Genomic DNA, 288,358 nt, shown 5'->3' with positions numbered 1-288,358 from the left:
ACCTTCCTCTAAACCAAATTGACCACATGCAGGAGTATGGCATATTCTCCCTCTTAGATCTTTTGACATGCTCCTTTACCTTTTGACATCTATCTTTACCCACAGAAGTTCATTTCTAGTCTTAAATGGAAATGTGTATCTTAATATCCTTAACAGTTCTATCTGCTGGGCAGATATGATACATATTATGTAACACACTTTGCGATTTTGAGTGCAAAAGTTGCTTTTTTCTCTAATCGTCTACTCCCAGTGCTATCAGGATCACAGAGACTTCTGCATCAAAATCGAAAGTTTGGCTCTAAGTGGGTGCCACAGAAGTAGTTAACATCCAGCGGTGTCCCAGTTTTGGCCATAGTTTAAATATAAACTCACAGCATTCAGGGAAAAGTAAAAATTTAAGAAATTAGTCTTCTCCAAAATCACTCTAGAACTTTTAAATAACAAGGATGGTAGATTGCTACAACCTTATACTGGCTTTTTAATTTGTTACACTTAAGACTTCAGGTTGCTTCTCTGATCAGGTTGTAAATGGCTTTCATGCTCTTCTAAGCCATGAACATGAAAGCACTAGAAAGTCCAATGAATTGCTGATTGCACTTTGTACACATGCATGGTTGCAGAAGGGTGAAAGTGTGTAGATGCAGATGAAAACAGGCTGAGTCAGGCCTACCATACAGACAATTTTTCCAAGTAACAATGTAGCCAATCTTTGTGCTGTTTTGGTCATACAATAAAAAATATTTGGAGTTTATGAATTTAGCAATTTTTAGCTATTTTAACACATAAGATTACCATCTCTCTCATCTTGTGAGCCATGTCACTATTGACAATGTTTTTCCGTGCATCATGAAAAGGATCAAGAGCTGTTAAATCTGGTACTCTGGTGGCAAAAATCACTAGCTCTAGTCTAACATTTCACAAACAGTACTGTCAAGGAAGGAAAATTTGGTGAAAAGAATCATGTAGTCACAAATCCGACACTCATAAAAATACTATTTCACCAGCATAAAATTAATGTTTGTTCTATGAAGTTGCTTAATGACAAATATTAAATGTGTGCGCATTACCTCTAAATGCAATAGAACTGTATTAAGGGATTGTGTTCTGGTGATGTAACAGGTTGGAAGAGAGGGTAAAGAGCTAAAGTAAGGTAGGCCACCAGAGTGTTGTCATTTACTTCCCTTCTTCATAATTCTGCAAACTATAGAACAAGCAAGTGATTAGTCACTCCACAGCTTTGTCACTTCTGTACCGTATCTTATGTGTCATTGGAGGCACAGTAGTATATTTTCCACAAAGTGCATTAACACTACTGGGATTAAAGACAAGTTACCAACAATGTAATTCACCCTGTATCGTAACTAACATTTTTTCTGGGAAATACAAGTTTCCAATCGCAAGTGCTGTTTGCTCTTCAGTTTGCAGATTTTTTTATTCCTCAACAGCATTTCGTAACGATCTCATATGAGTGGACAAAAATAACTTCACTTAGCTCGTATTTCTATACAAGAGCTTATTCGGCTTATTGAGTGAGTAATTATTTACAGGTTTTAGAGGAGCTATTATCAACTGTCCCAAATGTAACATGCTGATAATATGCATTTAACAATACTGGTTTCATTGTCTCCACTAACAATGGCTGATACTTTTTACAAGATGAGGGCCATCAAAAGTATCTCCCCAGTCGCAGCCCTCCCAGTATCTGAAGAGACCCACAGGCTTAAATTTGCACTCTGCGACAGAAGTAGGTCACCTTTGAGCTTTTGGAACTTCAGATAATTCAACCAAGTCAAGCAACGTATTTCAGCAGGTTAGTGTTCTGAACTTTAACATGATCAGTCCATTACCATCAGACATATTCACACCCACCTTGGAAGTACACTGTGGGCGCGTGGTAAATGACTCCACTTAGTTCAGCCCACTCTGGAAGTGCCAGCAATTCCCAAATAGGAAAAGTTATGCAGTATATCAGTAACAAGTAATGGTTTCTTTTGTTGATTTTGTTTCGGAGAACGAAAACAAGTAAGGTCACTAGCACCCATGAATCTTTGGACACTAACACCAAAAAGAAGTTAAAACAGCTACATATTAAGCCCAATTGATAAAAGGAAAGAGCTAAAAACAAGGACTCCTCTGGGAGAAAGGTCCACAAAATATACTGTAGAGACAGCAGAGTTCCCAAACCAAAGTTAACTTCACTTATCATTAATCCATTACTTTGTGACTAACGTTGCGGTGCACAGATATGTTACAGAACTGCATCACCCCTAGCCTACGAGATAAATACGTGCTGGAATGTACGACGTTAATGCAGGATGGCTGCAGACCGTATTATTCTTTTCGGACCTCTTGATAAGTATGGGAGTATGGAAGTGTGATTACGCATGTCAATCACATCGCAATTACGGGCAGCATGGGGTTCACGCCTGAGCCTCAGGACGTGCGCCAGCAGCACACGTCGGGTGTTTCAAGCGTCAACTTCGCGTCTTAATATCTCGGGATGTAATGGGAATATTGGGATGCAATCAACGCCATTGTGTATGTGCTTCGTCAAGCTATGGATTGCTGCATAAAAATATAAGAGGTCCATTTAAAAAACACAAGTGTGTTAAAACACATAAGCTTTCGTTTTAGAATGTTTCCAAACATGTACATTCATGGGCCCCAGCCCTACATTGATACCTGTGAAAGTCTTTTTGCAATAGCTGTTATTGTTCCAGAAATATTTTGGGTGGACAAAATAGCTGGGACACCCTGTATAGTTATTATACTTAGGGCAAATGTTTTATTATATTCTATCCCTATAAGGAATGCCAAATAAGGAAACAGCACTTGGCACATTATCAGATCTTTCATTATGGCTACAGAAACAGGAGCCCCTACCTGGTATTAAGCTTCAGAATACGAAGCTGTACACTTTAAATTTATCAAAGAGTTGAAACTGAGCAATAATATGGAATGAAACACTTCATTTCAAATAATAAAACAAAAAATAAAATCAGAAAACAAATGGCCTGAGGTGCTGGAGTTGGTAGAGAGTTTCTTTTTTTTTTTTTCTTTTTCTTGTTTTTGTCATTAGCACCCGATCTATGACTTCGGAAAAGGTAAAAAACGAAAATGGAAACCAGTAGCAATGGGAACGACACTAAAAAAAATTGGAGAAACAAAGCAGAAGGAAAGCTTAAAAACCACTACAGAAAAGGGTTGGTTGTCTCCAAAGAGCTTCAAATGACTGCCGTCATCTCACTGGCCCTTATAAACTCGAGAACGCGACTGAGCGCGTGTCATCTGCTAAAATGGACGATATTTCAGGCGACAGCTGTAGACAGACGCGTAACGTAGTAAAATAGGGGCATTCAAGTAAAAGGGATCTTACCGTCCACAGCTGAGAGCAGTGGGGACAGAGTGAGGGAGGATCGCCGCTTAAAAGATGTTGATGGCTAAAAAGACAGTGCCCTATCCGGAGTCTAGTTAAAATTACCTCCTCCCTACGACGTGTTCGGGAGGAAGAGGTCCAAGTACAGGGAAGAGCTTTCACATCCCACAATTTATTATGGGGAAGTGTCGACCAATGTGCATGTCATAAAAGAACAACACGACGACAAAACACTCCATAGATCAGCGAAGGGAATCGTGCTAATAGCTGGCCGAAGAAGAGAGACTGCAGCCTTGGCCACTATATCGGCCGCCTCATTTCCACAGATACCAACGTGTCCTGGGATCCAGAGAAATCCACCGAGACCCCCCCCCCCCCCCCCAAAGTGGAGCAAGCGTAGGCAGTCCTGAATCCGGCGAACCAGAGGGTGGACAGGGTAGAGAGCTTGGAGACTGAGGAGAGAGCTGAGAGAATCTGAACAGATAACATACTGTATCCGCTGATGGCAACGGATGTATTGGACAGCCTGGAGAACAGTGTAAAGCTCCGCAGTATAAACCGAACACTGGTCGGGAAGCCGAAATCGATTCGGAGTGTCGTCAACAATATAAGCACTCCATACACCAAACGATGTTTTTGAGCTATCAGTGTATATAAATGCGGCACCCTTTATTTGTGCACATTGAGCAGAAAATGCCCGATGATAAACAAGTGAAGGGGTACCATCCTTGGGAAACCGACAAATATCACAGAGCAGGCAGGTCCGGGGACAGAGCCAAGGCGGTGCTGTACCCCAAGTTGTCAAGAAAGTTTTAGGAAAGCGGAAGGAAAGAGAATGGAGCAGTTGACGGAAGCGGACTCCCAGTGGTAGTAGGGAGGAAGGGCGGCCTGCATACCCTAAATCCAAGGAGGCGTCGAAAAAATGTCATGGGCCAGATCAGCAGGCATGGAAGGCAGATGGCTAGCATAACAACTTAGAAGGACAGCTCGGCGATTGGACAGCGGAGCTTCAGCTGTCTCAGCATAAAGGCTTTCCACAGGGCTGGTGTAAAAAGCTCCAGACACTAAACGTAATCCACGGTGGTGGATAGAGTCGAAACGCCGAAAAATAGACGGCTGAGCAGACGATTAAACTATGCTTCCATAGTCCAATTTCGAGTGCACTAAGGTGCGATAGAGGTGGAGGACCACTCTGTCCACTTCCCATGAGGTACCATTCAGAACACGGAGGGTATTTAGGGATCGCAGACAGCGAGCCGAAAGATAGGAAACGTGGGAGGACCAGCACAGTTTTTTGTCAAACATAAGACCCAAGAATATAGAGACATCCAAAAACGGGGGGGGTGACAGGTCCTAGATGTAAGGAAGGTGGAAGAAACTCCATATGACGCCAAAAATTAACACAAATGGTCTTACTGGGAGAAAAGCGGAAGCCTGTTTCGATGCCCCAAGAGTGTAGGCAATCGAGGCAGCTTTCAAGACGTCATCCAAGAAGGCTGGTCCGTTGAGAGCTGTAGTAGATCACAAAATCGTCCATAAAGAGGGAGCCCGAGATAATCCATAATTGGATTTATGGCAATGGCAAACAGTACAACACTTCGCACAGAGCCCCATTTTCTTGGGAGAAAGTACAGGAGAGAGTAGTGTTCACCCATACTTTAAATGTGCGATGTGACAAATTCGCGAAGAAAAAGGGGCAACCGACCGCGAAAGCCCCAAGATAACAGTGTGCGGAAGATGCCTGTCCTCCAACAGGTATCGTATGCTCTCTCCAGGTCAAAAATATTGCTACTGTTTGGCGTTTCCGGAGAAAATTGTTCATGATATAAGTGGAGAGAGCAACAAGATGGTCAACTGCAGAATGATGCTTTCAGAAACCGCATTCGGCAGGTGTTAAAGAGAGCGGCACTCCAGCCACCAAGCTAAACGGCAATTCACCATACGCTCCAAAACCTTACATACTCTACTAGTGAGAGAAATGGGGCGATAGCTAGAGGGGAGATGTTTGTCCTTTCCAGGTTTCGGAACAGGGACGACGATAGCTTCCCGCCATCGTCTGGGAAAAGTACTGTCGGTCCAAATTCGATTATAAAGGTGAAGGAGGTAACGCAGCCTATGGTATGATAAATGCAGCAACATTTGGATGTGGATACCATCCGGGCCTTGGGCAGAGGAGCCAGAAGAAGAGAGTGCATGTTGGAGTTCCCACATGGAGAAAACAGTATTGTAGCTTTTGCGATTTTGAGATGAGAAAGCAAGAGGTCGCACTTCCACTGCAAGTTTCTTCGGGAGAAATGCTGGCGAGTAATTTGAAGAGCTCGAAACCTCAGCAAAGTGCTGACCCAATGAGTTAGAAATTGCGACGGGGTCCACTAATGTATCATGCACAACTGAGCCCAGAGACCAGGGAGAAACTAGGCACGCCTGATAGCTGCCGAATCTGACTCCAAACTTCTGAAGAGGGAGTGAAGGTGTTAAATGAACTAGTAAAGAAGTCCCAGCTTGCCTTCTTGCTATCGCGGATGACGCGACGGCATAGCGCACGGAACTGCTTATAGCGGATACAGTTGGCCAAAGTAGGATGGTGTCTGAAAACGCGAAGAACACATCGCCGCTCACGTATTGCGTCACGGCATGCCTTGTTACACCAAGGAATTGGGGGGCGCCGGGGCAATTCGGAGGTGCGAGGTATTGAACATTCTGCAACTGTAAGAATAACGTCTGTAATATCAGTGACCTCATCATCGACGCTAGGAAAGTGACGGTCATCGAATGCCGCTAGAGACGAAAAAGTGTCCAATCGGCTTGGGCAAACTTCCACCGCCTCTGGCGCATATATGGCAGTTGTGGCTGCAATCTAAGAACACATGGAAAGTGGTCACTCGAGTGTGTATCAGCAAGGGCAAACCATTCGAAGCACCGAGTTAGCGGAACAGTACCGACCGAAAGGTCCAAATGAGAGAAATTTGTCGTGGAGGCAGACAAAAATGTAGGCCCCCCAGTGTTGAGGCAAACAAAATCCACTGCGTGGAAGATGTCTAGCAATAGTGAGCCACGCGGACAAGGATGTGGAGATCCCCAAAGCGGGTGGTGGGCATTGAAGTCCCCAACCACCAAATGAGGTGGGGGGGGGGGGGGGGGGGAGGAGCTGGCCCAGGAGATGAAGGAGATCAGCTCGTGCCATTGATGTGGACGATGGAATGTATACAGTACAAAGAGAGAAGGTGTATCCAGAAAGGGACAGACGGACGGCGACTGCTTGGAAGGAAGTGTTTAAGGGGATTGGGTGATAATGGAGAGAATTATGGAGAAGAATCATGAGTACTCCATGTGCTGGAGTGCCTCGAACAGAGAAGAGATCAAATCGGGCTGACTGAAAAATGAGGGAAAACAAAGCGGTCTTGGGGACGCAGCTTTGTTTCCTGAACACAGAAGATGACCGGCGAGTAGGATCATAAGAGGATTGTCAATTCAGCCCAATTCGCTCGAAAGCTGTGGATATTCCAATGGATAATGGACATAGGGTGGACAGAAAATGGAAGAATGTGACCAAGGTTGCCGTCAACGACTGCTCAGAGCTTGCGACCGACAGCGTGGAACAGCACTCAGCCGAAGATCTGTAGGTGAGGGGCAAAGATGGGGGATAGGGAAGGAAGCGGAAAAGGAAGGTATACAGCATGGAAAGGAAGGAGGGCCACATTAGCTCGGGGGCCTGTGCTCACTATGCACGTATCCACAAAATAGTTGTGCACCCCGTGGGGAGTTGAGAGAGAGAGAGAGAGAGAGAGAGAGAGAGAGAGAGAGAGAGAGAGAGAGAGAGAGAGAGAGAGAGTACTAAGGATCTAAGTATGAGGCCAAAAGCTGTATTGGTCTTAATTGGGCCTGTCTGCAACTTTATTGATCTTTGCTTTAAGTAGACATCTGTCTTTTCCTAGAGTGATACAGAATACGAATGGAGTTTCCATTGTTAAACAACACATTATAGTCTTCTGTAATTATGCAATTGTATTTCAATTCATCTGAAAGTCCTAGTGCAGACCAAGTTGCAGGGAAAGTATTTCACTGCAAGCCAATGAGCATGGCCCTCCTCCCAGGGTGTACCCAGAGAATGGATGGCCGCAGAATCATAAGCAGCAGCAGCACTGAAAGAGCCATTACCAACTGCATATTCAGCTGTAGGGAAATGACCAGCTGTTTGGAGCTTGATACATTTCTTACAAATACCATTTGCTGTAATACCATCTACTCTGATCAGGGGCTCTCCCCAAAGGTGCCATCCAGCCACAGCAAGGGCCATCTGGCACAGTGACTGTTGCCAGGAGTTCTGATGTCCCAGAATGACAAGCAACTATTTCTAGGCATACAAGGGGAGGCAACAGCTCAGGTATCAGAAGTGTGGTCCCTGTGCTGTCAGCGAGCTTGGCCAGATGGGTACTTAATAGCCCCACCACGAGGACTGGCTAAACCTGCTGGTGACCAAATGGGACAGAGGGGACTACAGCAGGAAAGAAAGATGGAAAGAGAGGAGGAGAGGTATCCACACCATATATGTTAGGGAGAGATTTCTTCCCCAAATGGCTCACATTATAAAGAGAAAATTGGGAAGTGGAGGTCAAACCCTAAAGGGGGACAAAAAATGCCAAAAAGGTAGGACTGAAAAGAAATGGCAAGGGGAACAAAAACCAGAAGGAATACAAGAGACTTGTTGGATAGTCAGGTCAGCACAAGTAACACCAAGAGAGGAGAAGGAATGAGGAAAGGGAGTGCCACTGGGTAGAAAATTCAGACCAGGAAGAAAGGGCCGCAATAGTTCCAGGACATGTGTGCACCATGCACTAAAGAACTGGGAGCCCCAGGAGCGGAGGGGCAGCAATGAAATTATATAAAGATGAGTGATATATAGTCACAGTGTAAATTTTGAATAGTGACAATGCTAGACAGGGCATTCATCTGTTAAAATACATAGATTATCTATGAAACAATGGAAAAGCCAGGATGGAATGTAACAATCTTATGACACTTGCATAGTCACACAACACCAGTCTCTGGCAGCTAAAGCCAATTTGGCTTATATTGTGAAAGTCCTTTTGTTGTGGACATCTGTGACTCAGTATCTCCGATATATGGTAAGTAGCAATATCCTTTTCATAATACTGATAGATTATACATAGGCAATGGAAAAATGGTTATAAACCTGCAACAAAAGCAGGCATAAAGGCAATGTAATTTGCACACCAAAACTGAAACCTTTGACAACTATAACTTGTTTCGAGTTACATTTAGTCTTGCAAGGCTGCCTTAAATTACTCTGACAAAACTATCACATATTCCCCTTTTGGAATGGAGGTTGTGATGACAGATCTGTCTGTAGCAAAGGCTAGGTTGGCAGTAATTATTACAAGATACTGGTGAAGACAAAATTGTGTGTTGAGTAGTTCAGCTACAGTTACTCATATAGAGATTGTCCTTAAAATTAGTTTAAATGTTTTACTAAAATCGCAAAAATCTTAAGATCAGAACTACTCTATGGTAATATTACTACCAGGATTTGGCACTATTACCACTCACTGCTACAAAACATGTCTGCCAAGAGCTCTCAGTTGGTCATTTATTACCAGTTATTAGTTTCTTGTGCTCCCATACCTCAATGGTGAAGGCTGTGACTCTTACTCCACGAAACAATGCCCCAATTCTAAACTTAAATATTGTCACACTACAGATAAACTTTATATGAGCAGCACATTTCCTTTATTTGGGCATGTAGCATTATCTTCAACTTTGATGTACCTGCAATGTCCCTATCAGCAAGGTTAAGTCCACCACAATGACCAAGACTGCGGCAGCCAATTTTAATGTTTGGAAGAGAGTTTGTGGTAAAGAAAAACCAAGTAGCTCTAAAAAACTCAGTTAACAATTTATGAAACAGTCAAATGCACTGTGCAACATAATTAAGGAAACAATGCACTGTCCTACCACCTTCCAAACTGGATGCCTAAAAGTAAGGGTATGGCAATGTAATGCTGTCTTATCAAATTATCAACTTTACAGGAAATGGAAAATTAAGTCAGTACCAGGAAGTTGCTGTAGTTATTGCTATATATTCCGAAGGCCACACTGATGTCAAGTGGGGAAAAATGGTCAAGAAATATCAGCAGGTTCAACGAACATCAGCAGCAGCATGTTTTCACATTTTTACACTACATGAATTAACTATAAATGCTAACCTGCTTATATTTTCAGTACTAAATTAATGTATAGTGTTTTCAAAACCAATGACATTTGTGGAAATATAGCACTGAACACATTTGTTAGGTTTCAATTTTCCCCATCTCACTGGAAGTCAACTTATCCCAGAATATTCTTGTTAATTTTAATATTTTTTGTGTTTCACACCAGTCGTTGATACTTACATTTCTGTCAATAGTAGTATGCTAGTTTTGCCCTGTAATATACTGAGCTTAAAGCACTTCCACTCACCTGATCAAATGCTTCACTTTCTGCAGAACCAACATAAATTATTTTCCATTCGAGATCTTCCTGGAGATCTTCTACACACTCAAATGTTATTTCAAACTGAAATGGATTCAAGAAAGCCGACGGATTGTCGAGTACAACAACATTCATCACCTGGACTTTAGCCATGTTTTCAATGCACCAATGTTCCTGTAAAGAATAAAAGCTTCCTGAGCACTTCTACAATTAAAGAACAATTTACATTCTCATAAAAAAAACACACACACACACACACACACACACACACACACACACACACACACACACACAATGTTTCCAACTACTAATGGGTGGTTGATATTTCCACTATGTTATTCGTGAAGTATCAATCCACATCACAGGAAAATGTTTCTGGCCAGCTACTGCATGGCACAGCAAATTCTGATCTTTAGGCTAGGCTGAGATTTTTGTATGTGGTTTGAAAATTGAGTAGATCTGGCAACTAACACTAACTGGAACCTAAGTAGGCAGAATGCATGTGGAATACTAAAAAGTACAAAAATAAGATTCACTGCATAAAACAGTCTTAAGAAGGAAAGGACAGCAGTTGCCTGAACAATAAATTTACAAGCCAATACAGTAGGCTTTTTTTATTAAATTCAATAAATAATGTATTTTGAAGATAATTTCATTCCGTTATCTTTACATAATCCATTGAGCCTTGAACCAATGCTCCTCTTCTGAAGGTACTATCTGAGATGCTGTTTTAAAATGCAAGCTATGAAATTAATTTTTTTGTCAAAATATGTAGGCCTAAATCCATCACACCATGAAATTGGTTTTCTGAAATTTCAAGTACTTCTTTGAAAGATATGGTGTTACACATGTCCCAAAAATTCTAGACACAAATAGGTCATTCGGGTCAAGTTGCAAAAAATGAATGCAATCTTCCAGTCATCTTTCCTAACAAGTTATTCCCACTACTACTTATATAGTATGTTTTTTTTTTTTTTCAAATACACACACCTTTTAAAAATTTACTAAAACCTTTGAGTATTAATAACCAACAGCACTTCACTGCATATGTAACGTCACTAGGTACTATTGTGGAGCAAATGACAACATATTACAATGAAAACTTTCTGCCATTATGGATAGAGCCTTAATAAGAAACCCAATTACACACATGCACCCAACAATTACAGGTTCTAGTGGGATCTTTATAGCACATGAGCACAAAATGGTACATATCTGAGCAGTGTATTGGTAGTAAATTTCAAAATTAAAATGAAGGGCATTAACAGTTCACCAACAGCCTACTAATAAATTATAAAACAAGGAGTTTAACTACTTACAACACCAATTATCCCTTTTATGAAACAATGTAATACCTTTTCAAATGCCAGCAGGTTTGTGCATTGTCCACACGTATGTTTGTCCTACACCACCTGTCCCGACAAGATGATATCCCAGTTCCTCCAGAGAATCTAGGACCTCACGTGGCACTTTCTCACAGACGTAAACGTAGCTAAAAAAGAACTTCATAGACATAAACAAGTAAATGGTTATCAACCATAAAAGTTGTCAGATAAACAATTCAGGACTTACAAGTTATTCCCAGGATCAACTTTTTTAACAGCACCAAGTTTAAGCATTAACTCCGGATCAGAATTCTCATCACCGACAATCGTTGGGCCTCTTTCCTATATAAAGGAAAAAACTCAAGATTAGTCATGCCATGGGTCATTCATTATATACAGCATGCTTTTCCACAGCAACACTCTGGCATGTAACTATCGTGGAAGGACAGGAGAAACTGGCTGAAGCAATGACAAAATACACAACGCTTGGAAAATTTCTATGCAAGTAAGTATTCACAATTCTTAAAAACCGTTCACAAGCTACAGGCATAGCGTGCACAGTATAAAAAATTGTACTGTTTACAACAGAACAGCATAGGTTTACAAGTTACTTACAGAAATAGGAAGCCACATATCAAATTGGGAAATGTCACAAATAACAAGGCAACATACAATCACTTAAGTGATAAGACATCTTTGTCTCTTTCTCGCAAGGAGACACAAAAGCATATATAGCAGAGAAACTGGCAGTGTTAAATACATATAGAACTGCTGTTTACTTATACATATTTCAAGCAAATTGCTGGACTAATTTAGAGTGATATTCCAGTAATAATACTTCCCTGCGCAAACTGCGAAGGAGTTCGTAAATTTATTACCGCTTAATTCTTAAGACAAACCGTGCACCTCACATTTAATTTAACAGTAGATATGCTCTCAAATAACATGGCAATGTCCAATACAATACTACTGTTTCCGCAAATTCTATCTAAACGATAATTGTGAACAATTCTGGAGTAATTGATTCGTAAATGTAACTGGTTTCTATCAATAAGCGCAGTGGAAGTGGAGCTGAAAATAACGGGTTTTCGCTTCCCACAAACAATTATTTTGCAATGCAACGGCGCTCATATTTTGAAAACATAATAACCGTCACGATATACGAAACTTCGTTGTCTTCATTATACTCTCACTATTTCCAATATGCACAGACTTCAAACGCAGTAAATACTCTTACCAATCGTATCTGTGTAGATACTAATACATAAGGCATACTGAACGTAAGGAGATTGCTTAAGCAACGTTGGAAGACAACATTACACACAAAATGTTTAACACGGTATTACTCTTGCCTGTTCAAAGTTCAGCAACTTCCGTCCACACGACCCCTGCAGGAACGCGGGAAACTGCCGCAGCGCGAAAAACTTGAACACATATATTCACACCCCCCACCTCAGTGATCAAGGATGACTACAATATTTATACCGATATGGATCTTCGATACTATAATTATAATTAGCCGCTGAAATTGTAAAAAAAATAGTTTATATAAATAAAACATATATCGCTCGAATACAGTTAGAGGTGTCTTTGGTGCGAAGTTTGAATCACTCATTTCAAGAGCTAAATGGTGGTGACTCATTCATTCTAGATGTCTGCATTCATGAATTGACTATTTTAGTCTTTTTATCAATTACTCAGGATCACTTAAAAATTATCACAAGCTCATGGAAAGAATCGCGCTGCTGAAATAATAATACTTATGCCCACTAAATTAGCAATGCCCACTAAATTAACAATGTATCTATATAAACTATTATGTTAATTTCAAATGAACAAATATGATCTGTGGAGAAGCAACGTAATGGGCGTGGGCTATTGTTAGGAACCTTACAGCTGCTGCGTTTAAATCTTTTGCGAAACCTATGAAAATGCCAAATTCAGAGGCCACGAACAGGTAGCAGTCCTGAGTCCTATTTATAAAACACTTGTTTGCTAGTTGTTATTCATTACAATGATTTGCAGTGACATAAACCACCACAAAATGAGTACTTAATTGTTCCTGAAGACAGCCTTCAGCTTCCAAACATGAAGTGTCTCACTGACCATCTTTACTTCCTGTGGAAGGTTGTCGAAAATCAGTGCTGCAGAATGACACTCCTTTCTGAACAGTATGCGAGCACGATGAAATTTTCGTAATTGCGAGTCGCTTATTAATACTTTTTAAGTTCTCATTAAAGAGCGCCATAATATGCTATGATTGTCTTTCTAAATTATTGCCATTATGACGATGCTAATACACTAAGATGTAAATTATTTTCTTCTTGATTCGTGAATATAGGCCCAAGATTATATATATATGACTGGATAACATGATAAGGAAGTAGGAATATATGAGGAAAAAAAGCATTGAGATTGAAAAAGACGAAATATAGATAAAAATAAGGGGAAAAAATAAACTGTGGTGGCAATAATATGTTCATAATTTGCATTCCTGACTTTGCAGCAGTGTTTATGTATTATGGACAACTCTCACAAGACAAAATGTATGATTGCTTGTTACAGTTTTTCCTCTCATAATGCCTGTTTGTAATGCACAGGAATGCAGTTCAGTATAGTAGTCGATGATAGCTGACACCGCTACATGTAAATACTCTCTATTCTCTTTAGAAGTCGGTAAAGATTCACACACAGAAATATCGGCCATCTTCTGAGGTTCTACCCACAAATATTTCCGTTAGAACCTTAAAAAGACAAAACAAATATTGGTGGAAACGTTGTAAAGCTTGAACGAAAACTTGCATTTTTAAATTTTGTTAGTAGAAAAAGTGAATAGGCCAAATTACAGTCGAATCAAAAAAGGCAGTAGTTTCTCAGATCGATGTATATATGTGTCTATTGTTATAATCTTGGGTCTATATTCACGAATCATTAAGGAAATAAATTACATCTAAGAGTAATAGCAGCATCGCAATGGTAATAATTTATAAAAAGAATCAAATCATATGAAAAAATATACGAGACCTTACATTACTTCCACAATGAAAACATAAGTCGATCTTAGAAACTACTGCCTTATTTGACTGGACTGTCATTTGGCCTATTTACTTTTTCTACTAATAAAATTTAAAAGTTGCAGGCTTTAGTTCAAGCACTACAACGTTTCCACTGTGTTTATTATAGCTTTTTAAGGATCTAACAGGTATATTAATGGGTAGAACCTCGGAAGAAGGCCGATATTTCTGTGCGTGAACCTTTACCCATTCTTAAAGAGAATAGGTAATATTTACACGTAGCAGTGACAGCTACCATCGACTACTATACTGAAAGGCATTCCTGTGCATTACAAACAGGCATTACGAGAGCAAAAGCTATAACACCATATCATATGTTTTGTCTTGTGAGAGTTGTCCACAATACATAAACACTGCTACAAAGTCAGTAATGCAAATTATGAACATATTACTGCCACCACAATGTATTTTTCCCTTATTTATATCTATATTTCGTCTTTTACAATCTCAATGTCATTCTTGCACGTATATCCCCACCTCCTTATCGAGTTATCCAGCCATTTATCTCTCTTTCTCCTTCCTGTCCGTTGTTTACTTAATCGTTTCCTTTCATTCTTTCCAAGCAAATTCAGTTCTTTGTATCGATGTCAATGAGAAAGGTAAGTCCAATCTTCGTGATATGAATTTTATGATGCTGCCTAATCTAACATCAGTTGTAGAGCTAATTTTGTACTTAAAAATATGGAGAGTAATGGAAAAGTACATTTCTGAACTAAAATTCACAATTTCTCCTATGGTAACAGGATACTATATGATTTGGATATTTTGATGTGAATTGTGTCCCAAAAATTGACGAATCTTATATATTGAACACAATGAAAATGGGAATATGCGCGATCCATTATGTTCGAGAGAACACTGGTGTACGGGAACTGAAATTTCTTACTGTGTATTAAATGATTTCCAGTTAGTTAATAATAGTTTCAGCAGGGAGTTGCATATATATGGAGGTGTGCCGGTTTATATTAATAAAGCTTTATTAAATGGTAGTACTGGATTATAACTACATAGTAAGTTGCACTTTGAAACGAGAAATATATATAGTTTAAGCATTTAGAAATTGTCATTTTATCACTTAATAGGTCACAAAATGCAGATCAACTAACGTTTTTAGAAAAACTGGAGAATTTATTTAATTTTTTAGTCAACAGATAAGAAAGTATAGTATTGTGATTGGTGGAACATAAATATTGCATTTGAAGTAACAAAAAATATAAATAATGTAAATGAAATTAAAAATCTGTTAAAAACAAGGAACTTTGATATCGTCTGTAATTACTAATGTCAGATTAGTAACCTTTGTTGTAAATTGGCTTGACACTATTGATTTTTCAGTTTTTTTGGGAAGGCTTCTGTGCTAAATGATACATTAATAATATAAGACTCTTGGAAGGCTATGTTGCTTTCACTGTATTTTATTAGGTTGTTTGGAATCCCAACATTCCTAAATTACTTTTTTAATATATCTGTAAGTCTCATACATCTAATATACTTACGGTATGGAGAAACATCATATTGTCATTCATAGGGTATTAACTCTCAAACTAGAATGAGATTTAGTTTGAATCAAGTGTTTGTGGAATATCCTGGCTATCAGCAGTGGGTCCTTAGCAGTTTTGACTTCACTTTTTACACTAAACTTGGCATTTCTTTTCCTTTTTATTACTTCCCAACATGTTTTCATTTTGTAACTATATTTTTTTTATATGTAGGGGTGATTGTCATTCGTTGTATGTAGCATAAAAATTTTCTTCTGCTTTAACTGCTGTAAATTTTTTCATATGGTTCAATGCTTCAGTTTCCCTAGTAGATTTAGTTAACATCCTGAGTATGTCTGTTACATTTCTGTTCCCTGGATTACTCTTGTGTTTGACAACCCCTAAGAAAATGGTGGGATTTCAATGCTGAGCTTTACAGGTCTGATCTTCATCGCAGAGGGGTCAAGAGGAAGGGTGAGACATAGGTAAGAGGAGGTATGACGACCCCTATCCGTCGAGTGACATGTAGACAGTGGAGTTGGGTAGAACTGTAGTGAAAGTTCATACCAATGTGAAGTCATTAATGCACCTTAAACCTCACTTGATCTTCTGAACTCTGGCCTTTCTTTAGTTTGTCTTGCTGTTTGAGGCTTGATTGAGTTACAGGCTGATGTTGCACGACACCATGCTTGCCATTATAGAAGAGGTTTGTATACCTATGAGCCAAATTTCATAGTTCCCTGTCACACTAGGAGAAAATAACGAGGTTTTAAAAGAGTGACTTCTTAACCCTTTTTTGCAATGTTATTACTAATCCTTGTGCTGTCAACATTAATTAGCCTCCTCTCTCTCTCTGTATTTATCATTGACCAATACATTATTCTCAGATTAAATATTCAAGATCAATATAACTTGGATTTCATTAACATATTCAAATTTGTGCATGCTCGTAACTACTTGGAATTATTGTTTCAGACCCATTTATAAAGCTATAGTGTCTTCATATCCATTCTCTGTTATATTAAAACACAAAAACAAATTGATCAGTTGTTGTAGTTTAACATAGTCATTTTTAAAATTAACTTTAAAAAATGCTTCTATTTACAAGGAAGGCAACTGTTCAGAGTTAGCACACAATGTATTGCAGAGATCTTGTTTGACTATTAATTTATTGATGTGCTTAGATACTACATCATCAGACATAGAATGAAATCTAAAACCAAACCACATAAAACTGGACACATAAGGCAGCTCAGTTTGAAGTGGTGTGTTTTTCATTCTATATCTTATGTTTATGTATCAAAGTGCATCAATAAATTAATTTGCGACCATGACCTTTCACAATTCATTGCATGCGAATTATATTTTTAGTTGACACTACTGAATTACGTAACCAAACTTTGTATTAATGTAAAGAATCACCAATACGGTTGTGCTAATAAAAGTACTGTTGCATTTACATGGGAATGAAGGTATAGACAATTATTCCCAGTTCATTGTCATACTTACACTCAGTGACTAATCTAAAACTATAGTAATATTATATTGAAATCAAAATACCTCTACAATATTTTTAAACATCCAGTACTGTGCACCTCAGCAAGTGCATATTGTCAATTACAACACATTTTAAACTTCTTGCATTACAGTAAATAGTAATGTGTTACTTTAACATTAGCCAGAAATTAAAAGGATTTACTACAGCCTGGGATAAGATACCTATCACAGCATGTATCAACATTTTGCCACATTAAAAAGTTTTTATTTTTGTAGATGAAGGCAAATGCTGGTTTTGTTGTAACACTAACTATTCTCATACACAAACAAACGACTCAAAACTTACACTATTGAATAAACAGAAGCAGAACAAGAGCAGATCCATCTACTGTTACTTACTGAAGCCCTTGGTAGGCTACAGGAGAAGTTCACAACACCTGTAAGCTAAAGTAGTAACTACGTGGAAATGAAGAGAGCAGTAGAACACAGGAGGTCATGGAGAGAAACTTCCTGCTTCACGCACAACACATGTCATGCTAGACAGCATAACAGTGATCGAGTAGGGTTGAACAGAAACTGTCCTGCCTATGTTGCTTACACCTCTCTCTGATGGGCTCAGTGTAGTGTTCATAAATCTAAACACATAACCATAGATTAAAATGATCTCGTATTTAATATTTAAACAAAGAGGGTCAGCTCCTCCTTTATAATGGAACAATGCCACAGTGAGGCCAATTAATTACAGATGCTTACATTCATTTTTAAAGTGTCACCTAACCAATATCGGTTTATAGTACACGCATACATCATCTGTTGTCTGTTGTTACTAATATTTGTAAAATATGAATTCACACAATTACAAAAGAAATCTTGGCTGACAGGCTCTGAAAGAAATGTGCATGTTCTGACTAGTGTCACTAAACAATCATGATGTTTTTCATTAAGCAAAAGAGCCACCAGACAAGAATATGATGCATGAAGTACCAAAACTGGGCGAACTTTAAATCTCAATTCACATGATGAGATATGCTATCATTTATATTATTATTATTATTATTATCATAAGTCAAGGTTTAATTATGTACACTCCAAGATAATGAGTGCATTTGATAATTTTTTTTATTGTTTTGTAACCAACAAATTTGATACCTGAGCAAGTGAGAATGAAGAGAGCAAAATGAGCAATAATCTTTAGGATCTCAAGCATAGTGCATGGAGAATACTGTGGCCAGTAGATGCACAGTCAGTGGGGCATGCATGTGGCGAGTGGTGGTGGTGAGGATTGTGAGCAGCCCCTGTGGAGGAAACGACAAGTACTAGAGAAGAAGTACTGTCCTAAACTGAAACCTACACTTGCACTTTTTGTATATATTAAGTGGAGCACCTACGCACCCACACTTGCACAATGGATATTCAAAAAATCTACTGTAACTGCTACTTTGGTCAGCATCTAAAAAGAATTCCGCAGAAATGCAACATAAATGACGATTTATTTTCGCCTGGCTTGTTAACAGTTTGTAACTTAACAGAGAAACGTCATGAGTGGCGAATATTTGAATAAAACCTTCACTTCTCTTCCAGCCAAGCTAAAATTTGCTTCTTTAAGCAAAACACAGCGCATTTTACACAATGTCACTTCACTAACATGCTGTGCAGATGCAATTGCGAGAGAATTGTTAATCAGTGGTTCATTAATTTTATTAAGTTAGGAGCTGAGGAAAAAGTAATGTCAATGGATTATGTAAAAGCACATCCTCAGTACAACAATAAACATGCAATATCTTAAAGTATGTTGTTCCAAAACCGACATGATTCTCGATTCACCAGCTATTGATGGCCCTTAAAATTACATTCTTTCATCTAAGAAATCTGTAGGTAGTGAAAGAACATGGTATATAATGAAGTTTTGTATAATGACCATATGGCAAAGCACCCTCCTCTTTGTGTGCTATCAATTGCGAAAATGTCATTTAGATATCTCAAACCGTTTATGAAATATAAAGAATGTTGTGGATATTTTATTCTGGCTTTATTACAGGCGGGTATGCTCCCAAAATAGTGTGCATTGGATAAAGTTTCTCGAGACTGGTAAGGACATCCATCCAATTCTAAAGAAAAATTAAATACGTTACCTAAGTTTAATTTGTAGCAACATATAGTGTAATATGCACCAAAACCATAGCGACGCCTATTTTTCATTGCAACTTTCTCGAATTTCGCATAGTGTCTTACTTTAGTGCAGGTATCGTAATAACTACAACTATTATCGACATGATGGGCACGTCATCATGAAACTGACATACAAAACAATAAGTACATCAAAAATGATTTTTTTATGGAATGATTTTTGTAAAATAGTTTGAGAAAGGCTGCAGGATGTGCACATCGATTCTGTCATCGCAGTATATACACTACATGTCACAGGTGAGTCCAGACTAAATTGATGGAGAATATCTACTCAACACAGCTCTATAGTCAGAGTTGTTTTGTTGTGGAGTTTTGCTGGTCGCTTCCACACAGAGGTCCCTCCTCCTTCCTCCCATATAATGTGGAGCACAGGATGAGGAGAGAAGAATTGTGTAATATTGGTGAGTTGATCTTTGAGCAAATACATGTGACCACCCATGTCGTGGCTGGCTGTGAGACAGGGCGCAGATGGACAGTTTATCGTGGTATGGAGATGCAGATGAGTGTGATCAGCTGTATTGTAAGTGTTGTTGGTGTGAGGCAAGACCGAACAGTTTATTGCAGAGATTGTATGGTGTGTGTTGTCAGGATGAGAATTCATAACTATGCCAGGGGGTGGCAGACCCCGTGACCTGTACTGCAGTTGTCATCTGTTGTGAGAGAGAGTTGTTTTAATAGAGAAAATTGTATGTCATGACTTGGTCACACAGCTATTGCAATCGTTCAAGAGGGAACAAATGTTGTGGAGACAGCTTCTTAGTGTAACTAGTTACCTATTAGATGTCAGCGGAACCTTGGTACGTTACTGGGACGTCAGTGGAGTAACATTCTCTTTCATATGGCGCAAATACTACAGTTTGATGTCGTTGAGGGTGTTGTCGTATCTAGTAGATGGACGCCTTGGGTAGCATCTGGGATTCACCATGTGCAATGCGGTTCGCACAACACAATGGCGAAGTGTGCATAACTATTGACATGCCTTTATTTGTATATACATCACGAGAAGAACTGTGGCTGCACTCCTTTCAAAGATATACTTTGGCTGAAGCACCTGGAAGATGCCATATTGGATCTCGTCAAGCACATATTTAGTGTGTTTTATATTGTAACCAACTTGTGATTTAAGTTCTGTAAATAAATGCTGTTCCAAAGTACTAGGTCACGCAGTCTGAGGCGCCTTGTTTCGGTCCAAGTGGCTCCCTCCCCCATCAGAGGTTCGAGTCCTTCCTCGGGCATGGGTGTGTGTGTTATCCATAGCGTAAGTTAGTTTAAGGTAGATTAAGTAGTGTGTGGGCTTAGGGACCAATGACATCAGCTGTTTGGTCCTGTAAGACCTCACCACAAAATACTAGTACATTGAGGATCTCTTAAAAAGTTACAATTTATTGATACTGATTGTGAAATAATGAGTTATCAGCATTTGCAGGTGTCAGTGGCCATATGACACAGAACAAATCCACACATTACAATGCAACACTATGGTGTATCGGATAACAAGAGTAGATGATATTCAGTTGTATGAACTGAACTGTTGGTCCATATCCTACAATCCGCAAAAATTTTAATATTCTCACCATGTTTCGGTCATTTTCTGTGACCTGTCATTGTAGTCATTTAAAAATCAAGCATGAAATAGGAAAGTGACAGTGAATACTCAAAACACATCTATTATCTGGTAAAACCAAACTACCTCTCATCGTCAGAACAAAAAAGAAACAACACTGACACATGTGAGAAAGAATTAAAAGGTGATTTAGTCTCACTGTCAGTGTAAAGTATAAAAGAGAAATTATGAACTAGTTATTTTAGGAGACTTCATTCTCAGAGAAGAATGTCTTCCAATTAAGCACATATGTGTATGAAATATATTCTAGTAATGATGCAGGCATATTTCTGCTGGTGTTTTTCATTGTTGTTTCTGTTACTTTCAAGACAAAGGGAAGAATTTTACTTTCCTGCCAATGAATTGTAATTTTTGTGCACATTACAACATTCTTCACACAACCAGCACAATTATTTAGCTTCTCCAAAAGTAAGTTTTGTAATACATATCGCTACATAAATAAGTAGGATGTAGTTGCCAGGTCCTCACATCCTAAGGAAGAAAATACACCAAACCTTGCAAGTTATGCACAAAGTAGAACACAGTTCACACAACCAGCACACATATTTAGAGCTTCTCTTTTTAAAGCTACAATGAATTAACTTTCTATATCAAAAGCATTTTCTGCATAAAGTATGTATAATTCTAAAAATGTAATGTATTAATTTAGTTAAGGAATAATGAACTCAAATACCTATAAACCACATTCTTTTTGTACTAACAGATTTGCAAACATAAATGTATTTCCCATGTAAAGCTAAAATTCATGTATTCCATGTATCAAATGCTCAGTCAGTATTTCATCTGAATAATACCATGTGCATGTATCTAAGGTATCACACAGAATATACTTAAACTACCAACATTAGGACAAACAACTTGCTGCTGAATACCATGTAGTGTACTGACTACCAGTACTCCCAGTAATAAACCAATACACACAAACACAGTAAACATACATAGGCACAAACCATTTCAGAAATAGGTAGAAATAGGCTATTACCACCCAACATGCTACATAACCTATATTACACATCCAGATACAGTATATCACTTCCCTCTACATATTGTAAATTATTTCCACCATGCACTTTGTATCACTTTTTTCTTTGACATTTGCATGTATAAATTATATTCTCACCAGATAGGCAGAAACAAATTGTATAGAACCATTTTAACAACCTTTAAACACTCAATTCGTTGTAATCTTTTAGAAACTGTATTCTTATAACATTGTAATACTGAGAACTTTTTGCTGTTGGTTTCAGAAGCATCTGATCCACCTTACATTTCAAGGCGGTGGGATACTCTGTACTGTTAATGAAATAAATAAATAAGTAAATATTCGCAATACATGCCGCTATGTAAATAATGAGTATGAAATGGGCAGAAGGTCACTTTCAAAGAAAGAAGAGACATAATAGTTCCCAGATTTGCAATGAGCGAATCAGCTGAACATATCAAGAGCATGTGCTTTAATTCGTCTGTTAGAATGGCTGCCGCAGTCATGACGATACCTTGACAACAGACATCTGTTGATGTCTTCGAGAAAACCCAGCCACAGTGCATCTCGTGATGTACATACAAATAAAGAACGTGCTCATTGCCACTTGCGTCCGAAAATGATGTAGATGTAGATGTAGAAACGCCAGTGGAACCACCTTAGATGTGTGACTTGGGACAGAAAATTGATGTCCTCCGCGCCACGAGTTGTGTCGTCCAGCAGCCACTTGTTCCCCACAGATAAGTAGGATTCTCAGCCACGTATGTAGTAGCTCTTTCGAGCAGGGTGTTTTCCCCGATAGACTGAAATATGCCATTGTAAAATCTTTGCATAAAAAGGGGAATGCATTGGATGTCAACAACTACCGCCCAATCTCTCTTCTGACAGATCTATCAAAAATTTTTGAGAAATTAATGGATTCAAGAGTAGCCTCCCATATTTGTAAAAATAAAGTACTAACAAAATGTCAGTTTGGTTTTCACAAAAAGGCTTTTCAACAGAAAATGCTATATGCTTTCACTGATCAAATATTAAATGCTCTGAATAACTGGACATCATCCATTCGTATTTTTTGTAATCTCTCAAAGGCCTTTGATCGTGTAAATCACGGAATTCTTTTAGATAAGCTACATTATTAAGATTTGAGGGGGACAGTGCACAAATGGTTCAATTCATACTCAACTGGAAGAATGCAAAAAGTTGAAATTAGTGGTTCATGTAATGTTAAAACAACAGCTGATTTGTGAAACTGGGGGGCTACCAAGTACAGGGTCCCATAGGGTTCGGTCTTAGGTCCTTTACTGTTCTTGATATACATTAATGACTTACCATTCCACATTGATGAAGATGCAAAGTTAGTTTTTTATGCTGATGATACAAGTGTAGTAATAACATCCAAAAACCAAGAATAAAGTGATGTAATTGTAAATGATGTTTTTCACAAAATTAATAAGTGGTTCTCAGCAAACGGACTTTCCTTAAATTTTGATAAAACACAGTATAGACAGTTCCATACAGTAAATGGCACAACTCCAGTAATAAATATAGACTTTGAACAGAAGTCTGTAGCTAAGCTAGAATTTTCAAAATTTTTAGGTGTGGCCATTGATGAGAGGTTAAACTGGAAGCAACACATTGATGGTCTGATGAAAAGTTTTAGTTCAGCTACGTATGTTATTAGGGTTATTGCAAATTTTGGTGATAAGAATCTCAGTAAATTAGCTTACTATGCCTACTTTCATTCACTGCTTTCGTATGGCATCATATTCTGGGGTAATTCGTCATTGAGTAGAAAAGAATCCATTGCTCAAAAACATGTGCTGGAGCCCACCCACAGTCATGCTGCAGACATCTATTTAAGGATCTAGGGATCCTCACAGTAACCTCACAGTATATATATTCACTTATGAAACTTGTTGTTAATAATCCAACCCAGTTCAAAAGTAATAGCAGTGTGCATAGCTATAACACCAGGAGAAAGGATGATCTTCACTATGCAGGGTTAAATCTGACTTTGGCACAGAAAGGGGTAAATTATGCTGCCACAAAAGTCTTCGGTCACCTACCAAACAGCATCAAAAGCCTAACAGATAGCCAACCAACATTTAAAAATAAATTAAAAGAATTTCTAGGTGACAAATCCTTCTACTCATTGGCTGAATTTTTAGATATAAATTAAGGAGAAAAAAGCCAACTTAACATTAGTGTCATGCAATATTTTGTCTAATGTAATATCTTGTACAGACCCCTTTTATTAACCTGACACGTTCCACATCGTTACGAAGTGTCATATTCATGATCTATGGAGCAAGTATTGATCTAATCTAATCTCTAATCTAACTGTAAGGAAGTGTCATCTCGTTGTGAGGTGCTGATTGGGCCATGTCGCATCGCCTTGGCGTCGTTCGGACGAAAACGTGATATCACGGCAGACAGCCACGATGGGTAGGGGACGCCTGCTTCTTCGGTGACGATCGAGTGAAGTCGTGATATCTCGCCAGCTGGGATGGTATGAAGTTCCTTCGAGATACAAAGTTCGTTCGACATACAGTTGCAACCATTGCAACCACGCCAGTGCGTTAGACAGTTCCTGTGGTTTGTGACTGGGTGAAAACTATTCATGTTCGGCCAGTGGACTGTTGCAACTAGTTTCAACTGGTCACAGGAAATTCTTCTGACTGGCGTTTAATATGCCTGCCCTAAAGAGACCAGCGCGCACATGTGCAAAGCCTTCTGTCTTCAGTTTCATAGCATTCTCTTTGAGATAAGAAGTTGCAGGTTCCCGTTAGCCTTGTAAAGGAATTTTATATTTCAAACTTATGAAAATTTAATACATCCTAGAGTAATTTTATTCCTATAAGAAATTTTAATGTAGAAATTCTTGGATATAAAAAACCTGGGGTATCAAAAGTAAAAGGATATCGTTGTCCTTTATGGTCACTATCAAAATGAATAATTTTTTCTCTTCCATACAACGATCCAATCACAGTAGCATTAACAACTGTATTCAAACAACATTAAAATACTGAGAAGTTTTTGCTGTTGGTTTCAGAAGCATCCGATCCACCTTACATTTCAAAGTGGTGGGGTACTCTGTACTGTTAATGAAATAAATATAGATGATTAGGTGTCACATACTACACTCATTACACATTAAGTTGGCTCCATTTAGATGGGAGGTGGTAGAGATAGAGACAAGAGTGCTATGCCATTACACATAAACTAATGAAACTAATCTGCATAAACAGCAGTACCACTCCCCACCAAACTGAACCAACGATAATTTTTCTTCAGAGTAGATAATTTCCAGCATTTGTAATGTTTGGGCATTTACTACATTGGTACAATTATCTGCAATGTACTGCAGCTAGCAACAAAATTTGTGTTACCAAAATCAATGTGACAAGCTGATCAAATTTTTTCATCACATGGATATAATCGAAATAAGTAAAAGAAAATAGGATATTGACAAAGGATGTGGTGTCAGGAATAATTCAGAATATCATCAATTAACATTTTGTATCACTGGTACTCCAAGAAGTGTCGACCACAGGTGGGAAGTAGAAAGGTGTGACTCAGCTTCATCCATTATAACTGATGTTTTTGGATAGCCTGCAGTTGTCATTCATTCTTTAAATATTGTAATAAAACACTACGCCATTTATGTATTTTTTCATCTTTGCACAATGCATTTCGAGGATTACCCATCGTCATGATCAAACATTTACATTATTATTTTTGTGTTGTGTTGTCTGTCTGGCGATGTAGCTGTCTTTTATTTGTGGTTATAAGACACTGTGCCTTTTGAGTTATGCAGAAAACATGACACACGCAAACCATCAATGTTGCTGTTTGTGAAATTTCACAGTGTGTGTGTGTGTGTGTGTGTGTGTGTGTGTGTGTGTGTGTAATGCGGTAGGCACAGTACTGTACCGTAACCTTAAAAAAACGACACAATACTGTGCAAATGAGGCACAACACGCATACAAATAGCACACAAAACACGTATGTAAAATTTTTTGCTAGACAATGAGAATAAATTCGCGAACGCGTACTGCTGAGTATGAATAAGGTGAGAATCCGGTGCACTGTTTCATTATTTAAACCAGAAAATTTGAGCAATGCGAGGGAAACAGAGGTGTCCACTAGCGCTACAGGCGGGCAGATAACGAAACATGCAAAATATGCTTTCAAGTAAACCCAAAGGGTTCTGATGGTCGAAACTATAACGAAGTGCAATAGAGACAGTTTGAAAACAATAACTGTCGGTTGTGGTAGCTTCACCCGACGAACATATACTGACGAGCATATCGTGATCGGTGATGGTCGACTCAATGCATGCGAATTGGGGCTTTTGCCGTCACGAGACGAGTGGAGATAACAACGAAGCAAGATGACTGTAATCGTTGACGGCCTCGGTTATATTGTCGATTGTACAAAATGGTTCGGCGGAAAATAACGCCAAGTACTATTCAGCCTTGCACAATAGTGCAGAATGCGAAGAAGTCTAACCAGTATCGTCGATAAGAGCGCGTTGTCTAACTAATTGGATAGCATGCCTCTGTCCAGCACTCTAATGACACTACGTACCTGAATTTAAATCCCGTGGAGAGTGTTGAATGCGCAGTTGTGGAGAACCAATCATTTCAATTATATGTTCCATGTCCAAAAGAGCCATCTCTTGCGCACTAATATAGGGCGGAATACTGTTATGCACTAGACGAGTGGTTGTTGTTGTTGTGGTCTTCAGTCCTCAGACTGGTTTAATGTAGCTCTCCATGCTACTCTATGTTGTGTAAGCTCCTTCATCTCCCAGTACCTACTGCAGCCTACATCCTTCTGAATCTGCTTAGTGTATCAATCTCTTGGTGTCCCTCTACGATTTTTACCCTCCACGCTGCCCTCCAATGCTAAATTTGTGATCCCTCCATGCCATGTCCTACCAGCCGATCCCTTCTTCTAGTCAAGTTGTGCCACAAACTTTTCTTCTCCCCAATCCTATTCAATACCTCCTCATTAGTTACGTGAACTATCCACCTAATCTTCAACATTTTTCTGTAGCACCACATTTCGAAAGCTTCTATTCTCTTCTTGTCCAAACTATTTATCGTCCATGTTTCACTTCCATACATGGCTACACTCCATACAAATACTTTCAGAAACAACTTCCTGACACATATATCTATATTTGATGTTAACAAATTTCTCCTCTTCAGAAACATTTCTTCAATTTCTTTGTCATCTGCAGAGCTAGTTGGCATATAAACTTATACTACTGTAGTAGGCGTGGGCTTCGTGTCTATCTTGGCCACAATAATGCGTTCACTATGCTGTTTGTAGTAGCTTACCCGCATTCCTATTTTCCTATTCATTATTAAACCTGCTCCTGCATAACCCGTATTTGACTTTGTATTTATAACCCTGTATTCGCCTGCCCAAAAGTCTTGTTCCTCCTGCCACCGAACTTCACTAATTCCTACTATATCTAACTTTAACCTATCATTTCCCTTTTTAAATTTTCTAACCTACCTGCCTGATTAAGGGATCTGACATTCCACACTCTGATCTGTAGAACGCCAGTTTTCTTTCTCCTGATAACGACGTCTTCCTGAGTAGTCCCCGCCTGGAGATCCAAATGGGGGACTATTTTACCTCCAGAATATTTACCCAAGAAGAAGCCATCATCATTTAACAATACAGTAAAGCTGTATGCCCTTGGGAAAAACAAACGAGTGGTACACTACACTTTTGTGACATTGTTTCAGGTCTGTAGTCAGTTTGATGCGTACGACATGAATATTCTTCGTCATAGCGTGGCATGGAAAACAATGATGGAGGAAAATCTCTGTCAGTTCGCGCGATAAAAAAAGTGTAGTGACGGAATGCGATAATGGCGATATTGACACTGTGCAGTAATGGCTCGGTAGTATAGTGATAATCGGTAATCTGCGTCACCAACGTAGGAACTTGGGTACGGACGGGTGCGAAACGACATGAATATATTAGAGTTCACTACTTTATTTATGCCATGTATGTACACTTTGTGGACTGCATGTTGTAACGTAACACATGTCGAGCCCAGACCAAGCGGCAGCAGTCTCGAAATCAGGAGAAAAAAAATCTCGATAAAGCAGGAAAGCAGGAGATAGCAGTTGATACGAGAAAGCCTATTCCACACTATATACTGTAATAATAGAAACACAAAACTCTCTCTGAATTAGGAAATTACTATTTCAGTGGCTTCACAAGTAATGTTCCTAAAATTATAGCTCTTTCGACTACGTTGTAATCAATACTTCAATTTAGTTACACTTTCCTACTGGATTTTATAGTTTTGAGTGTTCTTCACTTCTTTTCCCAGCTCTGGGTGCATTTATCTCCGCGTTTAACTCCACGAAAATAAAGTGTTTCAAACCTTTCTACCTTAACTGTTGTGTTAGAAATATACACCACACGCAACAACAGCGAGCTTACGCATCTTAACTGCAGCAGTGAAACGCAGTAAACCAATAACTGCTGGCAATATGCGCCGCGATAACCACCTACATTAGTTACGTCTTGAAACCCTCACTCCTATCATTTCAGTAACTCAATACAGATGAAACCAAGTGTTACATCTCGCCATCATATTACTACTGTACATATATAGGGCGAGGAAAAATTCGCACACTCAGACTTTGCAGCGCAATTCCTCGCATGCTAGTAATACAAAAACATCTTCACAAAATTTCGAATTGCGTATATTTAGAGCAGTAAATGGACGTTAAATATTGGCAATCTGACAAAACTGTAATCACGTGCAACGTAACTATCTGAATCAAGCTTTATTGTTAGTGCTGTGTAGTTGGCACAATCGATAGTGTTTTGGGTTAGCATGCAGTAGATCAAAGGTGCGTTTGTCAATCAAGGCTTATTTATTTTAATTTGCTAAATGTGGTATGCATGGTATGCTGTCTAGTATCTTAGTCGTCATACAGCGATTACGTGGGTCTTGTAGAAAACATTTGCAGTTACATACTACAAACACAGAAACGGAAATACAATCGTTTTCATTGGTGAGCTTTTATAGAAAACTTCTGTACCTCAGGCATACGAATTGTGTCTCCAGTGCATCTCCTAGATTCCAATTTATTTTGTGTGTAGCCTTCCCCAGTGGTCCCATCGACTAATACCGACTATTATTCTTGCCACATTCAGGCCCATTACCTACAGTTAGATTTGAAATCTAGTAGATGCTATGACGGGAAACAATTTGCGTCCACGACTTACAAAAGGCTTCTTTAAAAGCTGACCAATGAAAATCATTTGTACTTCTATTTCTGTCTTCATAACAAGTAAATGCAAATGTTCTGTAGGAGAGCCACTGTAATCGCTGTAAGACGATTAAGACACCAGATACCATACTAGGCAGACAACCTTTAGAAAATAAAAACAAATATCCTCGACCTAAAACTGAACCCTTGGCCTCTTAAATGCTAACCCAGAATGCCACATATTGCATCAACTGCACAGCACTGCCCTGTTTGCTAAGAGAGGCAGTTACTGTACATGTAATTACAGTGTTGCTGGGTTGCTGATCTTTAACGTCCATTTACTGTCTGAAGTATATGCAGGACGAAATTCTGTGATAGAATTTTTGTATTGTTAGTACGTGAGGAATCGCACTGGGAAGTCCGATTGCACGAATTTTTTTTCACCCTGCATAGTACTTTGACACTACAGCCTTGCAACGGTGTCAGTTGTTGTTACCCATATTTTTCGGAAAATTTGAGCTATAAAAAAAAAAGATGCCATGTGAGCAGCTTTACTTTCTTGTAAGGAAAAACGAAGAGGCTACCGCAGACTTATTTTGTCAACTTTATATAGAAATAAATGACAGACATTATATTTCCAGCTAATTTGTTACGAGTTGTTACAGTGTACAATAAAAATCTGTTTAGCTTCTCATTGTCAGGCAGAAGATGGTTATCTTTGCCCGGGAACGTATTACAAATAAAATAAACGGAGGTTTTAAATAACGTCCATGCGAGTAATAAACTCGGAGCAACTTGACTCAGCACTTGGATCCTAAAAGAGAAAATTTTCTTCTACTAGGATTCACTGAAGGAATGTACAAGGCTTAATTAGTATAATCGAGTAGCGTCCAACACTACAGCTGTTTCGTGCTAGTGAGTGGTAATGAAGTGTTCGACAGCAGATTCGTAGCTTCGAGGTAGTTCTACGCTGGCCACCACAGGCGTTGAGCTTCACGTGCAATCACGGAGCTCACTGCGTGTTACAGTGAACCGCGGCTGTCAAAGAGTTCTGCGCCTGGTCGTCAGGAGGGCTGACTTTTTATTTTTCGTATGTGTTTGTGCATTCAGCCTACGCGATTTTCATTTCTTGTTTTCTTTTTCTTTCTTAAAGTTCCTTTTTTTTGTTTGTTCTGTATTTAAGCTCTGGTTTACAATTCTGTTAGCCTTCTGTTTTCACTGAATAAAGAGTTTCCTGTCAAGCTTAATCCTTTAGTGTTGGATTAATCAGAATTATGAAATCGATTAATTTTAATTGCTCCGATGCCGACAAGTGGTTGCCTCTGACGTAATCCTCGAACTGAAGGAACTGAACAATAGCCATTTTTTCCGTTGAGCTGAGGAGATGTCTGACGAACACAACGTACCGAGACAGTTGGTCCGTTTGTCAACGTTATGGCCCGATATCCAGTCTTAATAGTTTGCGCAGGTGGCAGCAAGCTTTTGTTATGCTGGAATTACAGCTGACACCACAATTCCGCACTCGTTGCGAGCTAGTTGGTCCACGGTTTCACTGCTGAAATGCAAGACAAAATCACTTCACCCCCATCGGCGGATTCCTAGGAGCAGGTCAAGATGAAACTAATGTGGAGAGTCGCTGCTCCACAGGAAGATCGAATTCGACAAGTTCTTACGCAAGAAGATATCGCCGGTTGTAAGCCGTCACAGTGTCTGAGGCATCTGTGCAGTAACGTGGACACTCTTATTGTGTCAGACTGCCTATTGCACACAGTGTGGAGCAGCAGATTACTGCTTCAAATTAAGGAAATAGTGGCAACACAAAGCAACATACCATCGGACGCTGTGGCGTAGTTGGCAGCTATCCAGATTAGCACAGTCGCGGCGAAAGCAGCAGTGCAACAGCCACAGTTACGGTTGCGCGCGCCAATTACGACTCACTCGTAGCAACAGTAGACGTATTATCCGCACAGGTCAACGCATTGTTGTCACAATGTGGCGTTCGAAATAACGAAGGCAGAGGGTGTCATCCAGGCTCCTCGCCTGTTTTCGAGCAACACTACGTCTTTGCAAGGTGAGCAGCTTGTGTGTTGTTACCGTCGCAAATTTGGCGAGAATGCGTGAAAATGTACGTCGCCGTACTTCCACACAAATGCCGGCGGCTATCAATTGTAGATGCAACAGACTGCCCATCACCATCCAGGCGCCTGTTCATTAGCGATTAAAGGTTCTGGCCTGAAATTTCTCGAAGACGCTCATCGAACTTCAGGATCCTGGAATGGCCTTTGTTGAATTGCTGTAGGCCATCAACTGCCTTCTGTCTAACAGCTCTCAATCATTCGAGTATTGCGTCCTATTGAACCAGGTGAATATAGCTGAACTTAGGCAAACGTTGGCGATTCACATGAAATTTCTCTGCTGCAGACGTCATGGAAGTGATCATCGGTGCAGATCTCCTGGCACATTACAACCTCTTGCTGGACGTGGCAGACACCCGAATAGTGGACAATCTTACTGGTTTAACAGTCACTGGTTTTCATCACAGACCAACCATCCACAGTGCAAAGCTCATGCAGACACTTGAGGGTGAATATGCTTCACTATCAAAGCAGATTCCGAATTTGACCAGGTCACTTGGCATCTAAGGAGAATCAACGTAATATAGCATATCACATTAACCCAGCTGATGTACCACCATGTTTTGCATTGGATCGTATGCAATCGCGAAAGTTGAATTTGATGCCATGGAACGGCTTTATTAGGCCTTCAAAAAGTCCATTGCCTTGCATCTGCTACCAAAAAAAGTGGGTTCTGGGACCTGAGTAGAGATTATCATGTGTTGAGTACGAAAACAGTATTGGACCAATAGTAGTACGATAATGGCTGAATTAGTACAATTTTGATATCATATTGATGTGAAAATTAACTAAATTGATCTAATTACCATGCCCCCTTCCCCTACCCACCATCACTCCCCTCCCCCACCTATCCCATTGGAGGAACGAATTTTGGTGGGAATTTAGAATATTGATGGTAATTTCAAAAATGGCTGTGCTGACGTCCCACCCCCACCCACCCTATCAAAAATGGCAGTACCCTTTCTGTGACTCAAAGAAGAAGGAGGTTGAGTTAGTGTACTTAATTTATTTTGGTTGGAAAACTGAAGTAAATATCGATCCTAATTACATAATTAATCATAAAGGCCAGTCCTTATTACGCAATTGTGTGCGTAGCGCTACCCAAGGAATGCTTAATATCGCAATATAGCTAAAAACTGACGATACTGTACAGCTGATGTTATCCTGTTGGGCAAAAAATTCACAATACTACAAGAAACTAGAGGCAGACACACTCAAACATTACCCTTCATCTACAAGCTGGCAGGAAAAAGACTGGGATATAAGGTACTATCTTTATTCTTTTTGCTGGGAAATATGAGATGCTGGTACTGGACAGAGAAGAGTGCACAACTTGTAAGGATACAGTTGCTGACTGTCTATCGCTGTATGATATCAGAGTTCGCTACAAATGACTCCTGATGCATTGCTCGATACTCACTTTGCAACCCAGGAGCTCGAAATTCAAGGTCAGTACACACTACAGTAACTGGTGGAAAGTGCCCTACTGTTCTAATTGCATATCACAGCTGTTGTGAAAAAAAACCAGCACTCATAAACAACGGTTTATAGTGCAGCATATCTGCTGGGGAAACTCCTCATCCTAAAACACTGCAACAGGAAAGATGGGTGGCAGCTGAAAGTGCATTCTCCTTAATTTACAGCCGAGAACTACTGGAATTACATGAACTCCTACCTCCCCTCATCCTTCCCCCTCCATCGCTTGCTTCCTACATCCACCTATGGTAGGGACACAACCCTTATCAAATGGCCAGCTGCTGATGCCACCCTACTTTGCAGCACTGAGCCATTGCCCCAGCAGAAGAGTTTGCGGTCACTGACCACCCAGAAGCGACGATACAGCCATCGGTCCTTTGCCAACACAAAAGAATCATAATTGCTTAGTGACACTAGTCAGAACATGCACGTTTCTTTCTGAGCCTGTCATCCAAGATCACTTTTGTTATTATGTGAATTCATATTTTACAAATATGATTAATAACGACTGATGATGTAAGGGTGTACTATAAAATTATATTGGTTAGGTGACACATTAAAAATGAATATAAGCATACCTAATTTATAGGTCTCACTGTGGCATTGTTCCATTATAAAGCAGGCGCCGACCCTCTTCATTTAAATATTAAGTATGAGGGCATTTTAATCTATGGTTATCTACGGTTATCAGTCTGCAAGATCTGGGCAATTGCAGAGGGTGGGACTATTGGTAGTTGGAAGCTCCAACATTAGGCGCGTTATGGGGACCCTTAGGGGCTTGGCTGACAAGGAGGGTAAGAAAACTAAGGTGCACTCCGTGGGCATACCGGGTGGAGTCATTCCAGATGTGTAAAGGGTCCTTCTGGATGACATGAAGAGCACAGGGTGCAGCCAACTGCAGGTGGTTGCTCACGTTGAAACCAATGATGTGTGTTGCTTTGGATCAGAAGAGATTCTCTCTGGTTTTGAGCGGCTAACAGAAGTGGTAAAGGCTGCCAGTCTTCCTTGTAAAGATGAAAGCAGAGCTGACTATTTGCAGCATAGTCAACAGGACCGATTGGGGATCTCTGGTACAGAGTCGAGTGGAGGGTCTGAATCAGAGGCTCATACAGTTCTGCGACCATGTAGGCTGCAGATTCCTCGACTTGCGCCAAAGGGTGGCTGGCTTTTGGGTTTTGCTGAATAGGTGTCCACTATATGCAGGAGGTGGCTACATGGGTAGCAGGGGCTGTGTGGCGTGAACTGGTCTCAGGAAAACACAAGAAGGGCTTCAGTCACAAAGGGTGCAGGCTGAACACAGGAAGAACGTAGATACGGGAACCATTGGTATAACAGTTGTAAATTGTCATAGCTGTCTTGGGAAAGTCCTAGAGCTCCAGGCGCTAATAGAAAGCACTGATACTCAAATCGTTATAGGCACCGAAGGCTGGCTAAGGCTGGATATCAGCTCAGCCGAAATTTTTGCGAAGAAACTAACGATGTTCCGAAAGGATAGGATAAACATGGTTGGCGGTGGCGTGCTTTTGCTGTTAGAAGTAGTTTAACTTGTCGCGAAATTCAAGTAGATTCTTCCTGTGAGTTAGTATTGGCAGAGGTCATTGTTAGCAACCAGAATAAAATACACTCCCGGAAATTGAAATAAGAACACCGTAAATTCATTGTACCAGGAAGGGGAAACTTTATTGACACATTCCTGGGGTCAGATACATCACATGATCACACGGACAGAACCACAGGCACATAGACACAGGCAACAGAGCATGCACAATGTCGGCACTAGTACAGTGTATATCCACCTTTCGCAACAATGCAGGCTGCTATTCTCCCATGGAGACGATCGTAGAGATGCTGGATGTAGTCCTGTGGAACGGCTTGCCATGCCATTTCCACCTGGCGCCTCAGTTGGACCAGCGTTCGTGCTGGATGTGCAGACCGCGTGAGACGATGCTTCATCCAGTCCCAAACATGCTCAATGGGGGACAGATCCGGAGATCTTGCTGGCCAGGGTAGTTGACTTAGACCTTCTAGAGCACCTTGGGTGGCATGGGATACATGCGGACGTGCATTGTCCTGTTGGAACAGCAAGTTCCCTTGCCGGTCTAGGAATGGTAGAACGATGAGTTCGATGACTGTTTGGATGTACCGGGCACTATTCAGTGTCCCCTCGACGATCACCAGAGGTGTACGGCCAGTGTAGGAGATCGCTCCCCACACCATGATGCCAGGTGTTGGCCCTGTGTGCCTCTGTCGTATGCAGTCCTGATTGTGGCGCTCACCTGCACGGCGCCAAACTCGCATACGACCATCATTGGCACCAAGGCAGAAGCGACTCTCATTGCTGAAGACGACATGTCTCCATTCGTCCCTCCATTCACGCCTGTCGCGACACCACTGGAGGCGGGCTGCACGATGTTGGGGCGTGAGCGGAAGACGGCCTAACGGTGTGCAGGACCGTAGCCCAGCTTCATGGAGACGGTTGCGAATGGTCCTCGCCGATACCCCAGGAACAACAGTGTCCCTAATTTGCTGGGAAGTGGTGGTGCGGTCCCCTACGGCACTGCGTAGGATCCTACGGTCTTGGCGTGCATTCGTGCGTCGCTGCTGTCCGGTCCCAGGTCGACGGGCACCTGCACCTTCCGCCGACCACTGGAGACAACATCGATGTACTGTGGAGACCTCACGCCCCACGTGTTGAGCACTTCGGCGGTACGTCCACCCGGCCTCCCGCATGCCCACTATACGCCCTCGCTGAAAGTCCGTCAACTGCACATACGGTTCACGTCCACGCTGTCGCGGCATGCTACCAGTGTTAAAGACTGCGATGGAGCTCCGTATGCCACGGCAAACTGGCTGACACTGACGGCGGCGGTGCACAAATGTTGCGCAGCTAGCGCCATTCGACGGCCAACACCGCGGTTCCTGGTGTGTCCGCTGTGCCGTGCGTGTGATCATTGCTTGTACAGCCCTCTCGCAGTGTCCGGAGCAAGTATGGTGGGTCTGACACACCGGTGTCAATGTGTTCTTTTTTCCATTTCCAGGAGTGTAATAATTGGATCATTTCACCGACCTCCTAATTTTGATGTACAGTTGCTGAAAGGTTTAAAGAAAAGTTGAGTTTCATTTCAAACACGTACTCGATTCATATGATTATAGTTGGCGGTGACTTTTAATTTACCCTCGATATGTTGGCGACAATTAATTATGGAGGTACATATAAAATATCATCCGAAAGTGTGCTAAACACATTCTCTGAAAATTAATTCGAGCAGTTAGTTCATGAGCACACTTGAATAGTAAAACGGAGTGAAAACACACTTGACCTCTCAGTAACAAATTATCCTGAGTTAATAACCAGCATCAAAACCGATAGAGGGATTAGTGAACACAGGGTTGTCATAACGAGATTGAATATTATAATACCCAAATCCTCGAAAAATAAATGTAAAATGTGCCTATTCAGAAAAGCAGATAAAAATTCACTTGACACCTTCCTGAGAGACAATCTCCACTGATTCCAAATTAATAATATAAGTGTAGTACAGAGTAGTGGGACAACCTTCGTATCATGACATGCTGCAGTGTTGCCAAATTTATTCAAGATGGCGGCGCTGACGTCATCCAAGATGGCGGCATGTAGACTTAGCAACAGTGTATGACGTCATCCAAGATGGCGGCTTTTGGCGGGAAAATAGGTCACTTACGGTACATCCACTAACCTAAGCCTCCAGAAAAAATGGTGGTAAGTTTGAATTTTAGCGGGAAAATAGGCCAATTGGGCTACATCCACTAACCTGAGCCTCCAGAAGAAATTGGCTCCAAATTCAAATTCCAACAAGATGTGCATGCAAAACCTTTCTTTTCATTATTACTTATTATTATTTATTATTATTGGCCGACCTCCATTAGGAAATTCACTCCAAGTTCAAATTCCAGCACGATAATGGCTTCAAAACCGTACTTGTCTTTATTATTATTTATTATTATTCATTATCATTCATCATTTATTATTATTATTATTATTGGCCTACCTCCACTAGAAAATTGCGCCAAATTCTAATTCAAACACGATAATGTCTCGAAAACTGTACTTCTATTTGTTGTAATCATTTATTATTTATTCAAGATGTCCGATTTCGGTCGGAAGAAAGCAATTTGCGTTAAATCCATGACAAAAAATCTGTCACAAGTTCAAATTCCAACACCATAATCTAGCACATGTCGCTTATGTCTTTATTTCAAGCAGTACTGTCATCACTTGTTCTCCAACACTATCAGTACACATCTTCGAGATCCCAGTTCAATCGCCACGACGTCCACGCTACAACTAAATTAGTTGAAATCGTCGCCGCACCTGGCCCCGTCTCCCGGGCGCCACGGTCGCCGAGCTAAAGGCCGCATAGCCTCGCGTGCCACAGGTAATTGTCTTTGTGCAACTGAGAACGCCATACTACACTTTTGGCGCCAAAGTTTGCTCGACAGTGGAACCCGCCATGACTGTATAGCAGCACGTTTGTTCGCCACGAGAACGCTCACTAAGTTAATTGACTCTCTCTCGTGTGCGCGTTATAGCCCGAAACTCGCCGCGCCGCCGCCCCGCTGACGTCCGACCGCTTACGTCACATACCCTTGACGCCCTCTCCGTGCACACGATGGACATAGTCTTCTGTAAATATGCTAACTCCTACATCGCTCATCTAACCTATCAATTAATTAAGTACTTAATTCCATTTCAGTTTTAATTATATTAAATAATTCAAATTAGAATTTCATATACATATGCAAAGATGTTCAATTACCTACTTTCAACTACTTTTCGAGGACCAGACCGCCACCTCTTCCTAGGAACCCTCGCCGAGTTTGAATTCTGTCTGTAAAGAAATGTCACTTGCGCTTTCGCTACCAACCTAACAAAATTGCACGTAAGGAAAGGGCACTTGTACTAACCTCACCCACCCGACCACCAGTGCCTCCTAGGATCAGGCGCCAAGTGCGAAATCTGCCAGTCAACAAAGCTCACTTCTGTCTTTGCTACCAACGTAAGAAAATTGCTGAAATGAAGTCTACCACCACCACCACTTCCTAGTGGGCAGTTGGTAAAACAACTCAGCCTGTACTAGGCTGATGGAAGGAGGAAGGAGTGTATTTTATCTATTTGGGAGCAATTTATTTAGGGATGTGAAACGTCCCCTTAGAAAAACTTATGACTGACTGTGGCAAGGCCGGCCGCTGGTGGCCGAGCAGTTTAAGGCGCTTCAGTCTGGAACTGGCCGACCTCTACGGTCGCAGGTTCGAATCTGGCATGGATGTGTGTGATGTCCTTAGGTTAGTTAGGTTTAAATAGTTCTAAGTTCTAGGGGACTGATGACCTGAGATTCTAAGTCCCATAGTGCTCAGAGTCATTTGAACCAGTTTGACTGCGCTGATTAACCTCTTACGTTATTTGATTTTCAAACAGCTGAGCAAAACTGAATGTACTTAGATATTACTCTCTTTACTTATTCTGATCAACACTAAACTGACACACAATATTTTTAGTGCAACACAATCTGACTTTCAATAATCCCTACAAAAGAATGGTCCTGACTAAGAATAACCTATACCTTTCATGAATCACTAACCTCACAAAAATCTTCGTTATTCAAACTAATGCAATACAGTAAGCGCCAATACTGCCAGCTAAATAAAAGATTCTAACTACTGAAGTCACTAACTACTGATAGGCATAGTTGGCAAATGAAAAACTTTGATAAAGAACAAACAATATATTTACCTTAATATTGTTCAAAAGTCATTATATATATATATATATATATATATATATATATATATATATATATATATATATATATATATATATCAGTTCATAACCTCGAGTCTTACAAATTTACTGTCTCTGATGGACTCACTTCCAGATCATCCACTCTCAAAACTCCGCCATCTCTCTCCCCACATCCACCACTGCTGGGAGCTCACCTCCAACTGCGCAACACTACAGGCTGTTAACAGCCAACTGCCCAACACTACAATAGCGACTATTTCAACAATGCCCACCAGCCACAGACTGCACACAGCACAGCCTGTGATTTTCATACAGAGCGCTACGTGGCGCTACCAACATAAAAACCTAAACAGCCTACTTACATAGCCCCCATGCTCCCCACAAAAAAATTTAAAATTGTTTTGGGCAGTCGCCAATACAGATCTGAATAAATTTTTTATAATTACAATAACAAAGATATCCAATGCACACTCTTATTGATACACTGTTAGTCAAAAGCAAAGATTTTCTCACAGTCCATAAAGACAGTACTGATCATTGACGACAGTATTAATTACAATTTTAGGCACAAAGTCTGAGCAGTAAAAGAAAATGCACATGGAAATAATGGATTTCCATGCAGTCTTGAAGAAGTAGTGTTGTCCTTCCAACAGAAAGACAGTGCTGACTCTTGACATGCAGACTGGTAATGGGCCACAACACAGCAAACTCACAGCAGAGTCAGTCGAAGTTGAAGAATATTGGTAGGTAGGTCATCACAGAGCAGACCCACTGTAGTCCTGGTCGATAATATGGTATTGGTGGACCACTAGAGGTGCAGACCCACTGCAGTCCTTGTAGAAATAATGGTATTGGTGGTACATCAAAGATGCAGACCCACTGTAGTCCTTGTAGAGACGGCCAGCAGGCATCTATTGCGTCTGTGCAGGTGCCCAATCACCATCGAAGAGTCTTGCGGACAATATAGCAAGTCCACAACCTCCACTTGTGCACTCACAAAGTTTTTGGGGTTGTCCTTAGAACCAGCAATGCTGTTTACCAGTCCCTTGCTGAATTATTAACACATGTGCAAGCACTAATAGTCACAACTTCTCACATACTGTGCATATATTACGACCAACAGAAACGTGTGCACTGAAATGAAACTTAATTTGAAGAACTGGTGTCTATACAAATATAAATTTACAAAATAAGAATACAATTACAAAGAATACATCATTAAAGAACATAACAGTACAGATAACATTTGTAGTAACACTGGCTTTACAAAAGAATAGAAATAAACATATACATCAGTATCACAGGAATTATGACATAAGTAAATATATAAAATAATGAGAATAGTTTTCGAAACATTAATTTCACATATGAGCATTGAAACAGATCAGAATTAATAGTGCCTATAAACATCTTAACAAAGAAAATAACATATTATTACTGCAAATTATAGTTGAGGATAACAGTATTTCTCATGATAGTGAATGTAGCTTAGTACTAGAAAAATTCTACAACATAACTCTTATTAGCTAAACACATAAAGACAGGAAGGACACAAATACACAAGGTACACAGACACATAGTGGAATAACAAAAAAGGACAGGAAAGTGTTTTCAGTGTGACATTTGGTACTGCAGTCCAACCCAAAACTTCATTCCATAGATCTTTCCTCTTATTTCAACATTTGCTCTTGCAAAAAAATCCTATATAACCCTATTAAATAAATATTTCTCATTGTACAATACTCATTTTTGACCAAATCTTTTTCATATAACTTCTCAATGTATTCTTTCTTTATTCTTCATAGTTACTTATATAGACTACCCCCTCTTGAGCTAACTCAAATCTACTGAGCTCAGATATATATACTAAGGGACAAGGCAATGCAGCAACACACAACAAATTAACACAAACAGGAATGACAAAAAAAATGCAAATTGGAAAAGCAAGAAGCAGTATATCTAAATTAGCAGAGCAATTGCAACATTACAACTAATATGAGCCAATGTGCAGCAACAAGAAAAATAAATCAGTTGTAAAACTGGCTTAACAGAGTAATACAAAGTGAAATTCAGTAGCACTATGCCTGGCACACAGCATCAGCAAATGCAATAACATATACCTAAACGTGACAAAGCTCAAGCAGAAAGAATATTACAGTAAAGATAAGAAATGTCTAATACCTATGTCACATCTTAACACTAGAGTGATGCATCACCTTGACTTACCCTACGAAACAAGGTACCCCGTCATTGACAAAAATTATGTATGCAATTCCTGTGAACAGAAATGTCTTTTTGTGCTCCCTCGTTTTTTTTAAGTAGATCATAAAATTATGATTTACTGGATCTGTAGACATAATATATATATATATATATATATATATATATATATATATATATATATATATATATATATATATTAGTACATCTATTAAATTTTATTTTAACCAATGCTGCAGTGCAGCTAGAAACTAGATATTAAACAAAATAGGCATATATATAAAGCATGAAACATCATTCACTAGGGAAATGGCGTCTCCAAATGCAGTAAAAAAAACAATAAATGTAAAAATATTTTTCATTATATCATAAGGTATTTTAGTAAATATCACAAATTAAGAGCTCCACCATGTAATCATATGTTTTCAAGTTTGAGCGTGTCGTATTTGCGATGCTTTCTACAAAGAAATGTCAATGGCGAGGATAATGGGCTCTTTTTTTATCTCCACCTAATGGCTTCCTTTTTTTCCGACGATTGGCACAGCTGGGCGTCCACAACGCATTATGTCAAGGTTACTTAGCTTTCTTACCGAAATATTTATGACAGCAGTTTGCATTACAGGGACAGTCTCATAAAAAAAAATTCACAGGTCCAGAATTCGCATTACAAATGTGTAGAAACAAAATCCTATAAATATAACAGTGTCCAAAAAATTTTCCCCGGCATTGTTATACATTCACGCATTTACACACCTTTCATAATTGTTAAAGTACGATTCTTGATCACCAACATCCTTTTTCACAAATCAATGTCTCTAACCACTGCTCATTATTCCTTACCTTGTTACACATATACATATTCGTCAACATTTCTTCAATATTTCATCATAATAAATGTGTAGCATAATGAAATTCCTCATACAGCATCAGCTTATTGATCATAAACATACAACAACAGCATAATACACATTGTCATCGTAATAATAACATCGTAACACCTCAGTCAAATCTCAAAAACGTCATAGCTTTCTCCAAAAATTTAAAAACTAAAAAAAATTCTCTGCTCGTGTCATCTACTTCAAACATACTTTGAAAATCATGATCCCATAGCAAATAATCATTCAGAGCTCTCATAGTATCACAATAGTTCCGAAAAAATATGAAGAGTGCACACAGTGCAGAGAAAATAAAATTTCATAAGTGTGAAATTATCGAACTGCTTAATTGCGTTAACATGTGTCATTGACGTAGTAAAAAAAAAGTTTGTTTCTCTGTTAAATAATCAGATAGCTGATAATTCTGTGTTAGAGAAATATGGTAACGATGTGTAAAGTTGTATAAGCAAATACCATATTAGCTAGGGCTCCTTGTGCTTGTACACAAAGTAAGCGTGTAACCCCCTGAGGATTAATGTAATTATGCCGTCAGGTGTTACAGATTACAGAAATGGAATGAAATGCATCACGGAAAACCTTAGTATCTTCGTAATTCAAAAATCTTTAAACATAAATGTTTTAAGTACGAAACCAGTCACTCAAATACGTGTACTGTAGCGCTAAACTGTGCGTAATGTTGTAAGACAATCTCTGTCATTACGTAACGGTAAAAACTGTGCCAAGTTTCGTAATTATCGTCGTCTGTAAGCAAAGCTCTGTAGAAGCCAGTGTACTTACCTCGCGATAAACAAAAGTGAAATGCTATGCGTATAGATATCGTAGTTATTACGTACCTTACCGTGATCAAGAAAGTACTATAATGTAATGTATTGTTGTGCTAAGGAAAACGCTGTCTCATTGTAGCTACACTACAAAAGTTACTAATAAAACATGTTTTCCCTTCCAGAAGAATTCAGAAAAACTGTGCAGATATAAAACAGATACACCGCAAAAACAACAATGTAAATTGTGTCACACATTAGTAGCGTCGTGATGTAGTAGTGTAGCTTTCAAATAAACTAACCACTGTATCATCTGGTATCTCTCAGAAGTCACTTTAAATCCATAATGTATTTTCAAGTAAACCAAAATGGTGCTGTAAAATCTCATTAGCAGTAATGGTATATGTTCTAAGTATGGAAGCCTTATAGCCATTACGTAATCGTGCAACTAACAAGCAAGAATGTACACACACAATTACACTGTGTCGTCTGTTCACTATCACAATGCATTCGCAATTTCTGTCTAAATATGTTCCCTAGGTTCTAGACTCGACAGTTAACTTCAAAACATTGTTGCGTGATAACAGTTTCTAAGTGTGACAAAGCGTACTAGTAACGTGAAGTAAAAAATTTTATAGCAAAGACTATGTTGAAAAGCGGATTCTCAATAAACGGTTTTGCATGTGAAATGTGGTGCAATCCTTTACTCTTCCTAGTACACAGAGTCTCAACTTCAAAGCAACTATCATGTTGTATACGTCGGTAAGGAATGCTATAATTTTTGTCAAGGTTAGCGTCTATGTTATTTTTCTCTGAGCCAGCCGGCGCACGTTGCTGACTGCTGTGCGAATCATTGTCTCTTTGTTGGCGCGCGTCGTTATTGGGATTTGGAGGTCTAACTTCTATAAATTCACCTTGTCGAGTGGGCCCTGCCCTGTTTAAATCCCGCTAGTTCTGATGAAATTCAGGTCTGTCGTTTTGTCGGTAGCTTACATAGATTCTTTCTTGTCGGTCATGTGGTGGAGAATTTCTCCCGGAATCGTAACTGTGCGCTGAATTGTTGCGTCTGAAGTTATTCTGTCTTCCTCGATAATAATTGTTTTGGTTCCCATATCGTCTGTTTCTATGGTTATCTCTGTCATATTCATTACTACAGAAATGTGATCTTTCTCTGTAACTATTACGACGCTGCCAACGGTTGGCATACGGGTGGTGTCTGTTTTGGTCACGATTTGTATTGTAAGAATAACCTTGTCGTGTCCACTCATTATTTCTTTCATCGCGAAATTGTGACGGATGTGGCCTGTAATTGTTGTGTTCCTGTTTTCGCGTCCTGCGATTGTCAGTGTCGATTTCCAATTCTTGTCAGAGTCCCAGAAAAGCTTCAATGTCGTCTTTGCACGTCCTGCGAAAATAATATGTCGTAAATGTTCAGGTAATTTGATTAAGCAAATGCGGATGAGTTCGAAGGGGCTGTATGGGTTTGACAAGCTCTGATTCTTGTGCAACATGTCTTCAAAATATTTCACAAGACTGGAAAATTCAGATTGTTCGAAATGTTTCATCATTATGATGCTATGTTTTACTAGGTCTTGTGTAGCTTGAGACCAATATGCTCAGAGGAAGGCATGATAAAATTCTCCTTCACTGTGACAATCGTGAATGACCGATCGCATTCTTACAGCTGGTTCATTCTCTAAATAGCCACACATAAATTCTAATCTGTGCTCTAATGACCAGTTGGGAGGAAAACAATGAGAGAATTGATGAAACCACGCTTGTGGATGAATGTCGTAGCCGGTATTCTTAAATGTTTTGAATTTACGTGTAGTAATAAACAGCTTATAGTCAAAATCATCATGTCGGCGATTCGCACATCGGTCATTGTTACTTCTTTTCGGCGGTTCCATCTCAAATTTCGGTGTACCTTGCCAATTTCTTTCATAATTTCCGAAGTGCCCTGTGTTATTATTTTGTGGCTGTTCCGTATTTCTATGTCCCTCTTCCTGTATTAGAGCGCGAGAGTCCTCTGCAGTATGTAACTCTTGTATTACCTGTGTCAACTAATCTTGTACTTTCCGGATTTCTCTTTTGTACTCTGTATTGATTTGATTATGATTTTATTTGAATTTTCTAATTTCTTCATATTCTTCTGTGTCAGTGAAGGCTACGGGTCTTGTGTCATTCAGATCATCATCTACGTTTGTAGATAAGTTAGTCAATTGATCCGAAAGTTCGGCTACTTTCTCCGATAGTGAACTGATTTCCTCAGTGTGTTTTTCTGAACCAAGTTTCAGAGTGTCCATTAGTGTTGAAATCATATCTACTGCGTCCTTTAAGTTTTCCTGAGTTTTTGCAAGTTGCGTAATCGAGTCGGTAGATGCAACTCAGTCAATTTTAGCTTGCAAGGCATCGTGATTTTCATGAACAATAGTTTGCAGTTCTTTTATGGCTGATTCGTGATTCTGTAATGCATTTTCATGACGCTAAAAAAAGGTTGTAAATGCTCAGAAATTTGTGTTTTTACGACATTACAGACTTTTCGACATTTATATTTGATTTTAAGTAACTCTGCAGTTATATCTTCACGTGTTTGTTCAAGCGTTTGCTCCATTGAGTCTAACTTTTGAAGCTGTTGCTGTGATTGTCTCTGGTGTTGTTTCATTGTATCTAGCTTTTGAAGATTTTGTTCCATTGTGTCTAAATTATGCTGTGTTTGTCTCTGATTTTGTTTCATTTGTTGCATTAATTGCAACAATAATGTATTTGTGTCTGGAACCTGTTTCTTTATGCTTTTTGGCAGTGCATTTTCACACTGACATTTTGACAAGCAGAAAATGTGTCTTGACTCATTTGAAAAAACAGTGAGAACACAAAACCTGAATCTGCAGTATTGTGTCCTGTCATTCCCGATTCACGAAGAGACCATGAGGATAAAATCAGAGAGGTTGGAGCCCACTCAGAGGCATACCGAAAATCCTTCTTTCCACGAACGAGACTGGAATAGAAGGGAGAACCGCTAGAGGTACTCAGTGTACCCTCCACCACACACCGTCAGGTGGCTTGCGTAGTATGGATGTAGATGTAGACCTATGCGCCTGAGATAACGCTCCAAGGCACTTCGCGCGCGTGCGGTCGGCGGGAGGGGGGGTTCCAGAGCATCCACCCAAGTTCAGCTTCAGCTCGGTCGTGACAGCCGACCAGAAAGGGAAAGGGCGCTCTCCTCTGACACATGTGAAAGCCGCTTTGTTCTTCTCATGTATACCGCCAGCGTCTCAGGTCTGGACCTGCCTTCACGTCTATTGTCAGAATAGCCCATAGCTCGTTTACACACACGATTAACGTCGCCACGAAAACACTTACTATTCGCCTGCAACCGAGATGGCGATCTGTGCTGCAGGTTCATGTAATGATTGACAGCACTCTATTTTTTCAAACAATTTATTTAACCACTTACTGTATCTATCACGCTATCACAAAACACCCACCCAGATGTGCCCCAGACCATGTTGCACAGCCTACAGACACGCACCGAACTCATAATTTCAGTACACACAATAACAAACTACTACTAAATAACTCTTCGCGCTGATGTGTAGATACTCTCAGTACTAGTAAACTTTCCAAATAACGCATAGCAGAGCCTGCAGATCCGCTCGCAAAATAACTCAGCAGACGTGTGCAGGTACTCCCCACAGCAACCTGTTCACAGGATTGAGAAGTCACGCATCCGTCTGATTACAGACGGCCCACAGCCCCTGCTCGGCTTCCGCAAGCGTGAGTTGGCGCGGTCGACGAGCTGTCAAAGGACCCACAGACGTATGTCCAGGACTGCAATTCGTCACAACCCCGAGGCGCGACCACCGAACACAGGTGAAAGTCAACTTTATATCAACGCAGCATAATTCCAAAGAACAGCCTCCATACGCTAGACACATCATAGGAGCAGTACATGTCTTTACCTCCTATGACACACTGCACATTGTTCCTGACACGACATTTCACGGCCCTTTAACTAAACATAACTACGCATCCCTGCTCTCGCCTCGTCGCGTGACCAGCCAACTAAAACCTTCTCTATATTATTCTTATGATACAACATTTTTTAAAATAAGATCTAATTTACTCCTCCCATCGCACCTAACATCAGACCCATCCCACCGTTAACATACGCGAACGTCCTCAATCCGATCTTGACGCTTATATATCACCCCACAAACCATGTCCATCAAATCAATTTACCATTCTCATCCCCTCTTTTCGAATTACAAATTTAGCCTCTATCTAAACACCGATCAACTAATCTTTCTCGCACTTTCAATAATAAAATTAATTTTACACACATCCCGAAATACCAAACGCAATTAAAGAGTCAAACTTTAATACAGACCATCAAGCACATAACACACTCACACCAATATTCAAAGCCTGGTCCATATTTACCACCTCCAACTTGCATTTAGTTTTTTTACCATTACCCCAACATTTTGCCACGTGTGCATGTACAAAGACATACAGAAAACAGAGAATGTGGTCTCCGAATGTGAAGGTGGCTGGATACGCCTGGGGTACATTTACAAGCAATTTTAGAACACAGAACGATAGGTTATGTCACAGTCGCATGGATGGATCTGACATAAATTGAAAGGAAGGCGAAAACTGATTAGCGCTTATGTATAAACTAACGTAATATACAACGAAATGCAGTGAAAATGAGGATATACTTGACATCTTGGGTTGTCGGGTGTTCTGCCGGATATCAGCGTCGTACTTGCACGATATTTCGGTCACGTAGCTCGTAACCTTCATCAGGTGCGACCTGAGACTGCTCCTCGAGTGGACCTGGTCCAGTATTTATGCCTATGGCCTTCCCACCAACAGCTGCAGGTGCTTCCTCTGTGGTCCGCGCCCATTCCCTGCGACCTGCTGGAGCGTTGCTGCTCCGTTTTCCGTCCGCTGCGGTTCTAGGTGTTCACTCTGCGGTCCGCGCCCACCTAACCCGCTCCTGGGGGTTTCATCTACGGTCTGGGGTACCAAGCGTTCCGCCTGCGGTCCGCGCCCGCTCACCACGATCTGTTGGGGCGTTGCCGCTACTTTTTTTGTGCGCTGCAGCTCTGGATGTTCCCTCTGCGGTCCGCGCCCACCAGTCCCACTTCTGGGTGTTCCATCTTCGGTCTAGTGCACCTGGCAGTCCGATAGGGGAAACGAGCCCCTGAAGACGACATGTCTCCATTCGCCCCTCCATTCACGCCTGTCGCGACACCGCTGGAGGTGGGCTGCACGATGTTGGGGCGTGAGCGGAAGACGGCCTAATGGTGTGCGGGACCGTAGCCCAGCTTCATGGAGACGGTTGCGAATGGTCCTCGCCGATACCCCAGGAGCAACAGTGTCCCTAATTTGCTGGGAAGTGGCGGTGCGGTCCCCTACGGCACTGCGTAGGAACCTACGGTCTTGGCGGGCATCCGTGCGTCGCTACGGTCCGGTCCCAGGTCGACGGGCACGTGCATTTTCCGCCGACCACTGGCGACAACATCGATGTACTGTGGAGACCTCACGCCCCACGTGTTGAGCAATTCGGCGGTACGTCCACCCGGCCTCCCGCATGCCCACTATAAGCCCTCGCTGAAAGTCCGTCAACTGCACATACGGTTCACGTCCACGCTGTCGCGGCATGCTACCAGTGTTAAAGACTGCGATGGAGCTCCGTATGCCACGGCAAACTGGCTGACACTGACGGCGGCGGTGCACAAATGTTGCGCAGCTAGCGCCATTCGACGGCCAACACCGCGGTTCCTGGTGTGTCCGCTGTGCCGTGCGTGTGATCATTGCTTGTACAGCCCTCTCGCAGTGTCCGGAGCAAGTATGGTGGGTCTGACACACCGGTGTCAATGTGTTCTTTTTTCCATTTCCAGGAGTGTATATATATTCATATAGGCAGCTGCAGTTTGAGGTGTCAGACTGGTGAGCTGTTAGGAATTCTTGTATGGTTGCACTCTTGAGTTATTCGGGGAGAGTATTGTGAATTCCGTTTGTCCACACTGGAGATGGATCACATTGGTGCCTTCGTGACTTGTAAACATGATGAGCTTCTATAGCTGGTAATTTTTTTCAGTGTTTGATGGTAGAGAATAAGGATGATAGGGTGATGGGGATCTGTTGTACTTGTACCTAGTTTGGCACATACAGCATTGCGCGCATTTCCGGCGAATGGTCAAAACAAGGTCCTGTTGCAGTAACTGAGGTCGTTCTGTTTCTAGACAGGCTGCAGAAGGTAATGGATATGTCTTTCTCCAACTTAAATTGCAGAGATCAGATGGCTGAAGATAAATGCATACTCATCTATGCTTAGAAAGGGAGAATGCTTTTTTATTATTAAGTCAGTTTTGGCATGAGTGAATATGCTTTTATATATGCGAGTGTTTAAGATTTGTGAGTGAAAATTGTCAGCGAAGGGTGAATGACGTCGGATGTGCTGGCTGGGGGAGACTCTGTTTACATGTATAGTTGGAGATGCAGGGGGAAATAGAGATCTGCGCTTTTCAGGAATCCATTTGTGCACTGTATGTCATTAGACAATAGCTGGAGACCAGGTATAGAGAGAGCCCACTTCAGCATGCTGGTCCTGGAGATGCGTGGACGGCTGTTTAGATGGACAGGTATGTGGCTTTGACATGCCGCCAGTGGTATGTGGACGTTTGCATTGTAAGGTGCAATGGGGTTAGTTTGAGCATTTAGTAGTGTTTTGGTGGTTATTGGATTAAGAACTGTAATATTGAAGGTCATGTCCTCAGTGGGAACACTATGTAATTGAGTAAGTGTGTTTATGTATTTGAAGATATGTTTCGCGATTGGTGATGTTAAGTTGATGGCGCAATTTAGCTACCACTGTAAAAAATATCTGTCTCCTGCTGAAAGAAAGAAAGAAAGAAAGAAAGGTGTGACCTTTCCCCCAGACCTGATGGATAAGTTATTAGATAAGAGCAAGTGATAGTTGTTGAATGATGCCATGTGTTCAGATATAAGAGTCTCTAAACGGTGGTGCGAATCAATGTGTATGTTGAATGAAGTGTAATGCATGATGGAAGGAGTGAGACATTAGAACATCGAGGAGGAGCGAATTCGCGTTTTTCCTTGTTGTTCAATGAAATGTGATGATGATAACAGTACAAAAACCTGCATCGGCGATGTCTCCACAGCCCTTACGCACACTGGTCAGGTATTCATTATTGGGGATAGCGACTGAGGTGTGTCGCTGATAAAAGTTGTATAATGACTAGAGAAGATGAGTTTGTATGCTATCGTGAGAGGGTGCAGCTTGAGGACATAGATAATTGGATATAGATAGTGATATTCAACTGGTAGTGACAACAGCAGAAAAATGGTCTAAATCGTGCGCTGCCAGAATGTTGCAGCAGTGGTAATAACATTTAAATCAAGTTGGAGGTGGTAAATATGGGCCAGGTTTTGAATATTCGTGTGAGTGTGGTTTGTGCTTGATGGTCTGTATAATTGTTTGACTCTTAAATTGCGTTTGGTGTTTCGGGGTGTGTGTAAAATTAATTTTACTGTTGAAAGTGGGAGAAAGATTAGTTGATCGGTGTTTAGATAGAGGCTAAGTTTGTAATTCGAAAAGAGGGGATGAGAATGGTAAATTGATCGATGGACATGGTTTTCGGGGTGATATATAAGCGTCTAGATCGGGTTGAGGACGTTTGCGTATGTTGACAGTGGGACGGGTCTGATGTTAGGTGCGGTGGGAGGAATAAATTAGATCTTATTTTAAAAAATGTTGTACAGTAAGAATAATATTGAGAAGGTGTTAGATGGTTGGTCACGCGACGAGGCGAGAGCAGGGATGTGTAGTTATGTTTAGTTAAAGGGCCGTGTAATGTCGTGTCAGGAACAATGCTCAGTGCGTCATAGGAGGTAAAGACATGTGCTGTTGCTATGATGTGTCTAGCGTATGGAGGCTGTTCTTTGGAATTATGCTGCGTTGATATAAAGTTGATTTTCACCTGCGTCTGTGGGTCGCGGCTTGAGGTTGTGACGGATTGCAGTCCTGGACATACGTCTGTGGGTGCTTTGACAGCGCGTCGACCGCGCCAACTCACGCTTGCGGAAGCCGAGCAGAGGCTGTGGGCAGTCTGTCATCAGACGGATACGTGACTTCACAATCCTGTGAACAGGTTGCACACGTCTCCTGAGTTATTTTGCGAGCGGATCTGCAGGCTCTGCTATGCGTTATTTGGAAAGTTTACTAGTACTGAGAGTATCTACACATCAGTGTGAAGAATTATTTAGCAGCAGTTTGTTATTGTCAGTACTGAAATTATGAGTTGGGTGCGTGTCTGTAGGCCGTGCAACACGGTCCAGGCCACATCTGGGTGGGTGTTTTGTGATAGTGTGATAGATATAGTGTGTGGTTAAATAAATTGTTTGAAAAAATAAATAGAGTGCTGTCAATCATTACACTCCCCTGCAGCACAGATCAGAGTGATTGGTTTTCCGCCACTATCTCGGTTGCAGGCGAGTAGTAAGTGTTTTCGCGGCGGCGTTAATCGTGTGTGTAAGCGAGCTATGGGTTATTCTGACACGAGACCTGAGACGCTGGCGGTGTACATGAGAATAACAAAGCAGCTTTCACATGTGTCAGATGAGAGTGCCGTTTCTGGTTGTCTGTCACAAGGGCGCGGAAGCTGAACTTGGGTGGAGGCTCTGGAATCCCCCCTGCCTTGGAGCGTAATCTAAGGCGCATAGGTGATATGAATTTCTCCCGTGTTAGGCAGGAATGCGACTGTGAGGAGGTTATGTTTGGTGTAGGCCGAGCAGAGACTTTTGGTCGGTTTGGCAGCTGGGGGGCGGGGTATTGGGTGAGGGTGTTTGGGCGCGTCTGTTACACTATTTTGCGAGCATGTCTGTGCACTGTGCTGTGCGTTATTAGGTGAGTTTAAGAGTACAGAGCTCGTCTGCGGATATTGCGTACTGCATTATTTAAGAGCAGTTTGCTATTGTGTTGTGATATAAGGAATTGTATACGTATTTGTGGCCTGTGTCAGATAACCACAGTCAGATCAGTGCGGGTGGTTTGTGGCAAATATACTTCATGACTAAATAAAAGGGCTCGAAATAAATAGCATGCAGTCCTTCCTTTCTTCCCCGAGCAGAACATGCGCAGTCTGAAGGGTTTTTGCGCAAAAACGGCAATGTGGTCAGACCGTGAGTGAGTCAACAATAAACTGGAGAAATTTTTCTGTAGAGGAGTTAGAGGTCTGGATTGGAATGAATATCCTGATGGGTGTGGTTGTGTTGCCAAGTGTAGTGCAGTACTGGAGTTCAGAACCTGCCTTAGGTCAACCTTACATATCGAAACCTATGAGAAGCAAAAGTTTCAAAAAGATATGTGAAACTATTGACATATTCTGATGTCAGGGTGGGGGGGGGGGGGGGTCCTGTGTACTAAGTCAGATGGACCGTGGATTGAGTGGCGACTACATAGGCTGGTGGTGCTGTCTATCTCTAGTTTTTTAAATAAAGACAGATGTATGATTTTGAAAAGTTGACGATTAGGGAGCAGGGTATTTTAGATGGATTATTAATTAGAGAAATTAAGAGCTGTTCAGTTCTATGAGCGTGAATGTTTTGAATTATTTAGCTGTGATTCACATGTCTGTAGGCTGTGCAGTGATTTTTTTGACGATTTACAATTAGCAAGCGTGTGTGTAGAGCATTATACATGAGTTATGTAGGAGTAGTTTGCAGAATCTGTATGCTGTGGGGGGCATGTGCGAGGGTGTGTTCTGTGATACATATACGCCATCCCTAAATAAATTGCTCCCAAATAAATAATGTACACTCCTTCCTCCTTCCATCAGCCTAGTGCGGGCTGAGTCGTTTTACCAACCGCCCACTAGGAAGTGGTGGTGGTGGTTGACTTCGTTTTCAGCAGTTTTCTTACATTGGTAGCGAAGACGGAAGTAAGATTTGTTGACTGGCAGATTTCACACTTGGCGCCTGATCCTAGGAAGACAGTGGCGGTTGGGTGGATGAGGTTACTACAAGTGCCCTGTCTTTACGTGCAATTTTCTTAGGTTGGTAGCGAAAGCGCAAGTGACATTTCTTTACTGACAGAATTCAAACTCGGCGAGGGTTCCTAGGAAGAGGTGGCGGTCTGGTCCTCGAAAAGTAGTTGAAAGTAGGTAATTGAACATCTTTGCATACGTATATGAAATTGTAATTTGAATTATTTAATATAATTAAAATTGAAATGGAATTAAGTACTTAATTAATTGATAGGTTATATGAGCTATGTGGGAGTTAGCATATTTACAGAAGACTATGTCCATCGCGTGTACAGAGGGGGCGATCGAGAGTGCGTGTTGTAAGCTGTCGGACGTCAGCGGGGCGGCGGCGCGGCGAGTGTCCGGCTATAACGCGCACACGAGAGAGAGTCAATTAACTTAGCGACTGTTCTCGTTCGACCAAACGTGCTGTTATACAGTCATGGCGGATTCCACTGTCGAGCAAACTTTGGCGCCAAAAGTGTAGTATGGCGTTCTCAGTTGCACAAAGACACATGGTGGATGGTGAACGGTCGGCATCGACACGTTTGAACGTGTCCAGCAAAACAACTTTGGCGCCAAGTGGTCGGTGGGGTCGGTAGGTTACTATAAGTGCACTTTATTATTTGACGCGATTTTCATAGCTTAGCAATGGAAGGATAAATAAACCCGAAAGTTCGTAGGATGTGGGCTATTTCGTACATGTGGTAGATTACGGTGTTGGAATTTGAACTTGTGACAGATTTTTTGTCATGGATGTAACGCAAATGGCTTTCTTCCGACCGAAATCGGACATCTTGAATAAATAATAAATGATAACAATAAATAGAAGTACAGTTTTCGAGACATTATTGTGTTTGAACTAGAATTTGGCGCAATAGGCCAAAAATAATAATAAATGATGAATGATAATGAATAATAATAAATAATAATAACCTTCCGCTACACGCTCGATTTTTTTACCTCCACTACATGCACGTGGACTGAGAGTCTGCATTACGTTTTATACCATTTTCATGAACAATTTTGACATTACAGTTGGAAAATATAATAAATTCGGATCTGGATAACATAAATAAAACAATGAATTCGTAAACAATGTATTTCAGCATCAGTAGTGTACATAAAATATTTTAACTCATAATTTACCTGTAAACCAATAAGAACATTTATTGTACTTGTTGAAATTTATGTTCATTATGTTTTTTCACTGTTTTTCCAAATGAATATTAACCAGCACTTACCTTAAGTAAATTAGTTCGGAAACCTTTTCAGAAAACTATCGTTTACAGCCTCACTGCCAGTTCGAGTAAATCACTCATGGTAGTTGCAATTTTCACTGCACTCATTGCACGGATATGCACCGACATGTTCCAGGTATACAAATTTATTGCACACATTGCAGGAAAACCTAGTCGGTCTGTTTTTTTTCCTATCACAGAAGTTGCATCTTCCTCAAGCTGTTGTTTGTGGAGGCCTAGGAAGAGCTTCAGAAGTAAGTAATCCCAAAATTTCTTTGATACGATTCTTGATGTTCACCAGTGTACTTAGATGATTGACCTTCATTGTCATTTAATCATGGAAGAGTTCTTTGACAAGAACTTTTAGACAGTCTTTTCTGGGAATTGTTGAATCTGAATTGCTCTTGTAAATTATGTATCCATTCATTCCAGCAATATTTAGAAGAGAGGAAATAATTATAAGTGACCATCTTCTGGTAATTCTTGTCACAGAGTATGTACATTTCATCTCATCAACTTTTTCCACACCAGATTTAGTCTCGCTGTAAAATGTTATTATTTCTGGCTTGCACTTTTCCGAATCACTATCAAGACTGTCATCATCATGTAAACTAGATAGTACTAGAACAACGTTGTCTTTCTTAGGTTTATATGAAACCAGTGTCATATTTTTCCTAAATGCAAAAATGCTGGATTCCAGAGGACGATCTTTTGCTACTGTCATAAATGGAGGAATTTCACGTTTATTTTTTTGGATTTTTCCAACCATTGTCAGCTTGTCATTTTCCAACAAGTCAACTGCAAGTGGAATTGATGTGAACCAGTTATCACATGTTACATTTCTGCCAGATTTGGATATGCATTTCACCATTCTTTTGATAATAGCATGAGGTTTGTTATCACAGAGATAAGGCATATCCACTTGCTTTCCACAATATATTTATAAATGGCTGGTATAGGACATCCTTGTATCTGTATGCGCAAACATTTTTACACCATATTTTGCCGGTTTTGATGGAATGTATTGTATAAATCCACATCTGTCCCTGAATGCATTCAGCATTTCATCTACTGTAACTAGTTCTGATAAACTACAATGTTTCTTGCAGTTTTCATTGAGCTGATCTATCAAGAATCGGACAGCATCTAATTTGTCTGTTTGCTTCCGATGAGCTCTTTTTCTGACATCATCAAATCTCAGACATGTCAGCAAGAAACAGAAACGGTTTATGACCATTGAAAGTCTGAAGTGCTCCACTCCAACACCATCTGCAGCCCAGAGATCTATTAAATTTGTGTGTGATGACTGTAGCATGCCCACCAAGAAAAGGAGTCCTAAACAAGCTTTGATTTCTGTAATGTTGGTGTCTGCAGCATCTCTTTCTCTGGAATATTTAGAATGGATGGTAGCAATGTAAATATTAGTGCAGCGAACAATTTCTTCTAAAATGTCATCTGTGAAGAAAAGTTGTAAACAATCAATTGGACACTTGGCATTTTTTGCTTTGCCTATGACTCCCAGTAAATGCTGGACAATAATATGTTGAGGTCTTCCTACTCTCCTGTTTTGGATTAGAGATCGATGGCTCCGTTGCATACCGTCTTTCCCAAAATTCAAGTAAAATTTTTCGATGGAATCACTTTCGTCCAGCGACTGTTCACTATCTGAATAGTGATCACTTTCGAATATTGACTCCAGATCATTACATTCTTCATTACCAAGCTCTTCGTCGAACCACTGCAAAACCTGATCGTCATTCACCGTTCTTCTGAAAAAAAAAGTGTATAATTTATTTCACTAGTTGGTGTTGGTCAATGAAACAGCTCATAATTGTATGACAGTTTGGATAATAAATACATAAAAAAGTTTCTAAATGTAACTGTCTATGTTATTATAAAGGAAGAAACCTCCTTACCTGAAATACATCGTAAAAGAACTGATGATAGAACCACACCACACGAATGCACACACACGGACTGACAGTCCGCACCTCACACGACTATTGCTTCTGGCAATAATGACTAACTTAAATTGTTGCCATAATCTGGTACAGAAGGAGCGGAAGGTAGAAAAAGTCGCTAATGGAAATCTTGAATTTATAAGTGATTGTCGATGGAAAGATAAAACTGCAGACTCACAGTCCGTAGTGCGTGTAATGGAGGGATAAAGACTAGTACGGTTTTGCAGCCGTTATCGTGCTGTAAATTGAATTTAGAACGCATTTTCTAGTGGTGGTAGGCCAATAATAATAAGTGATAATGAATAATAATAAAGAAAAGTAAGGTTTTGCATGTATTACCTTGTTGGAATTTGAATTTGGAGCCGATTTCTTCTGGAGACTTAAGTTAGTGGACATAGCACAACTGACCTATTTTCCTGCAAAAATTCAAACTTCCCGCCATATTTTCTGGAGGCTTAGGTTGGTGGACATAGCCCAGATGACCTATTTTCCCGCGAAAAGCCGCCATCTTGGATGAGGTAATTTGCTGTTGCCAAGTCTACATGACGCCATTTTGGATGACGTCAGCGCCGCTATCTTTAATAAATTTGGCAACAATGCAGCGCGTCGTAACACGAAGGTTGTCCCACTACTGACCAGATGTGGCTTAAATTCAAAGAAATAGTATCGGCAGCAACTGAGAAGTTTATACCAAATAAACTAACAAACGACGGAGCTGACCCTGCTTGGTACACAAAACCGGTTAGAACACTGTTGCAGAAACAACGAAACAAACTTGCCAAATTTAAACAGATGCCAGATCCCCAAGTTGGCGATCCTTTACAGAAGCTCGAAACTTTATGTGGAGTTCCATGCGAGATGCCTACAACAGTTTCCACAACGAAACTTAGTCTCGAAACCTGGCAGAAAATCCAAAGAGAATCTGGTCGTATGTGAAGTACGTTAGCGGCAAGAAACAATCAATGCATTCTCTGCACGATAACAATGGAGATACTATCGAAGACAGTGCTGCCGAAGCAGATTTACTTAACACAGCCTTCAGAAATGCCTTCACAAAAGAAAACGAAGTAAATATTACAGAACTCGAATCGAGAACAGCTGCCAACATGGGTAACATAGAAGTAAATATCCTCGGAGTAGTGAAGCAACTCAAATTATTTAATAAAAGAAAGGCTTCTGGTCCAGACTGTATTCCAATTATGTTCCTTTCGGAGTATGCTGATGTGTTAGCTCTATACTTAACAATGATATAAAACCGTTCGCTCGACGAAAGATCCGTACCCAAAGACTGGAAAGTTGCATTGGTGACACCAATATTCAAGAAAGGTGGTAGGAGTAATCCACTAAATTACAGACCCATATCGTTAACGTCGATATGCAGCAGTATTTTAGAACATATATTGTGTTCGACACATTATGAATTACCTCGAAGGAAACGGTCTATTGACACTCAGTCCACAAGGGTTTAGAAAACATCGTTCCTGTTAAACACAACTAGCTCTTTACTCACATGCAGTGCTGAGTGATATTGACAAGGGATTTCAGATCGATTCCTCATTCCTGGATTTCCGGAAGGCTTCTGACACTGTACCACACAAGCAGCTAGTAGTAAAACAGAAGTGATTTCAGGCGTACCCCAAGGTAGTGTTATAGGCCCTTTGCTGTTCCTTATCTATATAAACGAGATGGGAGACAATCTGAGCAGCTGTCTTCAGTTGTTTGCAGATGACGCTGTCGTTTATCGACTAATAAAGTCATCAGAAGATATAAAATAAGGTGCAAAACGATTTAGAAAAAAAATATGTGAATGGTGGCAGTTGACCTTAAATAACGAAAAGTGGGTGGTCATCCACATGAGTACTAAAAAGAAACTTACACGATAAATCAGTCTAATTTAAAACCCGTAAATTCAACTAAATACCTAGCTATTACAATTATGAACACCTTAAATGGGAAATAACATATAGAAAATGTTGTGGGGAAGGCTAACCAAAGGCTGCGTTTTATTGGCAGTACACCTAGAAAATTTATCAGACCTACTAAGGAGACTTCCTACACTACGCTTGTTCGTCATCTTTTAGAATACTGCTGGATGGTGTGGGATCCTTACCTGATGGAATACATCGAATACATCGAAAAAGTTCGAGGAAAGGCAGCACGTTTTGTATTATCGCGAAATATGGATCAGAATGTCACAGAAATGATATGGGGTTTGGGCTGGAAATTATTAAAAGAAAGGTGTTTTTCGTTGCGACGGAATCTTCTCACGAATTTCCAATACCAACTTTCTCCTCAGAATGCAAAAATATTTTGTTGACACTGACCTACATCGGGCGGAACGATCACCACGATAAAATAAGGGAAATCAGATCTCGTATGGAAAGATATAGTGTTCATTCTTTCCGCTCGCTATACTAGATTGGAATAATAGAGAATTGTGAAGGTGGTTCAATGAAGCCTCTGCCAGGCACTTAAATGTGATTTACAGAGTATCCATGTAGATGTAGATGTAGTTTACATTTACGAGCACTACAATGAGCCCTTCAGAGAGAGGCAAGACAGGTTATGTTCAACCCTACTCGATCACTGTTATGCTGTCTAGCATGACATGTGTTGTGTGTGAAGCAGGAAGTTTCTCTCCATGTCCTCCTGTGTTCTACTGCTCTCTTCATTTCCACGTAGTTACTACTTTAGCTTACAGGTGTTGTGTACTTCTGGTATAGCCTAACAAGAGCTTCAATAAGTAGCAGTAGATGGATCTGCTCTTGTTCTGCATCTGTTTATTCAGTGGTCTACGTTTTGAGTCATATGTTTGTGTATGAGAATAGTTAGTTTTATGGCAAAAATGGCTTTTGCCTTCATCTACAAAAATAAAAACTTTGTGAGGTGGCAAAATGTTCATACACATTGTGATAGGTATCTTATTCCAGGCTGCAGTAATTCCTTTTAATCACTGACTAACGTTAAAGTAACACATTACTATTTACAGTAATGCAACATGTTTAAAATGTGTTGTAATTGAGAGTATGCACTTGCTGAGGTGCACAGGGTGATGTTGCAGGGCACCATGTTTGCCATTACAGAGAAGAGTTGTATGCACTTGTGAGCCAAATGTCATACATCCCTGTCGCACTAGGGGACTGAAAATATTGCAGAGGTATTTTGATTTCAGTATAATGTCACTATAGCTTTAGTTTAGTCACCAAGTGTAAGTATGACAATGAACTGGGAATATTTGCACATACCTTCATTCCCATGTAAATGCAACAGTACATTTATTAACACAATCGTATTGGTGACTGATTCTTTATGTTAATACAAATTTTGATTACAAAACTGAGTAGTTTAACCTAAAAAAATGGTATGCAATGAATTGTGGAAGATCATGGTCGCAAATTAATTCACAGATGCATTTTGATACATAATCATAAAACATAGAATGAAAATCAAACCACATCAATCTAAGCTGCCTTATGTATCCAGTTTCATGTGGTTTGTTTTTGTATTTCATTCTATGTCTGATACTGTATCGATCCACATCAATATTTCAATTGCCAAGCAAGATCTTCCACAATACACTGTGTGCTAACCCTGAACGGTTGCCTTCATTCTAAATAGAAGCGCTTCTCTATCTGGTGAAGAAAAGTATAACTATTCTTAGAGTTTTTAAAGTTAATTTTAAAAATGACTGTGTCAAACTACAACAATTGATCAATTTGTTCTCGTGTTTTAATATAACAGTGAAAGTACATGAAGACATTACAGCTTTATAAATGGGTCTGAAGCAATAATTCGAAGTAATTGTTAGCAGGCACAAATTTGAATATGTCAATGAAATCAAAGTTATATTTATGTTAAATATTTAATCTGAGAAGGATTGGTCAATGAAACACACACAGAGAGAAAAGGCTAATTCATGCTGACAGCAGAAGCATTCATAATAGCATTGCAAAAAACGATTAAGGAGTCACTTTTTCACAACCTCATTATTTTCCCCTAGTACGACAGGGAAGTATGAAATTTGGCTCACAGGTATATTGAATCCTCCTTTATAATAGCAAGCATGGTGCCCTGCAACACCACCCTGCAACTCGACCATGTTTCAAACAGCAAGACAAACTAAAGAAAAGCCAGAGTTCAGAAGATCAAGTGAGGTGTAAGGTATATTAATGACGTCACATCGGCATGAAATTTCACCACAGTTCTACCCAACGCCACGGTAGACATGTCACTCGATGGATAGGGGCCGCCATACCTCCTCTTACCCATGTCTCACCCTTCCTCTTGACACCTCTGCGATGGAGGTCAGACCTGCAAAGCTCAGCATTAAAACCCCGCCATTTTCTTAGGGGTTATCAAACACATGAGTAATCCAGGGAACAGATAAGTAACAGACATCCAAGGGAGGTAACTGAGTCTGCCAGGGAAACTGAAGCATTGAACCATATGTAAAGATTTACAATAGTTAAAGCAGAAAAAAATTATTATACTACATACAAAGTATGATAATCACTCATACATTAAGAAACATAGTTACAAAATGAACTCATCTTGAGAAGTAATAAAAACGAAAAGAAATGTCAACTTTATTGTGAAAAGTGAAGGCAATACTGCTAAAGACCCACTGCTGATAGTCAGGTTATCCCACAAACGCTTGATTCAAACTAAATCTCATTGTAATGTGAGTGTTAATACGCTATGAATGACAATACGATGTTTCTCCATCCCATAAGTGTATTAAATGTATGAAACTTATAGATATATTTAAAAAGTAATTTAGGAATGATGGGATTCCAGACAACCTAATAAAATACAGTGAAAGACACATACCTTTCGACTGTCTCATATCATTAATGCAGCATTTAGCACAGGAGCCGTCCAAAAAACTAAAAATCAATAATGTCAACCCAATTTACAACAAAGATAACTAATCTGACGTTAGTAATAACAGACTATATCAAAGATCCTTCTTTTTAAGAACAAATAGGTAAGTTTATGTATTAAATGCCGCCATTCTTTAAAACAAAAGACGTATGATGATTAATGGAAAAGTGGTTTTAAATAGGTCAATTCACACAGTTGTCTATAACTTTTTAAATTTGGTTATTAATTCTTCTTCTTTTTCTTTTGTTTCACCCTCTTTTGGGTACGCTGGATCAATCATTTCTTTGTGTGTTGTTCTTTTCTTTGGACCCAGTGTTTGTTCATTCTTTCTGATCTTCTTTTCCTCTCTTCTTCTGAGATGAAGGGTTTGGACTTTTGTGTAGACTTGTCTTGTAGAGTTGTTATTAATTCAGTATACAACAATGAATTAAATTGTGGCCTGTGTCAGTTCTGTTGAAGGAATTTGATGTCACTAACCACAATTAACTGCTCAGAAAGAATATTGCTGTGGGATTTGTGGAGTAGCAGATGACTCATTCATGTACCATCTGTACTGGTACAGCATACACTTTGAGTTTCGTTAACAGCATGCTGGAGAGTCTCTAGCTTCATTTTTGCACACATAAGCTATATTTTGTAACATAAATATCCTACAACAGTAATCAATGTAATATATCTTAAGAGGTAATAGAGAGCAAAGTACATGTAACCAAACCACAGCAAATGATGTTTGTTATTGGTCTATAAAAACCGACAGCATTGTGAATGTTGAGCTCTGCCTCACTGACTCTGAAGCCGATTACACCCTATATCTTCTTGGGTGTCATTCTTTATGTAAGTAATTATTATTATTGAAATAATAATGGAGTTGGTTTAAAAATGTGTCTTGTTACTGAATTAAAGTTACTCTTGCTGTCAGTACAATGGTTTTTGAATAAATGTAATTTATATCATTCCTTATAAACGGTATCGATTCGTAATTTTAAACAAGTCATTGCTGACCACCGTTTTGTTAACTTTTCTTAGTACTTCTAAGATACAGCTTGCCAAATTTTGTGAAAGAAAAGTGTGACTGTTTTTCAGGTTCAAATGGTTCAAATGGCTCTGAGCACTATGTGGCCTAACTTTGGAGGTCATCAGTCGCCTAGAGCTTAGAACTAATTAAACGTAACTAACCTAAGGACATCACACACATCCATGCCCGAGGCAGGATTTGAAACTGCATCGTAGCGGTCGCCTGGCTCCAGACTGCAACGCCCAGATCTGTACGGCCACCCCGGCTGGCCTGCTTTTCAGGTTAAATTCATTTCTCCAGTTTATCATTTTGAAAATTTCAAAACGAATAGATACCACTCATGATGACGGTAGCTATGAATATGAATATCACTGAAAGAGAATTTCAAGTAAATAAAGACTTTATTAAAACAATTAAAAGCATATACAAGCCATTGAACATTGCATTCTAGCAAAAGCTGAATGGAACATTACTTTTTATCTATTTTTGGCCATCTCAACGTGAATATCATTTAGAAAAGGGTGGGAACTACAGATGTTGCAGCATAGAAGACAAACAACAGAAGTTGTATAGAAGATACATCATCATTTGCCAGTGACACCAGTCTGTCTGTTAAAGAAATGAACAAAAGTGACTAACAGGAAAGTCTCACAGTAGAAACACCTGACATGAGCAAATGATCTTGGAATAAAAGAATGATTATGAACAGTAAAAAACAGTTTTAATAGACTTCAGTCATAAAACGAACTAACTAGGATCCAACATAATAGTAGAACTTCAACACAATAAGGTAGAACTAACGCCCATACCAACTTTTTAGAAATACAACTGAATTAACGTTTAAGATCGGAGAATCATACAAAATTGTTAAACAAAAAATAAGTCTGTATTGTTATCTTGTAAGTACATTAATAGATTCATGTGATATTGAATCAATGTTATGTGTCTACTTTCGATTCATTCATAGCATATGAAAATATATCAGTGTTTTGGGTGAGACTAGTCTGGCTAAGCTCCCATATATATTTCAAATAGAGCGACTAGAATAATGAAAGGGGCGAAACATAGAGAATCATTTTTTCAAGCAATTTGGAATAATGGCCATTTGCCTGTATTTATGAAAGTCCTTTTTCCTGAATGCACACAAGGAATTCTCTGAGTTTAACAGTCAAGTCTACAGATACAAGCAGAGACAATATTTATATAGAAAAGCAAAAGCCATGAGTAAAAATGTGCTTATTTTCAGGTAAAAATTCTGTTTGATGCATTATTTGAGGAAGTAAATAGAATATCAGAACTCCAGATACTTAAAAACGAAATAAAATTGTTCATTCATATCTGATTCTATCGTATTCACGAGTACACATATCATCAGCATCTCATGTGTCTTGTTATCATCGTTAAAGTGAAATGAAGTGCTTATGTTAAAAAATAAATGTATTTGCACAAACACAATTTGGTGCCCTTCATGTTGTGTGCAAGAATAATTTACATATAACTGTGAATTTTCTTACATGTTGTTATCTATGGCAAATGATATATATTTTGGAAGCCTTAATAAATTGGAGTAAACTAATCCTGCAGAATATGATTCCAAAGTGGTTAGCAACTTCATATTTAAAAGTGATAATGTAAACTTTTAATGAAGCGTATCCTATAAATTACAAGAATGATTGCAAGCAGAAATCCCCTACTAAAACTAAAGATCTATGGAATTGATATAAAGCCCAAATAAATAAGTATCTTGTGCAATGGTAGATCATGAAACTGTAGTGCTTATAATGAAATGTACACAACATTAAGAATGAATCATGAATGGGAAATCAATTTAGCTAACTGGAAAGCAGATTATTAACGTATTCTTAATTGACCAAACATATATAATGCAGTATGATATGTCATTAAAACAAAGAAAGCTGTCAAAAGATAACCAGTTCTATTTTGATGCCACAGGATGTATTAAACAGACATTTTCCATCATCTTCTAAGAAATCAACTTAGAGGAAGATTTGAACAAATCTGAAGCACAACTGCAAAATATGGACAATTATGCAAATGGTAGTTTTAGATGGACTAATGTAAGTCATGGACAAGTCAATGACTCAATAGAAAAATAAGTGGTATATAGTTTAAGGCAAATGAATTGCAGGTAAATGACACAAAAGTTGAAGACATGTTGTTCAGTCCAATTAAATATGTTGAAACTGGAAAAAATTCAGTAAAACTTCCCGGTTTTCATACTGAGGATACTCATACAAACTATACAAGACTCTCTTCGGTAGCATACCTGTTGCACAGGTGTAGAGGTCATATTAGTAAAATATGCATACATTGTATTTGTCCATTCACTTATGACCCTCGTAATTATTCTGTAGGGAACTTCCACTGGTGCAAAAAAATATTTAAATTCCAAAAAAATCTGTTACATTTACTACATGACTTGCACCCAAAGATACTTGCATGAATTACTGTAAGGAACTTAGTATTATGGCAGTACGAAGTTTACATTCCTAGACATTAGCCACCCATCCCAGGCGTGGACATGTGGCACTATATCTATGGCTTGATGACTTGTTTGGCAAAATTGTAATGAATCATATACTTAAAATTTCCTTGTTAATCAGTCTACCTATTAGTGAAAATTATATCAAGGTATCTTCAGTAATTTTTGAGATTAGCCTTCAGCTATGAACAGAAAAATGTTATATGGGGTTTTAATCTGTAATATTTATTGACACAGTTGTTTGGTCTATTCGAAGAAAAATATCAATTTAATCTTCAGGTGGTAGTACGTCAACATGGCGCAAGACATGCACACACAATTGTTGTGGTGAACCACTGGCATGGACCACACACGTCTGAATGTTGAGTTCATGAAGATAAGCAATTAATTCTACATTAACTGTCAATTAAATTAATATTACACCATAAGGAAGTTAATTATAGCCTATTTCATATTATTTATTGAAGGGTCCCTCATTCCAAAGCATTTCTCGAAAAACAAAACAGGAAAGTAACTTAATGGCTTGTTTCTGTGTGCTTCAGATGTAGGTTTACATACCAATTTAAGATGTTTGGATAAATATAAAGTGAAGAATTTAGGTTGTTTTCTTTACACATATATTTAGTTGTGCCACATCTACTCAGGGAATTAAAGGTTCTATCTTTTTTTTTTCTTTTCATAACCTGTGAAATCCAAGTAGTGCATACACAATCTTAGGCCTAATTTTTTGGGTATACAAGTTTTGAGTTTTAACATTATTTTAAGGATATTAAGTTACTTTAGTAACAGTATATACATATATTAGTGTTACACATAACTTTAGTGACTCTTATGATCTATAATTAATAGAATATTACTGTTATTGTCTAGCTAATTTTGTAAAAATGTTGTAAACAACCACAAGCTGCCATAGAGAAGTTAGTTCTGGTATTCTCTGCAGCTGTTACGGAAGATCGTTACACTGGATGGGACGGGTGAATGTAGTGCCATGGGAATTGGGGAAATAAAGGAGTCTCTTCCATGGTATTATTGAGTATGTTCAAGGGATAGGATAATAGCTGAACAGGACAGGAAGATTAACGCTCTTAATGCTGAACTGGATAGTGCTAGGGAGGAATTGATGAGATTAAGAGGGGAGAAGGATGAAGAAAGAAGAGACATGGTAGCAAGGACCAGATTTACCTTGCTACTTCAGTTAACTAAGGAAGATGCTCAGGTAAAGGTAAGTGTAGTTAACTCTCAACATACAAAAGTAGGAGGGCAGTTCTGTTGTTAGGTAGTAACCATGAAAGAGATCTTGCAGAAAAAAATTAGGTGAAATGTACCATGTCACAAGTTTTTTCAGGCCCAGTGTCGAATGATAGAGAATGTAGGATTAATGTGCACAGCAAGGTCATGTTGTTATAGTGGGTGGAGCAGGAAACAATATTGATATGGATCAGAGCTACAATATTGAGTGTGACCTGGTAAAAATAGCATCTGCAACGAGCATTACAAATATTGGCTTGGTTCCTTCTTTCATGCAGTATGATTGGCCCCAATTGAACAGCTCTTTCAGGAGGGTCATAAAAACCAGTGAAAATAATTTTAATATCTCACAAGATTCTCATAAAATAACAGCGAAAAGTAATGTTACTATATTGCATAAGTATATAAGGGGATTAAAAAGCAAAGTAGATGAGCTTGTTTGTTTAGAAGATTTAAAACCTGAGAGTGGAATGTATGTACATGCCTGTCTGAACATCATGTAGTCACAGATATGGAAAAGGTAAAAATGTAGGTGGATATAAACTTTCAGAACATGATAGTAGACACACTACAGAGAGAATAGGAGCTGCCATAATGTTGAAATTTATCATAGTGTGAAAAATTTTAAAACCAAAAAATTTTGTGTAGAGCAATATACAGAAACATGCATGTGAACTTAAACTAAATAATGGTACTTCTATAATTATAGCTGTGTATATATAGACAGAGGGAAGCAAATTATTGTTTTTGGGGATTTCAATGTAGATTTTCGGAAAGTGTCCAATGGAAACCTTGACCTTGAAGTATTACTTGGTTCTTTCAATTCTATGTGAGCTATTCATTATCCTACTTATGCTGTACAGGAATGCAGCACACTGGTAGATAATGTTTTTATACATCAAGGTAAATATAATCAAATAAAAAATTTTTCTTTTAAGAATGGTCCATCTAGTCATTATGCACAGCTAATTACAGTATATGGCATACAGTAATGTAAAACAGTCCCCCAAAATAATGTATTCAATTAATGATTTAACAACTGCAGATTTTAGGATACTTTTCAATAGGAACTTGATGCTGATTTAAAATTTAACCTATTTCACGATATCCCTAAGAAAACAGTGAAACATAGTTGTAAGAGACCATCTGAAACACCAACGTCCACTAAAGGGATAAAAATATCTTGTAAACAAAAAAGGGAAATGTATCTTATAGCTAGAAGAAGCAATGCTGCAGAAACAGTCAAACATTAAAGAAACCACTGCACTATATTAAGAAAAGTTATTAAAAAGTCCAGAAGTTATATCTAATATTAACACAACTGATAATAAAATGAAAACAATTCAGAAAATTATTACAAGGGAAACAGGCCTACGAAGAGCACAGCTCGGGTTACACTAGCAAGTTATAGCAGCAACTTACTTGCGCGGAGGAATTTGCCCCGCGATTTGCGAGTGTAAACATATCGCCAGTTAGACTTGCGACCGTACCAATTTATTGCGGAAGTGACCTGCAGCACGTTTTCCGCTACCAGTGTGAGCACCACGCAAGAAGTATCTGCAAGTAACTTGCAGCTTTTAGGATGTATTTCTATTTCCTGCAAGTAGGAAGCGCAAGTTACAGTAGGTATTTCGTCTTCATAACACTCATATTTTACTTAATGTGGTGACTTAATTTTATGCAAACATCTTACGTATTATATGCAAACAAGTTTCAGAAATGGAGGAGAAACGGGAATGGATGAAGCAAGATACAGAACATTTTCTTGAAGCCGTGTAGAGCTACCCCGAAATACGGAATAGAGTGAAGAAGATGAGCTCATTAAATGAAATCTCGTCGATATTCGACACATCTGTGAAAGAAGTACAGAGAAATTGCATAAGTTGATGAAGACACAACCCCTTTGCCACCTGTCCACCACCTTCTTGGTTTTGGAACCTAGAGAAAGACGATGTGTAATTATTACATGTTCTAGTTAAGAAGCTTGTCACTTTCCATTTTATGAGCATTAGAAAAACATTTTTATAAGCATATCATTCTGCAAAACGCAGTTTATTTCAATAAAAATTTAATTTCATTGTTGTGTTTTCGCATACCTACAAATAATTTTCCCTTTTCAAAACGTCAAAAGTGGCTCCAAATATCGTGCTGACGGGAATATGAAACAAGTACATTAGGGACTTGTATGAGTCCCCTACAAAGAAAAGATTTCAAAATTCAATTTTTTTGGTTGTATGTTTCACATAAATAGATGAAATGCTTATTTTATTCGTAGCTCACCTGTATCTATAAATAGTAGAGTGACTAGCAAACGTTCCTTTGCTGAAATAGCATTACGGATATGACGGGCGCTATTAACGTCAACAAATACTCCAGATCGTTTGAGGACATTCTGCAAAAGTTTTTAAAAGTATCCATGCTCTCGATACTAAGTCCTTGCAAAAGATTATTATAGGCACCGTTATGCGATCTTCTTATTATCCACTCTCTAACCCAAATACTTCTCTTTTTCTTTTTCACGTTTTTCGTTACAATTACAAGTGCTGCAGCATATATCACCCGTCTACTTGTCATTTTATACTTCGGCTGACACTCGTAGTGGTACTGAAAGCATATGTAAACAGTATCAGCAAGTTGTTGACGCAAGTTTCTTGCCAAAGTACTTGCGGAAGAATCTTGCTTAATTCTTGCGCTGCTGTGTAAACACAGCTGCAAGCGGCTCGCAGTAACTTGCAGCAATAACTTCTGCAAGCAACTTGCTAGTGTAAACCCAGAATTAGTTAATTATTGAAAATATATTAATGTAGCCTGTAAAGTCTAATGTATGAACATAAATTAGTTTTATAATTATACGTGTACGTTAACTTTGATGACACCGATTGCATGTAAACGCTCAAAGATGAATAAATCTGTTCTATTCTGTAGTTGTATAGGATGAGATATGAGGATGCTAATAAATTTGAACTGCAGGAAAAGTTATATTTAAGCAACTGTGACCTGTCAGAACCCTGCCTAACTCTAAGAATAAAATGAGATCAGATAGAAGCTTTCTTTTCTGATGTCTTTACAGTGTTTACATTTCCAAGTTGGTTACCACAAATTATGGTGAAAACGTGCATGTCAAGTTTTTAACGCCGATGGAAGTTTGGCGTCAGGTGTACCAAACTGTTTTGTTATGACAACGCAAGCATGTTTGGCAACACTGACTAGTCGTCACGCGTGTGTTTATTTGATTGACATTGCTGTCAGAAGCAAAAACTGTTTGGGTCATAGTACAGGACTGGAAAACATACCGTTTGATACATTGTTGGTGAATTAAATATGGTAAGAGTAGTCATACAAAACAATGTCTCTACAATGTACTGTGTCGGGTGATTGTTAACTACATACATGATAAATTACAATTGTTAAAGTATACACGGTGTTGTGGATTTTAGGAAAAAGGCGAAAAAAGTAAAGAAAGATTTGGAAGGGGGTAAACCATTACCAAAAAATATTATTCGTCAGAAAAGACGACTTAATGTTGGGACAAACTTTGTATTTGATGTTATGTATATATTCCTTCATCCAAGAATCACCTCGTAATGATAAAGTGTATGGTTTGTCATCACAAAAAATGAAAAGAAATAGCGCCAGTGTGCGTACTCTCAGAATGCATATAAATTTTTGTAAAGTACCAAACGTAATGTGTCCATGCTTGTATGTCACCTTAGGTAGTTGCCTGAGCTCTTCGAGTCCATTCTGTCGAGTGTGCACAGTGAGGTGCTTATAAAACGTCCATTTATTGTTAATTCCATTCGCGAAAAAAAAAAGAAACCGCTAGTGTTGTTGTGTGTGTGTTTTAGATGGCGCAAATGAGTGCGTTTCCGGAGGAATGGATGTAAGACTACATGTAATTTATTTGAGTTTCCGTATCATATAATATGATGGTTAAACACAAAATAAACTATTCGTTTATAACTATGTGTTACAGTTTTTATACCGTTTCAGGACCAAAATGAACATCCAAAGCCATGGGAGAAACCTTGGACGCCTGACGATTTACGACGGAATAGTACATGCTGGTCGTTAGCAGGTGACGCAGGTCTACTCAAATATCTACAAGAATTCTCGCAGGTACTTTGAATCTGTAAATAATACAGCAAGGTACATTCCTAAACGAAAATGTTGCATAAGATTTGAGTAAAAATCTAGTGTGCCCATTGCTATTATTGTGCTTTTCCCTATGCCTAAGGTTTGCATGTTAGCAGTACCAATAACAAAGTATGGTAGGTCTTAATGTTTTTGATGATTACTTTATATGTAGAAGATTGCACAGTATAATTGTTGTATGTTTACCTGTAGTGTTGTAGTTGTTTCATTTTTGTGATGTGGATATCATGAATGTATTCAAGGTTTAATTGAGCAATACCAGTTACTTACTCTGTATAAGATTACAAATTTTTTTCATGATGTACTGCTACTGAGCTTTGGAGTTACTGAGTGGGGTAGGGGTTTTCTCATTTGTCATGTAACCAGCAGCTATGTGGTCCTGGATATGTGTCTTCTAGAGTATTTATTTCTAAGATTCTGTCAACCATCTCAATTAAAGCTACTTGGGGAACAGCTGAGTCAATGAGTCAAACATGCATATCCCGTAATCCAAAGACTGCAGATGAAACAGGAAAAAAAAAAAAAGATTTTTGATAGTGAATCCAGATAAATAACAACATACAACAAAAGTAGCTGAATGAATGTGAAAAACTCTGTGTAGGATAAGTGTATGCCCTCAAGCTTTTCAGTTTGGATTTGGAACAAATGGGATTTGCCTCTCGGATTTTTCTATGTTGGTAAAATGTTGTTGACAATGGAACATGCAGACTAGTGCACACCTTCTGTATGGGTTCAACTGGAAAGTGTTTCTTTGCTTAATGTTTGGTGCAACAGTAGACCTACTGCAGTTGCAGTTGAATGAGTGTGTCGATATTGTTATCCACTAATTCCTTAACAAAGCATAGGCCATGTGCAGAGATTTCAAGATTATGGTTCTGAACAATACCTTGCATGAAGTTGAGGAACAGATATTTCAGATAATTCTGATTGTTGTTTTGTGTGCCAAGAATATTCTTTGTATTACTTAGTATTGCTTCAAAATATAATACCAGTGGACATAATATGATAAAATGTGGAAAGTTAATCAGCTTTCCCATTTCAATGTCAGTGACAGGTGATATATTTGTATAGTGAAGACAGCAGCATTCAGTTTCAGAATAGTTTGGTACTCCCAACAAAACATTTCTTCGTATGCCTGAAGAATTAAAAAGGTTTGAAATATGAGTATCTCAACCATCATCATTACCAACTTTTGAATATAGGCCTTCTCAGTACAGAAACTCAACATGACATTCAATCAACAAGTCATTGGAAGTCCCCTGCAGAAATATTGAGCCGTGCTGCATCTATAGCCGTCCGTAATTGTGACTGTAGTTGGTGCAGGATTTTGTGCACGAATTGTCCCCCATAAATGTTTGATGGGATTCATGTTGGGAGATCTGGGTGGCCAAATCATTCACTCAAACTATCCAGAATGTTCTTCAAACCAATTCGGAATGGTTGTGGGCCAATGACATGGCACTTTGTCATTCATACTATTATGGAGCCACCACCTGCTTGGTCAGTGCCGACGACTTGGTCCGTGACTTCGTTGGTCTCTACCACACTTGAACCATACACTGAACTAAAATTGGGACTCATCTGACCCGGCCACAGTTCTCCAGTCATCTAGGGTCCCACTGATACTGCCATGAGCCCAGGAGAGGCATTGAAGGCAATGCCATGCTGTTAGCAAAGGCACTTCTGTCATTTTGCTGCCATGGCCCATTAACACCAGATTTCACCACACTGTCCTAATGGATACATTTGTCATACGTCTCACATTGATTTCTGCGGTTATTTCATGCAGTGAAGGCCATTGGGCCGTATATTGTCCTTGATGAGAGGTAATGTCTGAAATTTAGTATTCTTGGCGCACTCATGGTACTATGGGTCTCAGAATATTGAATTCCCTAACAATCTCCAAAATGGAATGTCCCATGGGTCTAACTCCACCTACCATTCCAGGTTCAAATTCTGTTAATTCCTGTCATGCAGTCTTAATCACGCTGGAAACCCTTTCACACAAATCTGCCAAATGCAAATTACTGCTCCACCAATGCACTGCTCTTTTATACTTGGTGTACATGATAGTACTGCAATCTGTATATGCTCGTATCATGATTGAATCACTTTTGTTACCTCAATGTATATTTGCTGGTCTTGAGATTTATACATCCGTGGTGCTCCTGTGTGTTTTCAGAAGTTATGAAGAACATAATACAACCCATCACATTAAACCAATGTTTTTATCAATGAGGCAACTATTTTTGGCACTACGTAACCACAGATATCTCATCTGTGTCCAGTAAGGTGACCATTATATCTTTCATGCTTCCACAGCAAACCCACAAGAACAATAATTTTTAATAGATTTATTTGAAATAACACCTTCAGTAATTTGGACTTTTATATTGGAACAAATGATGCCCTCTGCTCACAAATACCCGGTCAAAAATTAAACAAGAAACTATTAACCCCACTTTACGTAAATCGACCAGAAATACCACAGAATTGGTAATGCCATCTTCAACTAACCAATATAGGTAAACTGAACTCTATGGTACCAACTACAAAGTAGTGTTAATAAACTGTTGTTGTTGTTGTTGTTGTTGTTGTGGTCTTCAGTCATGAGACTGGTTTGATGCAGCTCTCCATGCTACTCTATCCTGTGCAAGCTTCTTCATCTCCCATTACCTACTGCAACCTACATCCTTCTGAATCTGCTTAGTGTAGTCATCTCTTGGTCTCCCTCTACGATTTTTACTCTCCACGCTGCCCTCCAATATTAAATTGGTGATACCTTGATGCCTCAGAACATGTCCTACCAACCGATCCCTTCTTCTTGTCAAGCTGTGCCACAAACTTCTCTTCTCCGCAATCCTACTCAATACTTCCTCATTAGTTATGTGATCTACCCATCTAATCTTCAGCTTTCTTCTGTAGCACCACATTTCGAAAGCTTCTATTCTCTTCTTGTCCAAAGCATTTATCGTCCACGTTTCACTTCCATACATGGCTACACTCCATACAAATACTTTCAGAAACGACTTCCTGACACTTAAATCTATACTTGATGTTAACAAATTTCTCTTCTTCAGAAATGCTTTTCTTGCCATAGCCAGTCTTCATTTTATATCCTCTCTACTTCGACCATCATCAGTTATTTTGCTCCCCAAATAGCAAAACTCCTTTACTACTTTAAGTGTCTCATTTCCTAATCTAATTCCCTCAGCAGCACCCGACTTAATTCGACTACATTCCATTATCCTCGTTTTGCTTTTGTTGATGTTCATCTTATATCCTTCTTTCAAGACACTACCCATTCCATTCAACTGCTCTTCCAAGTCCTTTGCTGTCTCTGACAGAATTATGATGTGATCGGCGAACCTCAACATTTTGATTTCTTCTCCATGGATATTAATACCTACTCCGAATTTTTCTTTTGTTTCCTTCACTGCTTGCTCAATATACAGATTGAATAACATCGGGGAGAGACTACAACCCTGTTTCACTCCCTTCCCAACCACTGCTTCCCTTTCATGTCCCTCGACTATAATAACTGCCATCTGGTTTCTATACAAATTGTAAATAACCGTTCGCTCCCTGTATTTTACCCCTGCCGCCTTCAAAAATTGAAAGAGAGTATTCCAGTCAACATTGTCAAAAGCTTTCTCTAAGTCTATAAATGCTAGAAACGTAGGTTTGCCCTTCGTTAAACTAGCTTCTAAGATAAGTTGTAGGGTCAGTATTGCCTCACGTGTTCCAACATTTCTACGAAATCCAAACTGATCTTCCCTGAGGTCGGCTTCTACTAGTTTTTCCATTTGTCTGTAAAGAATTCACGTTAGTATTTTGCAGCTGTGACTTATTAAACTGATAGTTCGTAATTTTCACATCTGTCAACACCTGCTTTCTTTGGGATTGGAATTATTATATTGATCTTGAAGTCTGAGGGAATTTCTCCTGTCTCATACATCTTGCTCACCAGATGCCACAGTTTTGTCAGGACTGGCTCTCCCAAGGCCGTCAGTAGTTCCAATGGAATGTTGTCTACTCCGGGGGCCTTGTTTCGATTCAGGTCTTTCAGTTCTCTGTCAAACTCTTCACGCAGTATCGTATTTCCCATTTCATCTTCATCTACATCCTCTTCCATTTCCATAATATTGTCCTCAAGTACATCGCCCTTGTATAGGCCCTCTATATACTCCTTCCATCTTTCTGCTTTCCCTTCTGTTTGCTGCTTATGTGGAACATTTATGCAAGTTGCGTTCCAAAATTATCGGAACAGAATACTTAGCTCACATGAGTGTTTTGATCATCCAAAAAGCTTTTATTATTAGTGTACACCATTTTATAGTATTAGGTTACATTTATTTTGTCAATAATATACACATAGAGTCATTAAAATATGATAAGTACATACTGTTCTTATTCATTCATGTTCAAAGATTTTCTGTAAACCATAACGTTTCTTCTGGCCTAAGACTAGACATAAGTGCTCAGCTTAACTTGTACCCAGGCCATATTGACCTAGTGCAAGTGCTTATGTTACTTTTTGTCACACAAGAACGTAAGGGGTAATGTTACCTGTCAAACCACCATAATTGTGCAGAAAACAAATCACAGTTCGTTTATCTTCCATCACCCCGTTCGACGCATAGCTATTATAAAATCAAATCCATAAGAAATTACCCCACAAAACAGTCTGTTACCAGTAACACAATCAAAAGTTTTCCTGGTATTGATATCAACAATAGTATGTGCCACCATGAACAACACACTTGATGCAAAGCATATTCGTCCTGCATACTACATTTCAAATACAGCATCCATACGTGACGCTGCATGATTCATCATAAGTATGAGGCATGTCCAGGAAGTAAGTACATTGTCATCACAATGGGCTATGATTTTTTGTTTTTTGAGGTTTGCCAAAATTGAGTGGTAGAGGGAGATCCCTTGCGCAGAGTGTGCATTGCAGGAACACGCTAGTACTTAGACTTGTGTTGTAGTGTCAAGTTGCCTGGAAGATGTTGGTAAGCAATCCCACCAAGTGCAATCCATGCACTGTTATCCGCTTCCTACTCAAGGAAGGAATAATACCTACCAAAGTTGTTTCTCGAATCAAAATGGTTTACAGCAGAGGTATTATGAACAGGACAACTGTGTTTATGTGGTGTAGGGAATTTAGTGGAGGTAGAACAAATGTTTATGACAAACAGAGAAGTGGTAGACATTCTATTTTAGCTGATGAGATGGTGTAAAAAAATCGAGGAAACTGTTTGTGAAAACTGTGGATGAAATTTCTGCAATGTTTCTGTCACTGCTGAGGCCTCTCTTATAAAAAATACTCAGAGAAATGCTGGGATACAGGAAACTGTGTGCAAAATTGGTCCCAAAATAGCTGACAGAGCAACACAAGTAAAATCAGATCACTAGCAGTCACAAGCTTCTTGAGCCACTTGAATTGAAAGATGAGGATTTTCTGAGCTTTATCGTGGCTTGAGATGAAACATGGGTTGCTCATTACACACCTGAGGCAAAAGACGTGGCACCGATTTCCTATATGCCAAAAAAAGTCAGAACCACAATTTTAGGGAAAAAAAATTGTGGACTCATTGTTTTAAGACATTTTGGTAGAATTTCTGCCATGAGAGAGACCACTAATGCACAACGGTATTGTGAGATCCTAAAAATCGGAGAAGGAGCATTCAAATCAAAAAGAAAAGAATGCTAACAAGATGAGTTTCCTTGATTCGTGGCAATGCCCGACCTCATACATCCTTAGCCACAAAGTGCTTTTGGACTCGTTTGGTTGAGTTGTTTTGAACGATCCACTGTACTCTTCTGACTGAGTGCTTTGGCTTATCATGTTTTCACCTCCCACAAGGCACACGAGTGGAATTAAATTTTGAACCTACAAGCTGGTGCAGAAAGAGATTATGAAGTGTGAGAAGGAACTGGCAAGTGAGTTCTTTGAGGAGGGCATAAAGAAGTTTCTGACGCAGCTCGCCACATGCATTGAACTACATGGTGAGAATGTGGAAAAACATTCAACAAGTGCATCAACAATATGTTGAATCCTGCCTTGATGCCAAATATGTGGGGTCTAGGAAGCCTGCCTTCTCGGATCACTGTAAAACACTCAAACAAATCGTATTAATGAGTTTTATTATGAAATGAGCAATGACAATAATTAACTCTGACAATAATACAGAAGTGTCACAAAGAGTGACATGCAAATAAGAAATGTCTTCAGTATATACAATTACTAATATAAGTGAAGTAATGCAGTTGAGTCTTCTATTCAGGTTCCTATATACATAAAAAGTACCTTGTATGTTGAAGTGGACACCTTGTACTAAATATTCCAGGTGACTCAAGTTTACATCTGTGTGTACAGAGGGGTCCAGAAAAATGTAGCCGCTCTGATAGTCAATAGTAATGGAACAAAATGACATACCTTACAATTCTTGTGTGGGGGGACGTATATTTTTCGCATTCAAAGTGACCCCCATTAGCAGTCAAGCAACACTGATGCCACTAAATTGTTGACTGAACTATGGGTGTCAGTGTGCCAGTGTGATAGCTGCAAAGGGTGCCTCGATGGTTTGTCATAGCTGTTTCAGAGTAGCTGACTTCTGATTGTTGAGGTCCCCCATAGGTAGAAGTCAAGACATATGGGGTCTAGAGACTGTAATGGGTACTCAAAAGCTCCTCTGCAACCTCTCCCATCATTCAGGTAGATTTTCATCCACGTAAGCTCTGGCTTCTGTGGTAGTGAGGCGGACTGCTATCTTGTTGTAGATAAAATCTTTCATTTCGAAACACTTCTTGGATGCCAGGAAAAATCAATGTTTTCAGCGTATGAAGATACAACTCACCAGTTACAGTACTTTCAAAGAAGATTAAAATGTTTGTCCACATGAACGTGAGGATTTTCAGGCACCTGGAATGTCTGTCCATGTGATTACTCTGCTATTCACAATAAAGTGCCTGGCATAGGATTCATTGAACCACTTTCAAGCTTTCTCTCTACTGTTCCACACTTGAACGGCGCTTGGTAAAAATGAGAACTTAAATTTTACTGTGCAAGCTCTGATTTCTCTTTAATTGTGATGATGATTTGTCACACAGGTGTGGCGGTGTACAGTACTGTTTAGTTTGAATTGTGCCTATTCAGTCCAGATAACCATCCCTGCAAACTGTTCATCCTCGTGAAGCATGTCTTCAAACCATTTACAGTGCAAGCAGAGCGGAGGTTGTGTTGCATTAACAAAGTCATATATTCTACAGTGATGGTATCAATAAATTGGTGTCTTAGGAGAAATGTATTCATTACCAGGTTCACTATATTGAGAAATAAATATGTGGACCTGAAGAATAAAGATGTAGAATGTTAATAAAGTTTGTTTTATTTAAAAAGCTATAAGAGGTTTAACAAAAAAATTTGAAGGCATTACTTTTCTGCACACTTTTGTATTTTCCGAAAGAATAAAACAATGACATTTGGCTTTGTACCCCTGTCAGATAAAGGCAAATAGTAAGTTATAATACTTGGATTCATTTACTTTCTCTGTGTTTCTGAGTTCCTCTGAAAAATTAGAGTACAGCACAGAATTACTCTCGAATATTGGCAGAGGGTGCTATGAGACAATGTAATATCACATCATATAACCAACAGTAAGTTTTTTTAACCTTTTTAAGTGAAACAAACAAGTTTCTCTGCTGTGTTTTTCTTGAAGAAATTTAACTTTTCCTGTTGACTGAATTGCTCGAATGCTCTTGCGAGCTTGTCTCCCACTAGTAAAGAACTTGGGCATTGAGCATTCAAAGCTAGGTCATTCTATCTAAAAAAAAATGTTCTTGTATGAGGTTCATTCTATGGGCAGTGTGGATTTGGCCAACCTGTTTCCTTCCATAAAGTTTATGTATAAGGCAGGATAGGGAGATGAGAATAAAAGCTTCAGTGTGTCACCCCTGCAACATTAATGGTGGGACATAGAAGAAAGTGTGGGTCTGATGTCATCACAATACTAGCGGAGGAACCCAATGAGAATACTGGGACTGTTTCATTAACATCCTCATATGCTCTGCACATTGAGAGTATGTGTTTATTGATGCAATTGCAGTTGACAGGAGGGGGGGGGGGGGTCAAAAATAACCTTGTTAATGATTTCATAACTGTTAAGAGCACAAAATATTCAATGAATCAGCAGAATTATTGAAACATTCAGTAACATTTGAACAACTGATTACAATTTCAGGCAAAATGTTTCAATGACTGGAAAGGAAATTATTTTCATTTCATTAACTGAACAGAAAATGGGAATAAGTAGGTATGGCTAGAAACAGTTACAGAAAGATGGCTTCTGAAGGTGGCAAACTTTCATTTAACATTTCGAAATGGGTTTGAAATATGTTTGTGTCTAGTAAGAGATGTGATGCAAAATATAGTGTGATCATGTTATAAAGCAAGTAAATTAAAATTGTTATTTTTATCATATAGCAAAGTACAATTTTAAGAGCTTTTAAAAAAATGAATAAATTCTTGAAGTTGAATGACAGTAGGTAAGTGAGTATGAAACAGGATCATTTGTGCAAAAATAGAGGTGTGCTTGTGTACCGGTGCGACGAATGGCTGTTGCTAGCGAGCTACTTGTGTGGCACCTGCTGTGTTCCTGTTGTATAAGGCTTTCTCAGGTAAGCAGGCCTGAGTTGACATTTACCTCGTTAGCTGCTTGTGTGTATCCAATGGAGCCTAATTCAAGAAAAAATGCAGCTGACAATTAGGAGAGTACAGTCGGGCAGCGTGTACACCCAACCGTGAAGGAGAGTCTAGTTGGCCAGTCCACCTAGAATAGTAGCAAAACTAACTACCTGAATAGCAGTAACAGATCAAATAAAGTGGGAAGCAGTGTGTTTATTACTATCAGAAGAGATGGAATACTCGAGATAAAATTTGCCATTCGACACACAAAAAGCCTGTGAAGGAATTGCAGAACACTGAAATCAATCATTAAACCTGAATAGCAGTAACAGATCAAATAAAGTGGGAAGCAGTGTGTTTATTACTATCAGAAGAGATGGAATACTCGAGATAAAATTTGCCATTCGACACACAAAAAGCCTGTGAAGGAATTGCAGAACACTGAAATCAATCATTAAACTGCAAAAATGGAACACTTCTCATTGAGACAGTTAGAGCAGATCAAGAAAGCTCTCAGTTTCCAACAATTGGAGAGTATTCTGTAACTGAGATGCTACTCACCATACTTATAGTGAAGGAATCATCATCTATAGATACCAATGATTACATTTGAAGTGCGAGGCCGAGCACACACAGTGTGGCTCAGAGAATGCACCTTCTTTCCTGAAGAGGAGAGAGAGAGAGAGAGAGATCCATGAAATTAAAATCAGTCAGCATGTGCTATATAACAGGGCAAAGAAAATAAAGCAAAAAGAGAACCTGAAACCCAGAATATCAGCACTCAGGCCATCTGACAACATCTCACTTGTATTGACTGATAACGTTCAAGACTATGCACCAAATGGCGACATGGATATTGATGTCTGCCTTTATGAATCCATTGTAGCTGGCTCTTGGCCAGATATCAGTCAGTGGCTAAAGGAGTCACAAATACATAAGCTGGTACGATCTCCATCCGACCCTGGAGCAGAAGTAGAATGTTCCATCCAAGACTAAAGACCACACTGGAAGAGAAACAAAAAACCAAAAATGAAAACTTACTTGGCCACCCCAACTCCCTGCCTAAACCTGACCTAAACAAGACTATGAATGTCTACAATGCAACCCACACTCAGGCAGTGCAAGAACAACAGTTTCAAATTATGACACTGCTGCAGTTTAAATGTGATGGCTGTTTCTGCCATATAGCTGACTTGCCAACTATTTGCAACTTAACCTGACTGTGATTGTTGAACAACAGCAAAAAGATTTCCCAGAGGATTACCACCATATCAGAATCTACAACTTACACCACTATATCCATGCAAATACAGACAGAGCATGCAGCAGGGTATGTACATTAATATGCTCAGATGTACTTGGTGAACAGTTGTTCTTGAACAATAACCTAGATGCAAATGTTGTATATTCTCAATACTTATCAAGGTAACAATCTGCAGTATTTATCACCCACCAGACAAAGAGCTCTCAGTGCAAAACTTCATTGACCTAGAAGACCAGCTACCACCACAAATCCAGAATGACACTAAATTTATATTATGGGCTGCAGAAGAGATGATTCCTACCTTTTCACATCCCATCCCCCCCCTTCCAAGAAACTTGTGTCTTGGTGATCAGAAGTTGTTACAGCTGCTATCAAGGAACACAGACGGGCACTTCAGCGACACAAAAGTTGTCCTCCTTGACGTCAGTGAGCATTATACATCCCTGGTAAGTCCCAGACTCCCATTAGATCACACGCCTCCTGTGGGACACTGTCTTATCGTAGGCACCTTTAGTGCATGGTCGGAGAGTTCACGAGACTCAGTAATCTTGAGGTCTATGCTGGCAGTAGCATACCATAAGCCAGACAGGCCCAGGCAAATTGACCTGTATTCCAGAACTTGGGAAGGGTGGGCCATTTTTTCCCAGGGAGTCCTGCCCTCAATGGTTGGGTACAGGTACAACAAACTTGGGTTTTCTGAGCTGGGCACTGGCCAGCACTGCTGGACCTCTTGTACTCTAAACTCTGAGCATACTTTAGGTACCATCTATAGACGTGGTGGTGGAACATTGTGTGTTTCAGAGAACGGGGGAGTTGGCTTCACCACATGAGCTACAAAGAAGATGCACATCTGAATTAAAAAGAAAACCTTAACCTTAAGGTGTGCTACGTGATGATGGGGTTACTACTCCTCTGCATCCAGTTTGAAATGAGCCTCAGCAGATGACACATATCAGTGAAGAGTCCCACAGAGATCAGTACTGAACATCACACTCTTCATCACAGTCAGTGGGCTGACATACACTGTGGTCTCTGTGGCCCCATCTGCACCCTACACTGCAGTGTCACATCAATGTACGCTGCTAAATGCCAACTCCAGAAAGCCATCCGAAAGGTACAAGACTGGGTCCAGAAACATATCTTCAAATTTTCTTCATTAAAAATTTGAGTTATTGGTTTCTGCAGGCTCAAAACATCTCATCCTCAGCTTGAGCTATATCTAAATAATCAGTTTCTAGAACTAGCTGAACTGCACCATTTTCTCAGTCTTCTCTATGGAAGCAAACGGTAAATAAACTGCATGATGATGATCAGCACACTGTGGTTCCACAATAGCACCTGATGGGGAATAGATCATACAGTTATCTTATGATTTTACATGTTACTTATCCTGTCACGCTTGGATGATTGGTGTATTGTATATGGATAATCAGAACTTTCAGTATTATATGTACTCAACACTGTCCACCATAGAAATATGAAGCTCGTGACAGGTGCTTTTCACATGAAACCCATCAACAGTTTTGTAGAAGAGGATGGAGTCACAGCATAAAGAATCTGGTGACAATTACTTGCAATTCATGCAGTGACAGTTCTCCAAATGTATAGTCATGGATGTCACTCATTTGTTTTTTAATCATTTTCAGGAATGATTCGTTACAAACTAATCCAGAGCAGGCCAATGAGCTTGAATGTTATTGGAAACTCTGAGTCATACTCAAACTACTTCAGCTGGAATGTGCAAGAAGATCCCATCCTGCTATATCTGGTCTGTGTTATGCCTAGACCTGTCTCACATATCAAAGGAGAACACTGTTCCAACTACATTCTGACAGCTGTTCCCTTCAGTTGTCAACGATTACTCGGAAACTATCTGCACTCATGGTTCCAGAATCAGTGATGAAGTGGTTTTTGCTGTTGTTTAGTTATGACACTTAACAAAGATCTCTACAGAACTCAAGTAATATGGTCTACTGCTAAACTTAAAGCAGTTACACACGGAATACACTTGCACACAACAGACAGGACCAGCTACCAGAACCTCATGATGCATCGATGTTTTTCTCATTTGGATGTCAAGCTATATGGGCTTTGCAGAGAATGAACTGGCTGATTAAAAGTCAAGCAAGAAAAAAAAAACAACTAAAGAAATGCATGACCTTGGAACACCTGTGACTGACGTATGATTTTAACTATGACACCTAATTCTAGAAGAATGGGAAGAAGAATAGCAAACCATAACATCATCTGACTAATTAAGACCAATTAAGCGAACTACAGGTACTCAGAAAAAATCTGTCTTGCTATGCAGACTATGCGTTGGTGAAACCAGGTGTATCCATGATTTTATTCCCAATAGAATGGATCCACACCAATGTGAGTGTGATGCCCCCCTGACAGTTGTCCTTACGATTGTGGGATGCACTGTTCTGACCAACATGCAGAGTGTACTTAAGTTTGACACTTCCCATATACGTCCTACTCACAGGTGATGAAGTAGCCATCAATTGAACCCTGCATTTTGTAAGAGTACTAGCCTTTTCCCCATGGCTTCGCCTGCCCATGAATTTGATACATATATTGCACATATTTCCTTCTGCCCCATCGTTCTGTGCATATTGAGAAAATGGTGCAATGCTGATGGCTATCGTTCTGATTTTGTAGCGCTCAGGGGCTCAGAATTTGTATACTGAGTATGAGCTTGGCGAACCAAGAATTCTGATCTGGGGGATGCTAAGTGTCACTAGTCATCTGTTACGGTAACCTCTTTGCATGATTCATTGACTACTGTATGTCACAGTGGTGGAATAGTGTGTGCCACAGGGAATGGGAATCTTGGCTTGCCTGTCTGGCTCATGAGGATGGTAAAAACCTCTATAAAATAACCCTCGATCTCAAGGTGTGCTGCATGCTGATGAGGTGCAAGGCTTTCAAGGTGGAACAGCTGAGAGCGGAAAACCATGCAGTTGAAGCTGAGCTAAACAGTCCCTTGAACTACAGCAAAGGGGTCAGGCAGAGATCTATTAGATATTTCCAAAGAGGAACTGAAAGCTGAGTGGTCCCAAGAGCGGATTTTTGACATGCAAATTATAATGAAAATGGCAGATGGTGATCTGGTCAAGTCATACTCGTTAATACTTACCTATAAAGCATGAAACTCCCAAAGCATGTAAAGGGAGATTTCTTTCACTGAAGTATGCGGCCTTATGTCCCCAACCAGTGTGCTGTTTTAAATGTCAGTATTACAGGTACAACACTCTTGGGTGTAAAGACGAAGCCACTTGTGACAAATATGGTGAAGGCCACTGACGAAGAAGTTGGCTGTTCATGTGCTCCAGAGTGTGTCAGTTGCTCTGGGGATCACACAGTCTGTAGTAGAGCTGTGGAAACTCCCTTGAAGAATGAAAAGAACGACATGTACTCCATATGGTGAGACCAAAAAGATCCGTAAGACCATACATCTGATCACATTCACTACATCTTTCACTTCAGCCCTTAAAAAGCCAATGCTTCGGCACACAAACGTAGGTTGCTAGTGTCAGGACTGCTACCTGCCTTTGTTAGTGCAGTTTTAAAGCTGCAGTTGTTTCAGAGCCCATATTTCTCTTGAGAACATGAAATAAAGTCGCAGTTCTCAGCACCTTCAAAGCCAGACCAGCTGGCAAACAATCCAGGAGTGCCTCTACCATTGTTGCATTAGTTCCTACAAAGCCATTCCAGGCCTGAAAGCAAATAAGAAGCTTCCACCACAGGCGAAAACAAGCAATAAGCTGCCTGATCAGGTTGATGTCATTTGATGTGACAGTTCTACTGCTTTTGCTTCAGAGCCAATGGAATGTGAAACCTGCCCTTGTGCAACCATCTCGCCTCAAGATTGAATCTCCACCCATTGCAGGCCCCACATCCTGACACAGAGATAGGTTGAAAGTCCATTCCCTGTGATAAAATGGCTCCCATACTGCAGTGGGACACTAATGGCTTCACGACTCATGAGAAGAAACTGATACTCCTAGCACAGGCCCACCACCTGTGCTTGTTTTTACAGGAAACACACATTAAAGCCACTGAAATCTCCGTGCTTTGGGGAAGCTGTCGAAGTTCATGTGGGTCAAAAGTTCACTACTGCTCACTGTATTTACCTCCACAGGATGCGATAGATTCTTTAGTCTCTCATCTTGTAGAACAACTCCTCCACCCATTTCTACTACTGGGTGATTTCGATACCCATAATATATTATTGGGCTCAAACTCAGCTAGCCTTAGGATTTGAGTTTTGGAGAGTCTTACGATGTGTCAGGAGCTGTGCATCCTCAACATAGGCAATCCTACTCACCTTTCAGCTGCTACTGGGCCATACTCAGCTATCCGCCTCTCTTTCTGCACTCCAGCTTTTGCAGACTCTGCTCATTGAGAAGCAGCTGATGATCTTGGCTCCAGTGGCCACTTCCCGCTTTGGAACCACCTACTGAATGGAGCATTACTGAAGAGAAAGGTGCTGCCATCCGTGGTCAGCAGAGCTAACTGGATGCTGGTCACCGAGTTGACTGTGTTTGAAGAACAAATCAATGTCCAGGAAGGGGTGGACCACACAACATGAGTGATTCACCATGCGCCGACTTATCTCCGAGTCCTCAGGTCACCTTAGGAGGCAACTTGTACCTTAGTGGACTATTAGTGCTGCTTATCAATCCGGATAAAGCGTGTTGCTCTAAAACGGTTTAAATTCCACCCAATAGCAGACATACACGCAGTCTTTCAAGTTGTGAGAGATTGATTCATATTAAGGATAGCAAGAGAAAGGTGGTGATAGGTGTTTTTGGAATCTGTCAGCCATTCCACTTGTTACATAAAAGTATGGGAAGATGTTAGATTTCTAGCATACACAATCATGTACCCATACCAGCAATGCTGAAACAAGGGCGTCTCCAGACAATACCCGGGAACATTGCCCAGACGATGACAGAGCATTTTGCAATGACTACTGCCACTGTCAGCCTGGGCCCAGCATTTCTGCCACTACTGTGTGTCGAGAGAGAGGGACCAGTTGGGTCTGAGATAGAATTCTGTCTTATAAGTGCACCTTCTCCATGTAGGAGCTGGATTCAGCACTGTCTGAGGCTCATGATACTGCACCCGGTCATGAGCAAAACCGGTACAGCTCACTTCGACATTTGTCTTAAGCACAAAAGGAAGTCCTCCTCGAATGTTTTAGTTTGATATGGCAGACAGGCTGCTTTTCCAACTCGTGGAGAGCTACATTTTGATACCTCTGCTCAAACAAGGTAAAGATAGAATATTCACCTCTGTGAGCTTTGTAGGAAAGACCCTGGAACAAATGGTTAACCATCATCTAGTCAGGATGTTGGAGACTTGGCAAACACTTAATCGCTCTCATTGTGTATTCAGGAGATTTTGATCTATTGTCCACAACCCAAACCTCCTAAAGGCAACTATCTAGCTGCCTTTTATAAGTCATCACTTTCTTGGTATATTCTTTGACATCAGTAAGGTGTACAACACTATTTGGAGACAGTATTCCTGGGTAGCTCTACCAGTGGGGCTTTTGTGGCTCCTGATCTGCATGTGGTCCTTCCTATTTAAACACTTATTTTGGCTCTTAGTTGGTGACATGTTATCAGACCATTTTGAGCAGGAGAATGTTGTTCCTCAGGGCAGTATTTCAATTGTTACCCTTTTTGTCATAGCCATAAATGATATCGCGTCTACAGTAAGGAGTTCTGTACACTGCTCCTTATTTGTTGACTATTTTGTGGTTTTCTGTTCCTCCTCCACACCTGCAACAGCGACTCTCTTAAGTAGCAACTTGCAGCGCAGTGGGCCGTTAAGACGCGTTTTCAGTTTTCTGCCAGCAAGTGTGTATGTGTGTTCTTTCACTTTAATCATTTTTGTCATAGGTGCAATTTATCTGATTTGTGTGTGAGGGACACGATTCTCCGCTTTAAAGAGACTGTGAGGTTTCTGGGTCTCATTTTTGATAGCAAACACTCATGGTTACCACACCTGAGAGACCTGAAAGCCAGGATCCAGAAGGCACTGAACATCTTAAAAGTGCATTAGCCATAAGTCTTAGGAAACAGACAAGGTATGTCTGCTTCAGTTTTATAAGGCTTTCATGCAATTGTGGGTAGATTGTGGGTGCAACAGTGGATGGATCCGTGAGGCCTTCTGTTTGAAGATCATTGATGATGCTGTCTACCATGAGGGAATTAGACTGGCTAGCCCCATACCCAGGCTCTTTGCTGAGGCTGGGAACTGCCACTCACAATCTGTCTGACTCTAAAACCCCTTTTCTCAAATCATCAATGAACAGCAAGGCCGTTTGAGATACACATGCAGTGTGTGCTGGAGTCCCTTGGTGTGGGGCAAGTACAGCCACAGTTCTAGAGTTTTATTGCTTTCCCCCTTGGCTGCAACAGTACAATAAAGGAGAGATTGCATTCCTGCGTGTTTTACATACATTATTTTATGACATATTAGGCAACCACCACAACTCTAATTGTGTTTACAAACGTGTGTAAACTAGGGGATTCCATTGATTGCTCTGTTGTTTTCCCTTATCTTGACGTCAAGATTTGAATGCCTCAAGTCTTCGACATGGAATTATACTTGATCTTGTGGGTTTTGGAGCAGATAAGATGTGTTTTGAGTGCTAAATTTCTTGTCTGTTCCAATTCCATTACTGCTCTCCACTCTCTGCTCAGCAGATAAAGTAGTCCAGAGTATCAAGGACACCCTCCTCCACCTACAAAGCCTAGGGAACGGCTGCTGGGTGCCAGGCCATGTGGATATACCAAGGAATGAAAGGGAAGATACAGCAGTGAAGGAGGTGTGTTGTGATCCTCATTTAGTTCAGTGTACTGTCCCCCCTACACACTGTTGCCTCGCTGTTGATATACAGACACAAACATAGATGGGAAGAATAATTTCTGGATGTGACAAGTAATAGCCTGTGTCTAGTGACGTCCAAAATGCAGCCATGATGTACCTCCTTCCAGCTAAATAGGTGGAATGAGGGCCTCCTTACACGTCGTCTTCGCATAGTCCATAGTCCTGTGATGCACAGCTTCATGCTCTGGCGAGAGAACCCTCCAATGTGTGGTGCTTGTGGTATACATATCACTCACTATCTGCCTTATTTTACTGGACACTGTTTTTATTTTCAGACCACAGGGCACCAGCTCAGCTGCTGACAGAGTTGCCCTCTGCTTTAGTTAATGATGAAACAAATGTGGTATAACTTTTAAAATTTTGTGAGTTGTTAAAGTTTGTGAATTGTTCGACTTGCTCCATAAATTTTTTGGGGTAACATTTTTAATGTTGGAGTGGCTGACTCATCCATGTTTGTGGTAAGTGATCAGCCAGCAAGGTATTCCTGTGAATCCATTGTAGTTCTCTTCTTGTCGTCCTAGTCATATTTAACTATTTTAGAACATCTTAACACTTTTAACACTTTCTTCCATTATGTGACGTAGTGTGGTTGTGCAGGTGATCATGGGTGATATTGGGTGAGAGTGAACATGATTTTATCTTGGATAGCTTTTTATTTCTTTTTTCACATTTTCTCCATTTTAACCACATTTGTTTCTACTAATTTTGTAAGAGTGCTGATGACTTCATTATTGAGTCACACACACACACACACACACACACACACACACACACACACACACACAAAACTTTGTAGCACTTAGCAGTTGAAAGCTGTCCACAGCATTCTCAATTGTGAGGACTTTTCGTAAGCTGTATTGACTACTGGGGTTTAGTGTCACCATGGTATATGTATCCATGGTCTATTTAATGTTGTACCACATGTCCGTTCACCTCTTCCAGCCCCTTCTCTCTTTCCATCTCCCCCTCCACCATCTCCGGGTCTATGTCTTTCTGCTCACCTCTGTGTGTGTGTGTGTGTGTGTGTGTGTGTGTGTGTCTGTCTTCCCTATTTATGTCCACTTCACCCCCCCCCCCCCCCTCACTATCCATCTCCTCCATATCCTTTCCTTCTCTCCCCCGCTCCCTCCCCCACCCCTCCTTCCCCACCACTCCCCCCACCCCACTCAGCAATGTCCATTCGAATGTGCGTAGCTTACATGTCAGGCGTTAAAAACACGTTTTTTACCTGTAGCATGGGTCCTATGTTGGCTAGGACGTTCCAACTCCTGAGATGCTGGTTCTCGTATTGCTAGCAGTATATATTTTAGTTGAAATCGGTCCAGTGGTGTCATTTTTAAAAAGCTATTGGAAACCCTTTTGCAATGATTATATCAGTGATGGGCATGGAATGTGATCCCCCTCGCCACAGTTTCAGTCCAAAGTGGTGACCCGCGAGGTCTCTCTTCTTCTCCCCCTCTCCTTCCCTCTCCCCTTAATGTATACAGACCCTCCCCATCCTCCGCGGGTCCTGGGATTAGAATAGGCCCGAGGTATTCCTGCCTGTCGTAAGAGTCGACTAAAAGGAGTTTCACATGTTTTGGTCATTATGTGATGGTCCCCTGTAGGGTTTGACCTCCATTCTTCAAAATTTTCCCGAAGAGTGAGCCAGTTGGGGAAGGGTGCCTTACATGGTGCACCGTGTATATCGTGCATTGAGATCTTTAACCCACTTTCTCGTCGTCGCATTGCAGTCCCACCCATTCTCCATCTCTTGGGTGAGTACACTTTCCTGCGTGCGTCTTCCACCATGTACTATGCAGTGTTGCTTTCTGTGTCAACGATGAGCATGGACTTCTTTGCAACAGATATCCAGCACGTTAGCCAGTCCTTTGTGGTGGGACCGCCATGTACCCTGTTGGTTGTAGCCCCCTGACCACACAGGGATTGCTCTGCTGATGCGTGCACCATTAACTGCCCATGTCTGCCAAGGAGTTGATGCCCATCCCCCTGGGGCATCGGGACTGCGGCAATGGCCATCCTGCCAGGTGGCCTTTGCTGCCGCTGGGTGGTGCCCATGGGGATGGCCCCTGCTCGGAGTGGGTTGCATCAGGGAAGCTGACACACGATGAAGTGTAGTCCATTATCTCTTGCTGGTGGTGAAACACCAGCAGTCTCTAAGCGATCACAAGCTCAATTCAACTCACAGAAGTGCAACCCCTACTCATTTCCCTCCCTGGCCACACCATGGGAGGAATGTCAAGCTAAGGGTGACAGCGGATCTTATTCGCCCCAGTACATTGTATGTTTGAGAGCTGATGGGGACTCTTTCATGACGATGAAGCCTCAGTTTTTTGTTGAGCATTTAGAGGGCAAGTTTGGGGAGGTGTAAGGCTTGTCCAAAATGAGATCTGGGTCAGTCTTGATCAAAACAGCATCCTCTGTCCAGTCACAGGAGTTACTCACCGTGGCAAGCTGGGGGATGTTTCTGTAACCTTCATTCCCCATAAGAGCTTAAATATGGTCCAGGGTATCATATTTTACAGGGACCATCTTTTGCAGTCTGACGATGAGCTGTGTGCCAATTTCGAGCGACGCGGTATGTATTTCGTCCAGCATCTCCACCAGGGTCCGAGGGATAATCAGGTTGCCACCAATGCCTTCATCTTGGCCTCTGAGGGTGATACATTGCCCGAGAAGGTCAACGTGATGATCTACTGCTGTGATGTAAAGCCCTATATCCCTCCCACGATGCGGCGCTGTAAGTTTCACTTCTCCCATCTCTCCACTGGAGGGCACATAACGACCTGTGTGGTTGCGACCACTTCCCAATCTTCCTGTCACAGCCCCAGCGTCAGGCCTGTGGACGCCTGCCAAGATGGACTTATGCAATCCCTCACTCTTTAGGGTGCCTGAGGTGTAAGGCAGTCCCTTGGTGGTCGCCGTAAGTTGCTGAAGCAATTAAGGAGTGTTGGCAAGATCTACAGAGGCATAAGTGGCACCCTGGAGCACATCACCTTTAAACGACTCCATGCTCGTGTTTGCTACCTTATCAAATGACAGAAGCAAGAGTGTTGGGAGAGATACATCTCGACAATTGGGTGCCATACGTCACCTTCCCAAGTCTGGGCAAAAATCAAACGTCTTTTTGGGTACCAGGCCCCAACAGGTGTTGGCCTCACCAACGTTCTTTGTATGCTGCTGGAAAGTACGGTATGTCAGCATGTATGTAAAACTGTGTAATGCAGTGGTGCACCACCTTTATAGCTCTGATCATATGTGAGTTTAGATTAAAGAAGATCAGGGAATGAAAAAAACAAGCCTTAAAAAATCCTTGCTGTGAAGCAAACCAAAACAGTAACCATGATAAAAGCAGTTTGCTCATAGGAGCATATCATTGCAGATATGTGAAATCCAAATCTACTCCTGGGTCATGTTCATTACTGTGTTGCTCAATCCTGTACATTGTAACATTATTATATCTTTGGCATGTTGTCCATAGAGTGATAGAGACATTCCTGCTTACACCTGTTCCACTCTTCCACTGCAGCCCACCTGAAATCTTTCCTGAGTGAAGACGGTTTCCATGTTGACACATTGTGGGCTTAAATTGCTCTAAAACATGCTTGATTGGGTTCATACCAGCAGGTACTGCAAACCATTCCATTTGACTGGCTCCCACCTTGTGCAAGGAGGTGTTCTGCTTGCCCAAGACTTTTTACCTGGCCACCTCTACACTATCATCAGGTGCCAGGTAAATCCTTCACTTGTCAGTGAAGAGGGTCAGATGCCTTGGATCCAAGCTGCATGCAAGTGTTCCCTCACCTACCTTACTCACACGACAGGAAAGTGAAAGTTTATAATGTTGGCTAGTGACAAAATGGATAATGTGGGATGGTTGCAGCTCTCTGGCTTGATACAGCCCCCTAGTGGCCTTCTAGAAGGGAGCACGCTCTCTTTGGGTTAGCTACAATCCACAATTTTGTAGGTAGCAAACATCTGTTGAAAGCAGGCAATCACCGCAAGACAAATCTTCAGTCTTGTCTGCAAGGCAGATCTTCAATGTTGTGTGTCTCAGGATAGTGTTCAGATGTTTGAATGACTCTTCTGTGGTGTATTATGTGACTCTATGCGTGGTCTAAGACTGAAACAACCCTTCAAGATATGTTGACAGACAGAGCTTTCTGCACAAGCCACATAGTCCCATTCGTAATTAGAGGCACAGTGTGCTGTACTGGACTGAACTAGGACTGGCTCTGTTGCACTTGTGGTTGTTTCCTGTGGTCAAAAAGTAATGCAAAAGAGTTTATGATTAAAATACCTCAAATTGTGAGGGAGGGTTGTAAATTTTGAGTAGTCTTTATCTCACTATCACACTTTAATTCACCCATCAGTCATTTCTCTATGATGAGGTGTGGTATCCTAAGTGTCAGTCTTATATTTTAAATTTTCTTCTTTGACTGCAGTGCTCTCTGTTACTTGAGACATCAGTGCTCTGTCGCCAAGGCTGCTATGGTGAAGTTTGAACACTTATGAACAGCCATGTTGAGAGGCATCAGTCTATCCATTGATTTTGAAGTGTGTGAATTTCTGATTAAAAATTGGTGCCATTTATATTTGTTAGATTCCAGAGATGGATTGGGAGGAAGAACAGAAGTTAAATTTTGCATGAGAGCTGATTTTTCAGTGACAGATATATTTGATTTGATTCAGAAGGCATAAAACAAGTGAACGTTGAGTGGGAAAACTGTTTTTGAGTGGCATAGGTGCTTTTGTGAGGCTGGGAGACATTGAGGGATGACAGAGGTTGTGATAAGCCAGCAACTTGGACTAATGAGAATATCCCATCTGTAACTAAATTGATTTTAGAAGATTGGAAAATGATGTCTCAGATGATAAAAGAAATATTAAAAATCCCTAGAATAGTGGTTTTGTACCTCCTGCATAAAGGTTCCTAATGTGCAGCATTTATGCTACATGCTCTGACATCCGTAGCAGATAATCGAGTTGAGTCATCTCAAAATTTTGCTATCCATGATTGAACATGGTAATAACGTTTGTGATTTTGTAACAGAACTTGATGTTTTGCACTCGATCCTGAAAGGAAATTTGAGTTTTTAATTGTTTGGTGAAGAACATTCAAAAAAATTTAATGCTGTGTCTGAAATCAAATGTGGAGAGTATTATATTTGTATTTGCAATAGTAGCAGCATCATTCATAAATCACTCATGTCTCACACTGTTGTTGCTTTTCCCCTCTGCTGCACTAGAGTTCTGGGTCAATTGACAGCAGTGAATTAGCAGTTTATTAGTAAGAGGCAGATGTCTGTGTTGCACCCTCATCACAAAACTGAGTATGGATTCAAAGAATTCAAGATTGGGCTCTGTTGATAAGACAGATCAACTCCAAAATATTTCGTTGAGGTCATGAAGAGACTGGAAGCCTGTGCTGTGCAATGTATCTCATCAAATGAATCCAATTTTGATAAGTAAACAGTTAAAACTCATATGGAATTAATTTTGAAACTGTTATTACAATAGTCTGAGAATTTATGGATCACATTTTATATGAGCACAGAGGCACAGTGCCAACCCTATTAAGGCAGATCACATGTTCAGGAATATTGAGATAAGTAGTTTTTGTAGTGATTAGCACATAGAAGCATGTGCTTGTGGATTAACCCTGAAAAACCTTGCTTTTAATTGTATCTGTATAAAGATCCACACGGGGAAATTTAAAGCACTTCAGTGTAGATTTTCTGAGGTATTCTGAAAGGGAAAATGATCTGGAAACCTTATTTGGATCCTACAGTTTGACCTCGATAGTTAACTTTGCAACACTGGTTGATAAAGACATTAGGATCCTAATTGACAACGTTTTCTTTGGTGAACCTTAAAGCATGAAAATAATTGGTTACCCAGTGACAAATGCTCTCTTTGGTCATGATGTTTTTGGTTAAGCCAAATAACATAGCGCCTTACAGTATTGGTACTCATCAATGGAAACAAGTTAGAGTAACTGACGATCCAGGACAAATGTTTTTAAGATTAGTATATAATATGATAAATTCATTTCATTATTTGAAAATAGCTTTCTGCACAAGCTAATCAGAAAGGAGCATATACAGCCATGTAAGAAAATCATGGGTTAACAGAAAGGCTGAAGTATCTTGAGAAAGGAAAAGGGAAATGTATCTGTTGTCAGGAACAAATAGAGATCCTGCAGAAGCTGCACACTACGAAACTACTCAAAATTACAAATAAATATTTCTAAAAATCAAGGAATATGCACATGATGTCAGAAATCACTACTTTCGACAACAGACTTAATGGCAGTATGGAAGGTAGTGAAATGAAAAACAGGACAACTAACCACCTAACATGATAAATTGACTATCAAACTGAATGGAAGGCCTATAAATGATAAGTCACATGTATCAAATATATTTAATAACAATTTCTTAAATACAGTGAAAAGTATAGGGACAAGCAGTTCAAGAGAAAAATGAACAGCAATCTGTTGAAAAAGCAAGTCGCATAAAATTAAGTCATATCCATATATCACCAGTTTCTCCTTCAGAAGTAAAGAAAACTCTATATTCTCTCAAAAATAAAAGCTCATCTGAATCTGATTCAATAGAACACTGACTTTGTTCTCATATTGTGAGCCCTTTCTTATCTGAAATATGTAATTTTTGACAAAATAATTTAATTGGATAGATAAAAAATCTACTCACCAAGTGGCAACAGAATACACATATAAAAGAAGGTTACAATTAGGCAAACCTTCGAAGCCAGTGGCTCCTTCTTGATGCAGGATGATTGAAGGGGATGGAAGAGGTGTGAAGGAAAAGGACTGGAGAGGTCTAGGAGAGGGGGAAGATTTCGGCAAAGTTACCCAGAACCGTGGATCAGATCAGACTTACCGCGTGAGATGAGATGAGATGAGATGAGATGAGATGAGATGAGATGAGAAAGAAAGACTGGTTGTTGGTGACTCCATTGGATGAGATTTGAAAACCTGAGGGTTTAAAGGTGGAAGACAAGGTAATATGCAAGACAGAGATTACTGCTTAAACATTGTGTATGACTTAATGAGAGTTATAAGCTAAGTGCATTGTACATAACAGAGGTGGGAGGAGGACAGTGAAAAATAGACAGGTGAGACAATGGAAGATGTGGAAAACGAAAACAGACTGAAGAGAAGAGTAGTTACTGCAAAAAAATGCTTATTCCTTTCTTCACTCCGTTTTGGTTTTAGACATCTTTCTTGTCTTACCCATCTATTTTTCACCACCCTACTCCTACATCTGTTATGCAAAATGCACTTAGCTTTTCACTCTTATTAACTCATCCACAATGTTTTAGCAGTAGTCTCTATCTTGCATATTACTCTGTCTTCAACCTTTAAACTATCTGGTTTTCAAATCTCGTACAACGCAGTCCCCAACAATCTGTCTTTCCTTCGCATCCTGAGCAGTAACTCTCCCCTGATCTACAGTTCTGGGTGACTTTCCCGACATCTGCTCTTTTTGCTAGACCTCTCCAGTCCTTTTCCTTCACTCTCTTCCTTCTCCTTCACCACTTCTGACTGAAGAAGGAGCCACTGGCTTTGTAAGCTTGCCTAATTGTAGCCTTTTTTTATGTGTGTGTTCTGCCACTGCTCGGTGAGTAGATTTTTTTATCTATCCTATTAAATTATTTTGTATGAAATATGTAATGAGTCACTAACTCGAGGCATTTTTCTTGAGAGACTGAATACCTTCTTTAAGAAAGATGATACGAGAGATTTCAATAACTACCAACCTGTTTCACTACTGACATCATTTTGCAAATTTTTTGAGAAGGTTGTGCATTCGAGAATCGTGTCGCACTTACAGAGCGATAAGTGTCTGGGACTCCTACTAGATAGAACTAATGGAGCATATTGAATGTATACAGAGAAGGGCAAAATGTATGGTCACAAGTTTGTTTAATCCATAGGAGAGTTGTAACATGCCCGGGAAGTAAGGGGGTAGATACGCAGTACTAATAAAAGCTAGCCTTTAGCACTTGAGAATGTACCACACTCCCTAGACGCAGGAACAGGGCTGAATATTTAACAACAGTGGGCCTAAACCCCCATTCTTGGACCTTCCCATGGCGGTTGATCTGCTGCTCTCTGCAGTGCCTGCTATGTTGTGCCCTGTAATAACTATTGTCTAGCAGTGAGAGGAGCCACTCACACCAACAATACCAAGTTTATCTGTTAAACACTCACTCAGGGTGGGGCTACACTGTTCACAATTAACCATATTCCACAATGGACATGATCAGTATTTGTACTCCAGATATGTGTCCGTTGTGACGTATAAGGTTGCTGTCTAAATGATAGCTTCCAATGCAAAAACATGGTACATAGAACACAAAATAATCACTGTTCAGTGGACATTTTATCAGTGAACAATTGGCACAGTTCTTCCAACAGTACTAAATAATTCAGTAGCTTGCACGGGACCGAATCATGACACAGATGGTCCATAAAATTTTGGGTACAATATACAAACGAGAAAGTACGTGCACTCATGATAGTCAGCCAGTCAAAACAATGTGGTTTTTTTCACTTAGAACTTGCAGTTGGGATCATGCCAGTCCATATTTTCTGTAACCGTCACGATGCAGTTGATCACTTTTCTCCCTACTCGACACACGAAACCTACATAAAACCGAGAAACGTCACCTTTTCGATAAACATTGATACTATGTTGTGAAACTTTTTTGGCAAACATTTTCAGTTACTTCACCATAACTTGTAAGATACACGCTGCAGCCACAGCATCAACACAACACTCCACCCACACTCCACTATGCCACAACTACCTACTGTTGCTCAGCACTCGTCAGAGTGTGTGACAGTCAGTGGTACAATTCTACACTTAGACAACTTCCGCACAGAAAAGTTTTCGAATTCTAAAAGGGAATTGCGAAAAACAAACAAAAAAAGAAAACCCTCTGGTAGTGGTGATTGTGGGGGGGAGGGGGAGGGGGTGGGGGTGGGGGTTTGGATTGGTATTGGGATTGGGATTGGGATTGGGATTGGGATTGGGATTGGGATTGGCGAACACCCCGTCACACAGATTGTGTCTCAATCGACTGATTACCGCAAAGCCATACTGTGACATGCAAACGAATGTCAAGATATGTAATATTAAAGTACATACAAAGAAATTGTACACACTTAAAAACGTACTTACAGTGCAGCGCGCTGCAGAAAAGCATAATTATAATTACAAGATAAAGAAAAATACAAAATCACTTAAGTTCCTGTAAAAGGAGGTATAGATGCATAAATGCTACATAAACACAGTGATATTAAATACACCCCTGACACTGTAAGAACAAGATTATTTTTCACGTACATGTGTGTTGCCGACACAAAAAAACTTTTTACTCAGAGGACTGCACTCCTAGGGTGTTCATTACACATAGAAGTGGAGAAAGGGTTGATCTGTTGCAGCACTGCCAGCTCTCAGCCACACATTACATGACCAGTGACACAGCAGTATTGCACTTGAACAACCAGACATCAGATCTTCACCCTCGTGTTGCGGTAATGGTGTACATGAAACAAATGCAACAGTACCTTTTCAGTGTTGATCAATTCTTACCCTACGCATTGTGTCTTAAGGTTATATCTACCCGTAGTAGCCCTTAAAATTTGCTTAACTAGCTTTAAAAGTAATACATAAATTGAAGTAATGTCTACAAAACTTTTTAGCCTGCGCACACTGCAGATACTGTGCCCACTGAAAAACGTCAATATTCGTGTCAATACAGTCAGTCATTCTTCCCGTGCTTCATATGTGAATGGAGCAGGAAGAAACCCTGTTACAGTGGGATGTTCCCTCCACCATGCACCTTGGGGTGGTTTGCAAATTATGGATGTAGATGTAGATGAAATAATATCCTCAGCAAATCACAGTTTGGATTTCAGAATAATTGTTCAACTGAGAATGCTGTTTACAGGTTCACTCACCAAATTTTACAAGCATTATATAACAAAATAGCACTGGTTGGTAATTTCTGTGACGTATCTAAGGCATTTGAGAAGCCTTTTTTTTAAAGTTGACATATGCAGCAAGTACAGGTTTTCATAAAATGAGTTTTTGTTTTCACCCACATATATATGTTTGAGCATTTGAATTTTTACATGACTCCTAGATCTCATTGACATTAATAAAGCTTTTTAATGAAATATATTAAAATGTAATTTTTACGATAGATTAAGGTGTGACTTTTCAATTTTTTTTTCAAAAGCCAATAAATGATTATAATTATTGCTGGTGTCAGTTAGCTGCCTTCTTAAATTCCATGTATTGTTTTCCACAACTAACTTTTTTATGTGATTTAGTGTTTATTATATACCTACATTGTTGTGAAATGCATATTTTTGCATATATATTATTATATATAGCATTTTTCTTTTAAAGTTTTTCACTTTATTGAGAATACAAAAAATAATAATAGAAACACAGTGGCATAATAAAATAATAACATTGATAACTGTCTTAATGTAATTGTGTAGCTTTTATTATTATTATTATTATTATTATTATCAGTACTTCAAGAAGTACGAAATGAATAATACAAAAGTTTTGTGTGTTACAATCACATTATTACTATCAAGTTTTCCCTCCTACATCTACAAATTATTTGTCTAGGTCATCTTTGTAAAACACCTTTGCATTATCTGCAATTTCCGAATACTTTAATAAGGCAGACAAATCTTTCTTCTTTTGTTTGTTTTGGTAAAAGGGTGGATGTTAATACTGTTGGATGGCATGATTTCTTTCGTCTCAGAATGTCAACTTGTACTGTATCTTTGACTGTCCCCACCTTCTTGTTGCCCAAAGGTGGTTTATTAATGTTTGGAGAACGTTAGTAACTTCGGTGGCCAATCACATTTTCACAGCACTTGCACGCTCAGATAGTGACGCACTGCAGCGAATGACAGAGGCAGTTGAATTTAAATAACTAGTTCTGTTAATAATAAAAACACTTATCTTTTTTGTTGTATATTGATGGCTCCTTGTGCATTTCCCTTTGGTTTATCTTTCTACTCTTTCTACAGGGTGAGCCATAAATGAGGAAAAATATGTCGAGGACCGCATGCTGCTATGCGTAACACATGATGCACCATTGTTAATTTTGTTCTCCTCGGTGTACTGTGTACGTAAAACAAAATCACCTGTTAACCATTGAACGAGATACCAATGAGCCTCACGATCTCGACATGTCATTCACCCATAGATACAACATGCGACACACCAATGAGCTGATGTGTATCTGCCATCATTTGAAAGATAAGAGAAAGACAAATCCCATTGTAATGTATGTGAAATTGTATCAGAACTTGTGAATCACACATTGCTGGTGGTAACGGAGTGTACAGTCTCATGTTAGGGAAAGTGTGTCCTATAAGTGGAAAGAGTGGTCATTGGTGGAAGTAAAACCACGGCGTGTGTGACGTGTTTAGAACACCTCTGCACTGCTCACTCGGCCCGATACTCGCCATGTCGACAGCTGCTAACGACTGCGTCGCAGTGTTACTACAGTACCATGGCAAGTTTCACAAACGAGGGACACGCCGACATCCAACTCACCTACGGGCTTGCAGATGGAAAAGCTGAAGTTGCAAGGCAACTATACCATGAGGTTTCCTAGCCGGCGCTTTCCATCAGCAGAAACGTTTTACTCTGTGGACAGGCGCTTGAGGGAGTATGGTGCATGTGTAGTGCCTCCAGGATTTAGTGGTCATAAGTGACGGTCGATGTACAGTGCGGATGACAAAGAAAAAGTGTTACGAACTGTTGTGGAGGACCGAACAGAAAGAACCAGGTCTCTCGCCGCTGCATTTGGAATGCCACAATCTACTGTTATGCGAGTACTCCATAGAAACCATTACCATCCCTTTTGAATCCAAAGGTACAGGCATGATTGCCAGAATACTACCAGAGGAGGCTGGACTACTGTAACTTTATCCTACGGCGTCAGACCCACGACCAGCATTTTTCACGAACAATACTGTTCACCGACAAAGCCTATTTCACAAAGGAGGGTATAGTGAATACGCATAATGGGCACGAGGGGGTGGAAGAAAACCCCCACAGCACAGTGACACGAGGGTACCCACAATGATGCGGTGTCAATATCTGGTGTGGTATTATTGATCACCATTTCATAGGGCCACATGTGCTATCACAAAGGCTTACAGGAGAGCAGTATCTGTGTTTCCTGGATGCTACAGTACCAGAATTGTTGGAAGACATTAATTTGGCCTCTCATATGAACCTGTGGTACATGGATAATGGTGCCCCCGCTCACTTCAGCGGCACAGAGCGACGTCACCTGGACAGTGCCTTCCCTTCGAATTGGATCAGTCGTGGAGGCCCTGTAGCATGGCCAGCAAGATCTCCAGACCTGAATCCAGTGCATTTCTTTTCGTGGGGCCATCTGAAATCTGTGATTTATGAAGGAGAGGTGGTTGATGTCGACATTCTTCAACACAGAATATATATACTGTGATATTATGCAAAGAGATACTGACATGTTGGATCATGTTCAGCAATCCTTCCTTCGAAGTGTTCAACTTTGCCACCCACATTGTGGGCGTCATTTCGAACATTACTTATAAACCGCCACTGCAGCATCTGGTCACGTGTTTCTATGTTAGTTTCGATTTGTACAGATGTGTTGTTTGTTTGTATTAACTGCCACATATCTTTGTAGTTGTATTTTGTATTCTGCATCTATATACTCATGTCTTAAAACTAAGTCTGGGACAAAAAACGAAATTATAAAACATGCATGTTCGATAGTCCAGCCCCTCATCACGTTTCTTTCCCTATGCCAACTAGCCACGATATATAATACCGGCCAGTGTAACTGGTACGAGATAGATGTGGGCGCTGTCATTGCTCGCAGTGTCACCCAAACCGTCGCTTGACGCCACATGCCTCGCCTTCTCGGGAGTGGTTAGACTACCTACAACACTCGCATGTTGTGCCCTGCTGCTGATCTGTCCCCTTGGCCAATGTCGGCGCACAGTAACACCCGAAAGTCCACTTCATATTTCCAGACTTTTACCATTCACTTGCATTGTCATTTATTCACATAGGAACATGCGGAAAATGAACTTGTTTGTAGATCAGTGTGTGACAGTTTGCACGACGTATTTTTCCTCATTTATGACTCACCCTGTATAATCATCTACACAATGATTGGGTTGGTGTTTCAATAATAATATGAATTTTGGAGTACTTTCTGCAGAATTACACATATATTTTCAGTCATTTCACTTCATAATACAAATCAATAAAACACACATAACTCATTCTCCATCCTCGCACTTCAAGCTCCCCCAACCAACTGCACAAAAGAACAAAGATTTACCTCTAACAACTTGTAGCAAAGAAATTGCTATTCTATATTTATATATATTATGCAAAACAATCTTTGGAACATAATTTCATAAATGAAATAAAGTCAATTGTCCGTCTTTTGTGAGAAGTCCATAATAATCATTGTAATTACATTAAGTACAATTAAACATTTTTGCATAGCTATGTAGTAGTGGATCTTTGGTTTTTTATCTTTTTGGCGCGCACTTCAATGATCCAAGATCAGTTAGTACATTCTTCTCATCATTATCAGTTTTATTACAATCTCCAAAGGATGTATCACTTACTGATGCCTGTTCATTTTGAATGATAGCTTGGATAGTAGTACTTTGTGTGCACTATCTTTTAGATTTTTAACAGTCCAGGCTGTGTTTAGAACTCTGAGAGTATCATGCTCTTCTAAAGTATCGTAATATTCTTTAGGAGACAAGTGGTAGGTGTCTTTGATGAAGGATGGGAGACTGCATGTAATGGGTTGAAGGTGTTGATCTATGTAGGCAGAGATACGTTCTGTGGGGGCTTGGTAACCAGCTACAATGGGGCAGCCGGGATGATTGAGTTTGTGAATTTTAGGAAGAAGGTAGAAGGTAGGGGTGCGGGGTGTCTGTGGGGTCAGGAGGTTGATGGAGTCAGGTGAAAGGTTTTGTAGGGGGCCTAAGGTTCTGAGGATTCCTTGAAGCTCCGCCTGGACATGAGGAATGGGATTACCTTGGCAAACTTTGTATGTAGTGTTGTCTGAAAGCTGACGCAGTCCCTCAGCCACATACTCACGACGATCAAGTACCACGGTCATGGAACCCTTGTCTGCCCGAAGAATGACGATGCGTCCCACAACTACCCTCCCGACCTGGTACAGAAGCAAATTACCAGAGCCACTTCCTCATCCCCTCAAACCCAGAACTTCCCCCTGAAGAACCCCAAAAGTACCCCACTTGTGACCGGATACTTTCCAGGACTCAGACTCTGAATGTGGCTCCCCAGCAGGGATACGACTGACTCAAATCCTGCCCTGAAATGAGATCCATCCTTCGTGAAATCCTCCCCACTCCACCAAGAGTGTCTTTCCATCGTCCACCTAACCTTCGTAACCTCTTGGTTCATCCCTATGAAATCCCCAAACCACCTTCCCTACCCTCTGGCTCCTACCCTTGTAACCGCCCCCGGTGTAAAACCTGTCCCATGTACCCTTCCCACCACCACCTACTCCTGTCCTGTAACCCGGAAGGTGGACATGATCAAAGGCAGAGCCACGTGTGAAAGCACCTACGTGATTTACCAACTGACCTGCCTACACTGTGAAGCTTTCTATGTGGGAGTGACGAGCAACAAACTGTCCATTTGCATGAATGGACACAGGCAGACAGTGTTTGTTGGTAATGAGGATCACCCTGTGGCTAAACATGCCTTGGTGCAAGGCCAGCACATCTTGGTACAGTGTTACACCGTCTGGGTTTTCTGGATACTTCCCACTCACGCCAACCTGTCAGAACTCCGGAGATGGGAACTTGCCCTTCAGTATATCCTCTCTTCTCGTTATTCACCAGGCCTCAACCTCCGCTAATTTCAAGTTGCCGCCGCTCATACCTCACCTGTCATTCAACAACATCTTTGCCTCTGCACTTCCGCCTTGACTGACATCTGTTCCCAAACTCTTTGCCTTTACAAATGTCCGCTCCCAGGATTGGAATGACTCCGTACCCTCTCCCTTAAAACCCACATCCTTTCGTCTTTCCCTCTCCTTCCCTCTTTCCCGATGAAGCAACCGTTGGTAGCGAAAACGTGAATTTTGTGTGTATGTTTGTGTGTCTATCAACATGCCAGCGCTTTCGTTTGGTAAGTCACATCATCTTTGTTTTTAGGAAAATTTTATTGAGTATGAGATCTAAATACAAATAACTTCTCTTACACTTCCCATTCCATGATGACTCTCTCTGCCCTTACATATACATTTTTATATCATTTTTAATGGCTATAGTTACTTTCTTTTGATCCTTTCCTGTTCTCTCATTTCCGCTGACAACTTTTCACCTTCATGGAACTAGTTTGCTAGGTAGGGTAACTTATCCTTTGACATGCCAGACATTCCTCGGAAACTGGTAGGATGAACAGACACTGCTTCACTATTCCTTTTCCTAATTGAAACTTCACTGTCACAGTTTTGTTCCTTATTGTATCCGTGGTGTCAGCTATTCTGCACTGAGCTGAAGAAATATTAAGAAATTTTAACAGAAACTTATTTTGATCCATTTTATTTAATGCTGTTAAGTGATGGTGAAAGTGCGAAGTATCTTAATAGCAGAGTGCAGCAGCTTTATATTCTTTCATTCCTTTAGCTTTTGAAGCTGAAACCTCAAGGCCATGATTGCATTCAATGATAGGTTCCTCTTTACACTTTTTACTTTGCATTTCAGATCAATGTAAGCTCTTCTTGAATCTGCGTTTTCTCCCATCGGAACCTGCTTTGACATGTATGCCATTTTCAGAATCATAAGAATCATCATCCATGCTGCTCCCACTTGCACTACTTCTTTGTAGCTGTACACATGAGTGCCAAGTGAATACTTGTCTAACAGTAAGCCGCAGATATTCCGACAACAATGAAATCTGATAGCAACGCTATTCCCACCAGTAAATACTGTTACAATAATGAGTAATACCACTTAAAGCAACCAGTATACACCATTATTATTAATTGCTTGCTGAGGAAAGAGCACCAAGATTCAAGAGAGTAATTACATTGCATTAGTTGGCTTTTGCTCTAAGTGTAAGAATGCATAAATTGTGTTTTGCTAAAACTTTGTAACTGTGTTGATACACCCAGCAGTAATCAGCCTTTGCAACCCCGTAATATCTTATGCTACCCTTGGTTATTTATGTATTTATTTGTTTGTTTATTTGCTTCTTTCGAAAAAAATTGACAATCTGCAATTTGCACTTTAGTAAAATGGGGTCATCAAATGCAGAGTAATAGAAGACAATAGTGTTTCAAAGGTCTTTGTAGGTGAAATAGAGGCGTCATTATGTCTTACTTCAATACCTAATGATACTGTTTTTTGTTGAACAACACTTTTAAAATCTAAAATTTTTTATGAGATGAACATGAAGACAGTTAAAATTGTTTTACTTTAAGTAGCTGTTGAATTTTTGGTTTGATACTAATTAAAGTACATCTGAGGCCACTCTCCATGTTTTCTCCTGAGCTCTCTTTGCCTGTACAGCCTAAATCTGTTGCCCTCCACTCCTCCTCCTGGTTGGGAACTACTGTCCTAGATAAAATGAAGTTTCATGGGATTGATGGGATAGCCAGTCAATGGATAATTTCATATTTAACCAAAAGAATCTAGAAAGTTGTACTTAGTAATTCAGTAAATATAATCCGGGACATAATTCTTTCTGAGGAGGAATCACACATGGCATACCCTAAAGCTCAATCTTAGGTCTGCTATTGTCCCTCATATACACTCCTGGAAGTGGAAAAAAGAACACATTGACACCGGTGTGTCAGACCCACCATACTTGCTCCGGACACTGCGAGAGGGCTGTACAAGCAATGATCACACGCACGCCACAGCGGACACACCAGGAACCGTGGTGTTGGCCGTCGAATGGCGCTAGCTGCGTAGCAGTTGTGCACCGCCGCTGTCAGTGTCAGCCAGTTTGCCGTGGCATACGGAGCTCCATCGCAGTCTTTAACACTGGTAGCATGCCGCGACAGCGTGGACGTGAACCATATGTGCAGTTGACGGACTTCGAGCGAGGGCGTATAGTGGGCATGCGGGAGGCCGGGTGGACGTACCGCCGACTTGCTCAACCCGTGGGGCATGAGGTCTCCACAGTACATTGATGTTGTCGCCAGTGGTCGGCAGAAGGTGCACGTGCCCGTCGACCTGGGACCGGACCGCAGCGTCGCACGGATGCACGCCAAGACCGTAGGATCCTACGCAGTGCCGTAGGGGACCACACCGCCACTTCCCAGCAAATTAGGGACACTGTTGCTCCTGGGGTATCGGCGAGGACCATTCGCAACCGTCTCCATGAAGCTGGGCTACGGTCCCGCACACTGTTAGGCCGTCTTCCGCTCACGCCCCAACATCGTGCAGCCCGCCTCCAGTGGTGTCGCGACAGGCGTGAATGGAGGGACGAATGGAGACGTGTCGTCTTCAGCGATGAGAGTCGCTTCTGCCTTGGTGCCAATGATGGTCGTATGCGTGTTTGGCGCTGTGCAGGTGAGCGCCACAATCAGGACTGCATACGACCGAGGCACACAGGACCAACACCCGGCGATCTCCTAACTGGCCGTACACCTCTGGTGATCGTCGAGGGGACACTGAATAGTGCATGGTACATCCAAACCGTCATCGAACCCATCGTTCTACCATTCCTAGACCGGCAAGGGAACTTGCTGTTCCTACAGGACAATGCACGTCCGTATGTATCCCGTGCCACCCAACGTGCTCTAGAAGGTGTAAGTAAACTACCCTGGCCAGCAAGATCTCCGGATCTGTCCCCCATTGAGCATGTTTGGGACTGGATGAAGCATCGTCTCACGCGGTCTGCACGTCCAGCACGAACGCTGGTCCAACTGAGGCGTCAGGTGGAAATGGCATGGCAAGCCGTTCCACAGGACTACATCCAGTATCTCTACGATCGTCTCCATGGGAGAATAGCAGCCTGCATTGCTGCGAAAGGTGGATATACACTGTACTAGTGCCGACATTGTGCATGCTCTGTTGCCTGTGTCTATGTGCCGGTGGTTCTGTCAGTGTGGTCATGTGATGTATCTGACCCCAGGAATGTGTCAATAAAGTTTCCCCTTCCTGGGACAATGAATTCACGGTGTTCTTATTTCAATTTCCAGGAGTGTATAATAGCTTTTATTAACAAATACTTTCATTTACATATTTCTCCATTACTATGTTGCCTATTGGTAACTGATCACTGATAGGGATAAGTACAAATTATTGGCATGGGTGTCCACCCCTGGCAGCTGAGTGGTCAGCATGGTGGAATGTTATGCCTTACGGCCCGGGTTCGATTCCTGTCTGGGTCGGAGATTTTCTCCACTCAGGGACTGGGTGTTGTGTTGTCCTTATCATCATCATTTCATCCCCATCGACACGCAAGTCGCCGAAGTGGTGTCAACTTGAAAGACTTGCACCAGGCGAATGGTCTACCCGACTGGTGGCCCTAGCCACACGGCATTTCCATTTCGATTGGCATGGGTAAACTGCTACTAGTATAATCAACAAAATAATTTAAGAATTTTTTAAAGTTTTTCGAAGACTGCCTGGCAGAATAACAGTTGTGAGTCATGAGCAAATGAAAAGTGTGTTAAAGAAAATATAAGTTGAGAGTTCAGTATAAGAATTCCTGAACACCTGAACAGGGGTTTGCAAGAGGTTCAAGAACTTAACCCACATATTGTTCTGACTGCTTATTTCTGAGCCAAAAGTACTGTTTGTGAATGGGAACTGTTATCCTGAAATATAATGTCATGTGTTATAATGCCATGTGTTACAACTGAATGAAAATAAGCAAAACAGACTAGTTTTCGTGTTTAACTAACACTTATTGCCGATACTATTCTAATAATAAAGGTAGCAACATTCAGTTTGTGAATAAGATCCTGATAATGAGGCTTTTCATGACAGCTGACAATCTATTTGAACATGTAGGAATTTGGATTTTTCGGGCTCACTAATCATATGCCCATTCTGTGTGATCATAATGTTGGTTTTAGCTGAATAATTGTGAGTTAGAAACCACAAAAACTGAGACTTACTATGATTTAGCATCAATTTGTTTTCTACAAGCCATGAACTTATAACTGATGTCTTGAACTGTGTGCATGCACGTGTGTGGTGTGCGGTGTGCACACGCACCAGCGCTCACACACACACACACACACACACACACACACACACACACACACACACACACACGCGCGCGCGCGCGCTTACCGTGTATGACTGGTCAGGATTTTTTAAATATTTGTCTCAGGGGAATGTATTTGTGTTGTTCTCATTTGTGAAGTAATTCGTCTACATTTTCGATCATTTTTTCTTTACTCGTTTTCTCTCTTTTTGGTTACAGTGGGCAAAAGTGCTGTTCAATTTTAATCTGCAATAGGAATACTAATTTTTTTTAAATTGTTTAATGACAGTAACAGTGGACTCATTTATTTCACATTACAGGCTGGAGAATTTTCTGCTACACATAAAGGAAAACACATATAGGAGAGCTATTGCTTCACCAAACATATGAGATTTTTTAAAACCAAAGAGGAAATTGTGATCTGGAGTGTGGTGCTAAACAGGCTACATTTTCGAACCCTACTGCTAGACACAATCTTAAGTTCAAGGCATCACACCACACATCTGAACTGGTTAAAAAGTTTCATCGCCCAAATTTTTCATCTGCTAAACCAAAACGGAGACAATTATATTTGATAATGTATTTTGTTCTTTGTAAAACATAGTTTTGTAACAGTAAAAATGGATACCTCAAACAGAACTGAAGTAAACTTGTTGGGATCGTGAGATATTTAAGTCTGTAGGAGGGTATTTCTATTCAAGTTACACTGTTAAATGTAGGTGAAGTGTCGAGTGAAACGCTTCAAATTTTGACGCGCCATTTTTTTTGCAGTGTGTGAAAGAATACAAACATGATGAAAAATTGGTTTCTTGTACAGCTGCTAACACAGTAGTAATTAAGAGTGAAAAGAAAGAGGAATGAAAATGTGTTCAGAGAAGTTCAAAGTGGTTTTGAAAGACCTATTTAGGAACTGATTGTTCAGCCCATATTGTGCACAAACCACTAATGAAAAAAATTCATGTCTGGTGAAAAGTGCAACTGAATGATTGAAGTTTAATGTTTTCAGTGAACTGTTAAGACTTATAAGTAATTTCAGAACTAAGTCCTGGGTTGGCAATATGTCCTGGGTCGTGTCCAAAAAAAATATGGTTACCCCTTTGGCATCCCTACTTAACCAAGCTCCAGTCAAATGCCACCTCACATCTGTTTTATTACTGTGAGGAATGCTTTATTACTGTGAGGAATGACCTGTTACTGTCTCTTTTTAAAGTATGAGAGGATCCAATTGTGAGTTGCTAATCTTATTGTATAATGGCCCAACTATTGCCTTTAATATTTTGTGTGTGTGTGTGTGTGTGTGTGTGTGTGTGTGTCATGATCATTTGCCCTAATTAAATCATAGAATACACATAGTGTTGCCAACTTTCTGTATAATTCTGTATAGTTGGTCGTAACTTGTGCAGACACTGATGGCATAAAAATAGGTCTAGGATTGCGTACTTTATCCCTTTCTCCTTTTTTATACAGCAGTTTCACTACAGAGTGTTTTAAATGTTCGGTAAACTGATCATTTCTGAAGAAATGATTACAAATAAAATGTGGCTAAGTACAGGGCTAACATATGGAGCACAGTGCTTTGGTATCTTGCTAGCTACCCCATAGTATCCATGAGAATCCTTAGTTAGTCTTCAGTGATTTAATTACTGACTGGATCTCACCCTGTTAATATCACAGAGGTGTATTTCAGATAGCAATCTTGGAAAGTTATTTTCCAAGAGTATTATAAGATTCCCTGTGGAAAGTAAGATTTTATTTAATTCACCTGCTCTATTCAGAAAGTGGAACATACATGTATCTGACTTGTCAATAACAAAAACATTTTCCATTGACAAGTTTGTGCCAACCATATAGACTCACTCATTTCATCAAACAATTCATTGTTGAAGTGAGATCAGTGCAAGAGTGGTTGGGAAGCACTCCTGTCAGTGTAACCTGACCATATTACAACAGCAGATATATAATTAAAGCCTACATTCCCCAGCTTATCATAGCTTTAGTTGTCAGTATCATGTTGGTTTATAATGGCACTAGATATTATGGAGTTTGGAACAAAGAAGCCATTTGACTGTGATTTTTATCTCTTCAAGTCTCTCTCAAATTCTAGAACAGTCATCCAATGTGTAAAAAACACTTGCAGAACAGTCATCCAATGTGTAAAAAACACTTGCTGTTGTTTCACAAGGGAAAGTATCCAGGTGATGAACTAACATTCTGACAGGCCGTAGGCTGAAACATCCTAAGTTTTATAGCTGACAGTGTGTACCTAGTTAATGCAGCATCATTTTTCTAGGTCTACTGCATGTGAGAATCTAGGAAATGAGACACTCTTAGGGAACTAGCTGTTGAAGCTAATGAAAGAGTGACTGCAGTTAAGATACAATGAGTTATTATCAGTGAAATTTATCACTGACCTATGTCACACTTCTTTGTGTGTTCCTGTTCAAGGTGATTGTGGCTTTGTTCATTGGTACTGATTTGAGTCCTTTTCCTTCAGTCGTAACGTTGGTCTTTGGCCATTGACTAAGTGTCATTCGTGGTTTCCCTTACCTTATAAATGACAGTCTGTATAGTACTTCAGAATTATTTATCTTCCTATCTCTTCCCAAGTGTATTCTATATCTTGACAAAATAATTACAGGTCTAAAAAGCTCGACAGCTGATACACTTTTTCCTTTAGTTTTTTTCTGAAGGCCCCACTTCAGTTGCTCCTATTTTGACATGTTGGAAGTAGGTCTTTCAGGTAAATTGTATGCATTATGTTAGCTAAAAATTATTCCATTCCATTGTGGCAGGTCACTACAGCAACCAATTTCAAATTATTCAAGAATAAAAATTATCTTGGTTGCAAAATTATTTAATGTCAATGATGTGTTTAACCCTTCTGGGGCATCATCAGATTGTGTAAAAGTAGCTGGATGTGTCTCATCCATCATGAACCCATATAAAATGGAAAATGGACACAACAGTAACTGGGTATGTAACCCATCCCCCATTGAAACATTTAAAATTGAAGTTGGGCTGTGAACACACCAGCTAACTCCACCGTACCAGTACAAAATAGGACTACACTTACAAAAATGTGGTATGAGCTGCATACACTGCCTTGCACTTTATGTGTTTTTATGACGTATGGGCTACATATCCAGCTACTGTTGCATCTATTTTCCATTTTATATGGCTTCGTGACAGATAGTTTGCATATTCATTTGCTTTTACACAATCTGATGACACCTGAGAAGGGTGAAATGCATCATTGATGTTAAACAGTTTTGCAACCAAGAATGTTTTATTCTGGATTATTTTAAGTATTTTCTCTATCTCAGTACCACCTGCTATAAATGCAATATTATGGTCTTGCAGAACCTGGTAGCCAAAACACACACCACTCAGAAAATGCTGGATGAACTTGTTGAAGACTTAAATACAACATCATCTGCTGTTAACAATGTAACAAATTCCTTCCTTTCACTGGCAAACACGCAGTTTGTTGAGAACAGAGTAGATGATGATGATGAAGAGACGAAAGTTACAGCTGACTCAACAGTTCCCTTGCAGAAGGTTAGTATTATTTTTCTTTAATTTTGGTATTGTTAACTTAAATATGTTTTATTCTTATGTATGTAACAAAACCTTTGTAATCAGGGCTTGCAAGCTTTAAAGATACCTACACAGTGAAGCAACTGGACTGTTAAGGAGCTTTAAACTCTAGGGCTCCAAACTTAAGATCCATTTTCGACATTATCTGAGAGAGAGGGCTAGTGTACACTTACTAAGATAGGAACAACTGGAACAGTGCTGACACAGACGTAAATGGGAGAGGAGGGGGCAACAAAATGGTATTCTACCATGAAGTTTTACCAATTTATAAGAATTTTCAGGAGAAGGAGACAGATAGGAAGAGGTAAAGGGAATGTTGAAAAGTAAAGAAAGAGGAAGCTCAGTAAATTTTATCAACAGTTCTAGCGGTTATTTTTGTGAACGTTTAAGTGTGGTGCTGTGTTTTGTTCTTGTGAGTGTGTTCTTGACATAGTCACTATAGCTAGAATATTATTTCTTTGGTGGATTCAAATTAAAGAAACATAAGCTGATACTGTGGCTGTAGACAGTGGCAACTGATCTTTCTTTCCAGCTGCCCCCTTACTCCCTCACTACACTATACAATGGGCTCCTTTGTTCCTTCTGCCATTCCATTTATCAGATACAGTGATGCATTGTATGTAGTCTTTGATATGTATCAATGCCATTACGGCATTTTCTGATGTCTTATACTGACCTATGTAGTCTTCATCTTGATCTTTTATTATTTATTTCATTTTCATTGTGAGATAATTAATGTCCTATTCCAGTCTGTTCTCTGATCTATATGCTGATTTTAGCGTTGTCTCTTGTAGAAATTCCGGTAATGTATCTCTCTGTGTTGTTGGCTGACTAGCTCCAGGTTTTCACAATAAAAATGAATTTTTCAATGCTGTAAGTCTAAACTGGTAGTGCACACTGGTTGTACACTTTTGTTTCAGACATTTTTAAAGTTTAATGTGAGTTTCTCCTGGCACATAAAATGTTGAAATAACTTATGGGGATGCAGCCAGGTGGCATATTTGGCAACCGTCAATTAAATGACAGGTGCACACCCTGTCATTTTCAAGGCATAAATGCTGCATTTGTGCCTTTAAAATGACAGGACATGCACTTGTTGTCATATCAGTGGTTGTCAGAGGTGTCACCTTGCTGCATTTCTGTAAGTTAATTGAACATTTGAAATTTGGTTCTGAAATAATTTAGCAAAAGATCTGAACTCTTTTTAACATCTGTTTATTCCTATTGCTGTGTATAAAGTTGTCTTCGTCCACTGCCAAAGAAGTTTAACCCATTGCAGTTGTGGGGGATACACATGACATACCAGAGTGTCACTGACAGACTTCCAGAGGCTGTCAAGTGATACCTTCTGAGTAGTTTGGTATAAGGGACACACAGTCTCCAGCAGCTTGTTATGGAGTTAATGCTTGCTTGATCTTTTTTTTCTCCAATTTGCACTGCCTCTGTATTGCACTGAAAATGCACATATTGTCAGTACATGGTGTCTATCTTGTTTGGAGACAAAATTTTTCCATTCACTCACTATGCTTCATACTGACAACAGTAATGCTCATTATATTGGTAATTCTCAAGTTTGCATTCAGTATGGCTTGATTTGTTGTAGGTTTATTTTTCTGGCAGTGTTGATTATATGTGAACAATGATAGACAGCAGTATGGATAGAATTACTGATGAAGGGCTAGCTAGCTTCACTGAATGCAATGGAAGAATGGCATGGTGATGCTAAACTGAGCTATTCCTGGAACAGTGGCAGCCACATCACAGTACTTTTGCATCTGAGGGTTGTTGCATTCCTCTTTGTTTTGTGTTGTAAGCTTTGTCAATTCCATATTACCTGCTCCTTCATTTTCAAAGAAAAAAAGACAACTGAGATAACAAATCTATTGAATCATTATTACTCTGTACTGGATACCATGAATCTCTTATAACAAAGTTCTCACAAGTTACTCCTCAACAACTTCTGAATGTCTGTTGTGGATTTCTGGTTCACCTTGTATATGCTTCAGGCACATTTTCTCAGCATTTGGCCAATATTTTCAAATTCATTTTTGCAATATGTAGCTAGAGTCAACCCAAACAAATACTGCTCATCACATCTTTCATGCGACATCCAGTGTCAATGGCAAGCATCGACCCCTTTCTACCCCTCTGTTCCAAACAGAATGTTTTTTAAACTGAAAATTTATGTTCTGCTTCAGTAGAGTGGTCCCAAATTAGTTTAGTGTGTATTCATTTTATTAATATGTATTAACAGAGATAGTAAAATACAAATAATAAGCAGTACTCCAGAAGCAGCTGAGTAGTGCTGCTGCATGGTGGCAGCCATGAGCATGAGCCAGGGTGGTGCAGTCATTGCTGGATTACTAGTTATTTTTCTTGTCTTCCTGCTCATGTTAATCCATATCTATAAAATTAATAGGTACTAGACTAATTTGGGATCACTCTTTCAAATGGGTAACTCACATTTTGCTTTTAAAAACAGTTTTGTTTACAACAGGAAACAGATTGACAGTTTTCTTCGTAACTGGGCGGCAGATGTGATGAGCAGTCTATGTCTGAGCTGACTCCAGCTGCACAGTACAAAAACAAGTTCTTCCATTCATTGTTGAAGATTATTCCCACTAAAAGATAAACACTGCAAATAAATCATCATAGGAACATTGGTTGAATCATTGCCTTGTTTCCAGATGGTGTTGGTACAGATTTTGTTCATACTGAGTCAAAAGCTTTGTCAGAATCATAAAGCATGATATCCTCATCAAGTTGATTGGGCTGCACACTGGCTTATGATGTAAGGGCATGAATCGAACGAAAAATTAATTCACACATCAGATTATCGACTGGTTGTGTGGTGTACTTGGCCAGTCTTTGCCTGGTTTTTAGTTGCTTTACCACACATGCTAATATGCAAATACCATTTGATTCCCCATCTCTCCCACTTCTGAAACAAAACAGCCATGTAGTTAAAATGTGAATACATGCAGAACAAAGTTTGTGATTGACAGACCAATGGCGGAAGACTTTCTTCCCATAAAGTGAGTGACAATTGTGATGAGCAGGGTACCTGCCCACAGAAATAAAATTAAAATAATTGTTGAATCATGGTTTTGCAATTTCACATCATTTGTGTAATACCACAGGCTGGAAAAATTTCAAGAAGGTGGATGTACATCATTAAGCACATGAAGGTGATTTGAATACGTCTTCAATCTTTGTCATTTAACATTTTCCTCTTTTTTTCTGCTGTACAGACTCCATCTAAAGCTGAAGTTGAAGCTGAAACAGTTGATATGGTGCGTGAGGCACTTACTATTGGTATGGGCATCATGGATACTATGTTTGAGACCATTGAGGTTCCAGCAGTAAGCGACAGTGAAGAAGATGAGAGTTCAGCAAGGTGAACTACTTTCTTAAATGCGCATTACTTCATTAAAGGCAACAGAAACCATGAAAGCATTATTCTTAAAATTGTTTAATAATAATCGTATATACATTTATCAAATAATTGCTACAGAAATCAGACTAGTCTTTAGATTTATTACTTTTATGCTATCATATTGTTTTAAATGTGTAATTGCAGACGGCAACTTGTTTTAATCAGAAAAACAGCCAGAGTTGTAAATTTCACTTTTCTTTACTTGATGACTAGTTTTGGGTCAGGATCCTTTTTCAAATCATTTTGCAGGGCAGAAAACCAAAATTGCAATGAAGTAAAACACGGCTATTGCCAAATTATTAAATGCATGTCAGTAATGCGAAAATATTGTTTCAAGATATACGTACCAGTCCCAGTATGTAAGAAACATGTCATGATAACAAACATATACGTATACAAAGTGCGCTGTACGTGGTGATGATGTGCTTTACTGTTTGATGAGTTTAAGTATTTTCTGTGTTTGGTAGAAGTTTTAAAAATATTAATTTATTGATGATTTGTGGTGTTGTTGTATTAATTGCTGTATTTTTGACGATTGGAGAATGTTTTAATAAATAAAAAAGATATTTAATATATCCTGTAGGACTGTAGCTTCCAGAGGGTTTTGAGGTTTCCATACAGCAGTGAGAGAAGTAGACTGCCAGTTACTTGTATGCTCTGTTACTGCTTGTTTGCACTTTATTCTATGTATATGTTTGTTATCTTGACATGGTTGTTATATTTTGGGAAATACCATTTTGAATATCTGGTACATCTATACTGTCTGTTTTTTTGATGTGCAATTAATAATCTGATAACAGTTTTATGGTACATGATTGTAATTTTGCTTTTCTTTCCTGTAGAATGATTTTTTTAATGAGTCCCAACCCGAAACTAGTCATGAAGTAAATGGAAGTGAAATTTGCAACTTTGGCTGTTCTCTGTTGTGTGATAAAATTATTGGAACATTTTCTTTTCTTTTTATAGTTCTTGGAGGTGATGAAATTTTGTATTGAAGTACCAAAGATTTATTAATTTCATTACCTTCTGAGAAGCATTTATTTTTTGATACCATAGAGCATTACTCTGTTCGCTATTTACTCATTGTTTTCAACAAATCAGTGTGTCCTTGGATACGGACAATCAGTATAATATGTTTTTGTGACTCAAATCAGGTGGGCAGACATAAAGAACTAAAAATACCTAACAAAATAATTTTATCCGAGATACCTCATTCTCAATTTACCTGAGGAAAATGAATATTTTTATTGCTCTTTATTGTATTGGTGAGATTACAAAAAGTAGTTATGGTTAAAACTGCCACCAACCACATAAGGGTGGCCCTGAGAAAGCTGTTAAAGTCAGATACTTCTGGAACCATTTAAAGTACTGTAATTTTGTTTTCTCCGAGATGAAATGTAAAAATGTCTTCATTAACAACATATAGTCTCTCTTGTAACCTTGCTGGACAGCTAAATGGGAGTTCAGGAATATCAATATGCATGACATTGTCGTCCATGCCCTATGAGGGAAGCCCCTGATACAGCCACTTGGCCCCATAAATTTCTGTAGTGGGCCAGTATAAGGCAGCCTGCTGGCTTGCTTTCTCTCAGTTTTTGCTTTGTTAGGTGCTATTATCTGACACTGCTTCCACGAGTGGACTATGACTGCCACTGCTGTTTACCTGTAATGGATTGAGCTTTGTTTGGATAGCAATTGCTGTGTGTTCCAATTTACTCGATGACTAGAGTGATGGGCCTGTTAACTGCATTTCACGAACTGGCATATTTCCATATAGTGCTTCTACTTGATGATCTCATAAGTATAACCACCGTAAAACAAAGTAGCTGTGCTTCGACTTAGATAGCTTTCAGTCAGGTACTATTATTGTTTGGTTTTGTTTGCTAATGGAGAGTACAATCTGTGGTTACAGAATACTAATTTTGTATTCAGTAAATTGTTGTTTACCTTAAAGTGAGGGACACCATAGTCTAATTGCAGAGAAATCAATGGCAACTTTAACTTTCAAATAGAACCTTGGTATAGTACTAAACTGGCTATCTTACGTGGAAGTTTGTGTTACCATGTGGAACTGTTACATCCAGCTGACGGGGCACTCAAAACTTGATGTAGCCATCTGGATCCTCCGCTCCACAACCAGCTTTCTGAACTGCGAAGATAGCAGTTAGCCTTAGAACACATTCTCCACTCCCACAATTACCCTGGCCTCAACCTGTGGTAACATACTGTCTCCACACCCTCCACACAACAGTTTCCACCCTCCTCTGTCCTATCATCTCCTCTCCACTCTCATCTCCCACAGTCTTTCTTTGCCATCCTCTGCCAACACATCCGTCCATCTTTATCCGCTCCTCTCCTTTTCGCTCCCTTTTTTGCCCACCTCCCAATTCCACAACTTTCCAATGCTGCGACTGTTGGCTGCACACTCAACCAAGACAGTATTTGTCTGTCTCCCCACATGTACACTATTACCCCCCCCCCCCTCCCCGCCCCCTCTGACCTGAGATGCTGGAGTTGGTGGTCATGTGCGTATGAGATGCTTCTGTGTATGAATGGTGTGGTTGCCTCCTTTGCTAATGCAGGTGTATACGGCCCGGGACATCCGGGAAAAACCCGGGAATTTTTTCATCCAGTACAAATCCAGGTAAAACCCGGGAATTTTTTAGAATTCCGGGATTTTTCATTGTTTTAGATTTCAGTTAAAGTTTTATAGGTTTGACGTGTAAAATCTGATACGCTGACAAAGAACTTTCGTCTACTAATGCTGAATAATCCTGCAGCAATGAAACATAAATCAGAGAGTAACACCAAAATAAAAGTTTAGTTGCATAGAAAATGGGTAATTTACACAATGCACAGACCAGTTTGCCGACACCGAAAAGTGTCAAAGGCTTTAGGTCGAAGATTATGCAGTATGTCCATGACAGCTAACGTGCATTCGATGTGCGTGACGTCTCAATTGTTTACATTCCTAACAGATCACCAGAAAATATTATGAATAGTGGCTTGAGACGCATTACTTTCAAAGTAAATTTCCACGCAAGATGATGTATGTTATTGTGAGAATGTGCAGTGAATTTCTTAAATCATAGGGCGTTATAACTCTCATTCAAAACATATCACTTTGAGGATCAGCCATTTTAGAAATGTCAGGCCCAGAAGATAAGTAATTTATGCCACTATTTAAAATTTTACTGCCACTATTTAAAATTTTACTGCCACATTTGTATTTGATATGACTTAACGTGTAACATACACTAAAAAAAGACCGAGCTTCAAGTTAGTTTTCATATTTAATGTTGTTCTTTCATAGTTAAAAAAATTATGCAATCAATGGCAAAAAGTGTACTTGACCTTCAAAAAAATGTGCATAATGTGTTACTGAGCAATGTCACAAGTCTCTTCATGCCAGAACATTTCGACTTTTCTACGCAACTGATAATCATTTTGGCACGATTTTAATTGCCAAATTAGAGCCTGTTAGTAGGCCTACGGACTTCCCATCAATGTACTACTAATAATAGTGGATTCCAATAGACGATGCAATTCTCGTTCGTACATACACATCTAGTTACGAGTTAACTGGTGTAGAAACACATTTTGCTGAGTTGAGCGAGCTCGGCCTACCTTCGTAACGTACGCGCCGCGGCGTGTCTTTCTCGTAGGCCTCATGCTCTGAATAACTGCCGTCATTCGCTAGCGAGGTCACGCGACATGAGCTACGACTGGCTGACAAAAGTGCATAGCTCCACGCAATCTCTATTTTATAGTTTCGGAAGCTACCGTGCTGTAATTTGTGGAATTTGTGTATATACTTTCGCAATGCGAAAATAAACTCTGTGTATATTGTCTTGCATCAAACAACTTCCCAAACGAATTGTTTTCCTGGATTTTGTTTCCTAAAGTCCTGGGACGTCCTCCGCCGGTATAAGACCTTTATGATTCTAAGGACTGATAGGTTTTACAGCTCTGAGGGAATGTATACTGTTACTTAACACAGATGTATTTTCACCCGCTTTATACGTAATTTCATCCAGGAGAAATTGTGTTTTTAACCGGGAAAAATCCGGGAATATTTTTTTCTTGTCCACATAGACACCCTGTAATGAAGGCTGAGGACGAAAGCTTTATGTAAGTGTCTTTTAATTGTTAATTGTGCCTGCTTGCAACTTAATGTGTCTCCTTTACAGTAAGTAGTGTTATAATTTGTTGTTAGAATACTGCACAGACATAGCCAGCACTTGGTGCCTCTACCCTTTAGTGTATAACTTGACTTGCTCCACTTACCTGCTGGCTCTGCATCATCTTGGGATTTTTACAGAACATAGTATGTGTGTGTGAATGAATGCTTGAATTTCTTCTTTGAGCTTACTACGGCAGAGAAAAAAGTCCAGATTATGACAAATAAGGTGAACGTGCAGGTAAACTGATAACGCCTTCACATCCTACAAAGTGACTGGGAAAGAGCTGAATGAGTGCTTTCCTAGCCACAAGTGAATGGTTAGCTAGTACCACACACATATTTGCATTTTAAACAGTTTCTTTTTTAAGAAATCGGCTAGCACTGTTGTGAGAAATAGTGCACATGCTACCTGCTCAGTGAAATAAGGATCTACTATATATTCTTGAGTAATCCAACACCAGTCACTCACATTGTGCTGCCTTTGATGTACAATGTATGTAGGCCCATGCACATCTCACCCAACTCAAATAAGGCATCCAGTTTTTCATGGTTTGTAATTCATGTTTAGTTTTAGTCACTCTACACTTTAAGTGTAGTGTGTTTTCATTTGCATAGCATTCTAGTGCTTATCCAATAACATCTTTTTGAACTGTCATTCTTGTTGCTGTATGAAGATACCTTGGTAGATACAACTTTACTATTATCTGTGCATTCCTTTTTCATTTGCCACAAAGAAGTAGATAATTTAATTTCTCTCACTCTATGAAATACCTCTTTTAAGAAGTAACGAGCACTTTAGGCATACTACAGAACAGGAGGATACACAACCTCTTTGCACCTTCATACTAGTATTGCAGTGGTGCAACTTGCTGTTTTCTTCTTACCAGATGCAGCATGTTTCATTATTTGGGTAAACATTACAAACTTCCACAGAAGCCAGCAGGCAGTCCTGTACTCTGAACACATAAATGAGTCCTAAGTTCTAAATATTGTACTTCTTCTGGAACTACTTACCAGAATGTAGAGAGTGTAATGTAGTTACAATGGTCTTGTTGAGGTCTGTGATACTAGCAACAGAAATACTATACTTATATTTGAAAATCAAAATTGGTAAGAATATGTGTAGTTAATGTATCTATGAAAAGAGAGAAATTGTTGTTTATTGAGGATGTCCTTACAATTCATCTACATGAAAATGGAATTGTGATATCGCAAAGTATTCTATAAATATATGAAGTGAATAACTTGGCTTGTATTATCTCAAGTCATGTTGACTCTTCTTTGGTTAAATATTGTTTTGCAAGTTTAATGTATGTACCATGATTACTGCTTGCATGACAGTATACTACTGATTGTTCTATCTGAGTAATATTCATGGACTCTTAATCTTTCTGTTCTTTGAAATGTATACACTGTATTGATTGTAAACGACACTTGAAAAATTTTTGCTGGACTAGATACTTAATTCAGAGTAGAACATTCAGATTTCGGCAACCACCCCATGGTTGTGGAAAAGCTAATCTCACGTTGTATCCACTCTTGTGAAAATGGTAGTATTACAGCATAATTTGAAAGTGTCTGTGCTGTATGGGAGAAGACTCTAGCAAGACGAAGCTCGGTCTACGAGGCGTGCGCATGTAGTGTACTTGAGCTGCACATCATCACTAGAAGCATTGTCTCCAGACTTGAATGCCAGTTCAGCACGCAGTATTAATGTGTTACATGTAATCATCACAACTCTACAAAAAATAGATTATTTCAGTTTTGATTTTTTTTTTTTTTTTTTTTTTTTTTTTTTTTTTTTTTTTGTATACTAGAAACCAATTGCAGTGTAAAAGCTTTCATAATCCAAAGTAGGTGATACATTTCTTCAGGTTTCAGATTTCAAACTTCCATTTAGAACATGGAAGATTTGTAAAATAGTAGAGAATCATATGTTAGTTTGGTCTTCTAGTGATAGAAGAAGGCCTGCCTTGTGCCCTCTGTGGAGACAAAAGTAAATCTTGTATTCCATCATGTGTTCCACAGCATGGGGCGTATTATACTGCGGCCAGTAAATCCTTATGCAAACCGCCCATTGCCATTTCTCATCGGTTCACGTGAATTTTATGAAGATGATCGAGTGGGGCTGGCTGATGTGTTCAGTGATGAAGAAGAAAGTGGTGTTCCTGGTGCTACTGAAATACCATCTAGTGAGAGTGCCAGTGATGTTGAGGCTGATTACGCCATATCTGACAGGATGAAACGACGAAGGGTATGTAAATGAATGTTACTGTCAATTATGAACAAATTAAATTAACATATTTTACCTTACTGCATGTGTTATTGTGGGCTTATAAATACTCGCCTTCAGATATCAACATCCATATTAACATATGTAGGTGGTAAGGTGAAAGAGACAGGTAAAAAGGTGATCTTTCAGCATCTTACCTTTTTATATTTCATTTTCCCCTGTTTTGTTATGTTCTTCCCACTTCTGTTTGCCATTTCTTTTTATAATGTGTTTTATGTGTACTCTTTGATATATAAGTTTAGTTTTCATTTTTGATCTACCACGCACTAGCAACTCTTTAATATTGTGTGATGCTTATTCCAAAACGAAGGGCCATTTTAAATGTTGACAAGTCAATATAAAGTTGCATGAATGCAATAATATTGATTGCTTGTGAAGTCACTGATTTCATACAGTAGTTGTATGATTGTTGGCGAAAGCAAATGAAAAAGGCTTCAAAAATTTGTGTGTGCTGTGATTCAGTTTTTGTGTTTGAAAGGATCTAAAGGTGCTCAAATTCATCAAGAGTTGTGCCTAGTTCATGGGCCTACACTAATGAGTAAAAGAACACTCCTGTCAACTGGTTTAGTTTTCAGGCTGAGAATTATGCAGAGGGGTAGAGGCAGCTAGCGCAACATTATGAAAAGTGCTTAGACTGAACAGTGATTAGGTTTGTGAATTAGATTTGTAGAAAACTAAAACTGACAAAAGTTTAGTAAGAAGATTTTTTTTAAAATAAGGAACCCTTACCTTTTAAATAAACTTTTTAATCATTTGTTAGTTCTGTCTTATATAACTATTCAAAAAAGCAGATAAAAATTTGTTTGATACCTTCCTGGGAGCAGCCTCCATTCCTTTCAAATTAACAACATAATTTTAGACCAGATGCGACTCGAATTCAAAGAAATAATAATGACAGCAATTGAAAGATTTATACCAAATAAATTAACAAATGATGGAGCTGATCCACCTTGGCACACAAAATGGGTAAGAAACAACGAAAAAGTATGCCAGTTTTAAACAAATTCAAAATCCCCGAGATTGGCGATCCTTACACAAGCTCGAAAGTTAGCACTCACTTCAATATGAAATGCTTATAATAGTTTCCACAATGAAACTGTCTTGAAACACGGCAGAAAATCCAGAGAGACTCTGGTCATATGTAAAGTACGTTATCAGAAAGACACACTAAATGACTTCTCTGTGCAATAGCAGTGGAAACACTATTGATGACAGTATTGCAAAAGCAGAGTTATTAAACCCAGCACTTTGGAGTTCCTTCACCAAACAAGACAAAGTTAATATTCCAGAATTTGAATCAATAACAACTCTCAACTTCAGCAACTTAGAAGTAGATAACCTCAGAGTAGTGAAGCAACTTAAATCACTCAATAAAAGCAAGTCTTCCAGTCCAGACTGTATTCCGGTTATGTTCCTTTCAGAGTACGCTATTGCAATAGCTCCATACTTCACAATCATATACAACCACCCGCTCGACAAAAGATCCGTGTCCAAAGACTAGAAATTTGCAGAAGGCACATCATTATTCAAAATAGACAATAGGAGTAATCCACTAAAATACAGTTCCATATTATTAATTGTGTTCAAACATTATGAATTACATTGAAGAGAATGGTCTATTGATACACAAATAGCATGAATTTAGAAAACCTCACTCTTATGAAATACAACTAGCTCTTCACTCACATGAAATGTTGAATACTATTGGCTAGAGATTTCAAATTTATTCTGTATTTCTAGATTTTGACACTGTACCTCACAAGCATGCTTGTGGAATATCATCTGAGTTATGTGACTGGTGTTTTGATTTCCTGTCACATTTTGTAGTAATTGATGCAATGTCATTGAGTACAACAGAAGCGATTTCTGGCTTTCCCCATGGTAGTGTAATAGACCCTCTGCTGTTCGTTATTTACATAAACAATTTAGGAGACGATCTGAATAGAATAGTTGTCATAGGTTGTTTGCAGTTGATGCTTTTATTTATCATCGAGAAAAATCAGAAGATCAAAACAAATAGCAAAATGATTTAGGAAAGATATCAGTCTTGGCAAAAATTGGCAGTTGACCTTAAAAAATGAAAAGTGTGAGGTCATCCACATGAGTGCTGAAAGGAATCTGTTTAACTTTGGTTACATGATAAATCAATCATATCTAAAGGTCATAAATGAAACTAATACCTAAGAATTACAATTATTAACAACTTAAATTGGAGAGAATACACAAAAATGTTGTGGGGGAAGGCAATCAAAGACTGTGATTTATTGGTAGAACGCTTAGTAGATGCAACAGATCTACTGAAGAGACATTATGCTTGTCTGTCCTCTTTTGAGTACTGCTTCACGGTAGGATTAATGGAGTACATCGAGAAAGTTCAAACTAGAGTAGCAGGTTTTGTATTATTGAGAAACAGGGAAGAGTGTCATGGACATGATACAGGATTAGGGATGGACATCTTTAAAATAAAGGTGTTTCTTGTTGCGGCGGGATCTTCTCATAAAACTTCAGTCACCAACCATTTCCTCTGAATGCAAAAATATTTTGTTGACATCAGCCTACAAAGGGAGAAATGATCATAATAATAAAATAAGGGAAACTAGAGTTTGTACGGAAAGGTAGATGTATTTGTTTTATCTGCGTGCTGTTTGAGAGTGGGAGAATAGAGAATCATCGTGAAGGTTTTTCGCTGAACCATCTGCCAGGCACTTAAGTAGATGTAGCTTGCACTTTCAGTCTCTCCTAAGGTTTGGGTTTGGGTTGACTTTCCTTGCACTGGACATTTCTCCATTAGCTGCCCAATTTACTTATGCAGAACTTTTTTAATATATAATTGTGGGCTTTCAATTAAAATATGTTACTGTAACAGCTTCACTGGCTGAATGCTGAATTAACTTTTAAGACATAGTAACCTTGGACATGAAATGTGAATGAAATAATCATATTAAAAGCATAAAGCATGGTGAGTAGGCACTCCTCTAATGTTGAAGTGGGAGAAAATATGAATTTAAGCATTGTTCACTTCTTGTAGATTTTGTTGTGGAATTGTTTTCAGTGACTATTTTGGTTTGAATTTATTGCTGTCCCTCCTCTCACCTAACACAAATTTAAAAATTTGAATAGAATTTCTAAAGAATTGTGAAATATTTGCAAAATTTGACCTTACATAGTGCCAAACATGAAGCAGGCATCATTGTTTGTATTATAAAAGTAGACTACTGTGTTAAGTTTGAGAGTCTATAATTTATAACACCAAAAATAAATTTCAAAAATAACTTGCAATGTGTGAATGATGATCTGAATTAATTTCAAATTCTGTGGGTGCTGGAATTTTTATCACTACTTCTACTTTTGTTGGGACAGACTGCAGAGAAACACAAAGTATCTTATGAATCACAGAAGATGCTGTACTTCTTCTCTTATGTTATATTTATCCAGAATTGTGGCAATATTGCTTGGTATTTTGTGGATATTTCTAATATAGATATGTCCTGGAGACAAGTGACATTTATGTTAGCTGGTTTTCTATTTTTGTACTTATCATATTTCCCTTCTTTATTGTAATGAGTCTTTTTCTGCCATAGCTTAGATTTCATAATCTTTCTACCTGTACTTATACCACCATCAGTACCTCCCCCTTCTATTCATGCCTGGTAATGCTGGTGTGCATCTGTATCTACAATTATATTTGTTACTCTTTTCTTGAATAATTTGTTGTTATGATCTGTTTTTCTTTCCCCTCCAGTTCGAATAGATAGGAATGATGCAGTATTATGAAGGTATAACTAGAAAAACGTAAAATATATGCCACATTTTGTAATTGTGATACAAATAATCCATTTCAATATCATATGATTAAAACAACATTACACCTAAAAAATTGACTTCATTGGCACTTTCGTGCAAAGACCTTGGTTACATCTGGTAAATTTAGAATGATGTAGATATTTGTCCATAAAAAATTTTAAGTACTGAAGAATTCTTTGAATAAGGGTAAAATGACATTGAGCTTCAGTGTTTCAGTAAGGAAGAATATTTGCATGTAATTTAACATGTCTTCTCATGTGTGTCACTAAAGGGAAAAATTTGTCCTTAAGTCTTGTATGGATCGTCCTCTTGTTCTACATCATGGTTAAAAATAGAAGCTACATGGATAAAATGGTAATGAATATATTTGAGTGAAAATGAAAGGAAAAGAGAGAATTCATGTTTCAGTAGCATCTTTGTTTGTGTCTATCATCTCTGTTGCAGACTCTGAATCTCTGAGGTGACATAATTAACTTCTCTATCCTCATCCCTCTGATTCCAGATACCTAGTGTCAGTGGAAGTGAAAATTCTGAGCCTGAAAGTGAACAGCTGAACCCACCTATGAGCCATCACCCAAAGCAGCAGCATGTGGCACCTCCACCATCAAACATGTTTGGGGAAGAGAATTCTCATAAAGTACCAGATGAGCAGCCTCCTACAGGTGTGGTGAGTGGAATGATTAGTGTTGAATTTAAACTGATAATATTTATTTGAAAAGCAAGCCTCATGCCTCTACTTATCATTTTATAATGTTGACTGAAGTCCCATGAGATTTAGGGACAGAGGTGGTAAGGGAAAACTTAGATGTCATAATCTTACAGTATAAAAGAGTCAGGAAATGGATTTAATTGAATTGTTCGAAAAGTGTGACAAATGTCATAACCTTACAGTATAGCAACAGTCAGGAAATGGATTTAATTAAATTGTTCAAAAACACTATCACTTTAATAAAAGATATATCTCATTGACTAAATGTAAAAGTGTTTGGTTTTTTGGTTCTTTGTTTCCCTAAAAATGTAGTGTAGTATGCCCTCTTTGCAGTTATATTTCTTGTTACACTCTATTGCTATTGTAACCTGGATAAATTTCAAAAGCAAATTGCCCCAGGTAATGTAATTCTGTGTGATAGAAGCTGTGAAGTTTCATCAGAGTTGGTGTCTGCTTACAGCCTTCAAGAACAGACATAAGTTGATATATAATAGCACATTTATGTGCTTTGTACATGGTATGTTTACTATTACTTTCTGTTTAAGGTAGATGGTTGAATCTTACTCTCTCAAATTTGTGTTCCTCCTCACCATAATCAGCACACCATTAAGTTAATGAAATTAATTGCAAGCTTTCGCAGCTGTCTGCAAAGATATTTTCCTCTGTCGCTTTCCAGGCAACTATGTGCACTACTTTGAAATGGGACATGTTTGTACCTTATTTGAATGCCACTACTTTTTGATACCCACTGTTCAACTATTCTTCATCTTTTTCAAGTCATTAGACTTTCAAGAGTGCTCCTTGCAGTACCAGATTAATTACAACAGTATGCAACTGTAAATATGCCCTTTACTTAGCATATGATCCAGTGTCTATCATCTATAAACAACAAGAAAATGACCTGTATATTACCTTTGTGTAAGTGGTGTCTGTAATTATGTTGATCATGAAAGTCTCTGTAGGTAAATCTTTAACTGGGATTCCAGTTGTATTTAGTGTGAACCAGTTATTGCGGATGTTGTTCATTATATTCTGATTTGCATTGACCACAGCTGACTTAAACTGTGAAACATTACTGTAAACCACATGATGGATCCATGTAGAATTGTTCCAAGTTCAGCTAAAGGAACCCCATAGTCATGCCAAACCAGCATACTCACTGCTGCCCATGAAAAGCTAGCAGTTACAAATAATGAAGCACCAGATGAAAAAGATATACAAATTTCTTGTGAGATATTGATAAGATTTCAGCTTGCTTTAAAAGTACAGAAATGTAGAATTGTACACATCATAAGACACTCAAAAGTCGTGTCCTGTGATTACAATATCAGTCACATTTGGAATTGGACACCTACAAATACCTGAGTGTAGCAGTTTGTATGGATATAAAATGTAATTACCACATAGGGTCAAATGTAGGTAAAAGTGTGGGTGACAAACTTCAGTTCATTAGCAGGGTACTGGAAAAATGCAGTTGGTCTACAAAGGAGACTGCTTGCAAAACATTTGTACATCCCATTTTAGAACAGTATTCCAGTATTGCATAACCATGTCTGCCTCCATGGCTGAGCAATCAACATGGTTCAATGCCATTTGGAGGACCCATGTTTGATGCCTAGTACTGCCAGAGATTTTTTCTTGGTGGCAAGACTGGAATGAGGTACACTCAGCTTCATGATGCCAGTTGAGAAGCTACTTGACTGAGTAGTAGCGAATCCAAGTCACAAAAATGGCTTACAGTCAGGAGAGCGGTGTGCTGACTTCACCCTCCTCCACATCACATCCATTATGCTACTGGCAGAGGGTGACATGGTGGTTGGTCAGTGCTGATGGGCCTGTGGATTGAGTTAATTTCAGAACCATACCTTATAGGACTAACAGGGGATACTAAATATATTGGATGAAGGGCAGCACAAATGTCGATATATTTATTTGACTCGTGGAGGAGAGTCACAGAAATGCTGAAAAACCTGAATTCACAGACATCAGCTCACTGTGTATTGCTCCCGTAGAGACCACAGGAACAAGATTAGACTAATTACTGCCTGCACAGAGGAATTTTAACAGTCGTTCATCTTGTGCTCCATATGCGATTGGATGGAAAGAAACTGTAACGTGGTAGTGTGCTAAACATCATCTGCCACGCACTTCATTGTGGTTTACAGAATGTGTGTATAGATTCTCATTAGCTTAAAAATTAGTGCCAGTTGAAACTTGATGCTATCCCCTGCTTAAGTTATGTAACAGCTCCTGAGATGCAGACCACTACATGCTCTAGCACCTCTATAGTGCCCGCATCCTATTGCAACTAGATTACAGGAATCTGGCCTGTAGTTAGGGTGTTCTGATTGACATTGCAGCTCCTGGACTGTGTGCACCATTGTGACAGGTATCTTTTGGATTAGCCCTGTGGGCAGCCTCCCGACATATGTCTCCCTTACAAATCAGATGCTACTGATTACTAATGAATTATACAGTACATGTTTGCAGCTAACCTGGGCACCTGACTCACTGTACCCCTTTCTGTAGTGGGAAGTTTCACTTCACTCAAAGGTGACACTACGTTTGGTGTCCTAATAGCAGTTTGTCTGAAGTGTCTTCGGCCAGACATCAACTTTCCACTATTTAATCTCTTGGCAGATCATTTTACAACCCCCTGCCACTGCCTCCCTCTCCAATAGTGCATACCTCAACCATATCCATGTGGACCTACTATTTGGTCCAAATAAATAGTAGGTCGCTGCACATTTCGGTATTTGTTCCTCTCAGTTCTTGATGAGTTTTCTGGTTCAAAAGTCATCTACACTGATGGTATGAGGGTAGAGGATCACATCACCAAGCCTTCACATATTCCATGGGTCAAGGACAAAATGTCATACCATATGGAGGCTCTGTTTTTATGACAGAATTACGAGCTATTCTTCAACCCCTTTGTTATATTTACAATGAAACTTAAGAGAATTTCCTAATCGGCAGTGTGTCTCTAAGTAGTCTCCAGGCTGTAAATCAATGTTATTCTTAGAGCCCGTTGGTTTTGACCATACACAATCATCTTTCTGACCTACATGGCACTAAGAGCTTCATTGTATTCCTCTGGATATTGTGTCTGATTGGGATTCTGGGGAACAAACTTGTTGATGTATTAGCATAGGAAGAAACCTTGGAGGTGGGCATACTGTGATCTGACCAGGAGTCAACATTACATCTTCAGCAGTTGTTTGGGGCCTGGAACAGAATAGCACACAGTGGCCACTGTGGACAAGCTCTGAACAATAAAAGGCTTCATGATTGCAAGGTGAAATTCCCTTCACCCTTCCTGAGGAAAATTTACTATACTTCTCTGGACCCATATTAGCCACACCTGGCAGGCTCATAGTAACATCCTCAGGTGAAAGAATGCACTCCATTGTGATATTCCTGTGTCAGTGAGTTCTCAAGTATGCAGACATATTCCCTCAGAAGTTGCATGGAATAGAGATATTGTGCTAGTGCAGTCAAAAAGTTTGAATTTTTACTTCTGTAGTGTTGTCAGTATAACTGTGTCGTTTTTTATTTGGGTGGTGAAACCCAGAGAAACAGATGAAGTTGTCGTGCTCATCTCTCAAATATTTAGAATGGAGCAAGGCTAAATGTGTAGTAAAACCAGTTACAGGTGGTGACCCAAATGTGGGTTCCCAATGCAGGTAGCAGAATTCTGACAATAAAGCCACACTCGGTATGGTACACATCTGTAACAGTCAAAGTGTTGGGAAAGTATGGCCTCATTGTGTCATTTTTTAGTTCCTTTAAACTCTTTTAATCAATCAACTCTGACTGTTACTTAACTACAGAGATAAATAGGGGATTCAGAATGTCACTTTTGACAGTTTTATGAATTATACTAACTGTGAGTTCTAAGTAACTACAGTAGCTGGAAGAGATGTCATATGTTGTACAGAGAGTTGTGTGTGTGTTTTCTACCTTCGTAAATATATTCATGTATCTTGACAACTTGTGTAACTGTTCTCTTGCAACAGTCATGATTGTATAGAAAGCACAGAAGCTGAAATCGTTATAGGTACAGAAAGCTGGCTAAAGCCTGAAATAAGTAGGGTTTTGGAGCATATACTGTATTCAAACATTATGAATCACCTCGAAGGGAATGATCTATTGATTCGTAATCACCATGGTTTCAGAAAACATCATTCTTATGCAACACAGCTAGCTCTTTATTCACACAAAGTAATGGCCGCTATCGACAGGGGATCTCAAGCTGATTCCATGTTTCTAGATTTCCGGAAAGCTTTCGACACCTTTCCTCACAAGTGACTTCTAATCAAGCTGCGGGCCTATGGGGTATCGTCTCAGTTGTGTGACTGGATTCGTGATTTCCTGTCAGGAAGGTCGCAGTTCATAGTAATAGATGGCAAATCATCGAGTAAAACTGAAGTGATATCAGTTGTTCCCCAGGGAAGTGTCCTGGGACCTCTGCTGTTCCTGATCTATATAAATGACCTGGGTGACAATCTGAGCAGTTCTCTTAGGTTGTTCGCAGATGATGCTGTAATTTACTGTCTAGTAAGGTCATCCGAAGACCAGTATCAGTTGCAAAGCGATGTAGAAAAGATTGTTGTATGGTGTGGCAGGTGGCAGTTGACGCTAAATAATGAAAAGTGTGAGGTGATCCACATGAGTTCTAAAAGAAATCCGTTGGAATTCGATTACTCTATAAACAGTACAATTGTCAAGGCTGTCAATTCAACTAAGTACCTGGGTGTTAAAATTACGTACAACTTCAGTTGGAAAGACCACATAGATAATATTGTGGGGAAGGCGAGCCAAAGGTTGTGTTTCATTGGCAGGACACTTAAAAGATGCAACAGGTCCACTAAAGAGACAGCTTACACTACACTCGTTTGTCCTCTGTTAGAATATTGCTGCACGGTGTGGGATCCTTACCAGGAGGGATTGACAGAGGACATCGAAAGGGTGCAAAAAAGGGCAGCTTGTTTTGTATTATCACGTAATAGGGGAGAGAGTGTGGCAGATATGATACACGAGTTGGGATGGAAGTCATTAAAGCAAAGGCGTTTTTCGTCACGGCGAGATCTATTTAAGAAATTTCAGTCACCAACTTTCTCTTCTGAATGCAAAAATATTTTGTTGAGCCCAACATACATAGGTAGGAATGATCATAAAAATAAAATAAGGGAAATCAGAGCTCGAACAGAAAGGTTTAGGTGTTCGTTTTTCCTGCGCACTGTTCGGGAGTGGAATGGTAGAGAGATAGTATGATTGTGGTTCGATGAACCCTCTGCCAAGCACTTAAATGTGAATTGTAGAGTAATCATGTAGATGTAGATATCATTAATCATAATACATCAAAATAATGCAACTTACTGATTTTCTATTTTGAAAGTTACTTGAGCGAAAGTGTAGATAAAAAAACTGGCAAAAATATCTTCATGAGGCTTTTTTTTCCTTCAATGAATTTTATTACTAGTTGAAGATGTTGAGCTGTTCTTCATCCTTTTGTTCTCATAAGGCATGTAGATATAATGGTTGATTCAATTTTGGTTTTGGCCTTGCATTATTACATTAACTGTGACTTGAAACATGGACATAAATGAGGACACTTGATAATACTTGATATCTTGTTGCAGGGTAGACTACCAAACAACTTTGCTGCAGAACTTGCAGCTAGGCTGGGTGTCGTTCCAGAGACTGAGCAGCAGACAGCACCACAAAAGGCAACTTTGATCCAAGAACAGCAGAAAGGTGTTGGTTAGCATACATTACTTTTTTAGTTTTTAACATAGTTATATAAGTAGATGCTGACAACTGTTTAAGTAAACGGAATTTGGTTCATCCATAAAAGGTTTCGAAATGGTGTCAGAGTTTAATGTAATACACATGTTATTCAAATTGGTTCACTCTAGAAAGGGCCTAATCTCACTGCCTGCATCTATAACCTTCATGAAGTTGTGCACCCAACCCGGATTATTCAAAAGGGTCAACGTAATAGAGACCTTAAAAAGCCCAGTCTGAGCACAGCTTTGGTGAACCTATAATTCCTGAGCTGAGGGCTAATTTATTGCAGCAGTCCTCCAATACTGTGAACCCTAAGTACTCTTTAGCAATGACTGTGAGTGTGGTAGTGTAATACTTTGATTCCTGGAGAAATGGGATGACGATTTGGCTGTCTGGATTGCAAGGATGGTACAAAATTCTGTAAAAAAGTATATCTCTGATGCCGTGAGTGGTTGTTAAAAGTGAAGTCATTTGGGGGGGGGGGGGGGGGGGGGGAGGGAGTATCTGGGGTTGCTGTTGCATCTTAATTATGTTCATCTCTCTCTATGTCTGTCCAGTGTGGGTTTAGATGCTGTGTTTGACCTTTTTGTCAACAAGGCATTACTCCAAAATCTTCCTTCATTTCAAAGCAAACTATAGCTCACAACAAAGAAATAGAAAAAATTTCACACTTGTACCAAAATATGTTCTTAATAATGAAAAGAGAAGCAAAATGTGTAAAGTTGACACCACTGTATATTCAAAAAGCTCCATAGGCAATAACAAGCAAAGTGTTGCCACAAAAAGGCTTTGAAGTGAAACGTCAATGAAGGTCTTTTCAGTGTTGAGTAAGGTTGTAATCTTCGAAGGGTACAACAAACGTAATTTCAGTAAAAGTGGTGATGTGGCCTGTTGCAATTTCTTCTGTGTGATAGCTTTGGTTCATCACGATACACAGGTGTGATAAAATACCTCACATCTTTTGGGGTACATTATGGAGACTGTAAATCCCCAGGAAGAGACTGAAATACGGTTTATGGGTCAGGAGAATACCAATATGTCTTTTGAAACCACAGTAGGATCTTACTTGTCCAGCTCACTGTTAATGGTATTGAATTTAGAATCTGTAAAATCATAAGAGTGCTTTGGCTATATGTAACTTCACACTTATTGGACTTGACCAAGAACTGGTTTTCAGTAAAGAATCTTTAAATAATTTGCAACTTAAATTTTACAGTTACCACATTGTTGGAATAGATAATTTTAGAATATTAAAAGCACACACATCACATGAAAAGCCATTCTTCCGTTGTGTGATATGTCACTGCATTTCTTTTTTGCCTCCTTTTCCTGTTTTGCTGTGGCATTGGCGTATTATCCGGGTTTTTGCAATTTTAGCAACCGTTTGTGACCAGTGCCCTTCCTGATGCCCTCCTTCCACCCCTACCCAGTGGAATCTGCATACCCCATCTGTGTTTTGAGAATACCTCATGTTTAAGCGTGAGAACATTTTCTAAATATTTCTATAGTGTTTATGGGGTGGGACGTAAGTACCATCTCATCAGCCCTCATTGTTAATCCCTAAGACAGATTCAATTTTTGTCAAGCTCACTTCTCTGAATCCTGGAAGTAGCACATTAACATGCTCATATATTTGGGTAGACCATACATCATTGCATTCGACACGTCAACAGGGCATTAAGTACTTATGAAAAGTATTCTCTGCAACCTACTTTACAGTGATTTTCTGAGTACATGTGTAGATGCTATTACTGTTCAGCATTTTATTTGGTTGAAATTACCAACCAGTTGCCTGAATAGATGAAAAAGCACTAATGTTTGTAGCTATTTCACTGAATGGTGTAACTACTTTAAACTTTTCCTCAACTTCTCCTACTTTCCCACAACTATTTTGTCTCCATCCTCTTGAGGTTACTGAATCTAAAATAGTATATATCTCACAGACTTTTAGAAGTACAAACATTTTGTGCACTTGGAACAGAGGTGCTCAATATATATTTCTGCAATCTATAGTTATGCCATTTAGACATTTAGGACCATTCATTTATTTATCTATCCACTGTGACCTGTAGATTTGATCAATAAGGGGAACCTTCAGCAGAGTGTAAAGGATCAGGGTATACATTACAAAAGACAAGAAAACCATAGACTTGAGCTGCATATGGTACTAATAATAAACTGTTACCGTAATGCTTAATGCTATTCATACATATGTCAGCTAAATTCCACGAAGGAAATTAGAAAGAAAGCTGCTACTTTGGGAAAAACGATTTGTGGTTCTTTAGGTACACTAAGTAACTACTGTTTACCTCCTACTGATACCTTGATAATTACTTGATTATATTAGTATTTCTCAAAGGAAATAGTTACGTAAATCAGTAATACATTCCTACTTATGCTGCAGCTTTACAACGAACACAGGCACTTTCTGTGAAGCTAACAGAGCTTTTAAATTCCTGAATGTAGATATTAGGGATATTTGTAGAAAGAGAGCATGGCTGTTTAGCTGAGTGGTAATGTGATTGCCTACCATGCAGTGGATCTGAGTGGATCGGGTTCCGCTGGATAGGTCAGGAGTCCACTACACGCAACAAGCGGCTACACGGGTAGCAGCGGTTGTGTGGCGTGGGCTGGGCTTTTTTTTTAGGTTAGATGGCATCGGACAAGTACAGAAAGGGCAACAGCCTCAACGGGTGCGGGGCAAAGTCAGGACATGCGGGGACCAAGCAGCAATCGGTATTGTAATTGTAAACTGTCGAAGCTGCGTTGGTAAAGTACCGGAACTTCAAGTGCTGATAGAAAGCACTGAAGCTGAAATCGTTATAGGTACAGAAAGCTGGCTGAAGCCAGAGATAAATTCTGCCGAAATTTTTACAAAGGTACAGACGGTGTTTAGAAAGGATAGATTGCATGCAACCGGTGGTGGAGTGTTCGTCGCTGTTAGTAATAGTTTATCCTGTAGTGAAGTTGAAGTGGATAGTTCTTGTGAATTATTATGGGTGGAGGTTACACTCAACAATCAAACTAGGTTAATAATTGGCTCCTTTTACCGACCTCCCGACTCAGCAGCATTAGTGGCAGAACAACTGAAAGAAAATTTGGAATACATTTCACATAAATTTTCTCAGCATGTTATAGTCTTAGGTGGAGATTTCAATTTACCAGATATAGACTGGGACACTAAGATGTTTCGGACGGATGGTAGGGACAGAGCATCGAGTGACATTATACTGAGTGCACTATCTGAAAATTACCTCGAGCAATTAAACAGAGAACCGACTCGTGGAGATAACATCTTGGACCTACTGATAACAAACAGACCCGAAGTTTTCAACTCTGTATGTGCAGAACAGGGAATCAGTGATCATAAGGCCGTTGCAGCATCCCTGAATATAGAAGTTAATAGGAAAATAAAAAAAGGGAGGAAGGTTTATCTGTTTAGCAAGAGTAATAGAAGGCAGATTTCAGACTACCCAACAGATCAAAACGAAAATTTCTGTTCCGACACTTACAATGTTGAGTGTTTATGGAAAAAGTTCAAGGCAATCGTAAAATGCGTTTTAGACAGATACGTGCCGAGTAAAACTGTGAGGGACGGGAAAAACCCACCGTGGTACAACAACAAAGTTAGGAAACTACTGCGAAAGCAAAGAGAGCTTTACTGCAAGTTTAAACGCAGCCAAAACCTCTCAGGCAAACAGAAGCTAAACGATGTCAAAGTTAGCGGAAGGATGGCTATGCGTGAAGCGTTCAGTGAATTCGAAAGTAAAATTCTATGTACCGACTTGACAGAAAATCCTAGGAAGTTCTGGTCTTACGTTAAATCAGTAAGTGGCTCGAAACATGATGTCCAGACACTCCGGGATGATGATGGCATTGAAACAGAGGATGACACGTGTAAAGTTGAAATACTAAACTCCTTTTTCCAAAGCTGTTTCACAGATGAAGACCACACTGCAGTTCCTTCTCTAAATCCTCGCACAAACGAAAAAATGGCTGACATCGAAATAAGTGTCCAAGGAATAGAAAAGCAACTGGAATCACTCAACAGAGGAAAGTCCACTGGACCTGACGGGATACCAATTAGATTCTACACAGAGTACGCAAAAGAACTTGCCCCCTTCTAACAGCCGTGTAGCACAAGTCTCTAGAGGAACGGAAGGTTCCAAATGATTGGAAAAGAGCACAGGTAGTCCCAGTCTTCAAGAAGGGTCGTCGAGCAGATGCGCAAAACTATAGACCTATATCTCTGACGTCGATCTGTTGTAGAATTTTAGAACATGTTTTTTGCTCGCGTATCATGTCGTTTTTGGAAACCCAGAATCTACTCTGTAGGAATCAACATGGATTCTGGAAACAGCGATCGTGTGAGACCCAACTCGCTTTATTTGTTCATGAGACCCAGAAAATATTAGATACAGGCTCCCAGGTAGATGCTATTTTTCTTGACTTCCGGAAGGTGTTCCATACAGTTCCGCACTGTCGCCTGATAAACAAAGTAAGAGTCTACGGAATATCAGACCAGCTGTGTGGCTGGATTGAAGAGTTTTTAACAAACAGAACACAGCATGTTGTTATCAGTGGAGAGACGTCTAAAGACGTTAAAGTAACCTCTGGTGTGCCACAGGGCAGTGTTATGGGACCACTGCTTTTCACAATATATAATATAAATGACCTAGTAGATAGTGTCGGAAGTTCCATGCGGCTTTTTGCGGATGATGCTGTAGTATACAGAGAAGTTGCAGCATTAGAAAATTGTAGCGAAATGCAGGAAGATCTGCAGCAGATAGGCACTTTGTGCAAGGAGTGGCAACTCACCCTTAACATAGACAAATGTGATGTATTGTGAATACATAGAAAGAAGGATCCTGTATTGTATGATTATATGATAGCGGAACAAACACTGGTAGCAGTTACTTCTGTAAAATATCTGGGAGTATGCGTGCGGAACAATTAGAAGTGGAATGATCATATAAAATTAATTGTTGGTAAGGGATTGGGAGATTCATTGGGAGAGTCCTTAGAAAATGTAGTCCATCAACAAAGGAGGTGGCTTACAAAACACTCGTTCGACCTATAGTTGAGTATTGCTCATCAGTGTGGGATCCGTACCAGATCGGGTTGACGGAGGAGAAAGAGAAAATCCAAAGAAGAGCGGCGCGTTTCGTCACAGGGTTATTTGGTAACGGTGATAGCGTTACGGAGATGTTTAACAAACTCAAGTGGCAAACTCTGCAAGAGAGGCGCTCTGCATCGCAGTGTAGCTTGCTCGCCAGGTTTCGAGAGGGTGCGTTTCTGGATGAGGTATTGAATATATTGCTTCCCCCTACTTATACCTCCCGAGGAGATCACGAATGTAAAATTAGAGAGATTAGAGCGCGCTCTGATGCTTTCAGACAGTCGTTCTTCCCGCGAACCATACGAGACTGGAACAGGAAAGAGAGGTAAAGACAGTGGCACATAAAGTGCCCTCTGCCACACACCGTTGGGTGGCTTGCGGAGTATAAATGTAGATGTAGATGTAGATGTAGATTCTCGGCCGTGTGAAGATTTTCTCCACTCATGGACTGGGTGTTGTGTTGTCCTCCTCATTCTCTCATCATCATTACCGACAGGCAAGTCACCAATTTGGCGTCACCTGAAATAAGACTTGCAACCCTGTGGCTGAACTCCACTGTTTGGGGCCTCCTGGCCAAAAATGCCACATGATAATTTTTTTTGTAGAAGAAGAGGGAAATCAGATATGTTTTTAATTTTCTTTTGAATTGATAGGGATTCCAAAATTAAAGCTTTATCTTATATAGAAGCTTGCTGAATACATTTGTAGCAGAGTATCCAAGTCTCTTCTTTACTGTAGACAAGGAGGCAAAACCTATCATCATATGCGAACTCCTGTTGCCAGTTGGCAGTTGATGGTTGGAGTGCTGACACATTATCTGCATATCCAGTTATGCTGATAACTGATGTGATATGTATAGGGATCATATCATCCCGTACCACAACAACAGCCTGGAGATGGTGCAATGAAGCATTGAAACTGGTTGCAGCAAAATAAAATAAAAATCATAAGGACAGCTGTAGATGTTTTATTTTGTCACAACAGACTTTTATTGTCTGGGGCTCTTATAATCCTACTGGATATATCAGTGGATCACTAAATATAGTTATGCACGTCTGGTGAGGTTGCCAGGTGCAGCAGAATATATCTGCCAGCTCCGGGTCACATGACAAAAGTACACATGGCAGATTTAAGAGCTGCTGCAGTCTCGCTTGTCAACCAGCCAACGTTTACTGCAGGCCATCTGATTTATCTATTGAGGACAACCCTGTGCTACATGGTTTTCTCCTCAACTGTGATTCGGAATTCGTTGTTACCTAGTGATGAAACATGGCTAGTTCATGGATTTATCTGTCAGCCTAATGCAGGACTGTCTTTATGTACCATTCAACCAATCATTGTGTTTTCAGTGAACGAACTGAATTCACATAGGTGCACTGAGAGCATGGTTTGTATCCCAGTTTTCCAGTAGAACCTGTGAACAGTGTCCTCTAGCTCTGGTGTGTGCATTCTTCAAGAAACATTCAGAATACTGTATTGCCCACAAGGTATACATCTCCAGATGTCTTTCGTTTTGTATATTTCCAGAAGAGTCCGGGACTATTACTTTCTGTGATTTAATTGTAAGTAAGTTGTGCTTAATAAAATTGGTGTTGTTGAAGAAGTAGACTCATAACAGCAACAAATACTGTCAAGCAGTGAATATATTGGAGAGTGATAGTTAGAATGAGCCACTATTTATTACTTGAATAGACCCTGAATTGGCAGCATGATACTGAGTGCTCCCTGTTCCAGTCCTCTCACCAAGGAATACTCCCTGAAAGTACTGGGAAATGAAACTGCACCATAGTCAGACATGCTGAACGCTTTGCTACGGAGATGAGTCAGCAAATATTAGTCTTTTGATAGTCTAGATTAGATTAGATTAGATTAATTTTCGTTCCATAGATCCATGTTGAGGAGATCCTCGTGGATGTGGAACATGTCACCTTTTTTAAATTTTTTTTAAGCTGAAATAACAATACTAGTAGTATAAATATATACAACATATCATTTGTTTCTATTAAAAAATTCGTCAATGGAGTAGAAGGAGTTGGCCACTAGTAAGTCTTTCAGGCTCCTTTTAAACTGATCTCTATTTGTAACTAAATTTTTTATGTTTGCTGGCAAATTATTGAAGATGAGTGTTACTGAGTAGTGCACCCCTTTTTGAACTAAAGTAAGTGCTTTTAAGTCCTTGTGCAGATCATTTTTGGTCCTGATATTGTATGTATGAACTGAGCTGTTTGTTGGGAAAAGAGATATATTATTTAGGACAAATTTCATTAAGGAGTAAATATACTGCGAGGCAGTAGTTAGTATACCCAGTTCTTTGAAGAGGTTTCTACAAGACGTCCGTGAGTTTACTCCACAAATAATACATATTACACGCTTTTGGACTCTGAAAACTTTTGTTTGACTTGAAGAGTTACCATATGACATTATGGAATGAAAGTATGCAAAGTATGCAAGCTTTTTCACTTTTATGTTGCCTATGTCTGCTAACACTCGAATTGCAAATACAGATTTGTTAAGGCGTTTCTGCAGTTCTGTGGTGTGCTTCTCCCAACTGAATTTATTATCAAGTTGTAATCCCAGGAATTTAAGACTGTCAACCTCTTCTATCTGCTCTTCTTCGTACTTTATGCATATGCTGGGTGGAAAGCTCTTACAGGTTCTGAATTGCATATAGTGAGTCTTTTCGAACTTTAATGTCAGTGAGTCGGCTTTAAACCATTTATTAATATCCATGAAAATATCATTAGCAGATCTTTCTAGAACTACACTCAACATACTATTTATTGCAATACTTGTGTCATCTGCAAACAAAATGAACTCTGCTTCTGGCAGTGTAACTGATGAGAGATCATTAATGTACACAAGAAAAAGCAATGGCCCTAAGATGGATCCTTCTGGGACACCACATGTAATTTCTTCCCATTCTGATGATGACTGATGACTTAATTCACTAGTCCCTTGCACTGACACCCTTTGTTTCCTGTTAGCGAGGTATGACTTGAACCATTTTGCAGCACTGCCCGTCACACCATAGAATTCTAATTTATTTAAAAGGATGTTGTGGTTTACACAATCGAATGCCTTTGACAAATCACAGAAAATACCTGCTGCTTGTTACTTGTTATTTAATGAATTAAGTACATTTTCACTGTATGTGTAAATAGCCTTTTCGATATCAGAACCCTTCAGAAATCCAAACTGTGTTCTTGATAATATGTTATTTGTGGTCAGATGGTTGAGAAGCTGCCTGTAGATTACTTTTTCTAAAATTTTTGAGAATGCTGGCGAAAGTGAAATTGGTCTGTAGTTTGATGGCATCTCTTTATCCCCTTTCTTGAATAGAGGCTTAACATCTGCATATTTCAGCCAGTCAGGAAATGTCCCAGTTATAATTGACTGGTTACACAAGTAACTTAGAATTGTACTAAACTCACAAGAACATGCCTTAATTAACTTTGTTGATATTTCATCGTAACCACTAGAATGCTTTGTTTTTAAAGATTTTATTATGGAAGTTATTTCTTTTGGTGATGTGAGTGACATATTCATGTCCCTAAAGCTATCTGTAAAGGCTAGTTTCAGATATTCGAGGGCATTATTTACTGATCCTGACAATCCCATTCTATCAGTAACGGATATAAAGTACTTGTTAAATAGATTTGCCACACTATGCCCATCGGATACTAATGTGTCATCTACCCTTAGTGCTATTTGCTCCTGTTCCTTTCTGGTGCTACCAGTCTCCTCTTTCACTATATCCCATATTGTTTTTATTTTGTTCCCTGACATTGCTATCTTCTTCTCGTAGTGTATTTGTTTAGATGCCTGAATTACTTTTTTAAATATTTTACAGTATTCCTTGTATTTAGCTAAATCATCAGCATTGGAGCTATTCTTGGTCGAGAGATACATTTTCCTTTTTGTCTTACAGGAAATCTTTATTCCTTGGGTGATCCATGGTTTTATTATAGACTTCTGTTTAATTTGAGTAACTTTTAGAGGAAAACAGTTTTCAAACATGGTACTGACATTGTTCATGAGTGTGTTATATTTTTCATTCATGTCATGAGCACAATAAACATCTTTCCAGTTCATATCTTTGAGCAGTTTTCTAAAACACTCCTTTAATGGCATTGGAACACTATTTATGTAGGTTAAGAACAAGAGTGAGCCCAATACTCATGCTTGTGGGACCCACATGCTGTAGTCTCCTATCTAACATATGACTACAGTCTGTCTGTGAGACTCTCTGCTTTCTGTTATGAAGGTAATACTTCACTCATGCAAAGGGGAGGATATTAGTGCCATAAGGATGTCATACCATGATGTACCAACTCACTGATTTGCTCATGCTGCTTCTCTGTGAGAAACGTAACTGTATTTTTAAAAATGAGAATGGTTTATCTTGTTCCTGGCCAAATAGTTTAAAATTCTAAGACATGTGAAGTTAATATTAATTTACACCTCTTTTTAGCTAGTGGTAGTTCCCTCTCATCATGGGTCTCCGTGACCAACCCCTCATTCTTGACAATTCCCAACTCTCTCCTCCTCGAGGAAGGGACTGATAGTTCTACAAGCTAGGATTCCGTTATCACTTTTATTTTTATATGTGTCTTTCAAGAGTACTAAACATTTTGCTTCCTGTAGTTAATGATGACCAGAAATTTTGTCTCTTAATTTATTATGTGTAAAGAATAAAGAGTTTTCTTCTCACTGTGGCCAATCATAGTTCACTCATGTTTACTTGTAAGGAGTGCTGCACTATCCTTGAAGTCAAGATAGACGGAGAACCCTTCAGAAGTTTCATTTCCTTCATTTTTGTCAAAAAATTGGGAAAATTTTTAGATTATTGGAGTCCTTCACACAGTGCTGTTTGTTGGTTATTCAGTTTTTCTTTTGCTGTTGTGTGACACTATTAATTCAGCTAAAATTGTGATCCGTACTAAAATAATATTAGTTTTACTTTCCAGGTAATATGTTCCTTCCCCCGCTTGAAGATAGTGACGATGATGATAATGAAAATGATGTGCTGTTTGGAAAGAATGCGAAATATTCTGCTGGGAGCGGCCTTTTTGATGATTTAGGTGACTGGAACCAAAAGAGCACTGAACCTGAATCGTTATGGGATGAACCTGAAAGTAAGAAAAATCAAAAAACAAATGCGGGCAAGTACCTTATCAGTCTGTAAATTATCTAGTATCTTTTGTTACCTAATGAAAATAAGAAAAACCCAGAGCAGTTTTATTAATTTAGTCAACTGTGGAAGGACAGCATGGAGCTTTGTTTAGTGGATAATAACACTGATAGTCTAGTTTTTGATTGATGGAAAAATGGATTTTTTTTTTTTTTTTGCAGTGCAGAGCTGAAATGAAGTGACTTTTGAATTTTAAAGTAAGATAAAAATACAGCGAAAGGAAGGAATAACTTCTACAGATGATACAGCATGTTTTTCCCTTCCCTTAGTCATTGGTTCTTAGCCCAGCCTGCTGAAACTTGCTTACGTTACTGAATATTGTTTAATTTACACTCGGTAAATCATACCAATACCCTGTGCAGTATTTCAATATCAGTTTGTAAGGACCCTTTGATTTGGCTGTGTGCCATGTTTTTAACGGCTTAAAAAATTTGCCATTGAAAATTAACACCACTCCGTAACTCAGATACAAAATACAAGCGTAGTATTCATTATTAAATTTTTTTCCCCATGTATGCTATTAATATCATAGCTCTCTTGTAAATTGTCTGTTCTGGGGGTATATATTAAGGTGAAGACTGGGTAGTTATGTCTCATAAGTACTTCCAGTCCTGCAAATTGATATGGAAGTGGAGGGCAAGTAATTAAAACTGTGAGGAAGATTTTACATCACAGAATACGTATAGTATGTCTGTTGTATGGGGTCATAATTTTAAGTTTTATCATGTCTGCTAACAAACTGTGAGGATCAGCTGAAAAATAATGCCTCTGAATTTATGTGAAAACTCTTAAAGCTTTTTAAATAAAACATATATTATTAATATTTTACATCTTTATTCTTAGTGTCTACATTTTTACAGCCCTCTGCCGATAGAGGGCTTCGAATTGTAGCGTCTGATGTGGAGCTGTGTAATATAACTACTTTGGTGTGTGAGAAACAGTGTGCTGTAATGGAGTTTTGAATTCGAAGAGTTTGTCCATGCATGGAGCACCCTCTCCTTCAGCATGACAATACCAGACCACACACGAGCATTGCGACATCTGCAACAATTGCGTTGGGTTCTCTGTCATCAGTCGTCCTCCATACAGTCCCAATTTGGCTCCATCCAGTTTTCGTCTGTTTTCAAAACTTAAGGAAACCTTCGAGGACTTCACTTTGATAGTGATGAAGCAGTGCAAGCAGAATTGAAGTTGTGGCTCTGTCAACAAAGTCAAACATTTGAAAGTGATGGTATCAACAACCTGGTCTCTTGGGAATAATGTGTTTATCGCCAGTGTGACTATGTTGAGAAATAAATAAGTAGACACAAAGAATAAAACCTGTAGAGTGTTAATAACTTATTTAAGAAAGATTTAAGAGGATATGAAATTTAATGTGGATAACCCTCTCCCCTACCCACCATTTATGCCTAATGCTCATGGATGGTTTTATACCATCACTACATGACAGTGGGACAGAATTTCTCTGTAATCAACTCGTGAGTTGTGTGCATGATTGGTGTCTGGACATGACAAATGTCAGCTTTATACTAAGATAAAGGTGCTCCAACAATGAGTAATTATGCCCGTTCATAACTGAGTTTATGGGCATTCTGTACCATAAATGACCTTCTTCATTAATTCATTATTTTTTGTGTATCTACAGAATCGGGTTTTAAACCAACTGCTAAGGGAGAGGAAGCTACTTTTGCACAAAGTAAAGCAGATGATTTATTTGGTAATGATTTAGAAGAAGACCTTTTCTCAACTAAAGCAGCACCCACAGTGAATAAGCCATCAGTGTAAGTACATAACTTTTTCTTGTATTTAAATCATTAACAATTTTATGTTGACTGGAAACTTTGTGTTTGTAAGTCAATCCATATATCTTCCTTGCACATTGCTGTCATTGTTTATTTCAATTTCATTGGTTAATAAGTGTGCTGTAATCAGAGTGAATTTTTCACTCTGCAGCAGAATGTACGCCAATTTGAAACTTCCTGGCAGATTAAAAGTGTGTGCCATACAGGGATTCAAACATAGGAGCTGTTTCAAATTCTGACTTTTGAGTCACAATCAGGAATACTATATTAATCTGCCAGGAAGTTTCATTTATGTTGTAAGATGACTTATTTCATGAGAAGTGTTCTCATACGATCTTTGTGAACTCAAATTGGAGTTCCTGGAGGGAAGATAATATTCCTTTTGTGAAACACTATTGAGAAAATTTAGAGAACTGGCATTTGCAGCAGACCACAGATTGATTATACTGACACCTACATATATTTCACATATGGACAACAAAGACAAGATGGGAGAAACTGGAGCTTGTACAAAGGCATATAGACAGTCTTTTCCTGTCACCTTATTTTCGATTGGAACAGAAAGGAAATGACTACTAAGGCATGAAGTACCCTCCGCCATGCTCAGTATGGTGGCTTGTGGAGTATTTATGTAGACGTAGATGTAGACCCACTAGTTCTTGCAGTGCCACAAGAGCGTGATTAACAGCAGTGAATGTGTGTATTATAAACATTTTTCACACCAGTTACATTCGCATGAATGTGAAGTTTCTTGTTTATTCCTTTTCCAAACAATATATCAGTTTTATTTATAAGCTCAACCATGATATAAATACCTGGAGGGAATAAAATACCCTCACCTGGTCCTTCTCAACTCAACAATCCACTATCTTCTATGTCAGTCTCCGCCTATCAGATGGCTCTTGATCAAAAAGTCAGTATAAATTTGAAAACTGAATAAATCACGGAATAATGTAGATAGAGAGGTACAAATTGACAGACATGCTTGGAATGACATGGGGTTTTATTAGGGGAAAAAAAAAATAAATAAAAAAAAATAAAAAAATAAAAATACAAAATTTCAAAAAATGTCCGACAGATGGCGCTTCATCTGATCAGAATAGCAATAACTAGCATAACAAAGTAAGAAAAAGCAAAGATGATGATGTTTACAGGAAATGCTCAATATGTCCACCATCATTTCTCAACAATAGTTGTAGTCGAGGAGTAATATTGTGAACAGCACTGTAAAGCATGTCCGGAGTTATGGTGAGGCATTCGTGTTAGATGTTGCCTTTCAGCATCCTTAGAGATGTCGGTCGATCACGATACACTTGCGACTTCAGGTAACCCCAAAGCCAATAATCGCACGGACTGAGGTCTGGGGACCCAGGAGGTCAAGCATGACGAAAGTGGCGACTGAGCACACGATCATCATCAAACGACGCGCACAAGAGATCTGTCATGTGTCTAGCAATATGGGGTGGAGCGCCATCCTGCATAACATCGTATGTTCCAGGAGGTGTTTTATCAGCCAGGCTGGGGATGACGCGATTCTGTAACATATCGGCGTACCTCTCACCCGTCACGGTAGCAGTTAGAAAACCAGAAGCACACATTTCCTCAAAGAAAAAATGCCCGATAATGGTAGATGTGGTAAATCCAACCCATACCATGACTTTTTCGTCGTGCAGTGGAGTTTTCACGACAGTTCTAGGATTTTCGGTAGCCAAAATTCTGCACTTGTGGGCGGTGACAGACCCTCGGAGCATGAAATGAGCTTCGTTGGTCCACAACACATTACTCAACCAATCGTCGTCTTCCGTCATCTTTGGAAACGCCCACACCGCAAATGTCCTTCGCTTCACTAAATCGCCAGGTAACAGTTCATGATGCCGATGGATTTTCTACGGATAGCATCGGAGGGTACACCTAAGTGCCAACCAAACAGTAGTTTATGGAACGCTGGTGCGACGTGTGACTGCATGAGTGCTGACTTCCCCGTGCATAGACAAACCCGCTACAGTCTCCATTTTTTCCTGAACTGTCTCAGCAGCATTACGCCTTGTGCTCGGTCGGCCACTATGGGGTCTATCGTCTAAACAACCCATGGGTTCGAACTTTGAAATCATTCTCGCCACAGCTGCATTTGTCAACGGACCTTTACCCATTCAAATCCTCTTCCTATGGCGATAGGATCGTAACGCCTTTTCAGGTAATGTCAACATGCTGCGACTGTTGGTGCATCTGATTCTCTCTCAGTGCAGTTCCCTTTATACATGATTATCATGTGCAGTCAATGACGTTTTGCTGTCCAGCGCAATCTATCGGACATTTTGTAAACTTTGTTCTTTTTTCTGGTTCTATTAAAACCCCATATCATTCCAAGCATCTGTGTCAATTTTTACCTCTCTATATACATTATTCAGTGGTTTATTTAAGTTTTCAAATTTATACTGACTTTTTGAGCACCCGGTACATCTACATCGAATATGCCAGCCAATAACAGTACTTCCACTTAGGCAACTGTCACCCATTCCACGTCAAAAAATGTCTTTCTTTACAGCCTCTCCAACCCTGGATGCTGTATGTGCAGTGGAAAGCAGGAGCTGTTGCAGTATATCAATAATCTTCCTAAAGCCTTTATTAACAGACAGTATCCTATCCAGCTCATCTATAAACAGATCTCCTGTGCCGTCTCCTCCTCTGACACCAGTAAACTTGTTATCTAGCGACCAAGCAGGACTCCATTGATCACCCAGTATCATCCTGGCCTTGAAAAGCTCACCCACATCTGTTGCCAGGACTTTGACTACTTCTTGTTGTGCATTGAGATGAGGAATATCCTACCATAATCGTTGTGGTTGACACAGGTGTAATAACAGTCCCATGCGCTCGTCCACCCATCCTACTGCAGTCCAGTCGCAGGAATTTCCTATCTTATAAAAGACAGGGCCATGCATGAAAGCAGCCATGTTATTATATCAGATATGATGTGATTACTGTGCAGCATCCTATGTGGGCGTGACAAGTAACTAACTGCCTACTCGCATGAGTGGTCACTGCCAAACTTGATGATGCAATTGACAAAATTGCTGAACACCACAATAGAAATTACTTCAACAGCTGCTACCCTACGAGAGCCATTTGGATGTTTCCTTCCTGCGCTAGTTTTACTTAACTGCGCAGACAGAGATTCTCTCTCCAGCGTATCCTGTACTCTCGCAATGCCTCTTCCATGAACGTCTCCTAACCCCTTCTCTCTCTCTCTCTCTCTCTCTCTCTCTCTCTCTCTCTCTCTTTCTCTCCCTCTCCCCCCCCCTTCTCCCCTCCCCTTCCCTCATCTACCATCTCCTCCCCTCATCTACCCTCTCCTCCCCGCACCTCCCCTCTCCTCCCCTCATCTACCCCCTACTCCCCTCATCTACCCTACCTTCCCCTCAAAACATGACTCCTCCCTCCCCCTCACGTCTGCACCTGCCACTCCCTCACGTCCGTGTCTGCCCCCGCCCCTTCCCTCATGCCCACGTCTGCGCCCGTCCCTCTGGAATGGGGACAGGTTAGTGCATTTCTGACCAAATCTCGAGGTGCTGTTGTTAATGGCACAAACCTTTCCATTCTGGAAAGCTATAAGATTCTCTCAGAAACCACCTAGATTTATTAAGTGTTTATTTCAACAGCAAATTTTTGTTGAAATTTCAGATGCGTGTGTAAGGAGTTGGAATTTAATTTCAGATTTTTTGTGAATTCTGCCAGTATTTTTCTGTAAGCTAAGTGAGAAGGTAATACATCCACCATGTTCCCAATTTGATTAATCTGTAAGGTAGAGCTGCTTGTAATCTGTTACTCATTAGTTTCTCAAAGCAGTGACTTCCTTGTGCGAATGGATGGCATCACTTTTGCTTGGACTAGCTAAACTATTAGATCTGTATATTGCCTCAGTCTGAAATTCCATTAAAGACAACCTCATTACGTTCCTGAATTAATACTTGCGTTGGCCTCATCCAGTCATATATATGATTTTCAGGGCTGTGTGTTTCTTTAGGTAAGCTGTGAGGTGTAATGAAAGCCATAGTTAGTGTGATTGATTTGCTTTTACAGTGCAGTTCTGTGTGTCTTATATTCCAGTGCCATAACAGACTACTTTTCCCCCACACTTGCTGTTTATATATGTGTGACAGTTTTATGTTGTGACAGTCCTATTGTTCATGATTATTGTCTCTAGTGAGCACAAATTGACTTGTCTGCAGTACAGTGGTTTTTTTACCTTTCTCAAATGGAACTTAATAAATGTTATTATGGATAAATAATTTCAATGACCATGGCATTGTATCCTACTTACATCCTGTTGTTACCGACTAGCTGTTTTCTCAATACTGGCTCATGTCTACAATCTGATGCAATGTCCCATCCTATTGCTGTGCTCTAAATCTCAGTTTGATGTTTTACAAGTATTGCTGTTTGCAAGTGCTCACTAAACTGTACTCCCTGCTCATAGGTACCAAACAGCAATTCTTTTTCTTTTCTTGGATTTGAATACTTGTCGAAAGTGTGTGTAATTTTTTGATGTCCACATCTTACTTCTTCTTCTTTCTTTTTCTTTTCTTTTTTTTTTCTCAAGGGATTGTTCCATATTGCATATACTTACCAATAGTTGTATCCCAAATTGTAAATGCACTGGAAAGTGTTTTATCATCTAATAATATTGATGAATTACTGTAATCAGCATCAGTGTTCCATTCCACTTGAACAGCTATTACTGCAAGTAGCTGAGTGTCCTTTACATTCAGGATGAGAACTGCTATTTTTTCCAAAAATGTTTCTTAACTGAACCAAAGAGCAGGAAAAGACATTATGTGGGAGTGGGATCTTCCTACTTGATGTTAGAGACCCCTTCCTCACAGCATTCTCCATCTATTGTGTGGTTGATGAACATAGTGTAAGGCATCAGTATGAACACCATAAGGACAGATCCAAAGGTTGAAAAATTGTAGATGTGCGTAGGAGAGCAGATAAGCAAAATCCTACATACTTTCCTTGGGAATGAAAGAAGTGAAAGTTTGGGAATAATGTTGAAAAACATATTCAAGATGTACATTAAAGAATGCTGGTTGATTTATCACTTGATAATGTTTAAACTATAGCAATGAATGTACCTACCTTGTTTTTTAATTATGAAGTTTCCCTCTTGCAGTGCAAATATGCCAGCTGGAGGTCAGAAATCAGTGCCAGTAGTTGACACTCGGAATGTGCAGCCTAAAGTTGAGAAAAGTGCTCCACTACTTTCTGAAACTTCAGGGCTCTTTGATGATCTGTGGGATGCATCAGGTAAAAGAAAAAAGAACTTCACTTTAAGTGTACATTAAACATAAGCATTTCTCTATTGTAACACAAATTACTTTGAAAATATGTTTTCTCTACATCATAACTGTTCTGAAAATTGTAATCAGCGTAATGCAGTGAAGGCTGTATGCCACCATCTGATAGATGAATCCCATCTGAAGTTAGTTGTGCTAGTGTATGTCACACTTGTTTCCATCTATATTCAAAATTTTATTTCAGGACTAGTCATGAATAATACAAGGGACCTGAAAATATGGCATCTATTTTTGTCAAAATTTGCATCTATTTTGTGGAAATGTGCATTTTCTAATGTAATAAATTAAAATATTGTCACAATACATGAGTACAAAGCCATAGTGCTCTGAAACTGACTCTCAGAGCGAGAGAGAGAGAGAGAGAGAGAGAGAGAGAGAGAGAGAGAGAGAGAGAGATGGTAGTTGGGCAGCTTTTAACAGGAATGTTTGCTTTTGCAAAAACTTCAGCAGTTTTTTTTTTCTCAAATGGTTTTCATTTGTTTCCATCTTTTGCCTGTGATTGTAGGTCCCTTTTGATATTTCAATGATCGTCACTGAATTCCTTGATGAAACAGGATTAGTCCCATCACTCATTAAAGAAGGGAAAAAAAACCAGCTGCGCACAGCACAAGGCATTCGGTAGCAGTGCAATTGCTTGCTTGTGGGAGTGTCGTAGTCCAGGTAATTCAGGCCTCATCTGACTGGTATTTAATGCAACCACAGTTTAAAACACCCACCACCTAAAACTAAGTGTCCGCATTTTAGCAACTTTTGAACTTTGCTAAGAGACAAATGTGTTTCTTTACTCAAAGATACTAGGTCCCACGACTGACTTCTGTGTTGTGTTACACAGGGTGTATCTTATACAGACCATTCTACCTCTCACAGTTGTGATGGAACCATAGAATCAAGTGCACTGGTAAGTCAATATGTTTGTGCAGTTTTTATTTTGCAGGCTTGGTCTTACATAAGTTGTCCTTTCAAATTGGGCTTTGCCAGATGATGTGCAATAACCGAAAAGTGGTTACATTTTGATGTTTATATGCAGAAAATAAGACTGCTTCACAGGGATAAAATTTATTGTGAAATAGCATCTGTTAGGTAGTTTCACATTTTCAAATTTTGCGGAAGAAATCACATCTATATTTGCATTTATTGCAATATGTGACTTTTTCAAGTCTATAGATATGACAGTGTCTTTCTTGAAACTTTCTGGCAGGTTAAAACTATGCGCCAGACCGAGACTCGAACTCGGGACCTTTGCTACCCAAGCACGACTCGTGACCCGTCCTCACAGCTCAGATGGTAGAGCACTTGCCCACAAAAGGCAAAGGTCCTGAGTTCGAGTTTCAGTCCGGCACACAGTTTTAATCTGCAAGGAAGTTTCATATGAGCGCACGCTCTGCTGCAGAGTGAAAATTTCATTCTGGAAACATCCCCCAGGCTTTGGCTAAGCTATGTCTCCATAATATCCTTTCTTCCAGGATTGCTAGTTCTGCGAGATCTGCAGGAGAGCTTCTGTGAAGTTTGGATGGTAGGAGACGAGGTACTGGCGGAAGTAAAGCTGTGAGGATGGGTCGTGAGTCATGCTTGGGTATCTCAGATGGCAGAGCACTTGCCCACGAATGGCAAAGGTCCTGAGTTCGAGTCTCGGTCCGGCACACAGTTTTAATATTCCAAGAAGTTTCATATCAGTGCGCACTCCAGTCCAGATTGAAAATTTTGTTCTAGAGTCTTTCTTGTCAGAAGTGAGCCCTTAAACATTGTCTATTTAAGGGTAGTTAAACTTTTTTAAAGTAGGTCCATAAAGTAATTAAGTGTTCAATCCTTAAACTCCCATTGGGTTGGAAATATTCCAAACAAAGTTGAAAAATCCTTCTGTATTCACAAAATAGTTAAATGTCTTATACTGTAGTGTTTTCTCTTCTACCGGTTTGGCTAGGGTAGTTTTCTTGGGGACAGTTAATATTAGAGGTCAATCAAGTTTGGTATTTCAGGAATTCTTTAACATCTCATTCATCAGTTCAGCAAATATCTATAAAGATGTGTTGTTAAAGCTTTTCCAAAAATTGTATACAGGGTGAAAAGTATTTAAACCGACACACTCTGGGAGGTTTTAGGGGACATCAAAACTAATATTTTTCCCTATGAGGAGTATTTAAACCGTTAGAGGAAGATTTCTCTGGTGGCAAAGTAATTAAAGCAACAAACACTTTTCCATTTTTTATGACCAAGTGACAACACATTAACACAACCCAATTTCAATTACAGTAGATTTTCAAAAACGCCTCCATTGACATGTAAACAAAGGTTACACGGGCAGATCATGTTCTGTCTGACATGGGCAAAAACCCCAGGAGTATCCTGAGTTGTTCCTGCTGCTGCTGCTACTATCCGGGCAACCAGATTCTCTTCCGATGCAGCAGGAGTTGCTCAAACAAAGTTGCGCATCTCTCCCCACACAAAAAAGCCCAGAGGGGACATATCTGGGGATCGAGCAGGCCATGGTACGGGGCCACATCTGCCGGTCCATGTTCCTGGGAACTGTCGGTCCAGGAATCGATGCACAGAATGCCTGAAATGTGCCGGTGCCCCATCATGTTAGAACCACATGCATTGTCTTGTAGGGAGTGGGACGTCTTTCAGTAATTCTGGCAATGCTCTGGCAAGGAAATTGTAATAGTGCCTGCCATTTAATGGCCTAGGTAGCAGATAAGGCCCAATTAAACAGTCCCCAACAACACCGACACACACATTAACGAAGAACCGCACTTGATGAGTGCTAGTAACTGTGGCATGTGGGTTATCCTTACTCCAAACATGTGAATTGTGCATGTTGAAGACTCCATCATGCCTGAATGTTGCTTCATCGGTAAGCAGCACAGAGGATGGAAATGTAGGATGCATTTCACACTGTTCCAGATACCAATGCGAAAACTGTGCTGTGGGTGGATAATCATCTGGTTCCAGGTTGTGGACATAATGCAAGTGAAATGGACGTAAGAATTGCTCTCGAAGAACTGTTCTTACATTTGTCTGATTCGTCCCTATGTTACGTGCCATTTCACGAGTGCTGATTGAAGGATCCTGCTCCACATGCTGCAAGACTGCTTCTTCAAATTGCGGTGTTCTTATGGTGCGACGATGTCCCTGTCCAGGTAATTTGCTAAATGACCCGGTCTCACGCAGATGTTGGTACACAGCAGCAAAGGTCATATGCTGCGTGATACGGCAATTAGGATATTGGTGTTGATAAACCCGCTGTGCAGCTCGTCTGTTTTGGTTCGCTTCGTAGTACGCACCAACCATATCAGTGTACTCACTCTAGGTGTACCACTCCATTAGTAAATAGAGACAGTGCACTACTACACTGGTGGACAGCAGTTGCCTGCAACTGAAGAGCCTAATATGGCCTCCACCGGTTTAAATAATCCTCATAGGAAAAAATGACATTAGGGAAAAATATTTGTTTTGATGTCCCCCTACAACCTCCCACAGTTTGTCGGTTTAAATACTTTTCACCCTTATGTTGCTGGGGCTCTCAAAAGTAGTCTCTGATATTGTCCATGTAACATTTTAATATTGCGACAGACCATAGCCTGAAGATGATGAATAAGCACCCCACTTAAATGATTATAGGTTTCAGTGCAAAAACTGTAGAAATTTCTGTGATCCTTGGCAAGACATAATAAATTTTCTGTAATGTGGATTGTTGTTATTCATTCAGGTAGACAATTGCTTAGTTGTTGTTATTATCACCTCGAATGAAGTGACACAGTGGTTAACATACTGGAGTCATATTTGGGAGGACGACTGTTTAAATCTGTTTGTGGTCATCCAGCTTAAGTTGTCTGGGATTTTCTGAAGTTGCTCAAGGCAATGCTGAGATGGTTCCTTTGAGAGGTCACAGATGATTTCTTTTCCCATCCTTCTCTAACCTGCTCTGTCTCTAGTGACCTCACTGTTGAAGGGACACTGAATACTAATCTTCCATTTTTTATTCTCACATAGAATGCTGCACAGTAATTGCAGCATAGCTGGTAAATAAAATGGTTACTTTTACACATGGACCTTAATTTTATAAGATTGAAAATGTCCATGCAGTTTGTTTTCTCAAGGTCTGTGTGACAAAATAAGAATTGTTTGGTCACTGGTCAACAGCAGTGACCCATATTTTGATGCTATTGTTAAAGGTGGTGTAGGAAATGCGTTGTTGGACTAGCCCTCGGCGAACCTCGCCGCCCCCGGCCGCCTTTCCTCATATTTTCGCTCGGTGCAAGAGTGTAGTGTTTGTGACATCACACTCAGTCTTTGTGACAGTGACACGTGCTTGAATAAACCCACATGTTGCTCACCAGTCTTTGGTGACTTCAAGCTTGGTTTTCATAGCACCAGCCTCACACCATCTTTTCTTCCATTCTGCCCTCCCACTTGGGTGGGATATGTTTGGGTATGTGTTCTGAATTTTCAGTAGTCTGAGGTCCAAACAGTCCGTCCACTGTTTTTTCTTCCTTTTTTCCTTTTTCATTCTCCTATCCTCCTCGTGCATTGGTGTTTGAGGTTCCTCTGTTTCTTTTCCCTCCCTTTGTGCTCCTGAAGGCCAGTCCACATGTCTGGTGCATAACAGGTGACTGGGTAATGCATAATTTGTGGTTTAACAGGCAAGGTTTACATTGTACTGCCTAGTACAAGCCAGGCCCAGGGAAGGCTGATTGGCTGAGCTGTTACCTTCCCAAATCGTCCATTGGTCCCCCTGAGGAGTTCAGGAGGTGTGACCTGAGATGTCAACAATCGCCTAAGGGGAGTGAGCTCCTCTCTGGGGTGGCCCTAAGTTAGGAGTAGTATGCCATTGAAGGTGCTTGCAATCATGGTGCATCATCTCACAAATGAGCCAGTCATATTCATCTCAGTCTACGTCTACAAAATGTACAGCATGAGGTTAATAATTCCAACACTGTCCTGGGTGCACTCTGTTCTTTGTGGTTTCATCTGCTGAAGATGGTCAGTCCTTTGCTTTGGTTAATCTATATATTATTCAGAAACGTTCTGATGCAATTGCAGGGCCTATGAAATCCTACTCACTCTTATGCAATAGTACTTTGGTTTTGAAGACTAATTGTGATTCACAGGCATAACTACTGCTTGTAGCTTGGTTTCTCCATGGCTATCCTGTTCGCATGGAGGCCCATCGAACACTGAATTCTCTGCATGGTTTTATGTGCACAAGGCTGCTCGATGGTATTGCTGAGAGAGAAATCTAGACTTACCTCTCTGATCAGGGCATCACTGCAGTCCATCGGGTGGTGAAAAAGGTTGATGCATCCTTAGTGCGTGCATGCACTCTCTTTTGTACATTTGGTTGAGTAGTGCTACCATCAAAGATCATAGCAGGCTATGAAGCCATCAAGGTCCGACTGCACATTGCAAACCCTGTGCACTACTACTAATGTCAACATTTCAGCCACACTCAAATGTTGTGTTGAAACCCAGCCCATGTGTTACTAGTGATAGGGATGCTCACAAGGGCGATTTCCCACCTGCTTCGCTCCACTGTATCAGTTGCAGTGGTAACCATGTAGGCTTGTACCAAGAAGGTCTTGTCTATCTCAATGAGTGGGCCATCCAGGAGACCTGGGTGAAGAAAAAAGTGCCTTACCCTGTCGCTCACAAGTTTTTGGCTAATTAAAAGCCCTGCGTTCTACCATTTGGCACTTACAGTATCATTCTTGCTACACAAAGGACATGGCCACACAAACTTGCAACCCCAAATTGGACACCGTGGCTCTAAAATCACCTTGTATCAGTGTAGCATCCTCATCTTCGTTTCCTCCTTCAGCCATCCAACAAGCCACCAAATTTTCACCTCTAGCTGCAAAATCACCTGCTACACAACAGGCAGGAATACTCCAGCAAAGCCTTTTTAGATCCCTCCGGCCAGCAAACATTTGAGTCTTCCTCTGCCAACTGCAAAGGCTCCCAGAAATCAAACAAAAGCAAACAGTCTTCTCCTTTGCCGACTCAGAGATCCTCGTCAACAGTTCTGCTGTGTGATAGCCTCATCTGGATGACTTCCGTTTCGCTGGTGTGCACCACACACCATTTTTTTTGTCATGGAATCTGCAGACTGACTGAGGAAGAATGCCAACACCTCTAGATCTTATGGAGCAGGATCCTCCAGTCTCTATGCCCTCTAGCAATGAGTCTTTGAAGGCTCTCACACGGCAGCTGCTGAGATGACAACTTTTCATTTTTTCCATCCTCCCTTTCGCCCATCATGACTCTCCTCGAATTGAATGGTCACAGCATTAGATCCAACAAGAAGGAATTACGGCTGCTCTTGGAATCATCGATTTGTTTTCTGCTCCCAGGAAACAAAATTGCTTCCTTGTGACTGCTTTGACCTCTCGCATTTCTTTCCGGTCCGCTGTGACCTTCTCCCTAAGGATGGTGTTCCATCACATGGGGGAGTCATGCTGCTCTTGTGGGATGATGTTCATAGTCAAATCATATCGCTGAAAATCCGGCTGCAAGCTCTTGTGGACTGCATTTTTCTTCCTCACTTCGCCTTTTCTCTTTGTACCATCTACATTCCTCTGTCATTCAGTGTCACCAGGGCAGACTTTCTCCAGCTTATTGGGCAATTCCCTTTTTGCTGCTCAGTGACTTTAATTTGCACCATCCCCTTTGGGGCTCTCACACAACCTGTCAGAGAGGTGTATCCTCTTGGCTGACCTTTTCAATAAACTCTCCTTGTCATCGGCCTTAACACTGAAGCACCCAGATTCCATTCACACCTACTCCAATTTGGGTCTCTTGTTCTGCATTGCCCATCTTGCCTATTGTCTCGAGTGGTCCGTTCTCTCTGACACATGCTTGAGCAACCATTTCCCATGTGCTGTCTTTTTGCTGACTCATACCCCACTTACTTGTAAATCCAATTGGCAACTTTCTAAGGCCAAATGGAGTCTTTACCCCTACAGAGCGACCTTCAGCGAAAAAAATTTCTCCAATTGTGATGACCAGGTAGAATACCTTACAACCATTATCCTTACCACTGCAGAACATTTCATTCCTCACACTTCACCATTACCGTGTGGTGTTCCTGTCCGTTGGTGGACTGAGGCGTGTGCGAAGACATGCTCTCCGCATTTTTAACTGTTGCCCTATAATGGTGAACTGCATTCGTTATAAGCAGATGTGTGAGCATTGTTGTTGCATTCTTAGGGATAGCAAAAATGCTAGCTACATTTCATTTAGTAGTTCTTTTACAGTTCCATTCCTCCTTGCATCGTTGGATCAATCTTTGAGGCTCTCTGGAACCAAGCTTCATTCCCCACTTTGCGGCTTGACTATAGCAGATGATGTCATCTCCAACACCTTGGGTCAGTATTTGGCAGAGATTTCGAACTCCAACCTCTATCACCCTGCCTTCCTCCATTGGATACAAGTGGAGCAGGCTCGAGTGATAGCCTTCTCCTCTCAGAATTGCAAATGCTACAATGCTGCCTTTACTAAGCGTGAGCTAGATCACACTCTGACGTCATCCCGATCTTCTGCCCCAGGGCTGTACGATGTTCACGTTCTGATGTTGCAGCCCCTTTCCCTTGTGGGCAAGCACTTTGTCCTTCCTATGTACAATCGCACCTGGGTGGATGTCTTATTTCCCAGATGCTGGCATGAAGCCACTGTCATACCCATACCTAAGCCTGGTAAAGACAAACACCTTCCTTGTAAATACCGCCCCATTTCTCTCACAAGCTGTGTTTGCAAGGTGATGGAATGTATGAGTCTCGCCCGGCTGTTACGGTGGCTCAGGTCTCACAATCTACACTCCTGGAAATTGAAATAAGAACACCGTGAATTCATTGTCCCAGGAAGGGGAAACTTTATTGACACATTCCTGGGGTCAAATACATCACATGATCACACTGACAGAACCACAGGCACATAGACACAGGCAACAGAGCATGCACAATGTCGGCACTAGTACAGTGTATATCCACCTTTCCCAGCAATGCAGGCTGCTATTCTCCCATGGAGACGATCGTAGAGATGCTGGATGTAGTCCTGTGAAACGGCTTGCCATGCCATTTCCAGCTGGCACCTCAGTTGGACCAGCGTTCGTGCTGGACGTGCAGACCGCGTGAGACGACGCTTCATCCAGTCCCAAACATGCTCAATGGGGGACAGATCCGGAGATCTTGCTGGCCAGGGTAGTTGACTTACACCTTCGAGAGCACGTTGGGTGGCACGGAATACATGCGGACATGCATTGTCCTGTTGGAACAGCAAGTTCCCTTGCCGGTCTAGGAATGGTAGAATGATGGGTTCGATGACGGTTTGGATGTACCGTGCACTATTCAGTGTCCCCTCGACGATCACCAGAGGTGTACGGCCAGTGTAGGAGATCGCTCCCCACACCATGATGCCGGGTGTTGGCCCTGTGTGCCTCGGTCGTATGCAGTCCTGATTGTGGCGCTCACCTGCACGGCGCCAAACACGCATACGACCATCATTGGCACCAAGGCAGAAGCGACTCTCATTGCTGAAGACGACATGTCTCCATTCGTCCCTCCATTCACGCCTGTCGCGACACCACTGGAGGCGGGCTGCACGATGTTGGGGCGTGAGAGGAAGACGGCCTAACGGTGTGCGGGACCGTAGCCCAGCTTCATGGAGACGGTTGCGAATGGTCCTCGCCGATACCCCAGGAGCAACAGTGTCCCTAATTTGCTGGGAAGTGGCAGTGCGGTCCCCTACGGCACTGCGTAGGATCCTACGGTCTTGGCGTGCATCCGTGCGTCGCTGCGGTCCGGTCCCACGTCGGCGGGCACGTGCACCTTCCGCCGACCACTGGCGACAACATCGATGTACTGTGGAGACCTCACGCCCCACGTGTTGAGCAATTCGGCGGTACGTCCACCCGGCCTCCCGCATGCCCACTATACGCCCTCGCTCAAAGTCCGTCAACTGCACATACAGTTCACGTCCACGCTGTCGCGGCATGCTACCAGTGTTAAAGACTGCGATGGAGCTCCGTATGCCACGGCAAACTGGCTGACACTGACGGCGGCGGTGCACAAATGCTGCACAGCTAGCGCCATTCGACGGCCAACACCGCGATTCCTGGTGTGTCTGCTGTGCCGTGCGTGTTATCATTGCTTGTACAGCCCTCTCGCAGTGTCCGGAGCAAGTATGGTGGGTCAGACACACCGGTGTCAATGTGTTCTTTTTTCCATTTCCAGGAGTGTATTAACCACTGCACAACTGTTCTATAGTAGACCATCTCGTTACTTTGTCAACCCATGGCGTGAACTGTTTTCTGCAGGAATTCCAGACTATGGCTGTGTTTTTTGATTTGGAGAAATCCTATGAAACCTGCTGGAGGACTGGTATTCTACATATTCTCTACATTTCCCTCAGGAATTTTGAAAAGATACAGGTTTCAAGGTATTTGTGGGTTTGCCTTGTCGGTCACACCCTATTATGGCCCATCTGCCGCCAAGTATTTCTGGCTCCCTTTTTGTTGATTATTTTGTGATCTTTTGCGGTTCACTGTAGACTTGTCTCCTTGAGCTGTATCTTCAGCAATAACTTGATCATCTTTACACACGAGCATTGACAAAATCCTTTGTATGATTTGCTGGTTGTGCAATGGGTTAATTCGATGTGTTTCTACATCTTGGTCTTTGTTGCTCTTCCATTCGCTGAAACTATGAAATTCTTGGGACTCATGTGCGATAGGAAACTTTCTTGGTCCTCTGATGTGTCATCAATAGCTGTCCGCTGTACATTGTCAGTGTTTTCCTCTGTTTGTACTGATCTCTTGTCTGTTCAAAACTAGACTATTAGTGTTCTGTTTATGCATCTACAAATCCATCTATCATATGCTGTCTAAATACAATCCTCTATCGTGGCATCCGTTTGGCCACTGGTACCTTAGAATCTCTGTGGAGAAGCTGCTGAACTACCATTGTGATACTGATGTAATGTTCTCCTCAGTGGATACGATGCCTGGCCACCCATCTCATGCCTCCTTTGTCTGCCAGTATGGGGCACATCCGTCTTCTCTGTTGGCTCCTGGAGTGAGCTTTCAGGTATTGCTCCAGCAGATTAACTTCACACTGCCTGCTACTTTCCTGTTACGAAAAATGTTTCTTTCATTCCATGATGAGAGGTTAGTGGCAATGTTGAGTACATTCTTTGGTTCTCAGGCCCAATTGATTACTGGTTATAGGAAGAAAGAGCTTGTGGAGTTCCTGAAACTCACTGTTATTTTGGTACACCTGAAGCTTATGGGAGGAGTGGGTGAGGCTGATGAGTACTGTGATTGCTATGGTTTTACAGTATGATTGCACAGGAGGTGGAAAAAATTATTCTTCTGACTGATTGAAGTTGCTGTAGGTAACAATTATATTCTTCACTCAGTAGGCAAGAACTTATGTGGAGAGCAACTGCAGACCCATCTTTCCTATAGAAAAAAAATCTAAACAGACAGCTAGTGTGCCAGATGAGAAATACAAATTCAAAGAAGAGAAGAAGACCATCATTGTCTGTATTCAAGGAGAGACTAAATGACAAGGTGCATTTTATAGTGCAAAATTTTAAAAAAAAGAAAAAAAATCAGCAAAGGATTGCATGGTTTCTAACAAATGCAAGGAAAAAGGAGGAAGAAGAGAAACTATATTCTGCTGCACAACACGCAAGAGGAATCGTGGACTTCCTCCAGGAGAATATTTTAAGAAGTACCATACAGAAAAAAGGTATAAACAGTCATAAACAAAAATACCTTATGTAGTTTCAAAAGTTAGTGTAAAAGAAAATAGTTGTCAAGTGCCCTGCTATTGCATTTTATTTAAAAGAGAGAGAGAGAGAGAGAGAGAGAGAGAGAGAGAGAGAGAGAGAGAGAGAGAGAGAATGCAGTGAGTAGAAAAATTGGACTGGAAAGTTTTATGCCACATGAGCTTCTTAGCTCTGATCTTTTTCCTGCATGTGTCAACACCTCGCTGTGTGAAGCATTCCTGAGCCCAAGGGTGATATTGTAGGGCACCACACTTTTGGACTATTACAGAGGAATTTTATAGGCACTTTTGCACAAACTTCAAACTTCTATTTTGCAGTGAGAGACAGTTACAGCATTTGGAAAAAATAACTGTTTAATTTGTTTCTCGGTGTAATTAGCCATCCCACATCTTCCACATATTATTTCTGTATAACTTTTTGCTATTCATAATTTTGGGTAAATGTTTGAAAGAAATTTTCATCTGTTGAAGGTGAGCTTCAATGCAATTGAGCATTATATACAAATGAAAACAAATATTTAAGAGAAAAAAAAATGTAAGTCTTGATTAACTAATTACATTGAACTTGATGGAGATTGTGGAAATAAATAAAGGTTCCACAACTAATGAAATGTTATGGGCTATTATGCCCATGCTTTCTCATTAAAACGAAACATTTCGTCATCATCTGCAGAGGATATTTTCAAGTGGGATCATACCATTGAGTGTTAAATTCTCACCCTGACTCGCCACTGATTGCAACAAAATTCCATTTATGCACGCTTTTATGGAATTTTAATACAGTCAGTAGCAAGCCAGGGTGTGAATTGATACTCGAGAAGCTACGCTTTCCCTTGAAAATGTTCTCTGCAGATGGAGAGAAAAGTTGGGTTTTTATTTGAAATCCATTCGACCACAGTGTAATAGGTCAGAACATTTTATTAATTGTGATATTTCCGACCATGAAAGTTTACAATTTACAGATAAAGGCTTTTTGTGAATAAAATTTATAATTTTTAATGGAATTTATCAATCCTCCTTCATATTACAAATCTTAATTTGTAATTAGTATTAATGCCCAATAATTGGAAACACACCATTTTACTTATTGATTATACTTTTTTGTCCAGTCATGTGAGAAACAGATAAGACTACTCAAATTACTAAACAGCTTTTTGAAATGGCATTGTACACCTGACTGTGGCCCCCTTTCACTCTGCCTCCAGTGCATCCGTACCTTCAAGACACAGATGCAGCAGGACGTGCAGACAATGTTTACCAATGCAGCCTTACACATCTCCTGCACAACATATTGGCCGACACCTGTGTGATTTTGTCAGACACATAGGGGGGGTGCGTAGGTTTATCAGTTGCTTGATGTTGCAGCCAGGCCCATCTATCTCATTTGTCATCACAGTCAGCTCCTTCCACAAACACAGATACAAATGCCACCACCATCCTGTTGCCGTCTCCAGCACCTGTCTCAGGTACCAGACTCACCACCAGCCATGACTCTCATCTTTACCCCATGTCCCAGTACGACCCCTGCCCACACTCAACAGTTCGTAGCTGACAGGAGGATGGTGTGCGAGCTTGTGGAGGCAGAAATGCTTCCTCCACTCCCACCTTTGCTCATCCCTATTTTATCTGTGTAGTCTGCTGCCTCTGGCATGCTGTCTGTCACTTTCATCACCCCTGCAGACCTCGGATGGTCTTCTTGGATTGGCTACCCAAGCCCATCGTTCTGGGATCCATTGCAGAGTGTTCTGCTATTCCAATCTCATACCCTCTCCTCACCCCTAGACATAAACCCTCACACTGGTGTGGCCAGTGGGCTGTTGGTGCGGGCTTATATACACTAGCTGCTGTCTGGATATCACTGATACTCATGCAAGGTGTGAACGACCCGGTACAACCGGGAGATTCGGGGAAAAATGTGGGAATTTTTTCATCTGGGAGAAAACGGGAAAACATGGGAGTTTTTCATTGTTTTAGGCTTCAGTTAAATTTTTGTAATTATGACTGGGGAGAACCGATACTCTAACAAAGAATATTACTGTATCTGTCTTCTGCAGAATAATACTGCAGCACTAAAACATGAATGAGAGAGAAAAAAAAAAAAAAACGAAAATAAAACATGAATTGCAAAGGAAATGTACCATACACAACAAAACAATGCAGTGCTTATACAGGTGCAAGCATGTGCCAACAGCAAAATGTGTCATAGGCTTTAGGAAGACTATGCAATGCTACATGAGAAAAAATTGCCTCTGATGAGCATGATGTCACAACTGTTTCCATTAGATTCATTTCAACACTTAGAAGTGGGCTCATGCACAGTTAAGTCGCATATGTTTAGTACCTTCTCCTGCTTCTGGCAACAGAAATGTAGCTGTTGGCTGAGTAAGCAGCTGCAGCGAGCAGCAGCTAGATGTTGCTGGGAAAAATTCTACTGATGCGCCCAAGCTGCCAGATTCATGCATGCTCAGCTTCCTGGAAGTAGGAGTAGGGGGGAGGGGGGGAGGGTTTGTGCAAACTGAGGTATCTGTCACTGGTAGCAAGCATCCAGTGCATGTTCATCTATCGATTATTCATATGATTTTGAAACGCATCCCTGTTGGTTTCTGAACATTTTTGAACACACTAAAAGTTTCTTCCTGAATGAATCATAAGTTGATTTTTGAGTGATGCATGGTGTATGCGATGTCTTTGTAAGGGGAATTCTCGTTGCATCTAGAAATAAACTTTCCTGCAGACGAAAGGGGATGGGGCTATACTAGCTGAGTGTAGTAAAGCAAGTGGATGAATGCCAATTGCTGTCTGATTATGTGGTTGATTAGGTTTGTGAAAGATCAGTGTTGTTATAATTACTAGCGAAATCCATAGATTCAGACTAACAGAGTGGAAATAAATGACTAACAGGAATAACAGGTAAGAAAGATTACGTATTATCTTTTCTGAAAGTAATGCGGAAAATGCGTCGCACGAACATGTAACAATGCCTAACCGGAGAATAATTGCGGGATAACCAAACCGGTGATTCTGGCAGGGTTAGTGAAGTTACTAACGAATAAGTTTTGGCAATGCCAAGAGTAGTTACAGAATTACTGATGACAAGATTGTTTGCTAGAACAAGGAAGGAAAAGAAGTGGGGAAATCACACAAATTATGGAAGAAAATGACGATTCCAAAATTATATAAATATTTCGTACTACTACTTTTCGATCTCATGCTTACTAGAGCGTATGAATGAAATGTGAAACTATTTCCTAACATAAAACTTTTTGCTTGTAGTTGGCCTAATAGGTATTTGATATTGGTTTTTTGTGAATTACGTTCTGTTGTGTTACAAAAATGACCATTTGTGCAAAAAGTCTTGTTTATTTGGTGTCTGTTATAATTGCTGCAATATTAGAGAGGTCTATTTTGTTTTATCTAGTAGACAGTGACAGAATAGACGTAATCAGATTGAGAAACCATATCAGTTTTGGGTACTATTTGTACTAACAGCTTTTTTAGCATTAGACAGTGACATTTCCATTTTTTTGTATCAAAACATTTGACGAACTTTGATGAGGCTATAGACTCTTTCGCAGAAAGGAAAGCATGCCATGTAAAGCTGTAGCAAGATTGAAGAGAAAAAAATGCTAGGAGCTAAGGATTGAAGAAATGTGTATTGTCTTGCTTGTCTCCTGTCTTTACTGGTTTTATGTGTCCTACATATAATTTTATGTAACACATACAGCAAGTTATTAGCTAATAGGCAGTAAAGAGAGCAATTTTTCTGAAGAGTTATTGTTCTCCCGATTACAAATAATCCCATCCAATATTAATTGTGAGTTTTCTTTTTTATTTCTTAAAGAGAGGGGTAGGATGTCAGGCCAGCTGAGCAGGAGAGGCACCACAGGACATATGAATTTCGACTATCCTGAATATAGTTTGATGGCATCCATTACAAAATATACACATTTCAATTCCACAGAGCGACATACAGTAATGTGCATTAGCAGAATGCTATGTGAAGAGGCATGGCACTGCACTTTGGAACACTTAAGACCAAATAATATGTCTTACGTTTCCGCGAGCACACGTTTTATGTATCAGACTCTTCAGAAAGATATGCGCTACAAAATGAACATATTATTGAAAATTTGATTTTTTTTATTAAAAAGAGGGGGAGGGGGGGGGGGGGGCAGGCTTAATATCAGGCGGAGGCCTACTTCATTGGGAATCTGCTGGACATACGAATGTGCACTTTAAGTACGCACTTTAAATGTTCACATTTTAGTGTTGTTCTCGAAATTCCGATGCTTGTGGAGTATCCTTTGATGCCTTGTTTCTTTTATGACATAATGTAAGATCTTTTAATGTTTTACACGTATGAACATATGGGCTTCCTACATCATCGTAGCTGCGCAAGTGTGGTGGCCCCTTTTACCTGGCACTATCCGGCAACTGCTGAAATGAAACTATTTCTAATACACTCCTGGAAATTGAAATAAGAACACCGTGAATTCATTGTCCTAGGAAGGGGAAACTTTATTGACACATTCCTTGGGTCAGATACATCACATGATCACACTGACAGAACCACAGGCACATAGACACAGGCAACAGAGCATGCACAATGTCGGCACTAGTACAGTGTATATCCACCTTTCCCAGCAATGCAGGCTGCTATTCTCCCATGGAGACGATCGTAGAGATGCTGGATGTTGTCCTGTGGAACGGCTTGCCATGCCATTTCCACCTGGCGCCTCAGTTGGACCAGCGTTCGTGCTGGACGTGCAGACCGCGTGAGACGACGCTTCATCCAGTCCCAAACATGCTCAATGGGGGACAGATCCGGAGATCTTGGTGGCCAGGGTAGTTGATTTACACCTTCTAGAGCACGTTGGGTGGCATGGGATACATGCGGACGTGCATTGTCCTGTTGGAACAGCAAGTTCCCTTGCCGGTCTAGGAATAGTAGAACGATGGGTTCGATGACGGTTTGGATGTACCGTGCACTATTCAGTGTCCCCTCGACGATCACCAGAGGTGTACGGCCAGTGTAGGAGATCACTCCCCACACCATGATGCCGGGTGTTGGCCCTGTGTGCCTCGGTCGTATGCAGTCCTGATTGTGGCGCTCACCTGCACGGCGCCAAACACGCATACGACCATCATTGGCACCAAGGCAGAAGCGACTCTCATCGCTGAAGACGACACGTCTCCATTCGTCCCTCCATTCACGCCTGTCGCGACACCACTGGAGGCTTGCTGCACGATGTTGGGGCGTGAGCGGAAGACGGCCTAACGGTGTATGGGACCGTAACCCAGCTTCATGGAGACGGTTGCGAATGGTCCTCGCCGATACCCCAGGAGCAACAGTGTCCCTAATTTGCTGGGAAGTGGCGGTGCGGTCCCCTACGGCACTGCATAGGATCTTACGGTCTTGGCGTGCATCTGTGCGTCGCTGCAGTCCGGTCCCAGGTCGACGGGCACGTGCACCTTCCGCCGACCACTGGCGACAACGTCGATGTGCTGTGGAGACCTCACGCCCCACGTGTTGAGCAATTCGTCCACCCGGCCTCCCGCATGCCCAAAGTCCGTCAACTGCACATACGGTTCACGTCCACGCTGTCGCGGCATGCTACCAGTGTTAAAGACTGCGATGGAGCTCCTTATGCCACGGCAAACTGGCTGACACTGACGGCGGCGGTTTGCAAATGCTGCGCAGCTAGCGCCATTCAACGGCCAACACCGCAGTTCCTGGTGTGTCCTCTGTGCTGTGCGTGTGATCATTGCTTGTACAGCCCTCTCGCAGTGTCCGGAGCAAGTATGGTGGGTCTGACACACCAGTGTCAGTGTGTTCTTTTTTCCATTTCCAGGAGTGTAGGCCGCGGGAAAATATTGTGAATCGTGGTTTGAAAAGCTTTACTTTCAAAGTAAATTTCCTGTGACGCAAGTTGAACTATGTGCAAGAATGTATGATGAATTTCTTAAACCACAGAGCATTTGACTCTCATTTAAAAATCAACTCTGATGACAAGCCATTTAGAAGAATTTTGAGCCCAGAAGATGAGATATTTATGCCGTCGTTAGAAATTTTACTGGTACACTTGTGTTGTGTATCTTAAAATGTAACTTGCAAAAAAATATAAACATTGTGTGAAAGCTTAGCCTCTCTTGGGAGATATGATACTGTGTGAAGAGTTTGACAGAGCACTGAAAGACCTGAGTCGAAACAAGGCCCCAGGAGAAGACAACATTCCATTAGAACTATTGACGGCCTTGGGAGAGCCAGTCCTGACAAAACTCTACCATCTGGTGAGCAAGATGTATGAGACAGGCGAAATACCCTCAGACTTCAAGAAAAATATAATAATTCCAATCCCAAAGAAAGCAGGTGCTGACAGATGTGAAAATTACTGAACAGTCAGTTTAATAAGTCACGGATGCAACTTGCAGAGGATAGAGTAGCATGGAGAGCTGCATCAAACCAGTCTCAGGACTGAAGACCACAATAACAACAACAGTATCTCACGATATGGAACATCAGTTTTTTTGTAAATGTAATGTGTTTATCAATTTTTTGTGTGGGTACATGCTGACAAATTGTGAAATTTTGTTAACAAATTGAGTTCTATACCCTTTGCAGCATGCATGTCACAGAATCATAATTATCTTCGGCATTTCTTTAATATCTACCTTTTCATTCTCATAACATTATGTACAAAAATTAAAACCAATTTAGGAAGTAGAAGGGTTCTTTTTTAATTTAGTTAAAAAATAAAATAAACTTACTATAAATTTAGCATATAAACATTATTAAGTTTAAGTGCATTGTAGTGAAAATCTTTAGTGCAGATTATTATTACTGTTTTTAAAAATAATTTGCCAATGTATGGTAGAATTTAAAACACTTTGACATGCACAGTGTGACTGTTTCTTTTATTGAGCGCTTTCCACTGAGTAGTTTTGTTTTTCCTATGCTGATTTTGTACACTCTTTTATTACAGAAGAAAATTTGTCAAATACTCCTTTGTCTTGATTATATCTTTTTGCTTTATGTAGGATGAAAGCATTTTTAGCGGTCATAAAAAAAGTTGCCTCCATCATGTCAGATTCGTTAAGCAGAAAGGTGGAAGGAGTATATAGAGGGTCTATACAAGGGTGCTGTACTTGAGGAAAATCTTATGGAAATGGAAGAGGATGTAGATGAAGATGAAATGGGAGATATGATACTGCGTGAAGAACTTCTCAGAGCACTGAAAGATCTAAGACGAAACAAGGTCTTGGGAGTACACAACATTCCATTAGAACTCCTGACAGTCTTGGAAGAGCCATTCCGGACAAAAACTCTACCATCTGGTGAGCAAGATGTATGAGACAGGCAAAACCCTCAGAATTCAAGAAGAGTATAATAATTCCAATCCCAAAGAAAGCAGGTGTTGACAGATGTGAAAACTACCGAACTATCAGTTTAATAAGACACAGCTGCAAAATACTATGCAAATTCTTTACAGACGAATCGAAAAACTGGTAGAAGCCAACCAATAAGACACAGCTGCAAAATACTAATGTGAATTCTTTGCAGACGAATGGAAAAACTGGTAGAAGCTGACCTCGGGGAAGATCAGTTTGGATTCCGTAGAAATGTTGGAACACATGAGGCAATACTGACCTTACGACTTATTTTAGAAGAAAGATTAAGGAAAGGCAAACCTATGTTTCTAGCATTTGTAGACTTAGAGAAAGCTTTTGACAGTGTTGACTAGAATACTCTCTTTCAAATTCTAAAGGTGGCAGGGGTAAAATACAGAGAGGGAAAGGCTATTTACAATTTGTACATAAACCAGATTTCAGTTCTAAGAGTCGTGGGGCAAGAAAGGGAAGCAGTGGTTGGGAAGGGAGTGAGACAGGGTTGTAGCCTCTCCCCAATGTTATTCAACCTGTATATTGAGCCAGCAGTAAAGGGAACGAAAGAAAAATTCAGAGTAGGTATTAAAATCCATGGAGATGAAATAAATATTTTGAGGTTCGTCTATGACATTGTAATTCTGTCAGAGACAGCAAAGAACTTGGAAGAGCAATTGAATGGAATAGACAGTGTCTTGAAAGGAGGATATAAGATGAACATCAACAAAAGCAAAATGAGGATAACGGAATGTAGTCGAATTAAGTCGGTTGACGCTGAGGGAATTAGATTAGGAAATGAGACACTTAAAGTAGTGAAGGAGTTTTGCTATTTGGGGAGCAAAATAATTAATGATGGTTAAAGTAGAGAGGATATAAAATGTAGACTGGCAATGGCAAAGAAAGTGTTTCTGCAGAAGAGAAATTTCTTAACATCGAGTATTGATTTAAGTGTTATAGAGTCATTTCTGAAAGTATTTGTATGTAGTGTAGCCATGTATGGAGGTGAAACGTGGACGATAAATAGTTTGGACAAGAAGAGAATAGAAGCTTTCAAAATGTGGTGCTATAGAAGAATGCTGAAGATTAGATGAGTAGATCACGTAACTAATGAGGAGGTGTTGAATAGGATTGGGGAGACGAGAAGTTCGTGGCACAACTTGACCAGAAGAAGGGATCGGTTGGTAGGACATGTTCTGAGGCATCAAGGGATAACAAATTTAGCATTGGAGGGCAGTGTGGAGGGTAAAAATCGTAGAGGGAGATAAAGAGATGATTACACTAAGCAGATTCAGAAGGATGTAGGTTGCAGTAAGTACTGGGAGATGAAGCAGCTTGCACAGGATAGAGTAGCATGGAGAGCTGCATCAAACCAGTCTCAGGACTGAAGACCACAACAACAACATCTTGAAATGGTGGTAGGATATGAAATGACCATTACATCTGCACCAGTCCTATTGAGATCATACCCTAGAATGGTATCAGATATTATTTTTATAGGTATCCGTATTTTGCTGTGAAGCTCTACGTGTGTTTTTTGTCATCTGCATATTTGTATTCCAGCTTCAAATAAAATTTAAAACAGAAGTTCTACTTTTTTTTGCAGAGTAAGCACAAATTACACATTGTCATTTATTTGGATATATTTTATTGTTGTGTGTCATCTTGTTATATTTCCACTGGCTTGATATTTGCAGGACAAATTTTGTTTTATATCTTGTTTCGGTGTGCACCTCAATTTGTGGTGAATAATCTCCTGTCTCCAACTGAGCGATGTGATGCAGTGATTAGCACACTAGACTCTCTCTCAGGACGATGATGTTTCAAATCCCTGTCTGACCATACAGATTTAGATTTTCTGTGATTTCCCCAGGCAAATGCAGAGGTGGTTCCTTTGAAAAAGGCATGGCTGATTTTCTCCCCCATTCTTTTGTCATCTCAACTTGTGCTCCGTCTCTAATGGCCAACCTACCAACAGGACATCAAACTCTTGATCTTCCTTCCTTCCTTCCCATATTCTGATGCACAATTTCAGTCTTCAGAATAGAGAATGAAGTCATTTTCACATACACCAGTAGATAATTAAGCACATTTATGGATTCATAATTCTCAAGCAGTATCTATTTTATATTATATAGTGAACAGACACTGAAACCCGTTTCAGAGTGAATCAAGTAGATGTTTGATTGAAGGTGACCTTAACAGAAAGACTTGCTGCCACCATTACATACGATGTTGAGTTCGTTTATGATAAACTAATGCCACAAAATCCTTTAAGACTTTATAATTTGCTTTTATTGAGTTTTTTGACATTGACTTACAAATCACCACTTTGCTGACACTTGTTTTAGATTTTGACTATAACTCAACTTCGAACACGGTGCAAAGTACTGTTCCAAAGGAGGCTGGTCTCTTTGCACCAGCTGATGAAAAGAAGAATGTCAAAGAAAATGCTATTGCTAAAGAATCCATTGCGCAGGTGGCACCTGTAAAGGTACGTTATCGAGAAAAAAGATGACTTGGTAGCAATTTTTTTCTTTAACGTTCTGAAAAAAAAAAAAGATATAAAGAGTGTTCTGTCCTGCAACATGACACTAAGTAGATGTCACAGTTAGCGTTCTGATAGTTTTATTATTTTTTAAAAGTTTTCATGTGATATTTTTATTTTTATAAGTTGAAGATAGGAACATACCATACAGAAAAATGTGCTCACCAAGAAAATTTCTGGTTAATATTATACACTGTTTTTTTAAAAAAAACTGTTAAATTAAATCTCTTTTGTGTGTGGTATTGGTTTACTTTATTTTTGTTATAACTTTTGACACAGTACACATTAAAAACAGAAATTGTGCCCTGTACTCATGAACCTATGATTATTAACATGCAGTTTGTAATCAGCTCCTCTTGTCAATGTGTACATTAATTACCAAAAACACTCCAGCACACTGGAACAGTTGCTAGAAAGACGTAAAACTGAGAGATCATTGGCAAGTTGGGATACAAATAAGCAACTGAAAGATCTATATAGGCACATACTAGTAATTTTATTTTATTTATTTATTTTTATGAAATCATCTTTCACAAATATGAGAACTTTCATGTATCATAATCTTAACCAAAAATGTGAGTAATCTGGTAATGTGTTCCTTTGGTACTGCTATCGGTGTTGCTTCTATCTTTCATTTCTGTAGAATGCAACGAGATAGTGATGGATCTTGTTTTAAAACATATTAATCATTTTGAAGGCTATAGTGATTGATTGTTTTAAAAATAATTTATTGCAGCATCTCACCAATTTCAAGCAAAACTACCATTTTCATCTGGCTTCAGCATTTATGAAATACATACTGTGGTTCAATCCCATCACTGTGAAAACTTGACAATGTGGTTTCCCCAGTGGTAGGATTGAACCACAGCATGTATTTTATGATTTGCGGATGGCCATTGTCAGCCAAAATTGGTAATTACGTTCGGCAATAAACAAGTTTCAGTGACTGATCAGTTGCTGAGTTACTGTATGCCATTTGTGTCTAACAGTGGTGTGACTAATGAAGAGGCCTGCTGAGTGATATTGGTGTATATTGTATTGTGAAGAAAGATTAAGCATTATGGGCTTTGTGTGGGAAATGTTTCTTTGTTTTGAGCATAGTACTGGCAGTGTGTTGATGGAAGGCTGTGTGAGTATAAGTCTTTCTCTGTGCAGTTTTACTAAGTGATTATTGCTGTTGGAGGTATCAGCAGTGTGCAGCAGCCAGAATGAAAAGAAAGTATTCAGTACAGTCCCATCACACATGCTACTTTAATTCTATTATAATCCTACGGAATGTATGCTGGACATAATTATTACCATAATTGCTATCCAAGCTAAAATGGGAGCCCATCAAAAAGTTGTTCACAACTGTGCACATGAAAATGCCAATTTATAAAGTTACCTCTTATTAAACTATCAACAAATCAGTACTCCTAATTCTACATATGACAGATGCTGTTAAGCTGTGAAGCATTTGGTACTGCACTTGTAATGTTCCGCTGTAATGTTAATAGTCAAAAAGATGCTGTGTTTTTAGTTCGTAAGCAGCGTGCAGACGAATACCACATTTATGGAACACTGCTCAATTGTGATTGATTCAGTTCTTTACCAGTTTTAAAATGTGTGTCATGTTTGAGACATCATGTCTTATATAAGCAATAGTGCTATCTTATGAAGATAATGCTTCATGCTCGTATATATTCTAGGATAAAGATTAATGGCCATTTGACGCAGATGTCGTATTCTAAATGATGTGACATCTGTAAAGACAAACCTTCAGTAAAGCAAAATTAGATAAAATAGAAAGTATACTGGCATTTACAAAATATTGTGATGCTTGCCTTGTTGTGTGAGTCCAGCATTTAACAAGACAACCATAAATCCCATTCACAAAGCAGCCAGAAAGTCATTGTTCATCAGTGTTCCTTTTTTGAAGCTTACCAAATTTCACAACTTTCTGAAACCAGGGACTGTTTGAAACATGGACTAAGTTCCTCATTCCTTTAAAACTGCTGTGACTCTGAGTGTGTATCAGGATGTCAGATGCCATTGGGGGGAGGGGGGAGTGAAAGGGTATCTGGCTTTTTTCTGCTTTGCCTGAAATGTCATTGGGTGCACCCCATGTTAATTGTGCAGGGAGTATAAAGGAGCATGACAACTGATGGGAAACACAAATGGTGAATGCCTTGTCAAAATAAAAAATAAAATAATAAAAAATGTAAGGGTGTAAAAGAATCACCAGCTAACTTGGAGGAAGTAAGAAAGTTTAATGAGCACCAGTAGCTTCCACAACTGGCAGAAACGTAAACTACTCAACAAAAGTTTTTCACTCCTCGCAGATATATGAAAATTTGTGGATGTACGTTCAAGGGGAGTGGGGAATTAAAAAAATAAGGCATATGAAACTGAAGAAATAATTGAACAATGCACTAAAATCAAAACATTAACAAAAATTAAAGGTGGTCTTTTCGAAAGTGCTCATCTGTGAAATCAAAATCTGATGCTAGGTAACTTACAGTACCTTCCAGCTACACTGCATTGCAATGTGCTTCTATCCTTATTGACATACAGGGTGTTTCAAAAAGAACTTTACAAATTTAAATATTCAAATAAATTTATTGAAAGAAGATACAGAGCTGGGTTTAGTTTCATTTTGTAGGGAAACACATCAAGATTTTTTACCTTAAATTAAAGATGTTGTATGTGGATTCCATTGGTTATCCTGCATACATCTCATCGGAAGTCAATTTCTTGCCAGACTCACTGTAGGTGTAACTTGCACAGTGGTGGCATAAATTCTTGCTCTGAGTTCAGGTAGAGAAGCTGGCACATGAGGGACAAACGTGATATCCTTGATAAATCCCCATTTAAAAAAAATAGAGTGGTATCAAGTCTGGGGAACGTAGGGGCCACAAAATTGGCACATCATGGGCAATCCGTTGACTTGGAAAGCGGTCACTGAGAAAATCCCTCACATCAGCCAGGTAATGGGGTGGTGCACCATCTTGTATGAAGTAAACATTTCATTCTTGGTCATCTTCATCGATCTGTGATATCAAAAAATTGTTGTAATATATCTAGGTACACTATCTGATGGTTCTCACCTTTATTTATAATTAGAATGACAGAACAATACATTGTTTTCATTTAAGTGAAGAAAATAACCTAAATTCCATAAATTCTCTGTTTCACTTTAAACTTAGTCATCCCATTGTACAGAATTCTTTTATATTTAAAATTATCAATTCATTTTTTTTCCATTCCCACAATTCTGTCTAAATGTCCATCAGAATCCAAAGTTCAAAAACATATATATTCAGTAATAATCAAGAGACAACTAATATTACAATAAATTTATTTTCTCAAACAACCATTTCAGTATAAATTTCATGAATAAGTGGATGATCTGCAAAGCTTCCATCGAACTGCCAATACTTCTCTTGGAACTCTTACATACAAAGAAAAGGGAAAGGAAAATTTCAGTTGACTTCCTATCCCATCCCTTACTCTTATTTAAGGTAACTTTTTTTTTTTTGCATTGTCATCATCTTTATAATATTCCAGGACATTTATTCAGAACTTGTTCCCATTTGTGTTTAAATTCACTGTAGGAAAGAAAGAAAGAATAAGTTGTACTTGCTATACTTGTTATACCATGTTACGGAAGATGCAAATTGATTGTGTGGAGATGCTTGCATTTCTCTGGTCAACACATCCCTCTTAGCAGCTTCCAAAGAAAAAGGCAACACATAGTTCTGCTCTTGGGATAGCAATGACAGTGTAACTGGTGACATTGACAAAGGGTGATGACAGTGAGGCAAATCTTCAGTGTTTTGCATTGTTGCCTAACTATGCGTGACAATGATGTGGAAAGGACAGCATGCTACTCATCAGATGTGAACAGCAGTCTAATAGCTTGGGGTGGGTAATGGGTGTAAGAATTATGATTAGGCATGGATTGGGTAAGGAAGGAAAGGAATAGCAGTTTAGGCATGATGGAAGATGCTTGTGCTGCTGGGGAAGCGTGAAGAGATGATGTAAGGAAGGGATAGGGTTGTTAGGTGCAGCATTTGGAGGATGAATTGGTTTTGTGTGTGTGTGTGGGGGGGGGGGGGAGGAGGGGGGGAGCACTTGATAGAAGCAGAGAGCTGCAAAGGATACACATAAGTGTGTTGGTGAGGTAAAAGATTTGTGTAGCATTTGAGAGGGAGCAGCAAGGTGGAAAGGCAGATGGTTGACAGGGCATAGTGTGCTTTGGGACTGAGGGTGGGGGAGGGAAAAGGAAAGGGGGGATTACAGGAATAATGTGTTGTAGGGAGAATTCTAGGAAAAACTGGTGTTGGTGGAAAGAGACTGTGAAACAATCATTAAAGTGAAGCACACCATGTTGCATGGAATGTTCAGCAACTGTATGGTTCATATGTATCTTGGCCACAGTTTGGCGGTGTCCATTCATGAGAACAGACAGCTTGTTACTTTCCATGCCCACATATGGCTGACTCAACAACTTTTCTATGTTGTGAGAAGCAGTCTGTCTTTTCCAGAATATTGTCATATCATCCTGGACTTTCCATTGTTTGATTTAGGCCAACTTTGTAAGAGCTTGAAGTGCATCATAGATTTAAACAGAATTGTCTCGGTATGAGTGTAAAGCTGATTTAGAAGAAATGATTGGGGAGAATTTTGATAACTGCACTACAGTTTTTTCTGAAAATGTGAGAATGAAGTGGAGGACATAAGAAGGATTATGGCTTTTAAAATTATGGGGAATTAACTGGACATGTGCAGATTGTAAGTTACCAAACTTCCATGACTATTCTATAACATTCAAAGTCTGAATATGTCTTTTAAAAACACTTTTGGTATAAACTGTTGTTGATATCAAACTTAATAAAAGCTTGGTATCATAATGGGAGAACTAACAAGATCATGTTCAAAAGACACGCAGCAGTTTCTCCAGTAGATGTTTCCTGGGGATGTTGGGTAATGGAATCCTCCTTGGATGCTAGTTAAAATGTGTCAACAAAACTGATTCCTCCCTCCCTCCCTAATGTGCTTAACACATATTTGTCTAATATGTAGTATCTTGTATGTAATGGAACACAGTTGGCGACAGTATTATGCAAAATTTAGATTGCTACTCATCATATAGAGGAGACATTCTGTTGCACACAGACACAAGGCAAAGATTGATATTCGGGCAAGCTTTTGGCCATAACACCTAGTTATGGAATAGAAGAACGGAAGAAAGAGAGAACATGAACATGCACATGCACATGCACATGCACATACTCATGCATGACCATTGTGTCTGGCCGCTGTAGCTGGACTGCAGGTATTACAACTGCACCAGATGGGCAGTGTAGCCACAGTGGTCGGAGACATTGCTTGTGTGTGTGTGTGTGTGTGTGTGTGTGTGTGTGTGTGTGTGTGTGTGTGTGTTTTCTAGTTCAGAAGGAGGCTTTTTCACCAAAAGCTTATCTGTAGAGCAGTCTTTCGTTGTGTCTGTCTATGACACAACATCTCCTCTATATGGTAAGTGGGAATCTTATCTTTTTTAGTAATATTGTCATTATTTATTCCACACTGGACTTTCCATTGTTTGGTGGAACAAAGTTGTGTTGTCTGAAACTAGTGCTACGAAATCGCCGGTGTCGAAGCAGTTGAAGCAGGTAAACTGTTGTCTCGGAGACAGTGAGTATTCCCCTAAGCAGGAATTTTTTGTGCCGATTGTGGGTTAGTCTGGTCATTCTTTCTGTATTCTTGTATGCTCATATTATACGGGGTGTTCAAAAAGTCTTTCCGCAGTGCCGTATGATTGTTAGCCACGCATGCTGTAGTGAATATACCGAAATGAAGCTCGGTGAAATACAAGTTATTAATTTATTGAATATTCATTTTTACTTACAAATTTTCACATTAAATGTTGAAAGTGTCCCCCCTGTTGTTGAATACACAATTCAGCTCATCTAATCATTTTTTACAAACACAAGCTGTAACATTTCTTCTGGAACAGAAGCAGTGAAAGTGGATATTGCAGTTTTCAATTCATTGATGGATTTTGGATGGTTTTTATAGACAGTTGCTTTCGCTGCACCCCAGAAGAAAAAATCAGGTGGTGTTAGGTCAGGCAAAGTCCCTGTGAAATTATGCAAGCAGTGAAACTGAAATGTAAATTGTATGCACGGTTGCACCATCTCGCTGAAAAAACTGTTAAGTATTTCACTTAACACGCGTTCTCCTATGAATGGGCACAGAATATCACTGCAGTATTGTTGTGCATTTATTGTTTTGTTGAAAAATATGGGATCCATAATCCGACGTCCAGAAATTGCAATCCAAATTCCTATTTTCGTAGAATGAAGTGGTTCCTCACGAATACACAATGGATTTGCAGTATTCTACATACGAGAATTTTGCAAGTTTATGTACCCGGTTAAATGAAACCATGCCTCATCAGTGAAAAACGTTTCATTACGAATATCTCTTCCATTTTGTTGTACGAAATTTTTGAGCCATTGACAATAATGCAGTCTCTTCCCATGATCAGTATCTTTTAGGTTTTGCACGAGTCACTTTATATGGGAAAAGTTCTAATTTTTTCTGTACAGCTGTGTGGGCCGTTCCAACACTAACATTGATTTCATGGGCGAGTTTTCTTACTGACTTGGTTGGACTCGTGCACATTTTATCGGAAATATCAAGTAGTTTATCCTAAGACAAAACGCTAGGACAACCACTTCTCACTGCATCTTTCACTGAACCCGTACTTTGAAATTTGTTAATCAAATCTCGCACAGTATCGTGATGTGGGAGTGTTGCCTCTGATAAAAGTGAATTAAATGTTTGACGAACTGAAACTGTGTATTTACTGCCAGCTTTAAACACTTGTTCGATTAAAAACACACGTTCTTCAGTGGTTAGCATTTTAACAGTGACAAAAACGAAACAAACGAACAAAGGAACTAAACTTAAATGTTCATGTTGAGACTTAACGACACTCACCGACGCTACTACTGATGCTGGCTGAGATAAATGAAGCAGTGGAATGTTCGGAGAATCCACTTGAAGGGAAGTAACCCAGGCAGGCGAACAATCATATGGCACTGCGGAAAGACTTTTTGAACACCCCGTATTACTTTATCGTGGTCCAGAATAATGTACTATTTTGTTTAATCTTAAATTTATATGGATGCTGTTATCTACATCTACATCTACATCTACATGACTACTCTGCAATTCACATTTAAGTGCTTGGCAGAGGGTTCATCGAACCACAATCATACTATCTCTCTACTATTCCACTCCCGAACAGCGAGCGGGAAAAACGAACACCTAAACCTTTCTGTTCGAGCTCTGATTTCTCTTATTTTATTTTGATGATCATTCCTACCTATGTAGGTTGGGCTCAACAAAATATTTTCGCATTCGGAAGAGAAAGTTGGTGACTGAAATTTCGTAAAAAGCTCTCGCCGCGACGAAAAACGTCTATGCTGTAATGACTTCCATCCCAACTCGTGTATCATATCTGCCACACTCTCTCCTCTATAACGCGATAATACAAAACGAGCTGCCCTTCTTTGCACCCTCTCGATGTCCTCCGTCAATCCCACCTGGTAAGGATCCCACACCGCGCAGCAATATTCTAACAGAGGACGAACGAGTGTAGTGTATGCTGTCTCTTTAGTGGACTTGTTGCATCTTCTAAGTGTCCTGCCAATGAAACGCAACCTTTGGCTCGCCTTCCCGACAATATTATCTATGTGGTCCTTCCAACTGAAGTTGTTCGTAATTTTAACACCCAGGTACTTAGTTGAATTGACAGCCTTGAGAATTGTACTATTTATCGAGTAATCGAATTCCAACGGAGTTCTTTTGGAACTCATGTGGATCATCTCACACTTTTCGTTATTTAGCGTCAACTGCCACCTGACACACCATACACCAATCTTTTCTAAATCGCTTTGCAGCTGATACTGGTCTTCGGATGACCTTACTAGACGGTAAATTACAGCATCATCTGCGAACAGTCTAAGAGAACTGCTCAGATTGTCACCCAGGTCATTTATATAGATCAGGAACAGTAGAGGTCCCAGGACGCTTCCCTGGGGAACACCTGATATCACTTCAGTTTTACTCGATGATTTGCCGTCTATTACTACGAACTGCGACCTTCCTGACAGGAAATCACGAATCCAGTCGCACAACTGAGACGATACCCCATAGCTCTGCAGCTTGATTAGAAGTCGCTTGTGAGGAACGGTGTCAAAAGCTTTCCGGAAATCTAGAAATACGGAATCAACTTGAGATCCCCTGTCGATAGCGGCCATTACTTCGTGCGAATAAAGAGCTAGCTGCGTTGCACAAGAGCGATGTTTTCTGAAGCCATGCTGATTACGTGTCAATAGATCGTTCTCTTCGAGGTGATTCATAATGTTTGAATACAGTATATGCTCCAAAACCCTACTGCAAACCGACGTCAATGATATAGGTCTGTAGTTAAATGGATTACTCCTACTACCGTTCTTGAACACTGGTGCGACCTGCGCAATTTTCCAATCTGTAGGTACAGATCTATCGGTGAGCGAGCGGTTGTATATGAGTGCTACGTAGGGAGCTATAGTATCAGCGTAATCTGAAAGGAACCTAATCGGTATACAATCTGGACCTGAAGACTTGCCCGTATCAAGCGATTTGAGTTGCTTCGCAACCCCTAAGGTATCTACTTCTAAGAAACTCATGCTAGCAGATGTTCGTGTTTCAAATTCTGGAATATTCCATTCGTCTTCCCTGGTGAAGGAATTTCGGAAAACTGCGTTCAATAACTCCGCTTTAGCGGCACAGTCGTCGATAACAGTACCATCGGTACTGCGCAGCGTAGGTCTTGACTGCGTCTTGCCGCTTGTGTACTTTACATACGACCAGAATTTCTTCGGATTTTCTACCAAATTTCGAGACAATGTTTCGTTGTGGAACCTATTAAAGGCATCTCGCATCGAAGTACGTGCCAAATTTCGCGCGTCTGTAAATTTTAGCCCATCTTCAGGATTTCGCGTTCTTCTGAACTTCGCATGCTTTTTCCGTTGCCTCTGCAACAGCGTTCGGACCTTTTTTGTGTACCACGGGGGATCCGTTCCATCTCTTACCAATTTATGAGGTATGAATATCTCAATTGCTGTTGCTACTATATCTTTGAATTTGAGCCACATCTCGTCTACATTCGCATAGTCAGTTCGGAAGGAATGGAAATTGTCTTTTAGGAAGGCTTCTAGTGGCACATTATCCGCTTTTTTAAATAAAATTATTTTGCGTTTGTTTCTGATGGATTTGGAAGAAATGGTATTGAGCCTAGCTACAATGGCCTTGTGATCACTAATCCCTGTATCAGTCATGATGCTCTCTATCAGCTCTGGATTGTTTGTGGCCAAGAGGTCAAGTGTGTTTTCGCAACCATTTACAATTCGCGTGGGTTCGTGGACTAACTGCTCGAAATAATTTTCGGAGAATGCATTTAGGACAATCTCGGAAGACGTTTTCTGCCTACCACCGGTTTTGAACAAGTATTTTTGCCAACATACCGAGGGTAGGTTGAAGTCCCCACCAACTATAACCGTATGAGTGGGGTATTTATTTGTTACGAGACTCAAACTTTCTCTGAACTGTTCCGCAACTGTATCATCGGAGTCTGGGGGTCGGTAGATTTGTGTATTCATGTACTATTTTGCTTAATCTTAAATTTGTATGGATTCTGTTATCTAGATTTGTGTATTACACAGTTCAATAGTCTAGAATTATTACATGCAGTTTGTTTGGTCTCTTAGTTAGAATTAAACATAATGCTCCAATTTTTTATTCTCAGAAACCTGTTGGTGGTGTCTCAGTGCTGGGAAATATGAGTGTAACTGCCTCACAGCTTATAAGCAGATTGCCATCAAATGTTAAAGAATCTGGGAACAATGACACAGTTACTAAAAAAATAACAGAAAATAAACCAGAGACAAACCATATCACCCACCCAAGAGAGAGATCAGAGTGAGTATTATATAGAAATGAACCCTGTCTTTTTTGTCTATCTCTTTTTATTCTCTACACACCTATAAATGTGGTATCAGATTGTCAATATGCTGTGAGAGGTGAATGATATGTAAATAAAAGAATACCTGAAAATATTGGAATTCAGTGGAAAATACTGAACGAGAAACTAATTGCAGCATAATGATACAATTAATATTATCCAACACAGCTACTGGAAACAGATGTTTGTTATGTTTTCACCAACTATTGCAACTGGTGTTTTAATGTGTAGTTATAACTTATTAATATTAACAAGAAATCACAACAGCTGTTGTGTTACACATTTATTATATCCTGACTGATTTCATTCAAAAGATTATCATAAGGTTACAATGCCAACAACGTTCTAAACAAATCCCCCAGAGTTGTGCCAATATCGTGATGTAAGAAATGTGGTTAACTTATATAGGTAATGTTACAGGTGAATTCTGGAACATAACAATCATATAAACACTCTGTCAACCACCTGGTAGAAGCACGGTATGCATGAATGCAGGCAACTTGGCTTCTTCGATCAAAATACTTGACTGAAATCAATCTTCATCTTAGTTGTTTGAGAATGGCTCTCAAAAAGCTTATCATTTGTGCAGCAGCCTGTAGTGTAATGTTGGCAGTGAGGACATTGATTGAATGATAGAAAGAGAAACAAAAGAAATTGTGGGTAGTGAGAAGAGAAGCTTGAAGCTTAGTTAGCAACAGTGCAAGGACATGAAAGGAATATGAAAATTATTTCAGAATGCACACACACACACACACACACACACACACACACACACACACACACACACACCCACACACACCCACACACTTTTCACTCTGTGCTTTATGAAACAAGCCACTATTATTTGAAAGCAACGTGTTCAATTAAGAAATGACAATTCTACTAAATATTATCTCATAGGATTGCTAAGAATTTTAGTGTCAGGTGAAAGATATTTACTGATAATCGAATAATGTGTTTATATCCCATAAAACGCCTATGCAAGAAAATTACTTTAGTGAGGAAATTTATAGTAGTTGTGAACCTATGCAGGAGAAACACGAAGTATTGATGGTATCTGACATTTGTTCAGGAAAAAGCTGTGCCCCAATTAAAAAGCTGCACTCTTTCCCCAAAATTTGGACTTGAAATATTAGGGTCTCTCTTAACAGTGTAACTTAACAAATGTTTCAAATTAATGACGATGTAAATAAAACAGAAAGAAACTTCCACATGGGAAAAATATATTAAAAACAAAGATTCCAAGACTTACCAAGCGGGAAAGCGCCGGCAGACAGGCACATGAACAAAACACACAAACACACACACAGAATTACGAGCTTTCGCAACTGGCAGTTGCTTCGTCAGGAAGGAAGGAAGGAGAGGGAAAAATGAAAGGATGTGGGTTTTAAGGGAGAGGGTAAGGAGTCATTCCAATCCCGGGAGCGGAAAGACTTCCCTTACGGGAAAAAAAGGACAGGTGTACACTCGCACACACACACACACATATCCATCCGCACATACACATACATGTGCGGATGGATATGTGTGTGTGTGTGTGTGTGCGAGTGTACACCTGTCCTTTTTTTCCCCTAAGGGAAGTCTTTCCGCTCCCGGGATTGGAATGACTCCTTACCCTCTCCCTTAAAACCCACATCCTTTCATTTTTCCCTCTCCTTCCTTCCTTCCTGACGAAGCAACTGCCAGTTGCGAAAGCTCGTAATTCTGTGTGTGTGTTTGTGTGTTTTGTTCATGTGCCTGTCTGCCGGCGCTTTCCCGCTTGGTAAGTCTTGGAATCTTTGTTTTTAACAAATGTTTCTGTTGATATGATGTCTGCAACTGTTGTTTGCATTATTCATGGTTGATAAGATCTGTTTACAGTTGTATAAATTTTATTTTCTAAAGAAATGAGAGCACAACTATGTTTCATGAAAACAATTCAATCTTCAGTTGCATTAGGAAAATTGTAACTATATATGATGACTATACAAATCACCAAACTCTTAGAAAACCAAAAGAACTTGTAGTAACATAAAGAGGATAACACAGTATGTACATAATATTCATATGAGTCAACTAAAATGGGTTAGTTTAGTGATTCTCTTGTGCATGGCATGTAAGCAAAAATTCATATCATAAATTCCAAGGCTGCACAGAAAACAACTTGCAGAATTGGGCCTACATAATAGTTCACTATGTTTAAAAGAGCATAACCACTCCAAATGAAATAAATAAATAAATAAAATAAAATAAACTAATAGTGGCTGAACATCCCACAAATCCAATACACAGCATCAGTGTGTACATGATATGTCCCATTTATATGCCTACAGATAAAGGCTCCACCACTGTTGTTTTGAAATGCAAGGATTATCTGACAGTAGGATCCCACCAGCTGTCAGATACACCCACCTACAAACGTTGGCACAGAAATCCAGCAGGATCTTAAGTTACTACTCAAATCCTTAGGCCCAGCCCCGAACGTTTCCCCAGAGTCCATCTCTCTGCTCACTCCTACACTCTACACGCTTCCCAAAGTCCCTAAACCCAACTGCCCAGGTGCCCCATTGTGGCCAGCTACTGTGCCCCCACTGAGAGAATCTCTGCTCTCGCGACATCTTCCCAGTTTGGATTGAGAGTGAGGACACCCTATCCACATTCCTCCAGAACCTCAACAACTTCTCCCACATTTGCTTCACCTGGTCCTTCTCAACCCAACAAGCCACCTTCCGTGATGTGACCTCCACCTCAAAGATGGCTACACCAGTACCTCTGTCCATATCAAACCGAATAAATACCAGCAATACCTCAACATCTACAGCTGCCACCTGTTTCATGCCAAGAAGTCCCTTCCATATAGACTAGCTACCTATGATCGTTGCATTTGCATGACGAGCGGTCCCTCTGGAAACATACCGAGGGTCTCACTGAAGCCTTGTTTCAAAAACAAATCTCCCATGCCTTATCTTTCCAGTCTCCCATCACCTCTCAAAGTCCCACCGTCCGGACACAGAGGAGCATTCCTCTCGTAACTCGGTATCACTCAGGACAGGAGCAACTTAATACATTCCCTGCCATCGTTTCTGCTACCTCTCATCATGCCCTGAAATGAGAATTGTCCTGCCCACTGTCCTTCTCACCCCTCCCACAGTGAGAATTGTCCTGCCCACTGTCCTCCTCGCCCCTCCCACAGTGGTATTCCGCCATCCACCGAATCTACACAATATACTCATCCATTCCTACACAACCACTGCTCCTAACCCCTTACCTCATGGCTCATATCCCTGTAATAGACCTAGATGCAAGACCTGTCCTATACGTCTTTCCACCAATACCTACACCAGTCCCGTCACAAACATCACCTAGCCTATCAAAGGCAGGGCTACCTGTGAAACCAGTCATGGTATCGAAAAGCTAAGCTGCAACCACTGTAGTGCATTTTATGTGGGCATGACAACCAACAAGCTGTCTGTCTGCATGAATGCCCATCGACAAACTGTGGCCAAGGAAGAAGTGGACCACCCTGTTGCTGAGCACGCTGCCAAACATGACATCATTTATTTAAATGACTGCTTCACGGCCTGTGCCATATGTATCCTTTCCACCAACACCAGATTTTCTGAATTGTGCAGAGGGGAAATTTCCCTGCAATGCATTCTACGTTCCTGTAACCCTCCAGGCCTCAACGTTTGTTAGTCATTGCCCTGTCCCACGCAGCCCATCCTCTGTCCCCATTCCAGCATGACACAGCCCTCATTCCTCCATCACACCCAATATTTCTACTTACGTCCTTTTCCGCTGTCGCCCCTCTTTACACCTCTACACTGCCCTCCGTCTAACCTCTCGACTGCACATAGCTGCCCTGCTCTCTTTCCACCTCGGTCCTGCATGCTCCCCGACAGCATGTCACTGTCCGCCACCCCACCCTGCTATCCCTTTTTCTCCCCACCCCAGCCTCCTCCTTACTCCCAACCAGTCACCACTCCCATCATGCACAGGTGCTGCTGCTGACAGTGTAACCTCGGTTGCCTGAGACTGCAGTCGTGTGTATGAGTTGCGTTTGCATGAGTGTGTATGTGTGTGTTTGTCATCTGGTTTTGTTGAAGGCCTTACTGGCCGAAAGCTATATTTGTGACTGTCTTTTTGTTGTACCTCCGTTTTACAGCAAGTAGCAGCTTTCCTTTTCACAATATTGTAAATTGATACGTGTCCATTGAGTGACATACCAAACCCACACTGATATTCAAATGCCAGGTGATGTGCTGTGTTGCTATTACACAAGCAAGTGCACTGCGGGCGTGATCTCACGGTGAAACTATCGCTGCTGTCGTCATGTCTAAAATATCATGAATTAGCACTGCTACCATCGTGCTAACTTCTTCCATGTATGAAAGACACTATCATTGTGGATAATAACATCTGTAGTATATGGATTGGAACATCGACAGGTGTAACCAAAATTATACCTCATAGAGAGGTATTAATTTACCAAAAGCTCAGAATGGGTACAATTTAGTGACAGTTTTTGTGTATGCCGTCACATGGTGGTACCTGAATTTTTGAGATGAATTTTGAAAAATAAAAAATGTAACAGTGCATAACTGTGTTGATTGAATGTGATTGTAAGGCAAAAGCTTCCTGAATGTACAAGAGAATATATTGCTTGATTCTTTCAAAGTGCACTGTTTTAGTTGACAACTCCAACTTATTGCATACTATCTCATCTTTCTGTAAGTATTCTCTTAGTATCTTCTACAAGTTAAACTTCTTCTCAAAGAGTCAAGTACTGGTTAAGGTACGTAGAGTAGAAAGGTAGACCATTCCAGATAGTGCACTCATTATTGGCCAGCATCATGCTTTTTGTCATCAGGCAGCCAGCTTGGCAGCCGCCTCAGCATCAAGATGTGACAGTAACTAAATTTTCAACCTCTTCCTCCTATTTAATTCAGAGCATTCCACTGATAGGATGAATTAGTATGTGGTGTAATCAAGAGAATAAGATCAATCAATAATAGCAATGCTTGGGAAGCTTGTCATCATACAGAACTAACTATTGATATCAGTCATTTATCCTTGTGGTTTAAGCACATAACTCCCATGAACACTTTACAAATTTGTGTACTTCCTTATACCAACCACAGTCAACAAATAAAATGAGAATAATCTGCAAACATACATTATAATACTAGGCAGAAAAGTTCACTCCATGTTATAGGCCGTGATGTAGTTGAGAACAAATTCCTTTTGAAACTTCCTAGCACACAATAATGACATGCCAGACCGGACCACGAACCTGTGACCTATGCTTTTGTCAGACAAACACAGTTGCCAACCTGCCCTCACAGCTTTATTTCCACTAGTACCTTATATCCTGTCTTGAAAATTTCACAGAAGAGTCTTAAATAACTTGTGGAACTAGATCTTCTGGAAAAAAGGATATTGCAGAGACCTAGCTTGCGACAGCTTAGGGGATTGTTTATAGAATGAATTTTCATTTCACTGTAGAATGTGTGCTGATTTTAAACTTTCTGGCTGATTACAACTGTGTGCAAGATTGAGACTCCAACTTGGGACATTGGCCTTTCACAGCAAGTACTCTGCTGAACGAGCTGTCCACATACAACTCACATCCCTGTCTCACAGCTTTACTCCTGCCAACACCTCATCTGTGTGCTAAACTAGGAATATGAACATGTGTTCTTTGTCTAAACCATGTTTCCACTGTATTCTTTCTTTCAGGAGTGTTAGTCTGATAAAGATATGCAAGGAAACTTCTGTGGAGCTTAGAAGGCAAGAGGTGAGATATTGATGGAAGTAAAGCTGTGAGGACTGTTAGTGCGTCATGTTGGATAACTCAATTAGTGGAGGACTTCCCACTGAAAGACAGAGGTCCTAGATTCAAGTCCCAGTATGACACTCAAGACATTTCAAATCGTCCCTCACTGCGGTGCAGAGTGAAAATTCATTCTGGAAATGTGTGGTGGTCTTTAGTCTTGAGACTAATTTGATGCAGCTCTCCATGCTACTCTATCCTGTGCAAGCTTCATCATCTCCCAGTATGTACTGCAGCCTACATCCTTCTGAATCTGCTTAGTGTATTCATCTCTTGGTCTCCCTCTATGGTTTTTACCCTCCACAGTGCCCTCCAATACTAAACTGGTGATCCGTTGATGCCTCAGAACATGTCCTACCAGCCAATCCCTTCTTCTAGTCAAGTTGTGCCACAAACTCCTCTTCTCCCCAATCCTATTCAGTACCTCCTCATTAGTTACGTGGTCTACCCTTCTAATCCTCAGCATTCTTCTGTAGTACCACATTTCAAAAGCTTCTATTTTGTTCTTGTCCAAACTATTTATCATCCATGTTTCACTTCCATACATGGCTACACTCCATACAAATACTTTCAGAAAAGACTTCCTCACACTTAAATCTAACTCGATGTTAACAAATTTCTCTTCTTCAAAAACGCTTTCCTTCACATTGTCATTCTACATTTTATATCCTCTCTACTTTGACCATTATCAGTTATTTTGTTCCCCAAATAGCAGAAGACCTTTACTACTTTAAGTGTCTCATTTCCTAATCTAATTCCCTCAGCATCACCCGACTTAATTCGACTACATTCCGTTATCCTCATTTTGCTTTTGTTGATGTTCATCTTATATCCTCCTTTCAAGACACTGTCCATTCCATTCAACTGCTCTTCCAAGTTCTTTGCAGTCTCTGACAGAATTACAATGTCATAGATGAACCTCAAAATATTTATTTCATCTCCATGGATTTTAATACCTACTCTGAATTTTTCTTTAATTTCCTTTACTGCTTGCTCAATATACAGATTGAATAACATTGGGAAGAGGCTACAACCCTGTCCCACTCCCTTCCCAACCCCTGCTTCCCTTTCATGTCCCTCGACTCTTATACCTGCCATCTGGTTTATGTACAAATTGTAAATAGTCTTTCGCTCCCTGTGTTTTACCCCTGCCACCTTCAGAATTTGAAAGAGAGTATTCCAGTCAACATTGTCGAAAGCTTTCTCTAAGTCTACAAATGCTAGAAATGTAGGTTTGCCTTTTCTTAATCTAGTTTCTAAGGTTAAGTCATACGATCAATATTGCCTCACATGTTCCAACATTTCATCGGAATCCAAACTGATGTTCTCTGAGGTCAGTTTCTACTTGTTTTTCCATATGACTAAACAGAATTCATGTCTGTATTTTGCAGCTGTGACTTACTAAACTGATAGTTCACTAAATTTCACACCTGTCAACACCTGCTTTCTTTTTGATTGGAATTATTATATTCTTCTTGAAGTCTGAGGATATTTCGCCTGTCTCATACATTTTGCTCTACTCCCGGCGCCTTGTTTCGACTTAGGTCTTTCAGTGCTCTATCAAACTCTTCACGCAATATCATATCGCACATTTCATCTTCATCTACATCCACTTCCATTTCTGTAACATTGACCTCAAGTAAATCACCCTTGTATATACCCTCTGTGTACTCTTTCCACCTTTCTGCTTTCCCTTCTTTGCTTAGAACTGGGTTTCCATCAGAGCTCTTGATATTCATACAAGGTGTTCTCTTTTTTCCAAAGGTCTCTCTAATTTTTCTGTAGGCAGTATCTATCTTATCCCTAGTGAGATAAGCCTCTACAGCCTTACATTTGTCCTCTAGCCATCCCTGCTGAACCTTTTTCACTTCCTGTCAATCTCATTTTTGAGACGTTTGTATTCCTTTTTGCCTGCTTCATTTACTGCATTTTATATTTTCTCCTTTTGTCAATTAAATTCAATATTTCTTCTGTCACTCAAGGATTTCTACTAGCCCCCGTCTTTTTACCTACTTGATACTCTGGTGCCTTCACTACTTCATCCCTCAAAGCTACCCATTCTTCTTCTGCTGTATTTCTTTCCCCCATTCTTGTCAATTGTTCACTTATGCTCTCCCTGAAACTCTCTACAACCTCTGGTTTAGTCAGTTTGTCCTGGTCCAATCTCCTTAAATTCCCACCTTTTTGCAGTTTCTTCAGTTTTAATCTAAAGTTCATAACCAATAGATTGTGGTCAGAGTCCACATCTGCCCCTGGAAATGTCTTACAATTTAAAACCTGGTTCCTAAATCTCTGTCTTACCATTATATAATCTATCTGAAGCCTGTCAGTATCTATAGGCTTCTTATACGTATACAACCTTTTTTTATGATTCGTGAACCAAGTATTAGCTATGATTAATGTGTGCTCTGTGCAAAATTCCACCAGGCGGCTTGCTCTTTCATTCCTTACCCCCATTCCGTATTCACCTACTACTTTTCCTTCTCTTCCTTTTCCTACTATCGAATTCCAGTCATCCATGACTATTAAATTTTTGCCTCCCTTCACTATCTGAATAATTTTTTAAATCTCATCATACATTTCATCAATTTCTTCATCATCTGCAGAGCTAGTTGTCATATAAACTTGTACTACTGTAGTTGGCATGGGCTTTGTGTCTATTTTGGCCACATGGCCACAATAATGCATTCACTAAGGTGTTTGTCGTAGCTTACCTACACTTCTATTTTTTTATTATTTGTTATTAAACCTACTCCTGCATTACCCCTATTTGATTTTGGATTTATAGCGCTGAGTTCACCTGACGAAAAGTCTTGTTCCTCCTGCCACCAAACTTCACTAGTTCCCACTATATCCAGCTTTTAACCTATCCATTTCCCTTTTTAAATTTTCTAACCTACCTGCCCGATTAATAGATCTGACATTCCATGCTCCGATCCGTAGAATGCCAGTTTTCTTTCTATTCTGGAAATAGCCAGGGTTTTTTGTCCATAAAACCAGCACAGTATGACATGCTTAGATGCACTAAACCACCTGAAATTTTGTTTTTTGAAACAATTTTCAGCAGTTATGCAGTGTCTGCACAGAGATGTCTTGCTTTGCTTCCTCACCTCAGTTTGTATGCTTGAAGCCTCCCTATTGCGAAAGTCTGAATTATATTTAACATAGTTAGAGGATAACACTTTTGTTTCATGTTGAGTGGAGATAACATAGACAGCACTAACACATGTAGATATTTTTCTCCTTGGGCACCAGTAGCAATGTAAACAATGCTGTAGTTGTTTTAAGAGTAAAATGTTATATGTTAAAGAGATAGTATTCTCAAAAGTAGTAAAAAAAATTTGTGAGGAAAGCAATTATGATGTTCAAGGAAAAGATAACACTGACCTATAAAATGCAAGCGGTTTTCTGTTTGGTTATGCTCATGTAGATTAGCCCACTGTAGATAACAAGATACATTTTTCAATGGCTGAAGATAATATGCAATGGAAATTGGAACTCAGTATTATGCAAATGAAAGAGGAGTTTCTTTAACTGCAGGTGTGGTGCATACAGAGATAAGGCAGTAGTGAAGTTACAGTAGAATCTCTGTTGGTGACTAACCTGCATCAATCAATGTGCTAGGGACTTTCTGCAGGTGTGGTTGTAAATTTACAATGAAAATGAGCGAGATTTTGAGGTGGTAGGTAGTTCGTAAGACTTCTGTGGTAGATATTGGTGATTTTGATATTGCGTATGTCTAGTTTATGCACATTTGTTTGAATGGTTGTTACAAGGATTTATGTGAAAAAAACTTCCATTCAGAAAATGGAAAGAAGGCCTTTCTTGTAACATATAATTCTTTCTACAGAGCATATGGGATAAAGGCTGTGCAAAAGATACGGAAGAGCTGGTATATGGTGCAACTCTTTTCAAAAATGGCACCCCTTCTGATGGTGTCAGATATGCTTGTTGTTTTTCACAGACTTTTATGTGAGCAGTAACACCAACTGACAGTTTTTCTGAATAAGTGTTCACTTCCAAACTGTATCCAAGATTACAGTTAAACTCCTGGTTGCAGAGCACTTGAAGTTGGTTCACAACCTATGCCACGTGTCCAGTACAAGCGTATCTGAATTTCTCCTTAAAATACATCTTTTGACCCCTTGATCCTCCTGATGTCAGTCTCTGCCAGCCCATGTTTCTGTGCACCAACTGCCTGTTTCACTAAATCTGCTCCCATTTCCTCCTCTCTGCAGTCTCCCACTTTGTATCATTTCTCTCTCCTGTCTCTCTTCTACCTCCCCTTTACACCCGACTCCTGTACTTCAGATGCCCCTCACCTGTGCACTGGTGCTACATTCCTTTCCTGTTCCCTTGCTACCTTCCACTCTTCACCTCTTACCCATTCCAACGACACATAATCCCATTCAAGCTACAACACAAGACACTGTAGTTGGACAAAACAACGTATCTCTTCTGTCTCTGTCTCCTCTCTTCCCCCTCTGACTGTAAATATGTTTTTACATAAACTTTTGCACCAATTTCAGTGAAATTTGGCACAAAAAAAACTTTTGAGTGTTGGCATGGTGGGGTATATAGTTACCTGGCCCAAACAGGAACAGAGATACAAGAAGAACCTGTTTATTCGGCCTCTGCACTATAGGCTGCCCTGCAGGACAGACATGTTGTGTGGGAACAGCATGGGCCTGTTTTATCTGAGGTGGTATTGACCTGTTTTATCAACATATTTTGTAGGGGCTATATTTTCAGACAGTCACAGCTAAAGGAAGGTTGAGGAAGGCAAGAGGTTGTGGTTTGGGGGAGAGTGGACAGGAGGTGGTGGGAAGGGTGAGAGGGGGAGGGGGAGGGGCAAAAGGGAATGTACAGAGAAAGGTATGCAAAAGAGGATGGACAGGGAGAAGGGTGGTAAGGAGTTAATGAGTGGGGAGGGGGCAGAAGGGTATAGAAAGGGAGACGGGGGGGGGGGGGGAGGAGCAGATGGACAGTGAGGGGTGGGGAGGAGGAGGAGGAGGAGAAGGGCAGATAGGGAGTGAGGAGGAGATGGATAGAGAGAAAAATGGGAGGAGGAGTAGATGGACAGAAAGAGGAGGGAAGATCACAGGGGGCAGGGGAGGAGGAGGTGACGGACAAGGAGAGGATGGAGGAGGGGCTGGACAGAGAGAGAATGGAAGAGATGATTGGGGGGAGGGGGAGAGAGGGGGGGGGGGGGAAGGATACATGTTGTGCAGGTAATTTTGTCATGCCTCATAGGAGCTACAGGTGTGGATGGGTATGGCTGAGGAGAGAGTGGGGGGAAGGTGATGTACAAAGAGAAGTGGCGGAGGAAATGGGGAATGCGGAGGGACAGGTGGACAGATTGAAGTGGGAGAACGAGGGGAGAAGGGGTCATTGAGAGAGGGGAGGAGGAGGTGTGTACAGTATATGTGTCGATTTCATATGTGAACAAAGCTGTGGGAAAGAGGCTAGAACTTCAATAATTTTTGTTTGTTGCTGAGTTAAATTTTATTTTGATACTTACATTTTCTTTTTCAGTTCACCTGTCAATCATCCAAGTGTGTCAAAATTAATCCAGCAGAAGAAACCACAGTCTTTATTTGATGATGATAACGATTCAGATGAAGACAATTTGCTTTTCTCTTCTGCCAGTTCAACTGGATCAAGATCTCGCCGAAGCATTGATGTACTGTCATCTGAAAAGAAAATAGACTATTCCTCAGAAGAACCACCTAAAAAGACTAGCCTCTTTGGTAATGGTAGTAGCACACTGATTCCTCCTCCTGATGATACAAACACTGATTTATTCAGTGTGAAGACCAGTGGTTTAACATTGGGAGCTAGTGATGGTCAAAATTCTTCAGTTTCACATGAAAATGTGCCTACTGGTGGTTTGTTTGATGACTGGGAGGATGATATCCAAAGCACTGAGTCCAAAAAAGGTGATTCTCCAGCATTAATCCCTGTGGATCAGTCAGATAATAAAGGTATGTCAAAAGAAATAAATCATGGTTCCAAAAGTGACAGTCACAACAAGGGATCCTCATTGTTTGATAAAGAATCGGATAATACCTCCATTTTCTCTGGGGATGTAACCGATAATTTTGTAATTTCTGGTAATGCTCCAAAAAATGACATATTTTCTGAAATTGGAAATGATGTGAAACCCTATGTTACTCAAAGGCAAAATAGCAAAGTGAACTTATTTTCTGGTGATGATTTTGATGAGGAAGTTGATATATTTGGTGAGAAACTGAGATCAGATAAGTCAGAGAGTGTGATAAGTGAGAAAGTAACATCATTGCCAGATAATAAAACAGACCCAGTTCTTTTCATGGCAGCAGAACCACCAGTTTTCCCAGATGACTCCACTGATAGTATCTTTTCAGTTCCAGTTGATGGAACACCAAGTAAAGAAAAATCAGTAGTAAAGGCCACTACTGAAACAGAAAATACAGAAGCTGCACCAGCCACAAGCAGAAATACATATGACACTAAGAAACCAGCAATAACTAAAAAACCTGTTGTTTCAGTGGGTAAGCCACAAACAGCAACACGTCCTGTAGATAAGGATGTAGAGGAAAGTACATCAGAAATTTCAGTACAGTCAGCTGCAGGTGTTAGTCAGCTAACACCAGATGTGAATGGAATGCATAATCATAAAAAGCAGACAGAGATAGGGAAAGAACATGTAGATAGTGAGATATATTCAAAGAAGTCTGACAAAAAAGATGAGGTAATAGCATCAGTCACCAAACCAAAACCACCGAAGACACTAGACATAAGAAAAACTACTGCTCTGCAACAAGACAGCTCAACGGGAGAAGACACCTTTGGAGAGAGTTCACCTGGTATAGGTGAGGAGTCATTTGGTGACTCCCAAAAGACAGAACGTCTCTCTTCAACAGCTTTTGGAGAGTTGTTGAAAGGTTACTCTCCACCTGATGATAAAATAGATGGATTGGTATTCAGCAGGGAGAAACAGCTGAGTGAAACTAAAAGAGAACCAGCAGAAGAGGCTGTTACATCACCCAAATCTGGTGAGATAATTGACTATGTTGAATCTACTTCTTAATAACTCTTACATAAGTGACAATGCTTGCCATGTTGCTATTCCTTTAAACATCTTGCAGAATTATTGCTCTCTCTTGGCTTTTGTTTCTAACTGTATGGAGTAATTTATGCTGTTGTAACTTTTGTTTTCAGTTACGGAATTAGGACCCTGACAAGACATAATTAACAATTAATAATAGTGTGCATTAAGCATTGTTTGATTTATTGTTCTTCATCAGTAATGGTGGGGGAGTTTTGTTTGTAAACCACTTTCATGATAATCTAGTGTTTGTCAATGCATAAGGAGGAGAGCCAATTTCCAGATTGGTGACGTACAATGAAAAATAGTGTTCCCTTCACATTTATATGGTTGGCATCGTCAAACTGTCAACTGACAATAAATTCGTACTGATGTGCATACCCAAATAATGGACAAAAACTGTGTGCTATATTGGGATTGACACTTGTGTGCCTTACATTATTGGCTGCAGTCAGCATCTGACATCCATACAGGTGGTCTCAGTTTGAGCACCACAGGTCTTTAATAGGTATGTGCTGTTGGGGTTAGTATATCCTTGTCGTCTTTTGACGTTATCCAGGCAGCATTAGTGGTTCCACAGTTAATCATGGGCTCAGATCCTTGGTGCAAGTTTACTGATTGCTTCATAAAGAAAAATCATTGTTAGAGGTTCAAGTAATTGCTGGAAAAATTATCACAGAACTAAGATTTGAGCCCCAGACCATAGAATTTGCAGTCTCAAATTTACCTACACTACCTCTAATATAATGCAGAATTGGACCACTAGATGGCATGAGACCGGCCAGTATAAAAGGATGTGGGGAATATTGTGTTGTCAGTAGAAAGCAGTAACAGCTGCGAGTTCCAACAACACACTGGCTTGACTGTATACAGGGAGTTAAAAGAATGGGGTACTGTGGCCAGGCTGCTCCTCATAAGTAACATATTTCTGTACCCAATTGTAAGGTATGCTTGAGGTGATGTAAAGAGCAGTGTAACTGGATGGTGGATGACTGGAGACAAGTAATGAACCCTTTGGCAATGTAATGAAAAAGATTGGGTTTGAGGGATGCCTGGGAGAATTAACAAGTGCCATCTACATAGGGCAAGCAGTGAAGTACGGAGGACGAGGTGGTGTTAGACCATGGGAGTGCTTTTCATGGTTATGGTGGTGGTCGTCTTATTACGCTGAGGAAAACATTAAATGTGGAAGAATATGAACACAGCATTTTGACTTCTTACAATAGAGGAATAGTTTGGATATAATGATTGTTTTTGTTAGCATGACAATGCACCCTTTCATGAGGCAGCATCTGTGAGGTAATGGTTTGTGGACTGTAACATTCCTGAAAAGGGCTGGCCTGCCCAGAGCCCCAACCTGAGTCCATGGAGACAACTTTGAGAGAAATTCCACTCCAGACCCCAGTGTCAAACACCACAACCTTCTCTGTTTCAGTTCCTGAGGAAGAATGGGCTGTCATTCTTCTAGACATTCAGACACTTCATTGACATTGTTCCCAGCAGAGTTCAAACTGGACACATGCCATATTAATGACGATTAATAGGTGTTCGGATACTACACACACACACACACACACACACACACACACACACACACACACACACACACACACACACACGACCCCAGTGTCTGGCTGCTGAGGCAATTCTATCTTCAGCAGCCACAGACTGTGGTCGTGCGTGTGCGTGTGCGTGTGCGTGTGCGTGTGCGTGTGCGTGTGCGTGTGCGTGTGCGCGTGCGCGTGCGCGCGTGCGCGTGCGCGTGCGCGTGCGCGTGCGCGTGCGCGTGCGCGTGCGCGTGCGCGTGCGCGTGTTTTGCCTATTTCTGATGAAGTCCTTTATAATGGTCTTTTTGTTGTGCCTGTCTGCAACTACTGTTTTCTTAATATTGTCATATTCTATCCTGAATATTCCATTGAGTAGTAGAAAAATAGTTAAACAATATTAAATCATCTGAAAAAATGATTATTTGCATCCAATGGAGAGGTAGTCAATGCTTGATAAATATTTTTGTAAGTTTAGCAGTTAGATGTTCTGGAGTTCTCAAACCCGTGTTGGGCCATTCTGATTTAGGTTTTCTGTGATTTTCCTAAATTGCTTCAAGCAAATACCAAGATGGTTCCTTTGAAAGGGAACAGCTGACTTCCTTTCTCTTCCTTCCCTAATCCAATGGGACTGATTACCTCGCTGTTTATCTTTGTCCCCCCACCCCCCCCCTCCCCTCCGAGTCAACCACCCAACTGTCTGCTTGAGTTACTGGTAATTTAAATTAAATTCAGTTACCGGAATATGATACTTTTTTTTCCTCTGCTACTTTTTAATATTCTTTGAATGTATGTGCCAATATTTATTTGCAGGTGAGAAGCTTCCAGGAAAAATTCAGCGTCCAAACCTTAATATTGATCCACTCGCTCTGTTACCTGGAGCAAAACCACCTCGCAAAGGTTTTCAGTCTGAGGAAGGTATTGGATTTGACCAGCCAGCAGCTGACATAACTGCACCACTCCATAGTGCTGGAAAGGTAATACACAGTGCCTAATAAATTTTACTGATGTGTTATGATAAGGAAAAATCTTGGATGGCATATAAAGAAGACTGCAAATGTGGTTAAGCTTTTAGATTTGTTCACCTTCAGAGCTAAGTGACACACACACACACACACACACACACACAGTGACAGTGCTACATTTTCTGGGTGGCTACATTGCACCAATGCCACAGCATGTCTGCTTTCAGGGGTTGTGCTGTTGTAAGTTGGTGAGAGGAGGAAAGAGGGAGGGAAGGTGTGGAGGCAAGGATGAGTTATGGCTGAGAAGGAGAAGTGGCAAGGGGACATGATAGCAATGTGGCATCAGTATCGGGATAGAACAGAGGGAGAGGGAAAATGTTGAAAAGAGTGTGTGAGTGTAAATGTTGTCGTGGAGGTTGGTAAGGCGACAGAGCTGCATATGGATATTAATGTGAAACAGTGACAGGAGGATTGTGCGCTCAGTGAATGTGTCCTTACGTTACATGCTTCCATGTCGTGGGAGTTCATGTAAGTGCTCGTGTTTTTTATGTGTGTTCAGTCATTTCCCACAGAACGGATTTTCCACAGATTGTGCAATGGCTTTTAACTGTGGCGTTGAAGGCCCATTCAGTAGGGAGTAGAATTTGCCCTTCTGACTTACATGATAGTGTGGCATTGACATCACCCTTTTCACACTATGGCTGCTCAGGGAAAACATTGTATAGTGACACTTCTGGAGTGCTAGGTATGCTTTGTTGGTTTTGCATATGACATCTCTTCTAGTCTGTCTGTCCCACTATTACTGCTTTGCAGATCAATGACTGTTCCACCTTGGCTTGGATTTTAAAGATTTGAACTTAAGAACACTGGCAGTTAGGATCACAGATGCTATTTTATTTGTCCATTTTTCATCCTGCAACCAACAAAGATTCATAGAAAGCACGCTATACTGTGCTGCATGAGGTACTAAAACTTTTCTCTCTGTAGTTCTAGACCACTTTTCTGTTTCTGATGCAGGTGCGTGACTTCATTTTTGGAATCAGGTTCTCTAGTCTTCTATTCAGATTTGAATCAAATCATTGGATCTGTATAACAGTGTAATGTTTTTTCTTGACAACACAGCATTCCACCTCACAACAAAGTACTATGAATGCAGCCTCTAGACACTTCTTAAAACAGGAAATTTTATTATTTCAACAGCTGGTATTCATCCATCGTATATTGTGTACCTGGCATTGATAACCAGCTAGACTCCATGTGAAAGACTAAAAATACAAAAATTAATAATATCACATGCAAATATTACATGTACGTGTACACAACCCATATTTGTAACTGTGCAGGTGTGCTTTCTGCTATCCTCAAAATTTTGTGTTTTTATTATCTAGCCATACTCTCTGTCTGGCTGTCTGTTAACTCATCACCCCTTGTTAAAAAGTTACTAATTTTTATTTGCCAAAAGAAATTATTTTGATGTTCTACACTGTGATTTTGCTTGGAAGGAGAGTGTTATTTCCACAGAACGGTGTGGCTTCAAAACCAGTTCAAAGTCCAAAACGACGCCTCCTATTTATCCTCATTCATCACCTACCAAAGAAGATGAAAATAGACATTCACTAAAGAACAACAAGGAATGAGGAGATGACTCGATCATTGCCAAAATGTGTAAGAACACCAGAAACAGTGCTATTAATAAACGGACTAAGGCAGTCCTTAACATCTTGGAAACAGAACAACTTGGATGTGGCTATTCCCCTCCCCCCTCCCCCCTCGCCACTGATCCACCCACTTCTTCTTAACCCAGGTGGCAGAGTGGACATAAACAATTAACTAGAAATAAATAACTATGTACTGTTTCTTTTTTTTATGGCCTAGAACATTCTCTTCAAAGCACTACAGAGTATGACAGAAAAATGATTGGACTCACAGTTGGATGAAAACCAAAGAGGCTTCATGAAGAAAGAAATTTGATGTGTCTCATGGAACATGAATTTTAAATGTATTTTCTCACATGTGTGAACATATAAGTAAGAAAGTTGTAGTTCAGAAAGACATAGGAATCCACTGACTGAACAATTCTTCTCAAAATTATGAAAACTTGGCTTGGATGACAAAATAAGGACTGTTACCTAACGAAACTCTTACACACACTTTCAAACTCAAATTTATGGTAGATATTTCAGATGCTTTTGAAATTGGGATGAGTTTCAGGCAAGGAGCTGGTCTCATATTTCTACTTTTCTACTGTATACCCATGAAAATTATCTCCTAGAGGCAAAGGTGTTGGAAATGTGATCAGGCTAGTATTAGAAACATGAATTTGAGTTAACTGCATAGCTTTTGCAGCTGACCTCACACTTTTTTCTGATTCATTACACACAGTTTCAATACAAATCAACAAACTAAATACACAAGCATCAATGGTGGGACTTCAGGTCTCCTTCAGGAAACATGAATGTATAACAAACGTCATGTATATGCCTAAGAGTACTTCAGGCACAAGAAAGTTAGATCAAATGCACAGAGAAATTTAGAAGTACCTATGACAGTTGACAGGATCCAACATGCATAATAGATCAAGAAATTGAAAATTGTGTATCTACTAACTATAAATATTTAAAGGAAGAAATCACCCTTGCTAAAGTAGCAGCAGCCAGTTAATATTTCTCTCACCTGTGTCTAATATACTAGTTATAACTGTTCCATACCTATCTTCCATAGACTCCTTTCTCCTCTCTGCCTCCCCCCCCCCCTTTTTTTCTGGCCTGCTCATCACATTCAGCAGTTTGTCTACATAACATAGTAACCTAAAAATGGAAACCCCAGGTTGGAATATCAACAATATTAGGAAAGTGATAGATTTTTTTTCTCACCGGAAAGATGACGTATTGAATTGCAGACAGGCATAACAAAAAGACTGTTACACATTACAGCTTTTGGCCAAAGCCTTCTTCACCAAAGAACACTTGTCAGCTCCGACCAAGTTGCGACTCACGTGAATAGCAGTCTGGTGTGATGCAGCGTAGGAGGAGGGATTAGTAGAGACTGCCAGGTACAGCGTTGGGAGGTGGGGCGTGGGAGGGTGGGGGGTGGAGGGGAGGATTGGAAAAGGAGAGCAGCAGGGGAGGAGAAGGGGCTGGCGAGTACATTGGCAGAGAGCGATACATCCTCAACACCTTCCCATCTATCCACTTCACATGGCCCTCCTCAACCCAGTGTGCCACCTTCTGAGACATTGACCTCCTCTCCTCTGATGACCTCATCCATACTTCTGTCCACATCAAATCCACCAACCACCAACAGGACCTATATTTTGACAGGTGCTATCCCTTCCACATCAAAAAATCCCTCCCCTACAGCCTTGCCACTTGTAAACAGTGTATCTGCAGTTCAAAGAACTCCCTTTCCCAGTATGCTGAAGATTTACCAAGGCCTTCACGGATAGGCTTTATCCCCTGGGCCTAGCCTTCAAACAAAATTCCCGTGCCATTTTCCCCACACACGTCCAATCCTCCCATCTTCTCCAAGAGCCAGCTACAAAAGAGTGCCCCCTTCATCACCCAATACACCCCGGAATGGGTGTCACGACTTTACCTATCATCATGTCCTGAAATGAGGGACATTTTACCCCAATTCCACTGCATTCTACTGCATCCCTATGCCACTCCCAATCCCAACCCTTTGCCATAGGTATCATATTCCTGTAGAAGACACAAGTGCAACACCTACCCAATACAGCCATCTAGCACTTCCTCTTCCATTGTTGACACAGGCATATTGTACTCAATCAAAGGCTGGGTCACCTCTGAACACTAACAGTTTTTTATGAACTGCACAGATGGGAGTTATCCTTACAAGACATTCTTTGCTCCTAAAATTATCCCAGCCTCATCCTATGATAAGCTGCTGTTCCACACCCCCACCCAACAGTTTCTGCTGCTTCATCCAGAACCTACGTCCCGTTTCACATTTCCTCATCCTTTTTGTGTGCCACTCTCTGCCTATGTACATGCCTGCTCTTTCCCATCACCTGCTCCCCTCCTTTTCCATGGCCCATTTTTTTTTCTCCACCCCTTCCCCCCCGTCCATTCCTATGCTCCATCTCCTTACACTGCACCTGACAGTCTCTATCCTCTGTATACCCCACCCATACACTGTTATCTATTCCGCCACCTTCTCTGCCCCACTCCAGATTGCTGTTTGCGTGGCAGTTGCATTCTGATCAGAGCTGGTGGTGGTATAGCTGCCATGTATGCATGAGGTGTACTTGCTTGTGTGAATGTGTGTGTGTTTTCTTTGCTGAAGCTGGCCAAAAGCTACCATGTGTAAAAGTCTTTTCATTTTCCTTATCTGCAACTCCTCTTTAAAGTGAGTAGCAATCTATCCTGTTCCTTATATTGTTGATGTAGTACTCTGTGCCATTACTCACTTGTAAAACATATTTGGCTTATACATTGCTATACTTTTAATCTCTTTGAAATTCATCTACATTTATACTCCGCAAGCCACCCAACAGTGTGTGGTGGAGGGCACTTTACGTGCCACTGTCATTACCTCCCTTTCCTGTTCCAGTCGCGTATGGTTCACGGGAAGAACGACTGTCTGAAAGCCTCCGTGCGCGCTGTAATCTCTCTAATTTTACATTCGTGGTCTCCACGGGAGGTATAAGTAGGGGGAAGCAATATATTCGATACCTCATCCAAACAAGCACCCTCTCGAAACCTGGCAAGCAAGCTACACCACGATGCAGAGTGCCTCTCTTGCAGAGTTTGCCACTTGAGTTTGTTAAACATCTCCGTAACGCTATCACAGTTACCAAATAACCCTGTGAAGAAACGCGCCACTCTTCTTTGGATCTTCTGTATCTCCTCCATCAACCCGATCTGGTACGGATCCCACACTGATGAGCAGTACTCAAGTATAGGTCGAACGAGTGTTTTGTAAGCCACCTCCTTTGCTGATGGACTACATTTTCTAAGGACTCTCCCAATGAATCTCAACCTGGTACCTGCCTTACCAGCAATTAATTTTATATGATCATTCGATTCAAATCGTTCCGTACGCATACTCCCAGATATTTTACAGAAGTAACTGCTACCAGTGTTTGTTCCGCTATCATATAATCATACAATAAAGGATCCTTCTTTCTATGTATTCGCAATACATTACATTTGTCTATGTTAAGGGTCAGTTGCCACTCCTTGCACCAAGTGCCTATCCGCTGCAGATCTTCCTGCATTTCGCTAAAATTTTCTAATGCTGCAACTTCTCTGTATACTACAGCATCATCCGCGAAAAGCCGCATGGAACTCCCGACACTATCTACTAGGTCATTTATATATATTGTGAAAAGCAATGGTCCCATAACACTCCCCTGTGGCACCCCAGAGGTTACTTTAACGTCTGTAGACGTCTCTCCACTGATAACAACATGCTGTGTTCTGTTTGCTAAAAACTCTTCAATCCAGCCACACAGCTGGTCTGATATTCCGTAGGCTCATACTTTGTTTATCAGGCGACAGTGCGGAACTGTATCGAACGTCTTCCGGAAGTCAAGGAAAATAGCATCTATCTGGGAGCCAATGTCTAATATTTTCTGGGTCTCATGAACAAATAAAGCGAGTTGGGTCTCACACGATCGCTGTTTCCGGAATCCAAGCTGATTCCTACAGAGTAGATTCCGGGTTTCCATAAACGACATGATACTCAAGCAAAAAACATGTTCTAAAACTCTACAACAGATCAACGTCAGAGATATAGGTCTATAGTTTTGCGCATCTGCTCGATGACCCTTCTTGAAGATTGGGACTACCTGTGCTCTTTTCCAATCATTTGGAACCTTCCGTTCCTCTAGAGACTTGTGCTACACGGCTGTTAGAAGGGGGGCAAGTTCTTTTGCGTACTCTGTGTAGAATCTAATTGGTATCCCGTCAGTTCCAGTGGACTTTCCTCTGTTGAGTGATTCCACTTGCTTTTCTATTCCTTGGACACTTATTTCGATGTCAGCCATTTTTACGTTCGTGAGTTGATTTAGAGGAGGAACTGCAGTGCCGTCTTCCACTGTGAAACAGCTTTGGAAAAAGGTGTTTAGTATATCAGCTTTATGCATGTCATCCTCTGTTTCAGTGCCATCATCATCCCAGAGTGTCTGGAAATGCTGTTTCGAGCCACTTACTGATTTAACGTAAGACCAGAACTTCCTAGGATTTTCTGTGAAGTCGGTACATAGAATTTGACTTTCAAATTCACTGAACGCTTCATGCATAGCCCTCCTTCCGCTAACTTTGACATCGTTTAGTTTCTGTTTGTCTGAGAGGTTTTGGCTGCGTTTAAACTTGCAGTGAAGCTCTCTTTGCTTTCGTAGTAATTACCTAACTTTGTTGTTGAAACACGGTGGGTTTTTCCCGTCCCTCACAGTTTCACTTGGCACTTACCTGCCTAAAACGCATTTTACAATTGCCTTGAACTTTTTTCATAAACACTCAACATTGTCAGTGTCGGAACAGAAATTTTCGTTTTGATCTGTTAGGTAGTCTGAAATCTGCCGTTTATTACTCTTGCTAAACAGATAAACCTTCCTTCCTTTTTTTATATTCCTATTTACTTCCATATTCAAGGATGCTGCAACGGCCTTATGATCACTGATTCCCTGTTCTGCACATACAGAGTTGAAAAGTTCGGGTCTGTTTGTTATCAGTAGGTCCAAGATGTTATCTCCACGAGTCGGTTCTCAGTTTAATAGCTCGAGGTAATTTTCGGATAGTGCACCCAGTATAAAGTCACTCGATGCTCTGTCCCTAGCATCTGTCCTAAACATCTGAGTGTCCCAGTTTATATCTGGTAAACTGAAATCTCCACTTATGGCTATAACATGCTGAGAAAATTTATGTGAAATGTATTCCAAATTTTCTCTCAGTGGTTCTGCCATTAATGCTGCTGAGTCGGGAGGTCAGTAAAAGGAGCCAATTATTAACCTAGCTCGGTTGTTGAGTGTAACCTCCACCCATAATAATTCACAAGAACTATCCACTTCAACTTCACTACAGGATAAACTATTACTAACAGTGACGAACACTCCACCACTGGTTGCATACAATCTATCCTTTCTAAACACCGTCTGTACCTTAGTAAAAATTTCGGCAGAATTTATCTCTGGCTTCAGCCAGCTTTCTGTACCTATAACGATTTCAGCTTCGGTGCTTTCTATCAGCGCTTGAAGTTCCGGTACTTTACCAACGCAGCTTCGACAGTTTACAGTTACAATACCGATTGCTGCTTGGTCCCCGCATGTCCTGACATTGCCCCGCACCCGTTGAGGCTGTTGCCCTTTCTGTACTTTCCCAAGGCTATCTAACCTAAAAAACCACCCAGCCCACGCCACACAACCCCTGCTACCCGTGTAGCCACTTGTTGCGTGTAGTGGATGGTACCAGGGAAAGAGGGCAAAAGGTTATATCTAACTTGTACAGAAAACAGGTAGCAGATATTTGAGTTGGGGGCCATGGAAGGAAGCAGTAGTTGAAGAGGGAGTGAGACAATGTTGTAGCATATCCCCAGTGTTATTCAATGCGTACATTGCTCATAATAAAGGAAACCTAGGAAAAATTTGGAGAAGGAATTAAAGATAGAGAGAGAGAGAGAGAGAGAGAGAGAGAGAGAGAGAGAGAGAGAGAGAGAGAGAGAGACTTTGAGGTTTGCTGATGACATTGTAATTCTGTCAGAGACAGCAAAGTAGTTTGAAGAGAATGCACATTGACTTATAGGAGGATATAAGATGAACATTAAAAGAAGTAAAACAAGGGTAATGGAATGTCATAGAATTAAATCAGGTGGTGCAGAGGAAATTAGTATGAAATGAAATGCTTAAAGTAGACAAGTTTTGCTATTTGAGCTGTAAAATAACTAATGATGGCCAAAGTAGAGAGGACCTAAAATGTAGACTGACAATGTAAAGAAAAGTGTTTCCAAAGAAGAGAAATTTGCTAATATTGAATCTAGATTTAAGTATTATGGACTCTTTTTCAAAAGATATTTGTCTGGAGTGTAGCTTTGTATGGAAGGGAAACTTGGCTTATAAACAGTTCAGACAAGAAGTGAACAGAAGGTTCTGAAATATGCTGTTACAGAAGAATGCTGAAAATTAGATGGGTAGATCATGTAACTAATGAGGAAATAATAAATAGACTTGGGCAGGGAAGAAAATTCCGTCATAACTTGACTAAAAGAAGGGATCAGTTGGTAGGACACATTCTGAAACCTCAAGGGATCAACAATTTAGTACTGGAGGGAATTTTGTTGACAAAAATTTTAGATAGAGACCCAAGAGGTCAGTACAGTAACCAGGTCCAAAAGATGTAATTTGCAGTAGTTATTCAGAGGTGAAGAGGCTTGCACAGGATAGGGTAGAGTGGAGAGCTGCATCAAACCAGTTTTCATACTGAAGACGATGACAACAATAACAATTGTTTCTTTCAGGTGATGGCTTCGGAAGCTGAACGCCAGTTCATAACGAGCTATTAAATAAATATTATTGTACAACGTTAATACTTTTTATTCAAATTTTTAATATGTCTGCGTTTCTCCAAGTACAGAAGCAATATTCCATAAATATAATCAGTATCTATAAGTGTCAAGAAAATGGCCAGAAAATGACACAACCGCAAATTATATGCATGTAGAAAAGACCATAAACACCACTTGTGGAAAGAAGATTGAATTCTGTGGGCATATTGCATGTATGAGTCCTGGAAGGTTGGCAGGTGGGATCTTATGCTACTTTCTCAACAAGAAAATGAAAGCGGCATGCCTCATTGAGATAGGAAACGAATGGGCATAAGATAGTAGATTTTGCAATACATTCAGTGTGTTATTTAATTTTTACTTTAACACTCCTCACACAGCATCGTGGGTCCTACGAAAACCTAAAATGAAAAATATTAAAAAGTGTACTGAAGTGAAGGAAGAACAGCATAGAAAAAAATGTGAGGATACTAGGCTGAAGTTAAAGTTGAGGTGCAATTAAAATAGAAAGTGCTGTTGAAATAGCATGGTCCACAAATGGTCAAAATGATGATGACAAGGATTTTGATTCTTGTGGTCATTTTCAAATGAGTAGCTCATCTGAAGCTAATAAGATAATCTTTTGAATACTTAAAACATCAGAGGCCACTTTTTGACATCTATACTCCACAACGAACTGTATAGTTTTTGTTAAAATTTTCTTAAGGTACTGCTTTCATTTCCAACGATATTTGCTCCCAAATTAAGTGACATAGTAGAAAGTTTTCAAACCAGTTGCACAACTGTTCTGATATTCCACAAGTGCAATATTTATTTATCAAAACATGGTGTGGAACCAAGTGTAACACATGGTCATTGAGCTGCTGCATGTTTTTGTTACTTACCCTGCAGCAAAGTAAACAGCAAATTTGGCAGCTGGTGAACATGCAGCATAATGTTTATTTTTGCTTGTATAATGTTTATCACTTTTCAAAATTCTAAGGGAACCTGGAGGTCATCAGGATTGAGAAATCTGAATGAAACGTTGATAAAGAATAAACCATCATTAATATGAAGGGAAGAAAATAGTTGATTAGTGCTGAAGCCATGAAATCAAATTTTCTGTTCATAAAAAATAAGAATTATATGACAGTCAAACAATGGAAAATCCAGGATGGAATGTATCAATATTGGAGAAGGAAAGTTGCTACTCACCATATAGCGGAGATGCTGAGTCGCAATAGGCACAACAAAAAGATTCACACAATTATAGCTTTCGGCGATTAAGGCCTTTGTCAACAATCGAAGCACATACACACACACATGCTCGTGTGCACGCGCGCGTGACACCCCCCCCCCCCCTCCCCCCCCCACACACACACACATAAACCCAAACGTAAGAATTATACGACATATTTTTAACAATATGCCCATCCAAAATATTGTTTTGGCATCTGCAGCTAAACAGACATACCTTTGTTCCAGATGACTATTAAATATATAACAAACAAAACAGTGATTGCAACGGAGCTTTTGTAATTGTGTCAATAATCTGGTGTTATTCGTTGTATATTTTTCTGTCTCAGTTCTCCTTATATCTACTGGAAGGTCATCTGGTCATGGAGCCTTTCCAGTGTTCACCATTTCTCATGCTACGAATGGCAGCTTTGATTGCCTCTATTGTGATACGTTAAACTGGTCCACTTGGGTTGTTGTCTTTTGGTATTGGTGGGTGAGAGAATTCATTATTGTATATTTCACTGACATGTTCCCACCATCGTCCTAGAATCATCTTGCTGAATGAGGAGGAATTGTTAAAGATGTGAAGACAGATCAGAAGCTCAAAAACATTGAGCCAAGTAGGTTTTGTAGTGATCAGCATACAGAAGTGTGTGCTTGTGAATTAATGCTGAAAAATAGTTCACTTTTAATTGTGTTTGTAGATCCCCACTGGGAAATTGTGAACTTTTCATGAGAAATGTGGATTCCTTACTGTGCTATCTGTCTGGCAGTAGCAAGCAGTTAATAGACTGTGGTGACTTCAGTTTAGATTTTCTCAGGAAAACGTACAAATTTGACAATGACTACTGACATTGCATCTTTTGTAGGTAGGCTAACTCAACATAAGATTTTAGGATTTCTACCAGTTAGTGGCTATGACCTGTCAGTGTTCTATTGTTGCATGAAGCAATACGGAACGATTTATTTTGGACTTATTTCTTTAGCCAACCTTGCCCTCTTCCCTGCATTGGCCGGATGAGATCATCATGCGTCACCTATGGGATGGTGCTCTAGCATTTTCCAATAGTTTAACGTTTGCCGCTAACTCATGAATTGTGATTACAATTGAGTGGTGGGCCTGTTGCCAGGTCCTGTTGTTGGGAATTTTATACTTTCTGCCAGGTGCAAGTTAGGCTGTCCATAATATAGAATCAGGTGCCTTTTGTAGTTGGTCATCTGGAGTACAGATGCTATGGTTTTGCCTCTTCTGCCACCAATGCCATGGTGATGTCCACCTTCTGTGCTGCAGGTCCTGTTGAGGCCTTCACTGTAACCCTGGAAAAGTGCCCTATGATAGGATGTTACCACCTGGAGCCATATGAGCCCCAGCTTTTAATGAGCTTTTTACTTTGCCCATCCTCCTTGCTCCTCATTTGTGAGATGAGACCTGAGGCTTATGACTAGTGTGGCAGACTCTGTATTTTAACTAATGTATTGCAATAAAGTTTTCAAAATATTTCTGCCTTTTTTGTAATTATTTTAATAAAGGTGACAGCTATACTTTGCAGTGGGTATCATTCATTGCTAAACACTGCCTTTTTTCCCCAATGGTTTTTAAGTGCTTTTAGGAACATTTTGTGTTGCTGAATGCGAATATGGCCTCAGCTTTGCTAAATTGGCTCCTGTTTTGTGGCAATTAAAATTTATCAAAGAATATAAACATACAGCAATGTAATATCTGAGTAGGCATATCCTGAGCATGAGTCACGTGATTACTGTCTCAGATAACACCAAAATGAGACATTAAGAACTGTAGTTAACTAATTATGTAGCATTACTTCATGACAGACAAACTGTATGCCTATATCCAGTGAGACTGTGGAGTTACTCCATCATGAAATGATATTTTCTTCTGTATTGCTCTTCAGGGCAATCAATTTGGAGGCACCAACAGTAGTCGGCCATGATAGGCGTCTCCCACCTGCCTTGGTATCTGCCTTCCACCATCTTAATTTCTTGGTGGAACCTCTCCCCATTCTCCTCACTGTAATTGCCTACATTATGCGGATATATAGACAAGTGTCTGTGAATGAAATGCAGTTTGGTACCCATATTAAAATCCAACTTCTTAAAGGCTGTCAACACGTTCTACACAATTTCTTTGTAATTGTCTGCCTTATGATTATCTAAGAAGTTTTTCACGACTAAGATATAACTTCACCAGTCCAATGGTTCTAATCATTCGAGAAATTTGTCACTTTGAGATTATTGATGAGTTTACAAATCTGGGACCCATCAAATATTTCTGCTTTCAATTGTTAAATACTTAATTTATTTTTTTGGGGGGGGGGGGGGGGGAGAGGGGAGGGGGGGGGGGAAATCTACGTATGTACGAGGGTAATCCCAAAAGTAAGGTCTTCTATTTCTTTTTATAAGTACAGATCTCTGTTTTTGCGGCAGTTGGTCACATTGTTATGAAGAGTGCTTCATGCGCTGTGTGTGAACAAGTGCACGCCACACTGAGGTGCTCAATCTTGGCTTGGCAGCCGTTGAGAATGGAGCTTCCGTTGGATGTTAAGGCCAAGTGAAAATTGCGCGCAGTTATTAAGTTTTTGAATGCAAAGGGCACTGCACTGATTGAAATCCATCGCCAGTTGATGGAAGTGTATGGCGAGTCGTGCATGGATGTCAAAAATGTTCGTAAGTGGTGTAGAGAGTTTGCAGCTGGTTGGACCAAAATTGATGACGAAGAAAGGAGTGGGAGACCATCAGTTTCTAGGAGACAATGTTGAAGGTTGAGCAAAGCATGCGTGAAGATCGGCAGATCACCCTGGATGATCTCTGCATGTTGGTTCCTGAAGTTTCCCGAAGCACCACTCATGAATTTTAATGGAGACTTTGAGCTACTGAAATGTGTGCACAAGATGGAGGAGGACTACATCCAGCAACAGTTTGATGCTTCCCACACAATTCTTCACTGCCTTGCAGCCAAACAGGACAACTTTCTGGACTCAATTGTCATGGTTGATGAAACTGGAGCATACCACTTTACACTTGAGACCAAGCAACAGTCACACCAGAGGCAGCATCCTTCTTAAAGTCGTGGAGCTGGCGGCAAGATGGTATGACATGGGCATACAAAAACTGACACAGCATCTACAAAAATGCATCAACAGAAATGGTTATTATGTCAAAAAATAACTAAATGTTCAAGCTGTAAACTGATGTAAACCATTGTAGAAATAAACAGGTCTATGTACTTATAAAAATGTAGGAGACCTTACTTTTGGGAGTACCCTCGTACTTGAAGCTGTTGCCTTCTTTATATAGGACCCTAACAAACTACTTAGTCAGTCCTAGCTTTATATGGAATGGAGGCAGAATTATTTTCTGTCTCTTAAGCAATGGCTTCTGAATGATATTGGCCACACCTACAGTAAGACTTTCCCTTAAAGACCATGCCACTTTTCTTCAATGATCTTGGTTTGCTCTGCTGTTCCGTAAGCATACAAAACAAGTGTACTTTGTATACCCAGATTGCTGCCCAAGCAAGGTGTTTACCATCTTCAGATCACAACAATTAGACCATTTATGTTCATGATAGCATAATTTCTGCAATGTGATTTTGATAGTTTCATATTCCTATTTCAGCTTTGTTGAGTGCCCAATGGGAGTGGATGCAAAGATGTTACCATTGTGAAGCAAGACATATTTCAGTCTTCTGGTGCAGTTGCCTTTTGGTTGATTTTCCTGAATTAGTAGACTGGGAATGTTATTGCACTATACAAATTCTTCATCTTGGCTGAGTATTGCAGAGGACCTGCTTCACTTGTACAGTATACTGAAATTTTCGCTTCTGGACTAAGACAATTGATTTCCTTTAGCCTGGATGCCAGAAGTTTTACTCCATTCTGATCTCGTACCAGGTCATTTAGTTTCTCTTGAGTTAACAATTTAGGTGTAAAAATTTCTTCTTCATATTATCTTCTACTGCTGATACTGCTTTTGCACTCCAAATCCTGTATTCCTTCAGGTTCTGACGTTACAAATTCAGGTAGTTTAGTAAACGCTGGTATAGGAACTTCTTTAATGTGTGCCACAGGTCTTCTGGCTGATTGCAAATTTGGAAGCTCCCATTTACATTTTTGGAATAAATTGAAACCATTTACATCTGCAACACAAAAATAATATTTGTCATGGTGATTTTTTTGGCTCTCGCCAGACCATCGGTACATCAAAATTGAAACATTCTCTTTTTTCCTTTTTCCACTGTTGAAGGCACTGTACACAGTGTTTAGAAACAGTGTGAGGAACCCAAGTACTATCTTGGTCTCCAAACTGTATTCAAACATATGCAAGATGTGCCTTCTTTACAAAGTCTGTGATGTTCTGTATCTGTTTCTATAGGCAGTATTCACCACAAATATAACTAATACATCGGGATTGTTGATGCATCCTCTTCATGAAGAACTCATATTTTTCTGATACAGATCTAATAAAGAATGAGATTTTCACTCTGCAGCGGAGTGTGCGCTGATATGAAATTTCCTGGCAGATTAAAACTGTGTGCCCGACCGAGACTCGAACTCGGGACCTTTGCCTTTCACGGGCAAGTGCTCTGAGCTACGGAAGCACGACTCACGCTCGGTACTCACAGCTTTACTTCTGCCAGTATCTTGTCTCCTACCTTCCAAAATTTACAGAATCTCTCCTGTGAACCATGCAGAACTGGCACTCCTGAAAGAAAGGATATTGTGGAGACATGACTTAGCCACAGCCTGGGGGATGTTTCCAGAATGAGATTTTCATGATGAAATGGGAGATACGATACTGCGTGTAGAGTTTGACAGAGCACTGAAAGACCCGAGTCGAAACAAACCCGGAGTAGACAACATTCCATTGGAACTACTGACGGCCTTGGGAGAGCCAGTCCTGACAAAACTCTACCATCTGGTGAGCAAGATTTATGAGACAGGCAAAATACCCTCAAACTTCAAGAAAAATATAATAATTCCAATCCCAAAGAAAGCAGGTGTTGACAGATGTGAAAATTACCGAACAATCAGTTTAATAAACCACAGCTGCAAAATCCTAACGCGAATTCTTTACAGACGAATGGAAAGACTAGTAGAAGCCAACCTCGGGGAAGATCAGTTTGGATTCCGTAGAAATGTTGGAACACACGAGGCAATACTGACCCTACGACTTACATTAGAAGCTACATTAAGGAAGGGCAAACCAACGTTTCTAGCATTTGTAGACTTGGAGAAAACTTTTGACAATGTTGACTGGAATACTCTCTTTCAAATTCTGAAGGTGGCAGGGGTAAAATACAGGGAGCGAAAGGATATTTACAATTTGTACAGAAACCAGATGGCAGTTATTATAGTCGAGGGACATGAAAGGGAAGCAGTGGTTGGGAAATGAGTGAGACAGGATTGTAGTCTCTCCCCGATGTTATTCAGTCTGTATATTGAGCAAGCAGTAAAGGAAACAAAAGAAAAATTTGGAGTTGGTATTAAAATCCATGGAGAAGAAATAAAAACTTTGAGGTTCGCCGATGACATTGTAATTGTCAGAGACAGCAAAGGACTTGGAAGAGCAGTAGAACGGAATGGATAGTGTCTTGAAAGGAGGATATAAAATGAACATCAACAAAAGCAAAACGAGGATAATGGAATGTAGTCGAATTAAGTCGGGTGATGCTGAGGGAATTAGATCAGGAAATGAGACACTTCAAGTAGTAAAGGTCTTTTGCTATTTGGGGAGCAAAATAACTGATGATGGTCGAAGTAGAGAGGATATAAAATGTAGACTGGCAATGGCAAGGAAAGCGTTTCTGAAGAAGAGAAATTTGTTAACATCGAGTATAGATTTAAGTGTGAGGAAGTCATTTCTGAAAGTATTTGTATGGAGTGTAGACATATATGGAAGTGAAACATGGACGATAAATAGTTTGGACAAGAAGAGAATAGAAGCTTTCGAAATGTGGTGCTACCGAAGAATGCTGAAGATTAAATGGGTAGATCACATAACTAATGAGGAAGTATTGAATAGGATTGGGGAGAAGAGAAGTTTGTGGCACAACTTGACCAGAAGAAGGGATTGGTTGGTAGCACATGTCCTGAGGCATCAAGGGATCACCAATTCGGTATTGGAGGGCAGCGTACAGGGTAAAAATCATAGAGACCAAGAGATGACTACACTAAGTAGATTCAGAAGGATGTGGGTTGCAGTGGGTACTGGGAGATGAAGAAGCTTGCACAGGATAGAGTAGCATGGAGAGCTGCATCAAACCAGTCTCAGGACTGAAGACCACAACAACAACAACAACAACAACAACAACAACTGAAATTGCATTTAGCTTTGTATTTCCTCATGAATATGTAGTAGGTTATGTCAATTTGATAATTAGTTGAAGCTCTATTTATACATATTTCAGGATCACAGATGTCTCCTTTATATAAAGTAGGCCTGATATTTATGGGTCACCAAAGTAAGATAACTATTTTGTGAATTATATAGAAAATTATATATGTAGAGGACCCCCCCCCCCCCCCCCCCATGAACAATAGTCCTTGCCATTGGTGGGTAGGTTTGCGTGCCTCAGTTATACAGATAGCTGTACCATGGGTGCAACCCCAATGGAGTGGTATCTCCTGAGACGCCAGACAAATGTGTGGTTCCTGAAGAGGGGGAGCAGCCTTCTCAGTAGTTGCAGGGGCAACAGTCTGGATGATTGACTGAACTGGCCTTGTAACATTAACCAAAACAGCCTTGCTGTGCTGGTACTGCGAACGGCTGAAAGCAAGAGGAAACTACAGCCATAATTTTTCCCAAGGGCATGCAGCTTTACTGTATGGTTAGATGATAATGGTATCCTTTTGGGTGAAATACTCCAGAGGTAAAATACTCAGGAGGATGTTGTTATCAGGAGGAACAAAACTGGCGTTCTACAGATCAGAGCCTAGAAAGTCAGATCTCTTAATCGCACAGGTAGGGTAGAAAATTTAAAAAGGGAAATGGATAGTTTAAAGTTACATATAGTGGGAATTAGTGACATTCGAACAAGACTCCTGGCCAGGTGAACAAAGGGTTATAATTACAAAATCAAATAGGGATAATGCAGGAGGAGATTTAACAATGAATAAAAATAGGAGCGGGGGTTAGCTACTTTGAACAGCACAGTGAATCCATTATTGTAGCCAATATAGATACGAAGCCCACATGTACCACAGTAGTAAAAGTTTATATGCCAAATATCTCTGCAGGTGATGAAGAGACTGAAGAAATCTATGATGTGATAAAAGAAATTATTTGGATAGTGAAGGAAGATGAAAATATAATAGTCATGAGGGACTGGAATTTGATAGTAGGAAAAGGAAGAGAAGGAAAAGCAGTAGGTGAATACAGAATGAGGGTAAGGAATGAAAGAGGAAGCCGCCTGGTGGAATTTTGCACAGAGCACACATTAATCATAGCTAATACTTGGTTCATGAATCATAAAAGAAGGTTGTATACGTGTAAGAAGCCTGTAGATACTGACAGGTTTCAGATAGATCATATAATGGTAAGACAGAGATTTAGGAACCAGGTTTTAAATTGTAAGACATTTCCAGGGGCAGATGTGAACTCTGACCACAATCTATTGGTTATGAACTTTAGATTAAAACTGAAGAAACTGCAAAAAGGTGGGAATTTAAGGAGAATGGACCAGGACAAACTGACTAAACCAGAGGTTGTAGAGAGTTTCAGGGAGAGCATAAGTGAACAATTGACAAGAATGGGGGAAAGAAATACAGCAGAAGAAGAATGGGTAGCTTTGAGGGATGAAGTAGTGAAGGCAGCAGAGGATCAAGTAGGTAAAAAGACGAGGGCTAGTAGAAATCCTTGAGTGACAGAAGAAATATTGAATTTAATTGACGAAAGGAGAAAATATAAAAATGCAGTAAATGAAGCAGGCAAAAAGGAATACAAACGTCTAAAAACTGAGATTGACGGGAAGTGAAAAAGGCTCAGCAGGGATGGCTAGAGGACAAATGTAAGGCTGTAGAGGCTTATCTCACTAGGGGTAACATAGATACTGCCTACAGGGACATTAAAGAGACATTGGGAGAAAAGAGAACCACTTGTATGAATATCAAGAACTCAGATGGAAACCCAGTTCTAAACAAAGAAGGGAAAGCAGAATGGTGGAAGGAGTATATAGAGGGTCTATACAAGGGCGATGTACTTGAGGACAATATTATGGAAATGGAAGAGGATGTAGATGAAGATGAAATGGGAGATATGATACTGGGTGAAGAGTTTGACACAGCACTGAAATACCTAAGTTGAAACAAGGCCCTGGGAGTCAACAACATTCCATTAGAACTAAATAATTCCAATCCCAAAGAAAGCGGGTGTTAACAGATGTGAAATGTACCGAACTATCAGTTTAATAAGTCACGGCTGCAAAATACAGGCACGAATTCTGTACAGACGAATGGGGAAACTGGTAGTGGCCGACCTCGGGCAACATTAGTTTGGATTCCGTTGAAATTATGGAACATGCGAGACAATATTGACCCTATGACTTAACCATAGAAGATAGATTAAGGAAAGGCAAACCTACGTTTCTAGTGTTTGTAGACTTAGAGAAAGCTTTTGACATTATTGTCTGAAATACTCTCTTTCAAATTCTGAAGAAGGTGGCAGTGGTCAAATACATGGAGTGAAAGGCTATTTACAGTTTGTACAGAAACCAGATGGCAGTTATTATAGTCGAGGGACATGAAAGGGAAGCAGTGGTTGGGAAATGAGTGAGACAGGATTGTAATCTCTCCCCGATGTTATTCAGTCTGTATATTGAGCAAGCAATAAAGGAAACAAAAGAAAAATTTGGAGTTGGTATTAAAATCCATGGAGAAGAAATAAAAACTTTGAGGTTCGCCGATGACATCGTAATTGTCATAGACAGCAAAGGACTTGGAAGAGCAGTAGAACGGAATGGATAGTGTCTTGAAAGGAGGATATAAAATGAACATCAACAAAAGCAAAAAGAGGATAATGGAATGTAGTCGAATTAAGTCGGGTGATGCTGAGGGAATTAGATTAGGAAATGAGACACTTAAGGTAGTAAAGGAGTTTTGCTATTTAGGAAGTAAAATAACTGATGATGGTCGAAGTAGAGAGGATATAAAATGTAGACTGGCAATGGCAAGGAAAGTGTTTCCGAAAAAGAGAAATTTGTTAACATCAAATATAGATTTAAGTGTCAGGAAGTCGTTTCTGAAAGTATTTGTATGGAGTGTAGCCATGTATGGAAGTGAAACATGGCACGATAAATAGTTTAGACAAGAAGAGAATAGAAATGTGGTGCTACAGAAGAATGCTGAAGATTAGATAGGTAGATCACATAACTAATGAGGAGGTACTGAATAGAATTGGGGAGAAGAGGAACTTGTGGCACAACTTGATTAGAAGAAGGGATCGCTTGGTAGGACATGTTCTGAGGCATCAAGGGATCACCAAATTGGTATTGGAGGGAAGCATAGAGGGTAAAAGTCGTAGAGGGAGAGCAATGTTTTTGTTCGACATTAATAACTGCTACTTTTGATCAACCATTGACTGTTATCTCAGTGAGATTATCTTGTATTCTGAATGCGTGTGCATCAGCTAGCAATAAATAAGTTGCCAGCAATTATGTCCAACCAATCTTTCTGGTATGTTTACTGATACTTTGCACATTATGATTCTACAGTTAACTAATACTAACTTCACATTTTCCTTACGTGGCAAACACAGATTATTCCCCCCCCCCCCCCCCCCCCCCCCCCCCCCCCCCCTCCCTATATTCCCCTCCTCCAAAGCCATCGCAGATTATACACTTTTGCCAAATGGCGTACTACACGTCACTGCTTTTTGGTCCTTATGAGAAGCTTTTCCAAGATAAAATCTCTTGTATGCTTTCACTTGTACTTGGCTGGCTAAATGACTGCTTCTTCAGTTTCATACCTTTTCCAGAACTGCTAGCGCCCTCTCCCCTACACACACGCACACGCACACACACACGCTATTTTATGAAATCTATAAATGTAGTTATATCATTCTGTCAATGTCATATCTCATGGGAAACTGAAGCCACATTTCTCTAGCTAAATATAATAACCGTGTTCTTTTTTCCTTCACCTTTCCGCACATTTTGGGTGGTTGTGCTTATTGGCAAGCAGTTTGACTGACCCTGTAGCGTAAATGCCCATATTTCATTAGTGTTGCTTTTATTAATATGATAAGAGGCTATTTCCATTATCTGCAAGTAGATATTCACTGTTGGATAGAGGTTACCTTCAAACTTTTCCCTACATTGCAGTCTTTGGCTACATGAGTTCATATTGCCTTTCACACTTTTTAATCTTAATGTCATCTCTCCACCTTCCATGAGGTGTCGTAATCTTTCTCTTTTCTTACCTTATCTCTGGGAATATAACAAAACTTCATTGGTCTACCTACCATTCATATGTCAGGTTTGTAAATAATGATGGTAGTTAATTGATGTGCCTTGACATTTAATCTTATGTGTCAGTTATTTGAATAAACTCTCATCTAGAAGAAATAGTGTTGCATGTGATTTCTCATGTTAATTGCAGGAACGAGTGAAGATCCAAGTTAAACGCAGACCACAGAGTCGGCATGCCAGACATGAGGCTTTACGTGCCTCAGCTATAATAAGTCAAGATAATATGGCAGAGGAGACTGTACCGTCACCAGCATCAGCAATTCAGCTGCCAGACAAACACAATGTGCAGGCAGCATCAGTGGAACCAAAGAGCAAGAATATTGAAGCAGATCAATATGAGGCACCAATGAAAACGTCTGCAACGCCAAATCCTCCAGCAGCTGGTAGCAGCCTCCTGTCTCCTTCCACAGATGAGGAAGATATGTTTGGAGTTCCCAGTGACTTGCCATCTGACTACAGCGACGGAAATGATCTGTTTAGAGCAGCACCAATACTTTCACCTACAGAAGTGCCACAATTTTCTCAAAAGGCTGGTTTGCCAGTGGAGTCAGTTGTTAGTGATTCTTCTCAGTCCACAAGTGGGCCTCTGGCTGACCTTTTCATTTCCAGTTCAGTAGACAGAGAAGAAAGTTTTTTCCCATCCTCTACTCCAAAGAGTGTTTCTGGAAAGAGCACACTTACTGAAAATCATGACACACATAGTGAAATAATACAATCCACAGTAGTTGACACTGGAGAAAATGACTTGTTTCAAGCGACTAATGCAGAAACTCCTCCTAAGACGTTATTCCCAGATGCACAAAAGGGAACTGCTGCTGAGAAAGATGTGGGAAAGAGTATGAAAATTAATAAATTAGAAGATTTATTCAGCAGTGTGGAAGAGGATTTGTTCCCTTCAGCCAAATCGGATAACTGTTCGGATGCTGTCCAAACTGATTTGTTTGGAAACAACAGTGTCCCAGTACTATCGTCAGATGGTGGACTCTTTTCAAGTTCCTTATGGACGTCAGAGGAAACAGGAAGAATGTCATCAACAGTAAAAATTACAGAAAATGTGAGGAAAGATCGTATAGGCACACAATTAACCACAGAGGGTGATTCAATCAATGATTCTCAGAGTGATCACATTGCGGTATCGAGTGAGAAGATAAGTTCAGAAAAAAGCATAGACTCGGTTCCAAAAATTCCTACTGGGGGGTTGTCAGTGTTAAATGATGATGGAAGTGATCATTTGTTTTCTGCGAGTAATAAAAAAGATGCTAGGATGTCCCATAAACACTCTAATGGTAAAGTGAAAGAGAAAAGTATCAAAAACAGAACAGGTGAAAATTCTAGTTTATTTGGTGATGATAGTCCAGAAACTGATGACCTTTTCTCATCAATGCCTCATTCTTTGGAGAAGAAGACTGTCAGTTCAAAGACCACTGCATCTGTTACTGAGAGTAAAGGCAGTGGAACGAAGCAGGCTTTGTCTAAAGGAAGCAAGTCATTGTTTGAAGACGATGAGGAAGAAGATCTTTTTGGAAGGACAACAGCTAAACCAACTGTTTCTTCCTCTTCAAGGGTACTGCCATCGCTAGATCCACTCGGGAGAGGTAAGTCTGTATGTTCATTGCATACTTTTATTGTGAATGAAAACACATGCGACACTGGTGTAATATTCAACAATATTTATTATTTATTTTACAAACTGGTTTTCAGCTTTTCCAGGTACAAAGATAAAGGTGTGGCATTGAAATGTTTGTAGGATCAGAGACTTTATAGTTGATCTACAGAGTATCTCTGTTTCTGAAGATGAAGATGACAGTTGTCAATGTTTGATATAGGAGTGGTTCATGTAATGTTAATACAACAGCTGATTCCTCAAACTGGGGGGCTATCAAGTATGGGGTCCCACAGGGTTCGGTCTTAGATCCTTTACTGTTCTTGATATACATTAATGACTTACCATTCCATATTGATGAGGATGCAAAGTTAGTTCTTTTTGCTGATGATACAAGTATAGTAATAACATCCAAAAACCAAGAACTAAGTGATGTAATTGTAAATGATGTTTTTCACAAAATTATTAAGTGATTCTCAGCAAACGGACTCTCTTTAAATTTTGATAAAACACAGTATATACAGTTCCGTACAGTAAATGGCACAACTCCAGTAATAAATATAGACTTTGAACAGAAGTCTGTAGGTAAGGTAGAATTTTCAAAATATTTAGGTGTGTCCATTGATGAGAGCTTAAACTGGAAGCAACACATTGATGGTCTGCTGAAACGTCTGAGTTCGGCTACGTATGCTATTAGGGTTATTGCAAATTTTGGTGATAAGAATCTCAGTAAATTAGCTTACTGTGCCTACTTTCATTCACTGCTTTCGTATGGCATCATATTCTGGGGTAATTCATCGTTGAGTAGAAAAGTATTCATTGCTCAAAAACGTGTAATCAGAATAATTGCTGGAGCCCACCCACGGTCATCTTGCAGACATCTATTTAAGGATCTAGGGATCCTCACAGTAACCTCACAGTATATATATTCACTTATGAAATTTGTTGTTAATAATCCAGCCCAGTTCAAAAGTAATAGCAGTGTGCATAGCTATAACACCAGGAGAAAGGATGATCTTCACTATACAGGGTTAAATCTGACTTTGGCACAGAAGGGGGTAAATTATGCTGCCACAAAAGTCTTTGGTCACCTACCGAACAGCATCGAAAGCCTGACAGATAGTCAACCAACATTTAAAAATAAATTAAAAGAATTTCTAGATGACAACTCCTTCTACTCATTGGCTGAATTTTTAGATATAAATTAAGGGAGGGAAAAAAAAAACTAACTTAAGCATTAGTGTCATGCAATATTTTGTGTAATGTAATATCTTGTACAGACATCTTTCATTAATTAACCTGACACGTTCCACATCATTACGAAGTGTCGTATTCATGATCTATGGAACAAGTATTAATCTAATCTAATCTACTAAAACGAAAGGGATTATTTCAGTGAAAATGCAATGTAAGATTACCCTGTTCTTAACACACCACCTCAAGACTGCAATAAATAGTGCACAAACCCATGTTTAGGAAAAGTCTCTCGTAATGTTGCCAGAAAGCTTAAATCCAGGAACTTCAAAACATATTTCTGCACACAGCACTGATGGGCAATTTTGTGCAATAGTGAAGAGTGCACTTCAGCACCAGAAAGGAGTGGAATATACAACATCATTTGTACTTGCAACAAATTCTATACAGGTCAGTCTGCCAGGACAATGTGCACCTGCCTGAAGGAAAACTGTAGAAGTTGGAAACTGTAGAAAAAGAGACTATCTATTTTCACAAGCCACCTGGTTAAAGAAGACCATAGTAATGAGGTGCAACATGAGCTCTTGTGCCTCATCCATAAAGGAAGGAACATAAACTACCTTGAAATAATGGAAACTAATAAACATATACCCATTTGTCAAAGATTGGTAATGAATGACCAGACACAGCTCCCTTACTTGCCGCCTCTAGCTGCAGATACTACTTGTAACCCCATCCAGACCATGTTGTAAATGACCCTTTGTATTCACATTCCCCATTTTTATTTCCATTATTTCAGTTCCTATAATTTCACTCACCCTGCTGAATTATTTTTGTTTTATTTGTACAGTCGCAGCTGCTTTCCTTGCCTACATACTAGCATATCTTATGTGTTTGTGATATAGGACCTATTGTTGTTCAGTGCATGTTCTTTTCAGAAAAAATTATTTTAATTTGTTATGTATTTCAATATTTAATGTGTCACATTTTATCTAAGTTAAATAACCTTACATTTCATTTTTTCAGAATTAATTTCTCTTGTTTTAGTCCCAAACCAAACATTGACAGTTGTCATCTTTGGAAACCGAGATATTCAGTTGATCCACTAGTTTAAAATCTTTGAGCTTAACAAAAATTTTAGTGTGCATTTTTATCTTTGGACCTAATGATGGTGTAACAGTCAAAAACCAGTTTGTAAAATAAATAATATATATTGTAAAATATTACACATGTGTCGTGTTTTTTTTTCATTCATAATGTGTAAAACATTTCACCAAGAATAGACAGAAGAAACACAATTTCATGTTTAGACAAACATTTCATATTTATGTCTTCTTGTTTATTAGCAAATTTATGTTTCATTCTACCAAATTTATTATACCTTATTTCGTATTGTTTATGAATATATATTTCCTTTCAGTTATAATAGAAGGAATTGAGTTTGGTGCCCATAATAATAGCCACTCGTCTGAATTTTGGTGTACATTGACTTCTGTTACTTTTGGCTTAGCTTTTGTCTGCCTGTAGCTCCTTATTACTCTACTATTGAAAGCTCTGTACCATATTCTTCATCTGCTGTAACATACACCCATCTTTGTGGAAAAACAACATTGGCTGCGACATCATCATTGTAAAACTTTTTTTCAATTTATATCTTTGTGAAAACTGTTATTTCCATTTATTAGTCAATGTTAACATCTGCACCAATCCCACAGTACTTGCAAACTGTTCAGCGGCTCACTTTGCTGAAGTGTCTGCTTGCAGTAATTATCATCCTCATTTCCTGACTTCGAAACACCTTACTGAGTGCCACCTGCTGTCTTTCCATGCACACTGCTTTCTATGATACAATGCCCCTTTAGTGAATAGGAACTTCGCATTGCTTTGGCAGTGTGTCGAGGTATGGCTCTGGACGTGACAAATGCCACAACTGAATGCTCAGATGTCTTCTTGCAAACAGCCTGAAAAATATCCTATTTATTGTTAACTGTATATGGCAGAAGAAATAAGAATTTCCCTCTCAATGGTGGGAAGGTATTATTATTCCCGTCCTGCAACTGAGAAAAGACCCACATATTTTAACTAAATACTGGCCAACCTTATTGACGAAAGGGCTGTATAAACCATTCAAATAAATATATGAATGTGAAGGTGGTTCTTTCAAATGTGTCTGAAGGAACAGTTAGCATTGGTGACTTGCTTCTTGAAAATTGAAATTACAATGAAATCCGGACCATTAGCCGATTACATGCATTGATAAATATCAACATGGACAGTTGAAAATGTGTTCCCTGACTGGGGCTCGAACCCATGATCTCCTGGTTACATGGCATGCACTCTATCTGACTGAGCCACTGTGGACACAGATGGTAATTTGACTGCAGGGACATCTCTGGCATACCCTCCTATGGGACCACACTTCCAACTTACTGTCCACACACTACGTTTGTAGTGCCCCTGCCCACTATAATCATCATTCACTGCAGTCAACCTACCTATTCACGTAAGAGTTAAGAGTAATGTGAGTGTACCTACAATGAAGAAGATCATTGGCTGGTAAGCCTTATCTGTATGAAGATGGTATCTGTTCTTTCAGACATGCCAGAAAGAACAGATACCATCTTCATATAGATAGTGGCCAGTGATCACTTCACATTAAGCAAAGAAGAGAAAAAAAATCATAAATAGGCAATTTATCTCTTACATTTCTTTTTCACTTTTTTTATTTTAGTGTTTCCCATGATTATTAAAACTATAACAAACATACAATGGTTAATATTCACATCTAAGCTGTTGGAAGGCTCCATAGTGCTTGTATTATGTATTCACTAGTTTCTGGGTTCTTCTTGGACTTCTCATATTTGGTACATAATTGTAAATGTTTTGGAGATGAGCAATAGTGGCATGGTTGAAAATAGAGTTATTCGTTATTGGCAGCATGCACCATAATTCCTGTTATCACTTCCCTATGTGAATAAAATTATGGTTTTCTATATGTGAACTTATTTGGACTCCGTATTACAGGAAGGAAAATAAACAGCTTCTCGGTGGTATGTTTTGATTTCCAGCCACATTCTATTTTTGCGCATAATCTTTTGGCAACTAGAAATCACCTTCAGTTGCTGCATATAGTGGTTTTCCTTGTGCTCACTGTAAGATTGTGAAGCATTGTTGATGATGTATCTATGTTGTTGTTGTGGTCTTCAGTCCTGAGACTGGTTTGATGCAGCTCTCCATGCTACTCTATCCTGTGCAAGCTTCTTCATCTCCCAGTACCTACTGCAGCCTACATCCTTCTGAATCTGCTTAGTGTATTCATCTCTTGGTCTCCCTCTACAATTCTTACCCTCCACTATATTGGTGATCCCTTGATGTCTCGGAACATGTCCTACCAACCGATCCCTTCTTCTAGTCAAGTTGAGCCACAAACTCCACTTCTCCTGAATTCTATTCAATACCTCCTCATTAGTTATGTGATCTACCCATCTAATCTTCAGCATTCTTCTGTAGCACCACATTTTGAAAGCTTCTATTCTCTTCTTGTCCAGTCTATTTATAGTCCATGTTTCACTTCCATACATGGCTACACTCCATACAAATACTTTCAGAAATGACTTCCTCACCCTTAAATCTATACTCGATGTTAACAAATTTCTCTTCTACAGAAACACTTTCCTTGCCATTGTCAGTTTACATTTTATATCCTCTCTACTTTGACCATCATCAGTTATTTTGCTCCCAAAACAGCAAAACTCCTCTACTACTTTAAGTGTCTCATTTCCTAATCTAATTCCCTCAGCATCACCTGACTACATTCCATTATCCTTGTTTTGCTTTTGTTGATGTTCATCTTATATCCTCCTTTCAAGACACTGTCCATTCCGCTCAACTGCTCTTCCTAGTCCTTTGCTGTCTCTGACAGAATTACAATGTCATCGGCAAACCTCAAAGTTTTTATTTCTTCTCCATGGATTTTAATACCTACTCCGAATTTTTCTTTTGTTTCCTTTACTGCTTGCTCAATATTCAGATTGAATATCATCGGGGAGAGGCTACAACACTGTCTCACTCCCTTCCCAACCACTGCCTTCCTTTCATGTCCCTCGACTCCCTCGCTTTTATAACTACCTTCTGGTATCTGTACAAATTGTAAATAGCCATTCGCTCCCTGTATTTTACCCCTGCCACCTTCAGAATTTGAGAGTATTACAGTTAACATTGTTAAAAGCTTTCTCTATGTCAACAAATGCTAGAAACGTTGGTTTGCCTTTCCTTGATCTATCTTCTAGATAAGTCGTAGGGTCAGTATTGCCTTACGTATTCCAGTATTTCTAGGGAATCCAAACTGATATTCGCTGAGGTCGGCTTCTACCAGTTTTTCCATTCGTCATAAAGAATTCACGTTAATATTTTGCAGCCATCACTTATTAAGATGATAGTTCGGTAATTTTCACTTCTGTCAACACCTGCTTTCTTTGCGATTGGAATTATTATATTCTTCTTGAAGTCTGAGGGTATTTCGCTGTCTCGTACATCTTGCTCACCAGATGGCAGAGTTTTGTCAGGACTGGCTCTTGCAAGGCTGTCAGTAGTTCTAATGGAATGTTGTCTACTGTTGGAGCCTTGTTTCGACTTAGGTCTTTCAGTGCTGTGTCAAACTCTTCACGCAGTATCACATCTCCCATTTCATCTTCATCTACATCCTCTTCCATTTCCATAATATTGTCCTCAAGTACATTACCCTTCTATAGACCCTGTATATACTGCTTCCACCTTTCTGCTTTCCCTTCTTTGCTTAGAACTGGGATTCCATCTGAGCTCTTGATATTCATGCAAGTGGTTCTCTTTTCTCCAAAGGTCTCTTTAATTTTGCTGTAGGCAGTATCTATCTTACCCCTAGTGAGATAAGCCTCTATATCCATACATTTGTCCTCTAGCCATCCCTGCTTAGCCATTTTGCACTTCCTGTCAATCTCATTTTTGAGACGTTTTTTATTCCTTTTTGCCTGCTTCCTTTACCGCATTTTTATATTTTCTCCTTTCATCAGTTAAATTCAATATTTCTTCTGTTACCTAAGGATTTCTACTAGCCCTCATCTTTTTACCTACTTGATCCTCTGCTGCCTTCACAGTTTCTTCCCTCAAAGCTACCCATTCTTCTTCTACCGTATTTCTTTCCCCCATTTCTGTCAATCGTTCCCTAATGTTTTCCCTGAAAGCCTGTACAACATCTGGTTTAGTCAGTTTATCCTGGTCCCATCTCCTTAAATTCCCACCTTTTTGCAGTTTCTTCAGTTTTAATCTACAGTTCATAACCAATAGATTGTGGTCAGAGTCCAAACTTACCCCTGGAAATGTCTTACAATTTTAAACCTGGTTCCTGAATCTCTGTCTTACCATTATATAATCCATCTTATACCTTCTAGTATCTCCAGGCTTCTTCCATGTGTACAACCCTCTTTCATGATTCTTGAACCAAGTGTTAGCTATGATTAAGTTATACTCTGTGCATAATTCTACCACGCAGCTTCCTCTTTCATTTCTTACCCCCAATCCATATTCACGTTACATTTACTTCTCTTCCTTTCCCTACTGTCGAATTCCAGTCACCCATGACTATTAAATTTTCATCTCCTTTCACTATCTGAATAATTTATTTTATCTCATCATACGTTTCATCAATTTCTTTGTTATTTGCACAGATAGTTGGCATATAAACTTGTACCACTGTAGTAGGCATGGGTTTTGTGTCTGTCTTGGTGACAATAATGCGTTCACTATGCTGTTTGTAGTACCTTACCCGTACTCTCCTCCCCCCTCCCCCTTTTTACCCCTTCTTCTTTTCTTCTTCTTCTTCCCCTGTTTCAAATCTACCCCTGTATTACCCCTATTTGATTTTGTATTTCATCTGACCAAAAGTCTTCTTCCTCCTGCCACCGAACTTCACTAATTCCCACTATATCTACCTTTAACCTATTCATTTCCCTTTTTAAATTTTCTGACCTACCTGCCCGATTAAGAGAGTTGACATTCCATGCTCCAATCAATAGATTGCCAGTTTTCTTTCTCCTGATTACTATGTCCTCGTGAGCAGTCCCCGCCCGGAGGTCCGAATGGGGGACTATTTTACCTCTGGAATATTTTACCCAAGAGGATGCCATCATCATTTAACCATACAGTAAAGCTGCATGCCCTCAGGAAAAAGTACAGCTGTAGTTTCCCCTTGCTTTCAGCCGTTCGCAGTACCAGCACAGCAAGGCTGTTTTGGTTAGTGTTACAAGGCCAGATCTGTCAACCATCCAGACTATTGCCCCTGCAACTACTGAAAAGGCTGTTGCCCCTCTTGAGGAACCACACATTTGTCTGGCCTCTCAACAAGCTATCTGTATCACTGAGGCACGCAAGCCTCCCCACCAACGGCAAGGTCCTTGGTTCATGGTGAGGGATATATCTATAGTTATAGTTAATTCACTGCTTGGGGCGGAAGTATGGGATGGTATGTGACAAGACCAGCATTGTGGCATTGTTTGAAAGTATTTTTTAACAGTAAAATTATGGGCTCAGTCCAAAAAAAGGAAATCAGGAAACCTTATAAACAGGGATGGAAGTCTCAGTTGAAATAAGATTTTTGATTTAACATTTATTATATTAAGAGCTGATTGGTCATCTTATCAGTCAGATTTGGTAACAGCCTGGTAATGCGAATTGTATAGAACAGTTAAAGTATATAAAAGCAAATGCACATCGTAGGGCATTTTGGATGTTGTATTCAAAGCGTTCTGTAACGAAGAGTCAGACACTAACTACACATTACAGTTTTAAATGAAGTCCAGTCAATGAGTACACAAATACCATCTCTTGCAGTACATCAGGGACACAAATACACACATCAAAAAAAGTTTTTTCATCACACCGGTTCCCAGAACTCTTGAAGATAAATGTTGACTATGGATATTGTATCACAGACATAGTTCTTTTGACTGTTAGGAGATGTCACTTAACCTGCCCAAAGATGTCAACAACCATGTATGAGCAGCACCTATTAGACAGAGGGGGTTCGACAGCTGATCAGTTCCAGTCATTCCACCAGGAAGAAGTTATATAGCTCCTGTTGTCTGCAGTTCAACCATGCCTAGACTTTCAATACCGCGGTTCGATCACGTCCACATTGTTAATGTGTGCCAGGAAGGGCTCTCGACAAAAGAAGTGTCCAGACGTCTCGGACTGAACCAAAGCGATGCTGTTAAGACATGGAGGAGATACAGAGAGACAGGAACTGTCTATGACATGCCTCGCTCAGGCTGCCCAAGGGCTACTACTGCAGTGGATGACCACTACTTATGGATTATGGCTCAGAGGAACCCTGAAAGCAATTTCCACCATGTTGAATAATGCTTATTTTGCAGCCACAGGACATCTTGATAAGACTCAAACTGTAGGCAATAGGCTGCATGGTGCACAACTCCACTCTCGATGTCTATGGCGAGGTCCATCTTTGCAACCACGACACCATTCAGCGCGGTACAGATGGGCCCAGCAACATCCTGAATGTTCCGCTCAGGATTGGCATCACGTTTTCTTCAACGGTGAGTGTCACAAATGTCTTCAAACAGACGATCGTCGGAGATGTGTTTGGGGCAATCCGGTCAGGTTGAACACATTAGATACACTGTCCAGCGAGTGTAGCAAGGTGGAGGTTCCTTGCTATTTTGGAGTGGCATTATGTGGGGGCCGACGTTTGCCGCTGGTGGTCATGGATGGTGCTGTAACGGCTGTATGATACGTGAATGACATCCTCCGACCGATACTGCAGCCATAATGGTAGCATATTGGTGAGGCAATTCGCGCTCCTATCATGCACATTTTGTGATTGACTTTCTTCAGGATAACGACATCGCTCAACTAAAGTGGCTAGCATGTTCTCCAGACATGAACCCTATCAAACATGCCTGGGATAGACTGAAAAGGGCTGTTTATGGACAACGTGACGCACCAACCACTCTGAGGGATCTACGCCAAATCGCCATTGAGGAGTGAGACAATCTGGACCAACAGTGGCTTGATGAACTTGTGAGTAGTATGCCACGACGAATACAGGCATGCATCAGTGCAAGAGGACATTCTACTGAATATTAGAGGTATTGGTGTGTGCAGTTATCTGGATCTTTACCTCTGAATGTCTCACTGTACGGTGGTACAACATGCAGTGTGTGGTTTTCATGAACAATAAAAAGGGCGGATTTGATGTTTATATTGATCTCTGTTCCAGTTTTCTGTACAGGTTCCAGAACTTTCGGAACCGAGGTGATTCAAAACTGTTTTTGATGTGTGTGTATTAGTTGACAGAACACTGTCTGTGAACATCAGATTTTCATCTAGAGTGGAAACCCAAAATCATATGCTCAGTCAGTTATGCCAAAAAAACAAAGAAAAAGTAAAAGTTAATGGTCCGTGTTACTTATCGTTATCGGTCACTTATGAGATTAAATATAGATAGTACTGTCTGTAGCTTCAGATACTGGTGTTATTGTTATTATCATTATTAACATTATAATACCATATCACAAAAAACAATAGATGAGATCAGAGATGATATTAAATGCCTTTACTTGACACTGAATAGCTTGACACTGAATAGAACTTTCAGTACTTTTGTAACTTGTTAATGAAAAAGTAGGATCTACACCAGAAGACACAGTTCTGATGCCAAATCGTTCACTTGTGTATACCTGAGGCAGTAAACTAAATGCTCGATATTTTAGGAAATGATAATCTGGGAGATTGGTTGTATTGTCTTAGTCTTTTGGTTCATTTTGGGTTTCACTTTAATTACATTTATTCCTTGCATTTTTTTTCTGCTCAAGAAACAATTGTAGTCTTTACTTTATTAAAGTTTGTGAAACGGGGGATGGTACATGTGATTGCTTACAGGAAACTCTGTTCCGTGATGCTGATACTCTTGTGTTGAAGGCTGTAACTTCCACTGGAAAGACAAAACTTACTTACAGCATGCGAAGTGGTAGGGTTGCTGTGCTGTTTGAATAAATCATTTACTATGCCCAGTGTGAAATAATCAGTAGCAGTAAAATGTAATCTTAATAAGAGGCACACATTTACCTATCAAGGTGCAAAACAATCACACCATCTTTAAAAAACTAAACATTGGATAAAACATATCAACAACCCCAACATATGTGGTGGAAAGATATCACTCCATCCCTCCGCAGTGTTGGGGGCTAGAATTTACCCGCGCTCCATCCTTGCCTTTCGTAAAAGGTGAGTAACAGGAGTCTTTTTATTTGGTTGTGTTTTTATCGTGCCCATACGTTGGACTTCCAAATGATTTTGCACCTTTACCTTTTTTTTATAATGCTTTTTTTTGGCTTTTTAAGTTCTGGTCCCCATTACAGGTTTGACCTTCACTTTCCCAATTTCACAGAAGTGCGGGCCATTTGGGGAAGGACGTCTTAATGAGGTGCATTAACTCTCCACCATTCACTGTTATCTTTCGCACCTACCAATCAAGTGGATGAAGCACAACCTGTCTGTCATGGTGGGGTTGTCATGCACCCTCCCAGTGGTAGCCCCCTAACAATGCAGGGATTGCAATGCTGTTGCCTGAGCTGTAACATCCCTTTGTTAGCTAAAGAGCAGGTGCCTATCAACATCAGGATACCTGGGCTTCAGGCAACTGGTACGGTACTACGTGGCTTTTGCTTTGTCGGGGTGGTGTCCAGGAGGAGAGCCTGTGATTGGAATGAGTGCTATGAGGGTGGTTGATACAAATATGGTTCAAATGGCTCTGAGCACTATGGGACTTAACTTATGAGGTCATCAGTCCCCTAGAACTTAGAAATAATTAAACCTAACTAATGTAAGGACATCACACACATCCATGCCCGAGGCAGGATTCGAACCTGCGACCATAGAGGTCATGCGGTTTTACTGTAGTGCCTAGAACCGCTCGGCCACTCTGGCCAGCTGCGGTTGATACACATTGAAATGGATCAAACTTAATGGTGCTGACATGGCTGTCTCAACACTCAGGAACAGTGATTTTAATGCGGAGGCTTACAATCCTATGGCATTTCCATCCGTCATGTGGCAAGGATGCCAATGAGGGTGCTTGTCCACCTCCATCCCCTTGTTGTATCAACTTTATGGGCTGCTTTCTCTAGAGATTGCCATATTTTCAAAGATGAACGGCTTATTCAGGAAATCAGAGTGAAGGAAAAGATGTGTACATTTGCTGCTTGTAAATTATTCGTCAATCGAAAGCCCACTGTTCCTCCAGCAAGTAAATATAGCACTGTCCTTGCATCTGCTCAGCCTACTAAGGAGGCAGCCACGTTGAGTTGTGATCTCACCTTTAGTGTCACGGTCGTCAGATCGGCCAGTGCAAAGATCGCCCACTATCACCTGCTCATTCTATGGCTCACCCTTCATTGGCTCCTGCTAAATCACAAGCCCCAAAATCAGACATCCGAACTTCCAAAAAAGAGTCTACTCGCGAAGAATTTTTACGTACCCGATTACACAACCACCAGTTCCTCCCTCATCTCAACGCTCTGTTTCCAAGAAGGCTCATAAGAAACCAAGTTCCTCTCCTTGTCCGCTATGGAGAGTGTCGTCTACAGTGCAACCTGGTGGTAACCGCCCTCGACCGTCTTCCGTGTCACCAAGGCACACTGCTGCTGGCCGATCAACCGGCCGATCACTGGTGGCTGGAGCTGTCTCCGAACAACCTATGGATCAGGATCTTCTGCCTTTGGCTGAATGCCGTTCCACACTGTCAGTCGCCGGCTCTCAGCTGTCTTTGAGTTGAGGGTAACTTTGGTCACATTCAACCCTTTTCTGTCCACCCTATGTCAATTATCCATTGGAGTATCTGTCGCATTAGAGCCAATCAGGATGAATTGTCGATCCTCTTACGATCCTACTCGCCAGTCATCTTCTGTCTTCTGGAAACAAAGCTGCGTCCCCATGATCGTTTTGTTTTCCCTCATTTCCTGTCAGTCCAGTTTGATCTCCCCTCTGTTGATGGCACTCCAGGACATGGGGGACTTACGATTCTTCTCCTTGATACTGTCCATTATTACCCAATCCCCTTAAACAGTTCCTTCTAAGCTGTTGCTGTTGGTCTTTCCCTTTGTGGATACACCATCTCTCTTTGTACCGTTTACATTCTATCGTTCATAACGTTAGCAAGAGCAGATCTCCGTCATCTCCTTGGTCAGCTCCAGCCCCCCTATTTGCTGGTTGGGGACTTCAATGTCCACCACCTGCTTTGGGGATATCCGCGTCCTTGTCTGCGAGGCTCTCTATTGATTGACCTCTTCCACCAAGTTGATCTTCTTTGCCACAACACTGGGGAACCTACGTTTTTCTCTGCCTCCATGACAAATTTCTCTCATTTGGACCTTTCGCTGATACACACTTGAGTGACTATTTTCCATGTGTCCTTCGATTGCAGCCACAACTGCCATCTATGCACCCAAGATGCTATAAGTTTGCCCAAGCCGATTGGACACTTTTTTTGTCTCTAGCGACATTCGATGACCATCAATTTCCTAGCATCAACGATCAGGTCACTCATGTTACATAAGTTATTCTTACAGCTGCGGAATGTTTAATACCTTGCGCCTGCTATTTGTCCCGGTGCCCCCCAGTTCCTTGGTGGAACGAGGCATGCCATGACACAGTACGCGAGCGGAGACGTGCTCTTCGCGTTTTCTGCCACCATGCTACTTCGGCCAACTGTATCCGCTATAAGCAGTTACATGCTCGATGCAGTCCCTTCATCCATGATAGCAAGAAGGCAAGCTGGAACTTCTTTACTAGCTCTTTTAACACCTTTACTCCCTCCTCAGAATTTTGAAGTCAAATTCGATGGTTATCTGGCGCACCTAGTTTCTCCCCAATGTCTATGCTCACTGTCGTGCATGATACCTTACTGGACCCAGTCGCAATTTCTAATTCATTGGGTCAACACTTTGCTGAGATTTCTAGCTCTTCAAATTACTTGCCAGCCTTTCTCCCAAAGGAACGTGCAGCAGAAGTGTGACCTCTTGCTTTCTCCTCTCAAAATAGCAAAAGCTATAATACTGTTTTCTCCATGCGGGCACTCTATAACATGCACTCTCTTCTTCTGACTTTTCCGCCCCAGGACCGGGTGGCGTCCACGTCCAAGTGATGCTGCGTTTATCATACCATAGTCTGCATTCTGTCCTTCACTTTATAATTGAATTTGGATCGACAGTACTTTACCCAGGAGATGGTGGGAAGCTATCGTCGTTCCTATTCTGAAACCTGGAAAGGACCAACATTTCCCCTCTAGCTATCGCCCTATTTCTTTCACGAGTAGTGTATGTAAGGTTCTGGAGTGCATGGTGAATTGCCATTTAGCCTGGTGGCTGGATTCCCGAAGCCTTTTAACACCTGCCCAGTGCTGTTACCAAAAGCATTGTTATGCAGTTGACCGTCTTGTTGCTCTCTCCACTTATAACATTAACAATTTTCTCAGGTAACGCCAAACGGTAGCAATATTTTTTGATCTAGAGAGAGCGTATGATACCTGATGGAGGACAGGCATCCTCCGCACACTGTTCCCTTGCGGCTTTTGAAGTCTGCTACCCCTTTTTATTCATGAATGTATGGCAGAGCGCACATTTAAAGTGCAGGTGAACACTACTTTCTACCGTACATTCTCCCAAGAAAACGGGGTGCCCCAGGGCTCTGTGCGAAGTGCTGTACTGTTTTCCATCACCATAAATCTGATTATGAATTGTCTCCTTCCCGATGTCTCGGGCTCCCTCTTTGTGGACGATTTTGCGATCTACTACAGCTCTGAGCGGGACAGCCTTCTTGAACGACGTCTTCAAGGATATCTCGATCGCCTCCACTCATGGAACATCGAAACCGGCTTCCGCTTTTCTCCCAGTAAGACCGTTTGTGTCAGTTTTTGGCATCGTACGGAGTTTCTTCTGCCTTCCCTTCATCTAGGCCCTGTCGACCTTCCATTTGCGGACGTCACTAAGTTCTTGGGATATATGTTTGACAGAAAACTGTGCTGGACCTCCCACGCTTCCTATCTTTCGGCTTGCTGTCTGTGATCCATCAACACCCTCCATGTTCTGAATGGTACCTCCTGGGGAGTGGACCAAATGGTCCTTCTCCACCTTTATCGCGCCTTAGTGCACTCGAAATTGGACTATGGAAGCATAGTTTACTCCTCTGCTCGGCCGTCTACTGTTCGGTGTCTTGACTGTCCACCACTGTGGATTGTGTTTAGCGTGTGGAGCATTTTACACCAGCCCTGTGGAAAGCCTTTATGCTGAGACAGCTGAACCTCCGTTGTCCAATTTGCGAGCTGTCCTTCTGAGTTGTTAAGCTAGCCTCCTTTGGACGCCTCCTTGTATTTATGGTATGCAGGCCGCCTTTTTCTCTCTAATGCCCCTGGGAGTCCACTTCTGTCAACTGCTACATTCTCTTTCTTTCCACTTTCCTAAAACTATCTTGACAACTGGGGGCACAGCACCATTTTGGCTCCGCCCCCGGACCTGCCTGCTCCGTGACCTTTGTCAGCTTTCCAAGGATGGTACTCCTTCTCTCGTTTATCACCGGGAATTCGCTGCTCTTTGTGCACAAATGAAGGATGCCACATTTATTTACACTGACAGCTCAAAAACATTGTTTGATGTTGGGAGTGTGTATATTGTTGGTAACACTCCTCATAGATTTCGGCTACGTGACCAGTGTTCAGTTTTTACTGCGGTGCTTTACGCTGTTCTTCAGACTGTCCAATACCTCCGTCGCCATTAGCGTATACAGTATATTATATGCTCAGATTCGCTCAGCTCTCTCCTCAGATAAAGGGCTGCATATGTGAAGTCCACTGTGTTCGCTGGGTTCAGAAAGGATCCTAAGTTAATTCAGTGGACACTGGTGCTTTTTTATTGGCCTTAAACAGCAACATTTTGCTTGAGAAGGTTAAAGTCATGGTTTATAGGTCTTATGTCAGGTCTTATTTTCCTCCTCCAATGAGATGTTTTAGGTGCCAGAGGTTCAGCCACATGTCCTTCTGTTGTTCTAATGAGGCTGTGTTTTGGGCATGTGGATGGACGTTCCGTGAGGGCAGGCCTTGTGATCAACCCCCTCAGTGTGTCAGTTGTCCAGAACCCCACACTCCTTGTTCACAGTAGTGTTCATTGTTTAAGAGGTAGAAGAAAATTCAAGAGTATAAAACACTTGACAGCTTGTCTTGTCAAGATGTAAAGAAAAAGTTTGAAAGCCTTCATCTGAAAGATATGGACTCAAATTTTGAGACTGTTGGGTCACAGTCCACAATGCGCACCATGAGATTTTGCACTACAGCCCCGATAGTATTTCAGTGCCAGCCCTACATTTGGGTGAGGGAATACCAGCTCCAATGCCCTCTACCCCTGTAGCACCAATGGTTCCCACACCATTGGTGCAGCCAGAGATGCCTAGTCATGTTCTGGCATTGTCTGGGATTAGGACACCTGTCAGGGTGCCCCACTCTCAAGACAAAGACCAGCAACAACAGGCTGTAGACTGAAGAAAAGTACAGTTCTCATTGCTCTAGAAGATAAAATGGGGAAATCTTCACAGAAATTGGAGTCTCACAAGGGTAAGAAGGATAAGCAGAAAGACAAACTACTTTCTGAGGCTTCAGATGTTCTCCTCCCTGCCCCAGCAAAGGTTGAGTCTATGCACCTTGACAATGTATAACACGATCAGGTGGACTGTGACTTGGTAGTGAAGTAACCACACCCATATTTTCCATTTGCTACTTTCTCATACCTCACTCTGATGTTCCTTCAGTGGAACTGTAATGGCTACTATTGCCATCTTACCATCACAAATATTCATCTACTGCAATTTAAGCTGTGCTCTGAGGATTCTGCCTAACTACTTCTTTGAGAGATACAGAAAAAAACTTTCTGTTGATAAATATTGTATGTGACTGCTTTGATTTCCTTGTAGCTATGTGTGTGTGTGTGCATATTAATTAAACTACTTCGCACTACTTAACAGTGATGTCTCTGTCATTTACTTACTACTTATTCTGTAATTGGCAGAGCACTCCAGGAAGCATGATTTATGGCAGCACGTACTCTGCTCTGAAAAACTAAAAACCCGAGTATAACAATCATGTTAATGTCAAGAGGGATTCCGATGGGATTTATGCCCCATACACTGATATTTTCTGTGGGCAAGTGCCCCTTAACACTGAACTAGAAGCTGTTGCTGTTAATGACTACCTGTCAGTACAGACGACAATCTGTAATGTTTATCTACCCCCAGACAGATCTTTCAGTTATCATGAGCTATTAGAGTTAGTGGAACAGGTGTCCCCCCCCCCCCCCCTCCACTCATAATTCTCTATGGGGGCAGTGACATTGTCTCATAGAGGCTGGATACTAGAACACCTTCTTTCAGAACTGGATGTCTGCCCGCTCATTTCAGTGCAGCTCATGGAATATACTCAGCTATTGATCTCACAATTTGCAGCATGAGTTTCTTATCCCTCATTCAGTTGTGTGTTCATAGCGATCGCTGTGACAATGGCCATTTCTCTCCCTCTCCACTCAAAGACATCTGGAACACCTCCATGTTGCTTGCTTCAGAAACCTGACTGGCACACTTTATCTTTGCAGCCACTCCTGCAACAGATATCGATGAAGTGTTACAAGATAATGTTGATACTCTTACTCATGGTGCAGCAGGCACAATCCCCTACTCCTCTGCCTCATCCCAATGGCCGCCAGTGCCATGGTAGTCTGAAGATATAGCCACAGGTATCGGGCAATGCAGCAGGGTGCTTCAATGGCACAAGCGCCACCTGTCAGTGGATTATTTAATAGCACTCAAGAGGCTCCAGGTGAAAGAGCGATTTTTAATGGAAAAAAGGTAGCAGGATTGTTAGGAGCAATAAGAGTCATCTATGCGAACCTAAACCCCATCTCCCCCTGTGGGTCCAGCGATTCAAATAGGCCCAAGGTATTCCTGCCTGTCATAAGAGGCAACTAAAAGGAGTCTCTCACATTTTGGCCTTATGTGATGGTCCCCTGTAGGGTTTGACTCCCATTCTTCAAAATTTTCCCGAAGTGTGAGCCAATTGTGGAAAAACGCCGTACATGGTGCATTGTGTCCATTGTGCATTGAGATCTTTAGCCCACTTTCTCGTTGTCATTGCAGTCCCGCCCATACTCCATCTCTTGGGCGAGAACACCTTCCTGGGTGCGTTTTCTACCAAGCACTATGCAGTGTCGCTTTCTGCATTGACGATGACCATGGACTTCTTTGCACCTGATATTGAACACGGTAGCCAGTCTGTTGTGGTGGGGTCGCCATGTACCCTGTTGGTTGTAGTCCCCTGACCACACAAAGATTGCTCTGCTGATGCCTGCACCGTTAACTCCCAACATATGCCCTGGGGCATCGGGACTCCCAGCAGTGGCCATCCTGCCAGGTGGCTTTTGCTGTGGCTAGGTGGTTCCCATGGGGAGGGCCCCTGATCGAAGTGGGTGGCATCAGGGCGGATGACACACGATGAAGTGTAGTCCATCATCTCTTGCTGGTGGTGAAACACCAGCAGTCTCTAAGCGATCACGAGCTCAATTCAGCTCACAGAAGTACAACCCCTAATCATTCCCCTCTCTGGCCCCACCATGGGAGAAATGTCAGGCTAAAGATGGCAGTGGAGTTTTTTGGCCCTGGTACATTGTACGTTTGAGAGCTGATGGGGAAGCTTTCATGACAACGAAGCCTCAGTTTTTTGATGAGCATTTAAAGTACAAATTTGGGGAGGTGGAGGGCTTGTCCAAAATGAGATCTTGGTCAGTCTTGATCAAAACACCATACTGTGCCCAGTCACGGGTGCTACTCACTTGTGACAAGCTGGGGGTTGTTTCTGTCACCATGATGCCCCATAAGACCTTAAATATAGTCCAGGGTATCATATTTCACAGGGACCTTCTTTTGCAGTCTGACGATGAGCTGCGCGCCAATTTAGAGCGGCGAGGTGTACATTTCGTCAGGCATGCCCACCAGAGTCCGAGGAATAATCAGGTTGCCACCAGTGCCTTCATCTTGGCCTTTGAGGGTGATACATTGCCTGAGAAAGTCAAGGTGATGGTTTACTGCTGTGATGTAAAGCCCTATATCACTCCCACAATGCGGTGCTTTAAGTGCTGGAAGTTCGACCATATGTCTTCCCAGTGTACTTCCAGCATCACATGTCGAGATAACGGACGCTCATCACATCTCAATACTCCATGTGGCCGCTCCCATCTGTATCAACTGCGGAGAGCACCATTTGCCTTGCCTGCCAGACTGCAGGCTTCTCCAGAAAGAAAGGACAATCATGGAGCACAAAACCCTGGACCGACTGACCTACACTGAGGCCAAGAGAAAATTTGAACACCTGCATCCTGTGCGTATGACATCGTCTTATGCCGCCACTGCAACAGTTATGGCACCATCAGCTCTGCCAACCCAAGTCACCTCTCACAGCCGGAAGACTACACCTGCCCCCTTGATGGTGGGGGGCGTTTCCCTCTCTGTTGCTCCTGCACCACCCACTTCGGGAACAACACCCCCCTCCCCAACCATCGAAGACATGAGTCCCCACTTCTAAGCCGGAGGAGCATAAGTCTTCTTTGGCTTCTCTCGTTAGAAGGGTCCTTTGGGTCACTAACTTCCCATGTTTCTCCTAGTGGGAAAAATGACACCCACCAGTGGCTGGAGAGCCCAAAAGCAGCTGGTCATAGGGCTTCATGCTCATCCTCAGTCCCGGAGACTGAACCAGTGAAGTCCTCCCAGTCTCACGATGACGTCATCCTCCAGTGGAATAGTGATGGTTTTTTCCACTGTTTGGCTCAGCTACGGTAACTGTTAAGCTTAACATCTGCTATCTGTGTTGCCCTCCAGGAAACCTGGTTCTGGGCAATGCGGACCCATGCTCTCTGTGGCCATAAGGGATATTACAGGAACTGTAGCGCCTATAATCAAATGTCATGTGGAGTTTGTGTTATGTCCTAAACTTAGTCTGTACTGACACTGTGCCCCTTGAAACCCCTCTTGAAGCTGTGGCTGTCAGAATAGGGACGACGCAGGAAATAGCTGTCTCCAATGTATATCTTTCTCCAGATGGTGCAGTACCTCTGAATGTATTAGCTGCACCGATTGATCAACTCCCTAAACCTTTTTTACTTTTGAGAGATTTTAATACCCATAACCCCTTGTGGGGTGGCACTTCGTGTACTGGCTGAGGAAGAGGTGTCGAAACTTTACTGTCTCAGTTTGACCTCTGCCTCTTAAACACTGGGGCTGCCAAGCATTTCACTGTGGCTCATGGTAGTTACTCGGCCATTGATTTATCAATTCACAACCCAGGACTTCTCCCATCTATCCACTGGAGAGCACATGACGACCTGTGTGGTAGTGACCACTTCCCCATCTTTCTGTCACTGCCCCAACGCCAGGCCCATGGACACCTGCCCAGATAGGCTTTAAACAAGGCCAACTGGGAAACTTTCATCTCTGATGTCACTGTTGAATCTCCTACACACGGTAACATCGATGTGATGGTTGGGCAGGTGGCTACAGCAATTATTGAGTGTTCCGATACTGATCACTGCTGCTGAGGAAGATTCCCCGCATTCGCAGATAAAGGCGACGTCGCGCCGCTGTTTACAAAGGCATTGACAATTTACAAATAGACAGTCAAACTAACATTGGTGCTCAAGTATTTTTACAAGGACCGTCCGTCTTTTGTGGTTGCTTAGTGAACTTCTTGCAAATACAAAACGCGATCCCTCACTCTTTAGGGTGCCTGAGGTGTAAGGTAATCCCTTGGTTGTCGCTGGAAGTTGCTAAAGCAATTAAGGAGTGTCGGCGAGCTCTACAGCGGCATAAGTGGCACCCTTCTCTGGAGAACCTCATCGCCTTTAAACGACTCCATGCTCGTGTTCGCTACCTTATCAAATGACAGAAGCAGGAGTGTTGGGAGAGATACGCCTTGACTATTATGTGTCATATGTGACCTTCCCACGTCTGGGCAAAGATAACACGTCTTTTTGGGTACCAGACCCTGACAGGTGTTCCTGGTGTTACCATAAATGGCATGTTATCTAGCGATGCAAGTGCGATTGCCAAGCACTTCGCACGAGCCCTTGCGTTGGAGAATTACCCCCAGCTTTTCACATTCTCAAACAGCAGCTGGAAGGGAACGCCCTCTGATTCACTACATGCCACAGTGAATCCTATAACGCCCAATTTACAGAGTGGGAGCTCCTCAGTGTCCTTTCACATGCCCCGACACAGCTCCTGAGCCTGATAGGATCCACAGCCAGATGATTAAAAATCTCTCATCTGACTACAACCGACACCACCTTGTTATTTTCAACCGGATATGGTGTGATGACATTTTTCCATTGGAATGGCGAGAGAGCATCATCATTCCGGTGCTCAAACCCGGTAAAAACCCACTTAATGCAGATAGCTATCAGCCCATCAGGCTCACCAATGTTCTTTGTAAACTGCTGGAATGTAGGGTGTTGTTGGTTGGGTTGGGTCCTGGAATCACATGGCGTACTGCCTCCATGTCAGGGTGGCTTCTGCCAATGTCGCTCTACCACTGATAATATTGTGTCCCTCGAGTCTGCCATCCGAAGAGCCTTTTCCAGATGGCAATACGTGGTTGCCGTCTTTTCTGACTTACGTAAAGCATACGACACGACCTGGTGACATCATATCCTTGCCACATTGTATGAGTGGGGTCTCCGGGACCTGCTCCTATTTTACTTTCCATGTCCAAGTTGGTGCCTCCTATAGTTCCATACATATCCAGGAGAATGGAGACATGCAGGGGTCTGTATTGAGTGCCTCTCTATTTTTAGTGGCCATTAATGGTCTAGCAGCAGCTGTCGGACCATCTGTCTCACCTTCTCTGTATGCAGACGACTTCTGCATTTCGTATTGCTGCTCCAGTACTGGTGTTGCTGAGCGTCGCCTACAGGGAGCCATCCACAAGGTGCAGTAATGGGCTCTAGCCCACGGCTTCCAGTTTTCAGCCGCAGTCGTGTGTCATGCACTTCTGTCGGTGTCGAACCGTTCATCCAGACCCAGAACTTGACCTTCATGATGATCCACTCATTGTAGTGGAGACATATCGATTCTTAGGACTGGTTTTCGACACTCAATTGACTTGGCTTCCTCATCTCCCACATCGGCAGCCCAGGTCGGGGCTGACTATTGATGTTTGCACGCTGTCACTTCTCTCCTTTCAGTCCATGGTGTACACCACGGCCGCAGCTTCCTGAACCTTTCACGTGGCCCTAAGGACTCCGTTAACCCTGCGGCTCTCCACTGTCACTTCCTCTCTATTTTTGATGTGTTCTGGGGCTCTGAAGTGATTTACGTCGACAGCTCAATGGCTGATGGTCACGTAGGCTTTGCATATGTTTATGGAGGACATATTGGACAGCACTCCTTGCCAGATGGCTGCAGTGTTTCACTGCAGAGCTGGTAGCCATATCTCGCGCTCTTGAGCACATCTGCTCATGCCCTGGCGCATCATCTCTGCTGTGTACTGACTCACTGCACAGCCTACAAGCTATTGACCAGTGCTACCCTTGCCGTAGTCTGGTAGCATCCATCCAGGAGCCCATCTATGCCCTGGAACAGTCCCGTCGTTCAGTAGTGTTTGTGTGGACTCCTAGGCACATTAGAATCACAGGCAACAAACTTGCCGACAGGCTGGCTAAACAGGTGATGCGGAAACTGTTTCTGGAGATGGGGATCTCCGAAGCTGACCTGCGTTCTGTCTTACACTGCAGGGTTTTCAGAACAGAATGGCATAACAGTAAGCACAACAAGCAGCGTACCATTAAGCAGATGACGAATGTGTGGTAGTCTTCCATGTGGTCCTCTCGCAGGGAATCAGTTGTCCTCTGCCGGCTCCGCGTTGGCCATACGTGGTTAATGCATGGTCACCTAGTCTGTCGTGGGGACCCACCTCTGTGTTGCTGTGACTCCGAAATGACAGTTGTCAAACTCTTGCCGGACTGCCCACTTTTAGCCACTCTTCTGTGTACTTTTAACTTTCCCAGCTCCCTACCTTTGGTGTTGGGCGACAATGCCTCAGCAGCAGTTTTAGTTACAGTTTTATCCGTGAGAGTGGGTTTTATACTTCTATGTAGGTTTTAGCGCATGTCCTTTGTCCCTCTGTGTCCTCCATCGTAGTGCTTTTAGGGTGGAAGTTTTAATGTGTTGCAGAGTGGCTGGCTTCCCATTTTTATTCTCATGGTTGGCCAGCCACTATAATCTGCTTTCTTGTTTTACTCTATTCTGTTTCTAGCATCTCAGTTGTTTTCTTGTCCTCTTTTGTTCCTTTTAGGGTTTGTTGCCTTTCTTCGTTCTTGTGGTTTTTCCTTTCTTTCCATTTTGTGTTACATATCTCGTCCATTTTATTGTCACACTTGTGGCATTGTTTTATTAGGAACAGGGGACTGATGGCCTCGTAGTTTGCCCCCCCCCCCCCCCCTCTTTTAAACCAACCTAAACCCCATCATCCCAAGTGTAGGCTAAATTCAAACACATTTGCAGCCATCTGCCGCCCATGAGGTGCTTGACATACTTGTAAACAGTAAAATCTGCACTGATCCTGCAGTACTTGCCAACTGTTTTGCGGCTCACTTCGCTGAAGTGTCGACTTATAGTAATTACATCCTCATTTTATGACCCAGATACACTTTACTGAGTGCCGCCTGCTATCCTTCCGTGCACATGGTTTTCTTTTACACAGTGCCCCTTTTACTGAATGGAAGCTCTGCATTGCTTTGGCAGTGTGTCGAGATACAGCCCCTGGAACCGACAAAATACACAACAAAATTCTCAAACGTCTTCGTGCCAACAGCATGAAACATATCGTCGAAATTGTTAATCGTATGTGGCAGAAAGAATAATTTCCCTCTCAATGGTGGGAAGGTATTATTATTCCTGTCCTGCAACTGGGAAAGGCCTCACATAATTTAACGAACTACCAACCAATCTTTCTGACAAATGGGCTGTGTAAGCTACTCAAATGAGCGGTCAGCTGCTGTCTTTGTTGATGCCTTGAAGTGGAGAGCATATACCATGATTCCAAAGTGGCTTTTAGGCTTTCTGGTCCACCACAGATCACCGGGTTTATCTGAAATCTGCAGTACACAATGCTTTTGTTCTTTGCCAATATCTAATTGTTGTGTTCTTTGACCTGCATACAATACCACCGGGAGACATCATGTTCAGTCTACACAGAGTGAAAGAGGTTTGTGGGGTAGTTTACCCATTTTTATCCAGAATTTCTTATTTCTCACACTATTTCAGATCCAGATAGATTCGACTCTCAGCAACCAATGTGTGTTGGAAACAGGAGTACCTCTGGGATTGGTTCAGAGCATAATGTTGTTCGCTGTTGCCATCAGTGGTGTCATAAATACAGCGGCCCCCACAGTCTGTCACTGTATGTGGATGATCTTTGCCTGTAGTATACATCTGTATCACTGTGCACCACTGAGCGCAAGTTTCAGGGGACTGTCTTGAGAGTACATGACTGGACTTTGAATCATGGCTATCAATTTTCTCACGCAAAATCACAAGTTGTGCTTTTTTGCCGACTCCAGACTGTGCATCCCCATCCAGAAATATATCTTGGTGACCATTTACTTGAAATCATTGAAACGTTTCAATTCTTACGTATTTCATTTGACAAGAAGCTAACTTGGCTGCCACGTGTCCGCCAGCTCAAGGCAGCTTGTATTAAGAAACTAAATTCTCGCCATTTTCTTAGTAACTGTTTGTGGGGGAGTGGAATGCAGTTCTTCTGAGGTGTTACAATGGAATGGATGTGTTGCCTGTGAGTCTGCAGCACGATCTGTACTGAACTTGCTGAACCCTGTTCGCCACACTGGCATGCACTTGGCAACTGAGGACTTCAGTATGGTGTCCTACCACTGCAGGTTAGATGACAGCAGCTTTTGGCTAATTATACTGTCACTGTCTGCCAGATACATACTCATCCATGTCACTGAATTCTGTTCCACAACCAACTGTCCAACTGTTCAAACTGTTTGTGTACCACTGAAAACTGGGTAGTTATGCTGGGATCTGACTTGATACGTTATTGAAGGACCTTCAACACCTCCCCTCCCCCGGTCATGTGATATGGATTTACTTTTTTTGTCAGCCCAAGAAGGATGCTGATCTTACCCAACACCAGTTTTGTTCAATCACCCACAATTATTCTAACTCAGTACTCTTCTACACAGGAGAATTGAAAGTCAACAACAGATTTGGTTACGCTTTTGCGCATGTAAGGGGACACGAGAAGGACTCTGTACTGAGTGCCTGCAGTGTATACACTGCAGAGTTGGTTGCCATATCTCAGGCTTTGTGGTACATCAGATCCCTTAACATGATGAACTTTCTGGTCTAGTGACTTCATGAGCTGCTTAAAAGGCATATTCTTGTACTATCTCAAAAATGGGTTGGTCACCAACATCCAGGACCTATTGGTTGACCACTGCAGCTCCAGAAAGACATGACCTTCATCTGGACACTGAGCCACATAGGCATTCTAGGAAATGAACTAGCTGACAGTCTCGCTAAAGATGCCACTGGAGGGGATCATCTTGATGTCGGAATACTGGGCCTGGAATACCAGGTCGAGACTTAAGATTACAACTTTGACTCAATGTTTTGAGGCACTGAGATTTGGAATGGCAGACTAATATGACCCAAAGCAAGTTACAAGTGATTAAGGGGTCTGCTAAGGTGCGGCGTACATCTTTCCAGGCCTCTCAGAAAGATACCATTGTGTTATTCCAACTATGCATTGTCTACATGAGACTCACCCACAAGTTTCTTCTGAGTTGGGAGGCTCTTCCTCACTGCAGTTGTGGTAGTCTACTGATGATAGTACATGTTCTTGTTGAGTGCACCATACTGGCCGATCTGAGGCACGCTCTCAGCTTGCGTCCCTCTCTCCCTCAGATGCTTGTGGATAATGAGACAGCCACTACCAGCCATTACTACAGGAAACATGAGGAGAAACTGAAACTCTTTATCAGTGATAAGAGCCTTGGGTATGTATCTTCAGAAGATACATTTTATCGTTTCTGCCACACCTTGGTTAATAATTCAGTGCTGGCCAGGGTGGCCGAGCGGTTCTAGGCGGTACAGTCTGGAACCGTGCGACCGCTGTGGTCGCAGGTTCGAATCCTGCCTCGGGCATGGATATGTGTGATGTCCTTAGGTTAGTTAGGTTTAAGTAGTTCTAAGTTCTAGGGGACTGATGACCTCAGAAGTTAAGTCCCATAGTGCTCAGAGCCATTTGAACCAGCGAATAATTCAGTCTGCTGAAAAAGGATGGCCACAGTAGTGATAGTGCTAGAAAAAGAGTCGCAAATCCTATACACAATGCATACCACCCCTTGCCTTCTCCGCCTTGCCACCAGCCAACAAGGGGTTTTATCAGTTCATGTGCATTGCAATGTAAACATATGTTCCCTGTATCGGTGCCCATACAGCATTGCAGCAGGATTATTAACCACTGTAGATTCTCAGCACACACTTCAGCCCTCATGTGCACTGCTTGGTGGGAAATGGTTGATTTAACCTCCGGCAACCAATTCCATTGGGAGTTTTTCTGCCAGGCAGTGGATTACCTCAAAGTAAGGAGTATTCCAGATAGGTCAACACTGTCACTTCTTCCATTACTCTGTAGTACCAGTGTTGATATTTAAAATGTTAGTATTCTCCTTTGTACTACTCCTCATCATCACCTTCATCATTGCTCTGTTTATCTTTAAACCATATTCCATGCTAAATCTGTTATCCTTTACTTTCAACATACCAATTTTTCTGGTCTTTCTTTGAAATGTCCTTGGCCAGTGGCTGGCATGGAGCATAGGAATTTTAGGCGACATTCTCATGCTCTTTCCTGTTCTGACACCTCTCACTTGTTCGTGGCCAGTTCTCTAGTGTCTTACACTTTGGATTCTGTAGAGAGAACTACTGGGTTCCTCTGTTTTCCTGAGGCACCAAGGAGGTTGCAGCTTAACAGAAGGCCTGTTTGTTCATAATGGGAAGGCCTTCAAGTCTCCCAGTTCAATCGCCTTGTGTCCTTGGAACTCTGCAGCATCCCTCAGCTGCCAGTCAGTCTTCCAACAAGACACCACTTTCAGAGCAAAGCACAAACCTTGAAAACCATACATGTGGCTTTCAGAAATGTCTTACTGTTTTGTCCCCAGGTCCCACTGTGAAATATTACAAAACGTACAAGAAGTAGCCATACGATTTTAATTATCACCACAAAAAATAAAGTTTTGTGATTAAATTTTTGTTTGTTTTCAGGTGCATGTCTGCAGCTGTGGTACACATTCAAATCCCCACACCATAGTACTGTAGCATGATGCTAGAGTAGCCAAAAGAAAATGAGATAGTGCATCACCACTTACAGTGTTTCTTCCTCTTGAACATTCTTCCACGAGCTAGTTCAGTCAGTTTAGGGGAAAGGCAGTGAATTCGTAGCTCCATATACAAATGTGATTTCAATTCTGATCTATTCTTATAACTGATTTGTAAAGAATACAGTCCTCTTTTTCTATTAATGTGAACATATTTTCTTCATAAAAACTACATACTGCTCAATGGAGCTAACTGAATTTTTTACAATGTCTCTGAAGAGAACTGAGGACAATTAAGAGATCCTTAATGTTAATTGGGGAACTCATTAATAAAGCTAACAAAGAGTGGGGATGGACTCCTGACTGAAAATGGAAGGAAAAAGGTCCTGTGAACATTTGTTCGGAAATGGTTGTCACGCGCGTTTGTGTGTTTGTGTGTGTGTGTGTGTGTGTGTGTGTGTGTGTGTGTGTGTGTGTGGGTGTGCACGTGCGCCCAGGCACTTGAGTGTGATTTGCAGAATGCCAAGTACATTTAGACGTGGTTGCTACTCCTGCCACTGGAAAGAAGTGGACATCATGAGATTTAAAAACCAAGACATGGCCCACAGCTCACAGACCATTGGTCTATAAACCTAACAGAATACCACTTGTTACAACGTATTTTAACAAGATATGTTGTATGGAAGGCAGCATGTACCACCTCAGCTTATCTTGGGATCTATTCTTTACTTTTTATAAGAGTGGGATATGTGTGATGTGTTGTAAAACTGTCAGGCACAGGATATTTGAGTGTATTTACAGAGTGTTTTCGCTTCACATTCTACCAATGTTCACATAGTTGTGCACATCTGTTAAAGAGCTATGTTAAATATTTTATGAGATTACATGTGTACACATGTAGGTGGGTAAGGCACATCAAATTTCATATGTTTTGATAGTGAGAAAGTTTTGATAGGTGGTCCATTTGGAATTTTTTTAGACAAATTTATTTTAAATTAGCTTTGTACGGTATGATAACTATGCTGTTGGACATCCTTAATTAAAATAATAATCTTACATGGTGAATGTTTTTAATAAGCAGAGTTTTATACGGCTGTTTATAATCTGAGAACAAATGAACATTACATGTACCAAAGATATGTTGATACGTAATCATTGTAGAAGGCCATGTTTATTAAATGGATAGTTGCATTATGCCAGAAGCAGAATTAGTGCCAGGGAAGACCCAATTAAGTCATTTTGAGATTAACTACTAAATATCAGAATTACTTACAAATTGGTCTCTGTAAAGACAGCATATTTAATTTCATTCAAGATTGTAAACCTTAATAAATCATGTGAACAAAGGGATTGATGCCAGTTTACTAAATAGGAGAGGCTCTGATCAATTGACAGCGAGTCAGTCGAAACAGTTGCTGTGGGTGTTTGTCGACACACCGATGAAGCACTTTGTCCGAGAGCTAAGCATTTTTCTTTGTTTTTCCGTAGCAGCATAATACCCTGCAGCTGATCTGTTTGATGAGCTGTGATCTCTGCTCTTGATATGTATTACTTTTCATCCTGAAATTTCCATTACCCCAAATAGTGCAATTTTACTTAATAGCTGCTCATATTTCTGCTAGAAAGGATCAATGTGTTTGTTCTCTCTGGTTTTCTGGCATTATTACTTTAATTTAGGTAAGATAATTTGCTGTCTTGTGTTTAGAAAGTGCAAAATTCAAATTACCCTCTCAGCATCTTGATTGTGATGTCTACAGTTTCCCTGATTTGCTTCAGCTAAATAAATGAAGTGTTTTTCTGAAAACGACAGCCATTCCATGACCCATCTTTGTCCTCTTGAGTTAAAGCTCTGTTATCTAATATCCTGACTGTCAGTCAGCTATGAAACTCATATCTTCTCTGGGTTCTCTTCTTTTTTATTTTATTGTGATAAAACAAGTTGCCGCCGCTCATACTTCAGCTGTCATTCAACAACATCTTTGCTTCTGTACTTCCGCCTCGACTGACATCTCTGCCCAAACTCTTTGCCTTTACATATGTCTGTTTGTGTCTGTATATGTGTGGATGGATATGTGTGTGTGTGCGTGAGTGTATACCTGTCCCTTTTTCCCCCTAAGGTAAGTCTTTCTGCTCCCGGGATTGGAATGACTCCTTACCCTCTCTTTCCTGATGAAGCAACCGTGGGTTGTGAAAGCTTGAAATTTGTGTGTGTGTTTGTGTTTGTTATTGTCTCTATCAACATACCAATGCTTTTGTTTGGTAAGTTACAGCATCTTTGTTTTTAGATATATTTTTCCCACGTTTACCTCTATTATATTCATATATAATGTTACATTTTTATATGCAATTAATTTGCCCTTAAATGAATTTCCATGGAATTACTGTGATGTATTGTTATTTCTCAGATGAACTTTTTGGCACGACGAGTTTAGTTCCAAATAAGACGCAAAGAATGCCAGCAGAAGCTTCTGGTGGAAGGAAGAAGGAAAAAACTGTAGTATTCGATGATCCACTAATGGCACTTTCTAAGTCTGGGGATACATCACCTTAGGAAAAAGGAATGTGAGTGTACTCATACTACAAATTTATTTTAAGGCTTTTTTTTAAAAAAATTCAGCAAGCAGTCCTCCACAACTGTTAAATAATCAAAGGAGTTCATGTTATAAATACAATAGGTGTTTTATTTGTAAACAGGTGTCCTCAACCACAGAAATCATCACTTGGGTGAAAATGATAATGATAGCAGAAATAATCATGCAGTGTTGAATTAGTTATTGTAAGGTCAGATACGCATAAAAATGCGTACTAACATTTGTAATCAAACACAAGTTCAGATTTTTGTTCACATCATCAATTTATGCTACATTGCAAAATGTAAAATGCCAAATGTTTTCGTCATCAGCACGTTGCAGTTCTTTTCAAAATATTAATAAGTGGTAGGATATAGTTTATAACAGTAAATAAGAAGCTTCAAACAAGTTACATGAAATCTGATTCAGTCTTAATAATGTTATTTCTTCACCATACTGACACATTCTGTTATTTTGAAATTTTGTGTTCGTCCGTAATGAACTATAGTTAAGAATGTTTACAGCATTTTACATGGCGGCAGCAACAACCTTTCCCCTACCCTACCATCTCTGTCCCATCCCTTTTCACCTCATGAAGTTTAAGCCTTCCTGATTTGAGGTGGCTTGTGTGCATCATTAAAGATGGTGCACTTCGACGATACACACAGCTGTATTGGAGATGGACATACATTGGAACGATATTTATGGAGAAGCCAGACCAACATATGGTTCCTGTAGATGGGCAGCAGCTTTTTCATAGGAATTCACTCTGCAGCAGAGTCTGCATTTATTTGAAACTGGCAGATTAAAACTCTGTTCTAAACTGGGGATCAAACCTGGGAATTTTACCTTTTGTGGATAAGTGATCCACTGACTGAGCTATTGAAGCACAACTCAAACCAGCTTTACTTCTGCCAGTTGTTATGTTGTTGCATTAATTTGAGGTGTAAGCGAATTTGAGGTGTAAGCGGTGCTGATAGACAATAAAAGCAGGTTGAAAGCTGTGAGCTATCTGAGGAAGTTAACCTTGCATTGCTGCGCAACTGTTTCACCAGGTACCCAGTCTAGCTTACCAAATTCCCAACCAGACTAACATTAATTATAATCTTTTAATAGTCATACGGCAACTGGTGATTATATATTAAAAACAATGATTCCAAGACTTACCAAGCGGGAAAGCTCCGGTAGACAGGCACAATAAAATAAAACACACACACACACACACACACACACACACACACACACACACACACACACACACACACACACACACACACACAAAATTTCGAGCTTTCGCAACCGGCGGTTGCTTCGTCAGGAAAGAGGGAAGGAGAAGGAAAGATGAAAGGATGTGGGTTTTAAGGGAGAGGGTAAGGAGTCATTCCACTCTCAGAAGCGGAAAGACTTACCTTAGGGGGAAAAAAGGATAGGTATATACTCGCGCGTGCACATGCATGCACGCACGCACGCGCACACACACACACACACACACACACACACACACACACACACACACACACATCCATCCATACGTATACAGACACAAGCAGACATATTTAAAGGCAAAGAGTTCGCGCAGACATCTGCTTGTGTCTGTGTATGTATGTATGGATGGATGTGTGTGTGTGTGTGTGTGTGTGTGTGTGTGTGTGTGTGTGTGTGTGTGTGTGTGTGTGTGCGCGCGCGCGCGTGTATATACCTATCCTTTTTTCCCTTTAAGGTAAGTCTTTCCGCTCCCGGGAGTGGAATGACTCCTTACCCTCTCCCTTAAAACCCACATCCTTTCATCTTTCCTTTTCCTTCCCTCTTTCCAGACGAAGCAGCCGCCGGTTGCGAAAGCTCGAAATTCTGTGTCTGTTATAATAAAATTGTGCCTATCTACCGGCACTTTCACGCTTGGTAAGTCATATATATATCACTGGTTGTCGTATGACTGTTAAAAGATTATGATTAATGTTAGTCTGGTTGGGAATTTGGTAACCTAGACTGGATACCTGGTGAAACAGTTGCGCAGCAATGCAAGGTTAACTTCCTCAGATAGCTCACAGCTTTTAACCCACTTTTATTGTCTATCAGCACCGCTTACACCTCAAATTAGTGCAACAACATTACACATGGTGACCCTGTTCTGTGATTCCACTAGACTCTGGAATCTCTGAAATGTTAGATTTCGAGCATTGTATAATCTTAATTTTTTTCCCTGCAGCGCTAAAAAACTTCTGCATTGTTTCTGTGCAGACTTTCAAATGATTCACGGCATTGTTGAGTGGCGTTGTGTTGTTTGTCTTGTTGTTTTGTTTTCTATATTTGTGTGTTTTGTGTGTGTGTGTGTGTGTGTGTGTGTGTGTGTGTGTGTGTGTGTGTGTGTGTGTGTTTTTCTCGCTTGTAAATTGCTCTGTTCGATCAAAGATAAAAATTTGTTTTGCGTGTGAAAAAGAGCGTACCAGGTTGGGTACCTTTCGTATAACTGTCATAATTTTTGGGGGATACGTTTATTGCGATTAATGTGTTGCGTACCGGGTACAGTAGAGCGAAACATTCCATGTGGGAAAAATATATCTAAAAACAAAGATGATGTGACTTACCATACAAAAGTGCTGGCAGGTCGATAGACACACAAACAAACACAAACATACACACAAAATTACGAGCTTTCGCAACCGGCGGTTGCTTCGTCAGGAAAGAGGGAAAGAGAAGGAAAAGATTAAAGGATGTGGGTTTTAAAGGAGAGGGTAAGGAGCCATTCCAATCCGGGGAGCGGAAAGACTTACCTTAGGGGGAAAAAAGAACAGGTATATACTTGCGCGCGCGCACCCACACACACACACACACACACACACACACACACACACACACACACACACACACACACACACATATCCATCCATACATATACAGACACAAGCAGACATATTTAAAGGCAAAGAGTTTGGGCAGATATGTCAGTCGAGGCGGAAGTGCAGAGGCAAAGATGATGTTGAATGACAGGTGAGGTATTAGTGGCGGCAACTTGAAATTAGTGGAGATTGAGGCCTGGTGGATAACGAGAAGAGAGGATACATTGAAGGGCAAGTTCCCATCTCCGGAGTTCGGATAGGTTGGTGTTGGTGGGAAGTATCCAGATAACCCGGATGGTGTAATACTGTGCCAAGATGTGCTGGCCGTGCACCAAAGCATGTTTAGCCACAGGGTGATCCTCATTACCAACAAACACTGTCTGCCTGTGTCCATTCATGCGAATGGACAGTTTGCTGCTGGTCATTCCCACATAGAAAACGTCGCAGTGTAAGCAGGTCAGTTGGTAAATCACGTGGGTGCTTTCACACGTGGCTCTGCCTTTGATCGTGTACACCTTCCGGGTTACAGGACTGGAGTAGGTGGTGGTGGGAGGGTGCATAGGACAGGTTTTACACCGGGGGCGATTACAAGGGTAGGAGCCAGAGGGTAGGTAAGGTGGTTTGGGGATTTCATAGGGATGAACCAAGAGGTTACGAAGGTTAGGTGGACGGCGGAAAGACACTCTTGGTGGAGTGGGGAGGATTTCATGAAGGATGGATCTCATTTCGGGGCAGGATTTTAGGAAGTCGTATCCCTGCTGGAGAGCCACATTTAGAGTCTGATCCAGTCCCGGGAAGTATCCTGTCACAAGTGGGTCACTTTTGGGGTTCTTCTGTAAGAGGTTCTGGGTTTGAGAGGATGAGGAAGTGGCTCTGGTTATTTGCTTCTGTACCAGGTCGGGAGGGTAGTTGCGGGATGCGAAAGCTGTTTTCAGGTATTTTGGTGTAATGGTTCAGGGATTCAGGACTGGAGCAGATTTGTTTGCCACGAAGGCCTAGGCTGTAGGGAAGGGACCGTTTGATATGGAATGGGTGGCAGCTGTCAGCCCCACTCCCAGATTCAACCAAACTGCCCTCGTCAAATATTTACTGTCCTACACTCGTAGTCTCTGCTGGAAATATCACTTTGCCACGATGAAAAGTAATCCTGATCCCACTCCTAATGATCCAACTCCCGAAGACACTATCCAAATTGAACCCTGCCTGGAACAGGTCCGTCCTCCATCACAGCGGGACACACCTCCTCTTCCTCAAAATCACCCTCTCCAAACCTTCCAGGAGTTTCTCACTTCCAGCCTTGCCTCTCAATCTTTCTTGAAAAACCTTAATCCTACTCCCAACATCACGACAGCCGAAGCCCAGGCTATCTGAAAGCTGACCAGTCCATCATCATTCTTCCGGCTGACAAAGGTTCCACGACCGTGGTACTTGATCATCGGGAGTTTGTGCCTGGGGGACTGCGTCAGCTTTCAGACAACTCTACATACAGAGTTTGCCAAGGTAATCCCATTCCTGATGTCCAGGCGGAGCTTCAAGGAATCCTCAGAACCTTAGGCCCCCTACAAAACCTTTCACCTGACTCCATCAAACTCCTGACCCCGCCAACACCTCGCACTCCTACCTTCTACCTACTTCCTAAAATTCACAAACCTAAACATCCCGGCTGCCCCATTGTAGCTGGTTACCAAGCCCCCACAGAACGTATCTCTGCCTACGTAGATCAACACCTTCAACCCATTACATGCAGTCTCCCATCCTTCATCAAAGACACCAACCACTTTCTCGACTGCCTGGAGTCCTTACCCAGTCTGTTACCCCCGGAAACCATCCTTGTAGCCATTGATGGCACTTCCCTATACACAAATATCCCACACATCCAGGGCCTCGCTGCAATGGAGCACTTCCTTTCACGCAGATCACCATCCAATCTACCTAAAACCTCTTTCATCATCACCTTAGCCAGCTTCATCCTGACCCACAACTTCACTTTGAAGGCCAGACATACCAACAATTAAAGGGAACAGCCATGGGTACCAGGATGGCCCCCTCGTATGCCAACCTATTTATTGGTCGCTTAGAGGAAGCCTTCTTGGTTACCCAAGCCTGCCAACCCAAAGTTTGGTACAGATTTATTGATGACATCTTCATGATCTGGACTCACAGTGAAGAAGAGCTCCAGAATATCCTCTCCAACCTTAACTCCTTTGGTTCCATCAGATTCACCTGGTCCTACTCCAAATCCCATGCCACTTTCCTTGACGTTGACCTCCATCTGTCCAATGGCCAGCTTCACACATCCGTCCACATCAAACCCACAAACAATCAACAGTACCTCCATTATGACAGCTGCCACCCATTCCGTATCAAATGGTCCCTTCCCTACAGCCTAGGTCTTCGTGGAAAACGAATCTGCTCCAGTCCTGAATCCTGAATCATTACGCCAAAAACCTGAAAACAGCTTTCGCATCCCGCAACTACCCTCCCGACCTGGTACAGAAGCAAATAACCAGAGCCCCTTCCTCATCCCCTCAAACCCAGAACCTCTCACAGAAGAACCCCAAAAGTGCCCCACTTGTGACCGGATACTTCCCGGGACTGGATCAGACTCTGCATGTGGCTCTCGAGCAGGGTTACGACTTCCTAAAATCCTGCCCCGAAATGAGATCAATCCTTCATGAAATCCTCCCCACTCCACCAAGAGTGTCTTTCCACCGTCCACCTAACCTTCGTAACCTCTTGGTTCATCCCTATGAAATCCCCAAACCACCTTACCTACCTTCTGACTCCTACCCTTGTAATCGCCCCCGGTGTAAAACCTGTCCTATGCACCCTCCAACCACCACCTACTCCAGTCCTGTAACCTGGAAGGTGTACACGATCAAAGGCAGAGCCACGTGTGAAAGCACCCACGTGATTTACCAACTGACCTGCCTACACTGTGACACTTTCTATGTGGGAATGACCAGCAACAAACTATCCATCCGCATGAATGGACACAGGCAGACAGTGTTTGTTGGTAATGAGGATCAGGCTGTGGCTAAACATGCCTTGGTGCACGGCCAGCACATCTTGGCACAGTGTTACAGAGTCCGGGTTATCTGGATACTTCCCACTAACACCAACCTGTCAAAACCCCAGAGATGGGAACTTGCCCTTCAGTATATGATCTCTTCTCGTTATCCACCAGGCCTCAATCTCCGCTAATTTCAAGTTGGCGCCACTCATACCTCACTTGTCATTCAGCATCATCTTTGCCTCTGCACTTCCGCCTCGACTGACATCTCTGCCCAAACTCTTTGCCTTTAAATATGTCTGCTTGTGTCTGTATATGTATGGATGTGTGTGTGTGTGTGTGTGTGTGTGTGTGTGTGTGTGCAAGTATATACTTATTCTTTTTTCCCCCTAAGGTAAGTCTTTCCGCTCCCCGGATTGGAATGGCTCCTTACCCTCTCCCTTAAAACCCACATCCTTTAATCTTTTCCTTCTCTTTCCCTCTTTCCTGACGAAGCAACCGCCGGTTGCGAAAGCTCGTAATTTTGTGTGTATGTTTGTGCTTGTTTGTGTGTGTATCGACCTGCCAGCACTTTTGTATGGTAAGTCACATCATCTTTGTTTTTAGATATATTTTTCCCACATGGAATGTTTCACTCTACTATACCCGGTACGCAACACATTAATCACAATAAATGTATCCCCCAAAAATTATGACAGTTATACGAAAGGTACCCAACCTGGTACGCTCTTTTTCACACGCAAAACAAATTTTTATCTTTGATCGAACAGAGCAATTTACAAAGAGCAATTTACAAGCAAGAAAAACACACACACACACACACACACACACACACACACACACAATTTCGAGCTTTCGCAACCGGCGGCTGCTTCGTCTGGAAAGAGGGAAGGAAAAGGTAAGATGAAAGGATGTGGGTTTTAAGGGAGAGGGTAAGGAGTCATTCCACTCCTGGGAGCGGAAAGACTTACATCTTTCCTTTTCGTTCCCTCTTTCCTGACGAAGCAGCCGCCGGTTGCGAAAGCTCGAAATTCTGTGTGTGTGTTTTATTTATTTATTTATTTATTGTGCCTATCTACCGGCACTTTTCCGCTTGGTAAGTCTTGGAATCTTTGTTTTTAATATATTTTTTCCATGTGGAAGTTTCTTTCTATTTTATATATAAAGAAGTAACTCATTTTATATTTGGAAATTTATTTTAACATTGATCATTGAAATTTCAGCATATTAAACTTGATTCATAACTAAACTGGTCCCTTATTTAGGATTGTGAAAATGTGAGATTGTAAGCTTATGGAACACATCAAATATGGAGCCAAGATTTGGAAACTGCGTACAACACTGTATTCATAAAATAGCACATGAAGAACGTTCAAACATATGCAAGAGGAAATTAACTACAACCAACCGATTCAATTTTCACCCAAAGAAGTTACGTTCGTAGCGCAATCCTGTCCGTCATGTAATTACCGCACACTAGTATACTAAATTCATACTAACTCTGTGTGAAATCTTCCCAAAAAGAATAGCTGAGGGCTACTTTGATGATTACACCACATGCTTCACGTGGTCAACTTGGTTTATACAAAGAGTGTAACTCCACAATAATTTTGATAATTAAAATAAATTAGATCGAAAAGCAATTTACAAAAGAAAAACCTCCAACTGGTTACTATCGTCTTACTATTAACCTGGTGGGTCAAACAATGGTATAAGCACGTGGTACTGGTCTCACAAAGTACACCCCACGTGGGTTGAACATAAAGAAAAGTTGCTATATTGAAAAATATTGTTAAGACGAGACGTTATAATCTCATGCACATTCGCATTTAAGATTGATGATCTTAGTTAGAGTTACTGATCAACACGTGGTTCCACTTTACTCACAAAGTAGTGACAAAGCAACTACTGGAAGATATTCTGAAGTTCACACTCGAAATACACTGTGTGTCAATTTAAGATAACATTAGATATTTTAGAGCTAAACCTGAAATAAAGGTGATTAAATTTTCAGTTAGGCTGAACTTAAGAAATCCATTGTCCTACGGACTTAGCAGACACGCGCTTAGCCAGAGATCTTACCACTTCAGACGCTCGCCACGGACAGACTGACCTGCGCTCCTACCGAGCGTGCTTTCCAAATACAAACGTAAGTGACCAGAGAGGCAGCTTCCTACACCAACATGACAAGGGACGGACAGGAACATACTAAGAATGGAAAACCTCTCTGCTTCTAGAAAGCATAGCTACCTGTTGCGACGTTGGTCCTACTGTTCTCTAGCAGACAGGCTTGCCTGCTACCCTCAAGCATGCAACTATAAATACATTTGCTCATTCATCCTCTCACACAGAAGGGAAGGGGGATGACAGTATCTTATCATATACAGTATATAAAAGAAAGTGGATGTAGGTTCCGTATGAGACTGTGTGACATGAATTACATATAAACTGTGTTTTAAAGTGTAGTAATGTGACAGATCGTTCTTGTTTATGTATAAAAGTAACACGTTTCACTGCTCAGTATTCTCCCAGTTAGTCAGAAACACCACAGTAAATTTAGAACAGGAATTTATGCCGTAAATGACAACAGTTTTAAGAAATTAGCATGAAAGGAATCCAACAGAGCAGGCTTCTCACACCCAACTTAAACCAAAAATGTATAGAAAAGGCAAAAGGTCACCAGCTACTTGCTAAAACACAATAATTTTACACATCTTTATAATCTACCAATTTCAAAGAGAAAAAAAAAATCTGTGACACCTATTTAAAGATAGTGTAGACCTAATTCGGTCAGCAAGTAAAAACAGTGGTTCCATTAATATGAAAACAATTTCTGGTTGTTACCCTTATGGAGTTCACCAGTATTTGCTCATTGCAAGAGCCAACCGATCACAGGAAAATTTATGACTGTTTATTAACAAGTAAAATTTATGAAAATAGCAAAGGTGCCACAGCAATTAAAAAAAATCAAAATAACATCAGTATTATAAAGCAGAACATTACAATGCACAGTCTGAGAAAAAAATGAAAAGAGAAAGAAACATGTTTTACAAAGTGGTTATCGAAAAAAAAATCTATATTTTATAAAACTAATAATTTGTAGAATTAAAATAACTTTGTGGCACTAATTTAATCACTCTACTATATTTCAGTTAGTTAGCAAACAATTAATTATGTGATTGTTACCCTTAAGGGGTTCCTCACTATAAATGTGCCCCATGCAAAGGCTAATCGATCACAGTCCAATGAGAATGAATAGGTGTCTGACTGATAAACGAAGCAATGCCACAGGAATGAATTTACAAAACAAAATATCACAAATCTAATACATCATACAAGAACAAACATTGATCAATAAAACAGCTCTGAAAGCACAAAAAAAGCAATAAATAGAACACCTGCAAAATACAAGAGTCAGTCTAATAAACACCAATAAATCGAACCCCTGCAAAACACACGAGTCAAAGTTTCTCTGACAGAACACACATATATGCATTGGACTAAGAACCGTATAATCACTGTTCACTGGCACACTCAGTAGTTCCACTGTTCTGAGGCACAAAATAAGGCGGGGGGGGGGATCGTCGTCGCCGCAGCTGTCAGCAGGTTTTTCTTTTTTCCATTTGTTGCATGCAATCCCGCCGTCTCTGCCTTCTCATGAAGTTTCTCTTGGTAGCCCGTGTCACATACATCTCGATTTGGTTCCATGTTGGTGTTGTCAAATTCGTGCGGTATCCTCGTTTGACACGCCAGGTTGATATTCCTGGGCAAGGATGACACTTAATGGCTCTTCTTTGTGCCACCCTTAGCTACCACAGAACATCGAACTATGATTTACTGTTGCTTGACAGTGGGCATCTGCCAGAAAAAGTTGATAGGCGTCGTTGACGTCTGCCAGTTTCTCTGGACAGTATGTGTCAAAAGGCTCCATAACTCAAATGTATGTACCATATAATTTTGCTTACGAGTTCCTCCACAATCACCAACACCCATCTGGAGTCGTCTGGGGCTCATTTCTTGAATAGTATTCTATTGCGCACTAAGTAGTACTGGCATATTCCTACATTCTCCTTGTCCTCCCACTTCTTCTTTATATCTTTCAATACTGCGTCCTTATCCTGTTCATCCACTATACTCCCTAAAGAGGTGGTAACAAAGTTCTTGAACGCAACATTCTGTAAGTATAGGATGCTAAAATTATTTTCACCGAGTTCCCCTTCTTCCGTGTGAACCAAACCTACAGGAATGCGCGATAAAGCGTCAGCAATTACATTTTTCTCTCCCGGAATGCATTCTACAGTGAAATTATATTCCTGTAGGTATAGTGCTCAGCGTCCTAGTCTCCCATGCCTGATTTTTGTGCTCATAAGAAATTGGAGTGCACGATGGTCAGTGTAAACCCTGGTGGTCCTCCCAAATAAGAAACCCTATGCACTCATTTTCCATGTCGCTCATTTGTTCCAATTGGGCGCCTTTGCGCTGATTGTTTGTCATTGCCGGTTTTGTTCATTTACATTTGCTGTCTAGGGTTAGCCGGCCGAATTTCAACATCTTGAGGTGTTCCGCCTACAGTCCTATTCCCACCGTGTTCACCATAGTGTTGATTCTGGTTGCCGTAACTGTTGCGTTCACGATCCTGTCCACGTCCTCGATCATTTCCGTTGTTCCACCTGTGTTCGCGACTGTTAATCCAGTTTCTATACGGCCGGCCCTGATTATTGTTCCATTCGCGCCGCGACGACCAGTCACGCCGTTGGTTAGTACTACGGCCACGACTGCGATTGCGCTGCTGTGCCCCGTAATAACTTTGTGCCTGATTAGGCGGGCATTCTGCTGTATTATATTCCAACTCTTGGAGAAGTGTCTTAAACGTTTCCACGTCCTCTTTGCATCGTCCTGTAAGAATGACGTGACGCAAGTGCATAGGAAATTTGGTGATGCATATCCTAATTAGTTCCGCTGGCCCGTATGGGTCGTATAAAAATTGATTTGCCTGCAGCATGTGGTCGAATAGGGGTGCTGGACTGCCGAAACCAGACTGGTTCAAATTTGGCAGCATAATTATGCCATGCTTGACCCTATCTTGTGCCGCTTCCGACCAAGAGCCGGATAGAAAGGCTTGTCGAAACTCCCGAGTGGAGTTGCAGTGACACGCTGCCGACCTCATGCGAATCGCCGGTTCGCCTTCCAAATAGCCACGCATATGTTCTATCTTATGTGAACTTGCCCAGTCGGGGGAAAGACAGAACTCAAATTGCTCGAGCCATGCTCGTGGATGTATTCCTTTTTGCGATTTTCGAAATATCTCAAACTTTCTCATCATAAGGAAATGTTTGAAATGAAATCCCGCATTTCCTCCCGGCGAGGCCCTTGAATGTTTATATTTTTTTCATGTCTGTCCCTCAAAATACACTACTGGAAATTGAAATAAGAACACCGTGAATTCATTGTCCCAGGAAGGGGAAACTTTATTGACACATTCCTGGGGTCAGGTACCTCACATGATCACACTGACAGAACCACAGGCACATAGACACAGGCAACAGAGCATGCACAATGTCGGCACTAGTACAGTGTATATCCACCTTTAGCAGCAATGCAGGCTGCTATTCTCCCATGGAGACGATCGTAGAGATGCTGGATGTAGTCCTGTGGAACTGCTTGCCATGCCATTTCCACCTGACGCCTCAGTTGGACCAGCGTTCGTGCTGGACGTGCAGACCACGTGAGACGACGCTTCATCCAGTCCCAAACATGCTCAATGGGGAACAGATCCGGAGATCTTGCTGGCCAGGGTAGTTGACTTACACCTTCTAGAGCACGTTGGGTGGCACGGGATACATGCGGACGTGCATTGTCCTGTTGGAACAGCAAGTTCCCTTGCCGGTCTAGGAATGGTAGAACGATGGGTTCGATGACGGTTTGGATGTACCGTGCACTATTCAGTGTCCCCTCGACGATCACCAGAGGTGTACGGCCAGTGTAGGAGATCGATCCCCACACCATGATGCCGGGTGTTGGCCCTGTGTGCCTCGGTCCTATGCAGTCCTGATTGTGGCGCTCACCTGCACGGCGCCAAACACGCATACGATCATCATTGGCACCAAGGCAGAAGCGACTCTCATCGCTGAAGACGACACGTCTCCATTCGTCCCTCCATTCACGCCTGTCGTGACACCACTGGAGGCGGGCTGCACGATGTTGGGGCGTGAGCGGAAGACGGCCTAACTGTGTGCGGGACCATAGCCCAGCTTCATGGAGACGGTTGCGAATGGTCCTCGCCGATACCCCAGGAGCAACAGTGTCCCTAATTTGCTGGGAAGTGGTGATGCGGTCCCCTACGGCACTGCATAGGATCCTTCGGTCTTGGCGTGCATCCGTGCGTCGCTGCGGTCCGGTCCCAGGTCGACGGGCATGTGCACCTTCCGCCGACCACTGGCGACAACATCGATGTACTGTGGAGACCTCACGCCCCACGTGTTGAGCAATTCGGCAGTACGTCCACCCGGCCTCCCGCATGCCCACTATACGCCCTCGCTCAAAGTCCGTCAACTGCACATACGGTTCATGTCCACGCTGTCGCGGCATGCTACCAGTGTTAAAGACTGCGATGGAGCTCCGTATGCCACGGCAAACTGGCTGACACTGACGGTGGCGGTGCACAAATGCTGCTCAGCTAGCGCCATTCGACGGCCAACACCACGGTTCCTGGTGTGTCCGGAGCAAGTATGGTGGGTCTGACACACTGGTGTCAATGTGTTCTTTTTTCCCTTTCCAGGAGTGTACATTCTTCCCTGTCATCAAAATCTTCCTCGTGGCCGGAGTCCCTCTCTGCACTGTTCCTACAGCTATTTTTAGTGCTATTGGCGAGTTCAGGATCACACCCTATGCGGCTTTTCACATGCGCCACGCGTTCTTGTAATTCGCCTGTTACAGTTTTGTGCTGCCTGTTCACTTTGAACTGTCCCCTCTGAAATCTAAGATGCGAACACACTTCTTCGGTCTCTGCGACCGCTACAGATGTGATATTGTTATCGCTCTCTGTCACCTTCATTGTGCCTACGATGTCTGTTAATGCCGCAATCTTATCATGTATTTGTCTGTTGTCCTCCGCCACAGTCTGCTTCAATTGTTGTACTTGCTGTTCGAGTGCGTGAATCGCTTGACTGTTGTCCGCTACTGTGTTGCTAACGGAAGCGGGACAATGTGTTTCCTCCTCCTGGATCCTGGAGAGAGCATGCTGGTATTCCCTTTGGCATTCTTCTCTCAGTGCTTGGAAATTCCTAAGTAGCTGTTCTTCGCTCTGTTTCAATTCCGCATCGCGACTCCACTTTCCCTGTTCTAAGGCGTGCAGACGGTCATCGATTTGTTCAAATGTATGGCCTAATTCTTTCATAATATCACTTTTTATTTCACTTGCCAGATTGTTTATTCTTTGTGAGATATCATCGGACACTCTCTGCATCGACTTGTCGACTTTATTTATCTGCTGGATTAGTTTTTCGTCTATTTGTTCGCCTAGCTCGCGGATTGATTTTTCATATTTCTGCGTCATCTGTTCGCCTAGCTCTCGATTTGATTTTTCAGATTTCTCTGTTTTTTTTTATTTTGTTGCAATAAGGCTTTCATGAGTTCTGCCAAATGAATTCGGTTAGTAGGAGGCAAATTAATTTCTGGCTATGCTGTGAGCCCGTTCGTCCTGTTTTGCATTTTGTCTGAAGTATCCCCCATTGCATTTTCGTAACCGTCCGACGCGTTAATATTGGAAATCAAATTATCCCCTTCGTCCATGTTGCATAATTGTTGGACCGCCTACTTTTAGCTTGGTTACATGTCTGCATTCGCTCAATTAATACCCGGTACGCAACACATTAATCACAATAAATGTATCCCCCAAAAATTACGACAGTTATACGAAAGGTACCCAACCTGGTATGCACTTTTTCACACGCAAAACAAATTTTTATCTTTGATCAAAAAAGAGCAATTTACAAGTGAGAAAAACAAACACACACACACACACACACACACACACATATATATATATATATATATATATATATATATATATATATATATAACACACAAATATAGAAAGCAAAACAACAAGACAAACAACACAACACCGCTCAACAACGCCGTGAATCATTTGAAAGTCTGCTCAGAAACAACGCAGAAGTTGTTTGAGCGCTGCAGGGAAAAAAATGAAGATTATACAATGCTCGCAATCTAACGTTTCAGAGATTCCAGAGTTAGTGGAATCACAGAACAGGGTCGCCATGTGTAATGTTGTTGCATTCATTTGAGGTGTAAGCGGTGCTGATAGACAATAAAAGCGGGCTAAAAGCTGTGAGCTATCTGAGGAAGTTAACCTTGCATTACTGCGCAACTGTTTCACCAGGTATCTAGTCTAGCTTACAAAATTCCCAACCAGACTAACATTAATTATAATCTTTTAACAGTCATACGACAACCAGTGATATATATATGCTGCTCGATAGGCACAAGGAATAAAACAAACAAACACACACACAGAATTTCTAGCTTTTGCAACCGATGGTTGCTTCTTCAGGAAAGAGGGAAGGAGAGGGAAAGACGAAAGGATGTGGGTTTTAAGGGAGAGGGTAAGGAGTCATTCCAATCCCGGGAGCGGAAAAACTTCCCTTAGGGGGAAAAAAGGACAGGTGTACACTCGCGCACACACACACATATCCATCCGCACATACACAGACACAAGCAGCTTGTGTCTGTGTATGTGCGGATGGATATTGTTTTCAAATAGTCATCGCCACAGATCTTTGTTATTATCATTCTCCTTCTCATGTCCTCTAAAAGCTGTACAATCTCTTCCTGAGGAAGGACTGTGCACAACGAACTAGCCATTTCGTCAGGGACACATATAGTTGCTGCCCTGTGTTATTACTAGGGCTTTGTCTTAAAATACTGTTGTAGACTGAAATTGGCATGGATAATATTGTAAATGGTTAAAAGGCCTATCCTTAAGTAGACGTGGAATCATGTTTTGTTTTAAATCACTAAAAAACAGTCTTGGACTCGGGTGGTAAAGGCACATAATCTATAAGGATTCATTGCTTCTATCAGCTTGTACCACTTGTGTTCTGTCCCTTCACTTTGTGTTACAGGCCAACACCAAAGATTCCTCTCACAGGTGTTCTTGGTTCTCTGTGATGTATAAAAGGGCCACTGTTAATGTCTGTAGTCAGTTGTGGCAAAATTTTGTGAACAGCTCTCTCACTTGTTCAGACGGAGCACTGAAACATTGTGTCAAGATGATTGTATGATCCAAGTGCACACACAACAGGATGTTATTATTAAAATCAAAGTGTTCCATTCATTTTTCCTACTTCTAATTTCATGTGTTTTTCCTATTTGCTGTTACTGCGACTCAGTAGCTCAGTGGATACATGTAAGACTTCATTTTCAAAGGTCTGATTTTCAAATGTCAGTCAGTTCTAGAAATTTTTGTGTAACTTGTCAATTCTTTCACACCTGGCTATGACTTCTCTATGTGAAAAATACAGAGTTGCACCATGATGCAGAGTCCCAGTCAGACTGTAGCTGTAAGTGACTGGATGAGTCAGTTTGAAAGTCAGCAGAATGAAAGGGCATACCACCGTCTCCATTTGCAGGATCCAAGTCTAGTAACGCCAGTCTTCAAACAAATATTTGGATTGAAGATAATTTTACCTCTCCCCCCTTTTTTTTTATTGAATTGTTGTTTTAGCTGAAGATATTAAACTGGTGTGTTCTCTGGATGTTTTATGCACCTTATGCAGCATTTAGCCAAATTTAGAGCAGCTACCATTTGCTACACCATTTGCAAATGCTGTTTAAGTTGCTGTACATTTCCTTACAATCGTCCAGTGACAATAATTTCCTGTAAACAGTGAAAAAATCAGCAAAAACGAGAAAATACTGCTTGTAAAACATTTCTCTTGAATCCACTGTTCTTTCAAAGACTGAATCAACTGATCAGATACTCATCAAGTACTTGTTACCCAGCTGGAAGTTCTTTGTTTCTGGAAGCTAAGTTTTCACACTTCCGTGGTACACAATGTACCCTCTGCCATGTATCATAATGTGGCTTACGAAGAATAGATGCCGATAATGATAATAGGAAAGACTAGTTTGGAAAGCTACATCAAACCATTCTTTGCACTGAAAACAACAACAACAACAACTGCTATTACTACTACTACTACTACTACTACTACTACTACTAGTGATTCAATGAGCAAATTTTCCAAAGCAGGGGTAATAACTAAAGGTTGGGGTAAAATATTGGTTAATGCTTTAAAATATGCAGATAGATGTACAGTTAGTGCCATTACTTGATGTACAAAGGCCGTTCAAAAAGTTTTGCACAGTTGCCTCTAATTTTTTTTATTTTTTTGCAGGAGGGGAATGAAATTTTTTGTGAACACACTTGGAACATTTAGCTATACACTGTGCTGACTCAATGTAGCCTACATCAGCTGTGACACATCGGGCCCACTGTTCTTTCCATGATGTAAATGCCCTTTGGTAAAATTCTGGGGATTGACTTTTACACCATCACTTGACACAAGAAATAAGGTCTTTCTCACTATGAAAGGTTTCACTGCACGGGTGGGCCTTCAGATGACCAAAGAGGTAAAAATCAGACAGAGCCAAGTCCGGACTGTAGGGAGGATGAGGAACAATTTTCCAACCCATTTTCCTGATTTTCTCCTGCATCATAAGGGCCGTATGGGGTTTGGCATTGTCATGGTGTAGTCTGATGAGCTGACCCTGAAGCTGTGCGTCTTTATGGCACATTGTAGCTTGTCCAATGACAAACAGTAACGGTCCCGGCTAATTGTGGAGCCAGGTTCCAAAAAGTCAATGAACATGACACCACTCTGATCACAGAAGAAGGAGGCCATCATGTTTCAGCCTGCTGTTCTTGAAAGTCTTGGTTTCTTCTTCTGATCAGAACCCAGATGACACCACTCCATGGATTGGGTTTTTCTCTCAGGTTCGGACAAAACCAACCATATTTCATCCTGGGTAATGACGCCATCAAAACACTGTTTCCATTCCTCAGTAAAGGTCTTCATGAGACCCTTGCACACATCATTCCTCATTGTTTTCATTTCTCTTTTCAATAATCTAGGCACCCAACTTGCACAGATTTTTCTGTACCCTAGTAACTGTACCAGTGATACCACACTACCCAATGACAAAAAGCAAGCTGTCATGTCATCACACGTCTGTCATTTTGGATAATTTGATCAATTGTCCCCTTTATTCACATCACTCACTGCCGTCGATCGTCTACCGCATTGTGGATTGTCCAGTAGAGAGAAATCACCTTCTTTAAACCTCTGCAACCACCACTGGATACTGCTGTGATCTGCTATGTCCTCCCCATAAACAGGGAGCAACTTCCTGTGAATCGATGTGGCAGAGTCATTGCTGATCTTGAAGAGGAACTCCATCACCGACTGTTGACGCAACCTGACATATACTTTCCGGTCCATTATGGCTCAACTGTAAATAAAAGAAAATACTTTTATATACCAACTTATAGCTAAATGTTCTAAGTATGTTCACAGAAAATTTCATTCTCCTCCTGCAAAAAATAAAAGAAATAGAGATGACTGTGCAAAACTTTTTGAAAACCCTTTGCACATATAGTTTCAAGCTGACAGAAATGTTTTCCATAGATAAGTCTAATTCCCAAAAGACCGATGCCACTAAGACTGTAAACCCTGCCCATGAAAGTCTGCATTGTATGGCTCTGCAATGTTTTTCTTTTTAAGTTTTCCATAGTGAACATAAAGCAAAATTTCCTCAAAACCATGTGAGAATTAGTGGATCTGTATGTTTATATTCATGAGATCTCATATACTTTGCAAATAAGGCATACGTAGTTTGTATGCTGACCCCACCCAATACATTTTTTTGTAGTCTGGAAACATTAGCAGTCCTGTAACATTTCATTATGTGTCACTCAATGTTATTTTTGTTTGTGTTGAACATTCACCATCCAGAATAATGTATCAGTTCTTACAGCTCAAAAATGCTTTGAGTCTGTCATATTTGTGGATGAAATCCATATGGTTGTATGTTGGTTAACAATCAACAGTGTGATCTAGTGTCGAACGCCTTTCAGAAATCCAGGAAGATTGTTTCCCTGTTCACTTGCAACTACCATTTAAACATGTGTGAAATTAAACACGGGTATTTAATGAAAACCTTTTGCTTAGTCAGTCCATATAATAGCTTAACCCTTACAACCTCCCTGATTATGCAAATAAGTGATGTTTTTTGGCTCAGTGAACTTTGTCCTTGAATCCCACGAGTGCACATAGTTCATGAAGTCTAATTCGAGGTGGTCTGGAGCTACTTCTTTGGACTCACAACATACTCAAGCCACAAATTACTTCAGAAGTTGGAGTAGGTTGAAGTTAGAATGAAATAGAACTTATGTTCCAACATTCTCAGTTTCCCGAGTACCCAAAGCACCACTTGTTACCCTTGTGAAATATGGCTATTATTATTATTATTTCTTTCTTATCTCAGACGTTATGTCTGGTCAGAAGTAGAAAGTGACGCGGACCTTGATAAAGCGTGACTTCCTTTTAACTGTACGGTATATGTTATATTGCATTTGGGAGCTTTCGGGTAATTGAACATGTATCAATAATTACGGATTTCTGTAGTTGTATATAGAAGTTTGGATGTAGCTGTATTGCATTGATGTACTGGTGGATATTGTGTGGTATGACTCCTGTAGTTGATAGTGTAATTGCTATAATGTCAACTTTATCCTGATGCCACATATCCTTGACTTCCTCAGGCAGTTGGATGTATTTTTCAATTTTTTCTCCTGTTTTCTTTTGTATCTTTGTTGTATTGGGTATGGATATTTCGATTAGTTGTGTTAATTTCTTCTATTTATTGGTGAGTATGATGTCAGGTTTGTTATGTGGTGTTGTTTTATCTGTTATAATGGTTCTGTTCCAGTATAATTTGTATTCATCATTCTCCAGTACATTTTGTGGTGCATACTTGTATGTGGGAACGTGTTGTTTTATAAGTTTATGTTGTAAGGCAAGCTGTTAATGTATTCTTTTTGCTACATTGTCATGTCTTCTGGGGTATTCTGTATTTGCTAGTATTGTACATCCACTTGTGATATGATCTACTGTTTCTATTTGTTTTTTTGCAAAGTCTGCATTTATCTGTTGTGGTATTGGGATCTTTAATAATATGCTTGCTGTAATATCTGGTGTTTATTGTTTGATACTGTATTGCAATCATGAATCCTTCCGTCTCACTGTATATATTGCCTTTTCTTAGCCATGTGTTGGATGCGTCTTGATCAATGTGTGGCTGTGTTAGATGATACGGGTGCTTGCCATGTAGTGTTTTCTTTTTCCAATTTACTTTCTTCGTATCTGTTGATGTTATGTGATCTAAAGGGTTGTAGAAGTGGTTATGAAATTGCAGTGGTGTAGCCGATGTATTTATATGAGTGATTGCTTTGTGTATTTTGCCAGTTTGTGCTCATTCTAGAAAGAATTTTCTTAAATTGTCTACCTGTCCATAATGTAGGTTTTTTATGTCGATAAATCCCCTTCCTCCTTCCTTTCTGCTTAATGTGAATCTTTCTGTTGCTGAATGTATGTGATGTATTCTATATTTGTGGCATTGTGATCGTGTAAGTGTATTGAGTGCTTCTAAGTCTGTGTTACTCCATTTCACTACTCCAAATGAGTAGGTCAGTATTGGTATAGCATAAGTATTTATAGCTTTTGTTTTGTTTCTTGCTGTCAATTCTGTTTTCAGTATTTTTGTTAGTCTTTGTCTATATTTTTCTTTTAGTTCTTCTTTAATATTTGTATTATCTATTCCTATTTTTGGTCTGTATCCTAGATATTTATAGGCATCTGTTCTTTCCATCGCTTCTATGCAGTCACTGTGGTTATCCAGTATGTAATCTTCTTGTTTAGTGTGTTTTCCCTTGACTATGCTTTTTTTTTTTTTTACATTTGTCTGTTCCGAAAGCCATATTTATATCATTGCTGAATACTTCTGTTATCTTTAGTAATTGGTTGAGTTGTTGATTTGTTGCTGCCAGTAGTTTTAGAGCATTCATGTATAGCAAATGTGTGATTTTGTGTGGGTATGTTCCAGTAATATTGTTCCATAATTTGTATTACTTAGCATGTTGGATAGTGGGTTCAGAGCAAGGCAGAACCAGAAAGGACTTAATGAGTCTCCTTGGTATATTCCACGCTTAATCTGTATTGGCTGTGATGTGATATTATTTGAATTTGTTTGGATATTAAGTGTGGTTTTCCAATTTTTCATTACTATGTTTAGGAACTGTATCAATTTAGGATCTACTTTGTATATTTCCAATATTTGTAGTAACCATGAGTGGGGTACACTATCAAAAGCTTTTCTGTAATCAATGTATGCGTATTGTAGCGACCTTTGTTTAGTTTTAGCTTGATATGTCACCTCTTTGAACAGGATAGAGTAGCATGGAGAGCTGCATCAAACCAGTCTCAGGACTGAAGACAACAACAACATGTCACCTCTCCATCTATTATCAGTTGCCCTTTACATCCTCGTGCTCCTTTGCAACAGCCTTTTTGTTCTTCATTTATAATTTTCTTCTGTGTTGTATGTGTCATTAATTTCTGTGTAATGACTGAAGTTAATATTTTGTATATTGTTGGTAGGCATGTTATGGGGCGGTATTTAGCTGGGTTTGCTGTGTCTGCTTGATCTTTAGGTTTCATATAAGTTATTCCATGTGTAAGTGTATCAGGGAATGTGTAGGGGTCTGCAATGTAACTGTTAAATAATTTAATGATGATGTAAATAAAATAGAAAGAAACTTCCACATGGGAAAAATATATTGAAAACAAAGATTCCAAGACTTACCAAGCGGGAAAGTGCCGGTAGATAGGCACAATGAATGAAACACACAAACACACACACACAGAATTTGAGCTTTCGCAACCGGCAGCTGCTTCGTCAGGAAAGAGGGAAGGAAAAGGAAAGATGAGAGGATGTGGGTTTTAAGGAAGAGGGTAAGGAGTCATTCCAATCCCGGGAGCGGAAAGACTTACCTTAGGGGGGAAAAAGGATAGGTATATACTCGCGCGCGTGCGCACCCGCACACATATCCATCCATACATACACAGACACAAGCAGACATGTCTGCTTGTGTCTGTGTATGTATGGATGGATATGTGTGTGTGTGTGTGTGTGTGTGTGTGTGTGTGTGTGTGTGTGTGTGTGTGTGTGTGTGTGTGGGCGCGCGCGCGCGCGAGTATATACCTATCCTTTTTTCCCTCTAAGGTAAGTCTTTCCGTTCCCGGGATTGGAGTGACTCCTTACCCTCTCCCTTAAAACCCACATCCTTTCATCTTTCCTTTTCCTTCCCTCTTTCCTGACGAAGCAGCTGCCGGTTGTGAAAGCTCAAATTCTGTGTGTGTGTTTGTGTGTTTTATTCATTGTGCCTATCTACCGGCGCTTTCCCGCTTGGTAAGTCTTGGAATCTTTGTTTTTAATATGTTAAATAATTTAGTTAGATGTGAATGTGTTGAGGTGAACTTCTTTAGCCAGAAATTTGCTATTTTATCTTTTCCAGGGGCTTTCCAATTGTGAGTAGACTTAATTGCTTTGGTGACTTCATGTTGCAAAATTATCACTTCAGGCATTTGTGGTATCATCTTGTATGTGTCTGTTTCTGCTTCTATCCACCGTGCATGCCTGTTATGTTGTACCGGGTTTGACCATATGTTGCTCCAGAAGTGTTCCAAGTCTGTTATGTTTGATGTATTGTCTATTTTAATGTGTGTGTTATCTATTTTCTGGTAAAATTTCTTTTGGTTTGTGTTGAATGTTTGGTTTTGTTTCCTTCTATTTTCACTTTTTTTGTATCTTCTAAGTCATTTGGCCAATGCTTGTAATTTCTGCTTCTTTTCATCTAATTGCTCTATCGCTTCTTATTGTGAGATTTTACCTAACCTTTTTCGTTTTTTTTCTGACATTTGATGTCTTATAAATTGTGTTAGCTGTCCAATGTCTTTCCTCAGTTTTTCTATTCTGATCTGTAGCCTGTGTTGCCACACTGGTTTTGTGGGTTTCTTCTGTGTGTTGATTGGTTCTGATCTCTGCCTAGTGTGTATATTTAGTGTAGTGAGTGCTCCTATATAAACCAGTAGTTGTAACTCTTCCATAGTTGTGTTTTCATTTATTTTGTTGTGTATGATTGTGTTGATAGTTTTTATTGTTGTTTCGACTTGTGGGTTATTTGGCGGTCTATGCAAGAATGGTCTAATGTCTGTATTTGTGTCTTTGTATTCCATATATGTCAGCTGAAATTTTTCTTCTGTATCTAACATGTGTGTCACTTCGTGTTCTATTTGTACTTGTTCTGGTGGCAGTCTTAAGATTTCATTTTGTTTGCTCTGGGATGTTTGAGTTCATTACTGTATTTTCTTCTTCTTCTTCTGATTGCACATTATTTTGTTCCAGTATTTGTTGTATTTGTTGTTTGATGTTTTCTAATTCTGACTGGGGTATCCTGTTATTTTTTATTATTACATGGATCTGATCAGCTAGTCGTTGTTCTGTTAAAAACTTTAATTCTGTGTATCTGATAATAAATGTTGTGTATACATGTGATCTGTATCCAGCTGTGTTGGTTCCTAGGTTTGTTGCTTGGTAATAACAGAACATGAGGTGTCGATTAACTTCATCTGACCATCTCATCCTCTGTCTTTGTTTTCCTTCTAGGGTCGTTACAGGAAGCATATCCTGCAAAACACCTCTATTTGGATTTAAATCATTTGCCAGTTGGCTATCAGTGTCTTTACCATTGTGGGCGGGCATACGGTTCAAGTGTCGTCCCCAACCATGATGACGCTTGTCCGAGGCTTCTTTAGTTGTGTTCTGAACCAACTAATCACACTAAAAGGGGGGTTAGCCCTATTAGTGGTTTGTTCTTTTCGTCGCCTTTTACGACTGGCAGAACATACCGGAGGCCTATTCTTTTCCCCACGGGGATTATTATTATTATTATTATTATTATTATTATTATTATTATTATTATTATTAAAATTAAAGTCCATACCTCATTTCAAGTATTTTTTCATCCACCTGGTCTTCAAAACTATTTACCAGTTCATATTCTTACCCTTTACAAAGACCACTAACCTCTGTCCATGATTTTGGTTTGCTGATTAAAACAAACCTAGTACCGTTTTCACATTTTTCTTCAACATTCAGCAAATGCAGCAGACAACTTGAAAAGACCTATGCCATTGGCATTTCTTGATATACTTGTGTTTTTAGCTTTTTTTAGAACATTATCCTTTCGTTGATTATTCAAACTTTTTCTCGTGGTAACCTTCCCCTTGGCAGTCCCCTCCCAGAGATCCGAATGGGGGACTATTCCGGAATCTTTTGCCAATGGAGAGATCATCATGACACTTCTTCAACTACAGGCCACATGTCCTGTGGATACACGTTCCCTGTCTTTAATGCAGTGGTTTCCATTGCCTTCTGCATCCTCATGTCGTTGATCATTGCTGATTCTTCCGCCTTCAGGGGCAATTTCCTACCCCTAGGACAAGAGAGTGCCCTGAATCTCTATCCGCTCCTCCGCCCTCTTTGACAAGGCCGTTGGCAAAATGCGGCTGACTTCTTATGCCTGAGTCTTCGGCCGCCAATGCTGATTATTTATCAAAATTTAGGCAGTGGCGGGGATCGAACCCGGGACCGAAGACGTTTTGATTATGAATCAAAGAGGCTACCCCTAGACCACGGGTACCTTTTTTTTTTTTTTTATACATCTTTAAATTTTGATGATGTAATAGCATATTGTGCAATTTTCGGATGTTTTCATTTTTGGTTGCAGTTCTGGGATACAATTTATGTAAATCATATCAATGAGAAGTGTCACATCTGAATTCATCTGCCCAGTTTCAAGTGGTTGAAAGTGAAGGAACATATTCCTTGTAAATGATCTGCAGCAGGAGTTACGCGTGTTGGCATATCTTTCATGGTTGTACATGAGACTGTGTATTGAGATCTATTACCTATATTTTGTTGTTTTATTTGTAGAAGACAATCCCATCATACATTCTAAAATCGTAACTCCCATGGATTTTGCTTATACTTATCGTGTGGTCAGTTTTTCCAAGGTTACAGATCCATGGTTTCATTATATGTAGGAGGGGATTTAAAATTTATAAATGTGTGATGTTTGTTTATTATGGTTCAGTGCAAAACAAAGACATATTACTCCACTTCCGCTTGATTAGTTAGTGTTGCAATTATACTACTCTATGTAATAGAATTGAATGATCAGAAGCACTCTGCTAATGAATGTACACAACAGCTCACCTTCAGCTAATGTGGATTCTTTATTGTGATGGCTTGTGGATTAAATGAATATTTCTGCAATTGAATGGATCAAAATAGTATTCTTGTATAAGCATTTTAATCAACCATTATTAATAAATGTATTAGAATATAATGATTTGGCTGAAACAAATTACCTGTATTGAGAAATTTCCTCCTAGTATTCTAACTATGATACTCCTATTATGTCAAAAGGCGTTTCAAAGAAAGTTGTGCAGTGCTCTCATATCATGTTTTGCAGGATTAGTTCGTGGGAGTTATCCCCTGCAGAACCTATATGTCACTGTGAATAAGAGATGGTGCAGACTTCCAATACATAATAGTAATGTTAGGTGTCACTTGTAAAAGAGAAACCAAATACTAAAACTTGAAACATATGAAGGAAACTGATAAATCAGATACAAATAAAAAGATCAATATGCAAAGAGATGTATAATTTCAATGTGCTGTATGTAGTAGTGAAATTTGTTTGTTATCTTACATCAGAATAACCATTTACTGCATAAAAATTTAAGTGATGGAGAAAGAGCCTTGAGTCTGAAGCAGTCGATTAGGAACATACTAAGTGGTTGCAAGCAATCTTTGTTATGAAAGGAATGGACAGTTTAGTAGGGGGATGGAAAAGAAAGGTAGTTTGAAAACTAGTTAAGTCTTTGTAGCATTACATGTCTGTAAGCCACACATCAGTCCGATATTCAGTTAACAGCCTTGAACAACACATTCAAGTTTTAGAATCCTTCTTCGTAAATTGATAACTGGAAACTACAAGCAGTTGCATGCAACTGTTCTAATTTATTAAAATTTTACTAACTGTTGCCTTACTTATGATAATGTTATGCTGAAAATCTTAATGTTTTTCTTCCCATGATTTAATGAATGTCCTGTTTTTTGTCTAGGTGAACGTGTTGCCATCGGCAGTGGAAGCAGATGCTGTGCAAAAGTAGTTGCCTTATAAACAGTCATTTAACTGAACAGATGTTAATGATTTGTAGCTTTTTCACAATTCTTCCATGGTCAATGATTCTGTGACATGTTGTTGCCAAGTTGTCTGTGTTTGGTGCTAAAATTGTACTATATATTTGTGTATGCATTGAACCATTTGCTAAGCAGTTGTTGTAACCCGTGGATGATTAGATAAGCTAGAGTGCTGAGATGATGCTGAAATACTCATGCATCCTGTTTTTTTAGATTTCTCTAAAAGAAAGGAAAACATAACAACATTTTTTATGTTGTTCCCATAAAATTGTGCCTAAAATTTTGCTAAATTTGATCATTACTTGAGACACGAAGGAAGTTAATGTCCATATTTGTATTTGCTGGACTGGTGGAAAATGGTTTATTATTATTGTTATTTTTATTATTCTTGTTGTTGTTGTTCTTGTTGTTGTACTATGAGTTATAGTTGAAGTCAGTCTGTGTGTCAAAGGAAAGTAATTAGTTGTTTATGTAACCGTAGAAAGTGAGAAAAATGTGTCAAACACTTTAGAGTCAACCATTATTTGAAATTATGACTGGAATGTGAAACAGTGGTCAGTATATGATATATCATGAAAATATATATCTAGATGTTATGGATTTAGTTAATTACTGACAGTATTGAGTGTTATTGTTAGCAAATTACTATTAATACCATTGTCATCCTGAAGCATAAGTACAATATACCTTTATGTTCAGATTCATCTGTCTTGTATACGGTGAAGAACAATATTTGCTTAGTATTCAAAAGACACTATAACCATCTTTAAAAATATCTATCTAATTATAAAGTTTGAAGTGACTATAAGTTATATTTAAATCTGAGCTGCAGTAAGAATTGTTATTGTGGTCACACAAAGAAATGTATCTTAAGAATTGTTCTCCTTAGAAGTGTGAATTGGTGATTCCATATGTATTACTTTGTCAGGTTTGTTTCTTGTTGCTAACTTTTTAGATTCTTTTCTTTTTGTTGATTTTTATTTGCTGTGTTATTTCATAGGATTGCATTTTCAATATTATGGCCAGTTATTTTTTTAGGTTAGTATTTGCATGTTGAGAAACTTAATATTAGTACTACCTTCCATACAGAAGAGTTCATCTTTGTGTTTTATTTATTCTGTAACTAATACCATCTCATTTATTTTATTTTATTTTATGTAAAACTTATATGAGCTGTTACATCAGCATCCACTATACCTTGTGAATTGTCAGTAGATATATTGGCTCTTGTCATTTTCACCTTGTTTCTTCGATTAAACACCTGCTCAAAAATTAAATACTTGCTCAAAAACATCTTTCAATCACTATCACACAACTCATAGGTTTGATAATGTGGGATCTGTTTCACAAATGCTAAAACTTTGAGGGTAGCTCTATGTTTATTTTGTCTGATTAATTCAGTTCAGTATCTGTTCTGTCATTTCTTATTTACATCTCACCTTTAGTTGTTGTTGTTATGGTATGTTTTCTTTCAGAATATCTTGAGCATGTCCTGATCATATTTTGTGGGCATTTTTTCCTTCAGATGATTACAGATTATTCCTACAATTTCTTTTATTTTCAGTTATTTACCTATGTAGGTAGGTTTGATACCAAGGTTCTGAAGAAGAATAGCTCCATTGTTTCGATCAGGCTATTGCTGGCAGTAGTATTATTGTGACAGGAGGATATTATTGCACCTCCCAAGAATATGTATGTAGCTGGTGACCATCTTTTGTTGCTAGTTTCTGTGTGACCCAGGACCTTAAAGATACAATAACTTTAAAAGATAGTTATGATATCATAATTTCAAAAACATACTTATGTTTCCATGATGAAGCCAATGGTCCTCAACTGCAACAATCCTGCTGTAGAATGTAAAGTTGTTATATCACTCTTGAAAGAATTAATCCGTCGCAGTCTACAAATTATCTAACATCACAGAAAAGGTCTGATTGTCACTGGGAGAATATACACTTCAGGCCATCAGTGTTGCCTAAAAACTTTGATATTTTATGAACTATGCCCACTCAGTCATAGGTAACTGAGACATGTGAATTATCCTTTGATTTTGTTAATTGGAAGCTGCAGTCCTAAATAAGTTTTAAGTTTATTTCCTAGCTCTGTACTAGGGATAAACATTGAATTTTCTCCCATTGATTTCACCAATATTTAAGTTGTAATTACAGGAGATCATCTTGAAAACATGTGGCATAGTCACTCAGATATGTGCTTTATCTGCAGCATACGAAGTGTTGCTTTTGTTAGATTGAGTTACAATTGTTTGTTTAATTAATTATTGGATTTTTTTCGTTTTTGTGTAATTCTTTACAGGTTATCAGCTCACAGACATAATCATGTTCTCGCATTTGTTTTTATATCTTCATAAAAAAATTCTTGTGCTTTTAAGCAGTAATGATTAATATATTGGTTTTCAGATGTTGGTATTTTGCATTAAAAGATGTTCTGATTTGTGTTGAAATCTGTAGCAACATAAAACGTGTTGCAACTACTTCTTTTCACTCCTGCACATTGTCAAGACTAGTCCCCCCCCCCCCCTCCCCCCTCCAAATCTGCAAATTGAACGAGTAAGCTACTTGACTAGCCTTGAGGAGGATTGGGGTTTAAATCTCTGTCTGGCTATACAAACTTTGGCTGTTTTTATTTTCCATACATTGCCAGAGCCAAATCTCTGGATGGCTAAGTTGGGGAAAAAAAGAGCCATTGAATTTTCTTCCCTAACAATAACTCTTTCAAACTTGACATCTGACTCTAGTGATGCCACCATAGGAAAGATATTAAACTGCAATCTTCTTTCATTTCTTCTTTATCTAGATCCTTCTATTCTCTTAGTGTGATTGCCTTGAGTTATTGATTTGTCTGTATTTGCAGCATATTGTTATTGAATTATCATGAGGATGTGTTCACTGTTAACTGCATGAAAATAAAAATGAAGAACGTAACTGGCCTGGTAGTTGCAGTGAAGTAAATAAAACTGAGAACCAAAGATTTTTTGATTTATAGATAGATAGATAGATAGATAGATAGAGAGAGAGAGAGAGAGAGAGAGAGAGAGAGAGAGAGAGAGGACATTTATCCCCTACCCTACAACCTAATAGATATACCTTGCATTTACTATGTTTTACAGAGATATTCTGTCACATCTATGTAAAAGTTAACGGGGTCTTTTTGTGATTTCCTTTAAATTGTATTTGTAGTTCAGTGTTATTTTGCAGAATGGGAAGTGTCAGTCTGTGCTGGTGTATGAATAAGTACCTGTTCCAATTTTTATATGGAAGTTCGAGGATTGGTGTATCCCTCACGATGTTACAGACCCATAAATAACTGCTGTACCTATGTAAATATATGTATATTGTAATAATGATGTACATAAATAATTGTGAAAAATTTTTTACGAAGTAAAGTGTTTATATCATCAGTTAGTTTATTGCAGTTGGATCTAAGGTGTTTTATGTGTTTGTAATACAAATTTTTTTGATTATTATGTTGGACATTGTTTGACAGGAATTCATGTTGGAGAGTGGATGCTTTAATAGGCACAGATGAGGTAAAATGCTCTGCATACTTCCAGATAATATCTTTTTTTTCACTATATAAAATTAAAAAACAGTGAAATTTTGCTCAGCATCCACTGTATTAATGTCCTCAAGATGCAGCCACTTATATGGGTGAAAATAATCTTGAGTGGTCTCTTGCTGGGTGTGTATGACTCCATGAAGCAGTTCCTCAGCTTTAGAGTTTTTGCGGTATGTAGTGCCACTAGTTGTCCTAAGTATTTTTATGCACTTTCTGACCTTTGTAGGATTTCTGTCACAAGATATAACATAAATCATCAAAATAAAAACCATAATTATGATACAATTTCTACTTAAATTGTAATGTTGATTTTAGGAATTCAGTTGTGTGTTTGGTTTCTACTATAACTCTTTCTTCAGCTGGCTTATTTCCGTTGACTAGTTCATTTCTTTCCCAAAGACTTGTTTCCGGAGATCATTTATTTATTGTCTCAAATTTTGTTTAATATCTGTTGATATCATTTCTTCTCCTCCCCATTACTGCTTTATTATTATATCTTGTATGGTTTTCCTGCATTTACAGCACTTACACAAATTATGGCATCAGTATCCATATCATGTTGTACTATAACATATCCCTGCCATATTGTTTTGGCTTTACACACAAGATTCAGTCTGTAGCTCGTGGCCTAGTGGTTAGCACTTCTACCTCTGGAACACAGGTTCCCGGGTTCGATTTCTGGCTGGGTTGGGGATTTTGTCTGCCTGGGGACTGGGTGTTCGCATTGTCCTCATCATTCCATCATTATTCATGGAAGTGGCGAGATTAGACTGTGTTCAGTCTGAGAATACATACGGACAGCGACACAGATGACTGCGCAGTTGAATGTGCCCCACAAACCAGTCATCATCATCATTAACACAAGATTAATTTTCTGTGAGCAGTATTGTGTGTGTCCATCTTTCACAGCATCAGAAACTACTCAACATGTGAAGGACATTGTATGAATTTCATTGAGTCCCATAATCCTTTGTGTGGAATTTGTTGCCCAGCGTACTTTGTTGCCCAGCGTACTTTGTGGATAGATTTATTTTTCTGTATACATGTATTTTCCTAATGTGGCTTACTTGGCAGTCCTGTTAGAGGCATTTAATAGTATCTATTCTGTAGTACATATGTTGGAATTAATGGATTTTCAATGTTGCTTTCTCTACAGAATGTTTTATTTCCTTCCTTCTGACCTCAGCTGGCTGAAATATTGGGTCATGTAGAGAAATAGGTGTGTTTCAGCCTCCTGAAGTTTTAAGATTGTGTATTTCGTATTATGAGATGCTTCATATTATATGTTCACATTTTCTGTAGCCACATCTGATAGATTATAGGAGGTGTGTCAGACTACTGTGGATGAAGAAAGCAGGAGATGGAATTTCCTACGCCCTATGCCATACTGCTACAGGGAATAGTAAAATAGTGTAGTTAACTAATGACTTAATATGCTAGTATCAATAAACTAGAAATTACTGCTGACACTGTTGGGAATTTTTCTCCTCTTGGCTGAGGTTTTTGATGATGTGGACCGTGATAGACAAAAGTTTAAAAAACTGATGTAACAGGTGCAAAAGATATATGGCTTAAATCTTATCTTAATAAATCAATTTCATGTTGATCACATAACATTAAGCAACCAGAATTTGAAACAGTCTCGGTGCATCGTGATGTTTCAGTTTTGGTCCTCTGATTTTTTTGATACAGTTTTAGAAGACGCAAACATTGTCCTTTTTTGCAGATAATGCAAGCACAGGAATAAAAATTAGTACACATCCCCCTATAAAAAGGCGAGTAATGAAATATTTAAAAATGTCTAATCATGGTTCAAGACAAATGAAATATTAAATGTTTAGGATTGCAGGCAGATCATAAGTTTAGTTGGAAATTCCATTGCCTAGAATTAACAAAGTATTGTAGTTCATTTATATTTTTGGGGCACATGATCACTGTTATTTGTGATTTAAAAATAAAGTAAATGACTTATGGGCAAGCCTGTAGTAAGCAAATAAGGGAAGGATGATAGGTGGAAGAAATATGGAGTTGGACTATACAAGGGGAATGAACTTGAAGACTAAGTTGTCAAAAGAGAAGACAAAATAGATGAAGATGAGATGGGAGATACAATACTGTGAGAAGAGTTCGACGGAACACAAAGACTTTAGTTGAAACAAGGCACCTGGAGTAGACAACATTGGGACAGCCAGCCATAACAAACTGTTTCACTTGGTGTGCAAAATATATGAGGGGGGGCAGTCAATAAATTCAGACATTTAGCTAACAGTTGAGGTGAGTTGTATCGTGGATACTGTCATTCTCAGAACAGGAAATTTTACTTTTAACACCCATAGTCAGCTTCTGGAGTTAGTGTTGATAAGTATATTGTTCTCTGTATTTGTTCACTGCAGAAATCCTGTTGTCATTACTTCTGGCATTTCTGTATCATTTTTGCAATTCATGGAGGGCAACTTTTTTGAAATGGAAAAAAAAAAAAAAAATCAGACACCACTTAATTGATAACTTTTCCATTTATTCAGTTCAGCTTACTGCCCATAAAAAAACTGTATCGAACAGCGTTCTTTGAGTGAATAACATTAACAGCTATCAGCAGTTCTGTGATCACTTATATAAAGCATCAGTAACACAGTCAATTTAAGGTATTATTACAATGGAGAAAACTTGCACAAAATTATTAGTACATTACAGCACATTCAATGGGAACTGTAAACACATTCTTCATATATAATTTTGTAAAATTCAGAGGTTTGCAATGTTAAATTTTGTAAAATATTAACTGTGAATAATTAGTTCTTAAAAAACTCTACTAAAACACAGTTATTTTTATCACTAACATTTACGCACATTTTCGGCCAAGCATTACATTCTTTAGTTCAACATGTTACTTTGTATGTTATGTTTATAATACTAAACAGTCTCGATATTTCTATACCAATATTTTGGAACTTTAAGAAGAATTATTTCACGTTAAAATAACTGTATTACAATATTGGGTCGATTTTTCTTTACATTTAAAATTTTTGTTTCAGCTAATTATAAAAATCACGAAAACATTATTAGGAATTACTAAAACTTGTGATTTTGTTGTTAACAAGGTGTGTTTAGTACCAGTAGCTATATGATATGCAATGATTTCATACATATTAAATACTGACTGATAAAATGTGAAATGTTGCCATAAGGTAGTACAATATTCAATACTGCGTATTGAGTAATACATAAAGCTGTGTATCATATATTCCGATATGAGATTCAAGGATGCTATATTACACACAACAAGAACTCTCCATTGAACACAAAAAGGAAGAAAAAGTGTATTCAAATTGTGTTAACACAGGCTTAACTGAGCCAGCACAGGTCTTGATTTGTTACAGGCAGTCCTGTAAAACATAACTCTTTACAATTTTTTTTACAAACAAAGCTAATTGTGTAACTCTGTGTGATATGTAACACACTGAAATGGAAACGAAAATTTTAATGAGTCTTCATCTGTTTTCATATCTCTTAGTATGTTCATCTTGATCTTCTCCGCTTGAATTTTTGCGAAAGTCAATAGAAGATATTCTTATCCCCTGATACAATGTGTGTGACAAAACAGTAAACATCAGTTGGATAGATAATGTGATAAACCTATTGGTAATCAGATATGTGCTCAGAATCAAAATTGCTATGTGTATTACTAGACATAAACACAGTGTGAGCACAGCGAGTGGAGCGTAACAATCAGGAAATTTTATTTTTGTTAAAATGTCTTCTCATTAGTATTAGTGTAATGTAGTTACATGATTACTTAATGTAAAATTGGTCAAGTGCAAGTAGGACATGCACACTCAGGGTTCCATACAAACTTAACTGTACGTAACTTATGCATTCCAGGAATTGAGAATCTCAATGATGTGAGTCCCGGGAATTCAGAGTTCATATCAAAATCTCTACACTAGTTCATGAGACTAACACAGACATAAAAAAAGGAAACAAGCAAAGGACTTAACTGTGTACATGTAGAGAGGGAAGATTTAATAAATTATTTTTATTTACTTACTAAAACATGACTACAACTTAACGTTTTATGTTTGCATGCTTTCTGATGGATGATGCATGGAGTGTAAGTTATAATGGCAAAACTATATTTTTTATGCGATGTAAGTACAAGGTAACAATTTTTTACTCTTTTCCTTCACTTGTACCATGAAGCCTTGCTTCTTGCCAAATTTGATGAATCTAGATCAACAAGAAGTACTCTAAGTGTTTTGATGAATGTATTCGTGAGTGTCAAAATATATGACATGATTGCATTTACTTGGACACTTAAATTTTCCACACTACCAAGGAACCGCTGACCTTAATATGTGACTTTAATTGCAACTTGATATGACAGATGGACAACAAAGCGATACTATAAGGGTTACAAATACATTTGTGTCAACTTTAAGTGATGTATGTTAGAAAGTGGCAATTTTGGTAAATGTACTATATTATTCAAGAGATATAAGCATGTTGCAGTTTTAGTTCTTTGAATACTTTATAACTGCAATTATAACATACATGTGAGAATGTGAACAGAGATTCAAACAAGAGAACATCAATAGCAGTAAATAAATACGAGGCAAAAGGAATAAACAGGAGTCAGTGATAACACTGCAGCTTATAATGGACTTGCTTATTTATCACACTTCTTACCTCCACCCAGAGTTCTAATGGTATATCCTACTGAAATCAATGTGGTGTCTAGGATGCATGATGATGGGCAGAGGGATAGGTGGTTCTGCCAAAACTGCTGTAGATTCATTAGGCATTTTGTCTGGCATCTATTGCGGCTTGTCTGTTTTGTGGGTACTAGCATAAGAGGTGCAGAAACTGCTTCAACGTGATCGATGGAAATCACACTTGAAGTATCAGTAACATCCACCCTAAATGTATTATCATCTCTGTTAAGGACTGTATATGATCCATCCTATGTTGGCCACAGAGGCTTGTGCACATCATCATATCTAACAAAACCTTGTTATATTTCCAAGGTCAATGAAAATTAAATTGCAGTGAGTGTGCTGCTTTCTCAGTGCAACTAGACATAGTTGGCAAACGTGTGAGTGCAATTTTTGAGCAAACTCTGTTGCCTCAGTCAGCGCATTAGGGATATTGCCGAACATTTCTAAGGGCAATCAAATTGACGACAGTAAACGAGTTCTGTTGCAGTTGCAGTAAGATCTTCCCTGTTAGAAGCACAGAGACCCAGTAGGGCAATCGTCAGTTTCTGTCCACTGTTGTGACTCACGAAATGAGTTCAATGCCAAACTAAGTCACTTACTGTCAGATGATAATCTGTAATTTGAATACGCTGCATGCGTAACCAAACAGTGTGTGACCTGTTGTTACAGGATTCCCAAAACAACTGATCCATCCTGAAAGACTGGTTGTGACAGTTTAAGTTGTGGTGTTGACCATAGGAACAGGTCCAGGCTAATGGGTGTAGCGGTCAGTTGCAGTTAACCAACAGGTGTGTCCTTCAGATAGCGATAACAGTCCAACAATATCTGTGTGCACATATTCAAATCATTGGTTGGATGGGGGGAAAATAATAATAAGCCAGTTGGTGCACTAACTTGCCAGGTGATACTGTGCTGATAGGATGCAGCACAAAACCTTTGCACTCGCTGTCCATATATGGACACACAACAAATCGCTCAACCAGCTTTGTCGTACTCTGGAGCTGGACAAATCATGCAGTGATGAGATTTCCTACTGATGAAATTTTGCTGTCAAACGGGTGTGAATTTGATGTAGGAACACCACAGTACAACACTACATCTGAACAAGGTACTGCAGGTCGCTATCAAGTTGCTATGCCAAACATATGATTGATAGTTAACTTTGCCCATAATTGCATCTACACGGGAAATGGCATCTGCTGGCTAATTCTTTTCCCCATCAACACCGATGACATGTGTAGTGAACTTCACTATGTAGTCCAAATATGCAGTGAATTCTTTGTCTGGTCTGTGACAAAATGCTCAGATAAGTGGCTGGTGATCACTGACTAGCTTAAGCAATTGGTCTTCAAGCATATGAGGAATTTCTTTATTTAAGCACCATCTGCATATAACTAGCAACTGTGTGTTGACCACATCTGCTTCATTGTCCGATCCTACCCAGACATTTTGCTCACAGGATGAATACTGAAAACAAATTCACTGTCAAAATTTTAGCTACTAAGGCGCATGGCAAGTATTTAAAATACAGTAGAGTCACGTTAATCCAAACCCCAGCAATCCGAACTTTCGGCTAATCCAAACATGAAAAATGTTAGTCTAAGTATAGAAAATTGTGTGGTAAACTGCTGTACATAAACACTATTTTAATTTACCAGTACAGTAAACATGTATTAGGAAAATTTTCAAGAAAACATTAGGTTTAAACAATGCATAACAGTGAAAGAAAAGCTGTCAAACTGACTAAAATACAGCGAACACTTTATCCCTACTTTTTAGATGACAAAAACTCATTGTGTTTTGGCGTAATGAAGACAGACTGTTATATGGTACTTAGTTGCGCCATCATCTCATAAACCTCAAATCAGCAGGTGTAGTGTTCGCCCCTGGTGGCTGAGTGGTCAGTGCGACAATGTCAATCCTAATGGCCCAGGTTTGATTCTCAGCTGGGTCGGAGTTTTCTCTGCTCAGGGACCGGGTGTTGTGGTGTCCTCCTCCTCCTCCTCCTCCTCATCATCATCATCATCATCATCATCATCATCATCATCATCATCATCATCATCATCATCATCATCATTCCTCATTGCCGCGCGAGTCGCCGAAGCGGTGTCAAATCGAAAGACTTGCACCCGGCGAACGGTCTGACCAACGGGGGGGCCCTAATCACACGACATTTACATTTAGCGGATGTAGCAGTGGGCTGTTGCCCCAAATAATGTAGCGCGAGGTCAAGGGCTTCTCCTGCGCCACTGTGTGGCTCCAGTTCTGCTTTGTTGCTTTCAGGCTCATTGTCACTTTCGTTGCAGCTGTCCACTTCTTCCTGGTCTTGAGTCGCAGCAACAACTGAATCAGCGTCAGTAAGGTTCTCCACACAGGCCCCATCCCCTACCATCCACTCATTTACGTCTCCTTCACTAGCTTTTTCACAACCAGGGATTGCCTGTATCATTTGTAGGTTTTCCTCTTCATTCTCTATTAGTTTGTCCTGATATTCAAGAGATGCCCACAGTTTTTCACCACGATTTTCTCAGAGTATTTTCTGAAATATCCTGCCATGCCTCAGCGGCCCAATAAACGACATCCTTCACATAGGTCTTTTTTATTTTGTCCACTAAAGAAATGCTATCATCATGCATCAGCATTCTTAAAATTTGTTTTCTGTAAATCAGTTATAATGCTTGAAGTACTCCCTGGTCCATCGGCTGTAGAAGTGGTGTAACATTTGGTGGCAAAAACTTCGCCACAATTTCTCCATCACATCATTCCTCAGCGCTGGGGTGAAATGGCACGTTATCAATCAAAAGGATTGCACAGGGAAACAAATGATTTTCCTTAGAAAACCACCGAACAGAGGGAACAAACTGGCCGTGAAACTGTTCTTTGAAGAGCTTACCATTCATCCACGCTTTTTTCTGGTTGTTAGAATACACAGGCAGAGACTTAACGTTGCAGTTTTTAAAAGCTCTAGGTCTAGAAGATTCGCCGATCAGCATTAAAGGCTGTTTGTGCTTACCAGGAGCGTTGGTGCACGCTAATAAAGTCATACGATCTTTTCATATTTTAAAACCAGGAGCATGGTCTTCTGCTTTTGATGTCAGGCTTTTTGTTGGCAATGCCCTAAAAATTAAGGCCAGTCTAGTCAGCGTTATAAATTTGTTGGGGAGAATACTTTCCCTCTCTTATAATTTTTTCAAACTTACCCAAGTATTCCTTCGCTGCAACACGGTCAGAAGAAAGCTCCTCTCCAGTAATTGTTAGCTGACCGATTCCATGACCTTTTTTGAATCTGTCCAAGCAACCCGTACTCGCACTAAAAGACTCATCACCATCCATTAACTTGGTCAGGTAAACAGCCTTCTGAACCAATGCTCCACTCAAAGAAATTCCCCTTTCTTTATCCTTGCGTAAACCAAAGGAAAAGAGCTTCACCCACTTTATCATACTGGGACAGTTTCAAATTTCAAGTTTCACTTGGTTCCTCTTCCAGTCACAAATGGTTGCTTTACGAACACACAGTTCTGTTGCCAGTTTAGATACATTCTCACCATTTTCTATCTGCTTCAAACTATTCAGTTTTTCTTTGAACGTTGTACGTTTCCGTTTACTCATGACGAAAATACTTACACCTTTACACCTGAACGAATACAATACAACTGTTATAACGAAGTGCTTTGCGAGCCAATTGGCAGTGCACTGATCTCAAGACACTACGAGGGTCACTCCAAAAGAAATGCACAGTATTTTTGTAAAAATACAGTTTTCATTCTGCATGTGTGAAAGTTTTACAGTATGTAGATACACCCTTCCCGCTTGTTTTCAAAATTAGTTCAACTATTCCCGTGAGTGGAGCCATCACAGCATGTCTTCAAGATGGCTGCTACACTTGACGTTCGTCAGAAGCAACTTGCTGTCGTAGAATTCTTGTGCTGTGAAAACGAGACAGTGGGAAACATCCACAAGAGGTTGAAAAAGGTGTATGGAGATGCTGCTGTCAATCGCAGTAAAGTTAGTTGGTGGGTAAGCAGGTTATGAGATGAAAGCAGGCACGGCAATATTGAGGATTGTCCTCGCAGTGGCAGGCCTCATACTGCACACACTCCAGACAGTGTGCAGAGAGTTAACAAATTGGTTACTGCTGACAGATGCATCACGGTGAATAGTGTGCATTTCTTTTGGAGTGACCCTCCTACAAAGGTCTCAGCAATGCACAATAACAAGGGCAGGGAGTGAGAGTGAGCCACTGTTCCCAGACTTGTTACCATGGTGTACCTACTTTTCTGCTTGGTATACTCGCCATCGTAGTTCGCTAATCCGAAAAAATCGGTAATCCGAACAAGGTTCGGTCCCAATTAGTTCGGATTAACGGGACTCTACTGTAATGTTGAACCGCCAATTTATTAACTCGTAATGTGGTCGGAGAATTGTATACCCCTACCGTGGCTGTAGCAGACAGTTGCGCTTTTGTAGCTTATTTAATATCCATAATGATTTGCAGTTGCCTTTGCGGTACTGTCAAGCGTTAAGAATAGAGGTAAAACGGAATTATTCTTTGTTTTGATTCCTGTATGTTTGCTCATAGCATCTGTCTTCGTGCGGGTTCCAGAGCTTCACAGTAATGTGGTACCCAATTAATGTTTTCTAATTTGCAGAGATAAAATATGAAGAAAGTGCTATGCAATCGAAATCATCTACTTCTTCTGAAAAAACATGCCTGTTATTTATGAGCGGTAGCCAAATTCTATAACATTCATTCGACTGATGTCGACATTTCGTTAGAAATTGTGAAAACATGAGAAGAAAGAAGAAATGACTGTTGAGTATTCCGTGAAGTGTGGTTCGTACAGTGATTGGCGTGCTAATTAAAGTCCAGAGCAAAAATACAGTATCTTTCTAGCGCAAAGAAAACATGGGGAGCATAACTTTCCGTGTCAAAGGAAAGCCTGTAACTTTTTCTAGAATGCTTAAAATTACCTGTATGCAAAGGTGGTTTTGCTCGAACTTCTTCTATTTATGAACGATTTACATGCAGGAAATATGCGCCAAAGTGGAACTCTCCAAAGTTTGAAAGAGAAACTGTTCAGAAGATTAGAACTGCTGGCGAGAGTCGATGCACTGTTACCGAAGGAAATATACAAGATGAGGCAGTCTGAAATATAGCCCGCATCTCGTGGTCTTACGGTAGCGTTCTCGCTTCCCGCGTCCGGGTTACCGGGTTTGATTCCCGGCGGGGTCAGGGATTTTCTCTGCCTCGTGATGGCTGGGTGTTGTGTGATGTCCTTAGGTTAGTTAGGCTTGAGTAGTCCTAAGTTCTAGGGGACTGATGACCATAGATGTTAAGTCCCATAGTGCTCAGAGCCATTTGAACCATTTTTTTCTGAAATATAAGTGATATGAACATTACCAATTTCCAGCCTTCTTCGACCTCGTTAAACAAATTCAGAGAATTATATGGAAAAGAAAGTCACAAAATTGCTAAGTTTAGCCCCAAGTAAATGTGTAGAGAGGATATCACTAATGATTAATACTATAGAGAAATACGTAGCAGACGTGAATACCAAGCTTCATGTTATTCTCTGAAAGATACGTGTAAAGTCAGTGTGTCAGGTTTCGTGCAAACCGTACTTAATCACTTCGAGCGCAAAGAAGACGGAGTTGCATATGTAGTCGATGAATGCTATGGCACATTTCGTATACAACAACGTCAGTGATAGTCTCAGCGGAATAACGTTTCCGCAGCTTTATATCTGTCTTCGTTAACCTCAAGGCAGGCTAAACATTAGAAAAAAAAGGGATTGTTTAGTAGCAAAATTCTTGTAATCGACTCTGTAAAAGTAGGAGAGAATCATTTTCCATCTTATGTCCGAAAATTCTCTCTTACTAGTTGCTGAAAATTATTCATTACTTTTGTTGGACTCTTGGCCTGGACTTAATAGCCCTGTCCTTAAGGACGACGACAACAAGACTGTTAATATAATTCAGTCGGGCCCGGAACTAATAGTGTGGTTCAGTCTCTCGATAAAGTAATGTTTCTGTAGTGTAAAACTTTGCCATTTCCAATTTATCAGCGGAACAGTATTGTTAAACTTAAATCATTTGAACATTGTTAGTTTGCATCATCATACTAAACTCCTTGAAAAGCCAAAGGTACCGACATAATCCCGTTAAAAGAATTTTGTCAAGTATGCCTTATATGCAACACATTATGTAGAACAATTACCAAAACTATTTCTTTCTCCATTCTACTACTGTGTAAATAAATGCACTAATTTTTTTTTTTTTATCGGGTATGCCTTGTGCAAGGAAAATGTTTGTTTTCGTCGTTCAGCAAACGCTTCGCATTTTTGTGACTAGTATAGGGAATAAATAAGGAACTGTTTCATTGATAATAAAATGTACATTATTCAAAAATTATCATAATAACAGTGATACAGGAATTGTCACAAAATATTTCACATCAACCAATTAAAGCCCCGATTGTTGAAAGGAGTCTTAAAGAAACATCAGTGATTCTGTTTCCTCTTTCTAGTCGCTTATGCAACGTTACATCTGCAACAATTTAGCTGTCAATATGAACTGTAACATATTAATAATAATAATAATAATTTGAGACATTTTTAGGTGCGGTTTTAAGTGCTTGAAATTCGCGTGTTCAGTTTGGATTTCGCGCTACGGTACGTTGCCTTGTCACGGCTGTGTCTGTTTATTCTCTGATCAGCGCGCGGGCATGAAAAGGGTCAACTCGAGTTATCAAACCAGGTTAATTCTGGTTGAGGGGATTTCGAGTTGTGACCACGCGGTGCTAGAGTTCGCTGCCATCGCGCCGATCTTACCAGAGTTTAACCCAGCTGAGTTTATGCCTACAGAACGTCGCGTCACTCACTGTGATCTATTAAAGTGCAGTAACTTATTACGATTTATTTTGTTTGATCGTAATTCGTGAAGCATTTGACAACTGTTATTTACAAGTGGGTGTATGCAGAACATTAGCATCATGGACACTCGGAAAATTTTGAGTACAAAATGGCAGAGGGAAACGATGACAAAGCGATAAAACCTTACACACCACTCATGCTCGAGGCGTGGTATTAGGCTGCGTTAATATTGCCTGTCTGTCGTCAAAATCCTTACAGCAAATATCGCGTTCTTACAAGTTTATTTTCGTAATACGGCCAATAGTACTGCAACTATTCATGCAAATGACGAGATATTCGGCTACTTTAAGCCCATCCGATCACCGCCAAAATCTTACACTTTTGACACACTTTGAATTTGCTGTATTTTCACATTTCAGTCTAGTGTGGCAGCAATTAATGAGCGTAATGAGGCATTTGGCTACCTTAAGATCGTTAGATCGCCGACACAGCACTGCAGCGAATTCCGCGTGTACTATTGTCTTCAAAATTTCACGCCAAAAGACTCGAAACTGCAGCCTGCATCACAGTAGCCGTTCATGCACGTGGCGTGGGATATGGCTTCTAGATCACCGATTATGAATTGCCCTCAAGGAGAAATTGACGGATATGTTAGCACGTTTATATACACTCGTGATCAAGAAATAAGGATAATGCTGATACATGGTGAAACAACGCTCTGGTGAGCGGTTTGCGGGTTTAAATCACCTTTCGCTGCATTTAACCTGCGGTCGTTACACGGTGGCGCTGGCAGCAGTCCACATACGCAAAGGCATGTTGGTGCATGTCAGAGTACGGTGCAGGGATTAAGTGTGCAGACGTTTTTAGACGTGATAATGGTGACTGTGTGTTGAAAATGGCTCAAAGAACACATATTGATGACGTTATGAGGGGGTAGAATACTAGGCTCGTCAAACACAGCAGATCAAAGCACGGGCCTCCATGTCCCACAAAGTGTGATCTCAGGATTATGGCAACGATTCCAGCAGTCAGGAAATATGTCCAGGCGCTACAGTACGGGACGACCACAGTGTATGACACCACAACAAGACCAATATTTCATCATCAGTACCCGCAGAGGGCCACGGAGTACTGCAGGTAGCCTTGCTCGGGACCTTACCGCAGCTGCTGGCACAGTTGTCTCCAGACGCACAGTCTACAGACGACTGAACAGACATGGTTTACTCGCCTGGAGACCCGCAAGGTGCATTCCACTGACCACTGGTCACAGGAGAGCCCGTAAAGCCTGGTGTCAAGAACGCAGTACATGGTCATTGGAACAGTGGTCCCAGCTTATGTTCACGGACAAGTCCAGGTATAGTCTGAACAGTGATTCTCGCTGTGTTTTCGTCTGGCGTGAACCAGGAACCAGATACCACCCACTTAATGTCCTTGAAAGGGACCTGTATGGAGGTCGTGGTTTGATGGTGTGGGATGGGATTATGATTGGTGCACGTACACCCCTGCATATCTTTGACAGGAGAACTGTAACAGGTCAGGTGTATCAGGACCTTATTTCGCAATAGTATGTCCGCCTTTTCAGGGGTGCAGCGGGTCCCACCTTCCTCCTGATGGACGATAACGCACCGCCCCAGCGAGCTGCAATCGTGGAGGAGTACCTTGAAACAGAAGATACAGGCAAATTGAGTGGCCTGCCTGTTTCCCAAACCTAAACTCCATCGAGAACATCTGGGATGTTCTCGGTCGACGTATCGCTGCACGACAGTTCAGGAGCTCCGACAGGCACTGGTGAGAGAATGGGAGGCTATACGCCAGCAGCTGCTCGACCGTTTGATCCAGAGTATGCCAACCCATTGTGCGGCCTGTGTACGTGTGCATGCTGATCATATCCCATATTGATGTCGTGGTACATGCACAGGAAACAGTGGCGTTTTGTGCTACATGTGTTTCTGGACAGTTTTCTCAACTTATCACTAATACCGTGGACTTAACAGATCTGTGTAGTGTGTGTTCCCTATGTGCCTTTGCTATTAGCTCCAGTTTTGTGTAGTGCCACGTTGTGTTGAGATTATTACGAACTTGGGTTGAACACGTTGGACGACTGGCGACGCTGAGTTTGTTTCGCGCTAGATCGGAGCCCACCGCCGCTTTCGCACCAACCGAACTCGAATTTATCCCAGTCAGATGTCTACGACTTCAGTAAGCGCTCATGAACTGAACATCACTGATTATATTTTTCAAATTACAGTAACTTCTGACGAGATGTTTTATTTCTGTAAGTTCGTGAAGTGTTTTATGAGCCTTATTTATTACACTGAATTAATTTTATTGTGTGTGACAATGCCAGGGCCCATAAAAAGACTATCCCAGTGTGGGAAATTTTTGATTCGTTTATGAATCATTTCTTTCAAAAAGCGTTCTATTTGATATCGTCGTTTCTTAGAATTAAGACAATAATACTTTGGTGTATAAAAGTACCGCAATCCTTCCTCGATCACCTTCATCTGTTGGTGTGGAACCTTCAGCAAAACTACTCAGACAAAATCTTTTGACTGTGCCACAAGTCTTTTGCAGAAATATATACATGTGTGTTGATTTGTATGATAGTTAAGGATTATCAGCTATTGCAGATTGTCAAGAATGAAGTTTTTCGCAAATACAACAAAATATTAAATGTTGATAACGTAATAAAAACTGAATCAGTTATAAGAAAAGTATAATACTGAGTCAGCAGCCTATAAGAAAAAATGCAGAAGGTTGAACATATTACTTTAGCATCTGATATCTGATCTTCAGAAAGTAACAAATGTATTATTAATGTGAGCGCCCATTTTATAAAAGAAACAAAATTGCAGTCAACGTTGATTTTTACTTCGTAAATGTTGACTGCTATCTCTGTGACTCCGAAGGCTTTCCCGGCGTAATAATTGATAACATTCTTCTCGTGTGTGCAGCCGGATCAAAACGTCATCTTGTCACAACATTTCAGCGGTCCAGCTGGCCGCCATCTTCAGGTGAGAGTGCTGGTACACGGCCAGTTGGACCGCTGAAACGTTGTGACAAGATGACGTTATGATCTGGTTGCACACCCGAGAAGAATATTATTAATGTTATCTCTATTTTTTCGTCTTAACTCGTTTCACACAAAATTTCAACTCAGTATGGCACAAACACAAGTTGGTCCACCACTATTATAAGCGGTTCTTCGTGCGGCAAAACTGAATAACTGTAACATAAAAAAATACTTGAAGTGAACCTTAGTAGTGCATTTCTTTCAGCGTATTATTCCTATGTGAAAAATTTCAGGGTAGGTTTCGACTTGTATTAGACCTTACCCTTGCTAGTTTCTGAGTGAACAACGCCAATTATTGCCAACGTTGGTCTGTTTCTTATCAAAGTGTAGTACCTGTTGCAGCTACAGATGCATCAACTATTGAAGCAAGAGACGCTTGCCGAACAGGAGTGCTGAAAGCGCTGCCTCGGTGTTAGCAGTCTTAAAGTTGTTAAAGGCATTTTCTGACCCGTTTGTGGACGGTAGTTTATCATTTGGTTTCAGCGAAACTCGTAAGATGTGATTCAGTGGAGTGGCCAGTAGTGTGTGGTTGTCTGCAACACAGCGACAATTGTTTGCAAGGCTGAGAAATCTCCA

At 40.4% G+C, this 288,358-nt stretch overlaps 3 protein-coding genes across 4 annotated transcripts in view; 1 reads left to right on the top strand and 2 right to left on the bottom strand.

Moving 5' to 3' along the window:
- The window catches only part of LOC126284875 (histone chaperone ASF1), a 23,108-nt gene extending 11,586 nt beyond the window's left edge, over positions 1-11,522 (bottom strand). The window contains exons 1-3 of the mRNA XM_049984115.1: positions 11,438-11,522; positions 11,221-11,368; positions 9,854-10,039 (exon numbers count right to left, since the gene is read on the bottom strand). Of these exons, the coding sequence (XP_049840072.1) occupies positions 9,854-10,018 (165 nt within the window). The 5' untranslated portion in view covers positions 10,019-10,039; positions 11,221-11,368; positions 11,438-11,522. The remainder of the gene's footprint in view (positions 1-9,853; positions 10,040-11,220; positions 11,369-11,437) is intronic.
- Positions 11,523-54,182: 42,660 nt separating this feature from the next.
- LOC126285099 (uncharacterized) lies at positions 54,183-54,767 on the bottom strand. The gene has a single exon (XM_049984424.1). It carries the CDS (start codon positions 54,765-54,767, stop codon positions 54,183-54,185), a length of 585 nt encoding a protein of 194 aa, XP_049840381.1.
- A 13,626-nt stretch (positions 54,768-68,393) lies between these two features.
- LOC126284873 (WASH complex subunit 2) lies at positions 68,394-272,967 on the top strand. Of its 2 annotated transcripts, none has more exons than XM_049984113.1 (17): positions 68,394-68,786; positions 69,453-69,578; positions 109,132-109,329; positions 112,620-112,765; positions 119,016-119,241; positions 123,587-123,751; positions 129,436-129,550; positions 139,670-139,864; positions 141,539-141,674; positions 146,869-147,002; positions 167,565-167,707; positions 177,603-177,775; positions 189,166-190,667; positions 193,078-193,241; positions 213,578-215,042; positions 244,125-244,281; positions 269,471-272,967. In XM_049984113.1, the coding sequence occupies exons 1-16, from the start codon at positions 68,784-68,786 to the stop codon at positions 244,268-244,270; spliced, it is 5,037 nt and encodes a 1,678-aa protein (XP_049840070.1). In that variant the 5' UTR covers positions 68,394-68,783; the 3' UTR covers positions 244,271-244,281; positions 269,471-272,967. The 2 variants fall into 2 exon arrangements, with proteins under 2 accessions (XP_049840070.1, XP_049840069.1); XM_049984112.1 differs by having other exon boundaries at positions 68,571-68,786; positions 129,436-129,556.
- Positions 272,968-288,358: the final 15,391 nt, after the last annotated feature.

This window comes from Schistocerca gregaria, chromosome 8, assembly GCF_023897955.1.
Source record: "Schistocerca gregaria isolate iqSchGreg1 chromosome 8, iqSchGreg1.2, whole genome shotgun sequence".
Taxonomy (NCBI): Eukaryota; Metazoa; Arthropoda; class Insecta; order Orthoptera; family Acrididae; genus Schistocerca; species Schistocerca gregaria.
The sequence above is the reverse complement of the archived record's forward strand: the minus strand, read 5'-3'. Positions and strand labels throughout refer to the sequence as shown.

Bases quoted from the DNA above. Each gene is read 5' to 3' on its own strand.
- LOC126284873 (XM_049984112.1), top strand. The intron at 109,330-112,619 runs GTTAGTATTATT...TCTGCTGTACAG, and splicing joins CAACAGTTCCCTTGCAGAAG to ACTCCATCTAAAGCTGAAGT. The intron at 112,766-119,015 runs GTGAACTACTTT...TGTGTTCCACAG, and splicing joins GAAGATGAGAGTTCAGCAAG to CATGGGGCGTATTATACTGC.
- LOC126285099 (XM_049984424.1), bottom strand. From the start codon at position 54,767: ATGCCTTATCTCTGTGATAACAAACCTCATGCTATTATCAAAAGAATG.